Here is a 266729-nt window from a genome sequence, read left to right on the forward strand (position 1 = left end):
GATTGATAGGAACAGAGAGGAGGGCAGATTTGGTGGTGTATTAGTGAAAAGCCCTGTGGGGAAATATGTGGAAGGTAACAGAGCCAGGACTGAAAGACAAAGACAACAAGAGAAGGAGAGAAGAAGGACAAAAGGATGATATGAGGAAAGGAATGGAGATGTTTAAAAAAAAAAAAAAAGAAAAAGGAGGGATGAGAGAGCCAGAGAGGAGAGGGGTGACCTACCTCATGCCTTCATGGATGACTGCGTTTGTATCCAAACATCCCAACATGCACTGCTCTGCCACTCGGGGCAAAATCAGCCTGCAGCACCCAATCAGCCGTGGCCTTTTACCACCTCGCCGTGGGGCAGAGTGTGCGCGAGCTGGGAAGGGGGAGTGTATCTGTGTTCGTGTGTGTGTTTGCATGTGTGTGAGTCGAAGCGTGAGAGCGCATACACACATCTGTTGGTGTGTGTTTATGGATACAGACCTCCTCACTACACTGCCTCTCTGATTTATCTTCAAACAGACAGCTCAGCCATCTCCTCTCCCACACCTCCGACTCTCTCCTCCCTCCTCCGCCCCTCCCTCCTTCCTCCCTCCACTCTCTGTCTCTCTGATGCTCACCACCAATCCATCCATCATCCAAACACCTTCCCTCTCTCAATCTAACCCTCCCATCTCTTACTTCCTCTTACCCGTTCTACTCCCCCATCCATCTCACCCTGCTTCCATCTATCCATCCCTCCATCTGCATTTACTTCCCGCGGGGTAGACAATTTCCTGAATCCCAGTGAAGTGGAAAGATTTCAGATTTAATACGTCCCCCCACTCATGCGATGTGCTCAGGGGTGAGGGGTTCAAAGGAGAGAGGGAGCTGAAGGTGTTCTGAAGGAAAAGTTTTTTATATAGAAACCCGAGGTGGCTTACGGTACTCAAACACATCAGCTGGTGTTGATCCTACGTGCTTTTTCTCTGCGTGTAACATACTGTTTGTCAAGACTGTGGCGTCTTCAGTCGTGCTAGCAGCTGTGCGAGGCTTTACTGGGACACAGAAGTGCAGTTTAGTGTGTTAGCATGCTGATATTTGATAAAGCGCTAAGCTACAGCTACCACAGTCTGACTCATTGGGTGTCTAATTTTGGCGGCATTCGCCTCGTCCTTCTGCCGTCAGTGTGTTTTGAAAATCCCCGTCCCTACACGAATCAACAACAACCTCCGAGATAGCAACCTACGAGCTGAGAACGTCAAGTTTCCCCAAAAACAGTCTGAGCGGTGCAAACCTCAACTCGAATGTATGTAACATGTACTGTAACATCCGTGGTGCTGACACTGAGGCCTAGCTATGCGCAACTATAGCTACTATAGCATGATGGGAGTAGTAGTGTTTGGAAATCAGTGCTCCATTGTCGTAGTGACAAGGATTCATCCTCTGGGGACCATGAATGTATCTATGTTAAGATATTTTTACAGGCTTACTGAAAACTTTGACCTGCTAGTGACGCTACGGGAAAGGTCAGGTGATCGCCGTATTCACACAGTTAAATGGTTCATCTTCTGGGGACCAAGAACGACTCTGGAAAATGTCATCTCAATCAGTCCAATTGTTGTTGTGGTATTTCAATCTGGACCAAGTTGTGGACCAACATACCGTCCCTTGAGCCACAAGCTATGCTAACATGTGTGTAAGGAAAGCAGCCAAACTGGGTTAATTAGAGAGTCACTTTAGAAACCGGTATCACGCCAAGATGTGTACCTGACCCGCTAGTCCACTGTGTCACTGTTTATGTTCGGCCTTGTCTATCCATGAAACAAAACACAATTTCTTCCATGAACACGTTAGCGTTAACTACTTGGTTAGGTTTAGGAAAAGATCATGGTTCTTTCTCAAAACAGTCACCGGTCATCTCTCCGAAGTCCTATAAATAAACTGCCCAGCCATCCCCATCCTTCTCCTGATGCAGACTTTCTGGCTCTTTGAATTGTGCCTGACCATTGTTCCTGTCATTATCGCCCCCCTCTGGTACTGTACCTTAATAAACATGGACTTTTCGCGCCTGGGTGAGGCAAACTGTCTTTGCAATTTATAGGTTTATTTAAATTTTCACATATGTGGAAGCACTTCCCGAGGCATGTGGACAGATTTAGATTTGTAAAATCAGCACAGTTCCTCTTTAACGTGCCTTTTCAGAGGGTTTTATTTTGAAACAAATCATGTTTTTTGGATGTTTTAATTTCAGCCGGCAAATCAACAGTTGCAGACAAGAAATGATCGAGGAATCATTGTTTTCAAAATTACTAAAGCAACTAAGGGTGAAAGACTCTCACTGAAAACATCAATATTTTAATTTGGTGATTACAAGGACCTTTATTAGCAGAGTGGCAGAGAAGATGAAAAGGCAAAAGGGAGGTGGTGATGTAGTGGAGAAGACTTGAGAATCCAGGGGGAAATATTAAAGGAGCAGTGAGGAAGTTAGCACCGAGTGACCCGGTGTGTTAAGGAGTAAAGCTGCTGTCACTTTATCCTGTGTTTTTTTTTTTTTTGTTCCCTGACAGAGAGACAGTCACATCACATCACTTACCCTCCTGTCTTGCTTGTCCACTTGTATTTACATTCGTGACTCTGTTGATGCATTAACACACAGAGACACACGGAGCAGTCACGAGCCTTCGCCTCTGAGGGACGGCTGTCAAGGTGATGTATAATGGCCCGATCCGCCTCAGCACCAGCAGTGTTGAGACCCTGAAGAAAAGCAGCTTCAACCAATCACAGCGTCTCCCTTTGCGACGTTATACTGTAAAAATCTTTATGTCTAAATATGTGCTGCTCGTCCTGATCAATTAGCAGCCAGCTGCTCCACATTCACTGCGACCGCAAACTGCTTTGAAGGTGTCTGTATCACCTGGCAACAGCTGATATATATTTGCTCATTTCTGTCAGCCATGTGAGAAATGAGATGAGCTTCACATTAAAAGGTAATTCCCTGGCTTTTCCCGTGACATTCAGGCGGCCTGGGTACTAACGCAATCTACGGTTAGTGCCACGCAAACACCTGCAACATTACATCCCCTACCACCTAATGCAGGACGAATGAATGGCAGTCATGAGGACAACAGGAGCATTTAAACTTCATGATCAGGTCACGCTAAATCAGGTTTCGCAGTGACTTTGATGTGTAGATTTTGTCCAGAATGTGAAACACGTCACGGTCGCTCCTGTGACTCTCATTCTTTAAGCCTGCTAGGAGCTGCAAATGGGTGAAATTCAATTTGTAGGGCTGTTACCAGAGTGTGGAGCCATTCATTCCAGATTTACATCGATTTAAAGCTGCCTCAAGGTTAAAACATTGAGTGAATGTCTTATGGATGTGCAACAGTTGAGCATTATCTGGGCAGAGGGATTGCAAAAACACAACCTCTGACAGTTGTAGGCCTGTACTGGAGTTGATAAAATGACTGAATACTAACGTGCCATGAATGTTGGGCAAAATTCAGCATGATAAGGTTTGATTTTGTCCTTCAGATTTGAATTTTCTTTTAAATTTGCAAGAAATTATGATATCAATTGGTTTATTCTGTTTCATTTTGAGGTTAGAAATGCTATTTTTACGGTGACCTGCTGTTATTAATTATTTTTTATCATCTGAGATGCTGGCAGAGTGACAGACTGCGTGGGAACTTTGGATCCTACAACCATTTTTGCATCATCACACTACAACACAACATGTGTTTGCTTTTGGCCTGTGGTCCACCATTAAGTTTTATTTTTGGCCCTTCAAGGAAAAGAAAATATTCGAATCTTTTACACCAAAATGAAGCATAAAATTCATCACAAAATGATCAAACCCTCTGATTTCTGATCGGAGGATGCCAGCACAGCAGTAGTTTATGGGCTGGTGATTACTGCTCTCTGCTGGACAACCAGGGGAGGAATTACAGTATGTGTGTGTACTGAGAGAGAAGGGAGCGTTACCTTCCTCACGTCCCACAATGCACTGTATAAATGTGTTTATGCAGAAAATGTGACAAAGATAACCTCCCCAACCTTTTCTCTAATGTGATTCATTAGGATTGTAAATTCGGCAGCAAACTCATTTATCACTGTGCTTCTCTCTGCCACGTGCTAAATGGAAATTAAAAAGATCAAGGCCTTGCAATAAGTGGGTATTTTGGTCACAGAGAGAGGCGTAAAGAGAAATGAGACTAAAGGAAGAATAAACTGACAAGTGGAAAAACCAAAGCAAGGCACAGACAATAGAAAGAAACATAAAGGCCTGCTCTACTTCCCTCAATGACGGCTATTTATCTGAAATAAAGAAACAGAGACGACAGAGCTTAAAGAGGGAGAGATAAGGTGAGGAAACAAAGAGAAAGAGAGATGATAGACAATTAAAGTCAAATTATGGGAGCGTGCCAAGTACATTAGCTGCCAACGCTGATAATTAATCATCATTGTGCTGCTTGTCGGCGGGTAATATTCACATCTGTAATTGGGACAAATTGGTAACCAGTGGAGCATTTAAACTTCAGCGTGTGTGTGTGTGTGTGTGTGTGTGTGTGTGTGTGTGTGTGTGTGTGTGCTTTTACATTCTCATTAACGTGGAGAGGGTAAAAATGCAAGTAGAAAAAAATCAAGGATAAACAGTGTCGACTTTTCATTCCAGCTAAACATCACAGCAGCAGATTTCACTTAACTAATTAGCACGTTTTTAACGACAGAGGAGAGAGCAGCTGTGTGCAGCAGCTGAAATAAAACTGTCTTTATGTAAAAGCCTGTATTGTTTACTCGATATAAACCAGTGTTACTATTGTTCGTTCATTCATTGACCGTCTTATAAAGACGATGAAACTGTCAGAGTATGAAGTATAATACTGTGTTTCTGGCTTCAGCTTTGGCTGCAGCATCATTAAAGAACAGTGAGTAACAACCTTAAAGGATAAATTCGCCTAAAAATGAAAAATCAGTCATTATCTATCTATTATCTACAAACCCCCGAACAACTGAAGCGCGGCCATAAACTGATAGTTTTTACTTAATTAATCAATTATAACCCAAATGCCTTTCTCAGATAACCAAAAGTTGCTGGAAGTCAGTCACAGATGCTGAGAGCAGGTCAGTCTTTATTAGAGTTGAAGCTATTGATTACTTTTAGTAATTGAGTTCAACCAATTATTCCATCCATTATTCGAATAAACGGATAAATAATACTTTTGCTTTAATCAAGAGTACTAGTAAATATACAAAAGAAAAAATAAGACAAAGTATCTTAAAACGAACAACTAACAGAAGTTTTTATAATACTATACAGTACACCACTAATTCTATACTGTGGCGTGTAGTTTAGGGGAGTCCGTGTCAAGGAGGAAAGCTGCTGTCACTTTATCCTGCACCTACCCTCCTGCAAGATATGGTCATAAATTGATATTGTGATTATTTTGACAGATATTGCGATCGCGATATAATTCATGATTATTATGGATGATTACATTTTACATCACAATTTTAATTGTCATTGAAAAACTAGTAAAGTCATGATGATGTGGCATTTGTCCTGATCTCTGCCTAACAAATGTGTTTTATTACATCTGGAGAACAAGTTTTGGAGGCCAGAGCATCTCTGCAGCACTACAAAATCTCATGAAAACACTGTTTTGTGACACATTTTACCTTTAAAATGTAATTGCATGTGATTTGGATTTTGCACTTAGTCATATTGCGATTTCGATTATTATGCAATTAATTCTGCAGCCCTAGTAAAGGTATTAGTAATAAAAGTAGATATAGAAGAATATAATATAAGATTATATAATATTAATAAAAGTCTAAAGGTAATACCTGCAGTTACATACATTACAGTAATATATAATGTAGTATAATAATGAACTGTATGGACACTTGACAAACCCCTGTCTCGTTGTGCGCATGCGCACTGCGCCATAGAAGTAAATAGAGTGAGAGGCGAGTGGAGTGGGTCGGGGCTTGACACGAAATCTGAGGTTTGACTCAGGTTTGATTCGCGCTCTCGCTTTGAGGATGTAAGGCTGCTCCTTACGGACAACGAAGTTTATTTCCCCCCCAACCATGTTTTTGTGAACAGCTGGTGAAATTAATGAGGATAATCCAGGAGGAATACAGGATCTGCACAGCCCCACCGCTGGCCCCGTCGGCACGGTAACTTGGTACAGAGGCAGGGCTCTCCTGCTAGCTGCCACACCAGCTAACTCCAGGTAGCGTACAGTGCTAGCTATTTACACCGCTTTATCCAGTTTGCATTTTAAAATTCAACGTTACATAACGACAGCGTCGCAACCAACGCGCTGCGTGGAAATTATTTTGTTGTTACCGATGCAGAAAGTGGTCATTGTGCTGCGGAACTGGTCATGATAAACAAACACGCCTGCTAACCTCGTAGTAGCATGCTACATTAGCTCGTTTGCTATCAACAATCATCGGTGCTAACTGATGTTTTCGCTAGCAGGTAGCTAGCGGCTAATCCCATTTCAAGCGCGTTATAATGGACACAGGAAGTTCCGGTTAGACTCTTCAACATAAAATCACATTCAATCGGTTTCAGTTTCACAAGAAAAATAAGCGTCAGGCAAATATGCTTTAATTGCAGTGTAAGGTGGCATGTGTTGTGGTGGTAGATGTCACCTCTCTGCACTAGATGGTTTTAATCACCTTTGCTGTTGATATCACGTAGTGAAGTTGTTGTTGTCCTTGTGGTTAATAAAGTTTTACCTTTTTTATTTTGAAGACAACGTGTCTGTACTTCCGGTTAGTTCTAACAGTTAGCGGTAGCTTCTCGCAGCTTCCCTGAATTAACTGCAGCCAGAGTGGCGCCGCTAGCTAGCTGAGAGCAGACGAGCGACCACAACTACCTAAACTTTATATCCACCCGCGCATAAAACACGTTATTGTTTTTCTGACCTCAACTACAACTGTAAAAAATGCTGCTTCGTCACGTCACTTGGTCGTCGGTGAGCTAGTGTTAGCATTAAACCGCTAACAACTTGGTTAGCTTGAGGTTTACAGTTCATTTTGGTTCATGCCTTCTGCCAACTATCGGGACTTACAACAGAAACATTGCGTGGTTTTGGTGTTGTGGCTGAATGGCTAATGTGGATTAGCTCAGCATTAACGCACAGCACAATAGCAACATGGCATTAACTGGCAGCTACTCTACTCAGAATAATAAAACAGGTAGATACAGCCTGTTTCTCTACACTCAGCTGCCAGGTTTTTGGACACATCAAGCATTCATTTATCTTGCATGAAGATTAAGATTATAACCATCAAAGTTTTATCAACACCTTTCATCTGAAACCTGCATGTTATTCCCTCTATTCAGATCTGAAGATCAACATCATCTCCGCTGCAGCTTGCTGATTATGTGAAACTGTGCCAACAACATACATCCTCTCAGAAAGTGCAGTCCGAGACAGAAGTCAAGATGTCCATCACCAACACACCCACCAGCAACGACGCCTGCCTGAGCATCGTGCACAGCCTGATGTGTCACAGACAGGGTGGTGAGAGCGAGACGTTCGCCAAGCGCGCCATAGAGAGCCTGGTGAAAAAGCTGAAGGAGAAGAAAGACGAGCTCGACTCCCTCATCACAGCTATCACCACCAACGGGGCCCATCCCAGCAAGTGTGTGACCATTCAGAGGACGCTCGATGGACGACTGCAGGTGGGATGACACTGTTATCTGGATCATTCATTTAATACACACAGGTTTTGAGAAGCTCAGCCCAATAATACATCTGTTCATGCTTGGAAATTATCCTTTTAGTCTATTTCACCTATAGTAAATTATCCAGGCTTCAGATTCAGCTGCTATTCCATCAAATAACACTAAAACAGTCGTGATCCCAGTAGAGATTAGTTTGCACATTATGTTTGTAATAAAATGCCATAAAAATGAAGAATGCCAATTATAATTTCCCAGGTCTCGAGGGGATATCTTCACATTGCAAAGAAAAGCAGCAAATCCTCACATTTTAGCGGCTGAAACTAAACATTTGTCTCATGTTTCAGCTCTAACGGCGTCCAAAAAGTGAGATGAGACACCTGCCAATCTAAACATCGCAAGCTGTGATAGTAAAACAGAATAATTATTAATTTAGCAGCCTATATCTGTTATTACTTTCTTGTTCTATTACCACATCACTTAACAATAAAAGTATACCATTAATATTCTATTAAAATTGTATCCAATTATTAGCAACTCAACTATGTTGTTATATTTATGATCATTTTCAAGTTGTTTTACTAAGATATGAGAGGTTTGATGTTAATTAATTGATGAAACGTTTTTTGTAATCGGCAATCGTTGCCAGACCATTCACTAAGCAATAAGAAAACAAGTTGCATTCCAACCACCATTGACCTCAGCTGTACGGACAGTGAGTTTACAAATTAATGACCTCTTCTCTCTCTGCTCTGTGTTGTTGTTCTCAGGTGGCTGGACGTAAAGGATTCCCTCATGTCATCTATGCCCGGCTGTGGCGGTGGCCCGACCTGCATAAGAACGAACTGAAGCACGTCAAATACTGCCAGTTTGCCTTCGACCTCAAGTGTGACAACGTGTGTGTCAACCCCTATCACTACGAGAGAGTGGTGTCCCCTGGCATAGGTGAGTAACGGGGGGGGAGGAGTTTTCATCGAGGGTTTAAAAAATGTATGACAAGGTCATTGTGGAGCCTCATACCATTTTACACCAAAGTTAGTGTGCATATGGAGGTTTTTTAAACCAGTGGACAAGTTTGCCTTTTGTTTTTTTGTTGTATTTTTTATCTTGTGTGTCACATTTGTAATCACAAAAGCCAGATGTTAGTGGGTGTTAGTGTCTTTTATTTAAGGTTTCAGTTCTCTGTTTGTTATCCTGTACTGTAGTGAACTGAGACCAAAAGCTGCCTTTTTAAAGAGGGAAATATATTTAAATACCTTGTTTTTGCAATCGTTCTTTTATGCCATATGTGATAGTTCGACCCACAGGAATATTAATCAGTAATGCAGATAAGTAGTTTGCATTGTCAGTAACCTGTTCTACCTTTTTTTTCCCTTTCCTGCGGTCCACAGACTTATCAGGACTGACACTGACCAGTTCTGGCCCCAGCTCAGCACTGATGGTTAAGGATGAGTATGACTTTGACGGACCGCAGAGTCTGCCGTCTATTGAGGGAGGCCACTCCATCCAGACCATCCAACACCCGCCTTCTGGCAGTCGCCCGGCCCCCTCTGAGTCATTCGCGACCCCAAACCTGCTCCCGCCTGCTGAGGCATCCACCTCCTCCTCGACGGCGTCCTTCCCTGCCATCGCTGCTGGATCAGGCAGTAAGATATACTTGTAAAATATTCCGATGTTTGTGTGTATTTGTACATATGTGTCTGTAATTGACAGTTTAAGACTTGTCTCTCACTTCTGTGCTCCTTCTCTCCTCAGGTGCCAGTTCAACCTGGTCCAGGAACAGCAGCTTCACTCCCAACATCCCCCACCACACCAACGGTCATCTACAGCACCACCCTCCCATGCCACATCCTACACACTACTGTGAGTATAAACTGTTACTGCAGCTGTAAAAAAAATATAATCCATGGACAAATTCACATACTTGTATTTAAATTTTGTGCAGTGTGAATGATCGCTGACATTACTGTCTTTGTGTCTGTCAGGGCCCGTGCATAACGAGCTCGCCTTCCAGCCTCCTATATCCAATCACCCAGGTGAGATCACGCTACACGCTCGTACATCAAACCGGGACAGATTTTTTTCAGGCGTGGTGCTTTAGGAAACTTTCTCAGTTCGATTGATTTTGTCAGTGTCTGTAGTTTTTTACTATTTTAGTTTTAATATTGAGATATTGTTCAACAAATATTCCATCTGTTTCAGCTCCTGACTACTGGTGCTCCATTGCCTATTTCGAGATGGACGTTCAAGTCGGAGAGACGTTTAAGGTGCCCTCTTCCTGCCCAATCGTGACGGTGGACGGATATGTCGACCCCTCAGGAGGAGACAGGTTCTGTTTGGGCCAGCTCAGCAATGTACATCGCACTGAGGCTATTGAGAGAGCAAGGTCGGTGAACAAGGGACAGAATCATGGAGCTTTTATTTTTTTATAGGAACAGGCTAACACGTGACATCTCTCTCATTGGTGGTGTCTTTGAAATAATATAAAAAAATTATCAAAAATATTAAGGGAAAATGCATTTCCATGTCTGTCTGTTTTGTTTTGAGTGTGTATATTCACACATTTAAGACTTGAGAGCCTCAGAACAGCGTCTGTACTATCAACACATCATATCAGAGGTGCATGTTTATTTACAAGAAGAATCACACAGCCTTTACACTTTGTAAAAACATCTAGGGCAACTGATTAAAATTGAAGTGCTGAGTGTAAACAGAACTCCACATGGCACTGTTTTCACTTCCATTGTTTCCTTGTTTCCTCTGTCTCCCAGGCTTCACATCGGCAAAGGGGTTCAGCTGGAGTGTAAGGGCGAGGGAGACGTGTGGGTGCGATGCCTCAGTGACCACGCCGTGTTCGTTCAGAGTTACTACCTGGACAGAGAGGCAGGCCGAGCCCCCGGAGACGCTGTTCACAAAATCTACCCAAGCGCTTACATCAAGGTATGGACATGGGTCACTGGACTATAAAAACGAGTTCATCACTCAAGTTTGACATTTCATAGAACGTTATTTCTCTTGAGGAAAAGTGAAAGCTGCAACATCTGTTTCCATGCATCACCTCAGGCTTTTTGCTCTGCATTGACATTGGTTTTATACAGTTGTTGTGTGTATTTCACAAAAAATGTTCCCCCATACTGCCAAAGACTCCTCTCGTTATCTCATTAGAGATAATCACACAGCTCAGCTCTTACTGGGGTTCTCTCTGATTGGCAGCCTGTGGTGCTGACATTTCTCCTGTGCAGGGTAGGTAATTGCTGCTGAATGTACAGTGTTTCATGTCTCGTCTCTCCTGCCAGGTGTTTGACCTTCGTCAGTGCCACAGACAGATGCAACAGCAGGCTGCTACAGCTCAAGCGGCAGCTGCAGCCCAAGCAGCCGCTGTGGCTGGAAATATACCTGGACCTGGATCAGTGGGAGGGATCGCTCCAGCTATCAGTAAGATACTGTTACTGCAAATACAGAAGCACATTTAATTTACTTTAATGTAAGGATTTGCTGCTTTTATGCTCGGTTGTTGAGTTTGTCTCACATTTGCACATTCAGCATCAACCTGACTCCCTCTCCTGTTATCTCAGGTCTGTCAGCAGCAGCCGGTATCGGTGTAGACGACCTCCGGAGGCTGTGTATTCTCAGGATGAGTTTCGTCAAGGGCTGGGGGCCCGACTATCCCCGCCAGAGCATCAAGGAGACCCCCTGCTGGATTGAGATCCACCTGCACAGAGCTCTACAGTTACTGGACGAGGTTCTGCACACGATGCCTATAGCAGACCCACAACCTCTGGACTGAGATCTTCATAGCTGCAGCATCGCACTGCGACATACAGTGGCAATGGAAAGTCTTCCTCGGTGAACTGTTTTGCATGGAGAAGTCAGTGGAGCAGCTGATGAAAAAATACTTACAGGTGTGTTTGAGGCACCTTTGTGCACTGTGGCCCCTAATTTTACTTTTTACCAAAGCCGTATATTAAAGATATTTCTCTGTATTTTTCATATATGGCTTTGATTTATAATGACTGGAACAATGAACTGTAGGACTAGAAAAAGACATCACATATAACTACATTTTAACCATGCCCATAGTTGATCTGCAGATCCCATGAAACTGGAATGTAAACCGACTACTCAGTGTCCCTGGAGTCCATGACCACCAACTACTGACAGACATTAGATTCACTGCACAATACGAGGACATCTCTACAGCTGGGGGATGAGAGGCTCTCATATCCAGTGTGTAGAGCTGGTTTTCTGTTGTGTCAGTTTTCAGTCAAGCTGTTAACACCTGGGAGGACGAGCAGCTTCGCTCCACTGTCAGGCTGAGGAGAAAAGCAGCAGCACTCTGAGGAGGATCACTGCTCCACATCGTCAGCCACTCAACAGGGTTGGGGACCACCCAGCTGCATCCGGTTATACTAAACGTTTCACGAATATCACAGGAGAAAGAAATTACATGCAACACGCCTAAAGCCCACTCTCAACCTCTGAGCTGACACAAGGTCAAGTCTAAGGACTGTTATAGGTCGGGTATTGTCAAACTGCAGGTGTGGACCGTAAACTGGCTGTGGGTTTAATGGGTGTCCAATGACAAACCTTGTGGTAAAGGGTACAAATATTTATCATTAACTAGTTGATCATTTGCATGCATCTTAGTAGCACTTTGGCTCTATTAGTTTTCATAAAGCACTTAGTAATGCTTTATTCTGCATAACCTTATTCTACAATGTCAAGGCCATTAACTAAGAGCTTTCCCACAATAATAGTCGTTATCCTTTAATATCACTTAAGTGTTGAGTGTTAATAGTGTCCAGATGACTACTTGGACATCGTTAACACTTGAATTTTTGTGTTTTGTTACATATGAATACACCGTAGGTAGAATGACTATTCTTGTAGTATAACCACCTTATAAGGGCCATACTGAGCAGAGCATATTAAGATTATAATTCGTGTACAACAACTTCCTTACTAAAATGTGCTATATGCAAGAATTTAATTTGAAAATATTGCAAAATAAACTAAAAGAAGTAAAGAAATATAATTTTTTTGATGTCATGACGTCTGTGTGTATTGTGTTGAAGAGGTATCTACTAAATTTAGCATGCTAACCAGCTAGCTCTGGCCTGTCACGGCCCAAAGCTCCTGTGCTAGCAGTGAAAACACCAACACTCTCCCGCTGCGCTGAGCTCCAAGTCCAGACTGCTAGCTGCGTGGCTGACTGAGCTAGGATAGGAGTATTTCTTGCATATTGCACCTTTTTAATATAAATAAGCAGTAATTAAGAGGTTATTAAGGGAAGCTCTTAGTTAATGGCCTGGTAGTTACAGAATATGATCATGTAGAATGAGGCATTAATAGGTGCTTTATAAGAACTAATAACACGGAAATATGCTGCTAACATGCATGCTAACAAGCAGCTAGTTAATGGTGAATATGTGTACCCTAATATAAAATGTAACCACCCTCCACCTGCTCTAAATAAAACCAAGATTTTGGACTGAAGATAGAGCCCCTGTTGGAGGTCCTGGACCAGACAACCAGAACATAAACGTCCCTCTCCCCATGTCACAGCTACATGAGGGGTTTCAACATTCTCCGAATTCACAATATGATATAACTTTCGATTTTAAAGCCATGAGTCGATTCAATTTATCCTGGTTTGACAAAAAATGCCACCCGTCAGTGATTCAACAAGAAACAATAAAAGACCAAAAGTAAACTGAAACATTTTATTTGAAAGCTCCTTTTGATAGATTTCCAATTTAAAATCAAACCCTAAGCCAAACGTGCAGTTTTTGTGTGGGTGTTGTGACATAGAAAGTTGAATTAGTCATTGAAGATAAAATTCATCTATTTTCGCTGACTTACTGTGATTTTAAATTTTTGCTCAGTGAAGTGATCATCACTGGTCACCCTCCAGCGTGGTCGCCTCCCGTCTGTTTCAGGTATGGTTACTGTTTTTTGGAGAACGCCCTCTTTTATGCTGCCACAAAGGATGAGTCTCGTGCACCTTCTGCCAACGGTTTGCCTTTTTTTTCCCCCACTTCTCGCTGAGAACAAGAAAGCTGCTTTTGGTTCGATAAGATTGAAACAAGAAAGCAGAGAAAGAGGCAGCCAGTCGGTGTTGGACGCCTGAGATGTAATCACAGTACCATGAACAGGGTTTTTGGCAAACCAAAGTTCTGATTGCTCAGAAACAAACTGAGTCGAGTGATCATGAGATGCTGGACTGTGCCCCAGTTGCATTAGGAGGTTTTCTTTGATTGACTTTTAGTTGTACTTGTATTCATTTAAATTTTATCAGTTTTTATCCCCACACATACCCGACAGTCTCTCCGCACTAGTTTAGAAGTATTGTACTAAAACATGGTATATGACTTGCAGCCCACTTATATACTACTTAATCCAGGCCTCTTGTGTATAGTTTACTGACAAAGATGAGAGAATTTAAGAGTTTCCCAGCAATATTGATATATTTTCCTGGTTTTATTTTGTTACTTTTATTAATTGATTTGTATTATATTTTTAGCACTTTATTTTTTTCTCTTCTTGTTTTTAATTGAGTAACCCTTACTTTGAGGTGGTTGTCCTGCGACATGAATAAGGGAGTGAATAGGTTGGTTTGTATTTTCTGTAGAATTGTGAGCAGAGGCAACATTTGTGATGCATTTGTACTGAAAACATTTGTAACACTAAGACACATTTTTGAAATCTGCTTTTGCCCTTTCACTCTCACTCTAGGCATTTACACACATCTGTAGGGTTTCTTTTCGGCTGTTCTGAGTTGCAGTCATTTTCTTTTTTTGATTGCAGGTTTTTTTCTTCTTCTTTTTAATCCATGTAAATAACTTTGTTTTTGAAATGCATGTTAATGTTTGCATGAATTTTATTGGCAGATAGACCCCTTTATCCCTACCCCTCTTTTTTTAAAATAGAGTACTTCACTTGCCCTACATTACGCAGGGAAACTGGACTATCTAGAGGAGAGTAGAAAGCAGCTCCGGCTGTATACTGGTATGTTGTTGTTTTATTAATACAGCATTAAATCCACACGGGGGAAACGGGATGTAAATGAACCAATGTTATTATATAAACTCATCATCTTGGCTCCTAAAGAAGGCAACTTGTCTTCCTAAACATACAGTAACCCAACAGTTGTTAGTTTGCAGCCTCTCTTTAAAGCAGAAATGGACAACTTTTCAGCTAGTGGTTCCCTGTGGTATTACTGTTGGCTCTGACAGTGTTAGCATGGCTACAGCTAACGGCTGGGTTACTGTCTCAAGTAAAAAAACAACCATAGGAATCCCAATTTGACCTAGAAAACCTGATCTCGGTGCCATAAAAAAGGCAGAAATAAACACCCGGTTGTATTAATAAGTCGGCAGGTTTTGTTACTTACTGATCCGGTAGAAATAACGCCGGTTTTGAGCCGCCTCAAGTCCCGGTGCTAAGGAGGAACACGTATCAACAGGGGAACAGACTTTGACACAACAACAACTTGCTCTCCATCAAGTCAACGCTCGTCTGTTCACTCTTGTTTTACCTCGGTTTATCACTCTCCCTCTTCACCTTCTTTGCCTCCTCCATCAGCGGGGTTCTTTATCTTTTGCAGTGTAGAGTTTTCCACAGTTTTTCCACCGTTACCTGGGGATAGTGACCGGGTAAACAATGCCTCGTCCAGTTTTGGTTGCCATAATGCCACCTTCATCTTTGCGGGAAATATCAAGCCCGGTGGTAGCCAGAAAAGCATAGTGAAAGCGAGGTGTATAGGGAACCAATGTATAGGCACAGTGTCATTTATTTTACGGCCGTTACACTGTGTAATCGGTGTTTACTCCAGAATAAGTTCAAGCTAAAAAAAAGTTGTCTATCGCCAGTTTAAAGTAAAATGAGTTGAAGCATGATATTTTCTCTCTCACAGGTGTTGAAACGGTTGAAGATAATTTGAGGCACAGAAATAAATTTCCCCTCCTCTCCCCCCCGCGCTGCATGTGATACACTACTCTGTTGCGCTGTTTTTAAAGGCATTTGTTGTCATAGATCACACACATTGATTAGGAATCCAGATTTCATTCACTCACAAACATCTGTTCATGCTTATTTTTCATACCAAACTGTCACAGTATTTTTTTTTTCTGTACTGTTTTCATGATTATGTCCCTGAACAGGAGTGTTATTTTCTGAACGGTGCTGTCTTAGTGGGTTACGCAGACGAATTGGATTTGTTTGAGGTTTAATTGAAATTTGGGGTTTGATTATCACAGGTATTGATCCGCTCTGCTATCCATTTGCTTTGTCCCCCCTCCCTCTCTGACACATCTTGGATTTATTTCACTTTAGTTTTAATAGTATTGTCAACAAAAGTTTATCCTACATCAGGGATTTCTTCACTTAATTATGCATCAAATTAATTGAATGGCAGGAAACAGAATATTTTCTGATTATATGTTACTGAAAGAACTGATGCTGAATCCTGTCTGGATAGATAATCTGTTATATTCTGTTGTGCTTTAAGGTGGACAGATGTTTTTATATAACTTGCAGTTATTATAGGAGCCTAAAGACACAGCTCAGACGAGTTGATGTTGACTACTATGACAGATTGCAGATATAAATTTTACCTGTATTTCTTATGTGAGAGTCTGTAATTAAACATGGAGTGGTATTCTCTAAGTGGTGACCTGTTTATTTTCTTCAACAAGGCGACATGTTTACAGTGATGACGTTGGTAGAAATCAAATGTGTGCGTTTGACGTCTCCCTTCACTCTGCTGTCGGTTACACCTTCATCCTCCACCGGAGACATTTTGTGTTGCCGTGAGAAGACTTCTGATGGAAATCAAAATGAACGCTGGTGACTCAGTGTGATTCCAGGGTTGCTCCGCCCACCTACAACCTGTGAGAAAGTCTAATCAACCCCGAGCAAGAGCACCTGTGTGGGTGTGCAAGGCGTCGAATGACCGACTTTGCACATAAAAGTCGCAGCCATGCAGTTTGTTCTGCTGTCCACAGTTCTGCTCCAACTTCAAGACACGATGAGTGTGGACTTTATTGTGAAGGAGACATCTACCAGCAATTAAACAAAAATACTCAGATTCTGGATTTTTCAAATAGAGAGGAAAAACTTAATTTTCTTTACAGCATTGCTAATGAGCCAGCTAATTGAATATTTTTCATACTGCCGGTGGTTCAGTTCCCAGCTCCTGTCCGCATGGCTGCCACACAAATGTAATATTTAAGGATTAATGCCCGACAAGGTGTCCATTATAATGTGGCCCCCCACTGCCACCCTGTGGTCATTAAAAGAAAACACCAAGGGGCAAACCCAAGTTATTACCTCTACATTTACCGATTATAATAACCCAGATAACTAAACAAAAAACCACAAAGGACCTCATAAACATTGAACTACATTGTGTCCCTCTAATCATGATCGAATCACGAAATATAAACAATAGTGCTGCAATCACTTGTAGCACTTGAACCATTAGACCAACGTGGACGCAGAACAAATACCAAAAATTACCCCCCTGCAACCACTGCTACAAAACGATTACAGAGGAAACACTGCACCCATTGTCCCAGTCGGTCCAGCTGATGGCAGTAAATATCAAACATGTCTGATTTAATCACAGCAGCTCCAACTGGAACACTGAAAAGCCAACGTGAATATATTTTGTACCATCTTGTACAAAAGCGTTGTCATAGACAGACTGATGCTGTATGATCCTGACTGAGCCATGAGGTAGCAGGGGTCAGAGATTCAAACCATTAACCTGCCAGTAGCACCGCTTTTCTGTGGATGTAAACAGTGACCCAACCAAATCTCTCCCCCGCTGGTAAAAGTTACATATAACCTTATGGGGACACATACGCCAGCAGTGTTTGTCAGTCTTTTAATTTTTAATTGAAGAGTGAAGTCAGATTTTGGTAGATGTGTTCGATGTAGATTTGGTTGGTTGCCACTCCTGACAAATTGTTCCAGTGCAACTTGCAAAACAAAACTGAGTGAAACGAAATCCCCTCGTAAAACCCTCGCCCTGCCGATTTACTATTCTGTTATTATTCAGTAATCCTCAAGTGATCCAAAGATAAGACCATTTCCGCTGAAACACGAAGGGAGCCAGAATTTCAATGCCTTTTTTATTTACAACTGCAATAATAATAAATTATAATTTAAGCATCAAATTTTCAGCCAATTAAAAAATGTGCCTCTTGGCTACATAGACTTTCTTGACGTAGGAACTATGAGCAAAAAAAACAAAAACAGAACAAGGAGCCTGTTTAACTTGAGTGTTTTGCTGGCTCGGTTTAAAGATAGAAATGATGGCAGCAACATCATCAGAAGTCCAGAAGGGCTTTCACATTTTAACGCATTGGTCATGAGTGTGATGCTGGTTTTTATCAGTGACACGTGTCAAAATGAGGGAAAAAGCTGAAGCTCCTCACATCCTGAAGAGGATCCTGCAGGATATGGAAAATAAGTGTAAGCATAGACATTAAAATGCTATTTTAATGTTTACTCATACATATGAAATGTTCACCCAAAAATAAGTCATTATCTACTCGCCCTATGCTGATGTAACGTTGGATGAAGTTTCAGCGTTATCCTGAACAACTGAAATAGATGTGTTCTGTCATAATCCAAGTCTCTGGAAGCCCCAACATCCCACATGCAGTCGAGTTTGTTCCTCCACTTCAGTCAGCTAACGTTTTTATCTTTGCAGCCAAAGTGAAGATTTTTCTGCTTGATCCTGGGGTTCTGGAGACTTGGGTTACACCAGGTGAGCCGTAAGGAGGCATTTCTGAGTTTTCATTCTGGTGTTGAGGAAAATGCTGCAACACTGTTTTGCTGTGAAGCTCCAGAAATGTTTTGGGGACTACCAAACTTCACCTGACTTTCCATCTGTATAATGACTGAATTTTTACTTTTGTGTGAACTTATCCTTTAATGTTATCCTCTTATATATGTCTTACATTTGCTGTTTGTATTGACTGTAATGTGTAGTGTATGTTTTTATCTGTACTGACACACAGAGCGCAGAATGAATCACAACAGTCCGACATGGCTTTAAATGAAACCGTCTTTATTAAGTAACTTTAATATCAGAAAAATAAAACTCTTAAATTCTCTTTACAGCAAATATATAATATCAGTGCTTTGGCCGCAATAACTTAAAAGGCCGTTATAAAATATAGTCTGCTTTTAAACTCCTGATCAATTTGAAGAATTTATATGCCATAAGACTCCCCCTACATATACAAAACAAAAGTGTAGTAAAATTAGCAAATACTTTGAACTGTTGGTACAGCTTAACAATATATGTATTTATATATAGATAATCTAAAGATACATTTTACAGTATACCGTTCTTAATTTGGTGGCGTACAGACATGACAGGCAGCTTGAATCCTTGGCCTTTTTACAATTGCAGTGTGACGTTTTACATTGGCGGTACATTATGAAGACATGCTCGTGATGCACATTCCATTTTTCCACTGGGTTAAAACGGCAGCTATCAATACTAATATCATCAATACTGTAAACTAATAACTAGACTACAAGCAGATAGCATTGACACCCTCCTGCAACATTTCTGTTTCCAAAATCTTCATTCAACTTAATCACTCAGAGAAAAGTGAAAAAGAAAAAATTAAAAATCTTATTGTAAACATTTTAATATAGATATATTTATGTATATATATGAAATGTAACAAAATAAAAATAATTCTGTATATTTCAGTCATTAACAGTAATATTATATAATACATACACAAAAATGTCAAGAGATTCATGTCAAATAAACTGAGGGGCCGACAGTGTATTGCATTCCCTCAGAGGGAGAAAGAGAGCAAAGAGAGATCGACCCTTCGTAGATCTGAGAAGTCAAATAAAAAGGACGGAGAGAAGACCACAGGGGGCAGAAAAGCAGATGGGGATTTTTTTTTGCACTTTTGGGACTCGTTCGTTTCCATTTCCTCAAGACGGCTCGATCACCCCATGAAAGATATTCAGCGATGTTCAGGAAACGGAGCGAAGCGATGGAATAACTCCCAAATACTGTTTACAGCTGGAATGCTAGAGTCCAATGTCCACACAGTAAAGCAACAGTATTGACCTCATGTAGTGTCAGCACAGTCCGAGATGAACTCATTCCAGCTGCTTCCCCTTCGAAATGTCCATCAACGCGTTCGATCCTGTAAAAACAAAGTCTAGAGACACTGGTGTTTAAAGCTAAAGATTTGAGATGATTTCCACCAATTTGTACCTTTTCTTCACTTTTCAGGCGGAGGAACGGACAGATGCACACGTGGAAGGAGGGCGTGGGGGGAGGGGGGGGGACAAGAAAACAAAAAAATTATGTTTTTGGAGTCCCATCCAGTCAATAGTGTGATAAGATATGGGGAACGACTGTGCTTAGTAGGGCACAGGACGAAAAGCAAATGAGCTGAACATGAAAGTTTGTACCATTGAAACATCTGATCATCGCATCAAAGCGCGTGATGAAGGTTGACCCCCGACTGAAATGTAGCAGAGAAACAGAAAAGAAGTGTGTCCGTCTACAAGTTTATGCCCGAGATTGTTTGAGCTCTGTAACAAAAAACCAGAGTATTTTAAGTCGACTGGTTATCATACGGAGACTATTTTTGCATAGGCCTCGCTGACAAGACATGGGATTAAATAATAGCACAGTAAAGCTATGGGTGGCCTTCAATTTTTGCATCCCAGTGGAATTATTTCGCTGACTGCTTCCCAAACAAGGACACAAAATGGCTGCAGGTTGGGAGCCGTTCAAGTGAAAGTTGAGATGTCTGTACAGTACGGGGATTTGTTCCAGATTACAGCCGTCTTCATAGTTTCATAAGATATCAGTTCTTTTGGCTCCCAGGTGAGGCCTAACTACTAAAAGCAGCCATACAAAAGTATCTGCAATAAAGGGGAGGAGGAATGTTACCAAAGGTACGAGTTGTGCATATCTTTCTAGCTGAAAACCAGCAAATGGTTTCCCAAACAAGGATGTAATCGAGATATAAACAAAAAAAAGGCAAAAGGAAAACAATGAGAGAAAATGTATGAAATTAACTACATGGGAGTGTTCGGTGCCAGAAGAAAAAAAAAATGAAGCAAAAGGTGGTAAATATTTGAGAATAGGAAGCAAAAGAAAACATCCCTGTGATATAAGCTTTGTTCCACCGAGATTCATTTAAGAGACTGAACTTCGGCAAATACATTAAGACCTCAGTCTGTCAGCTTGTGTTCTTTTGAGCAAAGAATTAAAAAAAAATCTGGATTTGTAGATAGTGTTGTCAGAAAATTACAGGCTTTCCAAAAAGGCCACAAGTTTGTTTTTAAGACAGAGCAACACCGTGTGTCCGCTGAACCAGTTGTTTCTTTTTTGTTTACTCAGAACGAAATTAGGCACAAGTTTACCGTAAACAGTTCTCTTCTTTTTTTGTAAAGTAGAAATTGAAAAGCAACGTGGCGATACTGTAGTGGTGTAACATCCTAGTATAAAAAGGAGTTACGCGCTTGTCGGTTATAATCTGGGAAAAGTAAGAAACCTGAGGCAACAGGAGGCTGCCGCTGGAGTGTGACGCGTTTCCAGTTGCGGATTTGACCCACGTGGTTTAGAAACCCTCTGTGGGTGCGTTTGAATGTGTAACAGCGATGCACAACAATTCAGATTTATGATCTGGAGAGTGTAAACAACAAATCCTGCTTCAGTCGGATAACGATTAAGCAAATTATCGGGGACAGAGTGGCGGCTGCTGTGTATACCGTATGTCCAGTTTACTACAGTAGGCATTCAAATCTTGTGGTAACCGGATCGCTATTAATTTATACATATTCATATGTGGGACTCACTATATGTAAACATGCTCACCTCTTCCTTCTTCCTCAAAGTTTCCTGCTGTGAGCACAATAATAGAGGCAAAAGGGGGCTGGGCCATTTTTCAGCACATAAAAACAACTGTAGCAGCAAAAATAAAATAAGAAATAAAAAAAAAAGGATAAAACTTTTGAGATGTAGACAAATAAAATTTTGACCCAAAAGTCAACATCATGTATCTAATATAATTCAAAGTACATTTAAAAAATGTAATAAAATATAGGTAGGCAGATACTGATAACTAGATGTTCGAGGGAGAGGAAAATGTAAAACAAAAGTCATGATGAGCAAAAAATATATATATCCCACCCCACCCAATGCTACACAGAGGGTTTCCAACCCTCCCTTTGATCAATCATTCAATCGAGGAAGAAGACTTCACAATAACAGGCACATGAACGGGCTGAACATCCTAACCCATGCCCTAAATACAGATCATTCCTTATTCACCTATTCTTCCTCACCTTCGTCAACCAAACACCAGCTTGGACAAAACCAAGGTGAGGACACACCTACACACTGATTCGGGGTCAGTTTTTTAATTTCCCTACACATGTTATGAAGTGTCGGGGAGGCTGATCCCTCTTCAGCCGTCAAGGTAAATGGAGTAAAATCACATATTGCGGAGCTGAATGGCCTGTGTGACCGGGGACAGGCACACAGGGCAGACAGCATCTGGACCCTGGCATATGTGGGTGGCACAATCAAGACAGAAGAGGTTATGGCCACAGGGAACCAAGGCAGCGATCACCTGGTTATCCATACAGTGGATGCATATCTCCTGTGCTCTCACTGCTGATCCGAGCCCTGGTCGATAGGAGAGGGAGGATTCAGGAGGGGAGGAAGAGGAGGCGGTGCTTTCACTGGAAGAGGAGAAGGCCGAGCTGTAGGAGGGGAACCTGTGGGCGTCGAGGGTCCCGGACGAGCCAAGCGGCCCTCGGAGAACACGCTGGGCCTGAGGGTGCTCCAGGGCTTCTGTGCCAGAGAAGGTTGGAGAGAGCCGGGGTGTCCCAGGCTGACTGGTCTGGAGACATCAATGACAATATTGATTAGATGACTACCATCATAAAAATAGACTCACAGAAATGTTTTTTAAATATCAACGTGATGGATCGTGAGTGCACATTCTGTGCTGTTGTCAAGTGACAATCACTGCAGCTGAGAAATGAAGCTGTTGAAATTGACATACCTGAGATTGACGAGCATCGAAGGCCTGGATGGGTTGGTGGTCAACAAAGGGGCTCCAGATTTGTGGCTGTGCACCAGGATGCGGGGCCTGGGCAGTGGAGATGGTTAACGGGTCAAATCCTGATGAAGAGCTTCCCCCTCCCAGGGTGACCAGCTCCTCGGACCCAACAGGAAGAAGATTCTCACCAAACCAGAAATTTGCGTTGCCACCATTGCTGTTGTTGTTGTTAGCATTGGCGTTAAACGCACAGGTTGGACTGAAATCTGCCACCCGGTTACCATTCCCGCTGCCGTGGAAAGAATCAGCTGAGCTGGAGCCGCTGCCCAGGGAGCTGGAGCTGTCATTGCGATAGGTGGAAGACATCCTGACACCACTGTTAATATTGCTATTGATTCGCTGAGTACCACTGATGCTCATTGGCAGCAAGCTGCCACCACCACCACCAGCGCCACCAGCACCTCCACCACCACCTGGTGATGTGGCACCAGCATGAAGCCACCCAGCCTCTCCCAACCCAATTGCTGCTGCTGCTGCAGCCGTGTCAAAGCTGACGTCTGTTCCGTTGAATTGAAAGTCGTTGTTGTCCACACCAGGAGCCTCAACGCCTCCGCAGGTCCCTGTGCGGAGGGCGATGTGCGCCTCTATCTCATCCCTCGCCCGGTCCACGTTCTCCGGCATCCCGGTGACCTCGAACACTGGCTCTTTGTCACGACTCGGCGTCACGATGTAGGTGTGGGTCTGCTGCTGAATACGTTTGATGGTTGCCCCTAAAAGATACGACCAGACCAACTGTCAGTTTAAACAACTGCTTTGGTGACACATGAATGTCAAGAGTTGGGTTGGATACCATTTAATACCAACACAAGATAAAACCATATAGCACAAATAAGTCTTCATAAATCTTAATTATATAAACTGTTTCAGTGCTGAATCTCAGTCCGAAATGTTTCCAGAGTTGGTCTTTTTTTCATGTAATCACATTGCTTTCTTTAATGTGCAAGAATACATCTTATCTGCATGTGTGTGATTTCAAATTCATGTATTATGAACAGTATGCATGTGTTGACTCTGAGGCCTAGTAACCGAAACGCCTTAAATATTTGTTCTGATTTAACGCATTACACAGTTTTGGAGGACTTCAAGGTTATCATCTGATCTTCTTCAAATAGGTGCGTTTGATTTATCAGCAGCAGGGTGGTGTTGAAACAGAGAGAGCTGGTCTAAGCCTCATGACAGCATAGATCAATCCCTGAGTGTCCATTAGCAAAACACTAAAAGACCAGCTCAGTGGTGACTCGGCTGAGCCTGCCCTTTGACCTTTTGGTCGGGGGAAACCAGGCAATATACATTACTTTCTTTGTGAGCCACTGGATTCCAATACGGATGACGGTACTGTTGAAACCATATCCTTATTGAACAGTGCCCAACCCGGTGCACCATCAGATTTAGTTTCACACATGATGTATGTATGTATATATGAGCATAAACAAATGGCACATTGAAGAAAAGCAAAGAATAAGAGTCAGGAAGAAAAAAAATAGTGGAGTATTAATAGTGCTGGATTGGCTGTAGGAAATCACTGCACTTCATTGTCACTTAACTACAGTGTGACCTAATTGTGTCAAGTTGATGAATTAGCTCACACAAAATAATACTAAAACACTTCACAGTCACATTCACAGCATTTTACATTTTCAGTTGTTACACTCGGTTTTTTCTAACAATGATATCTGACATTGAAATTGGAAGACGCACAGCTGTGCAATAATTATAGCCCTGAACTGGAGGCCGTCCTGGTGACTCAGCTGGCTGAGGCACATACCACCCAACCACAAGACTGTGAGTTTCAGTCGAGTGTAGGAACGTTCTCAAATGTCATAACTACATATTGGAAAAAGAATTGGTGTCTTACATTTTCTTTAACAGAAGCACAGAAACAAATCCTGGTCACAAAATTAATGTGCCACAATGCATGGGCAGGTAACAGACAACTTATCTCAGTGTGTGTAAACACCAAATACTGAATATTCAAATTCCACACAGTCTCTTACTACGACCGCTTACGTCATCCTCTCTTTAATGGCTTAATGGCACTTGGTTGAGAACGGCTGCATTTCAATTTACAAATCAACCCCAGGGCTTTCTGACACCGAGGTGGTAATGTCAACAGGGCAAGAGGTTAAAGACTGAGTGAGAGCGAAATGTAACCTTCTAGAGTGAACCTCAGCTTGTTACACACCATGAGGGATTGAGAGTTGTGCTGCTGTTATGCAACACACCATTCATCTAAAATTACAAACTTGATTTATAAATGTATTATTTTACCATTAACATAAAAATCACAAACGCCGAACCCTCTCTACAGCATGAAGGATGAAAGACTTACCTTTGGGACCCACGACCAGCCCGACAACACGATACGGTACCCGCACCTGTAGGGTTGAAATGACACAGTTTACACACTTTAAATGAGAAACCCAACACAAAACATACAACACAGAGAGACTCCTTTAAATGTGCTTGTGTGGCAACATACACAACACTTGTGAGTCATATCTTTGGCACTGGATGTCACAGTGACTCACACTCCCTTGCATGTACTGACCTGAATGGTCGTTTGTCCAGGTAGAGAGGGGGTCCCCGGGCCGGTTACAGCGGACAGAGGGCCCGTCTTGTTCCGAGAGGCTCTGATGAGGGAGAAGTGCTCGGCCGCAGAAAGGATCTCCCTCTTCGCCATGGCCACATCCTCCTTGCGCCCTGTCACAACAAAGACGGGCTGCTCTCCCCTCACCGGTGTCTTGATGTAGGTGTTGGTCTTGGCTCGAAGCGCCTTAATCTTACAGCCTGTCAGGGGCAGGTTAAAGAGAGACGAGGAGGACAGTTGTATTATTTCCAATTCGGTTTTTAAAAATTTAACACACTGCATCAAACACATATTAAACTTTTAAATATTTAATACCTCCAATTTAACCTAATAAAAGCACATGGCGCACACAAGCTCGGCATGCAGTCACTAATGCCATTTAAAAGTTGCATAGCTTATAAATTAAATATTCCTTTCAGCTGTGGTTGAGAGTCCAACATCATTACCAGAGCCATTTCCTGTTGTTGTCAACACTGCAGTCTGTGCACCCTCCCCCAACTGCTCTCAAATCCGACATAATAACACTCTCCCAACCCTACCATTGAGCTATGTAAAGTGTATGTAAAAGACCAGATAAAAGGCAGAGGGTATCTAAGAAAAGCCAGTCGTGTTTAGTGGAACACAGAGGTCTTGGTTATGTCAGGGGAGCTAACTATAACCTACAGCTGATGTGGCAGAGCAATGGTGCCTGACTCTTCATGTTCTCCTCCGAGACAAAGACAAGCCTGGTTCAGCTCGAGAAGGCACGGACAGGCTCAGTGTCAGAGAAGCACACACACACACACACACAATACAGCCGTAATAAAGACGACTTGTCGAAGCGAGAAGACACACAGGGACCTTCTCGCTGATAGCACTTGTGGTGACAACTTTTGTTGGGAGGTGTTGGGCGAGGGTGGTGTTGACCCAGTTAGGAGGAGTGCTAAGCTAACTTAGCCGATGTCGAGCTAACGTTGGCTGTCGTAACAAAGGCAGGAAAGTCTAAGTGGTAGTTTGACTCGATTACAGGTCATTTTAATGTTCAACCGTTACATAAGTGTTCAGATGCCCCAGATAACGAATATAACGTATGAGACTAATTACGTAAAATCGCGCGTACACGTTAGCTAACGCTGCTAACTGACAACAAGTTACCAGTTAGCTAACGTTATTCCTCACTTGCGACAAAATAGACAACTTAGCTTCATGTTTTATAGTAACTTGACGTTTTCTTTAAATTCTAACATTATATCTCAATAATTCAATTAGTTTATTACAGCTACTGCCCGGTTTTAGTCTTGTGCACGCGTTATATTTCGCCCACTTTACTTCTACTTGAACTTATTCCCACGAAGTTTCGCCCAAACTCCCATTTGTAACCTAATGTTAGCTTACGAAACCAACCAAAACCGTCCGAAACGTATCAACGACTCACCCTGCCTGCCGACAATCTCCGCGACGTGCTCCGAGCTCGGCACGGCCACGCACTCGGTCGTGTTGACGCTCTTTCTCCGACTCAACAGCGAAGGCTCGGCCTCGTAGCCCGTCTCCCCGTACACGCCGGGCGGTAGCATCGCCATGCTGCTGGCCGATGGTAGGGCGCTGCCGCCGACCGCAGGATCATCCCGCTCGTCGCCGTTGTACAACAAGACCGTCTCGACGTGCGGGGGCTCCATCCCGGACGGCATCACGGAGCCACCCGGCCCCGATGGGTGGTGGCGGTGGACGTGGGCCTGCGCTAGCAACGAGCTACCGTTGCAGCCCGAGGAGTCGGCTACAACTTCTGGCTCTTCGTCCTCGGGCGCTGCCGTCATGTTCACTTCATCTCCCGAGGGCGGCCGATGCAGAGGCAGGGGCTTCAAGTCTAGGACCGTACCGAGGAGGTTGAAATGAGAGACCGCAGGGAGATGATGGTGGTGATGATGATGGTGGTGGTGGTGGAAGGTGAGGCTCTCGTCTGCTTGTTCGGGGGTCTGGCTCTGGGTACCGTGGTGCTCCTCAAGGCCCATACCGGCGAAAGCGTGCACTAGAGGCGGCGGGACCTCGGACTCTCCCTCGTCGGCCTCCAACAGGGATGTGCTACTAGGCATGGTGCAAAACTTTTATAATGGTGCCGTTAAACGGTAATCGATGCGGATAATTGATCAAATTTTTCTTGATTTTCAAAAAAAAATAAAAAGCGACCAGCGCCTGTTGGTTGAAATGTGTGGCTTTTGTTTTGTCTCTCCAGTTCTCCATGCAGCCCTCCCACACTGTAATCTCGTAGGTTCACGCGAGACTTTGTTTTGGGGTCAGACCGAGGGGTCAGACGTGTATTCAGAGCCGTCACTAGGACGCACTGAACGCGCATCATGCGGGGATGGGATAAATCATAACAAGATAACATGAGCTCATCCTTTATTGATCACCAGAGGGAAAATTCAAGTGTCGCAGCAGCACAAAGACAAAGTAGCAAGTAGAAATAAAAAATGAAATAAGATAGATATACATAAAAATAGAATATAATAGGACAATTGTTAAAAATGGCAAGATAAGGGGCCAAGTAATGATATAAAGTGTCATGGTGTGAATTGGTAGCAGCAAGTCATGTAAACAGCAGGGTACAGTGTTGTGTACCCCGTCGTGTCTCACAGTGTCAGAGTCCTGTGTTCGACAGGTGCTGTGGGGATGTCTGTGTTTGTCTGGGGGCGGGAGGGTGTGATCAGTGAGATGACAGACTGTAGCTTCCACTGCTGTTGTAGAGTGTGATGGCAGTGAGTACAAAGGAGCGCCTGAAGCGTTCAGTTTTTTTGCGATGCGATGGCTGAATGTGCTGCCCATCTGCCGCAGCTCGTTGTGGAGAGGGTGAGAGGGGTTATCCAAGATGGCTTCGATTTTGTCCTTCATCCTCCTCTCAGCCACTGTCTCCAGACCGTCCAGTTCCAGTCCAACCATGGAGCGGGCCATCCTCACCAGCTTTGTTTAGCCTGTTGACCTCACCAGTCTTGATGCCACCCGACCAACGCACCATAGCAATGGAGAGTACACTCACCACCACAGACTGGCAGAAGGTCTTCAGGAGCTTCAGCCTCATTGTGCAACCAGTCCAGTTTATTGTTGATGTAGATGTAGAAGGTACTTGTATGAGTACACTCTCTCCACTTCCTCCCCCTGGATGATGACTGAGGCAGGACTACTGTTCCTCCAGTAGTCCACCAACACCTCCTTGGTCTTCCTGATGTTGATCTTCAGGTGGTTGTTGTTGCACCATGTGACAAAGCTCTCCTTCAGACCTCTGTACTCCTCCTCGCTGTCATCGTCAACATAATAATATGTTTATAGCCTACAATTATGTGCCCTCTGTCATAGGTTTTGTGCCAGTTAAAGAAAAAAGATGAAAACTAGTTTGGTGAGAAAAGAATTCAATGCTAAATCTTAAGTATGAGATAAAACTCAAAATTATGAGATAAAAAGGTCACAATGAAATATAAAGTCACATAAAGTCACAATTAGGAGATAAAAAGCCGAATTTCTGTGATTAAAAAGTCTGGGGGAGTAAATTCAATTAAGCCTTAGAATAGAGACATTCATTATGGCATTTACACTCTATATAGACTTATTATTTATTATAATGCTTAGATTAGGGCAAGGAAAGTATCTATTAGCCATGCAGAATAAGCCAATAGACCAATGTGTGTCTGATCCAATGTCAAATATACCAAGGCTGCATGCTCAGGCCATATCATTGAGATCTTGATCTTCAGGTGCAGTGTGAAATGTAACCGCAGCCACGTTGGAGTGTATTTGGAAGATACGTCTTCTCAAGTACGTGGACGTGGCCCACGTGATCGCACAAGCGCTCCTCCAATGAGAGAGAGCAGAGGGCGGGCTCCTACCGATGACAGCCAATGACGTGTCACGTTTGTAATACGTTACTTAGCATTAGTCGCATCCGGGTGAGCGTTTTGTGGTGAGTAGCAAGCTAATACTGACTGAGACAAAATAATGAATTTAGAAATGTTTATTTGTGAATTTACTTTAATTTTAGTAACCTTGATGTGTCTATGAAACATTAATACACTAGTTATTGGAAAATCTTACAAATGCCAAGTGGCTTCCTGTAACGAGTATATAAAGGCCAGCCAGCTAGCTAGCTAGTTAGCTTCGAGCTAACAAGTTAAGCTAATATCAATGTCCGGGTTTGCTTTGTCACCATTTTTGTATTTTTGCCACGGTCAATATTGCTTTTAGTTTGATGTCTGCTATTTTTTTTTCTATTTCGACAGGTTCGCTCAGGTTTTACTCAGAAGCTTGGCTTTCGATCTTCAGGATGTACAGATCCTTTCGGGTGCTACTGCAGGTGCTGTGGGCCCAGCTTCTCTGTGGGTGGGTGCTGGGCTCCGAGCTAACTTTTGAGCTGCCAGACAACGCCAAGCAGTGTTTCTACGAGGACGTCATCATCGGTACCAAGTGTACACTGGAGTTTCAGGTGCGCCAGTCGTCTTTTGGGCCAAATCCAAGCCCCGATCAGTCTTCCTAATGGGAAGCTGACATTTGTAAAGAATTAACATAGGTCTGACTGTCTTCTTTAAGTAACATCTGTCTTTAAATGTTAACGCTTCAGAGCTAGGAGCAGCTTTATATCAGCAGTAATCAGAGTGATCAATAAATGTCCATATGTAAATCTGAATGTGCACTATTAATTATTATTAATTATTATTTTATTACAGTTCACAGTAAACTATATTTTTTATGGTGATTTCATATATATCAGTGTGAGGTTTCTCTTCATTGTTTTGTGTAAGATATCCTGCAGTCTTCATCTTAACAGCACAATTTTACACTTAGTGTTACAAACGGAAGTTGCCAAACAATCATGACAAGGCAAATATTAATACTCACTCAGAAACACTCATCAGCTTATTGTCCACATCTGCCTCAGAGAGACCAGTATCTGACTAAATAATTAGATTTGTCTTTATTGAAATGACAAAATATCTGATATAATAATATCATATCTGATTGGGATTTGACAATCATGGCTTTAGTGAATATCATCTATCTTTCTTTTTTCTCTCTGTACAACTGAATTGATGGTCCTCCTGTCTGTGTGTTTTTCCAGGTGGTGACCGGTGGCCATTATGATGTGGACTGTCGTTTGGAGGACCCAGATGGAACAACTCTCTACAAGGAGATGAAGAAACAATACGACAGCTTTACCTTCACAGCAGCCAAGAACGGCACCTTCAAGTTCTGTTTCAGCAACGAGTTCTCCACCTTCACACACAAGACAGTTTACTTTGACTTCCAGGTTGGCGATGACCCTCCACTCTTCCCCAATGAGAACAGAGTCACTGCTCTCACCCAGGTAAGCTGTGTGTGTGGAGATGTACAGTACAAGCTTATCAGTGTTTCCCACAGAATGACCTGTGTCCATGGCAGGAAGGAGGGGTGGCGATCAAATGAGACAGTCAACAGTCTTTCTTCAGAGATGCTTTAAACGTTTGCCTACATAGTGTTGCTTCGATTGTCCACCTTCATGAACACACATGGGCTTGCATTGCCTCTTTCTGTTTCTCTCTCACAGTATGTGTCTGCACTTTCTTGGTTAGCAGTAACTTTTTATTAAGTTGCCCAAAAATTATCCTTGTGTTTTGGATTTTATTTCAACAATGATTCCATTTTCACAACAGTAGTTAAGCCGCTTGTTTTTTGTCTGTTGGTTGGTTGATTAAGATTATGATTCAGTCTGCATTGTTTTGTTGTCCTGGAAGGTGGCTGTTACAGATCTGGTGATCTTAAATTATAGTTAAGCAGTTATGGGTTGTTCAAAATTTGGAGAAACACAGGGCTATCCAGTTTGATATTGGATTAGGCTTGATTGAATTAAAGGGGACTATTCAGCCTCGGCGGAGGTATGCACTGCATTAGTGCCATTCTAGTTTTGTTAATGATGCAGCCTATGAAGATGTTAATAAACAATTTAGTATCAAATGACATAACACCAAACATAAGTACTTAAAAGCTTTTGCAAAACAACAGCGCACATAGGCTTACGTTTTAATAGTAGAGTCTTGGATCACGATTGGTGCACTGGGACGCGTTTGTATGTTTCTCTGCAGAGCATCTGCGATGTCAGTAGGCGGGAGGGGCAGAATGACGGCAGATTGTCCTCCTAGTTAATCGATTGCTGATGGCATTATACTCTCAGACAGATACAACAATAAAAGTAAAAAATGCTAAAATGGCTCACCAAATATACTTAGGCAGCCGTTAATAAACCTGGGCAGCCCGCCCAAGTACAGTCTGCGTGGGAAACACTGCTAGTGCATTTGCATGTTTGTGTTGGTTTTTAAATTTTCATTGTAAATTACTATCTTACAATTGTATACATGCTCTGACATGAGCCCAAATTTTTATTTAGGAAACTGAAGGCTCCTTTTGCAGACGGCATGTAATACAAAATGAGATCATACACTTTTTCACATCTCTCTCACTTTAACAATTTTAATTTTTGTGGCCCATGCAAATTCCCAGCCAGGCTCGACCTGAGTATAACCTGAAAAGAGGTTTAACCTGCTGTAATGACTGGAACGCCTGTCTGGGTGTGTTTGCCGCAAGATACCGATCGTCTCATTGTCTTCTTGGGCATCTAGAATTTTTACCCGGGTGGCCATGTTTTATCTGTGGTAATGACTGAATGTTTCTTTATTTTACAAGTTGGGGGATGTTTTAACATTGGATTTTTATTTTTTGCTCCCTCAACTTTGTAAATCAAAGTTCAAATTGTCTCCTCCTTAGTTGGTCTATCATAATTTTCCAGCCACAGTCTAAATATCTTATATTGGTCTTTGCTTCCAATTACCTTTTTCCAGTGTGAATCAGCCTGCGTGTCCATCCATGAGGCCCTGAAGTCAGTCATCGACTACCAGACACACTTCCGCCTCCGTGAGGCCCAGGGACGCAGTCGGGCAGAGGACCTCAATACCCGTGTTGCTTTCTGGTCTATCGGAGAAGCCATTATCCTTCTGGTGGTCAGCATCAGTCAGGTGGTCCTGCTGAGAAGCTTCTTCTCTGACAAGAAGACGACTACAACACGCGTCGGATCGTAACAGCCTCTGATCCCGGATTCATCACTTTCTTTATTCGTACCTTGGCTTGTGTGCTTAGAGTGAGTACGAATATCAGTGCTGAACTAAAATTGGATCATATCAAACTTCCAGGTAGTACAATCTGACATGTTGTCCTCGTTCAGCACTGGCATTCTAACAAACTTTATGCAAAAGAGTTTTGTGTGAAAAGGTTATATGTGTTAAGAATGTTTTTGAGGTGGTAAAAGAGGAAAAACCTGAAGAAAGGCTTGCTTGTAACTATCTGTATTGGAGGCGGTTCAAGCAGCTGATCACATAGTTACAGCAAACTTACTTTAAATATTTGAAATGATTTCTAAATGTTTTCTTATTTTATTTGTGTCCTTTACTCCCCCCCATCATCTCACATCCTCTCTCCCTGATCTGTTCGATTTTTCAGCCGAAACTGTGCACTGAAATAACCAAGGCAGTAGAAGTTGTGACTAAATGTGTAAAGTAGGGAGAGCATTCGGTCTCTGAACCCACATTTGCAAGGCAAAGCATTTGGTTATGAAAGATCTGTGGCATCTTTTTCTTTGTTATTAAATCTCACTGTATTAAGTGAGAAAGACTCGATATTGTGTTTGCTTTTATCAGCTCTGTCATTTCCGATGAGTTATTAGCAGGGAGTGTACTGTACAGAGAGTCAGCCATCCTTTAATCTAATAATACCATGAAACGGTTTGAATTTGGGTTGAGGGATTGAATTTAGAAATGTAGATGGTTTCCTTTTAGTGTCTGCAGCCAATTCCTGGAATTGTATTTTAGACTCTATTTGCCCAAAGATACATCGGAGCAAAGACGTGCTTCGGTTTGACCACACCTAGCTGAATTATCTTGTAAACATCTTATTAATACAGGTTGGGGCTTCTTTTTGATATCTATGTGATTTCAATGCGGGACACAAAAAAGTAATTGACATTATTCTTGTGTTTGAAAATGACACATTTTGTGTGTCAAGTGGCAATGCCAACAATTTGAAGTGCACCACCTTGTTAAAAAACTTTGTCTTTCACTGGTTCCCTTGCAATGTTATGTGTAACTCTGCCTTTGCTGAAGTGTAACAACTTATTTATCATGTGGGTCAATATTGTCCTCCTGGTTTTATACAGCACTGTTGTAAAATTCATGATTTTTTTTTTTTTTTTTTTTTTTCAAAAATATTGCTTGAGTGTAAGATAATTCTCGTAACTATGAGTCGTAGTTGTAATTTGAAATGTTACCCCCTCACTGACCACTTCATTTTCGAAAGGAGTTGGAAGGAAGATTTGGACAGCTTCTATCTAATGTCTCCAGTGTCATTTTTAATTTTTCATCATCTCATTCAATCAGTAACACTGAAAGAAAAATTCTAAATATATAAAGTTCATTCTTAAGATTTTAGCTAGACATTTGAGCAGGTAACACTAAATATGATAGCTGCAGGCTTAGTTCAGCCTGGTAGTGTCACTTAGGCCAGGATTCGCATGGAAGTTGTTGTTTTTGTCAAAATCTGACAGCTCTTCAGTCATTTTGATTGTTGTCATTGTTTGTTTGTGCACAACATCAATGAATGTGGCTGAGATCTGATCACCTGTTGGCAAAGCCAAGAGACTTGTATAATGTGAGACTTCTGCCATAATTATTTCTTTTTTATATGAATGACTTTTACCTAATCCATCGCAAAACACAATGCTTGTTTGACTTTATACTTTGGTTACGTGGACAACAGCTAACACATCTGTTGTTATTGCCATTTATTATTTCTGGCGTGACTTTTCTTCCTTTGTTCTGCTTTTCCCCTCTCGCCATATGCTCATTGTTAGTTTTGTTAAGTGGTGCACTTTTAAATTAGGTCATTTTTGGACACTCTGAGGGTATTCTGGGAATTTGTTAAGTTATTGGGATGGCTGAATAAACTTTCTGTTAAAATGTCTGGTTATTCTTTTATTTCATCATTAATACACACTTGTTTTTTTTCATTGGGGGATGAAGTTGTTGGATAAATGCACTTGTCATGCTGCTTTTTTTCCTGTAGGGAGCGATATAATCAAGGCTGTCATAGCCATCTATGAATGGATTATTATTATTATTATTATTTTAAAATTGCTTAATCCAGCAAATACAGAGAAGATATTTTATTTATTGCATGCTTATTATTTCTTTATAAAATCACAGGTACTCATAAATCAATAATGTGTTTTTGTTGTTTTCTATTGGCTACGTCACAGTCTAGCAGCTCTGTGATTGGCCGTTGACACGTCAATCACGTGCGGCAGTTGAGAAAAAAGACTGCGTTGGATCTCCGATTTGACAGAAACTGAGTCGTGATCATCCGGTCGAGCCGTGGGTGGATAGCCTTCCCTATTTGCCTTCCCCTTCGCCGAGACTATCGTCGTGCCAGCTTGCTGAGTGGCTACATGGACGACTGTTATTCGCCGTTTTGGGGGTAACGTCTGTCGTTTTCTTCTCGACGCGTGTGTGTGTGTGTGAGGAAGAGAAAAAAAACGCCTCGGATACTGGGGATATCCCCCGCTTGTGAGGTCGAGCGAGAGACCGTACGTCGTTTTCCCAGGCTAAGCTAGCAGCAGCACGGCATTACGGGTGGGGGTGGATTTTCTATATTTCGGCCCTCCGACAGCAAATATAAAAACGCCTCAGGAGTATGTCGTGGAACAATGACAAGCACGGGAAGCGGAGCTAATGGAGGAGAGCTTCTCGGAGGGGAAGAAGTGTCAGTGGATGAGTGTCGGTTGAACGGTCAGTGAAAGAGGGGTGAAGTGTTTCAGCCTAAGCGGAGCTAGTCGGCTAGCTATCGATCAAGGAAGTTGACTAGCCACCTTGCTAACTCGGCGACAAATGTATTACTGGACCAAGGGTCGCCTCAAACGTCTGAGTTATTAACAGGGTTAGACATTCACGCAACATAACGGGTGATGCCAGTATTTGAGAGCTGGAGTTAAGGAAAAGCCACGAAGTGCTGGGGAGCTTTGAACCAAATAAACGCTAGCTAATTGGTTAACCCTTTAGCTAGAAAGTGGGAGCTTGTTGTAAACAAAGGGTCCCCGAGCCGCTCCGGTTCACACTGACGCTACACCTCCTGCTGTCGTTGACCCATTGTTTCAGGGACAGCGTTGCCTTTTTCTTTTTTTCTTTTTTTATTTAACAGTGAAATCAACTCTCAGACATGGATTTAAAGACAGCCGTTTTTAACGCAGCCCGGGACGGTAAGCTCCGTCTGCTTCAGAAACTGTTGGAGAACAAAGATGGGCACGAGGTGACCAAGCTGATGGGCGAGAAGACAAACGGGGCCACCCCGCTCCTGATGGCCTCCCGGTACGGACACCTGGACCTGGTGGAGTACCTGCTGGAGTGCTGCAGCGCTCCGGTGGAGGTCGGTGGTTCGGTGAACTTTGACGGGGAGACCATCGAGGGAGCGCCCCCTCTTTGGGCGGCCTCGGCGGCGGGTCACCTCAAAGTGGTCCAGTCCCTGCTGGGTCACGGTGCATCTGTCAACAGCACCACCCTGACCAACTCCACACCCCTGAGGGCAGCCTGCTTCGACGGGCACCTGGACATTGTTAAATACCTGGTGGAGCACAAAGCTGACCTGGAGGTGGCCAACAGACACGGCCACACGTGTCTGATGATCTCCTGCTACAAGGGACACAAAGATATAGCGCAGTACCTGCTGGAGAAAGGCGCAGATGTCAACAGAAAAAGTGTCAAAGGTGAGTGGGTTCATACTCACAGCTGTCATCAACCCAACAGTGGCCTCATTTTTTTATTCACATGATTTCTGAGAAAAATAACTACCAGCAAATTAATTGATTGAAGCAAATTGATTCCCACATTTCAGACTTTAATAAGGTTTTAATTCGCTATTCCACATCATCCCAGATAGATAGATAGATAGATAGATAGATAGATAGATAGATGGATAGATAAAACAAGTAAAATACCCACATAAATCACAGGTGATCTAAATGTACATGTTGCTAAAACCAGCAGGGAAAGACAACATGAGTTAATAATTAAATTGTTAGCAAGTTTCCTTTTACAGTGACTCAACATAATAACATGACTGTCTGGTTTCACAATGGAGAGCACAATGATGACTGTGTCAGCTTGGGCACACTTTGTGGGTGTGTCTGAAAGATCTCATGTTCCCCTTTAGATGATCATTTCTAAATACATGAAAGCCAGTGGCCGTTTGTCTTTTTTATTAGAGGACAGAGGACAGGATTGCTTTAAAAGAAAAACATCAAAGTGTTGTTGTAGCTAATCTTTGGTTTGCCTGACGAACTCGCATGTAAGCGATTTGTGGTCGACACTTCATCAACATCCGATCACTTAAATCGAAACACTTAGTTCTCCTGATCAATAGAGGAGCAGGTGGCAGGTGCTATAATGTGCACAAACTACTGCGGGGGCTTAAAAACAAGCTATCATGTGGTGATTGAGGTTGAAAGCACTCTCAGTAGCTCATCCTCCAGACTGGTGCCTTTCACATAACAGCTGAACCAACAGGAAGGAGTAGATGTGTAATATTAGATATGAAGTGGCAAATTTCCAAAAAAACAATGGACATTGTGCTGATGGGAGGCGAGCAAGCTTGGAAAAGAAGTGGTCAGGGCACCACTATTGCAGCTGATTCACTTGCCCTTAAATTAGCCTTAATGCTGTTTAGAGCAACATAATGAGTATTCAGCTAATCCCTGGCTGTGGAAAGGATTTCCCAAGTTTCTGGATTAACTTGTTTTGGTAGTGGAAGTAAATTTGTCATCTAGACAAGCAAAGCCCAATGCATTTCTTACACCAGGTAAAACTATTGATGTTGAACAGACCCCCTCCACGGGGGAAAGGTCAGGTCTGGTGACAGGTGGTTTTGAGGAAGAGCCAAAAGAGTCATTGTGGCAAATTTATGATAACGTGATGATGAAATAGGATATTATTCCTTTGGACAGTGTTAAATATATGAAACACATTGGAACGTGATTGTGTAATCACTTGATAGCATTTATCCATCCCAAACCGTAACACCAAAGCTTAAAAAAACAACATATGCAACATTAAGCCAGCTTGTTCTGTCCATCTCTGATAAACGAAAGGAAAAGCTGCAGTGCTGCTGTCAAGTTTTCTGTTTTTAAGAGTAAGATGGCAAAAGAATCTGATCGGTCTAGTTTTGGCAGAAACTAAACAGTATAAATAATGGTTAATCCCCGACTAACCCTGTTTGGTCTCGTCTACTTGAATATGGATTAGCCTCAGTGCACTGAGAGCAGCCAGGTGAGAGGCAAGCAAAGGCAAAGCAGCATTACACACAAGGGTTGTATTGAAATGAAAGGCCAGTAAGGATGGACATGACATGTTTGGGGGTGTTCGCTCGTATGTGTGATCTCTTTTTAGCTTTTATAGAATTAGTAAGTGCTCCTCAAGAACAACAACTACCACATGTTCAACTCCAGGAAGAACCAGCTGTGGAAACCTTCTGTTTTACAATGCCCTGTTGATGATTGACCCTGAGGGCTGTGTGACCTGTTTTGAAAGTGGTCTGCAGGATAGGCAAGACATGTTTAGGCCAAGTAGTATTTTACTGCTAATCTGTTACATTCATGTTATGTACCACCATTTACATAAGTGTTACGATGCTTTTTCTGGATGCAAAAGGTGTTCTGAAACACTAAAAAATGTCAGGATCAACACGTGTTAGAAGGAATCTAGTGTGTAGACTTGCTGTCTTAACTTGAGGGAAATCAAGTCTTGTCTGTGATCAATTGTGAGAACAGGAAAACATGCGTTATAGTTCAAAATGTGCTCCTTTCATGTACTGATGGCCGCTCAGAATACAATGTCTTCAATCAGGGCCTCATCTGGTGTCCCTTTTTTTTGATGTGACACACCCACCAAATGAAAGCAAACAACTCAAAGACTGTTTTCAAAACATTTCACAGTGTCAGGAGAGGGCATGTAATTTAATGGGGATATCATTGCACAGGCACTGGTTTGCTGCAGCTGAGCTGACATTCCCACCCGACAGCTTCTGTTCAGCCGGCTTACCCACTGTACTAGAACTAGAGGCAGCATGACCTGAGCCGCACCTGAATGGGTAATCATTGAGTGGAAGTGAGCGTCTAACAAAGGGCTCAGTGGCAGCATCCACAATAATCCTGGTATCAGCTGATCTGCAGCCATTTGGAATATATTTTCATGAGAGAGGCTAGTGTACAGGGTAAACTGCTGACTTGTAGTTCTGCTGTAACTCTCTGGGTCTCTAATGTAGCGATAAGAAATTGTTGCTTATTTTATCTTAAATACACTCAATGTAATAATATGCTAGTTTGTAAATGGTACTCCAATTAAATAGCATTACAAATCAAATGAACAAACTATCTCTGAATCCTCCTAAGCTCCTGTGTGGACACGTCTTTGTGCAGGTTCTCAATGAATATAAATAACACATTCTGTAGCTTATTGTAAGACATGTGTCCCCCTCTGTTAACAGGTAACACAGCGCTTCATGACTGTGCAGAGTCGGGCAGTCTGGAAATCATGCGGATGCTACTGCAGTATGGAGCCTCCATGGAGCAGGACGGTTACGGCATGACACCCCTGCTCTCTGCCAGCGTCACAGGCCACACTAACATCGTAGACGACTTGACAACGCACCAGCAGGTCAGAGTTGGTCTGCACGGATGTTTGTTTGAGGCCATGGCTGTGACATTTTGAATCCATCGAATATTTATCTTCAAGAAATATGACAAATGTTGTTCCTTTCTTTGCAGACAAGCAACAGGGAACGCATCGATGCCCTGGAGCTCTTGGGAGCCACATTTGTTGACAAGAAGAGAGATCTGCTCGGAGCTTTAAAATACTGGAAGAGAGCAATGGACCTCAGGTACACGGACAGTAACAACATTGTCCATAAGCCAGAACCCAAGCAGCTGATCATGGCATATGACTACGCCAGGGAGGTGAGTATTAGTTTGAGTTTTAATTATTGCTTATAAGTCATTATGTGCATTTTATCGCACAAAAATGGGGGAGGGAAAAACGTGCATATTATGCTGGATTTACATTTATCAAAAAAACTAGCGCAGCAATCCAGAGATTTCAGGAGCAAACGCTATTTGCTCCTGAAAACTCTGACTTCATCGCATGTGAACGGAAACCCTAAACTGCTGCGCCTTGCCACTGTCCTGACCTTGTAATCCTCTTCCCAGGTAACGAATGGAGAAGAGCTGGACGGGCTGATATCTGACCCGGATGAAATGCGCATGCAGGCACTGCTCATACGTGAGAGAATCCTCGGCCCACAACATCCAGACACGTCTTACTACATTCGCTACCGAGGTGCTGTCTACGCGGACTCTGGGAACTTTGAGCGCTGTATCAATCTGTGGAAGTACGCTTTGGACATGCAGCAGAGTAACTTGGACCCCCTGAGCCCCATGACCGCCTCCAGCCTGCTGTCGTTCGCTGAGCTCTTCTCCTTCATGCTGCAGGACAGAGCCAAGGGCCTTCTGGGGACATCAGTGTCATTTGAGGACTTGATGGGGATCCTTTCCAAGAGCGTGTTGGAGATTGAGCGGGCAGTTAAACAAAATGGACCGATGCCCCCGGACCCTGCCCAGCTCAGCAAGGCCCTGTCAATCATCCTGCACCTCATTTGTCTTTTGGAGAAGGTGCCGTGTACTGCAGAGCAGGACCACTTCAAGAAGGAAACTATTTATAGGTAGGTTCAGTGTAAATGACATGTGTTAGAGCAGATATTGGATTTTTAGGGCTGATACCAATGTTCTGATATTGATATTTTGGCTGATATACACACATCTTTTGCCACGATCCATCAACATTAGTGAAACAGTCAGATAATTTATAACTATTCATTTCACTGGGAAATGAATAGTTATAAATTATCTCTAGCATCTCTTTCTCTTATAATCTGTGAAAAATAAAAGTTTTCATATTGGTGCATATACACTAATACCGATATTTCTGTCATAGGCCAATATTGGCAGATAAAATATTCCAACTGATGTATCAGTCCGGCTCTAATGTGTCACAGTGTACTGGGAGGTCATCCACATATGGTAGTTTTCAGGGAATGCACTGGTTGTTGGTGATACTCGTTTGACCTCATTTCTGCAAGTCTTTTTTTAGCCCAGCCGTGTATTTGTAGCAGTGTAAACTTGCATCAGTCTGGCTGTCGAGGCGCATTTGCATCCCCTTTTTTGGCAAACAAGAGTCAGTCCAACTGAAGAATGCATTCCCCCTCTGACACATGCCTTTTGTGAATTTGTCTCAGTGAGTCGGGTACTTTGATGACTGCCATAATCTGTGTCAGTAGCTCAATCAAACCTGAAGCCAGTTCAGACACTGTCCTGTACTTCGGTAGTATTGTTACCTTGATGTTGATAATTTTTCCATATCTTCAGATTCCTGAAGCTCCAGCCGTGTGGTAAGAACGGCTACAGTCCACTACACCTGGCAGTCGACCGCAACACCACCTGCGTGGGCCGCTATCCCGTCTGCAAGTTCCCCTCCCTCACAGTCGCTTCCATCCTCCTCGAGTGTGGGGCAGATGTTAACAGCCGCGATGAGGATGACAACAGGTCTGTTTGTTTGTGTTTTTCTTCTTCTCTAGTGCCAGCTCTCATAATTTGCTGTTCTTTCACTATCCTGGTTTCAGTTTTCACCAATAATTCTGTTAATAAGAAGCAAAATAATAGAAGAAATAAAATAATTGTGCTAACCCCTCTCTATCTGCAAACTAAGAAATGATAAAGATGGATAAAAAGGAAAACAGGTTAATCCAGAACAAAGATAACATCTTTTCTAGTATAACCTATAATCTAATCTCTCCCATCAGCCCCCTTCACATCGCTGCATCCAACGGCCACCCAGACATCATGAACCTGCTGATTTCATGCGGGACTCACTTTGACAGCACCAACGCCTTCCAACAAACTGCATGCGACCTCCTGGACGAGAAGGAGCTGTCCAGGAATGTCATCCAGCCCATAAACCACACTACCCTGCAGTGCCTAGCAGCCAGGGTCATCGTCAAGCACAGCCTCGACTACCGGGGAAACATCCCCGAGAAACTAGAGGCCTTCGTTTTGCTCCACAGATAATGATTGTGAAGGAGCGGATGGATGAAAAGAGGAGGGGGTGTGATTACATCGAGTGGACTCGACGGACTGAGGAGCACTATAGCTCAACACCTGACCCACGAGGTGTTTGAGGAGCCGCAAGACGATTTCTGTGGGTTAGGTTTGCAAATTCAAACTCTTTGGAGGAATGAACTTGAAGATTGGTGTGAACAAAAATGTCCTCATTTAATCGGGATAAGCTGAAAAATTATTGGAGCAAACAGAGGAATGAGTTACCATTTGCTTCCTCTGTTTGCCGTTTGGGATGAATTACGAGTGGATTGCAACATGGACACACACAGTTGTATCTCCGGATGAAGTGAGCAAGGGGTTTACGTATTTTGCTTTAGAAAAAAATGTTTTTTTTTGCATATTCCACTATGCTATTTATTGAATGAAACTTGAGAGATTTTTCTCCATGCTGGCTCCAACTGGCCTCAACTTTGCCTGCTTCTCTCTTCGCAAAGCAAGGATTGAGGCGTTTCTACATATGCTGGGACTTCAGGTTTATTTTTTGTTTGTCCCATCACTGTTGCCAACAGTCATGGACCCTTCCTCAGTCATCATTAGGGTTTTTTTTTTTTTTTTTGTACTTTTACGATACATTTAGTTATTGTCATGCAAATCTGGATATCTGCCCGAATGGTGTGGATTCTAGACTCATTTGTCGTTCCCACTTTAGTGTATAAAACAAAGCTTTACGAGAAGGGTTTAATGTCTGCGAACACCATAAGTGCTTTATTCTTCCTATGCACAGGCTAGGCTGTTGGAAAGAGAGACTGTTGTATTCTGTGCCGGCACTTGTCTGTGCAATATCTCTCATGAATATTTGTGTTTACCTCATTGCTGCCGTTTCCTTCAGCGTCCCCTCACTTTACTCAGAGAAGGTGGGGGGATGCGAAACCATTTTACTGATTGTTGTTGTTGTAAGAAGAGTGAATGAATTTGAGTGACTGTGTATGTTCATATGTGTGAAAGAATGCAAACACCACACAGAGTGTTTCTTGAATGCAGAGTGTTGTGGGGTTTTTTTTAGGTTTTTTTTTTTTTTTTTCTCGAGCTCACACAAATGATTGAGGACAAGAGTTTGGTGAAGTGGCACTCATGGAGATTCCATATTGCACATGACTGCCACTAGAAACAACCGCTGGAGTGTGCAGGCTTGTACACAGAAGTGACCTCTTTAACATTCATACATGGCCGACCTTTAAATGCAGTCGTTCTTTTTAAATGATCCTGATCAAAAGGCAAAACTCATACCATCATCGGCCCACTGTGCATGTGCAGCAGCAGCATATCAACCAACCAGTCACTGCAGAAAACCTTTCATGAGAACTCCTAGACTTAGACTACAGCTAGGGTAGTTCTGCTCATTTTGTACAACTGTCGTCCAATTGTATGAGAACTGAAGACACAAACGAGTGGGAGGACGCCGTAAAGTTTGTGAGTTATCTTGTTTGCACATTAGCTTTAGATGTGTGGGTTGAAAAAAGGGCTTTTCATAAATCGTAGGTTTTCATATTGCAGTCTATTAAACCTGACAGTTAAAAACCAGACATAGAAAATGTATGAGGACTACCAGGGCAACTTGATTTGAATCTGCACTTTACTACAGCGGAGTTTAAGATTTGATATGGCATTAATCAAGTTCATGTCTTAATAACCAGTTTGACAATAAACCCATGTTGCACATGTCTCCTCGTCCAGATGTCTTTATTTTTCCTTTTCTGTCTGATTGTGGGGGGATTTTGAAGATGGGAATTATTGCAAATGTTTTAAGTTTATATGAGATGATGTCGTTCATCCTTCAGTTGTAATTGATGGAAATTTCTCATGGCCTAATTTGAATTAAATGCAGTCCAATGACATGTATCTCAGGATTGCCAGGTCTGCAGTTTTCCACAGAATTTGGCAAGCGGAGAACAAAAGCACAGACACACATGCGATGTGCCCGACTCATCCCCAACTCTGCAGTTAGTGAAACTACTAGCTAGCTAGCATCACCTGGAGAAAGGAAAAGTCTTTTTTACTATTAGCCTAAACCTTCTGCAATTTAAATATTAATTCAGCAAGTACATTACCTCTGAACAAATATGTACATAACAGCAACAGTACAAGTAGAAGCTACCATGAGGATGTGATTAAAATATGGCATTCACTACAGTAATATGGTAACAACATTGCAGTCATGTTTTCTAGGCGGGGAGGAGGAAAGACAAGTGAAGAGAAAGCAAAAAGAAAAAACAAGGTTAGTTATTGAGTCGGTGTCTTCGATAATGCACTGTATTCACTTACATAAGGCTATTTTGGGACCAAAGTCAAGTAACTGTTTAGGGAAAACTATTTCAATGGCAACCTAGTTGGACTGAAAAAGCAGAATATGCTTTGGAAAGGCCATGTTTTGTGTTTCTGTACAGACTTGGCAACCCCTCCCACCAGAAAGATGGTATTTCATAAGAAAAACGTGAGCGGAAATTGCTATAAAGATACTGAAAATCTACTTTGACCTACTTTGATCAGTGCACCCAACATGTACTGCTTTGAATGGTTCACCTCCTGGCAATATGGAATAGTTAATAATTACCAAAAAACATGTCCAGTATAGTCGTTAAACTCTCACCAAGTTATCTTCAAGCAGTTGTTTTACTGAGTTACTGAGCGGTCGGCTCATTCCAGACACTTGATCTGGGAGCGGGTACGCGCAGGACCCCTCTGGACTGGAATGTGTCCAGAGAAACCTTTGACGTTGCTCATGCTGGGCATCCAGTCGCTTCCGAGAACTGTCCCAAATAAAAACATGCTGATTTGTGGCATGTTTGTTCAAGACTTGTGGCTTAAAGCAATAAACGAGCAGCAGCGGCTGACAGGGAGCTTTGAAGAAAGCCTGGACTGTTTTCTACCTTATTGAGAGATTGACTGATTATTATTTCCACTCAGTCGGAGGAACTCATCAAATATGTTTGCTTTTGGCCGTAGTACAAGAAATAAAAAAAATAAAAAAAATATGAAAAACACTTCCCAGCTTTTGGCAAGTGCTCAGCACAGACATCTGAACAGTTGTTTCTATCAGGTACAGTAGCTGATAGGATCAATACAGCCAAATCTGACATCACAGTCGGTAAAGATAAAGGATTCAATTATAAAGCAAGTGATCCTACAAACACTGCAGCTGACTAAACTTCAAAATCATCACTATTTATTTGTGTCAATAGTGTTAAAAGTTGTCGTTCCCTCTTTTACATATTCAAGGAAATCACTGAGCCGGTTCAGGAGGAAGTAACAGTCATTTATGCCCCGTTTTCACCAACATGGACTCGGTTCCCATATCTGCAATAACAAAACAAAAAGTTGCAGTTGATCAATGCCATCTGCCATCTTCCTAATACTGTTAACTTCGTTTATTTGTCCTCTGTTGATGATGCATCCTTGATTACAATGTGATGGTTCGCTGAAGAGCAACCGAAGTTCCAAGAATCCTGAACAGAACCGGGTCAAGAGCCAGAGCTTCTAAAAAAGAGGGAAGGGTCATGACTTTACTAAATCTTGCTTTGGTGTCAGACTGTGGTGTCAGCTGTATTGGAGTCTATGGGAGATGCATGGAGAAACACACTAAAACCCAACATATCTGCATCAGATGACTTCTGATGAAGAAATGCCTCCAGAAAATGAAAGAACAGACTTCAGAGAGAAGGTCAGCAACTGAGTTTTTTTTATTGACATATTGTTCCTCCCTCGAAGGCTCCTGTTGGCAGCGTAACTGTTTGGTCTGACCTGCCCGCGTCTGGTTGCAATAAAATGATCCCTGTCAATCATTTGGGGGAAAAAAAAATCTGTGACCTACTTCCTGAAGTGTGTTCTTTCATTTTCTGAAGGCATTTCTTCGTCAGAAGTCATACGACCTGACAGATTTTATCTCCGATAGACTTCAATACAACTGACACCACATTCTGGCACCAAAGCAAGATTCAGTGATGCAATCTTTAAGGTTCCTTGGAAACCTTGGACGGGGTAAGGAAGTCACACATTGTTGGTTTTACAGACATGTTAGCATCATGGATCCACCACTTTGGTGTTATTTGATGCATTGTCATGATATTCATGCTCCCCAGAGGATGAACCCTGCTGACTATTATGATCCTCAAACTGTTCTTCTAGTGCCACCAGCAGATCGATATTTTCCACTTTAATTATTGGATGGATTGCAATGAAATTTGGTACAAATATTCAGAGTCCCTGAAGGATGAACCCCTGTGATTTTAGTAATCCTCTGACTTTGCTTCACGCGCCACCAGCAGGTCGGATTTTCCATTTGTGAATTAGCTTAACATAAAAATAAAATGTTTACAGACACCTGTGGTTACTGGACTGTTGGTGGCTCTTCAGTGCCACAAGTGGGTTCATATCTTGTCACAACATAATCCAGATGTCAGAGTCGGTTCAGATGCCTGCTGTTTTTTTCCCTCTACAACTTGAAAGTTACCCTTTAAAAATAAAGATGAACACCAGTCTTATCCTTTAGGCAGTTCTCTGCTGTCAAAAACATTTACTTGGTTCCTTCTCCAGGTCTCAGGTCAGCTCATCGTTCTGTTTAAACATTTTGAAGGATGACAAAATGCTCTCACCCAACAGTTTGATGTTAAAGCTCCCTCATATGCGAAGAAAAAAGGAGCCGAGTTCTGTCTCGATGATGCATTTATTACATTATATAAAGGTCATGGTGGGAAAATGTCTTGATCATCAAGAAATTAAAATGCAAAGATGAGTGATTAGTTTCTTTTCTCCCACCCCCTCCTCTCTCACAGCAAGACTCTCACCACCTGTTTCCTCCACATGTACAGAAGCAGCAGCAGCAGAAGCAGCCAGTCCCAGAATCTCACACCTATCCTGTATGTTCCCTCATGAGTCACTGGCAGGATCTCTTGCAAAGAGGAGAGTAGGAATCTCTTAATGAGTCACAATTGCTGTAGGTATGTGTACTGGGCAACTGAGGCAGAACAGAGCAGGTTTGGGTGGATGTTTTTGAACCATTTAAGTGGGTCAAGAGCCCATCTTGTGATCCATAAAGAAGGATTTTGCAACACGCAGCCATTTGAAACCATATTTTGTTTTTCTTACATAACAGAACAGAACTACAGCTTATTCTGAACCTGAGAAAACCAGTTGAAAAGAAGCGAAGGTGTAAGTCTAAGTAGTGTCATTGAACTGTGCTGTTTTGCTTTATCATGGCCACACCCGTAATTACCTGCTAAAAATAGCACAGATATGATGCGAAAGAGGACACATGGTTATTTATTTTGACCCAGTGTGAGGAGAAACATATTTCCGTGAACTGTGTCAGCTGGAAAATCAATCTGACTTCACCCACATCTCGGCAACGCTTCCTTCTTTCCAGCCTCTTATCTCAGCTGTGTAAAGCTCAGTTAACCTAGATTTCCCTCCAGCAGGAATGTTAATGTCTCTCTTTGATGGCAATTGTGAAGTGTATAGCGTAGGTGTTTCTGGGTCTCAGGGCCCGGAACAAGTCGAGGCTTGTCAGAGCACAGTGTGAAACGTGAGTGTTCATGTGGCGCAGGCCTACTTACTCCGGCACCGGAGGTTAACAGTGCCATCAGCCCGGTGTCGAGCTAGATGTTGACATAATGAGGGAGAGAGATAAGAAGGGGTGTCGAGAGAGGGAGAAAGGAGTACAGATCAAATGAGGTCCGTGCCACAGGAGGAAGGTGTGCGTGTAGGAGGACGATGTGTGCATAAAAGCCAGATTTTCGAGAAAAATCACTTGTCAGCTCAGCAGGGAGGGGGTGTAGTGAGTCAGAGGGTTGCCCATGAAGATGGTGAGAATCTACCTCGCTGACCTATCTGAGCAGGAAACAGACTCCTTCTCAGCTTCAAGAACGGGGTCACTTTTATGTTCTTGTTTTTATCACGCTCACAGGATGCAGTGGGTATTATTCAGAGGCAGGAAGTATGAACCATATATGGTGCAAACACAACGATACATAAGGCATGGAAACCAGGATAGGTTTGCATTTTTTCAAGTTTTTTTTTTCAAAGTTGCATAAAGTTTAATCACCCACAAAACATCTCTGAAGCTTCACAGGGAAACAGCGCGGCAGCATTCCCGCACTTTATTAAACTTCACGGTAATTTCTTGTGTCTTGTCACTCACTTTTTCTACATGTTGTGTTTGAAAAAGGTCAGACAAAGACAGGGGTTAAGTGTCTGAGTGCACAGATTAAACCCTGATCCTCCAGATGATATTAAAGCATCTCTGACACAGTCCTCGCCCGCTGCACAAAAGGCTCCACATTATGGCTTATTTTCGTGGCCTTTTGGCAGCGCTGTTAGCTCAGCCTACTTCTGTCCCGTCTATATTTAGGGCCCAATAATGCCCTGTTGGAAAGCTGTCCTACATTAAGCGAACTACTCCATCTCTGAATACCTGCAGGTGAACTGGGCCTCATTCACCAGACATCCCTCTGTCCCTGCGCCTCCGTCTGTCTCCACGTGCCGGCCCGGTGAGGACAGACCGGGAGCTGAGCAGCAACAAAGCAGGACATTTTGAATAAGGCCTGTTGTCAATTTGAATGTTTTATTACTTTTTCAATTTCCCATGTCTACCTTTATCTGTCTCTGTCATTGTCTGCAGCACTCTGTCTGCCACCTCCTCACACCTTTTATTCCCTTATCTTCCTCTCTCTCTCTGTCCTTCATCACGGCAGCAGGAGAGACATTTCTGCTCTCTTTATGGATGAACTCCCACCTTTATCTTCACAATGAGCGACAAAACAAAACAGATTCAACATGCAAAGAGGAGAGCAGATTTCTATAGGAACATATGGATATATATGAGCCTATATAAACATCTTATCAGTTACGAGACTAAAGTTCAGTAAACTGTTGTACCATGATTGCACGACTCAAAGCGATTTTGGCAGTGAGTCGTGTGTCAACTATGTACGTACAAACATCACAACTTTATGAGTGCAGGGGAAACACCAGTCCTTCGCTCTATCTTCTGTGGAGAGCAGATTGCTATTCAGGTGGCCTTTGTCGGCATGGTAAGAAAATTAAACATGCAACTCAATGTTGACTTTTGGTTTCTCTCGCGACACAATCACAAAGTGTCCTCCTGGGTGAAAGTCATCTTACCCGGGCTGTGGACTTTTCACAGGACTTAATGGGAAAGATTAGCGTATCACCTCCATGCAAAATCTGACCTTTACGTCTACACTGCACGGATTATGAAAGTCATGTTATTTGGACGCATCACGCTGAAGTGATCCTCATCTGGCGGTACATTGGTCAGGCTGGGGCAGAGTCTCCCTGTGCCTACGTGGGTTTCCCTGGGTGCTCTGACCATCTTTGGGTTTTGCACCGATTGGACAAAACAAGGCATTAGTTATTAGCTTGGGCTCAGAGATCTTATGACATTCCTTGCAAATCCTAAATACACTGCAGCAGTGCGCCTTTCACCTTCATTACACTGGACTCTCCAAGCTTTCATACCTGCTTGCTGTCAGATGTCAACATCTGCATCTATATACGTGTTTAAAACCAGATGTTTCAGTGCTGTTTGCCGTCCTTATCATCACATTCCTGTTCCTAAGTTGTCACGACTTGAGAGATGATCCAGACCCACACTCTGAGGCACCTCAGTGCAGCTTTTAAGTGCCCAGTCAGTTTGTGTGCTCATTACGTTTCCAAAGTTTCCTTGGGGTGAATACAAGCTCAAGACCCGTGCTTTCAGCCCTCTCAGGCCTGGGACATTAAATCCGTCAACACTGTCCCCCTAAGACAGAATGTAAACGGAGACGGGTCGGCCCGCTGCACTGATTCACCAGAGGACTGCACTCTGTTTGCCTGTTTACTTTGATGCTCTGACAGTGCAGCGCCCTGCATGAGAGGAGCACCTGCTGAATGTAAAATAAGACGGTGGGGACCGAGAAAGTGTTGTCGGGGAAAAACGTGACCGATTACATAAGAGCCCCTGCAGCAGCTAAAATAGATAGGAAGGGTATTAACATGGGGATCACTGCGGTCTTGAATGTGATACTGGTGTGGACTGGACACCGCGGGCTCTGCCTCGCTCGTTCTCCACACATCCCTCCGTGACTGGACCAGGCGCTGCTAATTGTGTGTGTGTGTGTGTGTGTGTGTGTGAGAGAGAGAGAGAGGGAGCACACTGGCAACAAGACTTTCCATCTCTAGTCAGCTGTCAAAACAACACTCATATAAATAGAGGAAGAATTAGCTGGCATGGCAGTGATTATGACAACAAATACACAAATTCAACACTCACATATGCAAACAACACACACAAACAGACACACTCAGACACACACAGAGAATTAGATCCTCTTTCGAGTGTGGATTTGACACTTGTCACTCAAGCTAATTAATGTGCAGAGTTCAATCATGAGGAGTATTATTAACAGTTGACACATTCATATTATAATTTTTTTTGGTCCTTGTAATAAACATAAAGCCAGTATAAGTCCCTATAAGATGCTTATTAACATTAATAAGACTATATAAGCATTCATAGCATCATTAGCATGTGTATTGTCAGATTATAAGACATTTACATTCCCCCAAACCCGAAATAAAAAGCTATTATATCTGACATATTAACATTATTTTCATTTTTCATTATTACTTTAGCAAAAAGGATGACTAAGTGTGATTTCAGGTAGGAGTTATTTGACATTAAGTAGCCTGTAATGACTATATAAACCACAATCAAAGTAAAAACAAGCACATTTCATTATTATTTACTTAAGAGTTTATCACTCTGCTTCATCAAACACTGATTGTTGCAGAGTTATGCATGACGTCACCTTTTTTCCAACCGAGACCTGCTCCCTTTAAACCAGTGAGAGCACAGACACACTCATCTTAGCTGAAAAAAATCAAAAACTCTTCAAACTTAATCAGAAACTATAGTGTTCACGAATGATCCCCTCACTCACAGTAAGAAGCCGTTTGAGAAAATAACTTAAAATGTGACATGTGACAACACCACTGTTAACACCTCTGCTGCCTCACTCGATCTTCTGTGTGAGAGGATAGTTTTCATTCTGATGAAGGCAAATCAAGAGCAGGCCACCGCTTCTCTACTAAATATAGTCAGGAGATGACACACAGGGATGGATGCTCTGCGGCTACATGGGGGCATCTAGGGTCACCTGGGCAGATGATGTTGGCGGCTGTCCAGACACGAACATCCTGAGACTCAAGTGTCGCTTGAAGTCGGAGACACCGACGGGCCCAGCGGCCATTTTACGCAGAGATTAATCAGGAATTTGTTACTTCTCGGTCCAGAATCGAGGTGCTGGACATTTACAGCGTGTGAAGTTTAAGACTTTTACTTTGATACTGAGAACCATAAACTAACTTTAACAGCTATATCAGTGTCTCTGGGTTTGTCACGTCCGTTTCACTTTCACACAGATCCTAATGGAAGGACCAATCCATGGACTACTTACCTTTGGTGAAAGTCATGTTTAAAGGGTAATACCACTCCGTTTTTCCAATCTGAAGCCTGCATTTCAGACCCAATATTTGGGAGGCCCTGAAACCCATACATTTTTTGTCGAGCTTGCGCTAATGCCGTTAGCTTAGCAGTTGCAGCGCAGATTTCGGATTTCAAAAGGGTGTAAATGTCTTTTCAAATCAGTTCGGTTTGTTTGGTCGGCTTAGCTGTGCAGACACGGTTAGGGTTGCAGATATACGGTGATAAAGCAATAACACTTCAGATACAGGCAGTTACAATAGAGTAGTTTTATGTCCGTGTATTGAAGATAACAAGTGTTTGTCAGGTGAGGTGACATGACTCAGCGCACACGAGTGGATAGATATCAAAGTCTGAGCCGGTTCCTTATCAGGAAAAGAGCCGGTCACGTTTTTTGCTTGAGGTGTTTGTCTCTGAGTCGAAAACAAAACCACTCCTGTCATGGTGAATAAGGTGTTTTCCTCCTCTTTCCGATGCATTCATGTCGAGAGGAATCCATTTCATACGAGACCAGGACAACAACGCTTTTATTTCTCCCTCATTCAGAATGCACCTTGTACGACAACAATCCCTCTTGATCAGTCTAAATGTTTGGCTGTGCCCACATTTGTTGCCAATGCCAAACCATCTGCCACAAAGCAACACTGACTCATCAGGCCCACGCCTACGCTCTTTTCACAATCCACGATTTCCACAAGGTGCCTCCTTCGCTCTATCTAATCACCGTGCGCTGTGCTTCTCCCCTGTGTTTCTGCAGTTCGAACGCAGACCCGAGAATGTGGCTTGCACGGCCACAATGCAACGAGACGAGCGGCCATGTAAACGTGTGAACACGTTATGCAAATGTTTTTGTCAAAGCTCATCCAAATTTCTTGATATATGTGGAACGAGGTCAGATTATCCATTCTTTTCTTTTCTGTTCTAGTCTATTCTAGTCTATTCTGTTCCTGTGCCTTGTCCTGTATTGTCTAGTTTGGCATTATGTCATGCCTCCAGCGCCCAGACATGCGTGAAAATGCACACACACACACACACACACACACACACACACACACACACACACACACACACAAGCACACACACACATCTCTCTCTCTCTCTCTCTCTCTTTTTGTCCTGGAGCCGATCAGCAGTTGATAATTTACACAAAGAGCGTCGACAGCGTTTGCTCTGGTCCCGGGCTGCCAGGGACAGGCAGAGACAGATCCAGTGTCCAGAGGATAAACTAGATGCTTCAACCTGCTGGTGTCCATTACTCATGATCACACCGATACAGCTGATACCTCAATCCAAGCCTTTACATCTCTCTCTCTCTCTCTCTGTTCGTCATCTCTCTTCTCTTAAATTAGCCCTCTGTTGCAGAGCACAGATACAGACTGGGCTTTAAAGGGGAGCGCCAACCATTTTACAAATCAAAGTCTGTTGACAGGTATTACAACATTTGTGAAAAGGTTGTATAAAGGCTTTCTCCTCATCTCCGCTCGAGGCTACATTAGCTGCCACTATCACAACACACCTGATTCTCCAACAGAACTGTCAAGCTGCATTGTGGGTAATGTAGGCACCAGGTTTTTGCAAGAGAAAGTGTGAAATACAGACAACATTGATGATTCTGCTGCGTTGATTTTCAACCTTTTGCTTTCTGACAGTAGGAGTGCAACGCTAAATCAGCTAAGTACTTTTTTAAACCTGTTCTTAGTCCTGGAAATGTCTGTAAGTTTATCCTAAAAGGCCTCTTCTGGGTCGAGCCCAAAGTAAATTCAAAGCTGTTGTTGAACCATTTGGAGTACAGACATGGCTTTGGGCTATTTTGAATGGTTGTATGATGATTTTTTCTTTCCCCGAGCTGTGAGAAGCTCTGTTAGTGTTTCTGGTATTAATCTATAGATGTCGCCAAAATGTTTTAATGCAAAAATAAGTCTGCAGATAACTTGTAGCTGCCCCTCTTAGCTGGTAAACAAAACGGGTCCACATCATATAGTCTTACATGATCCAAGTTCAATTTGATAACAATATAACTGAAAATGGACACTTGACACTTGTTTTTCTGAGGACATATCAAGGTGCCTGGCAAGAAATAAATACATTTCCTATATTTCTTCATTTTCTTATATTTACACAACTTTATGAATATATTATAATCAAAAACATGTGCTTAGGTAAAAAAAAGAAAAGAAAATATGAGCAGTAAGAGCAAATGCACTAAGCTACTTGCATAATTTGCAAGTTTAGGGCTTTAAAAATTGATATAAACTATATATTGCTGGATCTCGTTGGCTAAATTATGCATCAATCACGTGGAGGCTGGAGTGGCCCTCAGTAGAGTGCATACCTCCCCTTTAATGCAATTAAGCCTAATCCATTATCAGATAAAACATATTAAAATCTGCTAGACTACATCAGACTGTACTCACTCATAGATACCAGCCACCTAAATAAGCCCGATTTTCTTAGTCAAGAACGAAAATGTCGAAAAATGCTCGCAATCTTGCAATGTTAATGAAAAATTCCTGGATCTGTCCCTTTATCTGTATCTGCACCAAAAATTAATGGGGTCTATTCTGGGCTGCGACCCATCCTCCATCCAGGTTTCATGGAAAACTGTTAAGTAGTTTTTGTGTAATCCTGCTGACAAACCAACCAACCAACAAACAAATTAAGGTATGTGGTATGTGCTGGGAATGGACTTTTTCAATGAATCTGGTGTAGGTTCACAAAAATGTTCCCATTTATTAGATACTGAGATTATTTAGGCCAGAAAATGACTTATTTTGTTATATTAGAAAGAAAATCTGCAGTCAGCGACAAGAAGCTTGACCACAGACAGAGTGCAGCGTTAAACCTACTGGGCAAAACCGTGTCCATCTCCTCAGGATGACTGCACGTGGTAAGAACATGAATCCTTCAACACCAGGACTTTGGTGTTGACGTGACATCTCCCACAGGCAGCATCTGAGAAGTTTTCTTCAAGCACTATGATAATCGAGGGCGGTGCGCTAAATTACAGCGTTGATGGACAGAGTCTTGCATGCGTGAGTTTTTCTGCTTGTTTCTCTGGGGACAAAGAGTCAGAGAGAAAGTCATGCATGTGGCAAAGGGAGGGGCACCGGGGCTGATCTGCCCACATGCCAGAATGAAAGTAGAAATCCCAGCCTGGCATTCAAAGCCGCTGTCAGTCAGAGCGCTTCACAATGCTTCGTGCGCTGCTGTGAAAACTTCAGAAGCCTCAGAAGTCCTTAAGGCGCGGGGATCCTTCAGGCATGAAAGGCCAGAAAAAACCCTCCAAAGGCTCCTCCAATACGGCGAAGACAGGATCAAACTTCTGCGAGAGTTTAAAGGTGCAAAAAAAATTAAATAAATCATTTTTAAGAGGTGATTTTTCTGTCTGCGAACGAGTCACCCCGTTATCCCTCCTCATAAAACCCAGGGGTAAGGTGACAGCAGCAGCCTCAGACTGAAGTGGCCAGTCTGCTCATTAAGTCTCACACACACACACACATGCATGTACACCCTGTGAACCCCGAGTGGCATGTCTGCAATCAACCCCTCTCTAAGCCCCCACAGGTCAATCTCTGTAACGTTAGCACTTCGCTCTCTTATCTCCTTCTCCCTCACAGCGCACACACACTCAGAAACACAAAGAAGGGCATGAAGTTAACTGTGTTCAGTGACGGAGCTGCAGAAACTCCCTCTCATGGCCCTCAGGTCCCACGTGAGCCTTCGTTCACTTATACTTAATCAACCCGTAGCGTACAGACGGAGCGAGTCCACAGCTGCGGCTCATTATTCTACAAATGCCGTGACATTTTACTGTAATATGATTTCGCCTTCTGTGCCGCTCAGAAATCGATGTACTGGACTCACAGCAGGGACGTGGGTTCACAAACACTTGGCACGTGACATTGCTTTACTGTCTCTGGGTGATTTTGGGTTGCACAGTTGCACTCCTGCGGATTTTAATGGTGCATCATGTAAAAATGTGAAGGAACCGGCGTGAATAAATCATTTTGTTTAGCCGATGTATGAGATAACTTAAAATTGAGTCCATTCCCGACTTTCTTGGTTGCCCTTGAATGCATCTGGACTGATGTCTATGTGAAGGAAACAGGACAGATTTTCCAGGAAAATCAAAAAGGTGTGAAGCTTATAAACACTCAGGAGTGCCTTGCCTCTCTTCCGCTGCCTGTAGCCAACGCTAGCTAAAGATAGCTTAATGTAATAAACACATCGGCCAACAGATGACTGATGTGTGTATTTGCTCCAAACAGCCAGAATGCTTTACTGTACATCAGCAGCAAGCTAGCTAGCAGCCGCATGCACTTTGTAGTCCGATTAAGAAGTCAACCACACGGGCGTCTTTGCTATTGGTTGTATCTCCAACTTTGGCGCTCAGAGTTTACTAATGTTAAACTCCAAGCAAATCCAAGATGCAAATTTTCTTTATTTTCTTTATTTGTCCCTTCGCTCGCATAGAGTTGAAGTGGCCAGGAGGAAAACGTTCACTCATGTGTGACTGTACCCTTGCAGCAGTAGAGATAACTTATAAACTGCTGTCTGCCGTCCTCTCAGAAGCCTTTTTTTTTTTTTTTTCCCATCGAGTCTTAAAACAGATTGACTGTTGTGTCGTTTTAACCTCAGCAGGTGCTCAGTCAAACAAACTTTGTTAGCAATCCAAAGTGACTCATCATCAGTGGGCTGAACTCTGCATCCCATGACAGCGGATGATGCTCTGAGGGAAGTATCCCTTTAGTCAGAGCTGGAGCAGACACATCTCTAACAGGAGGGATGACCCATTTAAAACAATGCTATTCTCGTCTTTGTCTTATTAAATCAGATGTTAGCTACTTGAGGAGTCAGATTACACTGTTAGTTAAGTCCATTATCAATCATGAAGGTGTTTGATGTAATGTATAAAGTTAACGTGGCTATATTATGGCTATATAGATATTTACATGTAACATTTCTGCATTCAAATGTCCAAAAATGACAAGACCTTTTTGTATATAAATTATTAAGTTGTGCTCTTAGATTTTTCCAAATGTTTCCAACAATGTTCAAACCGAAAAAATAATTTTATTCAAGATAACGGTGTGTTTCATCTGGTCGCCAGTCGCTTTAACCTCAGAGAGAGAGTCAGAGAGTGAGGAAGGAAGTCGGCGAACGTGACTCAACGTAACACAACTTACCGTCTTTTGTTTTGTTTTGATTGAGAGACGCCCCAATGGCAGAAATTACACACTGTGCATTTACAAAAAGTGCTTCGAAAACTAGAAATTTGATCACCTACAAGTCTACGACAACAGGTCAAACTCCAAGTCTGATGAAGACAACGTGGCGTGATCAAAGGTAAATGGGAATTTGAAAACATCACCCTGTTTCCAGGGTCAAACATGAACTTTTAACTGCCAAATGTCCTGATTTTATATGTTTATAGGCCTTTAAATTGTGTAAGATATAGCCGGCTATTTAAAGCGGCACATGTATCTCTCACAGCAGGTCACATGAGGAACGCAGTGAAAGGCCTCCGCTGTACATCACCACGTGCAGCGCGTGGGTGAGCTGGGGATATGAGAGAGGCACTCTGGGTAAGAGCGTCACTTTAATGGCTGTTAATATAAATGAAATGACAGGCAAGTGGGAGCTGCGGAGAGGTTTTTTATGAGGTTTTCTGATCAAATCGACCAAATGAACGTCATATGACTGGAGGTGTGACTGGCTCTCGATATTGTCACTTACACAAGCGTGACATTCAGGGCTGTTTACCATCTCAAGCTTCTACTAATTTAAATTAAACTTCCTGGAAGGATAGTGCATAATTCAATAACCTGTAATGTTGCTAAAGTTTCTCAGCAATAAAGTTAGTTTCAGTGAGAAAGAGAAAAAAAAAGCTCACTAATTAACTGATTTCAAATTTAAGAACATTTTAGGCTATCGTGTTATGTTTATGGTGCGTTCATGTGCGGTCAAAATAATTGGAATGTTTTGCTGACTAGTTACTGAACTCCGGAAGTGGGACCGTCTGAGGAGCACGTGAATGCAGCATTAGCCATGTTTGAATCCTACTTTTATTTGCAAAGCAAATGCCACTAAAATACTATTTCAAGCCAGCTACTCCCAAACAGTTGCAATTTAAATGTGTGCGTGCATTAATACTACAATGTATTTCAGGTCATCCTGTACGACCTGAAGTGCTGCACAACTTGAAACCTGCTCGTGGTGTTAGATGAAAGGTCAGAGAATCACTGGAGTAATCAGAAATCAAAACTCTGGGGACCACTGAGGTCTGCATGCCAAATATTCATGGCGATCCATCCAAAACTTTGTGTGTGTGATATTTCTTTCCAGACCAGTCTTTACCAGTCCTTTCCCCACCACAAACCCTTAAAATAAAGCAAAGTCAACTTGACACCCTTCCATGACACACTGCATCTGCCAGAGTCGTGAGCCTGAACTTTTGGAGGTCTGAAGAAGCAAAAACTGTCCAGTGTAAAGCTCGCAGACGTCCGGAAAAAATCGTAAGTTGGCATGTAAAGTGGCTGACGTAAGCACACATATTAAATTAGCTAAAAAATTAGCAGCAGCGAGGAGAAATGTTCGGCTGGTGTAATGTGTTGACGTGTTGACGTCACAGAGAGAAACAGAGAGAAGGGTCTGAAGCACAGCAGGTAAAGCAATTAGTCTGATCACTTTCCCCCTGCCTGCCACACACCGCTCAAGTAATTTACTGATATGTACACACACACACACACACACACACACACACACACACACACACAAACACACACACACAATTTGTTCTGACACCTGACTAGTGCTGTAATCGTATAGGGTGTTAAAAGGAAACGTGATCTGGCGGCTACGTCCTGCACATGTTGAGCATGTTAGACTCAGGCGGCACATGCAGCCGTGTGTGTGTGTATCTGTGTCTGTGTGTATGCGTCAGTGCATGTAGTTTATGTGTGTTTGTCCACATAGATAACCCGTATAAAAGCAGGCATGCTGACTGAAAAACACCTCCGTTTAGTAACAGGCTGACAGCCAGCAGGGCAGAAAGTCAGCTCAGGTGTAAGAGCGTGGACGCAATATCTGCACGAACGCAAACACACACACACACACACACACACACACACACACACACACACACACACACACACACACACACACACACACTCACAAACACTCACGCACACGCAGATAAACACAGTGACAGATGTCATAAATAAGCACGTCAAATTCAAAGAAGTGGCCGGAGGGAAGCTCAGAGTTCCTCCGTCCATGAATGCAACACCTCTCGGTTTACAGGGATCATGTCTCATAACATTTCCAAACAGGCTCCTAAGAAGAGGTCAAAGGTCACTTCTTTCTTTATGTCCCACTTTCCCTCTTGCACATATCTGCTATAGTGTCCTGAGGTCAAGAATACATTGTTTCAACTCAAGTTTTAATGTGAACGTGAAAACTCAAACTTCACACGTGTTTTGCAGCCGATTCTGAAATCATCGTCTCTTTGAGGAGATTTGAGGGAAACACTTTCAGTCATGTGAGAGAAAGTTCCCAAAACAACCAAATCAATTATTTTAAGACACAAAAAGAAGAAGAAAAACTAGATTTAAAACTAAAGGTCTGCTTACTTCTTCTTCCCAGAGCGTTACACTGTATCTTGAGAGCTCCCTCAGGGGTGAGAGTTTACTCAGCTGTCGTCACATAGCCTAGATTTCACTCATGCGCAGTGGTTGAAACTAAGTAAATATAATCACTCAGGTATTAGATACATGTAACTGAGTATTTCCAATTAGTTTTATATATCTACTCTAATACATTTACTCATTTTTTTTAGAGATTCTGATATTTATATGAAATATAATCGACAGCTACAACCCCAATTCCGAAAAACGCTGCGTAAAACATAACTTAAAGCAGAATGCAATAACTTACCAATCATTTTCAACCTATATTCAGTTGAATACAGTAAAAAGACGAGATATAAAATATTGAAACAAATAAACTTCTCTTTTTTTTGTTTAAACATTCACTTATTATGATTTTGATGCCTGCAAAACACAAAGTGAGAAGGAGCACAGCGTCCTGTTCAGGGTTTTATATCATAATGTATCATTATAGAGTATTATTATATAAAAGTATTAATATTTGGGAAAAAAACTTCCCAGCAGTATAGAAAGTTGACAAAATCATCCAATAATATAATATCTTTGAATCTGAAATGGGCCATTCTGTATAATGAGTATTTCCATTACTTTTAGTTGGTTTACTTTAAGTATATTTTGATGCTTATACTCATGTGCTTTTACATAAAAGTCTGAATGCATGACTCTTACTTGTAACAGCGTTACATTTAATCATTAATCCATCAATTACTGAATTTAACCAATAAAAAATGTATTAAGTGACAATCAGCGAAAAGTCTCTTGTTACACATTATAAACACTTGCTTATCAAATATATATCAAAATAAAATACAAAATACTGGTATGAGAAAATGTACAGAGCACAGAGAAGGGCAAAGAACAAATTGAGGATGGCTCTTATGGTCGGAGTGTACATTGATGCTACAGGTGTGCCTCGTGGTGTCCCTGATGAATTCAAAGCTAGAAATCAGATAGCCGCAGGCTTTGAGTCAGCCTTTTGCTGGTGGCGTACGCTAAATAAAAATATGGACTGGATTAATTACATTTATTACAACCAACAGAGGTTCATTAACTACACGCATGATGCCCCCACTGGACCAGCTGAGCAGCTGTCAGCGACATCTCTGATGTCTTGGCAAAACATAATGGCGCTCGACATGCTGCTGGCTGACAAGGGTCGATGTTTGGTGACTCTCGCTGTACTTTCATTCCCAACAACAGCCCCAGACGGATCTGTCGCCTGGGCTCTTGAGAGACTGAGGTCTCTTCGTGGAGAACTTGCTGAAAATTCTGGCATTAACAGCACCTTTGGCTGGTTTGATGCAATGTTTGGTTAATGGAAAGCATTAATGTCTTTGCTCACTGGGATCATTGTAGCAGAAGTTTGATGTCTTGTGTGTAGTTTGTATTTACTTAAAGTGATCAATAAATGATCAAAAGCGAGGCGTGTAATGGAAAATGATATTACTAGACTCTTGTATGAGAAATGATTTAACTCTTATATCATTATTATGTTTTACATTGTCTTCATATGTGCTTCCCACATCCTTGAATGTGGGTACTGTCTGCACAATAAGAGATTGTTAGTATTATGTGCTTCTTGTTATGGGAACGGGACCTGGTACAGACATGAGAAGGACACAGGGCGCTCCTTCCTCTCCATCAGATAGGTTTCTCAACTGTCATCTTGTTCTTCTTGCTGCAGACCGCATGCCACTCTGTATGATTGTTGAACCGTCTTTATAAAGAATAAAATCCTTAAAAGACAACTGGTATTTCTTACAAGTCACATGATGTCAGCTGAGCTATCTCCATGGCAACTAAGCAGACTATCCAGTAGGGAGGAAGGTGAGATGTGGTTGAAAGGTATGGAAAAAGCTAGAAGGAGGATTTTTTTGTCAAAAGTTTCAATTTGTTGTTGTTTGTCTATCAAGAATAAAATAGTTTCCCCTCACGAAGGACAATTAAGAATCTTCCTTTACGAGAAGTCTATTTAAAAGATGGCCAGAATGTTTCATCTCCTTGACATTTACATCTTTGTACCCAAACATACCCTGTCTGGAAATCCCCTCCTTTAAACCCACATGTTTTGTCTGATTTGTTATGCCAACCCGGTTGAAGTTTCCTCTGATTGTCTCATTTATCAAATTAAGCGAGTCCCTCGGCTGACGATGAAGACAGGAAATTGTAACACACTTCATTAAGGAGAGCGGTTGCTATTTATGTTGCGACGACAACTCTGCCTCTGCACCCAGGGGAGAGACCATCCCCAATATCTGCACTCAATAATGGATTCAGGTTTCTATTTATACTCCCTCGCACTCTGTCTTTCTCTCTCCTCCTTTCTCTGTCACTTGGCCAGCTCTCATAGTAATTATAGCTGTTGGCCATCATAAAAAAGGCTGTGACAGAAATAACCGAGGCCTCGGTGGATAGATAGGCAGCTATTTGAGAGAGTGAGATGTGCATGAAACTCTAACCATCTAGTTGTAGCAGGGTACACTTGTCACTTTGAAGGAGAAAATCTTACAATTTGAGGGGAGTTCACGTTCAGTGATTTGAAATTTACACATGGTGGGTTTTTTTATACATTGATTTTAATATTTTTAGACCCACTCAGTGTTATTTTCTCATGGAAAAAGAAATATTTTAAGAAACAGGGTTAAGAGTAAGCAGTAAAACCACATGGAAAGATTGTGGTCATGGAAAACAAACCGTTTGGTGAAGGTTAAACACTTGGTTAATGTGGTTACAGTCTCCTAGTTATATTAGGTTTTTGGCTTTTTTAAAGACTTTCTCACGTTTCACTTAATTGGCACTTAAGTCCATTTACTCAAATACACGTGAGGAACTTTCATTTTATAGAACCTCATACTTCTACAGAACATCCCAAGAGGAAAATATTGTACTTTTACACAACTACATCTGTCACTTTTATGATACCATGTTTCTCCAAAAGTTTTCCAAGTCATTAGGCCAAATAAACTATTTGAAAACCCTCTCGGATGAGCTGGAAAATTGTCAAAAAGCTGAAAAACAGAATGTTTTTCTGAGCTCGTGAAAAGTCAGGACATCAACAATACAGACATGTGATTTTCTGACAGTATATGATGCATTGCTATAAATTAAACTACCCAACAATTCAATGCAACATACAAATGAATAGAGTAATATTAATCCAAAAAGAACAGATATAATGGTGAAACTCTGACAGGAACCATTTTACTGCACAATGATTATATTATCATAATTTAAGTATATTTTGCTGATTGTATTTTATAGTACTTTTATAGTACATCAGATATTCTACAGGCCTTCTTGTTGGATCATCTGCTACAGTGGCATTAACATTAAATTGGATTATATTTATTATCCTTTCTAAATTGTAAAAACAAGCACATCTTTGCTCACCTTCTTCTATCTACCTGTTCATGTCACATTTCCTGTCACAGGAGCTCCCAGTCCGTCAGTCTACAGTCGATGACTGACGCGCAGCGCCCTCTGCTGGCGGGCGTCACTCACTGCAGGTTCACTCTGACAGGCGTTTGTTTACAGAGTCACTTAAACATGGCCGCCCTAGCAACCACACCATGCACTGCTAAACATTGCTCGGTAGCTATTACATTTACAGTTACTGCATTTCTTGTGATATTGACGCACCCTACACTTCAGTCGTTCACATTTTAACCCTGTCAAATGTTTAAAATGGCCAGGGAAAGCAGGAGAAATGGGGCACAGCTAATCATTAGCAAGCTAATCAGTGCGAGCTAGCGACAGCTAAGTTATGGGACAGGGGAACCGCTTGCTAATGCTAACTTCATGGTTTAGTTATACACATGGTAGCCACCGACATACTGTAGCTAACCCGGTGTACACTCGTCACGACTTTGTGTAGTTATTTTGGAGAGTTTGCATGATAGTTTGCAAGAGAACCAACAGCTAACGTTAGCAATAATAGCTGTCCGAAAATGGATGCGTTACGTCTAACTTGGTTACCCGTGTTGCTGTGGGTTCAGACTGAGAAGAAAGGCGTGTTCCATTATCGGACAGAAGTTGATTCATTGTATTGTAGGGATATTTTAGTGTTTCACTTATTCTGTGTATCTGAATTTTTATTTTGTGAATATTCATTTGACTTGTATTGCATATTCAAGCACATGCACCCATATCCTAATGTCCCTAACTAATGTTGAGTTGTGTAGGTGGAATAACTGTAATGTATTAGACAATAATCTGCTTTAGAGCTGCAACGATTAGTCGTTTAATTGATTAATCGATCGAAAGACACAAGAGTGATCGTTTAAGTGAGCATAAATATCAAACATTTGCTGGTTCTTTTCCATTTGTGATATTTTGGACTGTTGGTTGCACAAAAGAAAACATGAAGCCATCATTTTTGGCTCTGGGAAATGAGAAGTTTTCATAATTGTTTGACATATAATAGATTAAACAATTCATTGATTAATTGTGACAATAACAGATTCATACTAGTCAGTTGCAGCCCTAATCAGCTTGTGTTTTGTGCTTTCACTCAATGAATTTGAGCAGGGAGAGGGAGACTCCAGTGTCCAGCAGCCATGCACGTCTTCCCTGGACAGCGTGGATCACAGGCAGGCCAGACAGAAAGCTGCACAGTTTCTAAGGGAAGCTGAGAAGAACAGGAGGCAGTAAGTGGAGCTAGTCGGGTTATTTCATATGTAAGTCTTTGAACACTTCCACTGTAGCGATACAGTGGGTGGACACAGTGAAAGGAAAATGCTACAGTAAATGATATCCAACACTATCATGAACGTATTAACAACTCAACAAACCACATACTAATGTGAGAAAAGCAGAAGCCATGTTATACTTTTACTTTCAAGTTTAGTGTAATAATACATTCATGACATATTCCTTACTTGTGCTTTATTAATGTTACCGATCACTAAACCGCTGTAACACCTCAAGCAAGTCCTTGAACTTTGTATAGAGTTGATAACAGTGTGTTTTCACAGGTCAGTGATGTTAACCTTTCTCCTCTTTTTTCCTCAGGATAGAAAAGTTGGAGAAGGAGCGAACGCTGAGCGTTCAGTGCAGAAAGAATGGCTGGACAGATGTGTGTAGAGAACTGGAAGAGTGTGAGAAAGTGTTGGAGGAAGAAAGAAACGCAGAGAGTAAGTCTGTCTTTGCATCACAGTATCTTTAATGTGGGACTCTGAGGCAGTATTTCTGCCCTGGTGTGTACAATACTCTACTGTGAGGCCATCTCTGACTACTCCCTGGAAGTGGGGCATAGTCAGAGGGTAAAAAAGGGATAAGATCTGCTATTCATAATGTTCTTTAAACTTTTTTTCTTTAGAGATGAATCTTCAGAAGCAGTTACTGAAGATTCATAATGGTGTGAGGAAATTTCAGATGCAGCTAATAGATGTGAAGCCAACTCCTGAGTGTAAGTTTTGTATCTAGCAGTGTTTCTTCAAAAACAATCATACAATTTTAATTTTACCGTTCGTTCAACCATCTTGTGAGACATTCAGGCCTTTTTTCATCATTAATATCAATAGTTATGCCTTTCTGCTACATCAGTTTAAGAGTGCTATTATAAAGGGGTGCACTGTTCTGTAAAATATGGTGATTGTAATATCACAAAAGTACAAATTAATATAGGATTGTTTTGTACCAAATGATAATGTTTCTGCATTTCTGTGTTGGTTTTCAGTGATTGAAAGACTGAAGGAAATAATGTCAGAGGTGGAAATCTCAATCAACACCCTAAAAGAGGAACAGCGATCATGGTAATGAGACACGCTAAACAACTTTAGACCTTTAGTAGCCAGAAAAGTAGGAACCCCTTTTAAATGTAGTGCACTTTAATGAAATAAACCTTAGAGAAATAGTACCTTTAACTTAAAAAGCTGCTGATCAGTGTTTGCTTCACATGGGGAAAACATTAATGGACTGTAATGAAAATTGCCATTCTTTGTGTTTCTCTGCTCCTCCAGCCTTGAGGAACTTTTGAAGGAGGACAGAACGTGCAGACAGGAGATCACCGCTTACGAGAAGAAGATTGAAAACTGGAGCCTCGCCGCCAAATCAGACCCCAAACTGCCCACAGCTCCGACTGTCAAGGTCCGTCTCCCCTCATCTTCATTCATCATCTGTTGGATGAAAAGAGGATAGAGAGCTGAGTTTGAGATATAACTAACTAACATGTTCCTGCACATAAGATTGTTTCTGAAATCACAAGACAGCTTTTATAATCTGTTTTACGTAGTGGTAGGAATCGGCTGAAAAATATTTATTTTGCATTATCTTTTCCAAAAGACCAAACTCCCCGACAGAGACCTCCCTGCAGAAGTCAGAGCCCTGGAGGCTTTCCTGCAGAAGACAGGAGGCCTTTATGGTGGATGGGACCAATTTGACCACCAAGCCTTCCTTAAAGTAAGACATTATTGTCATTCAGTCTCTGGTTGTAATGTAAATTCATGTTCCTTTGCCACCTTATACTTGCAGATCATTTCCCACAGCCTCTAAGCGACATTCCTTAAAATAACAGTGTTCAACGTTTTTTGCTTCGAGCAATAGGTCGGCTGCTGCACGATCCCTGTCTGGCTTTATTCTCATCTGTTTGATTTACAGGTCTGGACAAGGCACAGTGGGCAGCCTGCTTACAGGAAAGAGGCCAAAATGTACCTGCCTGGTAAAACACTGGAGGAGATAGAGCAACATGAGGACTGGCATCAGGAGCTGCTTTACCTGCAGGACAGAAAGAGAGAGGTAGGGAACTGTGACAGAAACATGTATGAACTCAGAAGGAAAGCACCTTTGGACAGGTACATGGTAAATACAAAGGTCCTCACAAGCTCATGAGAGCTGGCATGGGAAAATGGAGAGGAAGAAAAAGCAACACCTTTCCCTTTCTGCTTCTTGACACCACCTGACTGTATTTAAATCCATTTTTGTGATCCGTTAGGACTTGTTTGTTCTAGTTAGATGCATATATAACTAGAATTGTAGTTAGAAATGTGAGTTTTATTATGGAGGGCTGAATTCCTAATCCTATAGCAAGTGATTTCAGTTATTATCCCACCTTGAATTAAAAAGAGGAGGAGAACTAATAACCATAAAGTATTACACCATCACTACAGTTTCGATAAAAGCCTGTTGTATCTTGCCTATGACCGGCTCAGAGAACGCCTGCGTCATTTTGGGTGGAGGACACATTTTCTTGAATGGTTGAAAAGTGACTGTATGTGCAATATGATTCAACCTCTACTATAAATGATATTCTCATGATATAAATTATAATCGTCAGTTAGGGCTGTCTTTATTCTGTATAAACACGACATAGATGCTATTTCAGAAATAGTTTTTTTAAGCTGTGGTACTGTCTTCTAAATATATACTACTTGTCTTCATACCATCCCCAGGCTATTCAGCGGTGGAAAGCCAGCAAGCAGCAGGGACGTCAGACCAGGATACAGAGTCAGAAGGAGGTGGAGGAGGCAGAAAGGAGAGAGAAGGAGGCCAAGAGCCAGGCCAACCAACTCAGGTGAGTTAGAAATAGAAAATGATAAGAAGGAAAGAAAGATGAAGGAGCAGACACTATGAGCCAGATCTGATGAAAGTGTTGAATTTGTCATCTTAAGAAAGGGAGAATTTGGGGCATTATTTGCTCTTAATCTAGGTTTATGTCACTTTAGTGTCCTGTTTGTTTCAGTGTGTTCAATCCTCTTCTTTTTCAGGACTGAGGAGGAGAAGAGGGAGGCGGCCCGGCGACTGCAGGAGTGGAGGGAAGAGAAGAGAAGGAACGAGGAACTGGAAAAGCAGCAGAGACTGGCTGAGGAGATACAGAAGAGGAGGCGGGAAAAGGTGCTTTTTCTGCACATGTGAAAACTCACTTTACTATAGTTGTGGTTATTTATCATCAGAGATAGTGCTTCTGTATTGTTATTTATTTAGCATGAAAATCAACACATACAGAGTAAATGTTTAGCTTTACCAGTCAAAATGGTTTTCCGTCTATCAGGAAGAGCGTCGCCGCCAGCTGGAAGTGAAGCTCACCATTGAGGAGCAACTACGACTGAGAAGAGAGCAGGAGGAGGAAGAAGGGAGGAGAAAGAGAGAGGAGGAACAGAGGGAGATGGAGGAGAGGAGAAAGGAGGCAATAAAGGCCATCAAACACTTCAAAGACAGGGTACGAAACAAGAAACACAAGACCAGCAGGGGTTTTGTTATGTGGATTGTAATGTGTGATAGGGACATGAGATTTAAAATGAATCACGTCAGTGGATAAATGGAGCTGTCACTGTACTCTAACATGCAAAGCTTGTCTCTGCCCTTCTGCAGGATCTTCACAAGGTGGAGGCAAAGCTTCAGGAGAAACAGCTGAGGGAAAAAGAGGAAGAGGAAAGACAGAGGACAATCGCTGCTAAGTTGAAGGAGAAGGTAAAGGACTGTACAGTGAACGAGTCAGTCACATATCACAAGATTTCTCAGCATCATTAATAAAAAGAAAACCTTCGATGGAAAGTGTCTATATTTATTCGTTCTTCATTCAGGTGGACAGTCACGTCAGCAGAGACCCCTCCAGGCTTACCCGTCCCACTAAGGGATGGGACGAGCGAATGAAACACATTGGACCTTCAGGAGGAGGACCTGTGCTGCAGATGTTTCACAGGTCTGATTGCTCCTATGTTTCATAGTCAAGTCTCTGTGTATGAATGTTTTTATGTGTTTGCTTGCCAAATAACTGTTGTTTTGTTGCAGAGCTGTTCCATCGTGGAGACAAGGCCTGTGAGGGGCAGCAGGGGAAGCCAGCTGAAATGCAGTCAAAATGAAAATGAAAATTTACCTCAACACCAGATTGTGCCTTTATTTTGAATGACCTGTGCTGTGCTTTGTACAATCTACAATCACAAAATTGTTATTTAAAATAAAAGTTTGACATTAAAGTTTTGTGTAAAGTTCTCAACTTCTTGTCTCTGGTCAGCAACATTTTTCTGCGGTATATCAAGAAGTTTTCCTACAAGTGATATCCAAAAAGGAAATCTGTGAGCTCAAACCTCTCTGTGCATGGCGATGTAGTGCGAGCTTTTATTTTGAAAAACAAGCGTACCGGAAAAGATTCCTCATAGGTGCGGATGCAAAGATGGCGGAAGAGGAGAGCCAGTTTGAAGAATTTGAGCAAATAGACTTTTTAAGAGATAGACATGTACGATTCTTCCAGAGAACACTTCAGGTGTTACCTGAACGATACGCCTCGCTGGAAACAACCAGGTACGTTTACTGGAGTGAAAAACGTCGCTCTTGTTTATTTGTTTTGTTGAGGAACTTGACTAGCATCTAAGCTAGCTTGGGTTCAACCGTGTTGAATGGAGGCTGGTGCTACTTAGCTTAGCATGCCTGCTAATGTCAGTTAGGGTGGTGAAGTTATGACAGATTCGCTGTTGTAACACAGGAAACTAACACTGCAGCCGGGCACGACGCCCTGCGAGGCGTTTTAGTCAGTGTTGTTGGTTTATTTTACGTTAATAAGGCGAATTTGAAGGTGAACTTCAAGCGAATTGGACTGTAAAGTTGGTCAGTTTCTTCACTTGTCAACAAATATCTCTCAAGGTGGACGGAGAGCTGACAGCTAAAATATTTAAAGCTAAGTATGAGCTAACCAGGCTCCTCTATCAAAATATTGTGCTGTTCTGTAATTAAAGTGGCTACTCTATACCTGATTTGTTGCATAGGTCTAACCATGCATTCATTATTGTATCTTATATGTCTGTATCTTTATGTCCATCAGTATTAAATGCGTAAACAGACGTATATCTGCCTCTTTTCCAGGTTAACGATCATATTCTTCGCCCTGTCTGGTCTGGATGTGCTGGATGCTCTGGACGTGATTGATAGAAATGTAATGATTGAGTGGATCTACTCATTGCAGGTTCTGCCAGCAGAGGATCGTAAGTCTCATCACTTCTCCACACCTGACTGTCAATAAGCTGAGTTACATGTATACATTGCCAATAGGTATGACATGATAAAGTTTGAGAGCCACGTATTTATTTACTGCTTCATGCCAAAGCAACTAACTACATCACAGCTAAGGTGGAGTGATCACCTCTGTAACACAGGGCTTAAAAAACAGATGTTGTATTAATCAACTCGGGTAACTCCATGTAAAAATGCTTCTTGGGTGCCTTATTGAACAAATGAAGTCAACATAGCCTATGTAGGTACAGATCAGTCATTTTACCTGGTCTAAAGAGCTCCCACAGCCTCATGGGAACTCTCAATCAAAATAATCATTGTTTTAACTTGATAGATGCAGCAGGGATTTGGAGAGAAAATCCCAGTATCAGGTCTATAAGAAAAGACATTGAGGAAAAGAGACGGGTAATACAGTGGTAAGCTTAGGAGTGGTGCAGGACTAATGCTTTTTATTGCTTTAATGGGCAGACTTGATGCTGACACTGGTTTCTAATTTCCAGGGCAGTGAGTTTAAGTGAGGTGGATTGTGGTGTGTGAATGGTGACATCAAGAAAAACATTTAAGGACTTACCATACAGAGTTTCATGTGGAAACGACAGAAGCTGAAATGTTTCATGTCAATTATTCTGCCACTGTTAATGTATAGAGTTGTCCTCAAAGTCCTTCGAACTATTATTATTGTTTTTGGAGTTCGAAACCCATACTGACCTCCAGGTGTCCTCCTTGCCTAACCTGTTCCAGCTCCACCTCTGTTCATCAGAGAAAGTTGGACTCTAAATATTTAACGACTTGTTTTTTTTCTGCCTGTTAACAAGCCACTCTGTGCCATCTGTTTAGATGCCCAGTTAGTTAATTATTCAAGACATCAACAGAAATCATGTTGGGATAGCCGTGCTTGATTGGTCTCACTTTTGCTGCTGCCATATGTTGGTGTCTGGCAGTTTCCCTGTCATTAGGCGGGAAAATACAGCTTGGGAGGCACTTAAAATTTCCCAGTGTATCATCAGTATGGAAATAAATTTTTTGTTTGAAGCTATTGAGACTTTTAGCAGTTGTTGAGGGGCGGGTTGTTGCTGTCCAATGGACTGCAGGTGCATTGAATTGATTAATCTGTATAGGGCGAGTTAATCTATGTAAAATGTGTGTCTGCATCTATGCCAGAAGACACCTGTCCCTGATGATGATGATGATGTAGGTGCAATTTTGAAAGTAGACAGTTTTGTTTACAACATTAGGATGCTGAAAACACATGAATAATCTAGATGTAGTCTGGTATGACTGCATAAAAACTCAAAGTGAGCATAAGACTTGCCTGTCAGTCATTCAGAAGTGATGATATGAGGTGTGACACATCTAAAAATATTGTTTGGTTGTCATGTGTTGTAATCGTATGTGTGGCACGTTTCGTATTCTCTGCAATATGATGGCATTTTCTTCATTGGGTTCTGCAGTATGTTATGTTTTTGCTCTAGCCAATAGATGGCAGCAGGACACTCTTTTAGTCCTGAGCAACTTTGCAGGACCTTGCTGAAGGTCAATACAAACAGATTGTTCGACCTAGTTTGTGAGACAGTGAGTGAACCAGAGCGGTGCTTTCTTGTTCCAGAGTTTCTTGATGTTTGTTAGTCTATAATGTGAAGTATATCTTACATTTCTACCTGCCCCTTCTGTGTTATTCTCTTCCAGAATCTAACCTAAGTCGCTGTGGGTTTCGGGGATCGTCACATATTGGTATTCCTTACAGCACTAAGGTACTGCCCCTCCTCCTTCCAGCAGTGTTTTTTGACCTGATCCTTAATTTGACAAAATGTTGTGTGTTGTAGGACGGAACAATTAAACAAAAATATCATCAAAACCTCAATATCAACATCGTAGAAGCTGCAATTTTTTGATAAAGGTCAAATGTTTGACAAAATGGCATTAAAATGAGGTATTGCAGAGCTGCAGATACCCTGACCGATCTCATGTCTTTTTCTATTTTTGCCATTTGCATTAATCTGTCTCAAAATATTTAGATTTTTAAGCCATTTCAATCATTATGCCAATCTGTTTTGTCACATCAGGGGGTCTGGGCCATTCCCAGTTTTATGAGCATCATCATCCCAGCAGCAGTAATATTACAAGTCATTTTAACAGAATGTATTTTTGACATTTGGCATTACTTCTCTATCTCTGTGGAGACATAGTTTTTGATGAAACAGCTTTGCCAACACGAGTCATTTCCCCAAAATGAGGTCTATTTAAGCTGTCTGTCTGTAGACGGCTAAGTGCTTGATCTGTTTGGTCGTGTTATTGTTTTTAAACTGCTTTTTTCCTTTTAAATATCCACCTAAACTACTACTATCTTTTGTTGTTCATCTTTCCATCATGGTTGTAGGAATAATCCCATTTTTATGTCCTCTTCAGGGTCCAGGTGTGCTCCATCCATATGACAGCGGCCATGTAGCCATGACCTACACTGGGCTGTGCTCGCTGCTAATACTGGGAGACGACCTGAGCCGGGTTAACAAACAGGCCTGTCTGGCTGGTCTCAGAGCGCTGCAGCTGGAGGACGGCAGGTTGGCACACACAAATCTGCACTGGCACTTTTAACTCTGACTCAAATACACCTGAGGTCATGTGAACACTAGCAGACTTAATGTGTACTGACATTAACTCTGAATATAGAAGTTGAGCTAATTTTCAACAGTTTGTGTAACCCTCCGGTCCTCGTGGCTTCCTGTGTCTGTCTCTCTTCTCGCTTCCAGTTTCTACGCAGTGCCAGAGGGAAGTGAAAATGATATACGGTTTATCTACTGCGCAGCCAGTATCTGTTACATGCTGGACGACTGGTCAGGCATGGACATCCAAAAGGCCATCGAGTACATCCGAGGAAGTTTGGTGAGTAGATGTAGAAGGAGGTTGTGAGAATATGACGTAGTAAACAATGAGACCTACTGTATATTGAAGGCCGACAGGACTGTCCCCTAATGGTACAACCTCTGTTTGTGCATCATTCAAAGCAGTGCCTCTACACTTGAATGGGAAGAATAGGCCACCCACCTTCAGTAGGTGGCACTCTGCCTAGAAATAATTCATTTATAATAGATAGGGGGGGGTTGAGCAGTTCACCGTGGTCTTAAAGCTGTAGCACGAGTTTTTCCACCCCACCAGAAGAAAAACAGAGAAACAACATGTTCCAAGTTTAAGCTTTAAGTTTCAAGCCTTACTTCGATATGGGTTAGACGAATCAAGTCTGTCTGAGGTATTGTCTTCACGCCGTTCATCTCAGAGTAGAGAGAAGGATCCCATTCATCTCTAAACTTTAGCTTATTTCAAGCCTGACATTTAACACAAAAGTGTTTCATTACATAGTTTCATTATTGTGTGCAGGGTGTGTTTGGCTCTCTGTCACACCCAGACACATACGAGAGAGAGAGGGAGGAAGAGCACCGTTCATTAGTTAACAGATAACTGTGAATCATGTCTGTGAACTATACTTATCCACTGGCCACATGCTGGTGGGTGGATTCCAGAAATGTTCTTTGGCTTTGCAAGTTAGTTGTTGGTGAACGTAAATATACAGAAACCACCAGATGATAGGTGGTTGTGTGTCTGTGTGTGTGTATGTGGAACAGCCCTGGAACAGTAGACACGTTTACCAGCCACACTGACGTTTCACTTACATTTGTATGGCGCCGGGTTTCCACCTACCAACCTTATTGTTGTGGCCCGATCGGACCAGACACACAAGCAGCAAGGACTCAACCTTGTTAGTTTTTCCCAAGTGGGACTGAACTGTATTATTATAGGCAGTTAAGTTTTTGTTTTGTTTTTTTAAAGTTGCCTAGAAACTTTTCACAAGTGTTATATTTTTTTTAGCCTTTTCTTTCTGAGGACTAAAATAACCAGGTCCCCCATGTGTAGTCCCAAAACAGGCTGCAAGCTCATTTTTAGCTGCTCTGTTCTGAAAAAAGAAAGTTGATGTAGAATAAAATTTAAAAAAAAGTTAAACTCATCTGGGACAGTTACCACTTCCTGCATTACAATTATTAAGTTATATGAAAGACTAATGCTGAGAGTTTTAGAAAACGGTTCTGAAAGGTTAGAAATGCATCTGAGTGAAACCAAAACAAATATATCGTACGGTGGCCTAAAGCAGCAAAGATTAATCGATTAGTTGTCAACTATTAACGATCAAATGAGTTTGACACATCACATATGAGCAGTTCTGTAGTCTGCAAAGTCTGTTCAAACAGCTGAGAAGGGATGTTGGTGTTTGTTAGCGGTGACATCTTTACACTCTTTTAAATAATGCCTCACAAATGTTTTTCTTCTATTTTAAAAAGGGTTGAGTATGAATACATGACTGGAATCAGTGTATGCGGTTCAGCCTCCTCTCACACTAATCTCTTTCATTAGCCTTTCCTGCCAGATGAAGTATTGCTTGTAATTAAATGGCTTTTTCTTTGTGCTCTGCGCAGTCTTACGACAATGGGTTCGGCCAGGGAGCAGGGCGAGAGTCACATGGTGAGTATCATCATCTTCTCATGCTGTGTGCTTGAATAACAGAAATGTGAGTTTGCAGGCTGAACGCACATTAGGTGGGTCAGGCCTGTGGGTCAGCGAGAGAATACAGCCCAGATTTTCAAGTCAGAAGGTTCATGTGAGATCAAAACGTTTGTGGGTGCGTTGGCGGTGGCGTGGTAGAGGGCATGAAAGTGGCTGATGGGAGTAACTGGTTTAAAGGATTACTGGATAAAATCTCCGTAGATACATTGTCCTCATTAATCCCTCCCCCACTCAAATTAAACCTTATTATTCTGACACAAAAGCTTCCCTCCTACACACACGCTCACACGTTGCAAAGCGCTGCTTGGAACACATCCACAGTCACCTTTTTGACACAGTAAAGGTGGCATTGTGAATGCATAAATTAAATCCATAAACTTTAAAAACTGCTCGAAGGGATCCCCGAGCATTTCCCTCCTTGCGATAAATTCAACTTCTATGATTACAGGCTTCATTGAGAACTCGGCTCTCTTCTGCAAGCCAGCCAGCTCTCTGTCTGAGGGCTGATTACACATCAGTAGAGATATACAGTAGATGCCCATTACCCATCCACCCTTGAAGTATGTGTTTGTTCAGCACCAAGACCTCCCACACTGTGTGCAAAAGACTCTCTTACACTGTTTTTGTAGATAATTGTGTTTGAGCTGCTGAAACACGGTGTTGCAGAAGCTATTTGCCAGTGAAAGGAAATAACTTTCTCTGTGTATTCAGTGTTTGGCTTTTATCTCGCTGCTTCCTCTGTAATTCCAGCATTTTCTTCTTCTTCAGGCTATGTACTCTTTTCTCAAGACTGCTACTTTTTGAATTAAATACACTTAAAAATGCCCAATATTTGGATTGCATGAATAATGCACTGTGGCCCATTGAGGAAAGATAGCTGCTTTCAGGTGCGAATAATATTAATCATCATAGAAAGGGTGCCAAAAGGCTGCTTTTCTTTTCTTTTAGATATATTTTAATTGATGTAAAGCACATACCTGATCCCAACCGGCTGCTATAGTGAATGTGGATTCCCCACACTTGTTTGATCCAGATCTATATTTATCCCCTCTGATCTTCCTGTGCCTCCAGCATATAGCGAGCCAGACATGGTTGATTGGAGGCGAGCGTAACGCGTCGGCAGATTTACACCCCTGACCCACCGACTTCACCCCACCTTGTCTTTGTTTGTTATCCCTCACACGTGAACACACACAAAGATAAGCAGCCAGGCCTGGTGGTAATGTTAAGGGACGAGTTAAATGCATGGTGCTAAAAGAAGCACTTGACAGTTGATGGATAGCTGCTGCTTGTGGCTTTACTGATAAAAGCCTGTCATCAGTTGACAAACGCACACACACACACACACACACACACTCATGTTTGTATGACTCCAGTATAAAGATGCACTGCATTCAGTCTCTGCCTGAACCATCTTTTAGTTGGGACCGGTTTGATCCAAATTTAGAATCAGGTGCTAATGCTGACGTAATTCATTTATCGTCATCGGCCTGGTGTCTCCAATCCAGATTCTTTAGACTGAGGATCAGTAGACATCCAAAATTCAAGTGTCGGATCGCACGTGAACAAAAGTAGATGGTTCATCTCCACGTACATCTCTCAAAAGTGGTCGGTCATTGTGCAGAAAAGTATGAAAATGCATCCATTTTCTTCTCCAGCAATGTGTTTCTGTTTCATAAAAACATACGCTAGCTCCACGTTGTGATTTCCAAAGGTGCACAGTGACAGTAGCAGCATGCTAATCAAATATTTGGCAGTAAAAGCGGCCACACACAGACACCTACTCTATTTTTACTCCAGCGTCCTGCAGTCATCAAGAAGTAGTCGTTCATGAAAGCATGTCGGGGTGAACCACTACGACCGCGTTTGAGTTTCAATACATTGTCAGACATAAGTCCTCTTATTTTATTGGATTAATTTGTGTTACAAGTGTACCCGCTGTATGTGTGTGTCATGCACACAGGTGGCTGGACGTACTGCGCCATAGCCTCTCTGTGTCTGATGGGTCGACTGGAGGAGGCGCTGAGTCAGCGGGAGCTGGACAGGATCCGGCGCTGGTGCATCATGAGGCAGCAGACCGGCTTCCACGGGCGCCCCAACAAACCTGTAGACACATGCTACTCCTTTTGGGTGGGAGCTACACTAGAGGTACGGGTGTAACAGACACAATCATGTATTCACTCACAAGCTCCTGCCTGCTTCAACATGTTAGTGCGTTTAACTGTTTTACCACAGAATTTCTGCACTTTTGCAGCATTTTTTCACATGTAAGAACAGATGACAGAGAAGTTTTGCTTCATATAACATGAGGATTTTTTCGCACTGTCTGGCTTAATCCAAAATCCTTAACCCAAAAAAACCTGTGAGCAAACCTTTCATCATGTGGGTCATAACTATGCCAGAGGTACATCCATGCACACACATGGTCCGGCAGCTAAACTGCAAACGGCTATGAGTAAGCCAGGCACGCACACACATACACAAGTAAGCAAACACAATGCAGGAAAACTGTGAATTTCTGGGTCAAAACTGTGCCAGAGGGACAAATGTGCACACTCATACAAAATATTTGTATATGGCAAAAGTGCAATATGGCAAACAGTGAGGTGCGATGTTTTCTCTACTTGTATCCGCACAGAAAGAGAATATCAAGTATTTCACTATTGATTGCTGCAACCGCCCTCTTTGAAATCAAATGTAACAATATGAGAATTATCTCACTCTTACAACACAACCTGTTCAGCATCTTAGGAATTTAAATATTTATATTATTTATTATTAAGTATTGTGCCCTTGACTCTCACATAAGATGAAGGAAACATTGTGAAAAAGTATTCAAATAAAATAATTAACAGCTCTCTCATTTATATCTGCTTAGTTTTCATGTTTGCTCCTAAATGTCATAGTAAAACTTCTCCCTCCTTTTCTCCTTCACTCTGCCTCCCACCACCTCCCTCCTGCTCCAGCTGTTAGACGTGTTCCAGTATACGAACTTCGACAAGAACAGGAGCTTCATCCTGTCTACGCAGGATCGGTTAGTGGGGGGATTCGCCAAGTGGCCGGACAGCCATCCAGGTAAAAAGATTGGACTCGCAGAGGTGCCTGTTACAGGAACATGTTGCAGTAGAGGCTCATGGTAATCGGAGGGAGTACAAATAAAAGGACACCACTGGAAAGCCAAATACAGAATGCTACCACGGTTCTTTATGTGGGTTTTGCGTCAGTGTTGCTGTTCTGTCAAAGCATAAATGACACAACTCCCATATACCTTTTTATACCACTGTAGAGGCCACAGAGTTATGTGGTTGAATGGCATGTTTAATGTCCTTGTGGTGGAAACGAGAACAATATCTACATCAATGTTGCTGTTTATCGTATTGTTGTGGTTTTCAGTAGCTTCAAAGGACAAAAAGATGGTGGAACGAAGCAGTTTCACCGAACTGCTGAACAGTTTCTACCCTGCCCTCCACAGGTGCATGGAGGTCAGGGTGGAGTTGCGGTTGGCAGTTTTTTCTTGAGATCAATGGAAAAGCTCTTGTAACCCTAAACTTCAATGGTGCACATGCTTGTGTGCGTGTGTGCCCTCGTGATGCGTAATTGATGAGGCGATTGTTCGTAGGTAGCCCGAGGACACAAGACATCGAGCTCCTCACGTTACAGAAACAAGGCAGGGAAGATAGGCTGCAAGAAACAATGAAGCAAAACAGATGCCGTATTGACAACGCCTCGTAAATATCACTGAACAAAAGACAGTTTTTGGAAATAAAAGGGGCCCTTTGGGAAGTGGGTACAGATAGCATTTTGCTTAAACAGTGTAGTCATCATGTAAAGATACTGATGTGCAGGGACTGGTTTGGGAAGATAGAAGGGAAACAATGACATAAAAAGAGCTGTGGGTCTGTTTCAAAAGAAGGTTCTGTGTATTTATCCAGCAGATATGTCCCAAATTTAGCCAAATGTTGTTTGAACATTTGACACAGCCTGTTTCTGTCAATCAAGACGGAGTTCAGAATGTCAGCTGTCATGTTGGGAACAGGTTTGTATACGTAGAGACAGAGTCGTCCAAACTTCAGTCTAAATTGATTTAATTTAGTTTCAATAAGAGCATCTGTTTCTCATAAACCAGACCCACAGCTTTTTTATGTTCTGAGATAAAGGCTATAAACATGTCTGAATAGATGCCCAAATGATGAAGGCACATCAAGCTATCATAAGAATTAGCCGCTCTTGTATAGAGTCATGTGTTCTCAGATTAGGCAGTATAATTTACAGCTATGTGATTTCACATGCACAACTTGTTCCATCCTGACAAACGATTTTTGTTGAAGCAATCACTACTCGAACAGCACTGCTCTCTTGAGCCCTTTGTAGCTCGGTTCTTATGATTAGTGAAATGATCCAACAGTGGTAAATTTCCTCACAATAATGATGCACGTAAAGAGGGACTGATTATTGGCGGTTAAAATCGATATTTTCACAATTGCTGCTGTCATAGTGTCATTTTTGGTCGCAGTAGAAGCCGACTGTACTCCACCTTCCCAGCACCAAATGTCAGATTGACAAAGTTAAGGACTACCTGGTGAACAGTGAAGCACTTAGCAGCTAAAGAGCCAGATATTTCCCTTGAGAGTTGGTGGAGACCACAAAGTGAATATCGGACTTATGTTCGCCAAGTGGACAGAAACACACCCCCGGGTGAATGATAATGTTCCTCTGTTACCGCTGAATGTGGAAATGAGAAACGGTTATCTAACAACTTCATCTGTACTCACATGAAAGCTGATGACATGTCAGTGTTGTGTTCATACATGGCTAAAACATCATTCATTGCAGTTTTAAAAAAATGTCAGGTCACATTATAACCCTCGATAACGTTACAAATCACCGCTCCAGACACATTTTTCACACTGGTTGCTCTGGTGCGCCAGATTATTTCATTTAGGTGCAACTAATAATACATTTAAACTGAACACATAGTGTAAATGATTGTAAATAAGAAAAAAAAGCCGAAATACATCCCAATTGTTTAAAAAAATAAACCTCTACATCCAGCAGATTAAGGGCATAGACTAACTCGTTATTGTTTATGTTACACCCTCCTCCATTGGACCGACAATGAGTTCTGAAGGTGGTTAAAGATGTAGTAGTCTGATCAAAACCACTTAATAGCCGAGACTCAGAAGTCCTGCTGGCCGACAATTCAATATTATCATTTAGCGACTATCAGTGGAACGACATTGTGGTTTTGTTAATGTTCTGCAAATGTGGGTTGTCCAAATAATTATCTGAATGAGCTGTAATGTAAAACACGCATTTGATTGTGTCATGTGTCATTTTCTATACAGTTTCCATGCATGAAGATCTGTGATATGAATCTAAATTGAACAATGGTCTTATAAATCAGATCTCGCCGCAGACCTTGGAACCAGTCCAGACATCTCTTCTGTCCAACCTTGAGTTTGAGTCCTGATTGATGCTGCTAATGGTGCTTTGATTGATTCTGATGTCTGTGTCCAATGATCTGTCATTTAATTATAATTCAATTACTGCTCCATTTACTGGCCTGTGCAGCTCTTACTCCGTTCCCAGGGGAGGGAGGGGGCAATGGGGCCATCCTATATGCATTATTTATAACGTCTTAAAGGAGCAATGCAACAAAAACAATGCCTCTGCATAATGGTGTTTTTTATAGGAAATTAGATTAATGTTTTATTGATTCAGTAAAGGAGAGTGAGGTGACAAACACCATCACCGTCTCATCTCTGATCATGTCTACAGACCTGTCAAACGCAGGTGCTTCTGCTGTGATACATGTTACCATCTCTGACCTAGTTTCCCCTCCTTGTCTCTTCCTCACTTCCTACCTCCTTCTCTCCATTTCCCGTCCACCAGACCCGCTCCATGCCTACTTAGGGCTGTGTGGTCTGTCTCTGATCGGAGAGCCCAGTCTGAGGAAGGTCCACCCAGCTCTTAACATCACCCAGAGAGCCTTTCAGCACCTCCAGCAGCTGCAGCAGACATGGAGGGACAGCACCGGCAGCTGCAGCAGACAGCACTGACAGCAGGATGATCCACAGCTCTGCCTCTGAACAGGTTCAGTAACAGTAGTCAGTCAAAGGCAACTGGACTCTTGCTTCATGTCTGGAAGATGTTTTTTGGCCCCCTCATCTGAGAGGCCCTCCTCATTTCAGGAACCAGAAAGGTTTTTTTTTTTTTGTTTTTAAGACTCCGGTTACAAGGAGTAACTTTGCAGAGCTCATTTTAAGTGACTTTTCTGTTGAGCAATACACGCCACACTTTTTTCTCTTTTGCTGCCTTTTATTAGTAGACTGTAGTAAATAACAATGTGCATTTTGGTTTGTGGGAGTAACATTATGTGCCAGAAAGTCAAATTTGAGTCACTGGAGACTTGAAGAAATTCCAGATGCCTCAATTTCCTTGTAGATAGTGATGTTTTGGAAGCTTCCTGCTCCGTAGCCTCATCGTGATAGTCAACACACACAATCTGCTGTAAACCTTTCTAGCCGAGGATGAACGCAACTGACTCACTTCACATGGACATGAGGAGCGTCCTCAACGTAAACGTCATTCACAATCAGAGGACAGCCCTCAGGAGGGAACATCTAAATTCTGGTTCTGGAGTAACTGGCAGCTTCAGTATCTGAAGTTTTGTCTAATTTTATGTGAATCAACTCGCAATACTAAATAATGTCCCATACATTGTTAAATAGAACAAATATTTCCTCATTTTTGCCCACAGAAGAGTATGTAGTAAAAGTATATAAGTACAAAATCATATGTTTCCTTTAGATTAGCATCCCTACGTTCTTAACAAAAACCCTTCCCAAGGCTTTATCCTCCCTGTGCAGTATTTTCTGCCTCTCTGCCCTCCCAACATCTCCATCCTTACAAAGCCTCAAGCTCCGCAGTCCCAAAGGTGCTACCAGCCTGGCAGGTAAACTCTCCCGTGTCTCTCCCTTCAGTTTCACCACTGCGGGCTTTGTTTATTCAGCGATCAAGAGAGATTAAAACGATAATAGAACTGCTTAGGTGAAATTCATGGAAAAGTCGGCTAAGAGCCAACGATCACCCTGAAGGCCAAATCTACGACTTATTTATCTTAGAAAGAAGATTAAAGAATGGGTTTAGCTGCAGGCCTTATCATTTCAGATCACAGAAAATGTAATTTAGTGTACTCATTTTTCTTGAGGCTAACAAAAATAGTTTGGGCCTCCTAAGGGGAATTTGTTAAGAAGAGGAAAATCCCTTCTTCCCTTCAAGGTAGCTGTCAATTTCAGGCGCAGATCCCCAGACTCCTGAACCCTGAACTGATCCGAGCTATCCTTCTTCACCATACCCCTGCGAGGCACCAGCTAGCCTTAAATCAATAGGAGACAGATAAGACGGCGGTAGCATAACTTGGGGAGATGTATTCTTTTTGAACTGCACTGGGAATTGACTTGTTATTTTCAGATGCAGAGAGGACGCAGGGCGAAAACAAAGAACAATGAGCAGAATGTGTTGCAGAGAGGAAACAATTGTTTTCCAACGTGCTGGTCACTTCCTCTGAGTGTTGACCATTGTCTGCACAGATGCAGGTGTTGCAGCTCTTAAAAGCCACCTCACGACCTTCTTGAGCTGAGATATGGGTTGGAAATGTGTGGTTTTAAATCCTGATAAGCTCCCAAAATGGCCACATTCTCATTTGAGCTGTTCCTCCTGCCCTCTCATCACATCACTGCTCTGATCCCCCCCCCTCCTGCTGAAGCCACACCCTTTCATTGTAAGAGCGCTGTCACGGCGAACACCTGCTCCTTGAGACGACGAGCAAGGAAGAGACAGTATCACAGCAGGTTAGAAATACAGCGGCTTGTCTGCAACATGCTACCTGTGGGAGTCCACTGCGTTTAGCACCAGTTCTGACTGGATGTTAAAAATATATGGCCCCCGTGGTTTCCCTTCCACCCTCTAAAATGAAGCTGTACCTGGCCTTGTCTCCTTTCCCGCCAAGTTCCCCCCTCGTTTTAGAAAGCAGGGCAGGCAGACAGAGGAAAGGGGAGAAGAGGGGAGGAGAGGTGAATAAATAAATCATCGGACCCATCCATTATTGAACAAAAACTGTCGGAGTCTGGAATCTCCTCTCTGAACCCCGACCAAACCCCCAGTGTTATATAGCCTTGTTTTGGTGCAAAAACATTTGCTTTTTTAGCCAACTGCATCCTGTATTGGTGTATTGTTTTATATTTCTGTTCTTGCTTAAGACAAAAGACTTTGCTCCAGGTACTCTTGCTGATCTTGCAGACTTCTGTGGTTTGTTTTCTGTTTGTTTTGTTTTTTACAAGCATTTTGTTACCATAAAATAGTCTTTTCACCTTTGCAAAGGTTCACATATGACTTTCATTGCCGCTGCTGAATTGAGCCTCAGACACACAAATCATGTGATTATACAACCTCAAAAAAATTAGCTATTGATTTAGTCATTCTGTAGTTTTTCTGGTATCGATCTTTTTTCTTTACTTAGTTATGAAATGATCTGAATCTGAGATAAATCTGAGACGTCCCGAATGAGAAATGTCCTCCATGAATCTTCTGAAGTGACTTTTACTGCTTACACAACCTCCTTCGCCATGGTTCTGTCCTTTAGCGTACGTAGGCCAAGTCATTTAGCTAGAGACTACTCACTTAAACTTAACTCTGAAATGTGCCTCATGTCGCTTTGTTCTGGGTCACCGCTCTTTGAATGCTCTCTACATGTACAGCATGCTTAAATTGGGCTCTGCTTGGCTGTTTTCTATCAAGAAGGACACTGAATACAAGTGCTCTCTTGAGGGGATGGACGATCGGTGTTCACTAAATCCTTGTTAACATCCAGGAAGTGGAACACCTACTTTGTAAATGAGTTTCCCTCCTGAGCCTGACTGGTAGAGGTCATTTTTACCAGAATCTGGCTTTGTCTCTTAATCTCTGGTCCATAAAGCGTTTCCAGACGAGGAGAGGCATTCATTGAGACAGAACCCGTAAATGCTAACTCGACTTTAAGAAGGATGAAAGATGGGTGGATGGATCTGCCAATGGAGTATATCACGTCTCCTTGTTTTTTTTTTTTTTGTTGCTATAACGCTCTGCAGTCTCACAGCATGGAGAAAGAGGACCAGGGCAGCATAGGCTTTGTGCTTTTAGGATGACTGCAGTGACGGCTGTCTTCGGACAGTCCAGACATGTGGAAAGGCTGTTAAAGTGTTATCAAATGCGGCCAAAATGCCACATATAGTCAATCGTGAACCCTTGCTCTGTCATCAACTAATATACATAATGTAATAATAAAAAAAAAATGTAACAATAAATGTAATGGAATTTATTTTTTCTATGCTTTGTAGAAATATTGAGTGTAGATAAATATGTAAATGTCTATAAATATGTGACTTCTATTGTGCAAGTGCTCAAGATGAAAAAATGTTTACAGCTACATCAGTGAGACGGTTGGAGGAACTGGATATGCAAATGTTGATATGTGGTGTATTATAGTACCTCAGCTTTCAAAGGTGAGGACGGTGATGTCGATGGTAGCTTGGCGGTGCATACTGTATTTATGGTGATTAAAAACACGTACTAACTTTTACAATTGTTCTCGTCGTGGTGTGTTTATTTGTGTGGGACTTTCTTGCCTACAAAAGGCCAAAATACATTAAAAAAAGCTTTGTTACAAGAAATGCCCGTGTCCATGTGGACGGGCAAAAAGTGGAAGGCTGTGGGGCCATTTTATCCCCTCTGGCGCATGAATGTGCTGAGAAATTTAAAAGGCAATGCACCTTTGTTTTATGCAAACCACCAATACATTCAAATGTTTCCGTGTTAAACGTAGCATGTTTACATTTGTACAATACATGTCGTATCACCCTCAGGAGAGGTGGAGGGGTTGTCGGTGGCGTCTCAGCTGTGAGAGATGGCTGCTAAGCTGTCAGCTGACAATTTTTATGAGACGTCAGGATTTTTTCAGCCGTGCTTGTGGCGACAAAACCAGGTATTTGAAGCCAAATCATGATCTTTCCCTAACCTTAAACAAGTGGCCTGACCCAACCAGACCATGTAAAGTTGCTTCACATCTGTGGGTGTCAGAAACAAACTTTGCCAACATTTATTGTGACAAATGGAGCGCCGCTAAGAGACTGTTTACCTTTTGTGGAAAGTGCTCTCAGCTGGTCCAAAGAGCAGTCTTGTGTTTTTTTTTGTTTTTCTTGCTCAATCTTGTTACAAATGGAAAATGTATCCTGATGATGACCCTGTGAAAACAGGTCACTGAGACACCAAAAACATTGAGATTTATCACCCAGGGACCCAAGACAATCCACAGCACTTTTATATGAAATCCGACCAATAGGTTTTGTTTTTTTATGCCTGATGTTGTTGCTAAACAAAAGGTCCTGCGATCACCAATATCATTCAGTAAACCTCACTGTCAAAACCAAACTCTTAATCCAGATCTGCACCTAGAAAGAAAAGAAAAGCGTGCATCATGACCCCTTTTCTCTCAGGTTAGGAGAGGTTTTTACTTTTCATTCATCGCAGAAAAAAGACATCGCTCATTTGAGTGTTGTATGATTATCCACCAGCTGAGATTCTGTATAAAAGTCCTTATTTCCTCTCACAGTGGACTGTGTGGCTGGATGACTCAGAGCTGCTGTTGCTCTATTTTTACCTTCAAAGACAACAACTGGTCAGCATTTTCCCCAATTTGCCTTTTAATTCTACTGCAACGTGGACGAGTTGTGCTTTAGAGTAACACAGTCTGATGATTATTTTTTTTTTCCTGTCCTTTTGCTAGGTCAGTGAGTTAGCCACAGCTAAAAGCCTTGGGGGAAGGGGAGTTTCTCTGGATACAGAGCACACATGCAAGCACACATATATAGAGTCCCACCTGGGAGCTGCATAGCACAGTCACAGACCTCACTGTTGGCGCTGATGATGTAATTCGATCCAGACAAATGTGGCCTATTTGCACTCTGATATCCAATCTGGATACGGAGGTTATTAAAAATTTACACGGCACTTGATCACACGTTTTATGATTTGCAATCCGTCCAAGTTTAGAAAGCAATCGAATCAAAAGGAAAAGTGAGGTTTGAGATGTGTTTTCTTCCCCCCGTGAATACAGCCCAACCCAGACTAAAAGTGTCAGGGGATGCTCCGCGACAGCCAGCTGCCGCAGCTGTAGTTTGGGTGTGGTTATGATCCCCCTGTTCATCAGACAACTTATACCTGTGTGGCACCACACTCCTCAGTGAGCTACGTAACCCTATATTGTCACCGAGCAGGAGAGCCCGAGGGGAAGAACGTGTAGAAAGTAAAAAATGACGCCAACATCATTATCAAGTTCATTTATCAGGCACATGGGGACAGAGGACTGTTTTCCTGTTTCTTGAGTGAAGCTGTTGCTTCAACACAAATATAAAGAATACAGCTTGTTTACCACGTTGCATCATGTGAATGAATGAGTCATTCCTAATGATCCACAGGCCCTTGGGTCATCTTACATGCGCTTACGCAACAGCTGTTTTCTGTGCAGTTATTTAAGTTGAATCAATTCTACTTAGTAAAACACACTAATCAATGCGTTCTATTGATTATTCAGTCAAGCAGAGGGGACTGTGGTCCAGTTATGTGGCTTTTTCATGGGGCGAGTCAAGTGTCATCACTGGGCCCATCTTTACCCCAAGAGTCTATTGAAAAATGCAGCATGTTAGCTGACATTAGCTGATGTAAACGAGGCTCAAAGCCTCACATGTAGAATCAGTGTTTTTCACAACCTGGCAACCCAAGTTGTCCCTAAAGGTCCAATATGTAAAAATATCAGCTGGAAATATTTGAAAATGATCAGGTTAGCATGCTAACCAGCTAGCCCAGACTCGTCACGCTCTGAAGCTCCTCTGCTAGCAGTGTAAACACAAACACTTCCTCCCAGTCCGCACTGCTAGCTGCACAGCTAAAGGCAGCTGCAGTTGGCAGCTGTTAGCGGTTACTCTAGCAATATGCTGCCTCCTATTTGTTTTGAATTAGACAGTGGTCATTTCTTACATATTGCACCTTTAATGACAGCTTACTTATAAAACATTGGTATGATTTAAATGCATTAATGCCTTCCACTGTCAACTGTTATCCCAATTTCAAGGTTATAACAAGATTTCCCATCCGACCACAGAGATGACAGCCTGTCCAAAATGAACCCACATTGCTCCACCGCAGTGAACAGTGATTATCTCAGTGTTTTGTGGAAACAGTGGTCAGATACTCGACTAGTTATTAGTTTTGTCGTGCACCGTTTGCTCCGCCGGGGCGGTCTGCCAGTTCGTCCCCCTCCACATGCTCAATGGGGTGGAATATGTCTGCATGAAGCCGTGAGGCCATCTGGTGACGCGGAACAAGTGGCACTGCCAGAAAAATTAAAAACACGAACTTAATCCGGCCTCACACGGTCGGCTCACATTCCGGCTCGGGCATGAAACAGGTCTCTGTTTGAGTCCGTCTCACAGGAGATCAGAGCCTCTCCTCTTCCTCCAAAATCCAGCTTTAAAGGGGCATTACGTAGTTTTGGAGAAGAAATTCAAACTGAGAATTTTATCATAATTACATCATAAAAACTCAGAAATATTAACTTTTTCTGTAACTGAAGAAAGAAGCTGCTCTCAGAGGAACATAACTGTTTGATGCTGGAAAGGTGGCAGGGTCCGCCACATGTAAACAAAGTAAAACAGTATGAAACTGTGTTGTTTCAGTCATGAAAACAAAGAGAGTTTATTTATTTACTTAGTTTGTTTAGGCATTTTAAAAAAAACAGTCAATGAAGATCTCTCTCTTCTGATTCAAATCTCGTCCCCAAAAACTACATAGTGCACCTTTAACGACAGGAAACAAACCACTGTGAGTCCAGAAATAGCGGCAGTCACATATTTGGGTCGCAGTGAGAAGAAATGAGTCCATATAACGCACCATATGCGCACATGAGCGCGCTGCCGGCCATGCGTAAAACTTGACTCAACGCAGCTCTAACAGATTTAAGACCACCCTCTCCCCCTCTTTAATCTTCAGGCTGGGATTATTATGATTGTTTTCTGGCGATTGGTAGATAAATCCGGTTGATGGATGACAGAGCAGGCGGATACAAAGAGCTCTGTGAGCCGAGACATCGCCGCTGAGGGATGATGTGGAGAGAGAAGGAGGGAGATGGTACAGGAGAGGAGAGGAGAGGGCGGGGTTTCCCCTCAAGATGAGGCAAACTCACAGAAAATTGGCTTCTCGCGGGCAGCAGGCGCATGTATACTGTAGCCTGCACAGAGAGGGAGGGAGGAGAGAGGATGGTGATGGAGGTCTGAGGAGCGGCTCTTCCCTGCTGATGCTATCTCACCTCCCCCGTGAAGCTGTGATGCGCCTGATCCCGGCTCTTTAATCCGCAGCTGCTTGTTTTGTCTCTGTTTTTTTTTCTACATTATTATTTTTTTTAAACATCCCTCTTTTTTTTTTTTGGGCCGGTCTATCTACTGTACATCCATCTCCATCTGCAGCCATGTCGGACTCTGAGGACATGACGGAGTTCGCCAGCATCGTGGAGCGGATCGAGCGGGGCGAGGTGAGTCTCCCTCCGGATGATTTATGGCGCTTGTGACAGCAGCGGTCTGTCTGTCAACGTGCTCCCGACGGCAGCAGCAGCAGCGCCGGGGCCGGCCTGCAGGGCTGTCAGGGGGGGCGGAGGACAGGGATGACAAGCCAAACCACTGGCCAGTTTTATTCTACTATCATTTAATCACATTAGTGCCAGCGCTTTCCATTCATTGCATCATAGTCCTGTTATAATGTACTCCTGATTCTGATGACATGAGCAGAGGCATGAAAGGACTATTGAACGGCCTGTAGCTGGACCCACACCTACCTATTGTAGGCGATTTCAGGTGTGCCTCCATTGTAATCTATCTATCTATCTATCTATCTATCTATCTGTCTTTTGCATTATACAGGTAGTCTGCATGTCCTTATAAAGTCTTAAAAGCCTTAAATAAGCCAGAAAAGTCATTTAATTGTCTAAAATTTGAATTTGTGAGGTCTTAAATGCCACAAACCTTGAAACCGGATTTCTGATTTCATTTATCAATCCTTTAATATATTTTTTGTCACAATATATTTAAGCCTACCACTGGACCTATTGTCTTTTTATTTCATACTTGCACTTTGTTGTATTTATACTTACCATTACCTTTATGCTTACCTTGCAATGCTTGAATAAGATTAATTGTCCAAAAATCAATCTTAAATTTGGCTGAAATTATCTTGTAAAGGTCAGAAAACATGTACATTAGGTTCATTCTCCAGTCGTTGCCCTTGACCCGGACGCAGGCTAAGATCTGGAGTTGGTCCCTGGACCCACTGCTCCTCTTGGATGGGTCAAATGCAGAGAAATGCAGTGTTGTACATTGTGTTTTTTTTTAAATTTATGGGTCTTATACCTGTACACACCCTGTGATATTATCAAGTAGTGATACACCCCAATAACTCTGATATTTCTAAAAAAGATCTGAGATATCAAAAGACCCTTTTCTGCGAACAGAAGACTGACTGACCCACAGAAAAGACCCACACATTCTCCATTATATCCTCCTTTATTCTGTGTCAAGGCTTCCTGGCCTTAGGGCTTCTCTTCTATTCTTAGAGAAGAAAAAAAAACCTAACATAAAGAGTTTAATTGGAGGCTTCGGTCGCCGAGTGTGTTGGTAGTTAGATAGTGCTGCAGGCAGATCACAGACTCATGTCAATATGTGGGACACTTGGCAGCAGCTGTGTGGTGCGACGGGGCTACCGGGTTACTGAGGTGTGTGTGTGTCTGCAGAGGGAGGAGGTCTTTTAACCCATTTCACTCTTTCTGACGTGTTGAAATGCATCTCTCCTGCTCACACACAGTCTCTGACATTCATCCATGCATGCATGAGCTCTCTGTGTGTGTGTGTTTCATGTGGCTGATGAGAAAAAAAGAGCAGATTGCACAAGTGACTGACTCACTGGCTAGCTACAGTTTCTGGATTCAGTGATATTTAATTTTAAATGTAATCAGGCCTGTCTTGCACAATGAGTAACAAGGTTTGCTCATATCTTTGTAGCGTCAGAATGAGATGCAAGAATGAGCAAAACTGAGATTCTGGTTAATATAAACACAATGTATGTGTGTAACAATGGTGGTAGTGTGAGAGATAAGTGGTTGAGTCTCTTCCTGCAGGCTGCATCATCAGAACAGAACAAAGAAACTGTACAGACATGTTCCCTTCAGCAGGCTTTGCATCACATATTGTTAAGTTAAGTGTTACATAAATGTTAAATTAAGTTTTCCTTTATAATGTTTTGTTGCATGCCGTGAAAATTTAAGAAACCCTTTGCTCTGAGAATGAGAAAAAAGATCACATACTTGTGAAAATGATGCAACCATTTGGATGTGTCAGAGGGCAGACAGTTCCCTCCTCTGTGTTTTGACTCCCATGGGTCCCTACAGGATGCAAAGTCAAACACTTAACTGTGACAGAAGGTAGAAGTTGGTGGAAAATCTAGAGGTGGATGAAACTTCTGTTGCCTCAGTGAGATTCAAACTGCAGCGCTGCAAAGGTCTGACACGGTCTGTATGGTTTTGCTTTTGAAAAGCAAATGACTCAACTGAGTCAGCTCTCAGTGACTGTGCACACTCCAGCCAGTAGATTAATCCAAAGACAGTTCATCCACTTCATTCTGTGCTGCTGCAAAAAGAAATCTCCCTCCCAAACCGTCCCAACAAGCAGTAACATGGTCCATTTTCTTGTTTAACCAAAACATTGTTCAGTTGACCTGCTAGGGGGCCCCAATGTGCAATAAAATGGACCTTACAGCCACTGCGGCAAGCAATCTGCAGATCATAAATCCCTGGAAATAAAAGGAGGGACCCTGACATTAGTAGAGACTGTGAAGAGAACAAGTTATAGCTCACACAGACCTCTTTATAAACTACACAAACACTATGTGAGGGTCACTACAGGAGCCTGCAGTCAGTGCAGAGACGCTGCAGAACTTCAAAGCTTTACATTTAAATGACTGATGCTTAATACTACAACTAGACTATGCAAAGGAAAGGCATGTTTATTTATATAGCACCATTAAGACACAGAGCAATTCAAAGTGCTTTACAGAGGCAAAGAAATGCATTAAGAATACGACATTAAGAGAACATTAATATTGCATTAAAAAACATAAAACTAAAACTAAAAACAACTAGATCGAGATGAAAAACAACGTATGTATCTGATTAATAAGAAAGACGCAGTTAACAGACGCTTTCAGCCCTTATTTAAATGAGCGGATGCTACTTATACTACAACTATACAGATACTAATGGACTAATGGACTATAAGTCAATCGCACTGCCAACCTCCTGCACTTCATCATAAAACACACGCTGTACATGCTTTGTCTTCGCTGCTACATGTGTATTAATTGTACTTTATGCTGCTAACAATGCAATCTGCAGATACAACACTCTTCTTCTATGATTTTTGTCGTCGTAGTAGTTGAATCGCAACGTCCCTGTCTCCTCACTTCACATGTGTGAGTGTCAGAGCAGCTTATGATGTGGGCGTTTGTTGTTCCCAGTCCGGACTGCTAGCTGCACGGCTAACTGAGCTAACAGTTAACAGTTACTCTGTTGATATGCTTCCCCACTATTCGTTTGGAGTATTAATTCCACACGTGGCAAATTGTTGCATACTGCACCTTTAATACAAGATGTAAATCAACTAATAAATTACATAATGCTTACGTAGTTAATAAAATGCTGAGGTGTGGAGGAGTAAAGGTAAGTGGAACGTAAGGTGCAAGAGGATAAGGTGCAGTTTTATTGACAGTAATGTAATTAATTCATCACCTCATTCACGTCATAAACATTAAAATCCTAAAATCAGGAGTTTGAATGTCTTCTCCAAAACTACACAGTGCCCCTTTAAGTAAGAATCCAGGACTTTTTAACTATTTTTATGTTGCACTGTAAGTATCGCTACTCTCTATGCTCCATAAGTGAAGATGTAACTGCAGGTAGACAGTGCTGAGTCTCACCTGTGCCTGTGATTTGAGTGGACAAACCAGGTTGGACTGATGACTTCCGTCAAAGTTTACGAGCTGCACATGAAGGCAGCAGTGGTTCCTATGGAGATCAGACCCCCCCTCCCCTCCCCTCCCCTCCCCTCTGTCTGTCTCTCTCTCTCACACACTCCCCCCTCCTGTCTCTCTCTCCTCCCCCCTCCACACACACACACACACACACACACACTCCCCCTCCTGTCTCTCTCTCCTCCCCCCTCCACACACACACACACACACTCACACACACACTGCAGCAGTGGCTGGAGCCGCCTGCTGATTCACCCCTCGGCTCTGCCTCCTCGCGCAGCGTCACTCACTATTTAAATCCGCTCCGCCGTGTCTGTCGGCATCTTCAGCACGGGGCGTCCGAGCCGAGTAGTTGAACGCTATCTTTTTGGATACATTGTTGTGTTGTTGTTGCACACACACACACACACACTCACAGACACACTTGGGCGGATATTTTCTGCCTCATCATGACTGCAGAGATGCGGCGTAGCAGCAGCACAATTGCGGTAAGTGTGAATGGAGGGGGGGGGGATTCATGATGGAGACGCTTCCCGACGCGTCATTGTTCGGACCTGTAGCGTCTCTGCTACATTGTTAGACAAAAGTTGGCGACAATTAGCAGAGCTGTAAACCCGCCGCCAGTCCTGTGTGAGTTCATTCAGTCGTTGTCTCGGTTTTAAAACTTCCTCTATCCTTCCCTGGAGAGAGGTGGGGGAGGTTTGTTTCCACACGTGTGGAGGCGTTTATCTCCTTTTTTTTAATTAAAGTTGTGCTCGCTTTTAATGGCAGGGTCTTTAAACGCAGCACCTGGAGTAAATGGGAGGGACTGTTATAGTTTTGTGTTTTTTCTAGTCGTGAGCCAGCCGAAACGTTTGCTCCTCGTCTGAAACGTGAGCTCGTGTATTTCACCGTTTCGTCTATATTTAGCCGAGCTTTAATCCTGTCTTATGTAATGCATCAGAAAACATGCTAAAGACGAGCGTGGCTGGGCTGTCACCGTGGACTGTGTCAGGGGTGAAGTTAAAGTCCAGGCAGGATAATAAAATAATAAAATAATCTTACCTGAATCCACATTTCCCTTCCTCACTCACAGCTTAATGTTGTCCTGAGCGCGGACAAAAGCTGCATCTGCAACGTCCTAATAATAGGGTATTGTTTCCAGAATCAGCTGTATCCTGAAGCTGCTGAGCTCATTTCAGACTCCTGCTCCTCCTCATCTTCTTGTTAAACGATGGCAGCAGCTACAGCAGACACGGCACCGTGTGAAAATATTCACAATATTGTCCCGATAATCATCTAAATGTTCTTTTTAAGCTCGCATTTTGTCATGAAACAGACATTTTTATTGCTTCACAGACAGAACATGCATCTGTTTTTAGTGGAAAACAAGCAAACAGTCTTAAATAGGGGTCAGTGTAGCGATAAACGATTATTAGTAGTCAAGGAGACCGATAAGAGATAATTGGGACCAGTTGCAAAAAAAACTGAGTTGAGAATAATCAGTCAGGAATGTAAATAACTCAAGTACTGCACTGAAGTACAATTTTGAGGTACCTAACTTCTACTTTCAGCTACTTTTAGTTACTGATTACTTTGCATATTTGGATCGTCCAGTGCCGATCAGTCATTAGTTGTCAAGTGTAACCAGTCAGATGGTGTTGTTGGCAGAACATTGAGTAACTGGTCGTGACTACGAACGTGCATCAGAGCCAAAGTGGTGCGTTTTTAAATCGTGTGTTTTATGCTCTAATCAGAAAAATGCTAAATGTCGGCCCCCACAATCTGTCTACCCCCAATCTTAAATAAGTAATCATTAATCAGAAGGTCTTCCTGAGCTCCTGGCTGTTGGCATTTACACACGTCTCATTTAACTTGTGCTTACAGGCCTTCAGCCACAGTTACAGGCAATTCAACAGCTTGTTGTGGGTGTTTTTGATCACGACCCGTCTCAAAATCTTTATCGTCTGATCCCTAGCAGCAGCAGCTGAGATGCTACTTCATGTAAAAAAACCTAAATGTTAAGTGTCTTTAGTAAATCCTGCCTCCATCGCCAGGTCCCGATCAAAAACATCGAGAGGGAGCTGATCTGCCCCATCTGTAAGGAGCTCTTCACCCACCCGCTGATCCTGCCCTGCCAGCACAGCGTCTGCCACAAGTGTGTCAGGGAGCTGCTGATGCTCAACCATGAGGACTCCTTCGACGCCGGCTCCGAGTGCTCCCTGCCGGGCAGCCCCAGGTCCAGGGTGCCGTCCCCCTCCATGGAGAGGCTTGACAGGCTTGTGAGATCAGGTGGGTCTCGGGGTAAGGAACCAAAATATAAATTTTTCTGTAGGTTGATATAAGTTTGTTCTTTTTACAGGAGGGGTTTTATTGTGTACAGCTTTACTGTAGGGAGGTGGGTCTCACATTTCACAACAGTGTATAGAGGCATTAGCAGGGGCAGTGCTCGAGCTGCTGTTGCGAGTTGATATGTGAGCTAATGGAGGCTAATAACCAGGCGGTGGCTGCACGGGAAATGCATCTGCACCATCTTCCAATCAGTTGTTCTAACTTCCTGTTACATTGTCTTTCTCCCGATTCCCATAACTTTGCATTCAACAGGTTTCAGTGGCTGCAGCCTGGGATTTTACCTCCATGGAAAAGACAAAAGGCTTTTCTCAAATAAGGAAATATGTGGTTACACATCGAAACTGACGGGCATATTTGATTACCTAACTTACTGAAAGAGTAGGAGAACAAATAAGCAAACTTTCAGCCAATGCAAATATAAGGTTAATGTTGAATAAGCCCATGGAGACAAAGCATTATTGTATTGTGTTATATCTGTGTTTTAATGTGGCACAGACGCCTCCCCTCCTCCCTCCTTTGTCCTAGATAAAGCAAAGAACAAACCTAAAAAATGATTTAATAATTTCACCGCTCAGCCACGACATTGTCAGTCATCACTTTTTTCTCTAATCCCGTCTGCTTTTACAGGCTTCATTAAAGAGACAGCAGAGGAACTGACAAGCTGTAGTTTTTATCTCCCAGAGAGAAAAGAAATGTTGACAAGCTCTCTCAAGCCCCTAATTGTCTTCACCGTCTGCCTCTAATGGCCCAGGGGCATCAAACATCCCCTTCCAATCACGCGAGGGCTCGTGTATTCATCTGGAAATGTTTCAGCTATCATTTTCACCCCACCTTTTTAATCGGATGTAGAGGCATATGTGTTTTGCGTTATGTGTGGTATGTACGCGAGCGAACAGAGCACATCTGTAAGCTCCTTTAAGGCTTTTTAAACTCTTAAAACCAAGCTGAGCTGGAGGAGGAGGAGGACGGGTGGGTAGGTGGGTGGGTGCAGGTAGCTGAATTAACTTGTCACAATATTTTTGCGTTCTCTGCTAAACACACGGCGCCGCTGCAGCCGAGCCCGAGCAGGTCAATGTCTAAGCCTCGAAAGCAGCACAATGGGACACAAGGCTGCCTTTCTGCCTTTTGAGAGCTCTGGGCTACGAGCCATTTACATACAGATGTCGTCTCATTTGCACTCTTGTCCAGTCTTGTCGACAAAACCAGAGTTGTGTCCAGCATCAATACTACATACTAACTGTAAGCCCAATGCTAAGATTTGAGTATCTATAGCTCATACTGGAAAAGTGACAAAATAAAGTACATCAGGGCAGATGCCTTTTTGTAACAAAATTAGAGCAGGCAGCTTCACGATTTCATTGCTGCCTCTGCATCCGTATCCATCCTCTCATATCTTTTTCTTCTTTATTGTATTTTCACTCAAAATCAGCGCACAAACCCAACTGGTAGTGTGTGACCCCGCTGTCGCTGACCGGTCTTATCATCTGCAAAGAAAGCACAAAATCAGATATTGTTGTGGGTTGAACATTAAGTGAGACAACTGTGACTAGAGACGGAGAAGGATGCTGCGTCAGAGCCAAAGTAGTTCATTTTTAGATTTATTTTATCGACAGTCGGACACACCGACTCTTAAAAACATCAGCTATTTTTAGTTTACTGTTGACTACTTACTGCAAATGCTGTACAGTATGACACTGTTTATGGTTCCTGTATGTAGTTAGTATGGAATTGGGACACAACTCGGGATATAAATATCACTTGGATTGAAAATGCTACTTATTCTGTAGGTTTGTGCTGGAAGTAAACACTAATGCATATTCAGTAGCTGAGTCTCAAATCCATACTACTCACTTACTCTAATCAGCTTTTGAGTATGTGGTGAAAACACATGACTTTGCAGTGTGTGCAGAAAGGAAATGAAGAAGCTGATCGCAGCTGAAAAACAAAATGGAGCTAATTGTGGATGGTGATTTTAAAATGAGCTCCAGGAACACTTCAGAAAGCAAAACAAGTCTTCTGATGGTTGAAGTATCGTATAATTTCTTGTATGCTAGCTGAAAAAACAGTGTACTTTGTTCATACTCTGTACACTTCATGTGTGTAGTATGGATGTGCGACACAGCAAGTGATTTCCCTGAAACAGAATGGTTAATATGTTTTGAATCAATGGACTGTTTTACGTGAAACTGAGTGCCAAGTATCCTCGGAGCAACGCTGAGAATCTAAACCAGAGGACCAGAGCTCAAAAGATCCCCAGAGGTACAGTGAGGTGAACTTTTTTGGGAGCTATTCAGCCATTCACTGTTCAAAACCACTGAGACCGGGCTCCCAAACACAGCCTCCTTCATTCAGACTCCCCCCTTTCAACCTGAATGAGTTCATTCTTCACTGGCAGGACTGCATCTGTTGACGTAGGGAATAATCAAATCCTGCCTTTGAGTAAACAAATGTCACGCCTGTGTGTGCACAAGCCTCTGTTATTCTTATATTCTCAATCTGACTGATTGGTGAATTGATGCACATTGTTCGAAAGTCCATTTTAAAACTCGATTTAATTCACATTTAATTTTAGCTGCACCTCTTCCATAAAATAACGCTAAATTAAATTAGTCGACACGAACTATTCACAAGTTCCTGGAATTCCCTGGGGGATTATTGTGGCAGGTCGTTCCCGTGTTAAGTGCATTTAATCAGCAGATTACGTAACATTTAAATTCTCCGTGTGTTTCGAATATTCAAGAAGCCCTCGAAATATGAGAACATTAACTCCCGAGTATTTCTGCCAAACGCCTCCAACGCCGGCCCGGGTGATCAGATCGCTGGTAGCCATGGTGAAGCAACCTGCCTGTAAGGAATGAATGAGGGATTAGGTGAAGGGAGAGAAAGGGAAGACTTAAGGCTATATTTATCAGTGTGCAGCCGGGACCAGCCTGTTGTGTTTGGACAGAGGAAGGCGGTCACTAAAACTTCATCAGCATTGTTCCTCAACTTCATGTTTTTTTTTTTATGTTACTGGATCTCAAACAGCATGATGCATTTATGTTCAACAGCTAACTCATGACAGGTGCACTTTAAAGTTGGTATAAGTGCTCTCAAAGGAAGAGTTTGACATGTTGGGAAATATTCGCATTAGTATCTGTCTTCAACAGCTGTGTATGCATGCTAAATGCTTAGCTACAGCCAGGAAAACGGTCGGCTAAGCTTATATTGCTATAGCCTACCTGTCAATCTTTCTGCTCTCATGCAACATAGGCAGTTCACATCTCCATCTGAGTTTTTAGTGTTTCCAGATGGCTCATTTCAAAAGGAGTACCATGTAATATATCATTAAATAGGCAATAAGATATGGCCAAATTTAAAGATTAAAATGTAAAAACAAAGGAACTAGCATTAGCAGCAGAGTGTGGAGAGACAACAGTGATGAGGTTGTGTGAAGTAGGCGTGCTATACTAGCGGCTGAGCCTGGCTTGGCTGAGCCAAGCGGACCACGGCTAACTGAGCTACTTGCTAACAGCAAAGAGTAGCTAGCTGCTGTAAACGTGTTTGTTGCCCCCGTATAGTTTTGGCGTTACTTTCGAATTCTGGCCATTTCACACAAATCACACCAGTTGCTATGGGCTGTAGTTAGATAATTAAGCTAATGCTAGCTCCGTGAGCTCCTTACAATGGTTCCAGGTGACTCACTTTCAAACAGGAGCCCTGTAAAATGGCCACAACTATGCACATGATTGCTAGATAAGACTACAAGATGCATCCTGAAAGAGTGTGTGTCAGGGCCGCTCCCTGACACACAGCTTCAGCCCCAGTCTTGGTCTACGGTCTGTATCTTGCTTGATTAATCTATAATGTTAGCCTACAAAAGCTTCATATTTAGCTCAAAGACACAACTGACTCTAACTCATCAAGGACGCGAATAAGTGTATTTCCCAAAATGGCAAATTTCGGCGTTCATTAATTTATAAAGACCTCAGGCTGAAGGTGTGACTACACTTCAGACATGTTATTCTCAAACAGTTGTCAAATTCTGTTTTAGTTGTGTGGGTTTGTGCTCAACTATCGACTGTGTGCACAAATCAAGAGTTAATTGTGCTTTTAATAACTGTTCACATCCTGTATGTATATTTTTAACAATCTCTTTTATATTTCACTCTGAACTGCATTTTCTTTAACAAGTTTTCATCCACTTTGCTTTGGTTTTGGCTTTGTTTCTCCAATGTCATGTTGTTTATTAAAACAATAAGTGGTTTCACACGTCACTACTTCACGTTACTGTTTCATTTTTCTTGTTGGTCTCACCTCACTTCTCTGTTCATTGCTTGCAGCCACAGTGCGAAGGTCGTTTGGAAGTCGAGGTAGACGCGGCCTCCGTGTTTACACTAGCTGTAGTAGTGAGTACAGTACTACTAGAACCCCTGTGAAACCCTAGTTTGGTTCTACCTTTTTCTCTACTTGGTCTACGTTAGCCCTGTCAACACGACCATACAAACTCACAACACCGGATAGGGACAAAAATGGATTTTTACTGAATAACTTTACTGTTACTGTACTTTAATATTAGGAGATACCAGCTGAAATTAAAAGGCAGTGACTCTTAAAAATGTCTACTGAGCATGAATGATTAAAATCCAGATGAAGGCATTTGATTTTTGAACTTTGGTTGCGTAGGTTAGGAACAGATGAATGAAAGGAAAGGGGAACAGCGATGATGAGTCATCATACGAGGAGGCCGCCTTAAAGAGGAGTAAAGTAGAAGAGACGACAGCCGAAGGGAGGTAGAGTCCACGACGGGGAGTTTGGCAAGTGACAAAAAGGAATTGAAAGACTGAAATTAGTGAGAAAGGGGTGAGGATGTTTCCTAGGAGTTGAAGTAGGACAGGAATGTGTGTATGTGTGTGTGTGTGTCCCGGACCCCCAGTGTGAGTGTGTGTGTGTGTGTGTCTCTGTACACTACCTCAGCTTTGCATTCATTTCGTAAAACATGTAGGCGAGTGAAGCCGCCTTATTGAGCGGGCAAAACTGTTAGCGTCTGTTGTTTCTGAGTTAAACGCAATATGTTCGGACACGCTGAGATTCTTAACTGTCTTGTACTGACTGACGTGTGTGTGCCTTTAGGGTGCTGTTAGACTTCACTTGACAGTCATTAGTGTTTGATAAACAGTTAGTAAGAACACAGACCTGTTTTAACCGACTTGTAATCATTTTGGGCACGGTGAGTTGAGAAGCGTCAGGTTGGCGGCCAAGTAAAACAAGACCGAAGGCTAGATTTGTTGGCCGGTTGTTTGACATGCTCAGTGAACGTTTTTAAGATCTCCCAAGATGAGTCGATTATAGGAGCTACTTGGAAATTCAATAGAAGTACAGCAAACAATGAATCAGTGCTCTCATTAATAAGAACAATATTACTTTTAAAGAAGGAAATCAGGAGAAAATAAGAAGTAAGTTCAAACCTCACTTGGCTGTTTTCAGAGCTCCAGACCAACTTTTTGCACTGGGGCATCTACTTTTTTATTTAGGTGCACCCAATAATGAATTTTAAAGAAGAAATGAAAGAGATCCTGCTATAAACTGACAAAATAATCTACAGAAAATATGTTTATAGGCTGTTATTTGCTCAAAGGCAACTATCTACACACCCAGTCTGCAGATGTGCTACATTTCAGGCGCACTGGTGCAACCAATGATGATGTTTAGTTGCACTTTCGGCGAATGGCTTAACTTCGATTCAGAATTGTATATATGGCCTTTAGAAACTCGGGAACATTTCCTACGTTTTCTATTTATTGTTAAACTATTACACAAACTGCAGTTGATCATATATGACAGCCACTGTCAGAACAAAATGTCAGTACAGCAACATTCAACAAGCCTAAAACAGATTTTTACTTGTATTAGACATGAAAAATGAATTGAAACTATCCCTGATTTTTAAAAGTATTCAGTTAAATATGCAGATTCTGCCTCAGTCGTGACTGAAGAGCATAAAAACGCACACATTTACAGACACAGATTGATGTGGCAGAGGAAAAGAAAACGAGCCCTGTTTGCTCTGCAATGACTCGTCAGTTTCTGCCTTCGACTCTGCAGATCCACAAATCGGCACACAAACACACAAGTACACACTTTGCTGCAGGCGTCTCCTGTCTGCTTCGTGTTGGCTCGCACCTGCTGACCTGACCAGAGAGTCAATGTGCAGCGTCCCAACATGCATGTTGATTCACATGAATAAAGACACACGTACACGCTCTTGCTGTCTTTTGCAGGATCATTCATTGGTTTGATTTATGATTTCTTCTCTCATCCGGTGACTTTACTTGTCCTAACAAGGCAGTGTCACCTTCATGACCATCGTCAGACTGAGTTTCTCATCGTTTTGTCACACCACAATGTTAAGTTCGCCTTTTTTGTCATATGAAATCAGGTAGGAAGGGTAACTGATGTGTGGCAAACAAAGCTCAGTAGTTTCAGTTAGTAGTTGGATCGCAGACAGACTTGGCCTCCGGGCAGTAAACTGTCTCGCCCTGTCACAGTCTCTAGTTCAGCTCACGTTACACGGCATGCACACGGCTACACATCCTGTATCACATAGTTTATCTGTTTGCTGTTCTGCCACTGCTTTTCCCTCAGCTGCACCTTTTTTACTTTGCAAAACTGCTGTTTTGAACTAGTTTTCCTATTTTTCGCTTACCTGAGGAGTGTTTGATTTAATTTCCAGGTCCTCGGAAACGAAGTGGAAATTCTGGCTTGCATACTGAGATAAATCCAGCACTCCTCGCTTCCCCTGTCCCCCAAAAACGTGAAGCAATATTTCTGTATTTTTGATTTGCTGTGTAGTGACCTCAGTTTGCTGGCTTCATACGAGTGTGTGGTAACTTGTGTTTTGTGCCCCCCCCCATTGCTTGCACCTGTGATGTGACCTTGTGTAACAACTCCTTTACTGTGTGTACTGCCTTGTTACGATGCGGCTGCATCGGTAACAAGCACAATATCGTGAGAAACTCTTGAAAGCTGTGTTGCTTTAAGAGGAGCTTTGTTGTCGTGTTGATGCATTGAACTGGACATTATTAAGGTTCAATTGCAGGACATTTTTGATTCAAAGCTTTTGGTTAAGTTACATTGCTTGATTTGAAAATGGTCGTCATATTTTTATTTTCTTGATCACTCATTTTAGGGAAATTTAAATTATTTCCGTTTGTCCAGAGCATTAAAAGCACTTAAATACTCCTCACTCCTGTGGTAATGTTGACTGACCTGCATTGTAAATCTCTAAGCTCCAAGGATGCCATCCTCCCCATGACTATCCTGCATCCCATCACTTTCCAAAATCTGCCCCAGTCCTCTTGGAAAACTCCCTGGACTTTTTTCCCTGAATGACAACTGCTCAATAAAACTGCCTGTATTGATGTGAAAGCTCCATGTCTGTGTGGAGTAGTGGTCATTGTGGAAATACAGCGAAAAGGGAGACACACTGAGGCCCTATTTGTGAAGGCATTATCAACTATCAAAGGCATTTTTGCCGTAAGATCATACTTGGCAAGTCTTGTAGATGATGTAATGCCGCTTTTTGTGAATATCAGCCCAGAATCAGTTGAACACAAACCGGGCTCACATTTTTCAAAGCCCTTATTTGACTCTAAAGTATCCCTTCAGTGTGATTTGGAATAGAAAGGCATTGTTGTTTAAGAAATAGGGCCTCAGACAAGAGTGGAAACTGGGTGATCCAAGGCTGCGAATCCATATTACACATGATCTTTTCTCACTTGTTCTTCCTCCGCTCTCCCCCAGGCTCCATCTCCTCCCCGGGGTGGCGCAGAGGCTCTGTGACTCCCCGGGTCACGACCATCCCGTGCCCCGGCTGTCAGCACGACATCGACCTCGGCGAGCGCGGCATCAGCATGCTGTTCCGTAACTTCACCCTGGAGAGCATTGTCGAGCGCTACCGCCAGGCCGCCCGCGCGGCCATCGCAATCATGTGTAACATCTGCAAGCCTCCGCAGCTGCAGGAGGCCACGAAGAGCTGCATGGACTGCAAGGCCAGCTACTGTAACGAGTGCTTCAAGCTGCACCACCCCTGGGGCACCCCCAAAGCTCAGCATGAGTATGTTGGTCCCACCACGAATTTTAGGCCCAAGGCAAGTACCATCTCTTCCCTATTGGCTGTTTTTACCTCAAGGGTTTCTTTCAGGTGGACTATGAACATCTCTTGGAAGATAAGTTGTCACATGAATCAGAAATGGAGACAAGCATGTATAGATTTGACCTTGTTCAGTCTGTAAATGGTTAAATATTGGAAATGTTTCATAAGGAATCAGATGACGACGATGAGTCAGAAGGTGAACGCAATCACATCACACTTTTCTCTACGTCTCCCCTCCTGTGACTCTGATTCATTGGTTTTAAAGTACTTTCATGAGTCTTGTTGGAAACTTGAGTTACTGGATTTATCACAAAATTTCTCTTTCCAACTCCCTTTGGTGATCAAACGGCTAACTGCTGTCTTGATCAATTCAGATGAGGATCTTGGCAGTAAAAAAGAGCGCTGATTCAAACTCTATTTTAAGTCACAGGAAACGAACCGCAGAGAGCTGGCTAGATGTTTTTTTTTGTTTCCAGTGAAGGTCATCTTCCTGTTTCACTTCAGCTAGTTTTTGATCACTGTAGTGTGTATACAGTGAAGTGTGTATATATGCATCTTTGTGTATGTTGTCTGTGATTTTAACTCTTTGTCGTTCTGTCTCAGGTTCTCATGTGTCCAGAGCACGAGATGGAGAAGGTGAACATGTACTGTGAGGTCTGCAGACGACCCGTGTGTCACTTGTGTAAGCTGGGAGGATCCCACGCCAACCACAAAGTCACCAGCATGAGCAGTGCCTACAAGATCCTCAAGGTACCACAGTCAGGCTCTGTTGCGCTCTGAGAAAAGACATGTCAGTTACCCGTGGGTTTCAATTGAATACACTGGTATTTTGTGGTGTTGTTCTTATCTGTGCTGACTAATGAGTAATTTGCAGTCTAACGTAATACTGGCTTATGATAACAAGGATTAAACTGAGTTTGAACCCAATGCCACTGTTAACAAAGACTTGAAATGGAGTCGCTGCCAAGGAAAGCAGCCTTGGAGCTCAGATTTTCCGCTATTTTGTGACGATCAGCAGGTTATAAATTGTACTTCTGGCTTTGTTGTCGTTTGACACTAAACCCCTCCTTTAGAATATGATTATTATCTTAAAGGAGACACATTACGCTCATCTTCAAGTTCATAATTTTATTTTGGGTTACTATTATAATAGGTTTACATGCTTCAGTGCTCCAAAAACGGTCCAGTGTTGCAGCACCGTATTCCCCCTCTTCAAGGCCCCTCCTCCTGTCTGCTCTGATTGGTCAGCTCACACACGCCAGAGCCACCACCGCTATCAACAACAGAGCAGCTCGTCTGAATCAATTCTTGCGTACCAAACTAGCTGCTAAGTATAAATCATGCAAATGTGTGACATAGTGACGTAGTGTGATGTCATGATGAGGTGTTCAGGAGCAGTGTTTTCTGTGGGAGAGAGGAACTTCTGTTGACCTTTTAAACTTTCAAGATCTTTTACATGCACAATAACCTATAAATCACTGAGGGGAAGGAAAAAAATTAAATGAAAATGCATATTGGGTCTCCTTTAAGTTTACATTAGGATCCCTTCAATGCAGATTGAGTTCAGCCTCGCGTCACTAAACTTATAAAACTGCATTTAATTACCTGAAACTAAGTAAAAGCCTTTCGGTGGGTAACAGCTTTCCGTTCAGTGGGATTAATGCTGATTGGTAGCTCAACTATTCAACAAAAAAAGCTTTCGAGCTGTTTTTTTTGTTGGGTGCTGAGGTTTTCATCTCCTGCTGTAAAATTAATGCCTGACCTGTACCTGTGCTGGCATGCACCAGACTGTAGATATCAATCTCTTCTCTTTGGAAACTGGAAGCCAGGCTTGCTAACAGCGTTAAAACTAATTGGCATCGCGTGTGGTCACCAGATTTTTGCCACTTAGCAGAATTAAGTTCAATCAGTTTGAGTGTTTGGTTTAGCTTTATATGGAGACAATAATGTCTGGGGACTGTGTTTTAGGACTGTTTGGTTGCTATGACAGCTCCAGCCAACACAAAGACGCATCATAACTTTAAGAGAATAGGTGTTGAGGGAAATATATGGACCAGTAATTTCATCTCGTTTTTACGGTTTGTCTCGCTTGGTGGTTCAGCAAGTCGAGGCAGAATCTGTGTGAAACTGAGTCGTCCTGTCTGTGTTGACACAAACACTGTGGTGCTTCATATTTAATGAGACCTCTTGTTCCTCATCATTTTGTGTGGGTTGTACCTTCAAATAAATGTATCGGATGTCCTGAACAGACCGGGAAGCCTTCGCCAGCCAGGAAGTGGTGTGGGTTTCAGTTGCTTTAAGCAGAAATGTACTGTCATCTTGTTGTGATACTACAGCGAATGTTGTTTGACTTGCTGCAGCTACTGAAACAGGCACTAACGCTGCGTCATACAGGGCCATGCAGGACAGTAACACGTAATCAATCAGGAAATATGATATTCACAATGCAGCTGCAACATAAAGATGAGGAGAAAGTGTTGTGACACGTGTCCAAGAGTAGAAACTGAGAAATCCCACACTTTTTTTTTTTATGCATGTGTTTTTTGTAACAGTCGTGTAAGTTATATCTTGTTTGTCATGTTAGTGCTGTGTCACTGTGGATGTACTCGAGTTTTTGAAGGCTGTATTAAACTCACTTTACATCCTGCTGATCTTTTCTCTCAACAGGAGAAGCTGGCCAAGAGTATCCATTACCTCATCAGCAAAGAGGACCAGGTCAGGACTCAGATTACAGATCTTGAGCAGCTCATCAATCAGACTGAGGTGAGAGAGCTGAGTCACGCTGCGACGACTGCAGCAGCCTTCTTCACTTCAAAAGGATGTACTTTTCTCGCTCCAAAAATATTCCAGCATGAGTTTATATTTTATTTTGAATTCCTCGATACATGAATTGTCCTTTTTTTTAATTTAAATTTTTGTTTTATGTTAACCAAAAGATCACATTGCAAGGAGCATGTGTTAATTCCTCTACATAGATCTTTGAAGTCGAGAAAAACAAATACACATTCTGTGTACAAAAAAGGAAGGTCACTAAACAAACAGTATGCAAACAAGGAAACAAAAGATTTGCTTAGTAGTGTCTCTCATGCACGTCAGAGTTTCAGCCACTGAAGTTGTTCCTCTTTTGCTTTGATGCTGGTTTTAAATGCATAATGTTTGAATACACCTACGCCTCAGAGAGAAAGATCAGTAGTCCCAACTATGTACTTCAGTTGTGTAATGCTAACTTTTAAGCTTCTTCTTCGTCAAACATTACCTAGAAATGTGGCTAATGTACGGTGTGTCCCTTGTCTCAATACTGGGAGGAAGTATATGAAAAGATCATTTGATTTGCTTTGTGTGAAATTGATAATAAATTTACAAAATGATCTTCTTCTTAAAGGAAAATGGCCAGCTAGCAGAGCGCCAAGCCAACGAGCACTTTGAGCGTCTGTTTGAGACTCTGCAGGAGAGGAAATCTGAGATGCTGAGGTCCATTGAACAGTCACGAAACCGACGCCTGGACCACCTCAAGGCCCAGGTACGAAAAACCAGGACTGAATCCTACGTCTATTGACTTACCCTCTATATACAGGTTTCCTTCACTCAACGTAACCCTACCTGTACCCTTACTTTATTTCCCAGGTGGAGGAGTACCAGGGCATGCTGGAGAACAGTGGTTTAGTGGGCTACGCTCAGGAGGTGCTGAAAGAGACGGATCAGTCCTGCTTTGTACAAACGGCAAAGCAGCTGCACATCAGGTAGAGCTGGTTGACACTGACAGTCACATCATTAGTAGTATTTTGAAATGCATTTTTATTCAATTTCTCTGAATTTTCTCTGGGGGTTTTTCTTCGCAATCAAAATATTATGACTACAAGTACCAAAATCCCCCCAAAAAACAATCAATCTGAATAACTTTCATAGACATTACTGATGTCTGACTTCTAAAAACATACCAGGAAATGTGTCGATAAACTGTAGTACGACTGTAAAATGATATTTAAAATCTTAAAGTGCCTCTCTGTAGTCGCTGGGAACACAGTAATTTAGAGTTGAAGAGTGCACTTAAGCGTCTCTCTGGTGTCTTGAAGTTGTCCTCCTTCGCTCTAATAACAGGAAGGTGAGCCAGCACTTCAGCTATCGCCACTAATATCCTGACTATAAACTGCACTCGACTGTCAAATTAATAATTAAGCGGCTGAGTAATAATCACCCGCTATAAATTCATTACAAACTCCAGAAGCTGAACTCGATTATATAAAGTCTGTAATGATTCATTTTGCGTTGCCACCATACGGTTGAGCATGGGCGGTGTCGTCCTGTTTCTCAGTGGATTTCTTAGGTGTGATCTGTTCTGTTTTATTTTAGTGTTGAGCGCATCAATCTGATTATGTGTTTGGGTGACTGGAGTGTGTCAGGAACACACAACGCCACGTGCACAGAGGTTACCAAACTAAAGGGCAGTTGAGGAAAGCCTCATGCCGCAGTGTCCAGTCAAGTGACTGTGTATTAGTGTCTTCTGCTCTGAGCTGACTAATTGATCTCCATTAGCAGCTTTGGATAATCAGTAAACCTTTTCACTCTCAGGAGCATGACCCCGGTCTGCACAGTTTTCGGCCGTTGACATGATTTTAATCCTCTTTTCACTTATGAAAGTCGATATAAATAAAATTACAATCACAGAAATGGCGCTAGAGTGCAAAATTGAATTATATGCCAAGATAAGCTTCCATTAAAAATATTTTATCACGTTTCGCTTCCTTGTTTGTCTTTCAGGATCCAGAAAGCCACAGAGTCTCTGAGGACCTTCCACCCTTCGGCTGACCCCTGCTTCGATGAGTTTGTGCTGGACACATCCAGAGAAGAAACTCTGCTCAAAGAGATGTGCTTTGGTGGAGGTAAAACTGATTTATCATTTTTTTTAAATGGTGTAAGATGAAAATGAAAGTGAGCTAAAGAGAATCAGGCTTCGTGTTTTATTTCCCAACATACAGTATTTACTGCGACTGTGTTATACAAAAGAAATCAGGTTGAATCCTGAAATGGTTGCAGGCTGTTTTGTGACCTCCTGTTTTAAAGGGGGTCTCTGTTCTCATACATTGTTCCACTGTTTCCACACATCGTGTCTCACAGACGAGACTCTGTGTTAAAGGACAAGCTGTAACGAGAGCTTGACCCAAAGTGGCTGGAAAAAGTGACCATGACTTCATGTCAACGAGATACGACTCATCTACTCATGTCTGAAAATGAAGAAAGGTCTTTGTTCATGTATTCTCTACACCATGAGAAAACAGGCTTTGGATCACAGAGCTTTGCCATTTTAGGAAAGTTAGTTTAACAAAATAAGCCTGCTCTTTTAAACGAGGATCTAAATAAGCCCATATCACCTGTCCGTCACATGCACTGCCCTGTGAACTGTGCTGTGCTAAGAGGTCAGAGGGCAGCTGTGGGAATCTTCTAAATTGAATAAACAACTCTGGACATGCTCAAAGTGGTTTTTAGGTCTCTGTGAGGCCTTTTTTTCTGGTCTGCTGGTTTACAAAGGATTGTTTTATAAAGGATCGCTCAGGTAGAGGTTTCCCATACATGCTTCTTTTACTGAATTCTTCCTTTTGTCAAGAAAACTAACTGGAGGGATTGTTCCACGCTATTTCAGACGTCGCGCTATGAGACGGGAAAAGAAACATGTTAAAGCAGATTCTGATGCAAACTTGACACTCCCAAAATGTGCTGGAAAAGAGCTTTTCAGAGTACAGACAGCAACTTCTGTTGACTTTATTTCAAGAATCGGCAAGAGAACTGAGACATCACAGACGATCAATACATTTTTCCAGGAGCAAAGATCAAACGTCTGCAGATAACTGAGCAGACTGCCAAAATGTCTAAATAAGGAACAGTAGATAATGACTGAAAGTTAAGTCAGAGCTTCACGAGGTGACGAACATCAACACCTGTCATGAAGCGGCTGGATTGATGGACGTGTTGCAACATTAACTCAACACTTTGATAATTACTGTCAGATTAAGGTGTTTAATGTGTCTAAGATTCCCTGTATAAACTAGAGCTGGAGAAACGTTATGCTTACTAGAGTGAGGTGTTTATATTGGATCCACCGTACTCACATTCCTGCCTAAACTGCTTGATGATGGGATTCATTTGGGAGACGGTCATATTACTGAGTGATGGTTTGTGTCATTTGGCTGCATCTGGTTGAGGCTTGTTTCAAATGCCTAACCTGACAGTATTATGTGTGTCAATGACTGTGAGGGTAGAGCAGTATTTAACATCATTGTTGCACGTAGTGACAGTTGGTTGTTGACTGGTGTCAGATGTTTGGGGCATCCCGGAAAGAAGAGTCTGACGTAAAATGATAAACCGGTCGACGTCAGTACAAAGTGCATCGCTTTAGATTTGAGTGACAGTTTTTGCCTCCAGACCTCAACATCCAAAAGATGTTAAAATTATTGAAAGCTTAAACGTTGCTGACATTGGAGACAAAGCATAAGTGTCTCTGGCATTGAGCCATTATCCCCCAAGTGGATCAACTGACAGTTGTCTCAGTGACCGTTGGTGACAAACAAAGCTGTGAGTGACTTGAGTTTGTGGCTGTGGGCTTTTGTTGCTGCACTGGAGAGCAGCCACATCGGTTTGTTTGAAATCAGTGATGTGAGATTTATTTCGGAGGCTAAAGTTGGCTCTGTCTATACTAATCAACAAGACACGCACCGCTTTCTGTATGAATCATCAAAAGAAGAAACAGTTATATAATCATTGAACAAGTTCATAGCTTTAATGAAGTAGATGCTTTACTAAATAAATGTGTCCAAGAATGTCTGATACTTACAGATGGACAACGTGTTCATTTTAACCACATTTTGAAATGTTTGAGCAGTCCTTTGCTGCCTCAAAGACTGAATATGGATCCTCAACTATTCATAGGACACATTTCTGAAAAATCAAGGTCTAAATTAGCAAAAAACCTAACATGCAATTCCTCGTAAACATCAGTTTGGTTCAGGTTTATACTACGAACAGGACTTTTTTGAACTTTAAACCTGAAATAGTCTTTGTTATTGCTGAAGAGTTTTCTCTTCTTTTTTGTGGTGTTTGTGTTGTTGACAGTTTAAGTGGAAAAAAATCTACTTTTCCCAATCCTCAAATTATTTTATAGCTCTATTGTCTCCACAAGTATGCAATCAGAACCAACAGATCCACAGAAGATGCCATATCCACTGCCCTCCACTCGGTCTTCACACACCTTGAGAACAAGAACAGCTACATCACACAGCTGTTTGTAGCATTTAAATACAATCTCACCCTTAACACTCTGGGTTTGGGTACCACACTCTCCAATTGGATATTTGACTTCCTCACCAACAGACCCCAGACAGTTCAGCTTGGTAGTCACACGTCCTCTACTTCAGTGCTCAACACCGGAGCCCCCCAGAGCTGTGTGCTCAGCCCCCTCCTGTTCGCACTGTACATCCATAACTGCGGTCCCAGACATCAAGAGAGCTCGAAACAACATATAAACATCATTTACTCAGTCATCATCTTTAGGCTTTCAGTCTAAAGTGTTTTTTAAAATGACTGAAGAGTCATTATTTTGCTTCTTTAGACTAAACGTGTACCTAAACGAATCACCGTGGCATTCTTTTGGAAAGTGCTGCATGCAGCTGTTGGGTGGCAGTCATATTGATGCGTGTCTTTTATCTCTGCGGCCTGTGGGAGTTGACGATGCTCTCAGTCTGAGTGCAGGGAGAGAAAAGAAGCTGCAGAGGCATTTATACACTGCATTAATTAAATTGAAGACCTGGCAGATGATTCAGCACTGAAGAATCACTGTAGGATCTCCGGATAGTTCCCCTAAACTCTTATACTGTACATCCATTATACGGGAAACTAATAAGTTAGTTAGCCATCTTGTTGGTTTATAAATCTGTATGTGTTGGCGTTTGGTCAATGCCTACCGCTTCTTCATGTTTTCTCATCATATGTTCCCTCTTGAATAACTGTGTGATTGTGCTCTCCCATGTTAACCCAGCTGTGGCCCTGCTGCGGGTTTTGACCCCATACTCTGCTTCTCAAGAGGCTCTGAAAGACAGTGTTGTCAAGTGTAAATGCCCACTTGTCCTCCATTTTAAATAGGAGTTTCCTGCAAAATGTCAGGCTGAGAACAGCGCTCTCAACTCTCAACTATTTCCACCTCCTCTCAAAGATATCGCAGGCACAGAATCAAGTGTGGAGAAGAGAGGTGTGGTTGCTCCAGAGTGGATCAGAAATGTGTCGGGTGCTCTTGAAAAACGGGGGGGAAAAAACGGAGTACGGCAATCTGGACACTTCAAATATAAGATGTGAAGATAATATTAAAGAGCCTTTATTATACTTGCTGAAATCATTATAAAAGTCAAAAAGATACGTTTTTTGAATGCATGTTGCCTTTTTTTAAAAATGATTTAGCCACTATAATAAAGGCTTTTTAATATTTCCCTCATCACTTTGCCACTTTTTCTTTTTTGCCTGGTTGGCCTTGGTAGCGGTGGAATGAAACTGGACACTAGAGAAAGCAGTTTCCCGCAGTGTCACTTGGCAGCAGCCTGTCCTGTATGTGATCAATGGTGTTTTTTTCCCCCCTCTGAGTCATTTAACTCTGCAGCCTGCTGTGTGAGGTGGCTGATTGCCCTGTTGGTCTTTTGCCTGTTGGTCCGTCTGGTGCAGACAGGTGAAAACACAAAATCTAATTTGTCAGTGTAGCTGTTTGTGTGTGATTTTCCGCTGCAGCAGTAAGTCATTATTGTTCTTGCTCACTACTCCTCCAACACGAGGGTGGAAATGTGTTGTTTCAGGGGTTAAGAAGGAAGGAATGAAAATCTTGAGTGTACTGGCTCAAACATTTGTTTTGTACTTTATTTGTAAGGGACAATGCCCAGTGGTAAACAGATAAAGATGAAAGATTGGAGACAGAGTTGGCTTACCATTCACATGCACGATCAGACAAGCAAATAGTTCTATTTATTAGTGGTTATTAACCAACAACTAAGACTTAAGTTAATTGTCATGTTCAATCTTCTCCGCCTTGCTCTCAAATTTGCTGCGAACTGCGCAAAACATATTGGAGGTTCTACTAAACTAAACTCCTGTTTCCAGCTAAATAGAAATGTTTGATTGAGCTTCACCTCATAAAAAAATATTGTTTTACCACCTGCCTCGCTAGATTTACTAGCCTGAGGTGGCATTTTACTTGCCCCGGAAATCCTTATTGTTGGGCCCCGCATTCACCTTGGCAAAATGATAAGACACCCTAACAATCAAATAAAATGCTAGTTGGAAGGTTTGTTTTAGCCAGTGTCCGTTGGTTGGTCGGTTGGTCGGTTGGTCGGCAGGATTACACAAAAACTACTGAGCGGACCTTCATGAAACTTAAATGAAGGATTGGTTTCTGCCCAGAATAGACCACATTATCTTTTGGTGCGGATCTGGATAAAGGGACGGATCCAGATGTCCGGATATTTTCTCGCTTTCTTTAGCGTTGCGAGATGGGGCTTTTCCCCCAACATTTTCTTAAATTTCTCAGGAAATGATACATGGTTCTTGATTTAAAAAAAAAACAGAAGGTGGTTGGTATCTATGAATGAGTACAAAAAGGGACTGTTGGGCCTTGGCAGAGGTATGCACTCTACTGAGTGCCATTCAAGTCTAATAATGTATGTACGCACACAGGATGTTGCCAGCATGGCACTGTAGTACATGAAAATATGCACAGGGCTATAAGAGGAAATGAGCTCATGAAGGAGCTCATGTGCTTGGTAGAAAAAGACTTTGGAGACTGAGGATTAGCCAAGTGACTTTGCAGGCTCAGAAAGCTCTGCGGCAGTGCTGACACTGGTCAGAGAGGACTCTGCAGGGGGGAAACTGCTTTAGACAAGAGAGGGATTGGGAATGAAAATATTCTAAAGGAGATGAGGAGGAATTATCACAGGCAGAGTGAATGAAGTATGTAAAATAGTCAGAGAGAAAGACGGTGACCTACATGGTTTCAGTAATGTGATTCTGTTTCTGTAGACAAATGAGCTTCAGGCTGAGAGAAGAGTCAGTGATGAGGTGAACAGAATCATTACAGAGCAGATACTGTTGACATAAGAGAGAGGACAGATGGGAAGCGGTGCTGCTGGTATGTAGATGAACGGTCAAGTAAGAGCCTGGCGGGTAATGCTTCTCCTGAAATCCTAACAGCCACCAAGAGGTGATAAAAGCCAATAAATGATATGAGGAAGTAGAATGAAAGAAGTGCTGGTGAAAGTGGAAGAGAGGAAGAGAGGAGGAGGTGGTGGTGGTGGTGGTGGTGGTGATGGTGGTGGGGCCGCTTTACAAAGTGCATTTCCTGGCAGGGAGTCTATGTGAAAACCTCTTAACTGGCTCCATTATGCAAGACGGTCTTATCCATTGTCCTGAGTGGAGAGTCCTGATCCTGACAAATCTAATCTTTGCCACTCTTACACTGCTGCATTTGCTTAAGCCCAAGTTATTGAGCTGAAACACTACACTAAGCATAGTTAAGACACAAGAGATTTTACTGGAAATTCCTTGTTCGAAGTGGTTTGTCGAGCATTAACATCTTCCATGTGTTCTGTGTTTGAACACTTGGACAAAAATGCAATTAATGCTCAATTCTGGCATTGTTTTCTGCATGTCTCACATGTCAAACACAATATTACAGAACACTTCCCTGTTAAACACACCTGTAAAACCTGAGATGTACTTCTTTACAATGCATACTTTGCTTGCAGATGGCGTGTTTAACTAACTGGTTATCATGGTTTTCTTTTCTTTTCTCTGCTCTTTCTCACTCCTCTCCAGTTCCAGACCCTCCTCTGATCGACTTATCTAATAGCAAAGTCTATAACGAGGCCTCGATCTGCTGGAGGCTGTCTGATGACCACCTACCTACTGATCACCACGTGCTTGAATACCGCAGGTGGGTGCAAACATACAAAGAAACAACTGCAAGTGAAGAGCAAAGGACTGTGTAGGTCCACAGGCAATCAAAGTTACTTGACTATAATCTTCTTAACCTCCAGAATCAGAGGCCCGAGCCAGCCCCCGTCCCAGGAGGACGGCGAGGACAGCGGCGTCTGGAGGGCTACAGAAAGGGTGCACGGTCCCAGCACTGTGGTGTGTGACCTGGACCCTAACAGCCTGTATGCCTTCAGGGTCCGAAGCTGCAGGAACTCCATGTTCAGCCCCTACAGCCCTGAGGTCACCTTCCACACACCACCTGCACCTGGTAAGCCTGAGAGGAGAGGAAGTTTTGCCCCATGATGGGTGTGTGTTCTTGGTTTGTCCTTTTGAGTCTTAAAACTGGATGTTAGTAGAAAAGGGAACAAGAGGAAGGGAGTTGTTGAGTCCCTGAATTGCATAAATGCTAATTATTTAAAGATAAACTTTGTCTACATTTTTTTTCTTAAGCTCAATCAAATCCAGCTGTTATTGTTGTTAATGCTGAGAGCATTAATTAATTAACAAACTTATTATGTACAGGATTAAGCCTCTAACTATCGGAGAACCAGCCCCTGTTATTGGGCCTCTTTTTGGCCAAGGCAGCAGCTAAGCTCCTCGATCCCCTTTACTTCTCAGAGCACGTCTGGGTGTTTTGCAGCGGGCTCCATTTTAGGAAGATTATCAGATGACAGATGCCTCACTGTTTTTGAATTTTGCGGCATGTGCGATGGAGGTAATGAAGCACAATGGTGTTTCAGTTCATCACCATGGCAATAGCTTCTGCGCTTCAGATGGCTGAAGCCAACATAGCTTTAGTCTCAGTGTGTGGGAGTGGATTGTGTCGTACAGCTTTGGAAGGGAAACCTGCACTTGCATCTGTTGCTGGCGTTTTTAGGCTCGCCTGACAGACGCAAGGTGGAATTCATTAAAAAACGGCAATCAGCCTCAACCATCTGCTGAGCTTGAATTCAAATCGTATCCTCTCAGTCAAGGACTGTGTCTCTTTGATTCATATTCTGCTTGGCAATCACTGCATCCTCCTCGCTTTGGACTGATAATACACACTGCGAGTGTAAAAGTCTGGGGCTTGTGGTGGCGTTTTTTGTATCGAGTGTCAGTTTTGACACACTTTATTCTTTCCCCTCCCCTGGCAGGAGCCTGCATCAAAGTCACACATCCATACATGACTCGCTACTCCCTGATCCTTTGAATCCTGCACAAGCCTCGTCATTTGTGTTGTGACTGCAGCTTCCACATTCCTGTGCTCTCTGGTTCGTGTAAGACCGAGTGGTTGGATTCCCTGCGCATCTGTAATGAGACAAAACATTACGTAGCATGAGGATACACATCAGTACCCTTGCTTAAAATTATAATGACATTACAACATGTAGGCACTTAGAGATTTGATTCTGAGGATTTATCAGTCTTGACATTGTATCGTTCGGTGAGCAGGATATCATTCAATCCCTCACAGCCTAGCATGGAAACGGCATCCTTAACAGCTAATATTAAAATCCACCCCCCTTTTTTTTTTTTTTAGATGGCAGCTGAACAGAGATTTCAGGGTCTGGCTGTGGTTGAGACACAGTTTTCTATCCCAGGTGCTGCTGGCTGTGAAATTAAAATCTAGTCACTTTGGGACTAATTTCATGCTGCATCAATTATGTTTGCCCCAATTTTTCTTTAATTATTTATTAAATGACTGGAAGCATCAATTTAAAGAGCTGAGCAAATGTCACCGGCTCTTTTTGCAACACGAACACGGCTATCAGTTGTAATATTAAAAATGAAACCATAGCCCATATTTATAATGTTGTGTGTGCTAAAAATAAGCAGGTTTGCTTACGTTTCTGACTTCCTTTTTATATATGAGAATGAAGGCTCCCGCTTTATTCTGACTGCATAACTTGACATGAAACTGCAGCATTGTTGTCTGGTCACCCTCTAGGCAAGCTTATATTGTTATTATGATGATGATCATGGCCTAGTTGTTGGAAGGACTCCCCTAGACACATTGCAAATGAACTGGTCTTCCCCACAGTAGATCTCAGATTGTGTGGGACGGTTGAGTGAACGGACATAATCATGTCAGCCTGTATGTGTTGTGGATTATGTTAATCGTGGCCTTTGGCCCACAAACTATTTATAGAATGCGTTTAATTGCATCCAGATGACGAATATGAACGGCAGCTGCATATAGGAAATGTGGATTGTGTTTCATTAGGCTCTTCATGGTGTGATGATGATGATGATGATTATGGTAAGTAGGTCTCTGTGCAGGGCTTTAAAATTGTGCTATAGCGCCCCCGTGTGTCAGCTCTTGTCACCTACCTGTTTATTCCCCAACAGAGCACATAAATCACATCCTCACCCTAACCCTGATTTCTTCTCCTCCACCTTCCTCTTCTTCCCATTCTTTTTGTCTATCCTGTGGTTCGTTCACCCTCTATCTCTTCACATACAGCTTTTGGTTTCCTGTTCAGCGACAAGTGTGGCTTCAGTACCGAGCGACTCATTCTCAACAAGCGCCGGGACACTGTGGAGAACGTAGCAGGCATGGCCTTCCTCCTCGCAGCTGATCGTGTGCAGACGGGCAGCTACATCGGACTAGACTACATCATTGGGGACACGGGTATCTCTCAGGGAAGGTAAGCCAAGAATACTGAACTTTCTATAATAACAAATTACTTTTGCGCAGTGAGCCTCGATGTAAAGCGCAGGCAGTGTAACCCTCTCCTGGTTTCATCATGGGTCACAATTCTCCCATATTTCTCCTGATTCTTGACATGTTTTCACACTTCCCCTTTTACATATCATAACCTGTTTCTGCAAATGTGCAGTGTATGGTCTGCTGTACTGTTGTGCCTCGTCCTCAGTGAGTGAGAGATGGACAGAGAAATGGAGAAAGGAATATTTAAATGTCACCGTAATGCAGAAAACTCAGCCCTTGAATATCACATTTTTTGTGGGCAGGACCCCCAAAGCCCCGCTTTGGTTTCAAAATCCTCCCCATTTTTGTGGGCTCAAGGTTGGTTGTAGCACACACTGTGGAAACTTAATGGTGCTCATTAGTCTATCAATATCTCATCCTGTCTGGGTATAAAATATTCAAGAGGGAAGGAGCAAAGATGAGACTTTATTTTTGAGCATAAGGTGGGAGAATCATTAAACTGGCATTTCTGTACCATCTTTTCAGCCTTCATTCAGAAAGACTGATCATTTACTGTTCATTTATCACGGAGATGAGATTTTTGGATATTGGATGACGGATCAGAAAAAGAGTATTAATGACTCCTCATAATGTCCCATCCTGCAGTAAGAAATTGAATTGCATCATTTGTTTTGCAGACACTATTGGGCCTTCAAGGTGGAGCCGTACACCTACATGGTTAAAGTCGGAGTGGCCTCTGACTCAAAGCTGATCGAATGGTTTCACAATCCCAGAGATACGAGCAGCCCAAGGTAGGTGCAACCTTACGCTTCTGTACCGCACACACAGCAATCATTTACAATTTGTCCATAACCAATAAACAGTTGGTGAAACTGAGACACATACTGTATAAATTCTGTTAATCTTTACCTTTTTTTTTTTTTTTTACAAACCTACCGGCAACACACACAGACACAACAGTCTCAGTCCAGCAATAAGTGTGTTTGAGTCGCATGTAATCCTGTGATGTAAGAGAACCAGTATAAACCTGTAAAGAGCTTACTCACAGACAAAGCCTGGCTTTCTCAATGGATCAGCTCATGGGAAAGCATGTAAAGAAACACATTATGTACGCAGATACATTTTAACTCTATGGTAATTACATAATGCATGCAAGATGATAAACAGCTGGTCATCTGAAGGCTGAGTATGCACTTCCCCCCAGATGTTGTTTTGTTTTATTTATTTTTGAATGGAATGGATAAGTGTAGGTAAAAAAAACACAACAACACAAAAGAAAATGAATCTAACAATTTCGATAATCAGCTAACTGCCAAGAATTCACTGATTCAAACCCCTTAAGATGTAGAAATGATCCCCTGCTCTTTGTTTCACACCCTCTGATTTTGACATAGGTTTCAAAAATGAGACACAGCCTGATATAAACTATCCACCCAACTCTCTTCTTCTTCCTTTCACCAGGTATGACCATGACAGTGGGCATGATAGCGGCAGTGAGGACACGTGCTACGAGCTCTCCCAGCCCTTCACCCTCCTCACCCTGGGCATGGGCAAACTCTTCATCCCCAAAGCTTCTTCATCCTCCTCCGTCTCCTCGGCAAACGCAACTGCGGCCAATGACCCTGGCAACCGCGTGCTTCCCATGCCACAACGCCTGGGCGTGTGTCTCGATTATGACGCAGGCCGGGTGTATTTTTACGACGCCGACACCATGAGGTGCCTTTACGAGAGGCAGGTGGATTGTTCGGGAACGATGTATCCTGCCTTCGGCCTCATGGGCAGCGGCAAGGTTCAACTGGAAGAGTTCATAACGGCTAAGAGACTGACGTTCTGAGGAGGGTGGAGTACGTTGATGCTTTAGGACCTGCTTCTGTGTGATCTTTGGCAGGTTTTAGTGACAGGGTAATGGAGTACAATCCAAGTTTTTCTGAAGGTCAGATGAGGCGGATGTGATCAATGTGTTTGGTCCTAAATGTGAAATGAGGGTCTCTGCCAGAGTTGGCATGAATAATGTATGATCCACACACTGAATATTAGTGTCCACATACAAAGGTCTTCAGAGGCTTGTATATGGTATGTGAAAGGTCTTCTCTACATACCAAAGCTTCTGTGTCTGTTAATTGTTTTGACCTGGTTTTAATTGCCAGCTATGATCAGCTGTTAATGTCGTGTAATCGGCTGCAAGGTTAGTCTGCAGCGACTTTAAATCTTTATTGTTTTAACATGAAACGCCTTCGAGCTTACACTTACACTTCCTCTTTTGCCAGGTTTATGTTCATAGATTAATTTTGTGTGTATTATCGGGTGATGTTTATTTCTTTTGGCTCTTTTCTCTAACTATGTGTCTAAATGTAGCAGCATGGGTTTAGATGTAATCTTGGTGGACCTGAAAGAGCCTTGTAGCTACTTTAATGCTAGCGCCTTTGTGCCTTTTTTTTTAGGGAATGGCTCACTTATCGTAGTTTGCTCTTGCAAGCAGATGTTGGTGTCATTGCACAAGCATTATGGACATAGTTATCCGCATAAATACTGTATGTGAGTTTTTACTGTAGGTAGTTTGATCACAGACACTGGTGTCAAAGTTAAAACAGTTAATGGTATTCATTATAACTTGTTACTCACCTATTTACTCTTGACTTGATCACAAAAAAAACACTACTTTTCCTCCGTGTCACAATTTTTATTCAGCTGTTTTTGCACAGTATGATGAAAGAAGCCTCGCACATGATAAACTTATCAATCATCACGTTTTAGCACTACCTAGTTAGCTTCTTCACTTTAAAAGACGTAAACCGCACATTCTTGTCCGTCGCACTCTCAAAAGCGTTCAACTTTTTACTAACTTACACATGATTCCTGGAGCAGTTACTTGGATTAACAAGCCTCTCACTGTTTGCACCGAATGTGACTTTGAACATCACGAAACCAGCCGGGTACCAGACCACCGTGTACTTGTAGTCAACTTCAGTTTGACAGCTGCAAAGTCACCAAAAGCCAAAGCTCTTGCTGGCTCCTGGTGCTTCAGTGCAACACTCAACTCTGTGTCTCTCATAGCCTTTAAACACAGTTTAAACACACAGTTATTCAGGTTCTTACAACAAGTGCTATCACTAAACACACTGTTCTGTAGCTTTTACTATAAAAACCACCTTTAACTTACAGTGAAGACACAAGGAGTGTAGCATTTAGCATGTCACTTGTGAGTTTGGCTATCAGACAGACAGACACCTAAGCGGTTGATTGGCTTTGAGTAAATCAGCTCAGATATTAAAGTCTAAGAGAGCACCTGAGATAGACTGTTTCCTTGGCAACCACACTTGGTTTTTGTATCGACGCATACTGTAAATGTGCCTGCACGTGGGTTTGTTTGTACAGTCATGTATATTTTTGATTTCTGAAGGGGTTAGGGTAATCGGTGTGTGTGCGTTTTCTCAGGTTTCTGGCCCTGATTGGGGCCCCAATGCTACCTACCTCTCTCCGTCAGGCCTGGAAAACCTTAACTACTGTACCTTTCCTCACAGAAACGAGTTTGGTTTTGATTTGCAGCTTCGTCCGTCGTCAGTCAGTTCGATATCTCCGCCCTCTCTTAAATGGCAGATAATAAGCTGATCTGTCAGAGATGTTTGATTTAACTTCCATGTACATATTAATCCAGAGTATATTATTTTCAGTGAAATAATAAAGTACATCTTAAATGTTATTAGTTGGTGTTTTGCTTGTGGACTTGAAACAGACGTGTAATCACTATCGGTGGAAGTTACTGTAAACAGATGTTAAACTTGTTCGGCTGCCTTCGTCAAGGGAGTGTTTTTCAAATGGTACTAACGACCTTTTCTTCCTCCTTTTTCTTTTGTGGTGTTGGTTTGATTAGTCAGTTTAAATGTTTCATTTTGTGTTAAAAACATTAAATAAATTCATGCTCTCATATTTAGCTGGACATGAACGTTCTCCAGTCTCAAAATATTGGATTTCTGTGACTGTGTGCATATTTTTCTTTTAGACCTGACCCCTAAATCCTGCATTTAAAAACTATCTCAACATCTTTAAAAATATCTCTATGCATTTATGAAAATGGCAGGGCAGGTTCACGTTTTTTTTTTTCCATCACAGAATGTATTCCTGTTAAATACAGAACAAACAGCTGAATGTTATTTTCGTTGTTGTTGTTTCTAAGGTGGTTTTCTTCTGTTTGTTCCACTTAGGGGGTCACAGCACAGTTGTATGTAGTTTTAGAAAATCTGTTTAAAGAAAAGGCTTGTAAGCTCAACATACACAGCAGTTTTTGAATTAAAAAAGCATCCTAGCCTGCGTTTCAGCGACGAATTTAGAACCAAATATTTTGCAGGCTGGCTCTCAATCTAATACCAAGCTAGCACTTTAAAAGATCTGTAGCATGTCAGCGACGGTTTGGCTCTGCAGGTGTGTATAATAAATGTGTGTGCAATATTATGAAAACAGGCTGTAGAATAGACAGACAATAGGGCCTGTCGAGACAATTTGCACTGTTAATAGTTTATAGTTTAGTTTGTGGTTTTAAATTGGCTTTCCCTTGATACAAAGTGAATTTTAAACACTAATTTGTTTCTTCTTTTTTTTTTTTCTCAGTAATTTTTCTGAACTCTAAATTAGCGACAGTGCATTTGTCTCTGTTTTCTCCAGAGGATTTGGATGTGGTGTGTAAGTGGTGGGTTTCTGTATGTGTTGTATGTAAAGATTTGGAAATGTCGTTCTTTGCTCTGATTCCTGGAAACGCTAGACTTTTCAATTTGCTGTGTGGGGATTTCATCAAATAAAACTAGTGTGTTTTTAAAATCCACTTTGTCTCTTTCATATTGTTCACATATCTGCGTAGATGTATAGTCGTCTTTGATTAATTTAACAGCTGTGACATGCAGAAATTCGGGCGGCAATCTTTTTGTTACCATTTTGTCAAACAACCTTTTGCAGAAATCACAGCCTCTAAACGCTGTTTGATGCCAGTCAACTGTCTTTCTAGATTCCCTGTTATTTCTTGCACAATTCTTTAAGTTCAGAAAGTCTGTCTTCCAAGCAATGCACACATTTACAACAGAGCTTCCATATTTACATGTTTAGCACTGTGAAAGTGTTTTACAACTATAATCTTGAGCTTTCTTTAAATAGTTCAATAGTGTAGGCTACTGAAATGTAAGGAGATAATTCATTATGCTCTGGAGCTGTCTTTACACATTGCTAGTTACGTACCTTTGCAAATTCTGCAGCTAACTTCTGTATGCAACATAATGACTGACCACTGCCCGTTTATATTTTTCCAGATGCAATTTTTGCATTTATTTATTTTCCAAATCACATTTTAAATGTAATCTTTGGCTGCCTCACTTTACTTTTTATGTGGTAACACTTTATAATAACTATCATTAATAAATGTTCAATTAATAATATTACATACAAACCATATACCAAACCTACTAGAAATGTCATTTTTTGACATATATGTCAACCTATACAAATATTTATGTTTGTTTGTGTATGTAAATGACATATTTTGGCATACATGTCGCATATATTTATTTATACAAAACTTAAATATGTGTATAAATGTAATACACAAGCTATACATATATTCATAGATTATGTACATATATAAAGAAAATTATCATATATTCTTGTAATATATGTACATATTTCATATAGGTTATATATACAGTATACAGTATATAGTTACAATGCATGGCCACAGCATATAATATCAAGTAAAAATTCAACATAAAGACTTTTTTCATGTATGTATGAAAAATATATATTAGTATTTTTGCATATAGAAATGTATTTGTGAAAAAAATGCCAATATTTGTTCTATCCATTCATCTTCCACATGTTCAGGCCTCTGGAGAGAGTTCTGCTGGAGGAATCTGATTAGATATTTTGTAACCCTTAAGCTAAAAAGTGCACAGACAGGTGTGATGGAAAGAGGTTTATGCTGGAGGAAATGTGGTGAACAGCTTGCAGATCATTTCCACATATTCTGGGGCTGCACAGCCATTCGGTCACATTGGCAGGAGGTAACACAAGCAATACAAAACATATTTGGTGATGGAATTGACTGCTCTTTTACGACAATCTATTTCTTATTTCATCTTTTGGCCCAAGATAAATACCTACTAAAGATATTATTAGCTGCCAGCAACACAGCTGACTGGATGAATATTGTTACTGCTATTCAAGGGATGGAAATAATAACTTTTTAATCAAATGTATGGACTGATAATAAGTTCCTGCGGCAGATTGTGTATGTGACCTCACAAGATTATCACTGAATATTTACCATACTTGTATATTCATCAATTAACTGCATTGATGGATATACAAAGCAGAACATATGGTAAATATTCAGCTTGTATAAATACAAAGGTGACTAAATGATTGTAGGTTCACAACACAATACCAACAACATGTTTATTCTAAGTTAGAATAAGAGTTACCATGAACTGGATGACTGAGCACCTTCATCAACAACAACATGTTTAGTATAGTCACTTATAATGTACTGTGATTGCTCTAGTTCTCCCTCTCTAAAACTAAAAACAAGACAGTTTTGAAAAATGTGCTGCAAACAAACATATGCTAGTGGTTTTTCAGGTTATGGAGCATGAGTGAGTAAAGAGTTTATGGATTTTGGAAAACGTGGTCATTATAAGTCAGTAAAGACAGAGTAGATTTTAATAATATGATGTGTTTATTGATGATATTCACCCAGCGAAGACTGAAGTGAAAACCCATCCACCTGCTGAAAGATGCTGAGGAGGAGAGCAGGAGGAGGAGGAGGAGGAGGAGTGACGTCACGCTGTGCACGCTCTCGTCCTGTCGTCGCAACCCGGAAGAGACGAAGGAGGAAGAGAGCCTCCACGTCACGGAGGTGTAACATCGGCGTCAGTGCAACACAAGGTGCTACCTCAGTAGGATTTCAGCACCATTGTACAAGCCCAGCTGTCCTCATGTAGGTTTACAACAACTCGTATGACCACACGGCGAAGATACATCCGGCTGCTGGTTCAGTGAGCGGCCTCGGGAGAGACTGGGACTGACTAACGTACGGTACGTTAACGGACGGCGGTGTGTCTGACGGTTAGCCAGCCACCCCCCCCCGCGCCCGGCTCAAGCGAACCGGACGGTACCCGCTGCTGTTTCCCTCTGAACAACCGGTGACCTTTATAGCTAGGAGAGAGCGATACGCTGCGTTTTTATTGATATAACGTCGTAGGGACCATTAGCCCCAGAGTGTAGTCGTTACGGTGTAATGTCAGTGGATTGACACAGCTAGCTAGGCTGGATTAAAAGGTCGATAGCGTCAAAACGTTGTTGACGTTTCGGTTTGACAGTTGTTGGTGTCCTGCTGAGCTGCTGCTGCTGCTGCTGCTGCTGGTTGTTTAGCTTTGCATCTCATTGCATGCAATCTGTATAATCTGATAACTAGTTGCAGCTAATTCATGGGCAGAATAAGAAGCAGCCAGGCCTGTTGATCAGTAGTAAGAAGTGTTGGTACAGTCGTACTGTAAGCACACTGTAGTAACGTGCTAAGGCCCACTCATTGTTGTGATTGTGATGTGCTAACGTGGAGTAATCTTCAGTCATTAGTCAGTGCGAGATGCCGCCATATCTGCAACTGTTGAGTAAAGACAGAAGAGATGTTTCTTTAGCAAAATACACCACTCAATATTAGTTAGGGATGTTGGGTTGTTTCAGTGTTTCACTTCCTTTTTTATGAAATATCTGGATTTTTATTTTTGTGTTGAATATTTTTGGGTCCCAACACATTTCATTTGACTTTTATTGCATATTTTGAGTAGTGTATTTTCATTATCGCTCAATCAGTTAGTGGAAAAAAATTTTGCTGATCACGATTTCCCAGAGTGACGCACAATAAGATGTAGTGGATGATTTAATTCTCCACATTCTTCTTCTTCTTCTTCTTCTTCTTCTTCTTCTTCTTCTTCTTCTGTGTTTATTGGTTGATCTTAAACCAACTCTCAAGGTGCAAACAGCCGCCTACTATTGATGTTTGTAAAATGCTGCCTCCATTAAATTAAATCTTCGCACTTTGAATTCACATTACGGCCTCAATTTATCTAGTAGAATCTGACCGATACTGATAATATAAATATAATAATTTATCGACCAGAATATATCTTCCGCCCCTACAAATTGTTGTCTAATTTGCTTTTGATTGACTCATCTAGGAATAGACTAATCGTTACAGCTCTAACATAAAAAATCAGTGTGTACCTTATACTATGTCGTGAGGGTTATCCAGACTTGGGGATGGAGACTAAAGATTCAGAACAAAAGACCTTAACTCCAACACATTTTTAGCCAAATGCAAATGTTCACTTCATCTCCATTTCAGTTCAATTGAAGCCTCAGTGATACAATACTCTGTGATCATGCTTATTAATATTTATGTGTTATCCCCATCATGACATCATATCGTATGACATACAACCTCCATCAGTTCAGCACTGTGATGTGCAGCCTATGAATGGAGGGATTAATGTCGTAAGGATTCTCCATATTATGTCTGAAACACATCTCCATGTGTTTGTATAAACTAGAATATTGTGATTATCTGTGCAGTAGATTTATTTGTTTTTTTATCTACTCTTCATCCCAGCATTGTCTGAGTGACACAACTATGTTATAACTGGTTATAATTGAGGAATCTGTTGTTTTCAGCTAATCTGTTTCAGTATCATCGTACTTGTATCTGTATGCCACTGTATGTCACGTTGGTGAATGTTTTTTCTCAGTTTGCCTCCGTTGTTTTTTTTATTTGCAGCATGTTTTTTTAAACGCGACATATGTGTTGTCACAAGTCCTGGCCTGTGTTTTGCTTGTGTTTTGCGTATTTGCATGTGTTTTCTTAAGTTGCAGTGTGTTGTGTGTGTGTTCTGAATAAGCAAAGGGTTCTTGTTTCCTTGGTGGCCCCTGACAAAATGGTTTTCATATTTTCAGTAGCAAGGAAGATTACATTAAAATGGTGTCCTCCACCCAAGGATGGCTTGTTGTTTTGTCCACATGTCCTGGCTTGCATAGGCGAGGGCAGCAGTTTTGTTATGCCTGCCATAAGTGAAAAAGTTGGTGGTATATTGATGTAAGATGTAAGATTTGCAACAGTATGAGCTACAGTGATGAAAACAGGAAATGAAAAATGAATTTGGTTCCTCAAATTTGTGTGTACATTTCTTCTGATTTGTATATTGCCACATACTACATATATATAGATAATCTTAAATCTCTTGTTTTATTAAAATACACAAATCCTCCCAGGTTCAAAGGAATAATTCACTTTACGGAGCCTTTGGTCGAGCCACATTACCTTGTTTTAAGTGATCTCAAGATGCCATATCAGTCTCCACCACATTATGAAAGCTTGTTTTCAGTACTGTATATTGTTCACTGTGTTTGTTCAGTCCTAAGTACAGCAGTGTTGCCCAATATCTAATCTTCTACTCCATGTAGTAGAGATTATGATTTTGTACGTAACACGTGGTTATGGTTGTGAAAAAGATCCCATCAAGAACCTGTTGTATAGGAAACACCCAGTTGTTCACACCCATACACACCTTTATTCTTTCAAACTGTCATGTAATCATATATCAGTGTAAAATTACCCTGAGATGGGAATTCACCTTTTGATTTACCATATAACTTGTGTAGGTTCAGGCTGTAGAATGTGTTGATGAGCAAACGAGTCGACACTGTCAGCAGTGCAGGAATAAAAGACTTCAAGCTAAGCTGGTTTATTTGGCATGTTGAGATCATTAGGAGCATGGCAGGGGGCTCCTCTCAACTCCCACAGATATTGATTTCAAAACAATCCATTATGAACATATATTGTGTATTGTGTGTGCATTACAACAGCCTGTGTTTGAAATGGAAGCTGGCTCTATGTTTACAGCACCATTGTTTTGTTTAACAATAGTTTGTAATAATAATATTTTAAGTCAAAATCTGTTTGGGAATTTCTGAAGCAACTGCAGAGCCTCATACAAATGTATATACTGATTGACATTGAGCTATTGTTGTTTACCCTTCAATATTTGCAGCAAACCTGTGGTTTCCAATTTATAATGACCCACTGTGAAATTTTGGGCATTGGGCTGAAATACTCAGAAAATGACGCTCCCTAGAAACCTGTAAATCTTAAAAATACACTTGTCTTGTCCGCCGTCACTAACCGCAGTAAAGCAGCAAAGAAAAGAGGAACCGACATGAGGTAGAGTTATGCTCCTCTGTGAAACAGGTAGTCTCACTTCTCGTGCAGTGAATGAGCAGTGAGAAAATAAGCACCTGTTTCAGTGCAGTGCAGACAGCACTACTTCTCTTTTGCCTGTTTTTGTAAGCGTTCGCATGGACAGACTTCATTTAGATATTATTCTGGTGAGTAGTGTGTTCGACAAAACTGCAGTTGGTCATTATGGAACAGGAGCACGATGCCAAATACAGTCGTGTGTATGTCTATCAACGTAAGGTCAGTGTCATCACTTAAAAGAGTTTTCTCATCACTCATGATTGGTACGGTACGTAACACAGGTGTCTTCAATGCGTTTTAATCCTGATCCAATCCGTTGGATGTCTCACCTTGTCTTGATAAGCCAGGTCAGAGCTTCATGACCAGGTCAAATGGCTGTGTTGTGGCGATAATGAGCTAAATGCCTCTAAACTGCTGGGTCATCCGTAAAAAGGAAGTCTCAAATGTGTTGACAAGGGCTGCTTGTGTGTTGACTTACACGGACAGATTGAAGTGATCCAGGACAGACAGAGCAAAGCATTTTGTTATGTGTGCACATATCATTTCATTGTTTACTCTGTCATTACTGTAAATATTGTTGGCCTATTCTGTCTTAGACAATATTGATGTACCTTGGTTGTATATTACAGTAAGGTAACCTTCAATAAAAACAGGAGCTGCATGTGTATTTAGAACTTGATCAAATTTACTTTCAAGGAGGTGGCACACTCATAAGCCACTTCAGTAAAGGGTGTTAATGTAAGCTTATTACACAGAGATCGACAACAAAACACTCCAGTAGCTCTCACAGTCGCAGCTTCTTCAACATTAGAAGGACTTCATAGGCACTGTTTGGCTTACTAATTGCAAACAACAATGAAAACGTGAGTATGTACCGAAAATAATGTCTCCCTGGAACTTTGGTTAATCCTAACAAGCAGCGAGACAGTAGTCCTGCTTGCAGTGCGTTCACTAAGAGGCTTGCTAATTCTAAAACTGTGGAGGCTCAACCTCGATTCGGACAGTGCCGTCGAGAGGGTAGACAGGTAGCATTCCTAAGGCCAGATAATTAAGTGTTGATGATGCAAGTTCATTTTAGTCTTCTGTTATTTTTTGCCTAAACTGACAAACTCCCACTCTGCTTTTGTCACCTCTTTTGTCTTCTTTTGCATGTTGTGCTTAAAGTCAGTAACTGATGAGAGGGTGACACGATTTAGTTTCTAAATCGAGAATCGATCGAAATTAGCTTTCAATTTTGATGATCAAATTCAATGGCAGTGTTGGTGACACCGGCTGCACCGACTTGCGCTCATCCACAGCGGGTCCACAGTGAAAAAAACAAACTTTAAAAACACTTCAAAGATGTCATAGCTAGCTTAGCATTAGCCTGCAGCTACACTCCTGGACAGTTTGTGCACTAAGACTGCTGACTGGTTTGAAGATAACTTTGACAGTGTCAGAGATGTTTCAAAGATCCTTAATTGATTTCTTTAAGAAGAGGGTTTACACTCGAGGGATGAGTTGGACTGAACTGATAACACTGCCAGAGATTTTTTATTGATTTGTTCGGAAGATGGTTTACTAGGGACAGATTTGAGAAGCCAAACTTTGAATTTCATCTTTAAGTGTTTATTGCTGAGTCGCTTGAGGGTGGTATGTTTTGTTGAAATTACCTCACCCCAACCTGCGAAAATCCACCAAGATAAAGTCGAGCTCTTATTGTAAAATCCTCCTCACCTTTTAAAGAAGAATTTGAAAATGTAAGTGACAGTTGTCAGGGCTTAAAACCAAAGATCTGTTGAACTTGAACTGATTTAAGCTGTATAGAATCCCAAAGATACTAAGTAATACAGGATAGTAGGACTGTAATTGTTATACTTTCTGTATCATTTGCCTTCATCCGATTACACTCCCGTCTCTTTTTCTCTCGCTCTCCCTGTGGGTCAGTCCCGTCTCTTCATGATTCAGCTGTCAAATAAACATTAATTGTAACATGGCGCATTGTAGCCCCACATTATGTAATAACCAATTTCATTGGTCAAATCTAAATCAAATATAACTGAATTCATAGAGAATGTGCTTGAAAGCTCATAGAGGCAAAAACTGCACTAAATGAGTGTTACTGGCACGAACATTATCGGTGCACTGAAATGTTGGAAGACATACACACATGCAATCTGGATTATGTTATGCAAATATTATACGTGACAGAAAGCAGACAAAACACAAAAACAAATATGGAACAGAAAAAAACTATTCCAGCTCCATTTCTTTAATGCAACATTGATGTCCTTTCCTATAGTGGATAAAAATAAATGACCATCAAAACTAAACCAACTAAAAACAGCGTAAATAATCTTTCGCATCAAAAAGATATATCTCTAATCATGTTTATGTAATTAAAAAAAGAAGGCTATAGACAATTGACTATTAAAAAAAAAAAAAAATTACTTTAGACTTGATGAAAAAAAACACTAGTGAATGAGGAAGTGAATCCATGAATAGTCTTCAGTTTCATTGACATACTGTCATTGACATTTCATGCTGACTGTGGAGGTTTGTCTGAGAGAGAGAGCTTTGGTCGAGAGACATAGATAGTGAGCAAGCGCCGGCCTCGATAAAGCCGGTTAATCAGATGAATAAAAAGTTATATTCTGATGGTTACATTCAGCACATATAGACACAGCCCCAGCAACCCACCTCTCTCCATTTTTTATTAATTTTTATGTGTAAATATTAGCATTTTAGCTCAATAGCTTCCAGGTCATGTGATCAATTGACTCAAAATCATATTGGGATTATGTAACTACACTGGCTGCATGAGATACACCTCTTGTTTTTACGTTTTACATCTGTTCATATTTTTTAGTAATTTTTATTATTTTTTATGAATTTTTATATGTAAATATTAGGATGTTAGCTCAATAGCTTCCAGGTCATGTGATCAATTGACTCAAAATCAGTGTGGGATCATGTAACTACACTGGCTGCATGAGATACACCTCTTGTTTTTACATTTTACATCTTTTCATATTTTTTATTAATTTTTATTAATTTTTATATGTAAATATTAGCATTTTAGCTCAATAGCTTCCAGGTCATGTGATCAATTGACTCAAAATCATGTTAGGATCATGTAACTACACTGGCTGCATGAGTCATGGGTCACCAGATTTGGCCCGTAGCTCGTTACACATGAGTACGTTAATTCGATACTACAGCTGCCCTCATGTGCAGCACGATAGCTCAGTAGCGCCCCCTAACGCCCCCTTATGGCTTTTCCCATTAATTTTTTTTCATTTCTACTCCTCCTACTTTATTTCACTAGTCCTACAGATTTAACGCCACAGACTTCACACTCACTAAATATCATCTTCAGACCTTGATGATGACACCTTGTCAAAAGCTTTTGCCTCCGATATACATATGTATCATGACCAGACGCACAAAATACCCCTCAGCACCGAAACCCTCAGTCCAACAGGAAGTCGGCCACTTTGGTTCACAGCGGCCATTTTGTCAAACTTGAAGCCCCGCCTCCTACATGCACATACACTAACGAATTTCGGCCCGCATAAGTATCGTGACCAAGCGCACAAAAAAGCCTCTTGGACCCACAACCTCAGTCCAACGGGAAGTTTGCCATTTTGGTTCAAAGTTGAGATGTTGCCGCCATTTCCACCCATTTCCATGGCTCGTACTTTAATTAACTTGCCCTACAGATTTAACGCCACAGACTTCACAGTCACTAAGACTCATCCTCATACCTTGATAATGAAAAGTTGTAAAAAGCTTTCGCCTACATTATTCCTGGTGGGCATGACAGTCTGAACTTTCAGTGCTCGGCCATTGTAATTGCCATGTCAATGTGTGGTGTTTGCTGGACACAAACTGTCCACTAGGTGGCTATGTTGTGTTGTGGGTCAGCCTGATATCAATCAGTCAGACGTCATTTATATCGCACATTTAATACAAATACAATGTAGCACAAAGAGCTTCACACAATAAAAGCAAGCACAACAAAACAGAAGTGAAACCAAAAGACACACACACACACACACACACACACACTTTCTCTCACACATAACACATACATGCATTTCTGACAGACGCTTACAGAGGTGCTATCTTTCGCTCAGCTATGTGCTGTGACGACAGACATCATCCAATTTACATGACATTCACAGGCTGTTTTCTCCAAATCATACATTACAACATGACATATAATTGATGGGTTAGCTCTAGGGCTACATACTGGACAAACTTGCCCTCTGCGTCTGCCCTCCGACGGCGCCACGGCCCAACGTACGTGGGGGGGCGAGGGCCCGTTCATCGCTGCTTGCAGCTTTAATTGTTTTTGTGTTTTGTCTGCTTTCTGTCACGTATAATATTTGCATAACATAATCCAGATTGCATGTGTGTATGTCTTCCAACATTTCAGTGCACCGATAATGTTCGTGCCAGTAACACTCATTTAGTGCAGTTTTGTCTCTATGAGCTTTCAAACACATTCTCTATGAATTCAGTTATATTTTATTTAGAGTTGACCAATGAAACATCCTACTAGTTTTTAAAATTAATTCATATTTACAATTCATGCTAGTATGCTTAAAGTCAATGTCGTTCTGATGGTATAATGTTTTTTTCTAATTAAGACATCCATTTTGGTGGTTTATTACATAATGCACCAAATTCTTACATTTTCTTGATTAAAAAAAGTGCAACACCTGCATTTTGTAATTATTACAAAATGCAGTTATTACACGCAGATTATTACAAAATGCGGCGTTATTACATAATGAAGTGAAATATTACATTATTACATAATGTGGCGCTACACGCATGTTAAAGAGAAGTAGACTTTTTCCCCCATCAGATTAAGACTGAGCTTGAATTTATGTTCTTTGGAGCAGAAGCCCTGTGTGCCTGAATAAATGTTGTGTTTTGGTACAGCTCCTGTTGTTTTTACCTTATAAATATTAAAAACTGTGATGTCTCCTTTTTAAGTGGAAAATGTCAGACGTCCAGAGATTTAGGGTAAAAAGTACGAGTTGACTAAATGGCAATTTCGGCTTCTTTGTCTGTGACTTTTCACTTCTTTGTGATAGCAGTAGTCCTATCTTTTATTCTTATCATGTATAGCTGCACCACAAACAGAACTCCAAGTAAGCTGGGCATCTTAAGTATGCTGGGTCAAACCACTTTGGAAATGAGAAAAACTGAAAATGAGTTATGATTTGCTTTATAAGTTGTGTTTTGAAATGTTTTAATCACAGAATCCTCGCTGGGAGATAGTAACAGGACAAACAACGCTGTTTACAAATGCATTGCCGATGCCCTCACAGAGAAAATCTATCACATATGACATCATTTGCAACAGAAGCATCTGCAGGATAAAGATGCAGTGGTAATTTGTTTTGACTCACTGAGCGTGGGAAATGTGATGGCAGATTTCTCACTTCAAACAGCCTGTGCTCTCTGAAGCTCCTTGTTTTGATTTTTTTTTTAAAACTAAAAACACTATGTGCTCTCCCATTTGGTGGTGTTAAGGTCCAGCATTTGCTTAAAGGGTTAGCAGTGAATGTGTCAGTTTATTTGAGATTTCTTACCTGCAGCACAAGAGAACATACTGCATAGTGTACATCTTGAATGTGATTGTACAGTATGTGATTTAAGTTAAATGTTTCTTGTGTTTGGCTCTTTCCTCAGTGTTCCAGATGGGTGAATCAGGCTCACGCCGCTCCACACTCGTATCCCGCCTGCCGATCTTCCGCCGCAGCAGCAGCAAGAGGCAGGAGTCTCTCCCTTCCTCTCCGTCTTCAGGCGGAGTGGGAAATGGTGTCCACAGCTCCTCGCCATCCAGCACTAACTCCAGCTCTGGCAGCACCGGGAAACGGCGGAGCCTTTTCCGCACTCCATCTCTCAGTTTCACAGCTAAACGGAATAGTGAGCCACGTGTCCAGCCTATAAACCTGAACCTCACTCCTCCGCTGTCGCAGGGCACTGACACAAACGGAAATAACCAGCAGACGATCCCTACGTCGGTGTCAACAGGCTTCAGTGAGAGTGGTGGACGCCCCAAGTCACGCCACTCGTTTGGGTTCGGTAGCCACAAGAAGAAAATCACACGCTCTCAGACTGAGGATTTTGAAAAAGCGTCTTCGTCCTCTTCCACGACCAATCGAAATGTGTTTATAAACTGCATCAGCAGCTCAGGGACCAATGAGGGAGACGACTCTGGGTTCCTTGATGACTACAGCGGTGGCAGTAATAACAAACGCTCATCACGCCAGAAGAAACAGCTGCTGCCCAAATCTTTCTCTGCTCACCACCGCTTCTCCAAGACCTCTGATCACCACCGACCTCCTGAAGTGAATCTGGAACCTCCAAGCTCCACCACCATCACTCCAGGGGCCGGAGGGCTCACACCGGGGTCATGGCCAGGCGAGCTGCTTGGTGCTGGTGGTGAGAGCTCACTACAGTCACCGATGATATCAGAGGACCGAACCACAGCCATCACCCCTTCAGAGTTCATCCCCATCACGGAGGATTCTGTATCGGAGGTGGATGCCCTGCCAGTCCCAAGTCCTGAATCGGGTTTAGACCCAGGACCTAGCTCTGTGCCCGGGCCGGCTACTGACACAGCTCCACCTGACCTTCCACCTGCTCCAGAGACCTTCAGCGTGGCGGTCTCTACCTCCCAGGTAGCTTGTTTTACGCTTTTAACTCTGTCTCTCTGAATCATACAAGGTGCTTTGGAATCAAACGGGTTAATCAGTATAGACATAGAGCACGCTTCTGTGAAAGATTAATCGTAGTGCACCAGCATGAGTTTTGACAAGCATTCAAAATTATCTGAGCAACTCATTTTTAGGCTTTTTCAAACAGGAAATTATATGCAAAAAAGATTGAGACATAAGTGCTTCAGGAAAGGACAATACAACCACAGGTGCCCTTGGACGTCAAGAACAAAAACTATAAAAGAGGAATATTTATGACCATTGTGTGGAATCTGTGAAATGTGGCATAAAAATTGAGCACTGGGCATGAAAAGTCCTTTTATTGAAAGTGCTTAGGCATGAAAAAGAAAACCCTTCGCATGTCTGCAAACTGCTCTCCACATTTCACACCTTTGTGCTCTCAACTTTTCCTCTTCAAAAAGAATGTTTCCTATTTTATTTCTCGGTTGTTGAGGGAACTCCAGACAGGAAACCATTTACCCAGAATAACAGCTGCAAAGACAAAGCTCTGTACTCAGGCCATTGAAGAGTAAATACTGTATGACTGTGTTATCTAAACATGCACACTGCTGCCCGAGGACACAAATATCCACCTACTAAATGAGTACTAAAGTGGTTTCTCCTCTCTATAAATTGCTTTTTGCCTCATTGGAGTTCATAGTTGTTCTTGTATTTGAATGCAACATTTTAAAATGCTTTCGGTCCGTCCTCTCCCCAGGTTTTCTTCACTCCCGCCGAGTCCAGCACCGACAAACCTTTACTCCCTGACACCAGCACAGCCAACAACACCGACTATGAGACTGCCATTTCCCTCTCAGAGCCCGAGACAGCTGTACCCTGCCTACCTCTGCGGGAACAATCACTGGAAGAGAGGAAGGAGAGGGAGGAGGAGAGAAAGGAAGCAAAGGAAGTAGTGTCTGTAGAACAGAGGAAGGAGTTGGTGGAGAAGAGAAAGGCGGGTTACCACACAGAGACAACAAGCGAGAGCGAGGCGGGTGTGGTGCGCAGTGAGGGTTGTCACTCCAACCCAGAGCAATCAGAAAGGAGGGCAAGAAACACACTGTCTGTTCAAGAAAGAGGAAGCTTCTGTGGCTGCCACGAACCGAGGTCCTCTCACTTGAGGAAACCACATGCAGGTATGAAAGTCAGGCAAACACGAACAGCTAAATCTCAGATTTACATTCACAGACGCACACATTTTCTCACCCTGTTAAACGGTTATACACTAATGCTCAGTGGTCGTTACAAGCCTAGGTTGATCCCTCATAGCGGAGACACACAGACAGACACAAGCTTGGCTTCAGTAGGTGTTTGACATTCCTTTGTGATGAGGGCTCCATGAAAATGGTTGGCCAGGTATGTTATCGCAAAGACAGACAAGAGTATTGACTTCTCACTATGCAGTGACGTACAGGCTATACAGGCTTGTTAGTATGATGCATCTGCTTTCTTTGGTGCCTAAGTTACTAGCTTTTTTTCCCATTGACTCTTCTCCCTCACTTGCTTTCTAACATCGGCACTCATTCACCTATAGAGGAGTTATTTGAGTACATTTACCATTACAGTTAACCACAAATTGTATTGAGAAACTGATGTCATGCTGATGCATTCTTCAAAAAACATGTACTATTATCTCTGCCCAGTGAGTTTGACGTAAACATGTATCATGCCGTTAAGGTGACGCCATGCTTCTGCTCCTTCAGTGTTGATTGGTATTTTCACATCCTATTGTACAAGACTGAACAAGTGTGAAGAACATAGCAAATAGAAATCTTTGAGAGTTCATTAACACGCCTCTGATACAGACTCCCCCAAGAAACTGTTAAGTGGAGGTGATGCAAGTTGGGCTAATTAGAATCAAAGTAATGTTGTCATGTCTCACTGAGCTGGTTTCCACTTCTTTTTTGAAAACTATGTGTTTCCTCAACTTCAGAATGATGTGGTCATTTGTGATAAAAGTACAAAGTGTTTTCAAGCATTACAAATTCTACAAGAAACTTTACAGTTTCAAAACTCATTCGCCTGTCACTCTGCAGCTGTAACTCAGACTGTGAATTCGGAAAAATACCTCAGCCTAATAAATCAATGCCAGTTGTGGGTGACAGAAGAGAAAGAGTATGTGTCATACTGAAAATGTATTCCCTGACCAAGCATGATTTGTCACTATCCTCCCCACTTCTTCAGCTGCCGTAACATATTGCAGAGGAGGTTTTTTTTTTTTTTAGCCAAGGCTTTTCTGGTAACAGCACCAAAAACTAAATCTGCAGCCCACTGCTCTGCTTTCCAAGAATGGTTTACCTCATGGCAGACTTTGATTAAACCATGAACAACATGAACTTCTGACTGAGTTTATTTCCCTTTCAGCAAAAGAGAAAGATGATTCAAACTCTTAATGAGTTTTGGTACATTTTTGGTTTCACCAGGACTAAGTAACCATGTAGGAATCAAGTTAAGCTGCTGCAACTGATAATTTCATATTACTAATACTGAAATGTCACTTAATTCGTGCTTTGCTTGCAGTTGAGCTCTATGAAAGTCAAACTATTCTAAGATTACATTTCAGACCAATAAAATATTAACGGACGGGCATTTGTATACATGCCAGCGCAAACACTCTTGTAAGAAGTTAATGACTTATAGTTGAAATGCTCCGTTTGATCTAATCTTTTGTTGTATAGGCCGAATCACAGTGATGTTGCACCAACAATAGTCACTCCCAGGTGGACAACTGGCACTTGATTTATATTGTGGAGATTCAGAGATAGATAATTGAACGCAGTGGTCTGACTTGTCCAACATTTCTGCTGTGCTCATTTTATATGTCGCGTTGCTTCGCTTGCATCTTTGATATCTACCCAACAGCAGCATCTCAGAATAGTTTTGTGTATACTCAGGCTGTCATTTTATTCAGTCTGTGGTCTCCCAACTCACATACGTTGTTATCAATGAGATATGAAAGCATCGAACATGCACTTTAAATTAATTAAATGTATACACTTTGAAATAACATCATGAAAAAAACAGAAAATTATTGTCAACAAAAATTGTGATTGGTTCTACTGTACCGTCTTGCAGAACTGTAATTCATGTAACTGCATGATATTTGCTGCTTTGTATATTACATTTCTAATTTGAGATTGTGAACACCCACCCACCCACCCACACACACACACACACACACACACACACACACACACACACACACACACACACACACACACACACACAGAGTTTGTTCAAATACATGCTTGCTGGAAAGCAGCTGAATATTGATTTATACTTGTGAATTTCTAGCTTCCAGGCAGTGCGAACTAAAGACAGACTACAGTGATAGAATGTCAAGCTGCTCTGTGAATTTTAATATATTCATGTTTGCACACAATGACACAAGCCTCTGGTTTGTGCGCCCACATTTAGTACAGGTCTGATTTTCCTTCCTGGTTGAAATGGACTCAATGCTGAGGAAAAAAAATGGTTGTAGACAAGCTAATTATGGGCCCTTTTCAGGGTAATGCTGTTGCTCAACACAAAGCCAAAACCTCGAATATCCATGCTCATTTGTAACACCATAAGAACAAAGACAAGAGGAAGACGCACACACTCACACCACACACCAGGAAAACTACAGTATGTGTGTGTGTGTGTGTGTATGAGAGAGAGACAAAGAGGAAGAGAGGAAGTAGTTTGTATAAAATGCTGTTTAACAAATATTTTACAGCGTGTTGCTCAGTGAGAGGATGTGGTATTAGTCTCTATTCACATCTATGTATTAGTAGATCAAAATAGAGCAATTATAGCAATTTTCTGTTTGTCTGAGTGAAGTGTATTCACTCTGCAGTGTCATTGTTTAACAGTAAGCTTGGTGGTACTCAACTGTTGTTATTACAAAACAGGCACAAATACTATTTGACCAAAAACAAGCATTCTGAAGAGCTTCATAACAGGGAGATTAAACTTTATTTAAAATGCTGAATAAGGAGAAGCTGCTCTGTCATTAAGTTTAATGGAAAGAAAAAAAAACAAAACAACATATATCCCACAGGAAATAGAGCTGACTGCTACCAGTTGGAAATAATAATAAAAAGATGATTATGTCTCTGCTCGTGGAATCACTTTTATTCAGCCTTTCTCTCCGTCTCTTTGCTCTGTTCTCTGCTCTAGCCTCTCTGTGTAGCAGTGTCAGCCCCTATCATGAGGTGATGCGGATGGAAAGGCGTCTGCGCTCCTCGTCTGAGGGGGCTGGTGGGCCTCGTATCCATGGAAACCACAGAGATGCCCCCGGCATGGAGGGATGTGGTCTGCTGAAACACAGAAACAACTCCTCATCATCCAAACTGGGAAGTCTGGTAGGTCTTGAGCTGTGAAACATACGGTGTGGTCTGTGTGTAGCAGTTTACATTGTAATTAAGATGTTTAGATAAAGCATGAGTAGACACACGTGCACATGCAGTTAGCTTGACTAAGTAGCTAAGCTAAGTAAGTGCCACTTCCTCTTCTGTACATCCTCCCAGTAAGGTGAGGCAGAGCAAGTTTATTTGTATCGAATCTTTTCGACCACAGACACGAAAAGTGAAAGGGCTTCACATAAAGCAAATAAATGTAACAGAACAACATTTATAGACATAATGAAGAGCAATAGAAAAATCAATTAGAATAGGAGAATGAAATGGAAACAGAATAAGATGAGCGACCAGGGACACACTGCTGTCCAGTTTCAGGGCTGTGATAAATATCCACAATTAAGGAAATAAAAGTACAGTAGAGAAAACAGAAAAACAAGAGGGATGAACAACAGCACTGTCCATCAATTTCTCCAATCTGGAGCCTGTTCTATACTTTAGACAGTTTAAATCTGTCTCGTGTCTTCATATGTATGCATAATGTACATGTTGATGTTTATGCAGTTCTCAGTAATCCAGCTCATGGTAATTCTAAGTGCTGCATCGTAGGAAACTGGACTTGTTTCAGTTTCTTGAAGACGTTTCACCTCTCATCCAAGAGGCTTCTTCACTTCTAACTAATTGGGGTTTAATTGACTGGGGACTTGTTGATATGTATCATGTTGATATGCATCCGGGTGAAAAGTTGCCTACAGGAGCTGTTGCCTTGAGCAAGTAGTTCAGCTGCTTTCTTTAATGTACATTTTTAGCTTTGCAAACATTCACAGCACAGAATGGTAAAGTCAACCCAGTTCTACTCGCATCTCAAATCAAATATTATTTCTGTGTCACAATGCTCTTAATCCTAAAGCGACTAAAACGACGCCTTCGGCACTGAACAGTTTGCTGTGAGGTGACACAAATAATGCACTGCATAGAGGTTTTTATATAGCAACTACACATGTAGGAATTGAATACAGATATTTAACATTTCCACAATCTTGTATCGGATTTAAAAACAGGCACCGTAGCTGTGTACTGATGCTTATAACTCTACATATATGGGACGATGATGAAAGTTTCCTCGTAGGAAAGCTCGCCACATGATTACTAAATTGCCCTTGCATCATTACAGGAAGAGCCCAGCTTAAAAGGGGATGAGAACAGTGGATTCAATTGCCCACAATTGTAACCAGCTGCTAACATACTCCCTTATGATATACTGTTTGATAAGGGATCCTTCCTAATCTCACCCAGTATGCTTTGGGCCATGAATATACCAAAAGTGTTCCAGCATGCTCTGGGCAAAACCAACCACGGTGGCGGTACTACGAAGCTTTGATTCACAAAAATAGTGCTTTTAATTTTCACTCACTTTGAATTAAAAACTAAAAAAGAAAAGGAATATTTCCCCTATTTGCTGGAAGGGATATCAATCGTGCCTGTTCACATTTACATACAAGACAAAAGACAGTATGTTTTTTGGTTATTTCGGTGACGGTTCATCTCAGAAACAGACTTCTCTTAAACTCTTTCATATTTCAAAGGTTATTTAATGCAATGTTAAGCCACACATGGTGATCAACAGTGCTGTGTTGACTTTGCCATTACAAAGTGCGACCTCAAGTCTTAATGTGTCACTCAGTACAGATATCCAACAGCTCAAGTTAAGCATAAGAAACTTTAAATAAGTGACTCTGTGCATACAGCTGAATTTGATAAACACATAATAAAAGTCTGGTTTCTTACATTTGAAGCTCTTTAAGGCAAAGCCCTGAAATTAAGTTCAGTGCGGGAGACAATGCATAAAGCATGTGGAAAAACTTTTTCAGTCATCTGTAGGATTTAAGCATTTTACATCCTGTTTGTTAGCTCAGGCTGTCTTTATTGATGCATGCTGTAGATATAAAGGCTATAGCCACTATTGTGTGTGGGTTGGTTTTCCTACAACACACACGAGGAGGAGGCTCTGCGGTAGGAAAGCTAGTTTAAGCCAATCTCATTTATTTCACCGGAGACTATAGGCTTTTACTAAGAGATTAAAAAGGGCAGGGATATACTCAGCACGTTGCTGTGTACTTCAGTCTGCATCTGCTTCTTGACACACACTTCACCAAACATGGAGTAATCTCTCACTTTCCTTCTTCCAGCCTATGAAGGGCTCTTCAGAGGCCTAAGTCATGCAGAAAAAGCAGGAGCCCTGGAGTGAATATTAAATTATGCACTGCCACTTCTCTTCTTTTTTAACTTTGTCAAACTTTGCTGGGTAGTAGAGGGTACTTGTAGCTAAAAGGTCTGGACTGAGAGTCCAGAGCATTTGCAGTAAATACATAACTGAAGCGAGTGAGGTCATGAATACAAGGAATAGAATGGTACGCTCATTGTTCATGCATATACAACGTGGCTGACTGGTGTTTGTGTGTTAAAGAAGCCTGTAGGACATGACACTTGTGCAGGGCAAAACAGACAGACTAAAGCACTCAATACTAAACAGTAGGCTAGGTGGACATGCTTTGTTACTGCCGCGTCATTACAGCCCAGACAGAATACGATTATCATAAAGCAAATGAAGATTTGGTGCGCAGTGACAAACGACTAATTTGCTACAGTCACAGAGATAAACTATGAGGTGCCTCTGTGAAGCGAAGCAAGGCTGCGTTTGCTCGAGCTGCTCCGTGATCTCATTCCAGTTGTTATTCTTTTTTTGATACCCCTTTGGGATGCTATGAAATATTTATTTTACCAGCATACACATACAGTGTTGGTTGCTCATAAGTTTCCCAATGACAGCTGCGATAATATTGAGGCAGGCAGACTGAGATAAGAGAGAATTTTCTCGCCGACGTCTTAAGAAATTCTGTTTTGTCAACTGGAATTGAACGCAATCACTGAGACAATCTGAACAACTTTGAATATGCAACTTTGTAGTTTGATTGACATATATGGCAGAAAAGTTCAACTGCAATCCACTTTACTTTGACTGATACTTATGCATATCAACAGTTGCTTTGCGGCGTCCTTGCTAGACAGTGCTGCTTGTTTTCATATCCTCCAGTCTGACTGCTGCCCTTGTAAAGGCTAGATATCATCAGTGACACTTGTATTAATCATACAACACATAAGGATTCACTTCTTCTCCCAGAAAGAAGTTGTACTAACCAGAACCAGACAGCGGGGCTTTAAAACGAAAACCAATGAAGAGGTTCGCAAACATGTACTGAATGCTCAGAAACATCAGATAATGCAGGAACAATTACCATACACACATAAAATCTAATCACGTTTCAGATAAAATCATTTCCTCTGAGGCTAGGTTTCTTAATGCCAACTGGCCACACTGTACAGCTCTGGCAGCAGTGGTTGGTGACAAACATCCTCATTTATCTCATGACTAATGCATTTGTATTCATGGCTATCGGCACTTATATCTAGATGAGCTAAAATGCTGTTAAATAAACAGCATTAGTAGTATTATTATGTGATTAAATGATACATTTAACGCATTTTTTAGATTTTTTGCATGTTACTAAAGAACTTAAACTACCTGTTGTAAGATATGGACCACCACTTATATGCCACAGAAGCATATCACATACATTCATGTATTCAATGATAAATGCCTTTTGTCTAACTTGTTATGTTAGAAAAATCATGGCGATTAAAGTATCTTCATTCATATTATAATTGTGGTAATGTGCACAGCCCAGAGGCTAATACATTGGTAAATGTACCTGGAAAGAATAGATTTGATAGTCAATTAGGGGCTCATTAGCTATCAGAGAGGAACAAGACTCTGCAGGACATTAAACTGCAGGACAACCCTCGAGGATTGGAATTGACTACCTCTGCTGTGGAAAGGACATTTAAGAATGTTTCTTTTAACTCACTGAAGCCTCTTTCCATCCACAGCACTGTGGCTAAAGAGCTCAAATGCCGTCCACGTAGTAGCTTTTTGGTTATGTTGGTGCACTCAAGTATTCAGAGTATTATTTTTATTTTATTTTGAAATGACTATTAAGAGTGAGCTCATAAGCTGGCTGGCCAGAAATTCTTCACATTTAATCTTAGACTTGTAATGTGTAGTACTTCTACAAACCATCTTCTGTTACCACCTTAAGCAGCAATATACCTTTTTCATGGCAGGTGTTTTGACTCGTCATTGCAGAAATAAGACACGTGTGACATAACAAATAACCAATGAATTGTGATGGTGTTTTAAGTACTAGGGTGGTGTGGCAAAAAGAGTGCATGGCTATGGTCACTTCTGGCTCCAAAAAAGCAAGATGACGATGGACATTATTCCAAAGTCAAGGATTCAAAACAGTTGTAGTTTCTCGTACTTCCTCGTCCTCGTCGTTTCCAGACTACATTGTAGAAGTACTCTATTCTACTATGATCGTCGTCATGTCCTCAAATATATGACCATGGTGAAGTTATGGATTCTATTGCTACCGAAGTCAACAGTATAAAGCACTGGGATTTAGTATTTGTCTGTCCTACGTGTTAAATGGCATTGCTTGTTTATGATGAAACAGCTGTTTGCTTTGCTCTGAGATGAGTGATTGTATTGTATTGAAATGAGTAGATGTTAAATATAACAAATGTCACATGATGTAAGGCAGACAATGTGGGTAAAAATCAGTTTATTTTCACTCTGGATTCATGATTTGACTGGACATTCAATCCGCGACTGCCTCAGGCACGTTGTAAACACAACTGGCTGTGAAGTGTCTGCTCGCACAGAATGAAAGTAATTTGTTAGTCCGTATATTTTCCATGGCTAGAAGCTATAATACCTGGCCGCAATGCCAGGACTCTCTGCCTTGATCTTAATGCATTTACCACCCTAAAGCACTGAGTAAATGTAATTTTTCATAGACTGCATATATGATTTCCACAGTGGGTGAACAGAAACCAGTGGCTGCTGACGGATGGAAAGGACCTCTTGCTTTCTCTTATTCCTGTTTTGGATGTCACTCTATTTGGCAGTTCAGAGATGGAGCCATATTTTATTGAGACTCGGATCTGATATTATCTCTATTAACTCAAGGATTATACTCACTCAGATCACATAAGCGAGGTAAAAAGGTGACATCTCCCGGTTATAAAATCATATTAACACATTTCTCTGGTTAGAGGGGCACATTAAAATGGGTAATTTAGCTTCAAATGAAGTCTGTGTGCAGTAGTATTGCACTGTATGGGTCTTTATTTCTTTTCCAATACCTTTTAGCTATTAGCTGTAATGCCTGAAATGAGGTCTTCTGTTCAATTGCATTACACTGAAGGCATTCTCATCTTTTTTCTGATGTTTACTGCGCTGAGTGCCTGATGAGAAAACAGTAATATTCATACATAAGACGCAATGCCTTGGAGAACATTGATTTAGCTATAAGAAAATCTTCTCTCACTCTCACAGACACACACAAACAAATGGACAGAGGTGTGGTTGAATAGTTCGGTATGTCACTAAGCGTTAAGGCTCTTTAACTCAGATGGGAGGAGATCAACACAGAACGTGCCTGTGAGGTTGTTTATCTCCAAGCAGTGATGAAAGCCGAACAGACTCTGTCATTGGATTTTCGGATTCACCTGCATCTGCTGATGCTCCACTAGACCGGTGCATAATAGGAATAATCAGGATAATTCAGACAAGGTCTCTCGTCGAGCATTAAGTGGTCTGAAAGCCTGTAGTAAGCATCATCCACCTTTTTTCATTTTGGAAACCTTGTCTAAAAGGTTGTTTCAGGTAATAAAATGTATTCAGAACCAGGTCAAAGCACTATTTGTAATGAATAATGAGTTCCTTTGGCCTTGTGGAGCTATCAGGCTGCTGAGAGTTGCTGCATCAGGATAATTCAGTGTACTGTATGAGATGAAAAACAACAACGTTGTGGTGCTCATTATTACTGGTATTTGTCTAAGGTCTTATAGTGCACTTCTATGGTAATACTGTTTAAGCCAATTATAGAGACGTATCTGCAAAATTGTGTTCTTCGAAGATAGAGTATTGTTGATTTACATGCACAATAATGCAGTCAACAACAGTCTGTTGCAACTTTGTCACATATATATTGTATATTTTTACCAATTAAGTTACCTGCCTCAAGTTTGCATATACCGCTACAATATTTATACTTTAATTACCTCATGCAGGGCTTTGTTGTGTTTAGTCAATTCTTATTTCTTGTTGCTAAAACTTCTTTATGCAGAGGATTTCCCTTTGATGACCATCAGATGGCAGCATTGACTTTTCAAATGCAGCTGAACCAAAAGGAGCATCATGCATCATTATAATCTCATAATAATACCACTAACACGAGTGCATTTACTGAAAGATCACAAATGGAGATTTTTTTTGGTGGGCGTTACATCTGGAAGCATGACTCCCAATAGTCATGTGGATAAGGGACTGAGAAAAATCTTGTCAGTACTTTCTCACATCTAATCGCTGGATTCTGGAGAACATTGTGTCCGAGTTTGATGTAAGATGTGAGAAAATGTAATGTAGGTGCTCGTTACAAACACAATGTCATGTGTTGAAAACTTTTATCTTGAAGTGAACATGTATGCAACGCTGTGATGCTACCCTCTCACGGAAAGTTGAGTGATAGGGGGGTGGAGTGGCTCAGACAGAGACTCCATTCATACTATTACAAGACACTGAACCATCAAAATGAGTTTGGTTATTTTCAGGTAAAAAAAGTTAGATAATTTAATAAACCTGTGTGAGGAGATTAGCACTGTTGGCTATGTGTTATTGGAAAAGAACACCCTGTTCTCTCTGACATAGAAGAGAAAGACTATTAATTTTCGAGCCTACTAAATTAAATTAAAGACATGCGACAAATGCTATTGAAACTTTGGATTATGAATACGGTTTTGATAAACACGCGAGTACATGATGGTTTTCTTGTTCAGCAGGTATTCTTTGCTCAGGGAATGTTGACAGATGTCGCACAAAGCTACAGCCTCATTCATTTCATTGCTTTCTCAAAACCGAACCCGAATGATCCCCACGTAACAGGAGTAGCAATATGTTTTCATGAGCTCGGATGCATCGATGAGAGACTAAATACCTCATTAAGTGCATGCAAGGTGAAAAAAGTCCCATTAACTTATAATATCCTAATTATATACCTAATACCTAAGTAACATAGAAATGATAAAAATATGTGTCTTTCTGGTTGGGGAATATCTTTTTGAATGTTAAAAACCTCCCGGATTACTTTGATGAAAATCATTTAATAATTTGCTTTAATGTTGTCGTATCTTATCTCTATTTTAATTAGTCATTTTTGTTTTTCTTCCTTAGGGTTTGCCAAACCAGCTGAATGTTACATTAAAACTGTTAATCATGATGACATGTTTAGGTGTTTTTTATTTCCTAGAATTACAGAACAATCATTCCATTATGTGTATTATAAGTATTTATTATTGTTTGGTCGGATGTATATTGTTTGTTCTAAGTTTTGGGGTTTTGCGTTTTCTCTTCAGGATGTTTTAAACAACCTGGGTTCCTCAGAGCTGGATGAAGACGATCTAATGTTAGACCTGGACCTCTCTGATGATCAGCGGCATCGACATGGTAACCTTTTCACCTCATTAGACCTGAAGTCTTTATGTCAAGTGTAAGGGTGAAGCATCCAACAGGCCATGAGAAGATACAGACGATACAGCTGCTTGCTTTTTCACACTTAACTGTATCGAACAAGCAGATTTACAGCATCGGTCTAACTACTTATCAGAAGCTGGGTCAAACACATGATTTGTTCCTTTTTTTAATTTTATTTTTTTCGGTTGACATCTTTGTGTTGCTGTTTCTCTGGAAGAAAAGCAGAGTTCTTAGAAAATAAACATTCATATCGAGAGAGAATCTGTCACATACAAACTCCTGCCTTTTATCTAGCCCTCCTTCTTTTCAAGTGAATGTCTGCTCTTATCTTATTGTCACAGATACTTTTTTTCTTGCTTGCTTTACCTCTCTTAACCCTTCTTCTTGCTGTCTTTCTCTCCCTCTCGCTCTGTTTCCCTTCACTCTCTGTCTCTCCTCGTCCTCATTAAGCCCCCTCCAGTCTATCACCTTAAAAACATGAAACCAGCACTCTGCCTGGTTCTTTTAACATGTGCCACGACTTTGATGTAGCTGCCTCATTTACAGCGATTTATCTCCTTTGTTGTTTTGGCATTTCAGTCACACTCCTCCTGACATGCCTCCATGGTTAAAAAATGACTGTCAGGGGGGAATTATTGCATATGCTCTGCCACAGTGAAGCATGAAGTGCCAAACAGTTACCACAACCTCCTTTTATATAACACAAAAGTGATTCATTTTATTGAATAAGGGTGGATTTACGTTTTTCTTTTACTGCCACATGATTTTAGAGCTCAATCTATATATCGGTTGATATCGGCTTCTCAAAAATATATTGTATCGCGTATACGCTGTCCAATATGCTTTCAACTTTCTTTGTATAGAACATAATGCACAAAAAGATACGTGGGGGAGTTTATAATTTGTTATACTATAATTTGTGTTTACTGATTCAGTGCACTGATCTCATTTTGGACAATAGAGTTTATGATGTAAAATATTTTGCCTCCTCTTCATAAGTATCTTTGTCACAAGTGTTTGATAACCCCTTTTAAGAGTTTATTGCAAAAAATGTGTAAAAAAAAAAGTGCATCATTGATGTATACAAGAATATTGGCCGATATATTGATATAATTAATATATGATTAACATGATAAATTAAAAAAAAAATCTGATTTTTTTACCATCCAATATCAATATTGGCATTGGCCCCAAAAATCCAGAATGGGTCTGGATCTCTATGATATATATAACATACATACTTATCACACAGCCGTACTCACAGTACTACTTTCAGTAGCGATTGTGATTGAGGTGATCCTAGATTGCAGATGTTTGCTCCATATTAACTGCAAAGACACACAATGCACACATTGACAGTTGGTAGCTGCGTACCGTATGATACATAAATAAAATTACTCAACTGGGGAAACATGAGCTTCCATTTTGTGCTTCAGGTTACTCAGATACAGGGACTACGTATTTGACTGTAAATAAAGTGACAGGATACACTTACCCTCAGCTTAACTCCCATCATGTTTGTAAGCATGTGTAGCTTCGAGTCTTATCTAACTGATCTCAGAGTCAAATGATATAGAAATGCGAGGTTAGACTCATCTATCTCCAGGCAACATTTAAGTCCCAGATGGACTCAGAATATTACAGTTGCAGTCAAATAAAGTAAGATGCTCAGAAGCACAGCGGAGGAAAGACTACAACAGCAGCTTCAGCCCTAATAAACTAAATTTCCTGTGCTTATAGGGGTTGGAGAGGATCAGGAGGGAGAGGGGGTTTGAACTGAGTGCTCACACACTCACACAGACACACACACGCACACACAGGTTGAAAAACTCTCTAACGGCTATGCCTGATGCAGAGCTAAAGGAGGCAGCATCATTAATACACACAGTAACACACGCAAGTGTGCGTGCTTAGTCATTAGACCTAATGGTTTGCAGACTGTAGCATGAAATTAAAGGTTTGATGAATTGTTCTCATAAAGTCAAGGGACTAAGAGTTTGTGCTGGCGATGGAAGAGTAACGTTCTTTCACACTCTCAAATTAATGGGACGAATTGAAATACACACAGACGCACACCTGCGCACACACTTTCAGGTGGTGTACACAAAACAGATACACGCACGTGTAAAGATGCACACACACATGCAGTCGCACACAACCAACGCCACACACTCTCACTGGCACTCCTTACTTTTACCTCTCTCAGGTGGCTTGTTGAGGCCTTTATTAAAAAGAAAGCAGTTTCACAGCAATTTATGGCCAACAGTGTTCGACTTCAGGGCTCTGTGTTCCTGCTCCAACTGTGAGTCTGCTCTGTGGGATCAGACAAGGACAAAAAAGAGAGACGCCGCAGGACCTTTACAATAACATGAAGAAGAGCCAAATCTTGGCTTCATCAGCTTTTATCTCAGACTGTCTCACTCTGTTCTATCAAGCCATTGAAAGTACACCTATCTGAAAAAATAGGCGATTGTGAGCAGAGAGTTATTACATTTTTCATGAATTAAATATGTTGTGGTCAGAACGGTATATTTAGACACATTTCTAGGTTTTAGATGCACTTAGATAATTGATGACTGACTATACGTGTGTTTGGATGTGTGCACAGTGTCCAGAGAAGACTCCAGCCAGTCCCTCGCCTCCTGTCTCAACCTGCTGCCCTCCCCCATGGATCCACCAGGTGATCGCGTCCCAGGAGGGAAGGAAAACAATCAGAGGTAAATGTGTAGAAAATATGTCTCAATATACTGTACGTGTTATCTCTTTCTCCAAACGGATGAAAGTAAAGCGGTCTCGAGACGAATGAAAAATGCAAAAGCAGAGTTTTCTCGCACTCCTAACAAAACAAATCGAGACAAATTGTTAAATAATGACCTTTTTTTGTGTGAATCAGCCACAATAATGTACAGAAAAGACAGGAGAAGAATGGGGAATGGTCTGGCATGGGCTGGTCTGAAACAGGATTACATCACAAACAATTGGAACATATGAATGGCTCAAGGATCTGTTGTGATGTATTTACCTTCTTGGCCACAGGGGCATTTTATCTTCTGTGTGGTATCTTAATTGCATTATAGCTACAATATAGCTTTTATTTTTTACACCACACACTCCTTTGCCCCTTGAGAGACAAAGAGAGAGAGATGGGAAAGTGTTGCCGTCCGTTATACGAATTGCTGATCTGGAGTGTTCCCTGTAAATGCATAACATGTTTTAAGTCTTTCCATCCCTGGGAGATGAGACTAGACTGGAGCGCAGAAAGACGGAGGCTAAATAAATAAATAAGTTATATTCGAATGAATATGAAGCTGTCTGTCTGTTCTCTGTCTGCCAGTAGCCGATGGCTGAAAGAGAACACTTAGAGTTTCTGTTTGTAGGTGTGAGTATCACTGCCAAGGATGGTCCCCATTTTTGATTAGGTTTGGCCCCTTGTTTCTTCTCAACACTGAGGAATCAGGATATGTCGTGCTGGGCGCACACTGTGAAACGCATGGGTACCAAGATGCCTGTAAACACACGCACAAAGCTGTATACATACAGTAGGGCTTATTTGGTTTGATCAGTAGTATCATCTGGTGGTAAGCCAGCAGATGATTACTGCTTTACCTCTCAGGGCACCTCTCTCTACTCGGTAGAGTACAAATAGTATCTTATTTCTTTCAAAAGTTTTTGTCTGTCCATATAATCCCCTAAATAAACTGGTTACGATCTTTGTTGTTTGCCTTGACAGTGCAGGTCAACCTGTGTGGGTAGTTTTGAAGTAGAGGTTAAAGGGTTTATACTACACCATTGAGACACTCGACTTGACCTTAATTTGTTATTTTTTTCCGAGAAGGGTTTTCATCACACTTCTCACATTCTCTTTGAATGTTTCGCTGAATAGAGAGACATTTTCTCTGTCTAGACAGTGTCAGTGAATCATGCAAGTTGGAAGACAACCTTTTCAACGCATCCAAGGTTTGTGTTCGACAGTTCATTGGTTGTTTCTTTTGAACTGACTTCTCCGGTTGTCTGTGAAAGCACTGGAGTACCATTCATGTCCACTCACACACACACACACACACACACACACACACACACACACACACACACACACACACACACACACACACACGCACACACATGACTATGCGTTATTAGATTGCATTGCATTATTCTCCTCTGTGCACAAAGTCAAGGCTAAAATGTCTTTTGTCTGGGACAACTTTTCTTATGTTAATTGAGTTTGTCAAGAACGGATGTAACATGAGGAGACGGCTCCGTGCCTTTCAATCCAATCAGACAGCATATTACAATAGTATGAAGGAGATAAATTAATAGATGAGGGAGTAGTGTCTGAGCAGTGTTGCTTCAAATATGTGAAAACATTTCTATCTACAAATAGGGGGGGTCCTGGTTTAGCTTGTTAGCATGCTAACATTTGCTAATTAGCCCTAAACACAAGGCACCTTCTGATGGAGATGTCAGTAGTTTTGCAGGCATTTTGTCCTAAACAGGGCAAGAGTGAATTTTAATGATTTTAATGGCACTAGTTAGTGTTGGTGCATGACCAAAGTTGTTATTATTCATCATCCTGAAAGGGACATTGATATTTGTACCAATTCCCTAAGAAATAGATTGAATACTTGATGATGAGATGCAGTATATTGTAGATTAAAGTGGTGGACCAACTGACTGACAGATTGACATTTCCATCCCTGCGGCCATGCTGCTAGTGTCGCTAAAATGTATGCAGTAAATTCATATTCACATCACGGTCACTCTGAGTGATGACCTAATTAGTTCCTTTTTTATATGCCACCTTCATAACAACCAACGGTCTTGAACCTCTTACTAGAGAAAGACTCGAGCCTCCAGAATTGTAGCATCGCACAATTTAGCAGTATGTGTTCTAGCTACTGTCAGTGAGACAGTGATGTGAAATAGTGGGCTTAGGGGGAAGTGTGTGTTCAGTTAACTTCTCCACAGCAAGGGAGCAGTTTTTGTAACTGTAGTGCAGAACAGCAGAGAAACCTCAGTAAACATAAAAATAGACTGGATGGAGAGTGTCACTGCACTGCGATAAAGAAGACAAATAGCGCCATTGAGGTGTAGATAGACTACCAGACACTTCTTTTTTTTTTATTTCAGAGTGATCAAAGGAAAGTGACATCGTGTTTTATTAAACAATAAAATAAAATGAAAAAAGCACAGAATTGTGAATCCACGCCAGTTTTCAACACGTGAACTGTTTCGTCTCTGGAAACACCGTGCAGGTTACATAACGGAGCCAGGTCTAAGTTTCTTTCACGATGCTGCTGGCAGAGGTTAATTTCCCACTGTGGTAGTTAGACATCTTCACTTATTTCTTCTTAGAGAACATTTTTCAGACAGATTATACTGAGAAATCTGTAAAAATCTGTGCGTGAAAGACACTGAAATTGGAGAGGGGAAAGAGAGCAAAATGTGTTTGCCCAGAGCTCGCTCTTTCTCTCTCACACTCTTTGTCTCAGGTTCCACATTCCCTCGAGGGGACATTGATTTGCTGGAGGCAAAGCAAGCTCTCTTCTGTTCACACACACAAGAAAACACAAACAACACACAGACATGCACGCACACGTACACACGCACCTGTCAGTCAGTCAGCCTGTCCAGAGAGAGTATCGGCTGCAGGATACTGCTGGCTGTCTGACAGCCTGCACAGAACATCTGCTAAACACACACAGGCATGCACACACTCACACACACACACACACACACACACACACACACACTCACACACACACAGTCTTGGATGCCATACCTCCTCTTTGATGTATGACAGTTGGATGATTTTGATGGCAGGCATTTAATTCTCAGCGTTTATTACTGTGTAAACATTAATAACCGCTATAACAAAACTATGGCAGTAAACGCCATGTGCTAAATATTAGTGTCCTTTTTTTTTGTGAGTGCATAGGTGTGCAGAGGGAGAGAGAGACACAGGCAGAGTGGACTGGAAACATCAGAGTCTGCTGTCCTATATTCACTTGGATACACAATAAGACACATCTGAAATATGGGGTCACATTGTACCCCATCACCTCGTAAATGCTGCAGAGTAGCTGGTAAAAAGGATCATTCAACAGAGACGCACTGTACTCTTTAAAGCATTTAATCAATGACAGGTTTGGATGACACTAAGAGGGTGAGAATACAGGAAGGGTAGAGTATGACATTTAGTGATGCCACCTTTAGACAGATGTTAACACGGCTGCAGCTAAGAATTTCAAAAGGTCAAGTGTATGAATGAAGCGTTATGTAAGAAAATATTCAGAAATAGTGAAAAACGTTCTTTTAATTTCTATGGTGACCAACGTGACATTTTAAAATATTTTTTTCAGACCAACAGTTCAAAGTTTACTGTAATAAAACATCCAAATGAATAATTAAATAGAAAATCAGAAAACTCATTTGAGTAGCTAGAAACAGAAAAGATTTTTGCGTTTCTGCTTAAAAAAATGACTCGATCATCAATTTTTCAATTATTCAAAATGGGGTCAGATTGTTTTTTGTTTTTTTCTTTTTAGCAGAGGGTAATGAAGTGTTGCTCTTTCTAATAAGCTTTATAAGTTCCAGCCCTCACCACGGGAAAGCTCTCTATAGAGCCAGTGTTTGGTTTGTCCATTCTGGGCTACTGTAGAAACATGGCGGTGCAACATGTGGGACTCAAGTGGAGGAGAAGCTGCTGCATCTGTAGATATAAAAGACTCATCCTAAGTTAACAAAAACAAAACGATTCTTATTTTCAGGTAAGTATTCACTAATAAAAAACATACACATAATTAAAAAACATAAAAAACCCCATTTTATTTCATTTCTGCTGGTACATCCCCTTAATCCTACGCACTGCACTTTAACACAGCTGCTTCATTTGCTGTTCCTTTATGTTTGCCTTTCATATTTAAATTATAAAAACAGCTAATTAATACAGTCCTATCGGGCTACATATTGATAGAATGAAAATGGGCCAAAAATACTTTTTTCTTAAACTTTTTAATTTCTTTTTCTCCGTGTGCTTGTTAGATAAAGCCATCTTTGGTGAGTTAAGCCCGTTTTCCCGTTGCAATACTTGATCTAGATAATATTGCTCATATACTCACTGTTTGACAATAATACAATAATGACTGCACTCAGTTCCTTTTAGTTGGTGGAGGAGGGGGGCGGAGGGCTTTTTGGGTCGGTGAATACTGAATATTTGTATGTGCGATGTGTCTCAATGCCCGTTTTGTGTTAAGATATCGACTTCTCCCTCGTCTCTCCTATAGAAAAAGACACAGAGGAAATTAAATTTTGACAGTTGGGATATAGCTTGCCTGTTGCTATGGTGACGGCAGTCTGCCTGCTGAGAGTTCCCCTTCCCATCCTCTTTTCCCTTTCCTCTTTTTATTGCTGTTTATTACCATGCAGAAGACAGGTAGTCTGAGGGAGAGGACACACAAACACTCAAGAGGTGTCCTTGTCTGTCAGCGTGGGCTCGACACTCAAGACAACCTCAATTCCCAGGTAGCTACAGTATATGTATACTGTATGTGGTTAAACGCTCTCGCATTGGTATTTGAAGGCTTAATAAAGCAATGTCAACATTGTTGGACAGGTCCCAGTTCTCTCCAATGACAACTTAATTAAGTATGTCTTCAGAGTTACTATTTTGTCTCTCATGTTTCCCCCAAATGCTCGAGGTGTCGGTCTCGTCTACATCAGTGATTCCCAACCAGGGCTACCTGAGGGGGTCCTTCTGTGGTTGCCAGCGGGTACCTGGAAAGATTGTAGAATAGCTGAACTATTTTGAAAAAATAGAGTTGATGTTTTATTAAAAAAGTACATCCACACATTGAGGCATCTATAAAAATTAATGTAGTTGTTATTGCAGTAGTAGTTAGCTAGCAGAGGTTATTAAATAGCTAAAAGTAGTGGATAAACAATTAAAATAATTAGCAAAAAGTAATGGATGAATGTTGAAATAGAATAGAGCTAAAATATAAAATAAAAATGTATTTTTCCTTTGTTTATTTTGTGTCTTTGAGAGTGTAGGGAAAATGGAGCAATTGTTACCAAATTAGCAGGGTATTATTAATTAAATGCAGCGGAGAGGGGAGTGTAAGAAAGACAGTTTAGGCATACTTGTCACACTTGAATCTGTCAGTAGTGAAGCAGCACTGAGCAGCAAAGGCAAGTGAAGAGAAGGCGTCGTGTGTCGTGTGATTTGAAATGTGATTGGACCCTCTGCTCACATTCGGTAGACATGTTACACAGTGTTGTACTCTCAGTTGGCCCTCTTGTCTCCCACAGAGACAAACGTAATCTGTGATTATATAGAATTTGCTCACATACACATATGAACAGAGGAACATATTGGTTTAATGCCAGTATGATTCATGAAGTATATCAGCCAAGTTTTTGTCTTAATCCCACCTGAATTAATATAGTCAGCAAAAATAACACACACACACACACACACACACATGCACACAAGTCTCCTCCTACAATAAGTCGTCTGCACTCACATGCACATTTATAAAAATAGACAAGCATAAAGAATCAAGCTGAGCTTTGGAGTGGAGCTGGGGACAGATAAAATGCACTGCAGCATGATTTTCAGACACACACGCGGCATACAGTGGGAGTTGAAGGGAGCGCAGAGTGGATTCCCCTCCCTCTCCGTGCAGTTTGCTGGTGTGTAATGTTGCCGAATTTGCTAATCCAACAAACGGTGACAAACTCGGTCTTTTATCTCGTATTAATCTGCCGTTTTTGGACTAGCTTCACAGTGTATATTAAAGAAGATTTGTCGTTTTTATGTTCCTGACACATTCTTTTTAAGGAGATGGTTTTGTTTTTTCTCACAGTCTGTGCCCACAGACTGCTCGTACTAGATCAGCATCATGCTCCTCAGAAGTCTCAGAGGAAAAAGCGATGGCTATATGCTCTGACATTTTTAATATTCAGAGCAGCCTAATAGGCCAAACGTGTTGAAAGTCTTGTAGCGTGCGTCTGTTGTCATGCTTTAGTCTATTGCTGTTGTTCAGCCTCTAATTTTTATCACTCTGTTGGGTTTATTAAATGTTCAACACAGGGAGACTAATTAGTGTTGGCTTTCAGTTTTCTCCCTCTTGCTTTGAGTGAGAACTTGTGGTTCTGATTTTTAACGCAGAGAAACACATCCGATTGGCAGTAAGACATTCCTTTGGTTTCTATTATTTCTTTTGTCAAGTGGTCTGTTCCAGGAATGAAAGAAATTATTTAAGTGGTCTTCACTGTTACTGTGCCATATCTGGGTCGAATACATCCATTCACTGACCATGAGACACAGAGATGCCACACAGAGGAGCTGGCTAGATGGATAAGCAAAGGTTAAAGCATGCTGTCAAAGTATCTCCACCAAATTAAATTACTGTTTGTGTGCAAATCAAATAAATCCAGTGTCAACACAGAGCTTTGGAGGTGTCGTAGGTGTGTTTTGAAACTTTGACAGACCCGAAGCTGTTTTTGCTAGCTTCACACACGGTACAGTAAATTATATGTGGAGTACACAATCAAAGCACAACTCCACTGGCTGTCATTGTAGCACTTTATAAGCCTAATACCTAATTAGGCAGCTGGTGTCTTATTTAGAATAAACAATTCATTTGCATCTTCACATCCTGCTCACCAGTGTCCCTCTATACAGTACATGAATATACAGCTTGTTTTCAGTATTGCTACGGAAATGGCTCGTTGAGAGCATGCATGCCCTTAATATCCTGGATTAAAGAAGCTTATTCCTGGTACCTTGGCACTTTTCCATTTCATTTAATCAGAATTGGAGCTTATGCAGGTGATTATGAACAGGAAATAATATTTGTGTGCACCAACTCAAAAAACATGGCGACTTAAAGATCCAGAATTAATAAGGGGATGTTGTTTAACATGTTTTCAATGAGGATATCAAGTGTGAACATTTGACACGGATCTGACCTCAGAGCAGAGTCTGTCATAATAAATACACGATCACTGTCATGTAAATCATTTGTACCTTGCAATGACTCAGTGTGGAAGTAACAATTGCTCATCTGTGCCATTATTTTTTTGCACAAGCAACAAATCAAAACTATGACTCATCTAAAACAATATATTTGGCTCTCTGAAAGGAAAGGCAGCCTGACAGTGACAAGAGAAGGACAAACACAACATTTTAATTCATCTTGATGCTGTTGATGTTGTTACAGACCGTATCCTCATAAAACATTAGCTACACACTGCGCTTGTCTGCTTCCCGAAAACACGTCCCAGACCAGGAGATTGCCGCCACAGTGTACAGAACTGCCCGTGTTTTCTCTAAAACCCTACATTTATAATAAACGGTGATGTAGTGTGAGCTCTGTTAGATCAACAGTTTAATCTTGTCTACTCACAACTGTAATACATATGATCACCTTAAGGTGAGAATACATTATCATATGCTTACCACAGTGTATAGATTTTCATTGTTTTACTCTTAATATTTCCATTGCAAGGCTCACCTCAGCTTTTTGCACTTTTAGCTTCTCGTAGCTGCAGGGTCAGGTGAAATATAATGAGGCGGAGGTTTGCTGAATAAACACAACCACAACACATTATGAGGTAATTGAAATTCTGGTGCTTTAGTATCACGGCGTCGGAATAAGTAGCGTAAAATTATCATGTCCTTAAGTAATGAATAGAATAGATGAACATTGATGTGCGCTCCACACAGTGATTCCCTTTGGGTGGGGAATTTGCATTTTTTAACATGGATTTGTTGATTTGAGTTTGAAAATAAAATAAAAAAAAACAAATCCAGCTTCAGTCAACCAGTGGCTGCTTTTGTGATGTATTGTCACCTTTGGCGTTGAGGATTACAAACAGGACGATTTGCTTTTGAATAACTGGAATAAACACTAATGTCATTAAAGCAACATTATGCAACTTTTTTAAAATAACAGTTAAAACAAACAAAATTAATTTTGATGGTACAGTGTCTTGTAATACTATGAATGGTGTCTCTGTCACTGCCACTCCGCCCCCCTAGAGTCCTTACATAATGACTTTTCAAGTTTTGCCATGATTTTTAAAAAGACAGTATTCCTCCGAACGGCAGCAGCGAATACTCCAAATAAAGTGCCCTGAAATGACCTTTATCACCTCTAAAGATGTAAAAATGTTGATTTCCAGGTCTTTCATAATGTTTGAAAGACAAAATAACAATTTGAATGTATTTACAGAGCACCTTTCATAAATGAAATCAAGCTCTGTACACATACAAAAAACCCCTAAAACCTAAAATACGTCAAAGCATATAAAAGGCACACAACGTGAAAACATGCAAAGCCATGACAAACCTAAAAACAATACAAGTATACAGCCAATGAAACAGCATGACGAAGACGAGGACAGGCAGGTGAGCTGGTACAGACGAGAACCGGGGTTGAATGGGTTTTCTGGGAAGGCGCAGGACACACAGGTGAGCAGGTGAAGGCGATGGAGCAGATTCCTGAGCAGAGAGACGCCGGAGATATCTGCACGCGAGCCGAGCAGAAAATAGCATCAAACAAAGACATGAACAAGTCACATACGAGGTCAAACACACAACATACAATATTGAGTTAGCGCTAATTAGGAATATCCAAACAGAATATGCTGTTTACATGAGTCGTATATTGTCATGTTTGTTATACTATATAAGTAAAGTATTACTAGTGTGCATGTAAATGTAGTCACTGTGAGCTCATTTATGGGGGGAGGCGCTTTTGGTACTTTGTGAGCTCATAACATGGTTTTTGTTCAAAAAAGTGTCAATGTTCTACTTCAGTGGAATATCGCTTTAAGGCATTAATACACGAGAAAATTTTGGGCAATGTGGCTTGGCAGGGTTGTCTGAAATAGGAAATGTAATTTGTCACATGGGACCAGTACTAAATAGATCTCTCTGAGCAACAAGAAGTTTTGCTAGTAATTAGAGTGTTCTGATTACACAGTAACACACAGGTTGCTCCCCCACAAAAAGCTGGTGTGGTGGCTTCCAGCCTTATTGTGTGGGATCAATATGACGATACTCACAGATGTCAAGGCCTTGCAGAAGTGGACAGTCTCAGCTGGTAGTATATACTGTGCCAGAGAGTGCAGAGTGCAAAGGAAAAGCGGAAAGGACAATTAGGTTAATCAGAAAGTTACCCCTGCACAATTACATTTGTTTTATATTCTCCCCCATTCGGTGTCTGAAGACCTGAATTCACCATCAGGTTCACTGCCTGGAGCTTGGCTTGTGCTCACTCTTTTAGTCACAGATGCACTTTATGTCTGAGATGAGTTTAATGGCGGCATTAAACATCCGTGGCCTCAGGTGCTGAATGCAGATGAGCACACTGTGTCTGTCAGATGGAAAGAAGGAGTGACAAATGAGGGCGATCATTCTCCAATCGCTGTCGTATACCGTGCGTTGTACTCGCGCTCAGGTGCACGCATGACTCGAAGATGTCTGCATGACACGCGTGTAAACAGCCGCACACACACATATATTGGATTGTCCTCATAAATATATCCCTTTTTGTCAGTAAAGATTTAATGAGGGAAAAGTTGGCACAGGGGACTGACTCCCTTTCTCACCGTGTCTCAGTGTTCAAGTGCCCTTTACTGTTATTATTCATGAGACAATGCAGTCTTTATATAGCTGATTGACAAGGGTACAGCCCACCCCTTTGCACTGCCGCTCAAGATAATGCTCTTCAATCACACATAATTTATTTGACTAGCAGTCATTATTCCTCACTTCAACTTAACATTATGTAAACCCCAGACAGAAGTGTGCATATAGAAATGTGTTTGTATATGGCTGTGTGTGTGTGTGTGTGTGTGTGTGTGTGTGTGTTGTTTAAATGTGGTGTATGTGCACGTATGTGTCAGCGCTAGGAGCCAGCAGCCCTGTAATAAAACACTGTGTGAGGTGGTAAAATAATGAAAGTCATAAAAAGGCAGATAATTGGCTTTTTCAGGTTGGTGAAATGGATCGCTTCTAACTCTGCTGTTGAGAAATGGCTCCTGAGAGGAGAGGGCTGGAGGGGAGAGTGTATGGGAGAGGAAGACAACAGAGGACAAACTACATGTGGAAAGTTGAGGAGACAACGAGTAAAGAGAGGAGATGAGAACAGAGAATAGAAGAAAAAAAAAGTACAAGTGAAAGGAAGGAGGCATTTTTCACACTCGTCTCCTGTTTACTTTTGTCTTTCCTTTGTACAATTACTCTGAAAAGACTACAGAGAGAGAGATCTCTGAAAAAATTGAATTGCACTCTTCTCCATTCATTTAGTTCTAATTTGCTTCACACTGACATGTTCTCACAGTACCAGTTTCATCCACTAGCTGGTGATATACAGCTTCTGTATCGCTTGAAATTAAGACTTTGTCCATCTGTGTCATCGTCTGTTAATGAGTCGTATCACAGGGTCTGCACACACTCTACATACAACCTGTTCAGAGGTGCAGTGTGTGTGTGTGTGTGTGTCCATGTCTGTGTGTACGTGAGAGAGATTGTGCAGGTGGTAAAAAAAAAGAAGAGAAATGAGGTGAGCGTGTCGGTCTATCGGCTCACGACAGTAAAAAGACAGATGACCCTGAGTGGAGGAACGGCCTCCCTGCCTGTACAACATCTATCATCACTGAACAGACTTGTCTTCAACTGTGTCGTGCACTTCCTTCTGTGTGTGCGTGTGTGTGTGTGCGTGCGTGTGTGTGTGCTCCTGCACGTATGTGTGGGGTAATTACCTGCAGATGAGACTTTGCTGGAAAAAGACTTTGTCTACTCTGTAACTGCAGTCGAGAATATGTACTCTGACATGCTGTCAACACACACACGCACACGTGCACACACACACACACACACACACACACACACACACATTGGCACTTTGGCACTTTGGCAGTCTCTGCCAATGCCGCCGTCATTGAAACAGTCACACGATTCTGAGTTTTGTTCCTTCCTCAGTGAAACCTTGGTAGCATTCAGTTTAACAGCTATCCTGCTAAATGTGTTCTGCTGAAACTCTTGAAGAGAGATTTCAGGTCCAAAAAATCAAATCACAGACTTCGCTATTATCTGAGTAAGAAATGGCCCATTGCTGGTAAAATTCTCAAAAATTTATTCAAACCTTTTCTTTGTGCTTGCAAAATATGTTGCAGACATTCTGCCAGTGTTTTCAGTGGTTTGCTCCTGTGAGAACAAGCTTAACATATGATTTTCTTCACTGTATTAAGTTTAGAGTCACAATGTGGTCAATCTTAGGTATTGAAAATGTAAAACCTGACTGACGGGACATAAACCTTGTCTGTTTTCAAAGTCGAGGCTTTTGCGTCCACACCCATCTTCCTGAACATCAAATCCTTTCGTTCCTGTGCCCTACACGAACTTGAGACATTAATCCAGAATATTCTGAGTATCAGGAAATAAAATTCTGTCTGTTTTTCTGTTATAAAGTTCGAAGAATGTCTATCAAATTTGCATATGACGATGTCCCCAGTGAAACATTGTGATGGACGATGACATCGTTGTCGGGAGGATGCTTGACACAAAGTTAGCTGGTCAGCTATACAGAGGAAGCTAAGCCAAGAAAATACAAATAACAACAGCACAACTGAGAGAAACATACTCACAGCAGCCCGCAGAAAAGAAACACAGCTGCCACAAACATAACCCAGTGTCTCGGGTCGGCAGGTTTAATAAGAAAATAATAAACGGGACATGGAGATAATGTTTGTGCATTAAGAAGCAACAGTCTTTTTTCTTTTTCAGTCCTGCTTAACCGCAGTTCTCAGGGGACACACAACCTTTTACGCTTTCTGGTTGGGGGGCTTTTAAATCACAATGTTACAATGGTAGAGGGTTCAGTAGTCAAAGTTTATCAGCCATTGGGGCTGGACGATGGCATCCACCATTGCCCCAACCTTAGACATTAGTCATAGGAGGTAAGGTCGACCAGTTAGATGGAATACAGGCAAAATAAAATCACAAAATTCAGTTCCACCCACTAAAGACACGGGACAAAGGACCCTAGAAATAACTGTAAAGGTAATACTTGCCCACAGTGAAACACATTTACAGCCCTCAGTTGCTCAGTTCAGCCAGAAATATTCCACCTCTCGTCTCCTGAAACAGTGAACGCCTTGCATAAGGGCACCTCTATCATTATTGTTTTTGGGGAGGCGAGTGTTGTTTGAACCCTTCTCCCACTCATTTTCCTGTCAGTGGATCTGATGTGCACCACAGAGGTAAAAGAGGAATCCAAACCAAAAACCCTGGTGGAAGCTAGAGAAAGGGCAAGAGCGTCAGGCTCAGAGAGACACACAGATGTCGAAAAACAAAAACAAAACTACAAGAAAACAACTTTTGAGAGACAAAAAGACCTTTCTTGTCGCACAGCCACTGCGCACCTTGACACAAGCTGTCAGACAGAAGGGTGCGTGATTGATCATATGTCATTTATTTAAGCTGAATTCATCCCGCCTAGAAAGCAAGGTGGAGTGACGGAGAAACAAATGGAGAAAGTTTACTCTAACCTGAGATGCCAGGCAGGAACAAAAGCTTAGAAACAATACCGTTTAAGGGGGAGAAAAACACCCGTGGCTGCTTGACAGACGGAGCTCACCTGTCCTCAAAAGACAGCAGGCTTCATCGACATTTGTCTGAGGTGCTAAGCAGGATCCCTGCGGGGACACCTTGGGCTTTGATACTGCATCAGTTTAGTGTAGTGGTTGTCAAAGTGATGGGGGGCTGGGGGAGAAACGAAGGGGCGAGGGGAGAGCTGTTGAGACGGAAAACGAGGGCTCGGGCGAGAAGTCGGATAGGGTGGAGAAGGGAAGGGCAGGTGAACAAAGAAAAGTAAGAGAGAGGGGAGTTCGTAGAGAACAGTCGAGGGTTGCAGATTGATGAATAGAAAGTGAGTGAGAAGGAGGGGATGGAGAGAGGAGCTGGGGAAGAAAGTGAATGGGTGACATTGAAATGAAGAAAGAAGGGTGGGACTGTGAGCCGGCGAAGAAGAGGGCAAAATGAGCGAGCAGTTCAGTCCGACCTTTTCAGCGAGAAGTCTTTGGAGAGGCTTACGTTGATCGATATTTTAGTGATATGGTCTTGTTTTGCTCACATTTTTCCTTGAAATTTTGCTGTCTGACTTAATGCTCCCCGCCACTGTTTGCTCGGTGATTTTTCTGGGAGAATGGGACAAAAGGCATCTAATTTCCTCCCACCTCCCCCCGAAATGGCTATCAGTCAAAGCGAACACGGCTCTCTTGATGATAAAGAGCTGCTCGTTTCAGCGGCCACGTCGGCCTCTCTTCACCGCCATCCCTCCCTCTCCTCCTTTTCTTGATATGCAGACTGTGAACTGGCTGGTTGTCTTTGCGGTTTTTCAGACAGGTGGTTGGTATTTCTCAGCTCACCTTTTGAAAATGTCATAAAGAAGGTGAGATACACAGTCCCCCTTCATGCACTTCTGTCAGAATATCACAACTTGGCAGAGAAATGTGTGTTGTAGTGCAGGAATTTTAAAACATATCTGAGTAACCTATTGGTTAATTGTTGTTGTCTTTCCAGTTTCTTGATGGCTGGAGAGTCTTGCATAACTTTTGCTTTACACTGACAACATTATTCTATCACTATAGTTGCTTGAATAATCAGTAGCACTTGGATTACACAAGATATATGTGTATATTTTGTATTTGCGTTGTAGTTTATATCATGCTGCGATGCTTCGAGAGTATTCAGTCTGGAAAATGTGGAGAAGGGCTTCAGAATCAATTTTGAATTAATGTGACAAAATCAAAAGCTACATTTTTATCAGTGGGTGCTTGTGAGGAAGATATGCAATCGATTCATTGCAAACAGTTTCGCCCTTCCAGAGCACAGTGGCCTTGATACTGAAGATTCAACAGACTGTTATTGTGTTCCTGTGTTTTGACATTTCGAAAAATCTCTTTTGGGTCGAGCATGGGTCATCTCCACATTGTTATTGATTGAAAACATGACATTAATTGATTTTTAATTCTTGTTAATGGGAAAAGTTCACATTGTACCTTGTAAAGGTTGAATTTTCAGCATTAACAGAACTGAGTATCAAGGTTATTTTGACTTAGAGTCAAACACTGTCGATTACACTGATCAGCCGCAACATCAAAGTCACCTGCTTAATATCGTGTAGCATCTAAAACAGCTCTGACCAGTCAAGGCACGGACACAGGACCTCTGAGGGCATGCTGTGGTTTCTGGCACAAGGACGTTGGTGGTGGATCTTTTGGGTCCTGTGTGTTGGAAGGTGGAGCCTCCATGAACTGGACTTGTTCCAGCATGTCCCATGTATTCTCGATCGAATTAGCATCTGGTGAATTTGGAGGCGCCTTGAACTCTTTTTGGGCAGTTGCTGAAGGGTTTTTGCAGTCTGGTGGGGTGCTTTGTCCTGCTAGGAAACCAAAAGCCTTAATATGTCATCCATTTGGCAGTTGCAAGAGGGCTAAGCTGTTAATCACAGTTTCCAGGTGATTAGCCAAACTTGTTGTAGATTTGTGATTAAGCCAGTTTCCTCTGGCATCTGGCAGTTTACTTTTTGGTGGTCATCTTTGCAAATTTTTAATTGCAAGCCTGGCTGTCCCGCAGTCTCGTGTCCCTGTCACTGGTCCAGTGCAGTGCTGGTGACTTTAGATGAGAACCGTGGTGCACAAAACTATAACTACTAAATGTTAATCACAAAATAAGAATGTAGAAAATGAATATGACTTTTCAAAATGTATCTTTAACTCCCCTATTATCACCAAATAGCAAATATCAAAATACTAAACCACAACAACAGCTGGACAGCCATACGATTACATTCATAATTGCACAAAACTATCATAAAGTAAGCTGCTGCGTTTATTTTCCAAATGAGTGGCCGGGGCGAGATGTAACTTAAATGCAAATTAAACCATTAGTCACATAAATCTCTTGACATCGTTGAAACTACAACACAGAAAGAGCTTCATCTCTGTTTTGAGCCTTATACCAGGTGGAATATGAAGTAGTCCTACATCTTAAGCAGTTAAAAATGATGCTTCTGGTCAAACCTAAACTCTTAAGCTGACAGAAGAAGTGGGCTCGGAGCAATGAATGACTATAGAGATATAGTTTTTATAGATAAGGTCAGCGTTTGTAGTTGTGGCGCTGGAAGGGGAAGAGAGATGAGGCCTGCTGCAACATTGATCAAGCCCGACTCTTGTTGAAAGTGCCTCATTGTGTCTGTCCTCTGCCGTGCTAAATAGGTGTTGAAGGTGAGACAAAGAACAGAGGCCATGCACCAGAGACCAAAGACATACAGCTCCAGAGGCCTGTTTACTGTTTAATGGACTGTGTTCTCAAATGGGACAGTTAATTAAAACAGTGCTGTGGTTGATCTCACACTGTTGTTTGTGTTTGCATCCAAACCCACACCACCGCAGACGTGTGCAGAGGAATAGAGTCACAGAGGCTTGCTAATAATCAGGCCTTAATCAGTGACTTATGAACTCGTCCTTTTTGGAAAGATTTCAGCTCTTTGGGCTGGGAGGTCTACTGCAGCTAACAACTGAGAGTTAATTAAAAAGGTGTTTCTAAACACACAGTCGCACAATCAGCTGCGTGCACAAACACGTACACACCGTTGTTTCCGCAGGACAATAATTGTGGACATGCAATAATGCAAAACACATTTACAATCCTCAAAAAATACTGAGGAGGATGCAAACCAGATCACACAGCTGCGACGGACTATGATGAATCAAAGCTCTCGACAGTGAAGTATCCTTTTGAGTTGATAATGATGTTGAGACGCAGGATTAGAAGCAGGACTTTGATCTTTGAATGCACGAGTGTGTATGTGTGTCTACGCATTTTGTATGCATTTGTAAGTGCTTTTGTTTAGTCTGTTTGAGTGGGAGTGTGTTATCACCTCTTGTTGTCAGATTTAAATCATCTTAAAACAGACTTATTACAGAAGTGGATGCTCATTAAAACGAACTCCTTCGGGGCTCCCGCGGAGCAGCTGCTGTGCTCTCTGATGGTTGCAGGTCTTGGTCTGCATCCGACCTTTGTTACCCCGTCTACCACCCCCGTAGAAATCTCTCTTCTGTGTCTCATTTTCTATTTCTGTCTCATTTATCTTGCCTTTTATCTATCTTTTTTTATTTAAAGCCTGTAGGAGAAGGAATTCTTCACTGGGTTGCATCTAATTTTCACATATTATTCTTCCGCATGCTGACGAATTACTGTTTAGACCATGTTTGGGCATTCTGGGAACTGTTGGGATGTTCAGAAGCAGCTGATATCTTATTGCGTAATATAGCATAACGACCGAAGGCAGAGCGCCTTTGAAAGATTCCACTGGTTGCCTGTTGAGAGCATATGAAGACAGGTCAATGATCAAGTTTTCACACTGACTCACACTAACATGAAATCTCTTTATTGCTCCCCCTTCCCTTTGCTCTCCCTCTCCTCCAGGGAGCCCAGCCGTCCGACCAGCCTGCTGCCTGCTGACTGGAGCTCGGGGCTGGGTTTGGGGCGGGAAGATGAGCCGTTGCCGCCGGGGCTGGAAACGCTTCCACTCAGGCTGATGCAGCAGGACTGCACTGCTGTCAAAACCCTGCTTTTAAGGCTGAGACGGACACTGCAGGAGGTGGGATATGCACACACAGACACAAGCTAGACTCTTCTTAACACGAGTTCATAGAGATTAACTAACAGTACATCCCAGAACACTATTCTGTTAAGTGGCCCTTAGTGCATTTGGCTGCACAGAACAGAAGAATAACGCAACTAGAAGTTGGTACCGCACTGACAGACCTTTATCTGATCAAGGTATACGTACATCCGATTGTTTTAAACCACGGTTGGCACATAATATGAAGCAAAAGGCATTTGAAAGCAAAACATTACAGAGCTCCACTGACAGATTATTCACTCCTGTTTCAATCAGTTCTATTTCAGCTGCATGAAATCTTCTCAAAGTGGATCCTTTGCCGCCTTTGAAAGGTTTGTTTTGTTAATTTAATCAGATCCCACATTTTGAGAAGGAAACTGGAAGCCTTATTTGAGTGTTTGCCCTCATACTCTTCCTATACACACACTCCAGACATTAATCCTCCTGTTTCAGAGTATCACTCTGCTCTTTAAATGCTTTAGCCTCCTCATCGCTAGTTTACCTCAGGCTATGAGGCCATCTCAGTGTGAAAGTCGGGAAACCAGTAAAATTACCTCTGCACCATTATCGACGTGATTAGCCGTAATAGTCACTTAGTAAAGCACTGACACGTTGCAATAGCTTCGCAAGGTTTAACTGTAAAAACCAGGGAACCGTATTGATGGCCACCGTGCTCAGTCATGCTATCGTTTTAACTGCCGGACCGCTTCACACCAGAATGTAAATAGAACTTAATAATAATTTTCAAGCTTTTAAACATGGAGTACATTTACATTTTGTCATTTACTGGGATTTTTTCACATGCTTTATTTGGGGTAATTGCAATTTGCAGAGAGCTTGACTTGGAGCAGATTCTCAGTCACAATGACAAATTATACAATCAACTGCTGAATGTAAATTCCAGTTTTACTGAGACCACAGTCCACACAAGGCCACAACGATGATTACTCTCTTTTGGAAAATGGCCACGGCCTAAATAATTGTTAAAAGTTGTATATCGGCTTCAATAGAACTGGTTATTTGGAAGCTGGTGTTTTTGGCGGTGCTTCATATATTGTGCGTGTTTTGTTTCGGAATGAAAGTGCTCATATTTTCACTCACACACTTTGTCCCATTGTTTTATGAGTGTATGACACATTTGCATAGCAAAGAGAGATGTTAGTAAGACCGTAAGCTCTGGAAGTTGAGCTGAAAGAGCATCCATTAGCAATGTCTGGCTGCTGTTTTTCTTGTAATCTACATGGGTGTCTGACCAAATACAGCAATATTACACAGACCCAAACTCACAAATACAAATACACAAAAAGGCCTATAAAAGGGTGACCAGACCTTCCCTAACACCCCACCATTAGTACCTCTAAACTAAGATCAAAGCTAGTGGTGAATTACAGCCCACAGAGGCATGTGGATGGCCGTCTCGCATTCTCTTTACTGCTCATTTCTCTGTTTTTCCCCTACCAGGACCACTGTGAGAGAGACATGAGACATGAAAATGATAATTACTGGAGAGAGACATAAACTACAGTGGTGATGGAGAGACTAAAGGGAGTGCAAGGGAGAGAGTACACAGCAGCAGAACATGAATATGAAAGAGGAGATACTTTGCCCTCTTTGCTTGCTCTGTTGTGTCATTAACTTGCAAATTTTGTTACCTTCCATCAGTGTATGTAATCCATTCTGCGGCAAGGGGAGGGTGACTCGGCATGTCTGGATGCTTTGCATATTATTTGCTTGACCTTCTGGTATGGAGCCCCAATCGTCTTTTCTTTTCTTTTGTTTACCTTAACTTAAAGGCCCCAAGTTCACTTTACTTCTCTTCTCTTTAATGGCAGTCAGAATACCGGTCAGCTTTATGTGTCACCTGTAAAACAGCACGTTTCCAATCCTGTCATCCTCAAACCAACTGAAAAGGATGGAAGATGCTTTCAAAGAGGCACAAATTACCATAAATGACTCACGCAGCGTAATCTAATATTTTTTAAGCCAGGCGCTCAAGTCCAGAAGTCCAATATTTATCTCATTATCTCCCAGATTTTCTGCATTTGTTCTACTCTATGCCAACAACTGTAGTAAACACTGCCAAGGCTCTCTAAAAATATCATTTGAATGCCATTTGTATGGTAACATGCACAACCATATAACATAGCAAAAAAATACAAGTCGCAAAGTTGATCTTTGTGCAATACCAAATAAAGTGACATAACCCATAAGCTTTTAGATTGTTAACAAATGCAATAACATAAGTCAATAAGTCCACAGTTTTGGTAAAAATACTCCTCTTATTACTCAGATTTGACCTGTATCGCTAGAGTAACTGTAACTGCTGCTAACTGTAACTGCCATTAGCTATTTAGCTCAGTTAGCTGTGCAGCTAGCAGCGAAGGAGTGTTGGTATTTACACCACTAGCACAGGAGCTTTAGACTGGGAATGGTCAGGGCTAGCTAGTTAGCATGCTAACTTCAGTATATACAGTATCTATGCAACACAATACATGGACGTCATAATGTCAGAACTGAAGTTCTGAATGTTTTAAATTCTCACATATTGCCCCTTTAAGCTAGACTAGGCACTAGACTTTTATATATTATTTTTAAAAAAAGTGCTTTTTCCAACTGAGACAGCAAAAGAGAGAACAACTTAAAAAAAAGAGAGAAGGCATTTCTGCTTTTTCAGATCGTGACAGCTGGAGACAGGCAGGAAAGGCAGGGGTGAGAGAGGGGATGACATGCAGTTAAGGGCCCGAGCTGGAATTGAACCCTTCCCATTTCGCTCAGGACTACCGGGGCACCCCATAGAATATTTTTATGGTTTAATGCATATGCTGAGTTCGGTTATGTTTTATGGATAAAGATGTCAAATGTAAGAGTTGTCAGTGAGAAGACCTGGAATCTGTGAATGAAATGATAAATTGCAAGTTTGCTGTTAAAGGATTAAGAAAAGGGGAGCTCGGGTTAACATGCCGACGGCAAACTGCAACATCCGAAGTTTATGTCCGACTTTGACACATTTCTCACCCTCGTTTCACATCATCTCTCTCTACTCTCTGTGGTAAAGGCTTAAAGATGACATAAACATGAGTCTCATACACACAGCATAGACAAATACATATCATGATATGCATGACCTGACCAGATAATGCATCACACTTGATAATTTCCTGTGTTTTCTGTGCGTCATATTTGTCAAATCAGTACGTTTATGGCAGCTGGAGACACTCCTTCCATCCATGATTTATCTCTCTTTCAGCAGTTTATCCTGTTGGTTGCACGGAGGAACATTTCTAAAATACCACTGTCCATGTGTGCATTAATGTTGCAACACACAATGATCCCCATTTGTCAGCGTCAGCCATGGATTCTAGCAAAACAGTGACGGCCCCATTTGTTACTGAATACACTCTGTGCAGCAAAATCCTCACATGCACCACCAGGCCCAGTTAGCTTGTGCCTCTGCAGCCCCTTCTGTCCATCCCAGTGACTCTTACCCTCAGGCTGCTGCTTGACTTGTGGCAGCAGCTTATTGTTGCTGCCTCCATAAAGCCTTTTCAGCAGCGTGGTGTTGTTACTACAATAGCTATGGATATAAAATGTATTTGAAAATGCTATTATGTATTACTGTTACACCACTTTCTTTTTTGGAAAGGGTTAGGTTTCGCAGCAGAATTGTAATACAGCTGGCTACTATGATATCCATCAATACCAGCAAAAGTTTGCATGAACTCTGACAAACTAAGTTTTATATATTTGCAATTTAAGTTTAACCACAAGACCTCCAGAAGCTCGGGGTTAGAAAACAAAGAAAAACTCAGCAATATCCGTGCAGAGCTGGTATTTTAAATTCAAAGAACTCACTAAATTGCATGGCAGTATGTTGCTAATGGTTCTGCTTTCTGATAAAAAGCCAAATGTCAGTGGAAGAGAGTGGGCATGAATGCACCTTGAGTTATTTGAAGGTTTTCATTTCTTGATTAAACTGATGTGTAAATGTGATTAAAGGGGTGTATCAAACTACAAAACCTGCCTCCCTTTCTTAGGCCATTCATCATCTTTCGACATTTAGCTTCGGGGTAGTGCAAGTCATTAAATCCAGAGCTCCCAGGCAGCTTTCTCCATTCTTAAATCCAAAAGGCTTTTTACTGATCCACATCTAATTGTGGGGACAGTTGTGTGTTAAGGCCTGTGGGACAGGGGTGACCTTAAAGAGACTGTGTATGTGTGAGAGAGAAACGAGAGAGGGAGAGTGTTTGGGTGTCTGTGAGTGTGCGCCTGTCTCTCCACATAGGGAAAGGCATTGATCACAGATGACACATTGAGGGCCTTACGCCATAGCACACCTATAATTCTGATAGGGAGGTATGCTTCTTTAAAAGGTCAGCCAAACCAATAAACCGTCAAGTTTATGCTGCGCAAAGATTCGGGCCCTGATGTTTCTCAGGGTTACCTTCAGAGTATTGACAGGAGGCCAAAAATATTCACAAACAATCAGGAGTTTAGCCTAAAAAGCACCTTTTCAGGGTGTCTTGATTGTGTGTATGGTCATCGCTCTCACACAAAAGAACGGTTGCCTTGCATATAAATCTGCAAGAGGGCAGCAGATGGTAAGAAATAGCCCTTATCACAAAACCAAGTGTGAACACGTTAGTTAGCATCTTGTGTGTACTGTCATGTCCTTACCTTGAATTATTACATCAAAACCAGCACTCCCGGCTAAAGACATGACTTTATCTTCTACCTTCCCATCTGTCCTTTCTTAAGCCCTCCCAGTTGACAATTAGACCAGCGTCTGCTCATGTTTGAGGAGTGTGTGCGTGTTCGCGTGAGACAGAATGTGCACCTTATGTCACATGAATGTATGCCCTGTCCAGCTGAGTGTGTGTGTGCATATATGTGAGCCCCCTCCAGATACCCCCCTCCCCGGCTCTCTGCCCACTAGACACGTGTGTCGAGTCCAAAATGTGTCCGATCACAGCTGGCTTTAGAAAACACAGAGATTACGTAAGAAACTGGCTATAAAAAGTTACAAAATTGAGATGTGTTCCTACAGCCAAATTTTCTGAAACCAATTATCCTACATTTTTGTGAGGATAAACCTACAGTTTATTAATAGACAAGGTGAAATATTGCCTAGCAGAGGAGGCTGCAGCTTAAATGAGCAACAATCTGCAAAAAAAACAGTCTTTTATACCTCTCTCTATTTTCCTATTAAATGAATGGCCAGACCTCTAATGTTTTTGCCAATACTGTTTAACACCCAAATGAAATTGCACGAATTAAAAGCTGAAATAGTTGCAGATGCCTTTATTTTATTAAGTGAGATTGATGCTGTAAAAATCATTCTGTGCACGTTACTAGTTTATCAGCAGCACTTATCACAAACCTCAGCATGATGTTAATTTTTATATTTATGTTTTTGTCTTTTGCAGAGCACAGAGACGAGTCCTGCCAGCAGCCTCCAGTCTCTACCCATCAGCCCTTGCAGTGAAAAGTCCCTTCCTTTTAAGGTAACTTAAAGCGGAGCCTTTTATTTTGCTTTACTGAATCTGTTTGTTTGTGTTTGAGACAAAAAAAAAAGAGAGAGACGTGCACTGAATGCTTAATAAGTGGCTTTGACCAACTTTTGAGCAATTGTCATTGCCATCTGTCAATAAGTTTCTCTCAAATCTCTCAAGTAGCAGAGTTTTAGTCCCCTGAATGATTTTACAATTGTGCTGAGTTGCTGCCAGACTGTTTGTCTTTTTGACAAGCAGTTTGAGGGGCATCACAACACCCAATTAACTGTCTGACTGATCAATGATCCAGCTCACGGACGATTGGATGGAAATCTGGCAGGTCAGAAATTTTGATGGGATGTCCTGCAGCTTGAGCAGTTACACGGATACCGTCAAAAGATCTGAGATAAACTCGGCTTGTTTTGTTGTTACTGCGCTAGTGTTTAAAACGTTTTGCTAAAAGTGTAGCCCTGAGGATATTGGGACATAAAACCGAACCTCGCTGTGGAACAGACAGACCATATTGTCTGCATCTTCCAGCCATCTGTGGCTCTATAGTCATCTTTTTTTTTTGTCTGACTTCCCATTCATAGTAGATTTGCACAAAGGAATGCCACCTTTCTCTCTTTTTGTCAACATAATTGTTATGTTTGGAAAAACTTTATCTGAATTATCAATGGACAAAACTGACTGGGGGTTCTGTGTTTACGTTCAGCGTGCGCAGCCATATCGTGGTAGGTCGATTGATCCGAACAGTAAAAGTTGGAGGTTCTCGCTGTGCAGAACGTACATGAAAGATTAATAAAAACCAACAGTGTCTGCCTGGCTTAAAACATTACAGCGAAATGTAGTTTATGTGATCGTTTTATACAAAAATAGTGCATAAGATTTGCGTAGCTCTGTTGTGCTTTTGGGCAGCTACAAATCAAGCCATACACCGAGCAACATTTACTCAAACAACCCTCAAGTACGCCGAGCCAGCTAGTTCAATTAAAAGAACACAGAGGCCTGTCTGTGATCCAAAATATAAAACTGAGTCTTCCTTTGATCCGTGCGTCTCCTTCAGTTTCACCCTTATCAGAACAATTAACAGCAATTTTTTTTCTGCAGCAGCTCTCAATGAATCGTAAAGAGATCAAATGGGAAGAAAGAAAGCAGAGGAGGGAGGCAGGGTTGGGGGACAAGGAGAGGGAGATACAAAGAAAGGAGTAGTGAAGCAGAGTGATAAAAAGCACGAGAGGAGGGGAATAATTGAATGAGAGATGGGCAAAGTGCTTTGCTTGCCATGACAGGCCCCAGACCCCCTCTGTCAACCTAGTCCATCAGAGCTCCACGATCTAGATGAGATTTATTAATCTCTGCAGGGAGTGTGTGTGTGCTCAAGTGTGTATGTGCGTGTGTGTTAGAGCAGGGTTTAAATTTACCAAGGGAGGGCTTTTGTCAAGCTTTTCTCTGGGATTTAGTTGGGTGACAGCAGAGTTCTTGTTAGACTGTTGGAGGAGAGAGGAGCAGAAGGGATGAGACTCCTCAACTCCTCTAGTACTGTTTTAAATCCTATGGTGGTGTCTTATTGATCTGCATTGTATTGAGTGTCTGATAGTCAGTGTCTGACACAATACCATGAAATATTATGCATAGTTGTTACTGAGCGTGTGAGTGTGTGATCGCATTTTTTTTTTCACCAACCTAATCTCAAGAATTAATGTCGGTAATTTATGTTTCTGCAGACCGGCGATATGTTGTTGAATATGTTGCTTCAGGTGTCCTCATGTTGCAAATTCATGTTGTGACAATGCTGTGCTTGTGGTCTTGCGGTTTAGGCACAAATTCCACTTAGTTAAGCTTAGGAAAAGATGATGTTTTGGCTTTCGTCGTACTGTTGCCACAAACATGTCTGGAAATCGTCCCAGCTTCCGTCAAAAATATCCACTTTTGTTGGCACCAATGCGGCTGGGTCATGTGTTGACGTCTTGTCAAAAGTATCTGGTTCTGTTGCCACAAATACAGGTGAAAATTGTCCCAGCGTTTCGTTAAAAAATACCCAGTTCTTTTGGCACGAACGCGGCTGGGTAACGTGTTGACGTCTTGTCAAAAAAAAAAACCTGCTTCTGTTGCCACAAATACAGTTGGAAATTGTCCCAGTGTTTCGTCAAAAATATCCAGTTTTGTTGGCACTAACACGGATTGAGTAATGTGTTGACGTCTTGACAAAAATATCTGGTTTTGTTGCCACAAACATGGCTGCAAATGATCCCGTCATCTCCCTAAATATTATTCAGTGGTTTAAACCATTGCAAATGTCAAAACACTGTCTTGGAAAGTGTTTGCAGCCATCATACCTGTCAATCCGCCACTATCTCCTCTTCCTCTTGATCTTGAAAGCTCGTATACATGTAAGTTGAACGTGATAAGACACGTGCTGTAGAAATGTTGAGATCTGTATGAAATGTGCACATTTAATGCATCTGTGGTTTGCAGAAATGTACAATGCCATCATTTATTCTGGTGACTCGGCTGTTTTTTTTATCATGGGGCAGGAAACAGTACTTTTTTGTTGGTGTAATTTGTCACTGGGTCTTAGTTTGGAGTTTATTTGTGTTTGTGTGTGTGCATGAGAGAGAGAAAGAGAGAGGGTGTTTGTGTGAGTGCGTGCCCTCTTTATTGACCTACATGGAGTATCAGTGGCAGCTGGATGATAAGGAAAAATTAAAAATGTAGGGTGGGACACAGCGTGATGAAGACAGCAGCTCTGGCTCAAACTCTCCCAGGAAGAAATGCAAGGGTGGACAGACGGGGAACTGGGTGGACAACTGGGAGAGAGGGATCAGGAGGGGTTAGAATAAATGAGGGCAGATGTCTGATTAAACAGTCCAAACCACAAATATAAAGACTTGACCTTTAACCTACAAACTGTGTAATTATAAAAGGGAAAAATGTACTAATCAAGTCATACGGATGGATCTAAAGGTTGGATTTTTCCTGTCTGTGGATTAAGCTAACAGTGATGTAAGTCTTGTATAGATCCATTACCAATTTATCCAATAATATTTGTGGTACAAGATATTGCCGTCATGCATGGAGGTCGATTTGTGACACATTATTAACAAAATGTTTCAACATATCATAATATATTCAGTGAAACTTGGCTGGGGTGGAAGAAAATGTGAAGATTTGATTTTTTTTCACGTCATTGTCAAATATTAACAAAGCTACGCAACAGATGATTAAAATATTTGCGTGCCAAACTTTTATTGAAGAACAAGCACCAGCTGGCCTCCAAGTGTTAAGAAAATCTGGACAAATCGTTGCTTCAAAACAATGATTGAAAGCAGATCTCGAGACGTTCGGTCCGATTGTCATTTGTGAGAAATAAACTTTTTGCGAGAGCATTGTTTAATTTTCCGATTAGCGATTCATTCTGATCATCCTGAACCGCTCCTCAAGTAACCCAGAAGTAGACTGTGGCCTTCTCAAGGAGGGAGAGAGAGACAGTGGCGGCGGTATGGAGATTGATATAAACAGCAGCAAGAAAGCTTGGAGGAATTGAGGTTATGCAGGAGATGGAAACAGGTAGAGGAATAAGAGACGTGTGTGTGTTTGTGTGTACATATATATATAGAGAGAAGAATGAGTAAGAAGGTAGGAGGCAAAGGCTAACCTTCTGACAGAGCTGGAGGCAGGGAAAAGAAACAACCTAAAGATGGAGAGGCCGTATTGCATGAGGTGAAGCGGAATATGAGGAAATAGTTGCAATGCTGAGAATAGGATATTGTTCTACTTGACTGTAAGATAGATTGGGGAGCGAGGGAATGCAGGGGAAAGGCTTTAGGGGAAAATGTGGAAACTGTAGTTGATATGCATTCAGTTTGAGGACGTTAAGGTAGATCGCTCACTAATAGAGGAGAGAATGAATACAGACGTGCGGGGGATGGAGGTGGGAGGAAAAGGGAAGGAAGAGTTTGAGGAGGAGGGCGGCAGAGAACGAGCGAAAGGGAGGGGAAGAAGAGAAAGAGTTTGAGGGAGGGGCGAGGAGAAGAGAATTTGTCCTGGCACTCCAGAAAACGACTCTGTGGGTGTAAAAATAATCTACGGTAACCACCTGAGAGGCTGCAGTGTCACAGTGCGCCCTAGTTTAATTTAGGCCCGACGCATATGACATGATTTTTACCAGATTTTGTCCCAGTTAAAGGGCTCTACTGTATTTTAGAAGCGTGAAGTAGAAAAACTCAAACTAGAGGTGTGCAGAGGTGTGTCAGAGCACCAAAACAGTCTAGGACAGCAAGTTTTGTTATTAAATGACGTTTGTATGTGTTCACCTTTGTTTCAGAAGACATGAGAAACTTCTTTTTTGTAGTGAAACGTTTAACATTTTGTCAGATACCGCATAATTAGAAATTAAGAATGTATAATTATGACTGCAAATTCATAATTATAGACTGTTCTCCACAGTGTGAGAGGGTTAAAAAGATACATGTGTGCAGGACACACACAATGCAAAAACATCATAAACACACGTCTTCACACACATACAGTATCAGTAGAAAATGGCGTTTCATTAAAAAAAAAAGGCAGGGGGCACGAAACAAGACTGCTCGTCTCATCTGTCTATCTAACTCTCCATCTTTGTCTCCTTTCTTTAGGTTCTCTCATTCGAGTTAACCTTTTCCCCAAACACTGTTTCTAACTAACAGCCAAGACGTCCGGTTTCTCACACACACTGTCACAAACTGAAGTGTGTTAATGTGTGAAAGTGAGGGAGAGGTGATCAAAAGAGTTTTTTTGGGGGATTTCATATTCTGAATTCCAGATTTTCTGTGAAGCGTCTGTTCCTCCCGATATGAGTTCTTGAGATAACATTAAAATCATTAATAGTGAAGTTTGAACAGGCCTTTTACATCTTGAATTATTAATCACAACATTTTAAAATGTGATTCCAGTCTGGGGCTGGTTGCACAAAGACATGTCGGACTGATCTTCTGCTTTACAGCGGGTCAGTGTTCGCTTTTTTCTTAGAATTGTCAGATGCTACTTTGCGATAATTGTTTTAAAAAGAAAACCAAGAAGTGTCAATTTAAGAGACTGCAACAACACCTTAGAAAACTGTATATGTGTGTATTATTTCTGCTTCCACGAAGCACAGTTTTGAATATTTACAGTAAAATGTCTAATTATTCCAGAGGACGTACATTTTCTTTTATATAAGCGGAGCTGAGCAGCTTAAAAGGCTCGGTCAGATGTGCTTTTTAGTTTGATAAAAGTTGTAATTCACTCAGAACACTCAGACGATTAATCCTACTTAAAATACTCGAGAATTATATCTGAAGTCTGGCTATGCGTTAGATCTCAGCCATTCTGGTCCTCTGATATATCATTTTTTATATCATCGCTGATGTGTCTGCCAGTTCCTGTCTCTGCAAAGTGAAATACAGTAGAAGTACGGTATTTCACTGCAAGTAATTAGCATTATTTTTATATCTTTTTGTGCTATATTTAATCTCTCAGGGATAATTCCTCAATGTGAGGCAGCTCAGTGGCTATTGCTGTATTTTAAGTCACCGAGGCAGGTGACATCTCTCTTCTGTCTCAAACGGCGTAAATTTTACAGAACTGGTTTGACAGGTTACCTAACTGTTTCTGTGCGAGGTGTCAGCTTTACTGCCTTTTTAAGGTGCCTCAGACAGATGGAGTAGCTATAAGAACACACGCCCGCTATTCACCAGACACAACACGTCCTTCAGGTTATAAAGGATGCTCGCGGCGTCACAGCTCGTCGTGTACAGCCCGTGTTCAGATTCACAGAACTTCTCACTTTCAAAGCTGCTGTCTCGTAGCATACATGGGAGATGATTGTGATCCGGTCATTAGACTCTTTAGACAGCTGAGTTCATTCAGATTGACATGTGATAAAGGTCACAGTGTTTTATTGTACATTCTTGAAGGCATGATACCGGATCTCTAGGTGCAAATGACACATTTTTCATCACCTCCTCCATCTCTCTCTCTTTTTTTTAACACTCAAGCAGCTTTTCTCGCCCTCCTCTGTCTGTCAGCTTGCATAAATAGGATGCAATTAAAGTAATAATTATAGTCCATCAGGCAGATACAGTTGATAAACACAGACAGCAAGCAGACAGGAATAAAGACGGATCTAGACATGAACAAGTACTTCATCCCAAAGGTAGGAACTTAATGCTGGATCAGTGCGAGCAGGTTTGTGTATTTGTCTTTGAGATGCTTTTGTTTTCGCACGTAACTATGAATCTTAAGAGTTCAGTCCTTTACTGTGTTTGTTCAAGAAGCCAGTTGAGACAACGTAGAACCACATCAATAACCTACGTGTTGGATCACTTTTTGGCTTGAGCAGCTTTACATTATGGCCCTTTCTTTGCTCATTTTTGTGCCAGACAAGATATTAAGTTCACCACTTTTTACTTAGAGGTGCAGTTTTGTGCAAAGATTGGAAAATCACACTTTCCAGACCCAATTTACAGATTCGAACAAAAAAAAAAACCAAGTCATAAAAAATTGCAAAATGCTCAGGATTCATTACTTTTTGCTTGGTTTTGTGTTGAAAGTTGTTGTAACTCCTCCATTTCTCTTCTATGTTGCCTTCTGTCACAATAGTTTCCATCAGCACTGCACTGAAAATCAAGCAATTTCCTCCCAAAATCCCTCATTTGCATGCTGACATTTTTCAAACATGTCAAACATGGTTAGAACCATCCAAAGTAATTTGCAATTTGGACGCAAGGAACAATTTGTAGGAATTAGCTTAATACATGAAGACGTATGTTCGTAACGGGCATGAAGACGGGCGCAGAAATGGTTATTTCTCCCTGTTCATTCTATTTAATAGCTCTGCATGGTCTGCGCCTACAGTACATGTGTGATTTACTGGTCTATATACCACTAATTGAGTTTTCTTCTGGAGCTTTTAACCAGGATTCCTGGCTGTTAGTTAGGCTACATTAAAACTAAAGGTGATTGAGCATTTAAAAAACAGCTGCCCACAACACTGGAACCGCCTTATTATTAGACCTTTAAAAAGCAGCTCAGAGCTCATTTTTCAGATAAGCCCTCATTGTTTTTCTGTCCGTACATAAAAAAAAATAAAGAAAAGCTTCATATATCATATCTAACACCTCCAAGAATCTTTCTGTGTTGTCATCCTGTTTTAAGGGAATTTTTCGAGGAGGCATCGTCATAACCAAATATGCTGCCACTGTAGCCTAAAATGACACTCCAGGAAAGTTTAGTCATGCTGATTATACCATTTTACATCCCGTCTAGCAGGGTTATGGATTGATATTGGGTAGATTGGGTCTGAAGATTTAATTATGTTGTCACACCCCTTTCCACAATTTCAAGCAATGGGCAATTTGACAAACAAATTAAAGCTAGATGGCGTTGAAATAATAGCCAAACAACCATCACATTTTCTCCAAACCGCATTTCTGAAAAAGAAGTTAACAAATTGAATAATTTCTTCTAACAAGGGGAATGTAATTCATCTTCATACCCTCTTCAACTTGCTGCTGATTGCGAGCGTGGAGTGGCCTCAACCTCTGTACAAAATCACATAAAGTGGATGCACTCCAATGATTTTGATCAGATTTATCCACTCTGAGGCAATTCCAATCACATTAGAAATAAATTCGCATGCCCCACTTTTCTTCCACAGCCTTTTTTCCGTTCAATCCAGCCTTGAAAAAGTGGTTGGAAAGGCACCTGATGGGTGACTTAATGCACATTGTGGTGCTTTTTTTTTTCTCCAGCAATACAGTTTCTCATTTAAGTTTCTGGCTAGTTAATGCTTTCATCTTTTTCAGGGATTTCTTGCAGGATTGCACTTTTCGGGGGGAATTTGAGCCAAGCGACATAAAAAGTTATCTCACAGTTTTGATACCAATCTCCTTCACTGCCTTCGCTGTCGAAACTCTTAAGCTCTCGTCTGACCCGTAAACAAACCGCACAAGTCAATAAAGTACATGGATTTAGTCATAAGCCTGTTCTGATCATTATAAACACAACCACTGACACACACGAACACACACAGACGCAGTCACACAGTGGTTATCGCCGGACAGCTCATTTTAAACAGCTTTCAGTTTTATTCGGGTGAGATTAATTTTAGAAGCTAATTTTTGTAATTGTCACAGTATGTTAGTGGTTTTTCAGTCCCTCCCAAATCTCATGTTACTAAATGTTGTGCTGTCTCTGTGTGTGTGTGTGTGTGTGTTCTGAATTAAAAAAGAAATTGCGGTATCTCCCCTGCAAAGCCAGCCAGGTAAACAGTCCACTCTGATTCAATACCGCTGGGTTTTGTTTGTGATAATTGTTTTCCGTTTTCCCAGTGGGAAAAGTATTTTATTTTTATTGGTTGTATCACCGCAGAAGCTCTTAACAAAGCTTTTAGCTCCGTCCACCTTGACCATTATCTTCTACCCATGTTATAGCCCCCAGACATCAATTACACCTATTAAATGAGGAAGCCAGAAGACAATACCCATCAAAACGTTTTGAGACACTTTCAGATTTTGAGTATATTGGCCTCAGTAAATCCTCAAAATTGTGAAACATGGCCAAAAGCTCTTTAGCTGTCAAGTTAGGATGGAAAGTGTGTATTGGTATAATTGGGAGGAGACCTGGCTTTTCCAGGAACACTTGAAGCCACAGAAACGCTCTAACCGAAGTGTTTGTCTGATGGTCGTGCAGCGGTTGAAACTCCACCCTTCCACACCTTTCCATCGTCGAGCAGGGATTTACAGGTTATCTGCAGGTCTTGAAAATACATTATTTGTATAGCAGCTTCCCGCAATAAGGGAATTCAAACTGCTTGCAAACAAAAGTTGTTGAAAAACATTGAATTCATGGGTCAGTTTATCTGTTTTCTGCTACTTGTCTTGGTCGGCACTGAAAAAGTGATACAATTAAAATTGTTAGCCATATCGTATCATTTTCCGTCATACTTTTAAACTGTGGCTGGTATGATCATGGAGCCCTGAATGAACTCTGCATAAATTCCCTGTTTTCAACGTGTCACATGGCGATTTTAGGGCTGTTGCATCAACTAAAGGTTATACTTCTGCATACACAAGTCCCATCTTTCTAGCGGTGAAATGCTTCTTTAACCATCAAGTCATTTCCACGATGAAAGTTAATGAAACTTAACTTGGATAACAAAAGAAAGTGCCGCCTGTTGATTTAGTATTCACAGATTATCTCCATTCTTTTACTTTTCCATTCAATCAAGTGAGAAAAAGCAGAATGTCTTTGAGTACCCTTAACTGTGAACTTCATCAACCTTCCTCCTCATCCAACAAGTGTCTCTATCATGCAGCCAAAACTCGCCATTTTTATGTTTCTTTAATGAGTTTTTCGGTACTTCTAGCTATTTACAGATGCCAAAACAACCATGATGTAACACATTTGTGTACAAGTTATATTTTTACATATCTGAATATTGATGTGAGGGCTTGCTGTCTGTGTTTGAATCAGAGAGGTCATTTAAAGGACGGTGTTTGGGCGATATGGTTCCCTGTGGTCTCCCTCTGACTCTGTCTGTCCTTTAGCTAGATGGCTCCCCACAGTCTCAGACCATCACGCTCTGCCTCAGGCCCTCTCTGTCCTCTCCTTCTCTCTATCACTGTCCCCCTTTCGTCATACCACCAACCCCATCCCCCTCATTTTCCTCCTGTTATCTTGCCCCTCTTTTTCCTCTCTCTGCTTTTATGTCCTTGAGAGGTAATGACCGTCTGTCTGTTTGCCATTTCCTTCTCTCCATCTTATCGCTCCCTCTCTCTCTCTCTTTTGCTCTCTTACTCCTTTCCCCCCCATTTCTTTCTTTTCTACTCTCCTTCTAATTGTGTCGCTCTCCGTCCACATTTAATCTACCTGTCCGTTTTAGGATTAAGTTAATTATTGTAATGAAAGCTGCTGTGTCTGGAGCTCAGCTAGATTTTTGATTTTCGACCTCCGCATGAACCGGTGTGTAGTCTGAGATTCTCTGGCAGCTCCCTGAAAACAACTTTAGAAAAACCCTGACATTGAAAATCGAGTTGGCAGACTTACATTTTTGCTGTTTTTACTTTTCTTTATTGACATTCAGCATCAAGCACATTCGCATAAAATCAGTTTCAAATGTTGTGTGCACACACCATCCGTTTATATTTGTCTGAAATGCCCTATTTTGAGATTTGTAGCAGGCTCAGGGGGAAATGAAAACAAAAAACAGTGCAAACTATGTTTTATAAGGGAGTGATCTCACCATTACCTTGTAAGAGTCTTCTTACCAGCTACCTGCAGTATATTTAATACATATTTATCTCCGAATCCAAACAATATGGTCCTTCTCTCCAGGGGACATCTAAAACATCTTGTAAGGCATCATGTACCCCTCTCCAAAAGTGTTTAATGATGAGGCAATCCCAGAAAACATGGCAGTGATTTGCATTTAGTTGTCTGCAGTTTCTCAAACAAACCCTCAATTTGTGAACTGGTACACTTTGATTGACGGGCCCATATTGTTGTCCATTCCCCTTTATATGATTATATCTTCTTCCTTGTCATTTCAGGACTTTAAACACAAGTAATGTCAAATTGTGCAGCGGATAGATGAGATGAACAACTTAAATAACAATCTCAGCAAACTTGTGCATCACAAACACATTTTATTTTAAGATATCTATATATACGAATATATATTTTTCCGTGAAACTTTTGTTTTGATAGCTGCCATAACAATAAAGTTATTTTTATTAGTATTATTATTCTCCTCACTCGTCTGTCTTGTGTCTCTGGTGCTCCTCTCCATCTTCCCCACAGTAATGTCGCCCGACAACACAAGGTCATGTTAAAGTGCTGTGTGCTCTGGGGCTCCGCCACAGGACGCACCAAGTTTATCACAGAGACGTAGAGAGAGGAGGCGATCACAGTCCTGCGTGTACCGCGTGACAACTTTATTACACTGGCGCACATACACACTCACAAGACCAACAATAAGGCTCATAAATGCACATAAAACACCTGCAAACACACGTAAACGTTTATGGGAACAGCAAGAGAATCACACGCACGCACACGAACGCCTTTGAATGTTGTCATCCTCTTAGGGTCTATGTATTGCTTTTGCGGGAATATGGTCCCTTGGATAAATCACTGCTGTCTGCAGCGTCCTGGGCAATGTGTAACATGGTGTCTTGTTGCTTGCTGTGCAGGATCCCGGCAGAGAGGAGGCCTTGCTGCAACAACTGAGAGAGAAAGATGAAGTCATTCTCAGACTCCAGAGTGAACTGGTAAGATCCACTAACCATTAAATATACAGTACATAACAACTTCCTCTTTGCACCATGTTCACCAAATTTTGCAGAGTCATTTTGATTCTTTTTAAACCACCTCTTTTTTCAGGGATGGTGTTTTGACTTTCAAAATGACTTTAAGTCATTGGACAGTAATCGCTGCGTTGAGAGAACAAGTTGACCAGACAGATTAAAGTGATTATGGCTGGTAGGGATAAGAAAATACGTCTGGAAAGCCCTGTTTTGACCTCTCGACATAAAAAATGGTTCTGGTTTGGTATCACCAGCCAGACGATTGAAGACTAATGATGATCATTAAGTGATATGAATACAGAATGTGCAGTGATGAGGAATATGAGCTCATCGAGTAAAATCAAATGTTTCTCCAACTGCTTCAAAGTCTTTGTAACTCGTAAGAGAAGCACTTCATACGCTCCGACATTGAGAAATGGGAAGTTTTCTCATCTAATTTTATCTCCTTCACAGTCTTTTCATTTTTTTGGCCTCTGTTTTTCTAAACTTTGAAATTAATAATTAAAATAGCTTGAATGTTTTTAAATTATTTGTTTTATGGTTATAAATTAAAGACTAATAGCCTTTGAAGCACAGTTTTTTTCCCCATTCCCTTTTAAGCATCAAACAATCCCTCTGTAATGGAAAGGTTAAAAATAATTCAAAGACAGGAAAGTTTTACTTTTGTTAATGAATTAGTAAAAGCGTTTTCCCCCCGTCTTGTGATGTTCTGCTGTGTGTGACTACATACAGCAGGGGGCGGACTGACAGGAAAGACAGACCGCAGAAAGAGAGAGTAAATGAATGTGAGAATGGCTTTATAGTTGGCTCCAAGTCACACCGTCAATATCACATGGCATGGCCCCAGAAAGCCCATCTTTTCTGTCTTTGTTAATGTAAACTGCTCGTTCCCGCCAGCTTAATGTAATAGCAGAATTATTGGGAGTCCAGTTCAGCCAAGAGAGAAGTATAATGTTTTCACAAATTTGTCCCCGTAGACAAGGATGGGAAGCACTGAGTCATCTCCGTGTTTGGGTTATTTGGAATGACCGAATTATACTCACAAATTATAGGGATTTATATGCAAAATGAAATGTTTTTTGTTTTTTTTTCCTTCCCTCTTGGAAGCTGGATTGAAGCTCATCCCACAAAAACGCTCCATACGGCAACGTTTTTCATCATTTGTCATCTACAAGTCTGTAATTTGTCACCTGCTCTATCAAAGCGATGTAATGCAGACATTATGCCAGGCGTTAGCAGGATAATGTGCCAGTGTTATGCTGCTGTTGTGCGAGATGCCAGTCCAACCCACTGACTTGAGTCTCATTTGGCATCTGTTTGTTTGATCACTTTCTGGCACACGCATCTCATTTTTCTCGCTCTTCGTCTTTCGTCTCTTCCCTCCTCTGACTGTGATAACTCTCTCTCCCTTCCTGTGAGCAGCACCCATCCTCCCCTCTCCTCCTTTCTCCTCCTATAATTTCAACAGCATGTTCATGTCATCTCTAAAAACAGGTGTGTCTGGAGTTGCTCTTTTCTCTTGTGATACCCACTCTGTAGAGGAGCTGTATTATGCCTGTTGACACTGTTTAACAGTTCATCTAACAGTAATTTCTCTCTCTTCTCGAGTCTACAGGCAACATGACATTCTGTACACTCGCACGCTGAAACACCTTTTTAATCGCACTGAATTATTTCTTGTAGTTAGTTCTGCTGTTAATAAATACGCGCAGCAGCTGGTAATAATCTCTAATGAGTTTTACATTCAATTATCATTATTTTCACAAGGAAATGGAATTCATTAAACGAAACACTTTTAGAAATGAACTACTCTAAATTTTTAAGTCACTGAAGAAATTTGATCGTTTATAATAAAAAAAGATTATAGTGTTTCACCGGGGCACTCTTCAGTGGCTCCTGCTAGGTGTTATATTTTTATCTGTGATAAAAAAAAAAAAAGTAAGATTACCAATAGAATATATTAGCATGATCAAGGAGGTTATTAACCAGAATAAATTTCACCTAAATGTGTCAGGGACTGTGATATCTCTCTTAATCGCTCTGTGTCACTGGGATGGGACGCAGGAGAGTAAATACACGCCTATGAATGAGATCAGTATAAATGGAAATCTGCTCTCAGTGGCCGCTTTAGTAGGCACATCTGTAAAATCTAATGCAATCTAATGACTTTCCCCCCACCGAACATGTGGGGGGGAGATTATCTGAAACATGTATCTATATATAAGATTTTACAGGTGTACCTGTTCATCCAACAGGTTTACTGTGAGTTTATGAAGTCTGCCGGCACACTACTGAGCATGACTGACACAAAGCGGGTCTGTGTCCGTGAGCTGGCCCCTGAGCAAATGAAATGAAAGCAAACTATACAGTAAAGCAGTGATCAGACTACAGGTACCAAACAAAGGAAGGCAGTGATCAGTTGGAATTCAATTACAAGGGGAAACAGGCAGGAAGAACAGGCAGGAAGAAGCATCTGCTTGATCAGTGGTAATTTTGTGTAATTTCTTGGATGGAAGGGACAGTCTGGATGCATTTGCAAACTTCAGTGCCAATGTTTAACACAAGACAAACATGGCAATAATGTTTAATGTGCAAACAGAAATCACAGCAGATGTTACTGGATACTGTTCTAATGCATGTTTACCTAACATTTGAATTTGAAGTAGCCAACTTCATGGATAAGGCTGGCAATGTTCTGCTGTGTGTATTTCCTTCTGTCAATAAGTCAATGAGAAGACCCACACCAAGAACACATTAGTCCGTCTCTCAGTACTTTCCAAACTCCACAGTGTACCTGAGGTTCTCAGCCCTAAGGCTGTTCATTCCTACCGACAGCAAACGTTTCTGAAACATGAGTGTATCGCTCAGGACTACTTCCATGTGCAGATTTGGTGCTGTAGTGAGCATTCACAGCCGCAGGATGTTGAATTTAATCAAAATCAACTACAGCGCTCATGTTCATGGTAATGGGGGGGATCATGTCAGCCAGCGCAACAGTGTGGCTCATTAATGTGTTTTTAATGGTCTTTGGACAACAATAGAAAGAAGTCTGTGACTCAGATGAATAAGCTGCACTGTGTCAGGCTACACAAATAAATCAAATCAGTATGGGTTTTGGTCTTTTCATCGGATTTGTCGAGAATAAAAATAAAGAATATCACCTGAAGTCTCCAAGTCTGGATAAAGTTTTATCATATTTTTCCAATTACCCTCTCTCTTTGATTCTTTTCATTTATTTTCCCTCATTACCCCATTTTCTTTCGACCCATGTGGTGAAATGCTAATGCCACCATTTCTTCCAATTCCTTCATCAATCAGTCTTCAGGGCAGTTCAGTCTGTTCATCTCACTTCTCTCGCTTTGATTTCCAGACATACAGCTTGTGTGTTTTTATGAGCAGAAGTCTGCGTATATCTCTTTGTGTGTATTGATAAATCGTCGACTGCGAGCCTGCGTCCTTGCTGTGGCCACAGCCTTACTTTATTTTTAACTGCACTGTATGCCCTTGGAACAAAGGTCATTCTGCCACTGCTTCAAATTTACAAAGTTGTGCAGTTGAGGGGCCTTGTCGTGCTTTTGAACACTCGTGAGGGATAAGATGTGTCTATGTGGGAGAGTCTAAAAGGGACACCATGCCCACAGCAGCGAAGTTAAAGTGCAGGAAAGGGCAGCTCATAGCCAATGCTCCCCTCGCTCTGCCTCCGTCTGTAAATCTGCCAGTGAAAACCTATTAATTATCTCCTAGAAGGACCTGCTAGCTGGCTGGCCATCACTAGCTGTCACTTTTTATGAGTTTTCTCCTCTCTCTGCCGGTGCATTTTGTTGAAGGACCGGGCTCCAACTGCAACATTTAGCTGCGGAAAAGCCTCCCTTGCGTTTCATGTAGGCACGAGCATGACTAATGAAAACAGATTTTTAACTCAGTCTGTCAGCTCGCTTCTGCTGGATGTGAGCAGGACAGTTTATATTTGGGTCCAGAGCTATGTCAGCAATTAACTTTCTTTCATTCTCCCTACCGTTAACCCATCCTTACACCTTGTCTTAATTTGGTTGATTAATTTTAATCAAGGTTAATGAATTTCTCAATGTTTCATAGCCACTGCAACTTTAAACCCGGTCTGTTCCCCTACCCATGAGCAGTGTGGGGCGAGCATGTCAGAATGATTAGTGGCATCCTCATAAAATGCTCCCGGTGGAAATAGTGCCGGGGTTCTTCTCATTCGGAGGACTCGCAACCTGCCTTTTCGAAATAATCACGTAGCGGTAACACAGGAGTCGGCAGGTTCCTGGTCAAGGTAAAAGTGCTGTGTTTTGAAGGACGGGGCCAACGCTTTTCTCTCTACACCTCCGACTGTAAATCTGCCAGAGGAAACCTATTAATTATCTCCTAGAAGGACCTTTCTCGCAGGCTGGCCAGCGCTAGCTGTCACTTTTTATGAATTCTTCTCTGCTGGTGCACTTTGAGGAGGGTCCCCGTTCTAAAAACCGGCTGTAGAAAAAGTTCTCCTGCAATTCAGCCCAGTTTTATGACCTCTTGGATTTCCAGGAGAAGCAGCAGAGTGGGAGAGAGGGATTTGGGTTTGTTGAGGTTGTTTATTTTTTTTTCTTTTGATAGCTAGCTGCGTATGGAAGCCAACTATGCTGAGTGTTGTGAGCGGAGGCAAGGCACACGTCTGCTGGGAGAGCATTTAGTTGTTCTGATTTATTCGTATTTGATGTTCTTTCTTTATGAGATTTTGGACACGGTTGATGGGTGTGTGTTTGTTTCGTATGCAGGAGAGTGCCAAAGCTGCCCTGAAGATGAAAGACTGCCAAATGACTGACCGCACAACACAGACAGAACACATGGGGCCAGAGGTGAGATACACACAGACCACACACACACACACACACACACACACACACACACACACACACACACACACACACACACACACACACTCTCTCTGTCTCTCTCTGTCTCTCTCTGTCAGACACAAACAACTCATTGTGCACTTCGAGCACTGAAAATGTGCTTTATGTAAGAATGCCTGCATCTCTCGGATTACATATCACTAAAAGAAGCTCATTTGTCACAAAAGTCTTGATTGCAAGCCCTTTCTTCTCCATCCTTTTACTTTGTTGTCCTATCTGTGGCAATGCACTTTATGCTGAGCCACAGCCACCCTCCCTCTACCCTTCTTCCTTTTCTTTCCCACCTCTTTAAGAGCATCTTTTCACGTTGAGCTAAAGCTCTAATCCATCTTCCTCTTTCTAAAGATGCTGTACTGCAGTGACATTCATATTATAGTCCACTACCTGCTCCTCCCCCAATTCCCACAGTGTGGAGGGAGAGGGTGCTGTGCTGCATCCTACCTGCCTGCCTGCCTGCCTGCCTGCCTGCCTAACGCCCTCAGTTGACATGGCCTCTTTGGCTTCACTAGGGGCTGACAGTATGGGAACGCAGCAGACTTAATGGATGACTGTCTAAAAATGGCTGCCTGTAATGGAAACAGGAGCAAAGTTTGGGGGTCTGTTTCTTTCTTTCTTTCTTTTGAAACACTTTTTCATCTCCTCTTCTCCTCAGAAAGTTCTTTTATACCTTTAATCCCGCTGCGTATAAAGTTGGCAAGAAACATTGTTAAAGGGAAACGGCTATGTTATTGTGTGAGCATGTGGATGAACAGTACCCACACCCGAGTCTCACATACTGACTTACACACAACAGATAGTGTTTGACTTCACTCATCCAATGTCGAGTGCAAAATGAACGCTTTATTTGCACAGAACAGAAATAAAACTTTCCTTCTGTTGATTGTCAAGAATGGGCTTCTGAACACCAGATAACATTTTTTTACAGCCATGAACTTAAATTAAGCTGCCGGCTACACAGAGCACTTACTTTAAAATGGAGCTCCACTATACGATAAAAGCATATGATGATTATTTTGACAGATATTGTGATTGCGATATGATTTACAAATGGTGGTAATGGTCATTTTTGCAATATAATATTCATTTCCAGTGAACAAACAATTAACATCCTGATGATGTGACATTCGGTCTGTTTTCTTACATCTGGAGAACAAGATTTGTTGGCTAGGGCATCTCTGCAGCGCTGCAGTACTTCATTATAATGCCGCTTTTTGTCACACTTTTTATCAAAAAATTGCAGCTTCTGCGATTTGGAAATTGCACTTGGCCATACTGTGATTTCCATTAATTGTGCGGCCCTTCTTTTTATTATTTTACTTCAGAGATTCAGACAAACAATGTTATTTCCTTTATAGCAGTCGGATGCTTAATGAGAGGATTCTGATTTCATATTTTGCACATTTCTCTGCAGTATTTCTCTAGCTGCACTGGTTCTGCAAAATTATAGTCCAGAGTCATTAGTTGTAAATTGTTTTTTGTGTTGTTATGATTATTACAGTTTTGCAGAAGAGTAGAGAATCCTAAGGAGGGTCATATCCTGTATATAACTATAAAATAAACTAACGCAGTTAAATGAACAGTTATGATTGGCCTCTATTACATTATGTTGTTCGTCGCGGCCACACTGCAGATCTATTGCCAGTAAAAGTGTAAAGCTTTAGGTGTTTCATTTGCCACACCGCCTCGGAAAACAAGGAGCTGAACGATGGTCCTGTGTATTGTCTCTGACTTAGAGAGAAAAAGAAAGGGTTTTATTGTCTTCTGATTTTTCACGGAGCTAAGCGAAGTAGCTTTGCCTCCAAAACCTGTCGTGAATTTTTATTCTGTCATCTTAAAGCCTGTGTAGAATATCGAACTACAACAAGACCAGTTTGATGTGTGGACTTTGTTTGGTTATTTCGCGGCATCCAGGTGGCGGCAGAACGAGATCTGATTAAGGTGTTCACAGCGGATCTGCTGTGTGTATCTTTGCTTTAACAATGTGGGCCACTCAAATTAGAGACCGCAGATGGGACACATACTGTACCTGCTGTCCTCTGATGGCAATACAGAGAATCAATCAAGTAAATGGATAGGACTTTACAGTATAGATGCAAGCTGTCGTGGGTAGAAGTTGCTGGGAAGAAGCAGCATTTATCTTTCGTCTACCTCGCTGGATTTATTAGAAAACAGAAATGAAACAATGTTATATCTATATTTATATATTGTATATTATAGAGGTTATGTTGGCTGTTGTTTGAAGAATATAAACAAAATTCAAATAGATGATGAAAATGGACATATTGTAATTGTAACCCAACTAAAATCTTAAAAATAGCACAGAGCTATGGGCGCCTTGCACAGCGCACTCTTGCTTGACCAGGCCCACGCAGGCGGACTGTAGACGGCCAAAAAAGCTGTGAATTATGACATTAAAAATTTCAATGCAGTGCTGGATTGCTGGTGACAAGGTATCAAAACAGGAGCAGGCAAGAAAAGCCCCTCACTGTACAAAATGCCCCGAATCCTATCATTTTACCATAACCGTTATGAGTCTTTGTTTTTTCTTGTACTACATTCAAAGTGTCTTCCTTCCTATTACTTTATCACACAGGCTCACACATTAACACACACTCACAGCCTCAGATATGTCTGCACTGCGCCCCATTTGCAGTCACTGACTAATGCATTTCTTATAATGAAGCCTGAAATGGCCTCACATAATTGTATGTCGGCCCTGGACGCCGAAGCAAGCAAAGGTGTGGGTTTGAGTGTGCAGTATGTGCTAGCGTGCAAAATCTGTATGCGTGCCCATGTGTTTGTGTGTTCGGCTGTGTGTGTTTGTTTTGTGAAGCAGCCATTAGTCCTGGCCTCAGACAGCAAAGTCAATAAAACGGCTGTTGAAAGTGTCAAAGTAACCTCAGTCAAGTAGGTTGCATTTATGCCTAAGACATTATATTTCACCCAGCACTGCGTTCGTTTGCGTGTTGTCATGCCTCGCATGGCATAATTCACACACGTAGTATCGTGATGCCACTAACAGAGCATGATTTGTTTGCTTAGTCGCTTGTTTGTCCAGATGTCCTCTGGACAAAAAACACAGCAGACTATGTACCGAGAAGTTACAGATTTTTTCTTTTTCTTTTCCGATTCTGATTGATGTCAATTAATTCAATTATAACTACCATCGCCTTGATTTGCCTCATCAGGAGTGAGAGAGACGCTCTGTCTTTGCTCCGACAGCGCAGTATATATGAGGAGAGATTTAATCTTTGAAGATTCACTCAATTATATCTAACCTCTCGGAGTGCTTTGATTAATTGGCGGATAATCATTTGAATTCAAGTGTCTCATTCGCTCTGCAGGTGGAAAACAGCACGATATCAGCATACCTGTCATACAGCATTTGTGCATTAACAAATAGAGGAAGCCAATACTGACATATGCTCATCACTGTCTGTGTTGGAGGTGTATTAAAGACATCGCAGTGCTTCCAAACTCGCTTTACTGCATAGCGTCTGGTCAGTAGCACAATAACTTTATCTTCCTAATACACTATGTCCAACTTTAGGAAGTCTGGCCAGCGCTCCACAGCATGGTATTGCTATCATTATAAAACCAGTACCTAGCTATAGAGTCCTCCATATGCTCAGGCCCCTTGAGTAGATGGGCTCTTAATTAGAGGAGCAGCTGGCTGCCCGCTAGCAAGCTAGGCTAGCAGCACAGGTGACTTAACTCAGCAGTAGCTACAGCATGTGCGGCCTGATTTTAGCCTCCCCCCCTCCCCTCCCATGTGTGCATGACTGTGTGTATGAGAGAGAGTGTGTGTTAGTGAGTGTGTGGGAGAAGCTACGGCGTAGAGCAGTGCCTATATAGGTTAGCTACCCCAGTGCATCGAGGACAGCCGGCTAGCAACAGAAAGTGTGTCTACAAGTGGGGCAGCTATTTCTACTGCTTCTACCACTTCACGAGGTCGACCATCTCACTCATGCTCTCTCCCTCTACCTCACTCTCCTTCTTTTCTGGAACGTCCTCCTACTTTTCCTCACTCCGTTGTCTTCCACCTGCTTTTGCTCACTGATCCCTGAAAGTGCAGCAGAAGTTAGCTTTCAGAAGTTCCTCTCCTCCTCAGCCAGGTTTCCAGGGCTCCAGGAGTCCGTCAGGGATTCTCCTGCCCTGGTTTCCCCGCCGTCGGACACTCTGTCCTAGGGACAGCTCCTGGCCCCCACGCTCTGTCCCAGAGAAATACAACTTTGGGCCAAACTTTCCTCAAAGTTGCTCTTTTATTTTAACGAGGCTACCTTGTGACCTGCTGAGTTCTAAGAAGGTCCAGAAAAGGAAAAGTTGTTTGGATTGCTGGAGTTCACGCCTCACTCCTCACTCTCAAGTCACATCGCACTCTCACATGGTTGTTTGCATTAATTTGAGTTTAAATGACACCTTAGATGCTCTCGTTAGTTTGACAGCTGCAGTTAGTAAATGGAAGTTGACTGTGTTCTCAAAGGTAATAATGGACCGTTTTGCATTTTTCTTGAATTCTGCATAGTTAAACCGATTTAATATGCAATTAAATAACAAAACCTCAGGGCTTCTCAATCTACCAGATGTCAGTCCAGTTTCTGTGACCTTTTTCCGCTGTAAATGTGGCAAAACCTGATTTTATGAAGGCAGATTGCAGCAGTAAATTAGTGAGAACGTGAGGGGAGAGTGGGACCTCTGCAGTGACTAAATGCACAATCAAGCTTTGTGAATTTCATCTACAACCGTATTTAAGAGTTGAGTCCTCAAGTATAAATAAATCATCGATCAGCAAGATGCAATATTTGTTTTCTTTTTATAGTGATTTTGACCCCGCGTAGGTCACATACTAAGAATAGGGTCACTACATATAATATCTTGGGACATCGTACAAAGTGCAGCTAAGCACGACCCAGATATCGTCCTGAAGCTGACGAGTTAGCGAGAGAGCCAAACACAAATTGAAAAGTGTGAACTGACCCCCATTTTTCACTTCTACACTTAAAGATTTCTCCACTCTCTGTCAGCGCGCCAACGTAGAGATGGCAGGTAGGGTGAAAGACTGACTGAGAAAGAGGAAGACAGAGAGGGAAAAAAACAGAGGGGGGGTTAGACAGAAAAAGGCGAGAAGCTATTTTATGTCCCGCAGAGACTCTTAAGAGCTGGAGGTATGGTGGCTGTTTGAAAGTTTTTTAGAGGGGATTGAATCGATTGAGATTGCTTTCTTTCAGCGAGCTAATTTCATGGGCATTCTTAAAAGGAACATTTTATGGTGGGAACCAAAAGCTCTTGATGGTTAGCTCACTCTTGTTCCCTTTCTCGCTCTGTCTTTCTCACTCTCGCCTCTGTCGTTTTCTATTCTCCGTAGATTTAGGCAACTTTACTTTTTTTACCTCCCCTTTTTTTTCTCTCTTTTTCTCCTGGCTTCATCTGAAAAGAATGAGAGGAGCTAAGCGATAGTTGAGGATCGTTTTTTGTCTGTTAGTGGGCTATTACATTTGAATGGTGAAACATAAGTGGCTCGGGCAGATTCTTCTGTCTTTGTCTCTCATCCCATGTCTCCTCTCTCCATCTCAAATGGAGTGAGGTAGGGAGTGACTTATTTTATGTGCAGAGGAATAACCTCCTTGGGCTACATAGGTCATAATATATGAAGAACGACAATCAAAAAGATCAGAGGTCAGGTGTATGTGCATGAGTCTTTGCTTATTTGTGTGTGTGAATGAAGGAGTGTTTTAACATTATTGTATTAATATTAAAGTCAATACCTGATTTAGTATAGATATCTTTGCAGATGCGGTGCCAGTTTGTTGACAGATGGAAGAAAAATAGAGCTATGTGAGAAACATTTGACATAATTAGTTGCTGCTATTATTCGTAAGAAACACAAGTAATCTAATAGTTATTTTAAAGTAGACAAAAAAAGTCTTTGTGATGCAAAAACTTCCAGCGTTCCAAATAGCAGATTTTTCAGTTTCTATGATTTCAGAGCAGTCCAGTCGGCAAAATATAATGTTGACTTTGTATTTTTTTGGGAACAACAGATGCGTTAAATTTGTAAGTCGCATACAAAACAAATTCTACAATACTTCAAGTCATATCCATTCAGATTACATGTGAATATGAGCTGACTTTCATGTCTCTTCAAGATGGTGTTTCAAACTTTCTGAGCGCGTTAAGTGAGACATTGGGACATTTTCCAGCCAGGAAAGTCAGGTAAGTAACACTATGTCAGGTCAACCCAACCCAAAAGTGAGTGTTTTTAACGAGACATCAGGACAATTTCCAGCCTTGGTTTTGGCAAAACATGATCTTTTCCTAACCCTCACCAAGTGGTTTTTGTGCCAAGACCATAAGCACAGCGTCGATATGACATATAATAATTGACCATATACACTTAAAGTTGCCATATAAGGAAACAGTATGTTTCCACCATTTGCAGGAAAAATACACTGTCAACATTTATTCTGCTGATTGGGTTGTTCAGAAAGTGCTCACGGCTGTGGCAGACAAATCATTAGATACAATTACAGACGGTTGAAAGCTAAAACAACTGACAGCTTAAGCCAAGACAGGGCAGCAAACATAGGAACTGGATGATCAGATATGTCGCTATATGTGTCACCCAGCAGAAAGAATGAGGGTGAGATGGGAATCTCTGAGCAAAGGACATGTTTACTCTGCTGACACTGCATTCCTGTAGAGAACAATCCTTTAAAGATGTCTCGAAAAAAACAACTTTATCGAGAAAACAAGCACACAGAGGCTATCTCATAGTTTAAAATGGAGTGTTAACATCTGTTAAAAGACAGATGTTCATTTCTCATCGGATGGAACTATCTTTGGATGTTTTAGTTATTTTTTCTTGCACTTTCTTGTTAGGTCATGTCCTCACATGGCCCTTCCTCATCCTCTCTTAATCCTTGTGGTCTTTTATCTTGCAATTAAAGTGCATCACAGCACCTAAGTCTTTATTTGTTAATCACCATGAGTAATGCATCTGAAACTTTCAACAAAGGTGTGTTAAAAATCATTGGAGTTGTAGCTGTGATACCTGGACTAAGACTTTTTTTTTTCCCCGTGGATTTAAGGTGGATCAAGTCTATTATGCAAATAAAAGAGTCGATAATCTGAGTTTAGCCCTGATACACCTCCATCAGTGCTCCCTAACCGCTGAGGAAGTCGCTCTCATTTGATAACAGTAATATCACTTGCTAACACCTTTCAGCTGTGTGAAAAATGATCGTCCCAACACTTGTACAAACGAAAGGAGAACAATCATTGATTCTTTTTTCTTTGCCTTTGTTCTGGGGATGTTTTTGTCCGGTGTTATTGATCCACAGGGTCAGTGGGAAGAGAAGACTTTGGTCTAGTTTGCCTCTACTCGTGTCCGCCTATTATTACTGTGTACGGTACAGACACAGATCATGTTCAGCCGACCCCCTGTTGAGAAAACACTCCTAATGACTCTGGTTGGTCTTTACGCATCGTCCTCGGGCTGGGAAACCCTTAATCAACATGCATGATGACATAGATCATATGAGCCTGCGTCATCAGTGCTCTCCACGTCTGTGCCAATTTAAGCAGAAGGATGGAGGGTCCAGTGCTGATTGTGACTATGTAGGTCTTCCACTCCTATTCCTGTAAACTAGATCATTTTGTACAGCCGTACTGAGTAATAGAGCTGCTAAGGATAGAAAGATAGAGAGAAAGAGGAGGAGATAGGGGCTGAGCACGAGAGAGGCAGTTTTCTGCCCTACTTTGAGTTTTTATACATTCTTCTTTTCATGTCCGTCAGTCTTCTTGTCCCTTCTTCCTTTCCCTTTCTTCTTTAAATTTTATGATTTCCTTAATCCCTCTTTTCTTCCTCTTTTGTGCCCCGCTATAAAAAATGCCCTTAATTTTCCTTTCTATCTCCCTGCACATATTCATCCATTTTCTCCGCTCTGATCTTTTCTTCATCGTCATACTGCTTCTCCTTTCTCTGTCCCTGCCTCTTACCACCTTTCCCCCCTCTGAACTCTACCTTTACCCTCCTTTTCTTGTCATCTTTCTTTCTTTTAGACTCCATATCCTTCCTCCCGATCATTTACTCTTTCTCCTTTTTCTTATCCTTCTCCAATTTCTTTTTGTCATCTGTCTCTTTCATGTTTCTCACCCATTCCTTTATGTCGTTTCACTCTGCCTTTCCTACATTCTCGGCTTTATGGTCGGCCTTTCACCTGTATACCTCTCCATTCACATTCCCTCCCTCCATCCCTCTCATCTCCTTTATTACCAGTACTCCTTCACCCTGCCTTGCCCCTCCCTGCCACTGCTCATCCTCTACTACAGTTTCTCTTTAACTCTAGTTAACCCTCTCCTCTCCTCTCTCCTCCCCTCTCTTTCTCCTCCTACTCCCTGTCCTTGCTTAAGGTCAAGAGATAAGTCTAGGAGTTTGGCCATAACTTTTACTCAGTTCTTTGTGAGTGGTGGTGACTGATGACTGACCAGTTTTCTTGTTAAAATGAGAGTTGCATGCTCACTTTACTTCATCACATTGTCGGAATAAATGAACCCGGATGTATTGATTTTAAGGGGGGAATTATTGGACTAATAAGAGAGAGATAATTCTGTATAATAATTGGGAATTTGGGAGTCACAGTTATGATACTTATTGTTATTGGTCTATTATTTTATGTAAACAAGTCCCGTTTAGACCAGGGATTATTGTTAAAGATGGTCGGTTTTTAAGGTTATGTGATTGAAATACAAGCACAATGTGTATGCATGTGTGTGTATATAATTTATGTGTGTGTGGATGTGGACTGATAGATGGCTGGATAGGGTGAAGTAATGTAAAGGCTGTGTTCAGGGGGGATATAGGTTATTTAATTGAAGTTTTATGTGACCATCAACTTTTATAGTTCAGGACCTCTTTCCATCTGCCTGCTAGGATTAGAACTGTGTGTGTGTGTGTGTGTGTTGTGTGTATGTGTGTGCGTGGGTGTGTGTGTGAAAAGAGAGTTTAGTTCAGGTCACAATGTGGTAAAGAACGGTTGGCTGGATGCATTGACTTCCTGGTGTCTTGTTGTTTATGTGAGGTTGTTCAGCAGCCATCAGAGACCTCCAGGAAGACACTGCATCCATCAAGAAATAGCGAGGCACAAAACCTGCTAAAGTCGGTGCATTTTTTGGTGATATAACATGCCGATGGGTGAGCAACATGGTTAGTGTACAGACATGAGGCTGGTATTAATCTTCTCCTCTAACTAATGGTATGAAAGCAAATGTGTGTATTATGTTGAAATATTGCTTCATTAACACATTTGTTGCTTTGATGCAGCTACTACAAGTTAATTCTACTCATGCTATGATACTGTATACTGTACGTTTATCTTGGTACACTATGAAAGGTGCACTATGAAACTGTTTTTGCCATATAGTCCTATATTCTTGAACTGACCTGTTCTGTTCTAGACGGGCAAAATGTTCAGTGTATGTCTTCAAAGTACATCCAAAAGTCACGTTGCAAACTGCTTTTCCACACATCAAGAGCTCTGTCTCTTTGTCTGTTTATGGGCCTGTAAATAAGGCTCCAGTAGGGCCTGTTTAGCAGTCAGAAGTATTGTTACCAAAAGGTTACGTAACATGAATATTACCATCACAAAACATCCACACATTAAGGTAGGAAGATTAATCATATAATGTGCATTCCCACTCGGAGCTAAGCTCCTGATAGACCTCCATATTGAGGCTAAAGGACACATAATGCTGCTGGTCCATTAACATGCAGTCAGCAAAATGCAGAAACCATATTGCACTCCTCAAAATAAATTACAGTAGCAGGATAACAAATTATCATTTAAATGCAAGTTTATACACAAACTGTGTTTCCTCTGCTCTCTTTAAAGAGAACGCAGTGTTTACTAATCATATTTCTTTATGCAGTTTGTTTCACGGTTTTAGAATTCAATGTAATTAGTAACAGGAATAGAGTGTTGCCAGCTGGGACAACATTAATATGAATAGCATAGCTGACTATGTGGAGAAAGATACCATGGAAATACTGTTATTTGGGTATTGTAAGTACATGTTGCCTAAAACCCTTGTCCTCGTCTCACGTCTTCTGATGCACATTGTTGTGGAATCGGTGTAACATTTGTAGTTTTTGGCAATCAAGTCTCTGTGTGGGAACATGAACAGCAACCCTGTGTGGGAACACAAAGAACAAACCACCAGTATTTATAAACCCTGTACTTTACAGAGGTGTCACCCACTGACTCTATTTTTTTCTTCCGTTCATCAAAACAGGTGTCATTGACGCAAAGCACCTTACAGATTTTCAGTGTTACAGAAAGGAGGCAGGTGAATCCTCGTTCGGTGTGTGTATATCCTGTAAGCGTTGCCAGGGCTTTTAATACACACTAGCAGAAATGCACTGCTGCTGTGAGTGATTGAATACATGCAAGAATGAATAAACTCAAACTTGGGGGTGAGTGACATGACAATCGTCCTTGTAACGGTGACCATACAGATGGCAAAATGAACAAGCATTCAACTTTGTAGGCTGCTTTGCATCACTTACACTTTGTTTATTTGTTTGGTTTGCAAAGGCCTGTTCGCAGTTATTTACACGTAATGAGAAATGAGTCTGCCTCTGATGAATGCAAATGAGGGGGGCAGGCAGTGCTGGAAGTTGATTTGTGATTGCTGTGAAGTAAAGCAAAGTAAAGTATTTCTTCCTCCTCTGATCTAACAACAATCCCTCTTTGTCTCCGTCCCCTCTTTTTCTTTTTCTTTTTCTTTTTGTATTGGTTGCACTTTGTGTCAACATGTCTTCTGTTTCCAGGGCATCAAGGCGCAAGGGAGCGCCTCTCTCTCGTCAAGGAGACAACTGAGTGAGTGTCTCTGTTCTGATATAACCTGACTGGACGTGACTGTGTCTTGTAGTGATCTACCTTAATGTACCGTACTAGAGTCGAGAACAGGGGTCTTTGTACCGAGGCTTGATTAATCTACACGGTCCCGCAGGCTGATTAAACTCTCGATCTGCTATTGTTTTACTTCACAAATCAGCTTATTCAGTGTTTGTTCCATTTTGTTTTGGAGAGTTTTAGTGCATTTGATTTTTACACACTTGAGTTCAATAATAATGAATTCAAGTGGAATATATTATAAAATCTGCTGTAGGTGTGTTGACAAGAGTGTTAAAGGTTATAAAAAGAAAAAAATCATAAAAGAGATAGTGTGACAGAATCCACTGCTGGTTATGTGAAGTGAAATGATGGTGGATGCGTTAAGAAGAGCCTGTTTGTATCAATCAATCCCAGTATAGAGACCCTTGAGGAATGCCACCTGCACTGCCTTGTCCTGTAATGTAGACAAGAATGCTGCCTATTGTACCCAACTAAAGTAATCCTGCCCAAAGTGATGGTGACCGTAAAGGATCTTGGCACCAAGATCATGTCTTTTCTCGTTTTACAGTAGTTGATGTTACAGAAGAGTGAAGTCTGTTGGAAGTCAATGTAATATTTTCTGTGGTGTAAGTCAGAGGAGGGAAAAAACTATCTGTTCAAGCTTTAGTCAGTGCTTCAGATAATTTTTCTTTTATTGCAATTCAGTGGTGCCGACCATTTCTGTTAAAAGCCGATGATCTTGACAAATGACATGGTTTCAGATATTGAACAAAGTGAAGTGCACTCCGGTCTGCATATTCTCTAAGCTCATCATTCAAGTGCTTCAAATGCCAAGTCAAGCAAAGATTCGAGCTCATGAAGGACAAAAATGTGTATTTTGCTCCAATATGCTAACTTTATTCATATATCTTGTATTCATTAGATGCTTTTTGCGCTGTCCAGTTCTATAAAGGGAACTGACACATGGCATCTTAACAACTAACCAACCAATCAGGGATTTGTAAGTAGCATTACGCAATCATCAGAGTGCAGTCTAATGATTAAGAATCATTATAGAAGTCATCTGTGATCTTAATCCCATGTCAATCTGCCATGTCCATGATTTGTAAAGTAAAAACTCCACCGTAAATACCCGACCAACCATATTTGCCAAACACAGAGGTCGTGTGATGATATTAGTCCTGTGCGAATCATCATCTCTGTGATTTGGGGTTGTACATCTGCTTTTTGTTGTCAGACCTCTTAATCATGTTTGCTCATGCTCATGTTTAACAGGAGTCAATACCTATACCTATAGATACAAGAACACCTATACTAATACCTATTCAATTGTGTTTAAAGGTGCCCTTTATTTTTCTCCTTTTGTGGAAATGTTTTCACTTATGGAGATTTGTCAACTGCCTGCAGACAGAAAAAAAACACTCAGGAGCCCTGACTTTTACATTCACAGTGAACACGAGGGCTCGTGAAATAAGGCTGCAGACTGTTTGAAAGGTTTGCATTTTAAATACCGCAGTGTGAAACGCTGCATAGAAAATGTTGTGTTGCAGGGGAGTTCAGGAATCTCCCGAAGTGAAAACGCCTCTGGGGAGGAAAACTAAACAAAGTGTACTTTCTTCTTAAGTCTATTCCCTGCTTCCTGCCTACCTACCTGCACTGTACTGGATTGTACTGAAGTGGCGCCTGCATGCATTAGGATTAAGAGCACTGACATGTGAATGCAGTGTCCCAGCCTCCCTCTTCCTGTTCATTTGTGAACTTTAACCCCATCTGTCATTGCACTATGAACTGTAACCCCACCCGTCACAGCACTGTAGACCCTTTTATTGACCTGTGTGACCCGTGACCTGAACCATACTGGCTTTGACCACCCTCCACTCAATCAAACTCATATTACATAACACCACACGTACGCATGCATGCACGCACGCACGCACACACACACACACACACACACACACACACACACACACACACACACACACACACACACACACACACACACACACAGGCATTAATGCACACTAAGACCAGACTCCACATACCCACACACAATAAGGCACATTTAATGTTAACCATAAATTACAAAGGACCTGTTTCTGTCCTTCGAACAGATTTGTGTGTGTATATGTGCGTGTGAGTGTGTGTGTTAAGGTGTGTTTGTGTGGGTGTGTGTGCGCATATGCACTGTCAAGGAAGTAACCCCTGTGTTTGAAGGTTAAGCGTAAAGGGACAATAAGAGCCATTAGAGGCTCATTTCTTTGCTCCATTTGCGCAAGGGCACCTACGCAATTCAATGCTGGAGTGTATGTTTGTCTCTTTGTGTGTGTGTGTGTGTGTTTTTCTCTCTTTGTGTGTGTGTGTGTGTGTGTGTGTGTGTGTGTGTGTGTTGTTGGGTTATTTTGACACAAATGTCTAAATTTGCTGAAAGAAATCCCTCATCCTTTGTGTGTGTGTGTGTGTATGTGTGTGTCTGTGTGTGTGTTTGTGCTTCTTTTCACTCATTAAACTCCTCAAGGACTGACAGTAATGCCGTGCTGTTGAATTTTTAGTTACTTCTGGACCTGTTGCAGGGCAAACATAAATGAGCTAAGCCTTATTTATTCAGCAAGGTGAAACCAAGTGGCAACCAACATGGCTCAGTGCTGAAGCCAGAGAAGCCCCATGATGCAGTTCTTATATTGTCCCACTAGATACTTGTGCCAAGACGCAGACTGGATGTACTGTAAGTAAGTGGGCAGACCCCTGACTTCTCTTTAGAAATACAAAGACACTATTTTTTTCCATAACAGTGGATAATTGCACCTCTTTTTATGTGTGTCTTGGTGGCAATTTTGTAAATTACAGCTCCATCAAGGAGTCATCAGGGTTAAAGAGTTTGGGGCCACGTATGCCTCTGAGGCAGTGACAGTCTCCTCGTTCACCAGAGCTAAGCTCCCCTCTGGCTTCACTCAATTTGAGAAATAACAATGTGGCACTGAGTTGTAGACCCAAAGTCGATGCATCAGAAAGCTGCACAGCTGCACATAAATCTATTCTACAATCTTTAAACTCTGAATAAACACCAGGGATGTGACGAATTAAAGATACAAATATGCTAAATATGCGCCTGTGAATATGTCGTATTCACACTGGCAGCCAGGCAAAATTCTGATAGTATTCTCCAAACGATAGTTAACATAGAGCAAGCAGGACAGGTACTGGCAGAAAATTGGCGCCAGCTTGCAGAGCTCCAAGAAGACGCTGGGGGTCTCTGGGGTCACACTGCAGCACTGACTGGCTCGCAGACAGGTAGAGAGAGGTTGCATACACTGGGTTAAATGTAAGAGATGTATTCAAACAAGATGTGTTAAAACACCAAAGTGACAAACAAACTAACTAACTAATTGCGGTGGCAGGAGACCAGCAACCCCCGTGTTCTGCAAGGTAAAATTACTGTTTTTAGCACAGCTGGATATCACCGCTTCAGTCCCCCATTCAAGGTTGCTCATACCACGTCACTCTTGTAAAATTGTTTTTATATTTTTGTGTCCTTTGTCTTATGATAAGGGTGATGACAAACATAAACAATCAACAGGTCGGCTTTTGTCATGAGTTTTGATAACTGGTTAATTATCGCGGTGCGAAAGCTCAGAAAAATTAACCTCGCTGACTAAAAAATTATGTTGCTTTTCCACTGTGTAATATTCACTTTCTGTGTGAAAGTTCTCTTGACATAAACAACAGTTTGAAAAAAAATAATATGCAAATAAATTCAACACATAAACACCCACAGTGTCGTAAATTGTAACACTGGCGTCAGTTGTCTTGCTGTGCCCCACAAAGGCTGAAGGAGGTTCAAGGTGGACCAGAGCTTCAGGATTGGTAGAAATTTATTTTTAAATAAATTATATATTATTAAATTATGTAAATACATGAACTCTTTGTGATTAAGTGCCATGTAGACATACAGATGGCTGACCAATTAAAGGAAAAACCAGTATAAAGTGTCTTTGTAAGATGTTGGACCACCATGTGCCACCAAGTGAACAAGTCTCTGGAGCTCTACAGGACGTGTGGAACACCATTCCTCCAAATGATATTCCCTTTATTTGCTCTGTTAATGTAGTCGGTGGAGAGCACCGACTACTACTGATCTGGTGACAGTGACAGCCATAGCATCGGTTTCACATCATTTTCACACTCATCGATCCATTCAGTGGCCCCTCGTGCCCTATTGATAGGGACATTGTCATCCCGGATGAGACCACTGCCATCAGGATGGAAATGTTTCGCCGTAGGATAAAGGTGATCACTCAGAATAAATTTGTATTGATTTGCAGTGACCCTTCCCTTTAAGGACAAGTGGACCTAAACCATGCCAGCAAATTGTGCCTCACCTATATGGAAGCATCTGAATTTGATATAGTCCTTATTTATTTAGGTAATGCCTTTCATTTGTCGCCTGTGTGTACATCTGCATTTGTTGCCGAGCAATGTCAGTTCTTGTGTTAGTGTGTGGCATTGTGCACTGGTGGGGCCACTTGTGTCGACATTGTGAGGAGAGGTAGCAGGTGGAGGGAGCAAAAGAGTGTGTTCATGTATGTGCGTCTGTGTGCGTGGGTATGCAAGCCTGCCCGGTGGCAGTCACACCAAGATGAAAGATTCCTTTACCCAGGTGGAGGTTGCATGCCGGAGGAAGTGTTGTGTGTGTGTGTGTGTGTTTTGTGTGGAGTTGTCCCTTCTGGGGTGATATGAGGGTGAGAACAACTTCCTGTTTGGAGTGTTTCAGTGTGTGTGTGTGTGTGGCTGCATCACGTCTTTGATCCTCTTTTTCGGGTACCCATTGTGGTTCCCTTGTTGCCTGCCTTAGACGGGCAGATGAGAAAGTACAGGTGTGGGGGTGTGTGCATCTGTGGATGTGGCTTCCAGCTAGGGACAAATATCGTCAAGGTAATATTGGATACATCCAACTGGCCCCTGCCATCTGCAGGTGGTGCTTTTCAGAGGAGGCGGAAGCCAAACCATTCCCAACAACCACACTGCGGTGCCATACAAGAACCTCAGAGGTGGGAGCTGTCTGTGTGGGTGTGTGTGTATCTTTGTGTGTGTGTGAGTGTGCATGCATGAGGCTAGCTCTAATGCTGGCTAGCTGCCAGGGCACTTATCTAACTCTGATCCACAGTGCTACTCGCTGTGACTCCTAATTATAGACAGAGGCACTCAAACAGAGGCATATACACACTGTCTCTACATGCTCTCCTGTGTACCATTCACACTAATGAGGCACTCTCCCCGAGGAAGTACCCGCACTCCTCACTCCTCTCCGCTTCTTGATAGAGGCCACCAAGACCACCTCCTTAGCCAGCCTACCTCCTTGTCTTCAACCCAAGGAGAGAAAGTTAGACTTATGTGCACGCACAGAGAGACACGATGACATAGAGAGGGAAGATTGGTTAGCTGAACGCAGCGATGTAAAGGAGAAGAAGAACTTGATGGTAAGATAAGTGTGAGAGCTGGAGAAATGCAGGGAGAAATGGAGCAAAAAAATGAGGGGATGAAAGAAAGCTGCCGTGGGGAGTGGAGGAGATGAGAGAGAGACGGACTGCCAGAAAGTGAAGAAGCCAGCAGATAGAGATCATGATGAGGGAATGGACGGCAGGGGACTTGGAATGGCTTGTGAGAAGAGCAGACTAGGAGGAGAAGAGATGGAGAATATTTGTTCTGTTTACTTATTGAGATCCAGGATGCATGATCACAATCCTCCTGCGGTCCCACAGGCTTTCTCTGGCCCCCTCTGTCTTTGTGTCTTCCTCTCTGTCCTTGTTTCCTCCTTTATCTCTCTCTGTGTTTTCTCTCCTCTCTCTTTGTCCTCCCCCCACCTCCTCCTCCCTCTGTCATATCGCAACATGGTGAGCATGGCACTCAGTCAGATGCCTAAATCCTTCAGGATTGGGCTCAGGTTGCATTAGCATGTCATACATCACTGCAATATGTTGTATTCAATAAACATATCCTTTTGCAGAGCGCTGATTTACTTAACTGCTTTAAACCCAAATCTGGATTTGTTTAGGTGGAGGCAACACTTCTTCCCATGCTTACAGATAGTCCGGGCATTAATAAGCTATTTACAGCTTCCCACTGCACCTTGTTTCAATAAGAGCTCTGCTTTTTATCATGAGCTCAATGAATCTTGAGCATTAGGGGGGGAAAAGTCTATTTTCAACACACACAATAAAGAAGAAGACTTCCCTTATATGGCCCTTAAATCTTGATGTAACAGTCCCACGCAGTCCATGATTAGTTGGCCCTTAAAGGAGCCTTCTTTCTGTGCCCTCTAAATAACTTTATCAAGGTAACACCGCTCCTCCGACCACCTCCTTCTTCTATACGTAGCGCTGACAGAAGAGAACAAAGCAAACACAAGAGAACAGGAGAGGACAGAAGGGACTGTGGTGGCTACTGCTGTGTGCCTCTCATCCCAGCTAACCCCACCTAGCCCCAGGGGCAGCACGGGTGGAGAGAGGGGCCCTGTCAGCAGAAGGTGTTTGAGTGTGGGTTTGTGTGTCAAAGAAATAAGAACAGAGAAGGAGAAAGTGTGCATGTGTTTGTGTGGGAGTCTGTGATCTGTGCCCCCATGTATGGCTCTCTCCCCCACGGGCAGGGCAGAACAGCACAGGGAGGCGGGCACCTAACTGGGCACAGATGGCAGCAACAGACAGGGACGGTGGCGGCATAAACACGTTAATAAATAATTATCTGAACAATGACACAGGGTACACCGGCGTGGGCGGGGAGGGGGACAGAAGGACAGGAGGGGAGAAGGAGGACATGATGAAAACAGAAAGATGAGGAAAGGATTTGAGAAGGCCAGGAGAGAGAGTGACAGAGAGGGTAAAGGAACAGGACAGGATGGGAGGATGGGGAAGAGGGGAAGGAAGTAAAGAAAACTCGGAGAAGCAGTCAAGTCAAGGACAAAGGAAGTGAAGGACGAATAAAAAATTACAAAGGGGAATGAGGAAGAAAGCAAATTGTTTAAGCTCCAATAAACAACAGCTGTTGATATTACAGACACCGTATAAGACCGGTAAAACCTACCAAGGACTAAAGAAGTGAATCTGGAGCTGCTAATTTAAAGTTCAGCGACCACAGATCTTAAGTCCAGTGGTAATTTGAGCCAAGTTCAGCAGCTGCTGTAAAGCCTCAAAGGTGAGATCTTCTTTAGTTTTATGTGTGGAGGTCTTATAAAGGAGTTAAAAGGATTGGGCAGGGCTACAGTCGGAAGCCATACGGAGGGAAGAGAGGAACGGGAAAGGACTCAAGTTCAGGAAACAAAAAGTGACAAGGTGATAGATATAAAGTCATGATGATGGAAAAGTGGGTGTGGATGAGGGTGGATAAAAAATGGAGGAAAACACGACAGAAGAGCGAAGTGAAATACCGTGGTAACGGGTGAAAGGTGAAATGAAAGCAATAGCTCAATGACGTGTGCGCCCAAGTGTGTACGCACAATCTCGCCACAGCACGCATGTTTTCCTGCACAACCGTGTGTCATGTTGCTGACCTATAACCGCTCTTATCGATAATGAATGAAGAGAGGTCCTTTTCTGCCTCTCGGCTCCCCCTCCTCTCCTTCTCAGACTCTCCATCACCCCTCTCTCCCACCTGTTTCTCTTTCCCCTCTGTCCTTTTTTTACTCTCCATCATTTTTTCTCTCCCTCCTGCTCCTCCCAGCTCCCCAGCTTTCATTACCAAACACCATATCTGTGGTCAGATATTAATTTATTTGAGTAGCGGGTTAACATAATTAGGGGCTCGGAGCCTGATTGCAGCCGGCGCGCGTGTGTGTGTGTGCATGTGTGTGCACGCCTGCCGGCTCTCAGCCTCTTTAGATATGTTCCGAAAAGGTCGAGACCAGATTAACATTTTAACTCGGCGTCAAGAGGGATCCTCCTCTCCCCTTCGCTCTCCCTCCCTCACTCCTTGCTTATTTCCACTCAGTGTCGTCAAAGCAAGTCGTGTTTTGCTCTTGTATCTTGTTCTGTCCGTTTGATGATAATCACAATGTGTTCATCACTGTATCCTAAGTTAATTTTTTGCCATATTTTCCGTCTGCCCTCTGTGCAACCTTCCTTTCTTTCGCCTTGAATGATTCATTCAAAAATGGTTCGCATCCTCACTGGATAGTTTACAGATCAAGACATATTAATGAAGTGAGTGCAACAATGAAATGGCCGCACTTTTATGTCCTCTGCATAATTTCCTTCTTTGACTGAAGCAGAACATCAGTAAATGGCAAAGGATACTTGGCTTTTTGAGCGTTTACAAGGGTGTAATTACGAAGGGGTAGACTCTAGAATAATTCTGTTTCATAAAATTCATTCTTAATACTTTTGCTTAATTTGTGAGCACGAAAAAAAAAAATCATTACAATGTATCGCCCCTGTTGATTTCCGCAACCAAAAAAAGAGCAAAATCTCAGTTGCAAATGGTGTTTTAGCGTGACAGGAAGCAAAGTTTGACTTCTCTCCCAGAATAAGTGGTGGCAACAGCTTTTGTTCACACAGACAGCGAGAATGACAAATAGGAAAGAGGTGAGAAGTACTCTCCTTCAAATGCCACAGGATGTAATCTTGTCCGCTGAAAGCTGTGTTTTCAGCACTTGAAGTCTGCCTTTAAAGTTTAGCCTTGCTCTAAAAATACTTAAGCTAGCTCCTTTGTGCAGGACGGCAGCTGCAGTCTGGTTGGCTGGTTGGAAGCTGTCCATCCCTACATGCAGCGTGTTCCACGCACTCATATTTTCCACAAAATATGCCTAAATTTACACCGTCAATTATTGCTGAACAGACTAAATTTACTGAGTATGTCTCATCACCTATAGATGGAATATGAGGCCATTTCCAGAAATCCTAAATTAAACTGGCATCTCTGCTCCTTATCCTGTCGCCCTGGTCTTTGATCCTCCTCTCATCCGCCACCATTCTCCTCTGTCCCTTTTCCAGACCTCCTACTGTCTTGGCTTCCTCTCCGAGTGCTGCTTCCGTTTCGTGGCTGCTCTTTCCCTCTGTCTTCACTCTCCTTCCTCACTTCCCCTCTCAGATCACCATCACTTCTGCTACTTGACGCCCTATCTAGTTTTATGAATTACCACTGATGCATTTTTTGTGTGTGTGTTTGTTGTGGGAATAATAGTACAATTTTTGCATGTTGTCTCTGAGTGGATGTGTGTGTGTGGTCTGTAAGTTAGAGGGTAAGGATACACATTTATCTTACTGAGGTTAACTGCTGTTGCCAGAACATTTTTTGTAAAGTCTTCCTCACATACTGCTTTTTTCACATGTGTACAAAACAGATCATTTTCCTTGACCTGCTATATTTCCTTTTGTAGCTGTACATATGTGTCAGGCGCACTTACAGTACAGATAGGCAATCACACAGATCCCTAATGGCTCTCTTACTGTAATCTCTTCATGACATTGGCTCTGAAAATCATGAACAAGTTCAAGTACACTTATTCTCTTGAACACTCTTCTGAGAAGCTGCATGCCTTGCTTCTTTGTGTTTGTCTGTGTCTGTTTGTCTGTGTTAGTGCTGTTTTCTAAACGGTTACTCAGTCGATTCAGTGTAAAGCATCTGATGCTCCGTCCGTGTTCATCCTCCTTGGTGTGCCTCCCGATCTATGTTCACCCATGTGTTTGTATTCACTTGTGTGTATTCCATGCTCATGTTTCACCTCACTCATCTCACTGCGCCATCTCTCTTGTGTCTTCTCTCATGTCTTTTCATCCATGCATGTCTACCTCCTTGTCCGGAAGCAGTAAGCAGCATGGTATGACGGAGGAATGAAACAGGTATGGGGATGTCTTGAGTTGGGTCCAACTACAAACCTGGGTCAGAAAATAGTTTTCTCCCAATCTTCCAGCCATATATATTCTATATTTTATACATCAAGGGCACTATCACAGAAACAATGTATGAAATCAATATGAATATATTGCTCTTTTTTTAGCGTTACATTAATTTTTGTAATTGATTCATCTACCCTGGCAGGCCATAGACTACGTAATGGTCTGTTCGCCCTCTAGGCAGGGATAAGCTCACAACTGGCCCAGGTTTGTATGTGCCATCTGCCACCTATCCATCATTTATCTAACCATTCATTGCTTAGCCTGTTTCTCTCTCCAATCAAGACAGCTGAACATTTGATTTACCTTCGTTATGGTAAATGTGACCTCATGGGTGTATTCCAAAGCAATCTAATTCTATGTAGGTCTCAGTGCTCTCAAGTGGCTCTCTCATCCCTGCCAAGTCTCCTCTCCTTTTTCTCCCCCCCCCCTCTTAAAGATGGAAATCAAATTCCATCTGTGTAGTCTAACAGCATGTGTGAGGATACGGAAAAAGAAGACAGTGATGGATTAGAGCAAAAAAGCCACTTTAGACTATTGAGACCCTTTTTTTTAATCTTTCATTGACTTGAGGAATGATTTAAGTGGGTAACTATAGAATGATAAAATAGCTTTTCTTTCAATTTCAGGTCCTTATTTCTAGTCTCACTCTCTCTTCCACATGTCAATTCAAAGTTTAAAAGATTCACAGATAGATTTATTAACTTAGACACAAGCGCCGTTGACCGTCTCGCCAAATGGAATGTGAAAATTATGTTTTCCAGTTTATGTACTCAAAATAACCACAATAATCAGCACTCATCATTTCCTAATCAGCATTTATTTGTTGTCTGTCGTACATGATTCTCTTCTTGATATGTTGAAATCAATAAATTTGACTCAGCAGTGATTTGCATGCCCTAACTGCCTGTCTACAAGTAATTCATACTGAGTGAAGCCACAGGTTGGCCACTTTGAGTGGTGGCAGGTGATTTGCATCGATGTGATTGCACTGCCCCGTTGGCAGAACTTGGTGTCATATCTCATCTCAAGTCAAATGTGTTACTATATCTAAATCTGTTTTTGTTGTTGAACTTGAACACATAAACCAGCATTTATAAGTGTATCAGATGTAGCTGAACACATTTATGGATCAAAAGGATTATGTTTTGTTCCTTCCGGCTGTTGATATACTGTTGTGTTGTTGTTTCACATTATCTTTGTTCTCCTTTTAGTGTGACTCAGCCCCTGTAACATCTATTTAATGTTATTTGGGCTGAAGATTGTGTTTTTATAATAGAGATCACACTGTTGGGACTTTTGTATAAAGCAGTGTCAGCTTGCTAAATGGTAGCTTCAGTTCAGTGTTTGTCATTTAGTAGTTTTACAGTGTTCGACAATGAGCTCAGGCAGATAGCAGTGTCCTCTTTGTACATTAGCTTGTATTGAAATAAATCGTCAGAGTGAGTCTGATTTTGTTTTTAAATTGACACAGAACAAGGCTGGGCAAATGGTCTAATGGAGAAAGCATGGAGGATTGTTAGCGTAATCGCTTTGCAGCTGCATGAATCTGCCTCTGGTGGAAATATTTCACTGCTGAGAGCAGACCTGTCGGCAGGATTATTGGGGAAGGGGGTCATTAGATTGAAATAATTGCGCAATCAGTGTTGCCTGTAGCCCACAGCCTCACAGATATGTAAGGGATAATGCCCTGGATGAGGTGTCTATTATCTGGAATTAATGAACAACAGGACGGTTGGCTCCACGGAGTCCGATAATTCTTGATTATGGACACCTCGAAGGGCATTATCTATTTCGTATCTGTGAGGCTACGGCCACAGGAAACATCTGCTATTCATAGGTTATTCTTTCAGTCTGATCTTATCTCGCCATAGAACAAAAAGACCATTCATTTTTATTTCCATGCGTTAAGGTTTTTCACAGCACAACACCTGTGGGACTAATAGCTGGAACAATCATTACCATCCGAGGAGGTGGAAGTTTCCTCTCGTAGGAAGAACCTTGGATACGACTCGGCAACTTAACTTCTAGTAAATGGACGCTTTGACTGCGTCCCTGTTGCTAAGGTTACTCAATTCCATAGGTGATGGTTTATAAGGAATTAATTTACACCTTGTAGCCGATCAGAATCAAGTATTCACCCAGACAGTGGTACAGTATAAGAAAAATAAAAGAAATTGTATAGGTTACCTTGATCATAATGAGGTTGAAGACTATATGCAGCAATTTCGTCATTTAATAGGGTTGAATGAATACAGCTATGCATCTGTACGGACTGGCGTCACTGACTGAATGTGACAAATTCAGGAAAAAAAAACAAAGCAACAGAACAATGTGGAGCACCAAACATAGCCAGCTTTCAAATGACAACAAAGCCAATAAGTCGCTCTTTGAAATTAGAGCGGGGGCATTCGATTCTGTCCTTTAGAATTAGAGAGGATCAGAGGGAGATAAAAACCGAGGGCACATAATATAAAGTGCCGTGGACCTCGAAACCCCCCACTCCCCCCTGACCCCCAACCTCCACCTGCCTCTTCTTTTCAGTTCACGGGTTTGATTGATTCCCTCTGAATGAAAAAATGATTGATTAATCCATCTCCAGTATTAGCAGGCAGCGCATGGAGCTTTAAGCAGATCCATTTCATGGGCCGTTAGTGAAAGGTGTGCACCTGTGTGCGCTGCCATCGAGCATCGTCTGTATTGGCGGTTTGAAGATGTTCATTGGTGTCCATGTTTGAGAAGAGTTTGTGTGGCTGTGTGAGAATTGGAGAACAGCTGGTGCGTCTCAGCGTGTGGGGGTCTCGAGGGGAAATGACATGGGATCATCCTTAGCGCACAACAGGAAGCTACTTAAACTGTCCTTGAAACTAACCAAGCACTCCCTTTAGCTAAAGTACACTTTCCTGGGCATGAGGGATTCATGCTGTGCATCAGCCTCAGGTGTCTTTTATTTGGTTATTTGTTCCAGTTCTGGACTTTCTTGTTTAGTTGTTTATTTCAGGCATTTTGTTTGCCATTGCACGTTATAGCCCAGTACTCCTGCTTTAGACTAACAATTCCCTAGTTTATGTTTTGTCTAGCTTACAGGAAATGCTTTGGTAACATTTTGTAACAGCCAGATACTTCATACAAAATTTAAATAGAGATAAACCATTATGGAAATGAAGTGTCTTGTTTAGCTTGCCAGCCAATGTGTCTTCATGTTGGTGTGTTTGCCCACGGGGAGGAAAAGGGGAGCGGGTTAGTAGCATAACACTCACACATGCATGTTAAATATTATCTTTCTGTAGACTTCCTCTCCGTCTCTCCTTTGTGCGCGCTTGCTCATTCCTTCATTACTGTGTTAGACCAGGTCTTTATTAATGAAGGGACATCTGTTTCATGAAAGCAGAAAGATGCCTGGGAGACAGAGGATGGGAGTGGGGGGGGTCTGAAGATGAAGGCACGCAGAGCACAAGAACAAGGGAGGGCCAGACTTAGACATAGAGAGATGGTGGGTGGTTGCAGGGGGTTTGAGGCAGTGTGACTGAAAATAAAAGGCAAAATGAAAGAGAATAGAAATGCAAGAAAAAAAAAAAAGAGGAAGAGATGTCAGACATTTAGACAGGAGTCGTCTCATAAAGATTGATTCAGTGTAGAAATGGGGCCCTGCTCTCACACCCGTACAGTTACATGTACAAATCACATATACACATCACATATATCATCATAAAAGAGCACCGCAGACATAAATTCCCTCACAAACACAAACTGCACTGAGCCAGTGTGAAGTTGTAAAGCATTTCATTAATCATAATTAAGGCATGTAGCATGAAGGATTAGTGCAAAAACTGCCTGTTAACGGCTACTTTTGAATGAAGCACATAGAATAAAAAAAGAGAAGAATAGAAAAGACCGTCATGGAGGACCAGTTGGAAATTGTCCGGACAGAAATTAAAATTCAGGGTTTAACACTCAGGCTGGAAAGAAGAATCAGAAGTGTTGAATTAGAGCAAGCACAAAGTGCAGAGTCATGTACACACAAGGTCACTGAGGGCGTATCTAAGTGTATTTGTTATTTTTGTTCATATAGATGCAGTGCCCTGCGCGCCAAAGCTCAGGCCAGCATCTTGCAGAACAAACTGTAAATCAGACGGGTGAGATGATTAACTATTGTCTCCTCGGCCTGTCACATTAATTGTCTCATACCTTTTAAATAGCTGTGGCGCAGGAGAAAAATACCCCACCAAAGGACAGCAAAATACAAATTGTCGTCTGCAAGAAGGAAAGTAATATTCTTGTGTAAGGAGTGTAGAGTTGCAGGCTGTGAATATACGGCACAGCAGAACAAACAAATTGACTGATGGAGAAAAGTGAACTTATAATCTGTATCTGTGTGTCTAATGCATCCTAATGCATCTACAACAAAGCAAAGCATTAACTGGCAAAAAAACAAATTACAAGTTAGATGTTTGCAGAATAAGAGATGTTCCTATGGTCGTTTTGCAGCAACCCTTTTTTGTGCATTTAACCAAATGTAAAAACAAAGGTTCATCATGTGCAGTGCTGCCATCAAAGGGCTCTAAGATTGAAGGGAAAGGCTTTTAAACAGTCTGAAAGACCAGAAGACTAAATGACTGTCATTGCATTAAACTTTAATCTAATCTAATTATGTCTACTGGTTGGAGAATACCAACAAGTCTTTTCTTTTTCAGCATAATTATATAATTTTCTGCACATTTCCACCACAGAATAGGCCAGGTGCAGAGTGGGATGCTGTCCGTGCAAAGTCAAAGACCTAATTATAACCAAACTACCAGCACCTCGCCTGGTGCTATTTCATTTGCATGAACTCCTCTCCGCTCACTTTAAAATACCAAACGGATAGGCAAGGCACATTTATTAGTTCCTTCCTTAGTGATAATTTTTAGCTAAAGTTTTGTTTTGTTGACCTTTCCTGAAGTCTGAAGAGTGAATGCAGCTAGCCGCACACATTTGCTGAAATGTTAACAAGTGAACAAGAAGAGAAGAATTTAAGGACCAAAATTATCCATCCATTAAGACAGTCAATTTGTGCTTTCAATAAGCTGTTCACGCCTATTGCTACTCAAGAGCTAATGACCTTCACCATAGCAGGCAGTGGGTGTGTTACACATCCTGAAAGTCCTTCTTAGAATTGAGTGAATTAATCCATCCAAGAATAAGGATAAGAAAATAGGATTGAGAGTATATAAAATGTGAAACAAAAGCAACGTAGAGCAAGAACTACTTTTAACCACAAATGGGTTATGTAAGTCCAAAGTGGCAAAATACAGTTGGATGTAGAAAGAAAAAAAACGTAATGCTGGAGTGAAGAAAGGGACAATGTGAGTGTAGTGCAGTGTTGAGGTCAGCCATGGGTGCAGAGGTATCACACACACAGATGCGCACACTCCAACGGCCAAGGTCGGATAGAGTCACAGTAGGATCACAAGGTCCCTGCAGAGGGCCAGGTTATAACTGACAACTATAATTAGGCTAATTAGAGCAACAAAACCATCATCACAGAGGGTAATGACCTGGGCAGGCCAGCAAGGGGGATGGATGGATGGATGGATAGATGGATGAGTGAGAGAGCGAGAGCAGAGCAGGTAGGCAAAGGGTATTAATTAGGGTGAGGCAAAGGGGAATGATGGATGGATTAGTACAAGAGTAGGATAAAAAGATCGACAGGCTGTCGTTTATGAGCAGGGTCATGTCGAGAGGAGGGATAGAGGGGTGGGTACGAGGCACAGACAGGTTAGCTCTCAGACACCTTTGATCTGTCAGTCAGGGAACCCATTGTGCTGTTACACATTTTCACTTTTTTCTTTTTTTTTTGCTTTGGCTTTGGTTCAATTTAAAGCTTTTACACATTCACTCAAATGTACTCGTTCAAAATACTGTCTGCGTTTGCATGTGTGATGTATCGAATATTATAATTGCTTTAACACTACCACCTACTGCAAAATGTTGTTAAACTACACCTGGTGATTGTTCAAGCAAATGTAAAACAAGCTCTGGTTCCAGGTTCTCCAATGTGAAGATTTCCTGCTAATAACCAAAAGTTTGTCAAGGGCTCAATTTATTTCATCATGGTATGAAAATCAAGTTAAAAAAGGCTTTGAACTTACTTCGAAAATCCATCAATATCCACAGTAAGTCTGTTTTGATGCCTCTCAAAGTCACAATGTACTGTGGTGGACAACTGGCCTTGACATTTTTATTTAAGGACAAGGACATTGCACCCACAAGCCAAATCTGCAGCTACCCAAACTCCACCAGCCCGTCAACTCAACCACTGCCTCAATGGGCCTCCTACTCATCCACACACTCCGTCGCATACTTGCCCACATACTTGCTTATTTGTGGAATAAGTAGAATTTGTGGAATATACGGATTGAAATATCTTAGAGGCGATGACATGAAAGAGTTTGACATGTGAGTGAAAGACTGTGACACATACACAGGGGAGACAAAATGGGGGAAAAGAAAGAATTGTGAAATAGAGTGCAAGAGCGCGAGATGGAGAGAAGTAAGAAGAAAGTAAGTAAGTAATGTATTTTATTTTTTTAGGCAGCTATATGGAGATTATTCTCACCATTTTTACCTTTCCTCGCCAGATTGAGAGTGCAGAGGCAGACAGAATATATATATATATATATATATATGTGTGTGTGTGTGTGTGTGTGTGTGTGTATATATGTATGTATACATATATTTACATACACTGTATATATTCCCCCTTTTCATTAGTTTTCTATCTTTTTTTTGCCCTTGCTGAAATCTAAGTCTAAGGAGTTGTACTGTAAATTGATGGTTGCTATAGTTAACGAACTGATGTGAAGCTGTTTTCTCCAAAAATACAACGTGAGGTTTGTTTGTAATTCTCTCTTACTGCTTTTTGAATCTCTTTGTGTCAGTTTGAGGGGGAGGCTTTAGGTGGGTGGATAGATTAAGTATGTAGTACTGGTGCAACTCTGTGTAAGATAACTAAACATGCTACAGTTCTGGTTCTGGTAAAAGAAGAAGCCACCTTGACCCTTCTTTGTCCCCCTGCTCGTTCTTACTGTATGTTCTTATACATCAAAATGTTAATGTAAACTTACTGTATGCAAGGTCGGGGCAAAAGGAAAGATTGAAGAATCAGTAAATCAGGACAAATAGATTTGTTTATTTGCTTCCTCAGGGTTAGCCTCTGTTATTGTAGCTTGCTAACAGCCATGTTGATCTGCCTGAGTCATGGTCGGGCTCAAAATACCTAATTTGGTTGCCATAAACATGGCTGACAGTGTCCTGAGGTCTCCTTAAAAACACCTGATTTTATCGCCACAAACACGACTGGAGATGACCTGACTTCCTGTGAAAAATATCTGTTTTTTACACAAACTGGCTGGAAATTGTCCCAAATTCACCTTAAAGATATCCAGTAGTTTCACACTTGCACAATATGGTACATGGCATGTACACACTTACAGATATATCTGTGGTTTGCAGAAATGTTAACTGCTAAAATGACATCACGGTCACTGGGCTGTTTGTTGTGATTAGTCACCCTTCGTGATGAAAAGAGGATTTCCAGCCTCTGACCGCACCTGACACTACATTTTATCTGTGAAATTAAAGTTGATTCACACTCTTTTCAATAGACACTTCTGTTTTAATGACTGAGCTCAATATGACGGGTGTATTTTGAATAAAAAACCTTGCATAATGACGCCTCAATCCACTCCATTCAGAATCTTAACATAATCATCAGTAGGACAAAATACAGCTCTTGGTCAGTACTTATGATTTGTCAGCACTGTACATCCATATACATTAGTTTTTGATATATATGATTTCCTCGACGTGGCCTTGGTTTGTTACATGTGACTCTTAAGTGATGCAATACACACACAGTGAGTCAGTGTACTCGTTTTTTTATGGTTTCCATCGCATTAGTGGGTCTCTTAGACAAGTTCATTAAGCTGTCTACTAAATGGGCCTCAGCAGCTCTAATGAGTTTTTCATTGTTAGATAATGGATGAAAAAAAATTCAAAAGGTCAGATCAACAGTGATATTCTTAAACAAAAAAACACAACCCTGTCTATTAGATAACCTCCATGTTAAATGGTATTTGCTTTTGCTCTTATCATCATTCACTGCCTTAATTAATAACAACCAAATTTCCACTTCGGTATCAGGAGAGATCAAGTTTTTTTTTATTTAAAGATGGACACAGCCAGCACACCTTTGAGCTATTAATGCATTTTTTATTTTTTAAAAGCCCTGTCGTGGGTGGCAAACTCTTGATTATGCTGACTCTGTACGTATATGTGTGTGCATCCTAAATAACCTTGAAGGTTTCGCTCATGAAATCACAGTTTGAATATAAAGAGGCTACAATCGGCAGCTGGGCAGAAAAGACTTGTGTAACAGAGTGTTTTAAAGGATAAGTTTAAGCAGGAGAAGAAGAGAATTGACTGAATGTACGGGAATGGTTATTCTCACAGTTTTCTTTAGTATCATGTGACTGAGAGAGAAGAGACGAGTCAGACAGTACGCTGCATCCTGTTTCTCACAGACTATTTTGACCTTTATTTTGAAATGCCTCCCATTAACATTGCACAGAAGTCAGGGAAAGTTCTTCTGGGAGCTGAAGTCGCACACACATTCAAGCATTAACTAATTTACAGCCCCAGTCTAACAAGGTTGGTCTCTAGATCATCCGACTTGTTGCCCCTCTCTTAATGAATAAATAAAGGAATGAACTACATACTCAAAGAGACCCAAAATGTGGAGTATTTGTAGAATGACAACAATCTTTACAATTTTTACATTAATGGATAAAGTGGACAACTGTTAATGTGTCATTGACCACACATCGCAGTGCATGTCTGTTTCAGATATTTACTCACAGTTTTTAAAAAACTCGGAAAGACATGAGCCTGCAAACTGGTTACACATTTACTAACGCTCGAGCAGCAGAAGGGTGTGTTTGTTAGAAATAAAACAAGAGCGGCGTAGGTAATTTAGAGCACCGCTTTGTCAGGAAGGAAGTGTATTTAGGACACATATTTCGAAGGAGCGGGCGAATTGGGACAGAGACAGAAATGTTCCAAGTTGCCATGGGCACCAACGGAAAGGAAATTGGACTCCCTTTAGTGTAAGCATACACTGCTTGTAAATTTCTCCAGGGCGTTTGACCTGAAGTCCCTTAGAAATACTGAACTCCAGCAGGCACTGGAAGCCGCTATTTTTTGTGTGTGGTTTATAACAGCCCGATAATTGTAGAAGGTACAGGATGTGCCATTACACGACTTCACAGTTTCCTGAATGATTCATTGTTAATTGGATGTAGTTATATCACTTAAAATGTTGGCTCTGATACTTTCAGTGCACTGTGGGACTTCTTCCCATAGTCCAAAGATGTGCTTGTCAGTTGAGACTCTAAATCACCCAGCGGTGGAAGTATGAGTGGGCTTTGAGTGGTAGCCACATGATGGATCTGTCAAGAGATTTTTCAGGCTTCTGCATTATACTGAGACAGGCCTCAGCCTCACTGCAGCTTTAAACATATATACTGTTTATAAGAATGCAGTAAGGACCCAAGTGCAGTGCATATTTAACAAGTAAACTGTGTGTGTTTATGTAATGCTTTGAGGTGAAGAGGTTCAATGAATTTTCTTTCAGTCAGTAGCTACGTTTACATGGACAATATTTCTTCCCAGATTGAAATCATTCAAACTGACGGTCAACTGTTTACATGGGATGGGATTAATAGGGTCTGGTGTTTGCATGCAACAACATATCTAATGGAAACAGCTGAGTGACGTGTGCAAAAATGATTTTTCTGTCTCGTCAGATATTTTGTTCCTTTATGTGCATGTTTGATCAGCTCCCCGTCCTGAAGCGGGATATCTATCGTCTATGTTAAGTACTCTAAGAGTTCATAATAAAAACAAACCCGCCGCAGTAGACCACTTCAGCTAAAAAGACGCCATTTTCTGTAAGCGGAGAGACGGAAATGTGTACCTCCACCCCTCAGATGGGCTGCAACCGACACGTGCTGCTGGGGCTGAAGAAAGGCTGTCCAAAACCTTTTCAACACTTTCTTTTTGAAAAGCCAGCTGAAAGGTTTCTCAGTACAGACACTTTGCTACACAAAACACTTGAAAAAAGCTGAACTTCCGAGAACTGTGAAGTGGGCTGCATTTTCTCAATGCTCAAAAATATCTGAATTGGATAAGACTTTCTCTTTGTAATGCAGACCCTGTGCAGCTTTATTATGTTGGAAAATATATCAGATCAAAACTCGTATCAGCAGTAACTCAGCATTGAATTACTTGGATTATGATCTGATCAGAATGTTCCTACTTTGAGGGGCTGTATGCAGGATGTGAGTGTTTATGTATGCTTATGCAGTATATACCTGATAGTGTAGTATCAATATATCGTTTGGCATCATCTTTAACCTTAACACTGTCCGAGGTGTGTTCCAAAACAACAAAAGCAGCCAGTCTGGTAGTCATTAGGGGTGTAAATTGCAAGTTTCATCACGATTCAATATTATATTGATTATTTGGACAACGATACGATATTTGCCGAGATTTCGAATCAATTCGATACAGGGGCCTGCGATCGATATGAGATGATATCATATGCCCATTGACCACACTCAGTTACATTTATATCAACTCACAAAAGGAACCAAAATATGATTTGACAATTGCATTACTGAACTCAGACGTGCCATGGGAATTTCAAAATAAAGGCATATCTTATAGACGGCAGTGATATGAATCGATGTTTTCACTTTGCATGCTATTGCATCGTAGATCAGTGAATCGATAAATCAATTCGGGTCGATGTATCATTATACCCCTAGTAGACATTTGCTCGTCATCAGAAAAACAGGATAGAGGGACTGAAATGGATGGTGAGTGTGTTTGTGACAGTGTGAGTTTTTGTGTGAGATTGATGGAACGATGACTGACAGGAATAACTGACAGATATTAAGTGGTGTTATGCAGCAAAACGGAGCCTGCTGCTGCCGTAACTGAGATTTTTAAAAGCATATTTTAAAGTCGTGCTCATCCCTGCGACACACACACACACACACACACACACACACACACACACACACACACACACACACACACACACACACACACACACACACACACACACACACACACACACACACACCACACACAGGTGATTTCATTTATTAAAGCTAATTACTGCGTGGGTGTGCACAGACGGTGCTTGATTGACATCTCCCTCACTCTGCTGTTAGCTTTGTTGCACTTGTTAGCATGTGAAAAAATAATTTTTCCTGGAGTTTGGCGACAACACAGGATTTCCAGTATGGCTCGGCTCCAACCTCGCCTTGAACGGGCAGAGAAAGACAAGTGTTTGTGTCACAGTAAAGAGAAGAATTACTTGGGCTTTATTTGTTCTTAATTTAGATTTTCTTTTTCATCGCATAAAATACTATTTAATTAAATAAGCCTAATTATATCTTCTGTGATTCAGTTTTGTAAACATTAACGCATGCAAAAGTCCAAAGGGGATGGATACTTTTTATAGGCGCTGCGTGTGTGTGTGCGTGGAAGTGCTTGAGAGATTCTGCAGTCGGAGATGAAAGGCCATTTGCCTTTGAGGAGAGGCCCATATCAGAGCTCTACACTGCTCTACATACGGCTTGAAACCACAATCCATTTTTTTGTCATTTTAAAAATTTATTTTGAAACTTTGTTTTGTTTTATTAATACTTTTTATTCCTTCCAGAGCGACATGATGTCATATTTCATTGTCTTGCCACCCGTCGCCTCGGTTTCTGTCTCCCGCTTTTCCTCAATGATGATATTTTTCCATGTTAATACTTCATGCCTCAGTCTGACATGTTTGTGCCAAGGTTCGGGTGTTATTATCCTGTTTCTGTTATGAAAGAATGTAGGCTGGTCTATTAAGAGAAGTAACAGATATAATATTGCCCTAAAGAGTTGTACAAATCAAGAAAAATTCCTTATTCCTCTCTATTCCACAGACATCCCCAAGAGTTACATTCAATAATTTTGCAAGAATTAGAAGCGGAAAACAAAAAAATTGTATTTCCCCACTCCATTTGCAAGCAGCTAAATAAATCACAATGAGGCTTTAGAGCAACATCAAGTAGCATGTTGATGGAAAGCACAAAATGAGAACAACAGCCTCTTACACAAGTTACAGTAATCATATCAGTGTACAGCTGCACATGTGCACACCCATTCAATGAAAAACACATGGGGACACACAATAAACAATGCTCCAAGCGATTAAAAAAGCAATTAGCTCCAGCTTCTAATGTGTGAATCCGAGAAAAGGCCATGGGACTAACATATTAGCACAGAAAGACAAGTATAGAGGACATTAAGGAGGAGAAAAATATAGGCTCCATACATTTGAAATCACGTCTGTTATGTCTTTGTACAGAAAAAGGCAGAGAGGTTCTCAGAACAGGTGTGCTTGAGTTGGTCGGACGCCAGCAGAGGAAGCACATGCAAGACATATATTTAATCCGCATGAAGAAACACAGCAGAGAGTCTGACTCAGAGGAAGACAAATTTTCTGTTATTGCTAAAACCAGCTAAAACCAGTTTCCCTCCAGCTGCTGTACTGAAAAAGAAAATAGAAAGTATTTTTATTCGCTGCTGCTCTCTCTGTTAATTAAAGTTAACATACAGCATATAATTGATATTTCTTTTGTTACACTATGCTGCCTAAAGTACATTCTGGATATGCTTAAATTGTTAAAGATTGCGATTGATAGAAAGTTGAGATGCTGGTCACCCACAGAGACTTCACAGCATTAAATTCGGTTAATGAGTTCATTTTCAGTTGATCAGGAAAAATGAGAACTAAGATGTGACGACAGTTTTAAAAGTGTTTTTCAGCTGATTAACCTCCACCTGCTGAAATTGGGCTGGATACACAAATAAAATCCATAACAGATCCCTGAATTTATTTAAAAATTAGTATTGATTGATTCAATCCAGAAGTTTTTCTATTATCGTAAAATAACAAAGAATCGTGTCTCTCTAGATGCTTCACTGAGTAAACCAACAAAGAAACATTTGTTTTTGTAGAGTGACTGTCGAGGGACAAACACTTTGTTTAGTTATTGTTTGTTTTTTTGATTTGCCTGCAATCAAACTTCATCACGGTGCACTTAAAAACCCATTTTCTACAAATCGTTCGCAGGAGTGACCCTTTTTCTTCATAAACAAGGACCAGAGCTAACTTCTTGTCAAAGATAATGTTTATTTATAACGTTGACTTCAGTGTAAACTTTGGGATTCAGGCCAGCACCACCAGTTTCCTTCTCGCCGATACTAGTTTGGCGTCTTGCTTCAAACGCGAGATGCAACGCTCCATTCTCTCTCTGAGCTACACAGCCCCATCTTGCAGATGAAAAGCCAATTACATGACTCTCATTAACTCATAGTCGTCCTCTTTGAACATGGTTAATCATGCATGGAGTGCCAAGAGGATAGAGATTAGGAAGCATGAACACACACATGCAGAAACATGTCAAGGCGCTGGGGATTGTTTATTTAAAGGATACAGAGAGCGGACACATAAACGCTGATAAGAGATTTAGAAGCTCGCAGCTGTGGATGTGTTATCGTTCAGCAAGACTCTTTCCGTCCTAACTTGTGCCCTGTGCATATGAGTTCGTATATTTGTAATCTTTCCCTGGACATTAGATTATCCTGCTATTTCTGTCGGGAACGATGTGTGTGCATGTTGGACCCGAGGCTTAATTTTACCCTTGTAGGTCACACTTACAATGTGACGTCAAGTGATACATGGTCCTGCAATGTGTATGTGCGTGTGTCGCTTACTTACACGTGTTGGTGTGGAGCCAGATGACTAGAAGGCACAGTGGATCATTAAACACGCAGGGCATCGAGATCACATACACACAGCTGCAGTGTACTGTACAGTAGAGAGCATATTAAATCAAGCACACATCCAGTAGACACACATCAAGATGGCTCACACACACACGGTGGAGGAAAACACAGACACACACACTCTCAGCAGCGCCGGGTGGTCTAACTGGGCCTCCGGTGATTCGGGACAGATTCAGGACACTTTGGGTTCATTAGTCAAACCAAAGTAGGACAGATACCTTTAGAACTTCTTCTCTTCTCTTCTCTTCTCTTCTCTTCTCTTCTCTTCTCTTCTCTTCTCTTCTCTTCTCTTCTCCTCTTCTCCTCTTCTCCTCTCTTGACCCCCTGCTTTTTTCCCCTCTCCTTCTCCCCTCATCTGTATGATCTTTTCCGTTCGTTTTTCAAAGTCTCCTTTTCATCTGCTGGAAACATAAGGCCATCTGTAGCAGTTCTAGCCCTCTCTTTGTTCTCTCCGTCTCTATCCCCCTCTGATAACTCTCCTCCTCTCTTTCACTCTTAACACACACACTTTTTTTTTGTCTCTCTGTCTGTGAGATACACTCGTGTGGACGCAGATACAAGCTGTGAGTTTGATCTGAGACAATTTGCTGCAACATTAATGAAAGCATAAACTCACATGAATATTGATGAGCTATTCTTTTGGAATCTGCACATTCCGGATGGCCTAGAGGCAAAATAGTAAGACGCATGCACGCACACACACACAAACACACACACACACAGACACACACAGACACAAAGATGGAATATTTCACTGACAAATATTGTTAATGAATATTCAGCGACAACATGAAATCTGAAATTGTCAGGGTCTCTCATGTTGTCGCCCTCAGAGCGAGGCAACTCTGCCCGAGTTTCACACACACACACGCACACATGCACACACACACAGTACTTTGTATTGATTTCATGTGTCCAAGAGGAAAAGTTTCCATGTAGAGAATTTTATTCAGCTGTGCCTCTTATTGCCCGTGCATGCTCATGTGTGGGCGGTTAGAGTTGAAGCTGCAGTCGGATAAAATCCCTTCGCGCCTTTCCAGTTAATATTCATGTGAGTTTTAGTTCTGACGATTTAAAGGAATAGTTTGACGTTTTAGGAAGTGTGCTTATTCACTTTGAGATTATTAATACCACTGTCAAGTCCACCAGCAGACGGTTAGCTTAGCTTGGTTTATCAGGAAGACTGGAAACAGGAGTAAACAAAGGTAACACCTCCCAACACCTCTAAAGCTCACTGTTTAACACCTTATATCTGCTGTGTTGTGTGTGTGGGGGGGTATTTTGGTGGGTGCAGCGACTCCCCAGAAGCACGTTGTCAATGTGAGGTTGCCAGGCAACCAGCAGAGTCTCCAGACTTCCTCATCTAATGTTATCTGTCAGAGAAGTGCGTCTGGGTGTTTGCTGTGTTTGCGTTGCATTTCGGTGTAAGTGTGGGAAATTGTCTTTCTCTGCTCGCGGCTGTTTTTCGCCTTCACATACCAAATTTTTTTACAGCTTTTTTTTAAACTCCTGGGCAATCTCTTCAAAAATCAAATGTGGCTCTAATTTGTTTTCACGAAAGATAACAAGACTCAAACTGTGCAAAGTTAAAATGTTTATACATGCAATCATAAACGGTTCGACCTCAGTTGAAACGTTCGCCGTGTGTGTATGTGTGTGTGTGTTAGCCCTGTCTTCAGAACTTCAGGGGGATTCAATGAACTTTCAGAAACACTGCTGCTCAAACTTTCATAAGTCTTTGTGGCTCTGCTCGATTGTGTATTCATGTGTATTGAGTCGGTGTCTTTGTGTATTCCTCCGGTTCCCACAGTTCTCTTTCCTCAGCGCTTTTCAGGGACACAATGAAGATAATTAATCATAGAACGAATCTTTTTCTTTCCATCTCTGTCTTTCCTCGTTCTTCTCTCTTACATCAATACTCTTGTATGCACATAAACCTATTCTCTTTCATGCCCCCTATTGTCCTCTCTTTGTGTTGTCCCTCAGCCTCTTTCCTCATTCTGTGCTCTCTCCGCTGCTGTTTCTCCTCGTGTTTGATAAGTAAGGTAGAGAGACAGACGGACAGATAGTCAGTGTCGGACTTTCGAGGCCCTCGGGTGCTCAGAGATATGAGACGTGACACTTTCCAATGCATGCACCTGCACTCACTGATAACGCGCACGAGCTATACAGCCATGCACACATGGGCATATACACACAGACCCTCATATGCAGCATACTCAGAATGCATACCAGGGGTGGCAGTTGACAGACACACTCCACAGGGCCGTGTAGGAAGAGATATTTTTCTTATCTCAGTCCTTTCCCTCCTATTCTCTCTTTGTAGATCTTCACATGTGTCTCTCAAAGATATTCATTCTTAATTTTATTTGTGAGACATCTAACATAATAACAGGAGCTGTAATTTACTGTACCTTTTACACAGTAATTATTTGATTAAACAACTAAGGCAACACTGTTTTTTTTAAACACTCTCCCAGCTGCTTGATTTCCGCTCAAAAATGGATGTGTTATATTTCTGAATCAGATGTGATACCTTGACTCATTTTGACACAGCAGATAAACAGTCTAATGTTTACTCGCTGCCTGAATGGAGAACACTTTATGTTTTCCAGGTACTGGAACATTATTTAGCTCTCGTTTGGCTCAGATTTGCATTTGCAGCTGCTGTGCTGTGGCTCTCTGCAGATAATCTTCCCAGTGAGGACGGTTGGTCCGTGGCCACCCTAACTGCAACGCATTGGGCAGTGATTTAAAATGCTGCCTTTTAATGCATCCGCCGATAACGGGGCTAAAAATGGGACACGGCGCAGAAACAATGACAATACCAATGTAGAATGTAGAATGTAGGCTAATGATCTCTGTGGCTTTTACATGAGAAAAGATTCAATTATTCAGAACAAAAATAGTTCATTAAAACATAATTAGAACAAAATAACTTTTGCAAACTCATTTTCTGTGTCCAACCTCATTTGGAAAATGTGTCTCATTTGGAAAAATTTGGTCTTTCTGGATTCTTTCCAGGCAATTCTGCTCAGCTTAACCAACCAGAGTTTGTGTTTATACGCACAACATTCGACCATGAATCTTTGCTCACAAGGATGGTTGCAGTCAATAATTTATGCTTATCATGGTGTGACTGCATACTCTCTTCCTTCAGCAAATCAATTGTTCCAGTGGATGGCTGCTCTGGACAGTTTGACATTATGCCACTGTGGAGCGTCTGTCATAAATGATTGAAGAGTCATGGACAGGTCTATATATGTCGACGGTCTTTGCAGCTCTAAATAAAGGTGTTAATTGCGTCGTTCTCCTAGATATTGTATAAACTCTTTTTCATTTTATGAAATGAATCGTCCTTCTCAGTCAGCTACTGATGATGGCTGCACAGCTGGATCTGCTGTCAGTGGCTTTAACTGCTTTGGTGTTTCTATTTACACACATAATGTGATGGACTGCCCAAATAATGAGGGTACACGGTTTCCACTATTATTCGCTTTATTTGTGTCCACCCCCACAAAGACAATGTGAAATTATTAGCCCGTGCATATTGTCTTTTAAAGTAAACTGTTTGACAAGCATCCACTTAATGGACTTCAAACCTTTGTGTAGATTTTTGTGCAGAACAATCAAACTAGTTAAATGTGTCACTGACTTTCATAAGCTCAAACAGTTGCACTGTGTTTAACTGCCATTCATCAATAAATGTTTCCAAGACGCGAGCTTGTTTAATTGCGAGCAAAATAAAGCTGTCAGTTTTGGAGCGCTCGGTGCTGTGGGATGGATCAATACTTGGCTTTGAAGTCAGAAAAACAATATCAAGAAATAAAAAGTTATAATTTCTCATGTATAAATAGGATGACTGTTTCAAATGGAAAATATGGAATAGGCTGTTTGTTTTTAGAAGTTAGTTTCACTTCATTTAAACACAGAATGTTATTTTTTGCCCATTAATCCATCTTTTTTCCCCCTGGGAATGGGCTCTGATAGCTGGTTTTGGATTCAGTTTTTCATTCACAATCTCTCTTACTCTCTTTTGTCCTTTTGCAGATGCTATCAGAAACATGCAATTGACTGACTGAACATGGTGAACTGTCCTAAACGTTCCAAAGTGTGGATATATTTCACCAAAGTCAACATAAATTGATTTGGTAACCTAATCCCTATATTCCCCTGTCCAAACATATGTGAACCCTCCTCTAGTGGTATCAAATACTTTGGGTTTTATTTATTAAATGTTTGTGAAATATGTTTATGCTGCTCCATAGCAGTGGATTGAATAGCAACATGTGTTACCAGAGTGTCTCTACAGACCTCCCTGTGAACATTGAAACTACTTTCTACCAAAGAAATGGCCTCTTTAAAAACTATTGACATTGTCTACTGGATTGTCTGCACAAACACTCCGGAGCTAAGTGACCAAACGGGGCTTGTTTGTTTTTTCCGATTCAAGGTGCATGGTGCCCATACTGTTGCACAATGTGAGATCACAGGACATGCTCACTTAGCTGTGACAAACAGGTACTTTGTAATTTCATGACCCGAGGTGCTGATGCAGCAGAGGCGCCGCGGGGGCGTAGATGTGAAATGGGTTGAATTAGGAGGAATTAATTGTAGGTGTCTTAGGAGTTGGCAACATTCACAGCCAATCAAATCAGCTAATCTTATTTTCTTTAAAAGGCAGCGCGTTCCCACCATGGCACGCTGACAGATGCATAGTGGAGAAGAGAACGCGGGCCAAGTTCACCCGAGAGGAAACCAAAGTTTTACCAAAGATGTCACCATTTTGCAAGTTGATCTAAACATATTACATATAATGTAATGATTACATAAACTGTAGGTAAAGCAAAACATTCTATCCAGCTCAAACAGGAATAAAGAAAGGGAAACATGATTCCCTGCAATCAAACACATTTTCCCATTTATTTTACTCTTGGCCGCCAAGAGGATCCGCCAGAGCAGCTTGTGTTAAATATCCTGCTTAAATGAATAACGGGAGAATTCCTTCTCTCTCCTCTTCTCTCCTCTTCTCTCTGTCGTCTTGAGTGGAGTGTGGGTGCAGGAGGGCAGTCAGTTACTGTCAGTGTGATGACACAGGTGGCAGCTGCAACATTATCATCAAGCCTCGCAGACACTTGATGGAGAATCTACTTATTTCTTCTTCTTCCTTTGACTTCTCTTGTCTTCTCCTCTCTTCTCTTCCACTTTTCTCTTCAGCCTTCATTCTCCAATAACTCCTCTTCTCCCTCAACCCAACGTTTCAGATTTCCTGTATTGTTTCAGCTCTCCTGGGCTGTCACACAGAACAAGATGAGAAACCGGGAAAGCAGCTTATCAGCTGTGCCAACTGACAAGGGGGGGTAGTTGTGTGTGTGCGCATGAGTGTGTGTTTATGTTAGTGAGACTGTATATAATGGGAAAAAGGCTTGGTGCAAACTTCTGTGTGTATGTCTGTGTCTCATAATTGCATGAGCGTGTACAAGTATTTGTAATCAGACGGAGAAGCGTGTGTTTGGCTGCGTCTGGGGCGGCTTTGATATATATACGCAGACAGAGAAAAAGACTTTTGGCTCCCATCAGTTTCATGCTCCATCAGTACTCAACATTGTGTTACAAACCCCACTGCTCTCTCGCACACAGACACATACCCAACACACACACACACACACACACACACACACACACACACACACACACACACACACGCACTGTCTATATGTGTGGATCAAGATGCCTGCACTCGCACACAAGCACCACCACTGCTACTATTCCTGAGCTCTCCCACATGATGTATCACTCTGACAGTCCTTACCACACTGTCATAACGACAATCTTCATTGTTTTCCTCGCTGTCAGGCTGTCAATCTATCCTATTAAACTCAAACTGTCAAGTCGCTATACTTTACTGCTTTGGCCACAGTCGGTACACACACACGCACACATGAACATACAACATTGTATTGTTAATCACACAAACATTTATCAAACGAGTATACTATATCACTGGATCAATAGTTGCAAAAGTCGCACACTGATCCTGCCAACTCACAGCCTTTGAATCAACCATCCCTCAAAAAAGTGTGTAACAACAGCCTCCCGATGAGCTTGGTCTCAGACATGTTTTGTAAATTAAAAAAATTAACTACAAGTCTGAAGCCTTGTACGCTTTTCAAAAGAATATATGGCATTTGTGCTCCCTGTCCTTTAGCTAATATATATTATATATTTCTTATCTGTAGATTTTCTCCCCAAAAATCTGGGATTATTGTGAAATGCCTTCCATTGGTATATACAAACACCTCATTACTTGGTAATAATAATATTGCACCTCTTCCTATTTTTAAACCATGATCCATTAATAGAGAAAGGGTAGGCATAAATTATGTTTTTTTATGTTAAATTGAATCAGTGACAAATTTATTCTGCCCACTTTTAGACTCAGGGTCGTATTTTTCCAGGTTTAAAATACAGAATTATGAGAGAATTTTGGATATAAATCAGCTACACTGGTAGATTTCACAGTCTTTTTATCAAATTAATTATTTAATGGTAGTAATTGTGGATTCTGAAGGCAAAGGGACTGATTTATAGATTGGGATGTAAGGGGGTTGGACAGTGGCCCGCTGATGGTGACCAAAGAGCTTTAACTGGGTTGTAGTCATGGAGGACAGAATTTTGTGCGAGGTGCATTCAGGTAGGATACGTTTTTCTGCTTTTGAACCGTTGTCGAGTGTAACAGGAAGAGGATGGGTGTCGTGCACAGGTACATGGGAAATGACATGAGAGAAAATTTTGAGTTTTGGAGGAGTTGGACGTTTCTTTGTGAGTTTACTGGGAGTCCAGAGAGGATGCGCGTGAAGTATTCTAGCCAGAAGAGATTACAGACTTAGAGTCCTTGAGCTGTTTTTCAAGTGGAACTGGAAGGATTGTGCATTGTTGGTTTGGTGACAGTCTGAATAAAATTATATATTTTTCTGCCATGGCTTCACAGGAAACCAAGGCAAGTTTATGACCACATATGGGGAAATGATGGAGAGACATGGAAAAGCCAGAGTTCAAGAGTTTAGAGAAGTTACAGCCAAGTTTGGTAAGATGTTTGGCTATGCGATATTGATTAATGGGCATGCATGTGAACGATTTAAGGGTAACAGTGAAAGCCTTGGGCATAGAGTGGGACTGTGCAGCGTTACCGCCCCTGCAGCCTGGAGGGTGAGACTGTTGGAAGAAGGAGAAGCCAAGAGTGGTTGCCTGATCAAGGTGGAATAATCCCATCTCTACTGCCAGGTCTCAGCTAGACAAGGAAAGTAAAGCCAAGGGAATGGACTCTGAGAAACTCAAAGTGTGGCCAGGGTTCCTCATTGCAAGGATAACCCTCTGCAAACCAATACTGCCAACACAATTTGAGGATCAGATAGAAGTTATTGTGACAGTTTGGGGGATTTAATGAATACTGGCTACATTTGTGAAATATACGGAAACGGTAGGTTTCCTCCACTGTTGGAGCGGTAATCCAGATGAATAGCTGTATGCACATGGTGAGCAGTAGTGACAGCTTACAGGAACATATTAGACAGAGAGTAATGCTGAGCATAGATCACAGCTTCTGCAATAATTAGACAGCACCAGCGGGGACCATGTTGACACCTGGGGGAGCAGCCGGGTGCAGCAATTAATCCAGCTACAGTTGAAGTGCAGTTGAAGGAGGGGTAGTTAGCCTCATGTGCTAATGTTGAGGGAAAATCAGGTGAATGCAGAATTCTTGTTTGCTGCACAACAGATAAAACCATCCATTCATTAGCTGAGCTGTTCAGTGTCGCAGGGGGCTGGATCATTTCCCAGCCACACGTAGGGTTGGAGGTAGGTTACACCTCGACCGGGTGCCAGCCTGTCGCACAAAGACATTCACACCTACAGGTTCCAATTCAGCTGATCTGCATGCCTTTGGATTCAAAAGCAGATTGGATTAAAATGGTATGGCAGCCTTCTCCTTGAGAAGTCACAATCCTGAGAACCAGGCAGAAGTGCCAGTTAAATTTGGACTACTTTAGATCCCAAATGATTAAGCACCAGTCTTGATATTTTTATGTCCAAGAAAAAACAAAAAAAAAAGGGAGAGGAAGGACCAAAATGGAATAACTAGCAAAGACATTGGGATGTTTGTTAACTTTGTCACTGCAAAGGTGAATGGATTGCAGTTGGCAGTTTTTATGTCCAAGGTGACATGGGTACATGGATGTTTGAAGCTTAATGGGTCATTGTGCTGTGGATAATTAGGTTTTTATGGCTAAAATCAGGCAGCTGATCCCACCGAGCCAAAATGAGCAGCAGCACATGACTAGCATGTAATTCATAGCAATCCTCTAAAAATAGACCCTGAAAGAATAGATCCTTGAAGTGACCACATGCACTGGTGTTAAACCCACACCCACCATGTTGCTTTGTGTTGAAGTGAATCCAGCCTTTTCCCCTTCTTGCTGTATATTGATGTCACCTCTCTTACACTTAACCAACACACTGCTTCCCTCTTCATCCCTGACTCCAGCCTTCTAATTATCTTTCTCTTTCATCTTCAGTAACTTTGGGTGTGTGCTGTCAACTCTTACTCTCACTTTGTCCCTTGCTCTTCCCCACATCCATCAGACCATCTAGCCTCTTGCTATCCTTTCCTCTTCTACTCTCTTCCTTTGTTGTCTTGCCTCACTATTACCTGTGTCGACCCTTCCCCTCAGTGCTTTGGCCCACTCTTTTCTCCTTGTTATGTTATTTGTCTTTTCTCTATCTCTTTTATCCCTGTTTCTTTCACCTCTTTCTCCTCTCACTTCTCTGTCCTTTTGTTTCCCTCTACTATTCCCTTTCCTCTCATTTATTTTCCTCCCATCTCTCCCTCATTTTTACCCTTTCCCTTGCTTTTTCCATCCCACTCCTCCGCTTTTGCTTATGGTTCTGGGCAGTGTTCACCAACCATATTGGCACAGGCTGGTGGTCGATGAGTTTCGCCATGATTACAAACACGCACACACAGACACATGCGTATGTGCGCGCACACATGGACCTGTTGGGGATGGTGGTTGATGAGCAATGCCAGACTCTCAGCATCTATGCCCATCAGAGCAGCTCAAGAAACCTCATTAGGCCTCCTGGCCACAGCATGGCACTGGCTTCGATACTTGCCAGCCTTCCTTCTTCACTCTGGGAAGAATTTGAAGTCCTGGGGCTATATACTTCTCAACATCGACAATCATAAGTAGTGACTTAGAGTCCCTGATCAAACCCGACTTCAGCATCTCCAGTGATCACACTGGACGCCTCAGAACCGCGGCGATACACGATGCTCCCGCCCCGCCTGCAGCCGTCCTGCTGTAACTAGGCAACACGTAATTGGCTGTCATTTATTTGTATGCCTGCAAGATACACACAAAAACTACTACAAAAGCTACATTCAGTCAATCAGAAACAGTAATAACAAGCAAATGGAGAATTTAACTGAACCTCCAAATGCCTCACTAATGTGCTGGTATCAAGTGTCTGCAGGTGGTCAACAACAAGGAGAACTTGTTTTTCCTCCTTTGTTTTGTTATTGACAGTCAAGGTGGCCAAAATTAGTTGCACATCACTGGCTGAATGTGAACTCATGACCACAGGTTGTTAGTTCAGGTTTGGGCTGCACAATTAATCAAAATATTTTCGAAAATTGCAGTATGGCCAAGTGCAGTATCCAACTCGCACCAGATTTTTGATTAAAGTAAAATGTGTGACAAAACAGGATTGCAATGAATTAGTTGCTCTCCAGATGTTTGGTTCAGACTAGAGCCTGATATGCATTTTTTGGGGCCGATACCGTTATTAGTGTGAGCAAAAAATTCAGTTATCTATATATTGGCAGATATACACTGTTTTTTTGCAGTGATCCGTCCAATGTGGTGATCAAACACTTGACAAAGTTATTTAATGGAGGCAGGATATTTTACTGTTTTATTGTTTGAGTGTTCTTTTAAACCATATTTCTGTGATCGGCCAACAGATATATCGTTTGAGCTCTTGTACACACTCCAAAGAATGACACATCAACATGATTTTAATAGTTTTTTCAGTGAAAATGAAAATTGTGACACAAAAATGATCATTCCCACTAATCCTGCATGATCTCTGAACTGAATCTGTCAATGTAGTTGCAGTGTTATTTTTGTTTTACCATATCATGCAGCCCTAGTTCAGTTCCTCTTGTCATTTCAAGTGAAGAAAATATTAGTCTTTGACTCATTAATGCTGGTATCAATGTTTCTAGTAGTCTTCCAAGGAACAATGGCGACTGGCTTCTCAAAATTCACAAAAGGTCAACAGAGGACACGGACTAATTTGCATTTTGATTATACTGTATTTGCCACACTGGTCCTGCTCTCCCCAGGTACTTAGCTGAGGATTGGGCTCCGCTGTGTGTGCGCTCGCGTGCATGCGTGTGTGTATGTGTGTGTGAAATGCTTTGAATATGAATTCTTTGCATCACACAAGAAACATAAAACAATTGTTTGCGTGCACCAACACTAACGCATCAGTTTCTTATGATAACAGAGCTGCTGGCAGATCCAAAGTATCACAGAAGCATCAGCTGTGTTTAATGTACCCTTCAAGTTCTCACACACCACTCACAATTGTGCATTTGAGCATGTGCGCGTGCATGTGATGGTTTATGTGCTGTATATGTGGTTATAAGATTTCCAACTTTTCCCCTCAGCTATTGCTGTAAATAAGTTTGTTTTCGGATTTCTTTGTAGTGAAAAAGCCAAGAGATGACTCAGTCTCAGACAATGTAATATATTCAGGCCTTCAGCCACATTGATATGCTGTGGAGATGCCCTGTCTGAGATATTGTAAGTCTAAATATTTATCGAGTTACAGACACACGCACCCCGTTTCAGACTTGTGGGTTGCGGCAGGTTACTCTGCTCGGCTGCTGTTACTCAATATAACATCAGCCTAATGTAGATAATTTTGCAGGAGCATGGTGACAGCATTGAAGATTGGTAGCATTGTGAGACGATTAACTGTGCAGTGCATCACATTAGTGTCCTGCCTCTCGGTGAGTGCCTCCAGCAGGGAGGTCCGGGTTGTGACATCCAGCCAGCTGCTTGGCAGTGTGCTGCAGTGTGGGCGCGATTGACAGCTGGAGCGACGTAAGCTCAACTTTGGTCCTCTCCATCTTTCTAGTCATCATCTCAACCCCCAAACCCCCACCCCGACTGTCACCACACACAAAGAACAAACAAAACAAAACTTACCTGCCTCTACCTCTTTATCACTCTCTCTCTTTCTCCTACTCTCTCCCTCTCTATCTCTCTCTCTCTGAGGTCTCCACACCGCAATAGCGTACCATCAATCCTCCAACTGTCAGGGCCTCTTCAGCCCTGCATGCCGCTGGCATACTTAAGCACCAAGTTACATAACGATGAAAGAGTGAACAAGGGAGAGGAGACAGACAGTGGAGAAGGTGAAAGATGAGAGAAGGAGAGAGGTCAAGGGAAAGAAGGAAGAAACAGACAGAGAGAGAGAGAGCAGTCTTGTCTGGCTTTTCCGTTGGCACTTTTGGCCATGCTGAGTCAATCCATGCAGGGCTGGTTTTCGTATCCGCTACCAGTTTGTGTATGAGTTGTGCCAAGCTGCACCCGAGATGAACCATCTCCCAGAGCCGCTTTAAATCGCTCCTGACCACCTCCAAGCAGGTTTCGTGTCTTCAGATTGGCGTATGTCATGATAAGTCGCTGGTGTAAGACAAGTGCGTCATCAGTTAAAGACACACCTTCAAGCAGGAAGTCCTGTTGCAATGGCGATTGAAATCCCTGCCACGCCCAGTCAAACCGAGGCAGCACCAATCCAGCACGTGTATGGAAAAGGGCTGTTTGTGGTCATGTTTATACTCCTTCGACCCACACAATCTCAGAAATCAACCTGCCGCTGTTAACATATGTAGCCTCTGATATTCAAATACCTGCGCAGTTAAAAGCTTTTATCCTATTAGCATTAGCATTGACTGAATGGCAAGAAACGACTGCATTGCAAGGACAGTTCACTTTCAACAACTCACTGACCATAACTACAATGAACATAAAAGTGTGCAACGCTCTTTAATGTCTGAGCCCTGTTTTTGTGTCCCTTTCCTGCACTTCCTGCCCAGTCTAGTAATTCACATTATTAATTCTGACCCCTAATGTCATTTACTTGTTTTGTTCTGTCCTCTCCTGTTCTTACTTTGGTGAAAGTACTCTCCTGATTTGTAGCAGACTTATTAATGTACCACTGCATTTCCTGAATTTCAATGCGCCCCCTGTATCACATAATGTAAGTAAAATTTCGCATAAAATCCGAGAGACAGGTGAGGTGGAGAGTGAGACGGTGGTTTGAAGATTGGGAGAGCCGTATGGGGAAATACAGAGGCGAGTCAGGGGATGGAGGGGAGATGAAGATGGAAGACTTGCAACAAAGTCTAGGTGGAGAGAGGGAGGCGAAAGCGAGGATGCAGCTACAGGGTGTATGAGAGGCTCACTTCCTGAGGGGGTTGTGTATTGATGAAAACCACCGAGTTCAAAGTAGAGGTATGCTATGGCCTTGAGACATCAGGCTCAGGCTGCAGTTTCACCCCTCTTTTGATTGTTTGTTGTAGATTTATGCAGCAAAGTGCCTTTAGTTGATGTGGGAGGCTCTGATGTACACACCTTATCTGTGAATACTGTAGTGATACATTTTTGGCAAAAGCTAAGGAAATTGTAGTTAGAGCACTGCGGGATTCAGCTTTTTTACCTCTTTTTATGGCCCCAAAACTTCTACAAACCAATGTACAGCACTAGCACATTAGTACTAGTACTAGTACATTAGGGCAAGTAATTGAAAGATTACAGGCTTCAAGGTTTTTTGTTTATTTGTTTGTTTGGTTTGGTTTTTCTCTCGCCTGGTTGGGTCCTTTATTCCTTCTTAATGGAAATGAAAGGAAGAAAGCTAGATGGCTCACTCCTGAGCTACTTCCACAATCAGCTTCGGACGAAATGTTGTATTTCCTCATTTCTTTAGGATTTGCCCAGTCAAGCAAATGAGTTGCTAGATTTGGTTGCCCACTGTGGCATTTTACTTGCCCCAGGTCATTGGGCAGTCCTTGTGTTTGAGTCCTGGATTGTAGCTACAAAAAAAATATCTTGATTATTATTATTATTTATGATAAGAGATCTTATCATAAACACTCACACTCACTGAAATCATTTCACCAAGTTATATATCAAAACCACAAATAGTTAGTAGCCCTATGCACTCGTTTGCAGAAAATTCATCACTAAACAAAATATGTTGGTTGGGTGACTAAAATTCTTGACGTGCAGCGCAGTGTTTTTGCAAGAGTAGGTGATCCTGAATGTTTCGGTTTAAGTTATTGACAAGCTATTGGCGTTTCAAACTTATCTTGCATTCGCTATATAGCAGTGGGTGGTGCTCAAGAAGATGACTCACAAGATTTAAAGTGTTCGCTCCTTTCACCCAAAAATGTATTTCTGCAGGTAGTGTGATCGTCTTTAATGAAAGTTCCATGCACTGCTATGAACACCAAAACATGACCACAGTTCAGAGTCCTCTCAGAAGGCTGGAAAACCTTTGGAGCTCTGTCACTGCCTTTCGTCATGTTTTCACTGATGCAAAACAAACCCATGCTGCATGCTGTGACTGCATCTGGTTGATGCTGGATGGTATTTACTGTGAGTTTTTCAAAGGGTGGTAATCAAACACGGTTTCAACCATGATTAGAATATTTTCTTTTATGATTCCTTCAGTGTTCTTTGCGTACTTTGTACTACCTTGGGACTCAAAAAGACTTGTTTGTCTTTTGAGTCCCCACGTGATATCTCCAGTATCATTAAGGTTGAAGAAGCGAGATCAAGTTTACAGTTTGGGTCCTGCATTTTTTGCACCTTGCCAACTCTACCTTTCTGTCACACTGGGCATAAATATGCAAACAGATACAAATGAGACTGTCGGATGAGATAAAGGTAGACAGGATGAAGTGGGATGGTTTGGGCTCACACATCACGGCTGGGAAATGTATTTGGTTATAGTCTAAATAGGATTTAGAGTACCATCTGTGTGGGTGTACTGCACTGTTATTGTATCTGAACACCCCAGCGTTTCACACTTTCAAAGAACCACAGGATTACTTTGTTCACAGAGTATGTAGGTGTCAAAGAATATAAAGAACTCACATTTGCAAACTTTTACCTCTCTAATCTCACGGCGAAGAGCAGCAAACTTTTGGGGTCCAATTCTTTTCAGCCCCATGGCCTTCATTAAAATTGGGTGTGTGGGTGCTGGCATACTGAGCCATGGTGTGTGATTGATGGCAGTTACAGTAGGAGTACTGTGCTTACATTGGGTTGCTGTTACACCTAGCCACAGTCTGTTTTGTTCTCTTTAATTACTTAGTTTTAGTTTGTTTGAGGGGAACAAAAGTCACAAAGTAAATCTCCCACCCCCTCCTCTCTTCTCCCAGTGTAAAAATTACCAAGACAGGCGATAGCAAACATTGTATAGGGATGTTTTAGGGCTTTAAGGAGCTCTTTTATGCAAACTTGGCCATTACCACATTGCTGTGTTCTTCACTGCCCAATAAAAACTAAGGTTGCAGGAGAGGGCCCCCTTAAATCACTCTGATTTACCTAGGTCTACGCTTGTGTGTGTGTGTGTGTGTATTTATAGGACTGTGTGTGAAAGAGAGACTCTCCAGAGTGTTTGCACACACACAGGCCGTCCTGTCACTGGCGAAGAGGCAGCCTGCTTGCCGCAGAGCGTGTACTTGAGAAAGGACACCTGAGTTTGTAAATCAGTCCTGCTCTCTTTCTCTCTGCGTCCTGCTGCCTGCTCTGCCGTTGTTCCCGTTCTTTGCTTTATCTCTGTTTTTAATCACCTTCTCACCGGTCTCTCACTCTTGCTCTCCCGTCTTGTCACCTTTTTCTCCATTTGTTTGCTCCCCGTTGTGTTTGACATTTTTCTTTCTGTCGCCGTCCGTCTGCCCTTCTTGTGTTCTCAAACATGCGCCGCCTCCAGCCTTACCCTACTTCTTGGTTGCATTTGAATATTTTTTTTTTTTGGATAAGAAATGTCCCTTTGATACAGAGCATATGTCTCTCCAACGAACTCTTTGTAGTGTGCCTGGTAATTATTTCTTTCAAAGTCGACTGCCAATTTATATCTTACTGTTCTCGCCTTACCTTCTGTTGTTTGCTCAAATGTCTGAGGGTGGAAAAACACCACCGATCTTTTTTTTGTTTTTTTTTGGAGGGGGGTAGATTAGTTATTTAGCCCTAATTAAGCCATCCCACATAAATCTCCTCGACCATATTGGATATTCAACGCCGTGGCAATTCTCTCATGTTTTTTTTACAGCGCCCCTATGTCGAAAATTTGGCTGCAATGGAAATTATCACTCCTCTTAATTAGATCAAGGAATCTGCAAGAAGTCTTGTAGTGTTTATTTACCCATTAGAGCCCATTAGAAAGCAGAGACACACTCCCAGAGCTCTTTAAGTAAGCTGTATAGACAACGACACACTGTTTGATGTTTTGGCAGAGTGCTGTTGTGTTTTTTTTTTTCCAGTTGGACATGAAAGGACATGGAGAGCTTTTAAAGTGCAGATTGTTTGGCTGTAATTCAGATTTTTTTTAAAAAATCCATATTAATTGAGCATGTCAGGGACCGTTTTCATGTTTCTGTGCGGTGCAGACGGGGAATACAAGCATCAGAGACATGCAGCATGGATAGATTAAGATGTTATTAGTCTTCTGTAGTGAACATCTCTGAATGAGCAGGGTTACATATGATTGTGTGAAATAACAAAAATCGGGAAATTCTCTTTATCTTTAAGACGAGAAAGAGAATCTTTGTATTCCCTTATCGTGTAGATCAGTATCCAGAACAGAAAGGTTCAAAGCGAGGCTTACCCTGTTCACGTATTCTTGTTTTTTATGTCCTTGGGACCTTTTTTTTATTTATCATATTTACCCCACCCTGTGCTCCATACTGCCTCAGACTAAATTAGAGCCCGGCACAGTCACAGCTAAATCCTCATAGAATCCTTTCATACTTTGAAATGCAAAAAAAGCTAGAAATAGCACCTCACAGTAAGATATTAAAAGTCTGGTGGTGTTCAGGGGCTGGAAACTCTCACAAGCCACTGCACAGACAGAATATTCCAACATATAGGATAATTAGTACCGCTCTCCTTTTTTTTTTGAACAGGACTGCTAAGGTGGTTGCCATGTACAAAAAGGGTTTTAATTTTTCATCCGTTGACCCAGCGTGTACTTTAATTAAAGCTGATGCTGTAATTTGTCCTTTAAAATCCAGCAGTATAAAAAGGGACTGAGGCGAATCACCAGCGTGACACTGGCTACATATTTATGAAGCTCACGTATACCACAAAACACGAAAGGCCGCAAAAAAAAAAGGGGAGTACACACCACAAGTTGTCAAGTTGCAGTTGCTCAGATGGGCCAATTCAGGTAGTGAATGCAGTAAAATGTCTGCTTTTTTCCGGGGGGTTGACGCGTGTCCATGCTGCGAAATGGTCCTGTGGTACATGATGCCACAACAACCAGTGCCAGTCCGCTGATTCACATGTCGAGGAAAATAACCTTTACAACTTGAAAACAGCTGTAAGCAGGTGGGATAGTGTAATTAATGTAATTAAAGCAACATTATGTAACTTTTTTACCTTTAAATAACAGTTTTAAACTCATTTTGATGGTACAGTGTCTTGTACCAGGGTGAATGGTGTTACTATCTCAGCCGCTCCACCTTGCTATCACTTGTTTCAACACATGGCATTGTTATGATGCAATGAGTTTTGTTTGTAGTCAGCACCTACATTACGTCTGACAAATTGTTACAGACCTGGGATTTGTGTTTATGACAGTGGTGTTACACTCAAAAACTGTGGGGGGCGCCAAATCGCAGACAACACACAACCCCCACCCTCCTGTTGCGAAGGGGTATTATTGCTGGTGCCGCTGTGCAAAGACAACTGGATCGTTTCCATTTTCCTCAGAGTCGCAAATAACAACACAAGACACAATATGAGTTTATTCAGTCACTTAGTCTATATTAGAAATAGATCACCAGTTAACTTTGCTTTTCACTGGTGAACGACTTCCTGGTGCGAGACAAGTTGTATAGTCATAGCAGAGATAATAAGGAACCAATGTAAACAGCGATGATTTCATTATTCTATATCCATGACGTGGTACAATCAAGATTTACTTCATAATGGTGCATTGAAGCAGAACATTTTAATCTATGGCTAGTTTAAGTATGACATTTGCGTACCTTCTCCATCGCTGGTTTTTAAACACCAGAGCTAACCTTTCTCTGTGTAGTAAGCATCGTTTGTAATTTCACTTCCTCTCTCCCTTCCCTTTCTTAATTTGATTACAGGTTGACAGTATTAGCACATGAATTGAAACCGTTTTATCGAATTAGCATTGCCACTGTTATACTGTACTTATTCAGTTAGCTGTGTTCTGGCCAATTACATTTCTTCCACTCACACCGCATTTCCGCCGACGTCCTCGACACATTAATTATATTTCATTCAGTATTCATTTGCATGCACAAACACATGGAAACACAATCGTATTCATACACGTGTGGTAAATAAATGCATGCATATTGACACACGTGGCACACGCACGGTATGCGCACATGCAATTACACATGCTCGTGCATAAGCACGCCACACACAGGAAAACACAGAGCCATTGTGTTTGGCGAATGTCAACTCAGTTTACTCTCCCGTGAGGTTCTGTGTCGAAAGAGATGGTGTTATGTTAGTGAACATCGTGAGCTGGGTCCCGGTGTGATTTTGGTTTTGTGTGTGTGTGTGTGTGTGTGTGTGTGTGTGTGTGTGTGTGTGTGTGTGTGTGTTTTGGAGAGTAGGAGAGAGAGAGAGAGAGAAAAGGGGGACAGTGATGAGATATGTTGCATAAGGGGGAGCAGTGGAGTGTGAAAGAGAACAGGTGGCTCCCGTTTCTGCCATCTAGCTTTATGTGCCATCTTCCCTATGTGTGTGTGTGTGTGTGTGTGTGTGTGTGTGTGTGTGTGTGTGTGTGTGTGTGTGTGTGTGTGTGTGTGTGTGATAGAGGGAGAGTGTGAGATCCCAGTGCTTTGTGAGTGGGGATTTGTGCGATGCCTTGAGCGCATATCTCCATACATGCGCACGTTAACTTGTCCCGTTTCTCTATCAATCTGTGTGTGTGTGTGTGTGTGTGTGTGTGTGTGTGTGTGTGTGTGTGTGTGTGTGTGTGTGTGTGTGTGTGTGTGTGTGTGTGTCTGTTCTTTAGTGAGCAGGGTTCCGGTTGGTTTAGAAACAATTAGAACAAGCTGCAGGAGCTCAGAGAGATCGTTCTCCAAATGTCACCCAATTAACAATCTATAGTGAACACACTACAGTGCTCCCTCCCCCTCTCTCTCTCTCTCTCTCTCTCTCTCTCTCTCTCTCTCTCCCGTGCTGCCTGTCTCTCTGTTTATCTCTCCCTCTCTCTTTATCTCTTGAGACATGTTCAGTGAATGATTCTTGAAAAACGGCAGATACACATCTCGCACACTCGCTGGCAGACAAGTGCTAAAGTCTCTGTAACGTCCTTTTCCTGTTTGTCTTTCTCTCTCAGACCAGCCATCCAGGCCGGTGGTCAGGACTAGGCAGCAGCAGCCTGGCACCAAGGGACCGAAGGGCAGTGCGGTCGGTGGGGGCAACACTCGGAGGGGACCACTCTAACCAGCACCACCCGCACCACTATCCCCCTCTGCACGGCCGGCCTCCTGCATCAGAACGACACGCTGCCAGGGAGGAGCGGCGTTGCCAGGGGGCCTTGGCACAGTCCACGGCCCATAACCCTGCCCTGAATCTGGGCGCCGGCTCCTCCAGCCTGTCCTCTGCCACTTCTGCAGTGTCAGCTCAAGCCTCACCCACCGCCACAGCCCAGCTTCCAGTTTCAAATCAATGCCCAGGCTCCGCTTCAGCAGCTGCTAATCACACCGCAATCCCATCTCTGTCCTCCAGGCAGCCAGAGGGGGTGTCCTCCTCTTCTGAGTCCTTAACACAAGGAGGAGGAGGAGGAGCTGGAGTGAGTCTGTCAGGTGGGGTAAGGAGAGCAGGAGGAGAACACCATCCCCCGAGTCATATCCCCCGTGCCGTCGGGGCCAGCTCCTCCTCAAGCCTCCACAGTCTTGCAAGCAGAGGGAGCCCCTCTCCAAGCATCTCATCGTCCGTCCAAGCCTCCCCTCCGCCTCCTACTCCTTCCTCAGCCTCCTCTTCCTCATCGTCCTCCTCATTTACGGGTCGTTTAGGACAGCCACCTCGAGGCCCTCTGTCTCTGCACAGCTACAGTCGCAAAAACGTCTTCCTCCAACATTCCCTACATACGTCGGAGCTGCAAGCTCTGACGCAGAGAGACAGTTGAGGACACACAAACATTTACTCCATCCCGTCAGCAGGCAGCCATATTGACTCTGTAGAAACAACTGCTGCTCCTTCGGTACAAGTTGCTTGTGTCCCAATTCTCCTGTAATCATCAACCACACGTGCTTAAAGTCACATCAGTTACAATCCAAACTTTTGCTGGTATTTTGTTCATGGATTTTTCCACGCTTAAACGCACACACACACACACACACACGTACACAGACACACACAGACACACACGTCAGACTGCAAGTATGAAAAAGGCACTCACCCGTCTATCAGAACTCCCACACTGTGTCATGCTGACAGTTTAGATGTGCTTACGCCCACAGACACACAAAGTGCACGCAGACTCACAACCTCACATGTGTGCGCGCGCACACACACACACACACACACACACACACACACACACTCTCTAGATCTAGTGACATGCACTCTCCCACAGAGACGTCATCTGCGATATCTCTGCCTCACAATCTACTGTACACAGATGACAGGGCGGTGAAAGTATTTGTTTGCATAGTGAAAGATGTATTTTTTATCCATTTGTTTGGTCATTTTTACCAGTCGAGACCATGTGCTGCTTAAGGAAGTATGGGACTGATCATAATTTACGCCGGTAAGGATTCATTCTCACATTGCCAAACATCAGATGAACTCTTCATTCCTCAACAGAAGCCCAGAATATAAAAATACATGTTTAGATGAACATCCTCCACACCATGACCCCTCTACTGCATGCTTTTTAAAAATTTAGGGAAAATACAGGTGAGTATTTTGTACTGCAACAGAAGCAGGAGTCTTTTAATAATATTTCAGTGTGAGCTCTCACCTCAGTGTTTCAAGAAAGGGAATCTAGACTAGGTGTCTTTCCTCCTCCTCCTATCGATAAGGCATTAGATGTACCTTTGGCTCGATACTGGACCACTGTTTTTGTAGAAATCCAATGTTGCAATATAACCCGCATTATATACAAGAATCAATGTGTTCTACAATGTTAGATTAGTACAGTACGGAGGTTGGAATGAGGAGTTTCATTCTAAAATGAGATATCTGCCGATTGAATAGGCACAAAATGACATTTAACAAACTGGCACTCGCTTAAGCTAATAAAACACGCCAGACAATGAGATTGAGCAGAAGAAGAAAAGCAGCATTGTGTATTTTCTTCCAAAAATACGGGGAAAAGTATCAGGTTTTGGAATGAAACCCTTCAAATCTTCTGTCGGGCTGGGTATTGAACAGGGATACTTACTGGTGCTTTGCTGTATGACAGTGTCAATAACCATTTTTAGGATTCAAAAGGAAAAATGTTTCAAATAGCGGCATTACGGTTGGCTGACACATTTTCTATGACAATTTTACCGAGGCAATCAATTGTGGAGAGTCTGATTCTGCTTCGGGGGGAAAAAACACGACAGGACTTACATTGCACAGAAAGTTGTTTACTTGATCAAATAATGAAAAGAAAGAAACAGAAAAACATGCTTTTACAAACTAGTCCATTTGTAAAAGCATGAGCACTGAGGTTTGCTCTTACTGATACCCAGTCCTTATACGTACGTTAGCCTTCTTTCATCCTCCTGATCTCAGATGTGTCGGCTACCTTTTAAACCACTGACATAACGAGATGGAGGTCGGTATAATAAGGCAATTATGTTGTTTTGGACAGTAGGACAGCTACCTTTTGAGTGAGATTTACATAAACTGTAACTGCCATGAGTCCAACAACATCATTCACACTTTGGCGAAGGAACATGTCACAATTTAATAGGTGAGAAAACCCACCTTTCTTTTCTTTTAGATACATATGTGAACAACTGGACTGCATAACAAGCTGCTCATTCTGCCACTGCTGAATAGATTTCTTCCGTTGAGCCGACTACACTGTCGAACAGCCCCCTTTCTCTTTCCCCCATAGACTTTAAGGTAAACAAATCTTATAATGTCAACCGGGAGGTGGGAGCCTGCTGCTGAGTACAGGCCAGAAGTTCACAGCTCCCGGCGTCGACAGAAAATGTTAGATTTTGGAGAAGTTGTTGACCTTGTCTTTCTCTAAACGGCACCTGGCTGTAGGGAAGTTGTGTGTGTGTGTGTTGTAATGCACACCTCATGAGACAACGGCCTGGTAGAAGTGAAGAAAAGCCTGAAGGAAGACAGCGCAACACCCACTGGTGGAAGCTACAACTGTCCCTCTGGTCTGCTTCACTTGCTCACGATTTCCTCTCTTTTTATCCACATTTTTTTTCCTATCCTTTTACTCGCTCCCCTCATTTCTTCCTTCACCCTATTTTATTCCTTTTCCATCTATCCACTGCTTACTCCCCTTCAATCTCTCCCTCTCCCTGTCCCCCCAGCATCCCGCGCTACTGCCCGTAAACTCAGTAGCTCCTTATGTTCCTCTCCTCTTTTCCAATCCGTTATCTTCCCCTCTCCCTCTATACCTGCTTAGCTTACTTACTCGCAGCTTATATTGTCATACACTGTATCTTTCGCGGACTCGGTTGCAGTGGCTCTCAGTCCTGGGCGTTGGGACTTGCGGCGCCGCTGATTTTCATTCCAGCTGTCTAATCAGGGAATAATTTTACACCTGGTGAATGCAATTAACTTCGAGGTAGGGTAGACGGCCGGTAATGTGGCTCCCGAGGATCTGGACCGAGAACCGCAGCTGTAATGCCAACTTAACATTCCCTGCTTGGTTTGTTTACAGGCGGAGGGTATCAATGTTTTGTCGCTGGCTGACCTCTTAAAGAACTGCCATTTACATCCCCCGTCAGCGCATGCATCATAATGTAGTTGACACCATGTGAAATGTCATAAGGGAGTGTTTGGCCCTGTTTGTACTGCCCACTCAGATTTTTATTTTTGTGTCAAACAGCTGCGCTCGTTTTCAGCCGCGCTCATAATCAGAAAAACCACAAAGGTAGTTTGGTGGTTATGTCACATATCATGAAAGGGAGAAAGCCCCGCCTGAGATGGCGGTCTAGGTGTGAAACTGCACTGCAGTGTTTGAAAGACATTACTCCCTGTCAAGCTGCGAGAGTGAAGTGATATTGCTGGGAAACAAGGGACTGCAATCATGAAGTGGGCACACCTAACAAACCTCAATTTTTCACTCTACTTAGCAGCATGTTGTGCGTCTGAGACACTACGCTTCATTCCTTGGGAAGTTATTTATTGTTTCCTGCCTTATTTATATTTATTGCCATAGAACCAGTTTCCTGAAAGCATCTAGGCACTAACAAATAAAGATAGCAGTCATGATAATCGTGACGGACGTAACAATAATAATAATCATGATGTCGCTGTTATAATTTGAATGAATCACAAATACGATGCTGTCCTAGCTTTTTAAATGTGCTTACTGTAATTATGTTTGTTTCTTTATGAATTGCTGTAATAATGAAATCAAACTGTATAACTGTACATAAATTATTATAACTGTTGTCGTTCGCCGTTCATGAACACAACGTTTTTTTTGTGCTCACGAAAATGACACTGAAGAATAGGGTGCACACACATTGTTTGTCGGCACACAGCAGATTAAAACGCAACAAAAACAAGTGGATTTTGGTCAGAATGCAGTCTGAAGTCTGAGCTGTTGCCAAAGGCTGTATGTACACAACACAACACAAATCTGACAAACCTGCTAAACTTTACATGTAAAGGCCAGTTGACTCACTTATAGACGTCGGGCAGCTGATCCAACCTTCCCCTCTTTTAAATCCAACCTTTGCACTATGACTATTTCTGCTTGAGATTCCTTTGCTGTGTCAGAAAAGTGGACGATGGATGATGATAATCTGTTAAAGCTGCTTTTTTTTTTTTTTTTTGTTCAGTTCAGGATTGAGCCTGTGTCTTAGTCTATAAAACTATTGGGTAGACTCTTACTGTGAGCCGCTGACCAGTTGAGGAATACAAAAAAAAAAACTTACCTCACAGAGTTGCGTTTCACTTTTCATCGACTTCTGAACAGTTTTGAAGTTTCATCTGTTTGATGAGAAATGTTTGACGGGCTTATCTGGGGTCAGAGAAACCTCGCAGTGTGTGTTTACCCAAAGTCTTTCTCTCCGGTTTCTGTCCGAGATAGTTTTCTTGTCACTCTCACAGATGTTTGTTCACACAAGAATTGTTTTATCAAAAGATTTTTGTCCACCGTGTCCTTATTGTTAATATTTAATACAAATAAAACTGATGAAAACATTCAGTCGAGATTCATTTTTTCGTCATGAAACGAGGTCTTTAAAGTGACTCGGAAGTGTTGAAGCGTCGAAAAAAATAAATGTGCCACCGCCAAACAAGAGGAGCGCGGGAAATCCGTGGGACCTCGGCTCCATCTCTCAGGCAGGGTAGATTTCACTCTACAAATCCCGAAAGAAAAGGATGAATAAAATCAAAGACTGAAAGTAGAACGTACAACAAAGTAACGCATAAGGATCTTAGGGGCCATCGCTCTGAAAGCTTCAACAGAAGAGAAAACTTTTCCAGCTGTAACATCCGAGTGGACTCGTAAAGGTTGCACACAGCAGCGGGTGCAGACAGAAGTCATTTTTACCTCGTTTGACATTAGCCTCCAACCTATTTGAGTGAGTTTTCATTTGGCAGTGACCATAAAGTATGGAAGTGTTTAGAAAATCAATTATGTTAGAATGAGTTTGTGTGCATGCGTGTGTGTGTGTGTGTGTGTGTGTGTGTGGGATGTAGACTTTGACTGTTTACCCCGTAGGGAGGACCTGTGCACGCTTCTCATTTTCTGGACTCACTCAATTAGCCTTGGTGATGTTGTGACTGGCTGACTAGCGCCGCGCAAACACACAGGATTAGGAGACAGCAGTTCTGATTCTAACTTGCTCTAATTGATATGACAGAAGGTCAGCGCACCAGTAAACACACGACTTATTAACGGAGCTTTGAAGTCCAAAGAGATCAAGCTAAAAGACAGGACGTGTGTATTCGCTGCTGACGATGGATTCCCCGTAGGCGGAGGAATTTGGATTGCTGGTGTTTGATATGTGGTCCAGAAAGCCCAGCGCTAAAAGGAATAATTGATTTGTTGATCAGCAGAAAATAAAACATCATGTATTATTGATAATTAATAGCTATTGAAGTCATTTATCAAGCAAAAATGACAAGCACTCCAGTTCCAGTCCGTCAAATCTTATTATTTTCTGCTTTTTAAATGTTCTATGTCATTTTAAATTCAATATCTTTGGGTTTTGGATTGATGGTCGGACAAAACATGCAACATAAAAACATCACTTTGTATTCTGGTAAACGCTATTTTTATGTATTTTCTCACATTTTTTTTCAAATACAAAATGAGCAAACTAATTAAAAATAATTACTTTGACAAGTAAAAGAAGAAACTGAGGGTCCAGTACTCGCTTCCTCTAGAGAATCATCATGACAACTGAACAAACTCCTTTGAGTACGAATGTGAGATGTAGTTTGAAGCTTCAGAAAGTGTAAGTGGTCCTTGACTAAAGATATTTCTGGACAATTCACCATAATGAGTCCATGATGCATCATTGAAAGTGAGTTTTACCCTGTCCAATAGAAAGTCGAATAAAAAGACAGTGCACGACTGGTGAAACTGAAATCAGGCAGCTGAGTCAGACCTGTAACCTAAACCCAGCAGGCAGCCAGTATCCAGCCTGTTGCTGATTTTTGGTTGCTGTGCTGCGTTCTGGTGAACAGGCTTCGAGTACAGTTTGGCACGCAGCATGTGAGCCGCATTTGAGCCACAAAACTCTCCGTTTTCGGATGGAAATGCTGCAGGAGAACCAGGATTTACTCAATGATGGTAGTGTGATCTTTGATTACGCTCAAGAAGATCGAAATAAGATGAGACGTTAAAGGATGCATTCATCAGAGAATGCAAATTCAGTCGTTATCTAATCACCGTCATGCAGATGGTAAGTTGGATGAAGTTTTAAGTAATCCACAAAACATTTCTGGAGCTTTGCAGAAAGCTACAGTGAAGATTTCAGCTTTAAAAAGGGTGTAAATAATGTCTTTTATAATCATTTTGGGCTTTTGGCCTTTCAGAGACTTGGGAACGCTGGAACGCTGATTTGTGGACTCCGACACTTTCCATCAGCATCGGTGTGAGCAGATATTGACTAAACTTTCATTTTTGGAGTGAACTTTAATCCTTAAATTTGAATATAATGATCATACAAAGAAATCAGTCACTCAAACAATATAAAACTTAAACTTAAGTGACTGTTTAGTGGTCCTCTTGTGGGCTCTAATGTTGTCTCTGTGCAACTGGCCTGACTTAAACAATGTGGGTGGAAGAAAACAAGAGAATGGCCAACAAAGGAGCAACAATTGTGCATTTTAGTGGATTTTTCATTAAAGCTCTACCTATGGGGCACAGTTCTGGTGTAAACAACTTCGTTCTTATTGTGTTATTAAAGAAGACAAAGTGGAGAACAGTTACACAACTACAGTATTTTAGTAGGTAGCTTATTCATACAAAAAACACCCTGTTAAGTGCAGACTGTATTATGAAATGTATAGAAATGTTTCCTCTGTAATGTTGCACTCGCAGCGCTGTGCTTACACGGTTCTGTTTTAAAAGGATTTGTCTCAGTGGTTCAACGGGTCAGCCATTTACACGCCAAGCTAGCGAGGCTGGAGGTGACACAGACACCAATTCACACATTTCTACCTCCTACCTAAATGTGAAAAAAAACCCATGTATGTATTTTCTCGTACGGGCCGCAGAGGAGCAGCTTCACGATCCTTAAGAGCTCCGTCGATAAAGATTGTTGAACAGCCTGCTTCAGTTTTCCTGTAAATGAAACTAATGCAGCAGTTTCTGTTAACTCATTTCGACAACTCTCAAATCCTTAGATTAACACCGGTTTAGTGTGTTTTACACAATCATGTACTGTAACCACAGCCTGGCACACTGATAATGCGGCTGTTTGAGTGCACAAGTGTGAAATTAATTTAGTCTTTGAATGTTTTGCAAAAGTGAATAATTTGCTATCACACAAATCCTGTCTTAAAGTGCAAGGTAAGGTTCGACTAGACCAGATTTTAACTTGAATCGGTGGATTTCATCACTTTTTTCCTTGTCAGAAAACTCTGAGATCTGAAGGACTATAACCCCGACTGAAAGCAGCCAACACTGTCGAGTCTGAACACTGAAGGAATCATTTTATTAGACAACCGGTGTGATGGAAGCAGCGGAGTTGAAGAAGTAAGCTGAGTTTTTACCTTCAAGGCTATTTTTCCCTCTGAATGAAACTATTTGAATTTTGTGATATTTATTTGTATAATTTTGGCAAGCTTTCTGGACGGACTTGGATGTTTGTGATGCTGCTAGATGGATGGTGTGAAGTTTCATGAAAAGGTAAACTGAGCCGGATTCGGGAGGGAAGTGGCCTGAAGTGGCCGAAGCTAAAGTACACGGTAAGTACTTTGATGTAAACTACAGAGCACTCAGTAGCTGGATGATTTATGAAATTGTCTTTGACAGAGCCAAAAGAGGAAAACATCAGACTGAACGTGATGACTGACGACGATCTGCTTTGCACTTCCGCTTGTTGTTCTGCTCTGTAGATGTGACATCGTGTGCTGTATGTTACATTGTGACACACGTGTTAAATTTTGTATTCTTTTCAATTAAAATTCAAATAAAATCCCTGTTTGTCCGCATTTGTATCCAGTTTGTGTTAAATTAAAACATTTTTCTAATTAGACCATGAACTGTAACTCTGAAAAAAACAGCCCAATTATTTATTTCAAGTTCGCTTATTAAAGTCAAGAGCTAATGGGTGAAGCATTTCGGGGATGTTGATTTGAAACACAGTATTAGCATAACAACAAAGCTAAAGCCAACAGGAGTAGGTTGCTTGCCCACGATCAACTGGTAACAGGTTGCGGCGCTGCCAACTCAGGGCTGAATTCAAGCCATACATTAATGAGTCATATGTAGTTTGAACAACCAGGAGAAATGAAGGTTATGCTGTATTTCAGGGTAATGCTGTGTGGTAAATGTTGGACTCACTGATGGTCTAAAGAATGGCCTGTGAAACATGATGTGAGCTGCTGAAAATGTCCTTTCCTGCTTAAAATGTGTACGCTGCACTCTGTTCTTCTGGCTTGTGTGACTTTTTAGTGTCTTGCCCCCTGCAGGCTGCGCATAGACTCAATTATAAAGATTTCATCCCTTAACTCATTCATCCATAAACCGGTAGGCTACTTAAACAAAGAGTGTCCAGTGAGAACGTCCACACACCTCCAGCATACTTCAGACCAGGCGTACGCACAGTTCTGCAGAGCCAGGTGTGGGTGTAATGATGAAGAGGAGAGGAAATATACGGTGAGCAGCGTTGTGAAAAGTACCCACAGGCATATTTGAGGAGAGAGAATCTGATAGTTAATGTACCTAAGAGTTAAAATTAATTTTCAGGCAACAAATGTACGTAATGTAAGTGTCAAAAGTACAAGTGAAGTAAATAATACATACATTTTCATGTATGTATATACTGCATACTGTGGGTGGACTCATTATTTACCTGGCCGATCCTGTTTTATTTTTAAGTTTTACCCTCATGTTTTTTCTCTTCATTTCTGCCCAGTGTTTTATTTCCCTGCCCTTTTTCTGTCCACCTCTGTCTTGTCTGTAATCACCCCTTGTGTGTGTGTGTGTGTGTGTATATAGTGTGTGTGTTCCCTCATATTGTTGTTAGTCCGTCCTGTGTGACTCTCCTGTGCTCTTCACCTGAGCCTGTTCCCTCCGGTGTCCCCTCGAGTATGTTTTCTGTTTTTGTTCCTGCCTTTATGTTTCTGCTTCGCTCTCTTCGTTACTGTTTTGAACTTTGCTATTGATTTGTACTTTCCTTTTGGTTGTTACTTTGTTTGAGCTTTTTGTGCTTCTACTTGGTATTTTGGGGATTTTTGCTTTGTGGTTGTTTTTTGGATTCTTGATTTGGGGATTATCAGCTTTTTTGTTAAAAGCTCACTCTTAGTTTCTTATCCTGCCTACCTTTTCCCTGTCTCGGTGTCCACTTTTGGGTCCAACCGCCTCCTAATTGTAACAAATGTGCTACTTTGGCTTTGATGCAAAATGCAATCTTAAAAGTAACTAGTAACTAAACCTATCAAATAATTGTAGCGGAGTAAAAAGTACAACATTTGCCTCCAAATTGAAGTGGAGCGAAGGTACAGGTATAAGGAAGCAGAAAATGGGAATACTCAAGTACCTCAAAATTGTAATCAAGTACAGTACTTGAGTAAATCGTCGTTTTACTAAAGTCCTTCATTCGCCTCCATTCTGCATATATTTACAATTTGGAGCCCGTTATTGGACTTTTTGTGTTTGGATTGCATGTAATTTAATCTGATTTGGACCACTGCCTCTACGCAGCTTGCATTTCGATGCATATTTCAGTGTGAGGTAAAAAATTAGGACACCCCTGCTGGGGACTGAAAAATGATCACTGGTGTCAACAGAGCACACGTGTCTGAAGAACTTTACTGTTTTGTTCATTCTGGATGTCGCAGGTGTTACAACATAACGACACGAGTGGGACGATCTTAGCAGAAGCATGTGGTGTTGACTTACCTATTCAGGTCTTGCGGTGTTCTTGTTACAACTCGACTTCTAGACAGATCAATAACAGTTTCTGAAGCGCTGCCAGACCGCTCAGTCAGACTGTCGCTTCTAGCTGTTGGCTTAGTGCGCTGTGACAGGCACGCTTCCCTTATGTCTGCAAGCCTGGAGTGAAGGGGTGAAGGAGGAGGGTGGGTGGGGTTTATCTGTGTGTGTGTGTGTGTGTGTGTGTGTGTGAGTGTGAGTGTGTGTGTGTGTGTGTCTAAAACTACTCTCAATTACTCGCCACTTGAATCTGCTTCACTGCTCTGGCTGAATTTAACTTTGGATTTAAACCATTTTGTCACTGTGACACCTGATCATTGATGCCTTTAGTCATGGTGTCTGCGTGAGAGAGCGAGTGAGAGTGTGTGTGTGTGTGTGTGTGCATCACAGCCATCTCTCTGTCACTGTGCCATTTGTCAAAATCAGTGTGGATGAGTTGGATCCATTTAGCTTTGTCCCCCATCTGTCTCTCACTCGCTCTCCCGCTCTTCCTCCCCCCCATATCTGTCTCTCTGTCACTGTCCCTCTCGCGTCCTTTTCCCTCTTGTTGTCTCTCAGAGCAAAGCACTCTTACTATTGTATTGCATGGCTAAAAGGCTATTACACTGCTCACTTTGCCGCAGAGGCAGGCACACATGCACTCAGCGCAGCGTGCAGCCAGTCACATTTGGTACACTGTTACAACCCTCCCTCTAGCCTGAAGTTACAGAGATTGCACAGACACAGAGACGCTCTCTGCCAGCCCATTTTAAAACCAGGCTCATTTGCTGTTATGTCTCGTTTGAAGTAAGAGAGCTAAAATCAGACACAGCTCAAGCTAATGCAGGTGCTGAACCAGCCACTTAAACTAATAAAAGAACCAACATGAAAAACTGTTTATACACAACACGGGCAAGTATTTTTAAGAACCTCAAGCCAGTCAGGGAGAGAATATGGAGCAGACTTGTTGGCATGTGGTGACACTGATAAGCAGGCACGGTGTGGTGGTGGAGAGTGTAGGTGAGCCACAGAGGAGGTGGCAAACTGCTGAGGATGTGGATTACTGATACCTCTTTTAGATCAAAGCAAGGGCGTCTGAGAAATCTGTGTTTTCCCTCGGTGTGAATAGCTGAGCATCGCTGCATCCAGAACTTTGCTCCCTCTCTTGGTTTAATATTGGCCCGACAAGGTTGAACACAGGTTAGCGGACTCGACAGTAGATACGTTACAAGCTCCAAGCCCTCTGTCGCAAATGTTCCTCTTCTCAAGCTCGAAATACTTAATTGTACCACAAGGACAGTTTGACTGGTTAGGAAACAACTCAATTCAATACTGATGCTTCTGACATACATACATACTGCAGCGACATGATTGAATATTTCTTGTAGTGGTGTAGTAGTTTTTCTCTGTTTTCAGTCGACATTAAAGTTTCTATTTTCTGCTTTCTGTGGACACTTCAACCTCAGCCTCGCAACTTTATTCGCCTCCTTTTTTTTCATTAAGCTTTTGGTTTCAGACAGCTGTCCTTTTTCTGTCAGTCACTGGCTGAAGGGAAAAGATACCCATCTGTAAGCTCTTGGCAAGTTTGCTTTCCTGCGGTGCAAGTAGATGGGAATATGAAGGGAGAGTGATGCCCCTCAACGTGCCCATCCCAGACGGCGAGATAATTGCGGCCCACATGAGTAATCTCGGCTGTTTCACACATGCAACCGAAAGCGGCCCATCAATCTCCCAAGACAGATAAAAGTGCGCTACTCCCAGCCAAGATCTCACTGATGGGCATGACATGTGATTTCACAGAAGACAGATATCTAAATATAAAGGTGATTCTTGTGTTTCGTTTCCTGTTCAAGTCCTGTGTGGTGTCCAAAACGGCAACTAAGTTAAAACTTTATATTTCTTTATGCTGCAGTCCTTACGGCTCATCAGGTTCAACGTTCAGTTTTTTCTCCTGTCACAACACTGTGCTCATACTTTGGCCTAAAACACCTGGTTAGGTCGGTACAAACACGGCTGGAGATGTCCTGAAGTCTCGTTTAAGACATATATATATAAAATACAAAAATATTATCCTGACTGCTATGGCAGAATTGAATAATGTAGAAAAGCAGATATACACGGTATGATAACCTTTACCTTTCACCCCACAGTCTACCTTCAAAATGGTACATCACTGCAGTACTCCTTTCAACAGGGGTCAGAAAGAGTGAAAAGGATTTCTTCACACTGAGCGAGGATGACCTTACATGTGCTCAGGAAGTGCTCAGTACACTCGAGCCAATGAAGAATGCCACCTTGGTAATTTCAGAGGGTAGAAAGCCCAATCTTTCTATCATTGTACCACTTCTTGCCAAGCTTGGGCACAGAAGAAAGCTTGGATGACACACAGACAGTGAAGGACATCAAGGCTGCCACAGCACAAGATGTTGGAAAGAGATATGATACGAGATAATGAGAGGGAGACACACTGCGCTGCATCAGCTCTTGATCCTAGGTTTAAGGAACTACCCTGAGGAACTATCTCTGAAGCAGAGACCTCTGAGACCTACTCCAAAATCACTAAAGCTGTGGCGGCTGCCATAAAGAAGCAGAGTGTGAGTGAAATATATAAAGAATCAGGCTATTTGGTTTTTATTCCTCGCCCGCCTAACGACAAAGGACGGCCCCCGCCTCCGACCCCCAGCCTCTGCCAAAGACAACGCTGCACCAGCTGCTGCTGGAGCTGAGAGGTTTTCGAGAGGAAACCATCTCAGTCGGTGGAAGGAACACATGAGTTCAGTACCCTCCGCCATCCACATTAACAAACTGTTTGGTTTGCATTCACAACACAGGCATCTCTGAGGAGAGACCACACAGAGAGGTGGGCTTGTCTCCCTCCATCACTTGGGATCTCTTGGTTCCTACTTTGTGAAGCAATTTCCTCATTGTGTTGTTGTGGAAAAGTTGGTCACTGAAGAAACCGAATGAAATATGAGAAAAATGTTCTATTAAATTTTGGGCCCCTGCAGGAGACAGCAATTCTAGCCTGTCCCTGCCAGCATCAGTTAGCGTTATCTCCTGGAAGAGGCTCCAAACTTGTGACAAGCTAAGTCAGTTAGCGGTCCGGTGGGTGTCTAAACTAAGCATTTGAGTTACTATCCAAAGAATGCAGTGACAGGCTTCTCATTAACCACCTGCATTTCATCAGTGAGGAGATCAGTCTCTGGCCTCTGCAGCCCTGCATTTGGAGCTCAGACTGCTTCCTATAAACAAGGCCTCAAACAGACCATCAATCAGCGCACATCACCGAACAACACAGACACATCACTGCTGGCTGGATGGTGTGCGGAGTAGCTGTGGTGAGCAAGTAATAGTTTACAATAGTCTTTGAACACCCAACCTAAACATTTATGAGGCTCAGTAAAACTAGAGAGGCAAAAAAAGTCTTTTGTCTGGGCAAGACAGTTTATCTTGGTTTAAATCACAACATGTCTGATTCATTTTGTATCCAGTAAAACACCTTCTAGCTCCACTATATGTTCAGATGGGTTCATAAATTAACTTCAATTAGTCTAAATCATGATGCTTTGCCCAAGAAAATATTTAGTTTATTTCTGAAATGAGGAAAAATGTTGGGCCCAGGCGATCCATAAATTAGCAATCTTATTATTAAAACTATGTGTGCATGGCAAAAACAAATGCTTTGAATTAATAACCGTACTGTACGGTAATTAATCACATGTGATTATTTTCTTCTCTTGTTTGAAACTTCCATGAAACAAAACCTAAAGTCCTGCTGGACCGATCATGATACCTCGCGACGCAGCTGGATTTGCGAGATCTTATGTGCGACTCCGGCCATGATTTCACATAATCTAACTTCCCTGTTGGCCAGGAGATTCATCTATATGCAGCCCCTTGTTTTCACCTGCCATTAGGAAGATTCACTGAGAGGGGGTACTGCATGCTGAGTTTCATGCTATCCCCCCTCACATCACCCATTTGCACAGGAGCCCCCCAACTACACAGGAGTCAACAGTTCAACGACAAGGACGTTCCTTGTCCTTGTCGTTGAACCCTTATTGGCTCCCCACCCTTGAACACTGCCAGCTTTTGTTTGTTGGAACAAGCAACCAAGCTGGAGGCACAGCTGTTGTGAGCTGAAACTAGGTCTCGACATGGTGGGCATTTGTTTTGCTCCTGGGCCACCCAAGCTTCCCAACAGAGAGAGATGAAAGATATTGGCATGGTTATTATGTCCACATACACACTTTTGGCGTTAGGTAAGGTTGCAGCGGTATGAGATTTTCATGGTAGGATAACCATCTCAGAAAATATCAGCAACAGGGACTCTGAAAAAAACAGTGGCTCTATTATAATTTTACACAATATTATGTCCTGACAAACATGACGTGTTCAAAATTTTAAATATATATATTTTGAACACTATTATGGTAGAATTCAATGAGCAAATGTGCACGGTATGACAGCCGTCCATTGTCTTACCATGGTACGCAACTGTGACTGCAACCCTACTACACAAATAATACTTAAAACAGGGTCGCAGGTACACTGAGATCCACAAAATGATAGTGCTGGAGGCTTTATACCGTGCTGAAGAACACTCACCAATCCTTCACCACCCTCAGCACTCAGTTCAGGATACGTGCTGCTTTGCATCATCCTCTTCATACTGATTCACATATGTCATCCCCGTCAGCCTGCAGTGTGTTCTTCTCCTCTCCCTCTTTGGCCCTGCGTGTGAAACCAGAGATTTTTCCTGATATGGGTCGACTTTCTTACACAGAGGCGTCGTTTGACTCTCCACCGCTCTGCTGTCTTCCCAAATACAGAGGAGCACATCACAGATTTCAGCTGACATTTTTAGAACGGCTTTTTTTTTCTGTGTTTGAACTAGGCAGTCGGCGTAACAGTTGGCATAGTTTTATGTGAACGCACTCTACGGTGCTCGCGTTGCCCACTCAGTGTCTCTCTCCTTTTTTGCTACCGGACTACCATGTGTACAACACAAGACAAATTTAGCCTGGGCTTTTACAGGAAGCAGATGGTAGGGTATTATGTTGACGATACTGTTAGCCACTGATGACTCTTCCAGGCGGCCCACTCGGCATCTCTGCTCTTTTCCTCCCCCACCGAGGCTCAAAATATTAAACATAATGGGCCATTTTTGGCTTGTAAGAGGAAATTGGCACGCTGAAGAGCTTAATTTCGCTACTATTCTCTTTTCATTTCTTCCTTTCACCTTCTCCTCCTTCAGCCCCCCTAGCTCTCTTTTGCTCCTTCAGTTGGCTTAATGTGAACCCATCAATGTGTAGTCCAATGGATCTAACTTTGGCTGCCAGTATTGTGCAGTTTCCAGGTCCGGGAACTTTCTGTTCACAACCACAGACAAATTTAGACAGAATTGGCAATGGGTTTGTTGATTACAGAGAGCAACCCTACCACTCAGGTCAACATAATCTGTCTTTCTTTCTTCCTTCGCCTGCTGCAGCCACGCAACACTGGAAATGCTGAAGTCATAGGTCCTGCTTCACAACCCCGAAGACGAAAGTTTTAAAGACTTCTGTGAAAATGTCCACTTTTCAGTACATTTTCAGATCAGATATATATATTTCAAGGCAGTTACTCCCTACCCACGTCTTCTGGCCCGTTAAACTTTTGAAATAAACATAATTTAACATGCAGGTGATCAGCTGAAGCAAGAAAATAAATTCTGGATTACATCAAAACCCTAAAAAATCTTGAGGACTGAGGAAATAATTGGAATAAACCAACAACTTCATGGCATGCATCTGGATTTTAAGGTTAAAGCAAATTGTGCAGAATTAATTTATGTAACTAAATAAACATACAAGGGAATCGTACAGCAGGCAGGACACGTTTTCATGGATTATATCTCAATTTAAATTAATATTAGTCTATTTGAGTCCGTCCATATCATAAGCTTCAGTGTCCTTCGCCTCTGTATATACTTGTAATGCATTAAAGTACCATCGTCATATAAATACTGGTAATAATGTCCCTCCATATGTTTTTCAAGGTTTATCATACATTTCTATGGATTTCGTGACGTCAGAGTTATCGTCAGGTACGGCAAAAATAGCGAGGACGCAGATGCAAGACACTCAGGAGGCAGGCAACGGTAGGACTGGGAACAAAATGCGAGCTTTAATAAAAAGCTGAAATCCAGAAACCAAGAAGTGCAAAATTCCAAAAATAAAAAGTAGCAACACAAAAGCAAAGAACAAACCAGTAATGACGTGAGCAACAGGAAATGAAAGGCCAGGAACAAAAACCAGGAACATACCAGGGGAGACACAGGAAGACACGGTACCAGGCCACAACAGGACGAACTGACAAAAGACATCAGGGAACACAACAGACTCTATACACACAAGGGCTGATAAATCAACACAGAAAAAGGGCTGGAGGTCACACAAAGGGAGGAAATGAAAAGCAACACATGACACATGAGGGCAAAACTTGACAGTTCCTGCTCAGTCGATAAACATTGTGCGTCTTCACTTGGTAAATGTTACTTTTATTTTGAGTTCAGCTGTTTGACGTATAATGTTTATCTTCCAGCAGTTTAATCAGATTCTTTTCAGTCTGAGAAAAGCAACGATGAACACAATAATATTGCAGCTTCTTTTTAAAGCTGCAAATCACTGTCTGTGCTCCAGTTGCTTTTCCCCATTATAATATATACATATGTGCCAGTGATTTCAACATCGTGTGTAAAAACTGGTTGACACAGTAAAGATGGGAATAAAGACGATGCAAATGTTGTTGATATTAGTACGTGAGTGTTAGAGAAAGTGGGCTTTATCTAGCGGATTTGAAAACTTCCTTATTCCGCCCGGCGCCCTCTGAGTCTCTGGATTTGTAAAACAAAACAAAAGCCACCAGAAATTACTTTTGCTGCGATGTCTACTGGGTAATCATTTCTAACCAAAAATTCTTCTGATCTCTAAATCCAGTATCCATGATCCTCAATGAATTTACCCCCTTTCAAAGCTGGAACAGAAGCTGGGAGGAGCTCCCAAATGACATTTACCAACAATAATAATAATAATGATAAGAAATGAACAACAAACAAAACACGACAGGTAAGATCAGTACATCAAGACAGCACTATTAAGAATTCAAATATTTATGATATTTATTGCGGTACGCCGCAGCTCTCTCTCTGTTGTGTGTCGCACTGAGAGAGATGCAATAGACGCTTTGCCATCTAATTTGAGTGGCCATTAGAGCCGCAGCAGATTGATGATTAATCAATAGTTGATCAATGGAAAATTAATCTGCAACTATTTCAATAATTGATTGTTTCAGTGATTTTTCAAGCAAAAAAAGGTAACAATTTGCTTGTTTCTGCTTCCTAGATGTGAGGATTTGCTGCCTGTCATTTACAATAGTAAAATATAAAGAGTGTCTGGGTTTTGGACTGTTGGTTGGGCATAAAAAGCAATTTGAAGATTTTCCTTTTGACAGATATTGCGATATAATTCAAGATTATTATGGATGATTACATTTCACATACATACATTTTGCGATTAATTGTGCAGCCCTAGTGTGCAATATGTGTTAGAGACAAGCCACTCTGGACGCTTTTGTCAAGAGGGTTTTTTCGAGCCACGCATGAACCCTTGATATGTTAAAAAAAACACATCAGTGGCGAGAGTACTGCAGTTTTCCTAGTATTTATGGTTATCATTTAAAGTGGCCAATGATCAGATTTAAAACCACCCGATCATTCCCATTTCATGAATCATATTGTAATCTCAATATCCGTCAAAATGACCAAATCGAATGATTTATTTTGACCATATTGTGCAGCCCTAATCTGGATGTGCCCAAAAAATAAAAATAAAAAATTAGATTTGGGCTGGCAGTCTAAACTATGTCTGAATTTCTGTATGGTAGTCCATGTGGTGTTTGTCTGTGTGTCTTTTTGTGTGTGTGCGGGGTGCTCTGTGGCTGCAGCAGCTCTGTCAGGGGACCACAGCAGTGACAGCAGGCTCATTTGCTGCGTGATTATCGACGGGGTTGTTGCAACTGAGAGGAAAGGCCGCCTTTGTACAGACTCAGACACTTTCACACACACACACACACACACACACACACACACACACACACACACACACACACACACACACACACACACACACACACACACACACACACACACACTCTACACACACTGCTTCTTGTTTAAGCCAATTATGCAGGCCAGTAACCTGCCATATGGCTTGTGCTAGTTCAGAATCTGTATTTGTGTAGATTGTGTGCGTGTGTGAATGGTGTCATTATAGCACAAAGTCAGATTGAGCCCGAGGCCGCAGAGCAGATGTCAAAAAAAGAGAAATCTTAACCAGTGGAGGCAAATGTGGAGGCAAATGTCCGCGCAATGTGTTCAAGATGAATTAAACACAAATGTATTTATCCGCCAGTTTCCTCAGTTTTATCCGTCAGGTCATGTTTGATAAATTTCTACGTCATGATCCTTAATGTTGGTCAAACAGTAGAGAGGTATTTATCTTATGGATGGATGTGCAGCGGGGGAGGGAAGAACAGACAGCAACCCAGACGCACAGATCAGCAGAGCGGCCTGAGTAAAAACGCCTGCTTTCAATTGAGGGTAATGATGTCAGTGCTACCACCACAGTAACCCATTATGGATTAATGGATCGGAAAGTTCACATAGCGTTGCTGCAAAGTCACACGGGGACACTGTTGTGCTGCCGAGCCGATGGATAATTCTTAAGTCGGACAGATTTTGTTGATTTGCCGTCAGACAGACTTCAGAATCGCTGATGCGTCTGTGCCACAATTAAAAAAGACGATAGAGGGAGAATTCAAATAGAAAAACATGTTATGTAACAGGGGTCAGTGTGATGTCATGTTAAAGTATTGAACAATTAATTAAATGTGCATGTCGCTCAGTTAGATTTCTGAATTTTGAATAATGGATTCAGGGCCTCGGTTCTCAAACATGATGCATCATCTCATTCTTTCACCAAACTATATGCATCCAAATCAAATGTATTACACAGCCATTCCTTTTTCTATAAAATGACGATGTATAAGTTGTTGCTTTGGGCCATTGAATATGGGCATATCCTCTGGTTACTATGAGGAAAACCCATGAAATTCTGAAAGACGATGGACTACCCACTTTTTTTGGGAAGTGCTGAGAAGAGGAGCCAGCCTCGGGCTTGAGAGGACAACAGAGAGATGAGAAAAATCCCCCACACCTGCTCAAACCTGCACGCACACACACACAAAACATACTCTCACTCATACACATGCACATCGATATGCACCAAACTTAAGAAGAGTGGGACCGCAGGCTCTTGTGCTTCTGCTTTGATGTGTGTAAAACAGAGTGCTACTTGTGTACGTGCATGTGTGTATGTGGTTGCGTGGTCTTGTGTCCTTTTGAAATAGCGGTATTAAGGTTGGCTGTGCTAGTCTGAGATAATCTTTTTTTTAAGATTTTATTACAGCTGCAGTCGCAGCCGCTGAAGAAGCGTGTGTGTCTGATTGAAGACTGATCATGTCTCGATGCCTCTTGAAAAAGGTTAATGGCTCTTAGGCAATGAGCCGTTTCCGCTGAGTGTTTTTAAATTTTGATTTCTCCGTCACTTTGAGGAGAATGAATCCATCTTTCGAAACATTCTGTTCATAAATTATTTCGTGAATATGAGAAGTTGAAAGGCTTACCTTCTCACAACTCAAACAGATAACTAGGATTTTAATGCAGATAGTTTTCATTATAATTTTCTCCTTCTTCCACACTGATACGACAACAATGGGCCTTAAGCCTTCAGTACCTAAGTGTGAAGCAGTATCTCTGTCAGTCTGTCTGTCTGTCTGACCGCTACTCAATTTATCCCAAAATCTAAATCAATCATAATAATTTTTATTACATGATAATCAGATCAGATATTTAATGCCACATATCATATAATAGGTAAGTGTCAAATATTTAATAAAGTAGTGTTGTTCATGTAATCATTATAGTTTTGATTGATACATTTTCATATCGTCAATATGACAGATAAATGAGATGGTGGCGATAGTAAAAACAAAAGCTGCTGGGATCTAAATGTACATTTATTAAGGCAAAGAGGACAAGGCTGAACTGCTTTAAAGGATATTAAAATCTTTGCTCATCATATTGTCATTCTCAATGAAATATTGCTTTTTTGGCCTCGCTGCCTCCTCCTTTGTGAACTGTAACGTAATACTTCTTGTTATCTGAGTTTTCTAGCTTTCTTTACCCCAACAATGTGTTTTTTGCCCAGTCTTATCTGGCTCTATATATTGTGCTTTGGTTTGTGTTTACCAGAAGAGACCATACAAGAAACAAAACAAAAAACACTGGATTCATGGACCCTATTGAAACCATCTACAGCGCATAGTCTGAAGCCAGTTTTGCTTGTAAAATGAAACATAATCTGGCCGCAAAGTACGGTGTGTGGCCAGACAGACCCTCTGCCTCTGCCCCTCTATTTCAAAAGCAGAGAAAGTTTAATTCTGTTTCCTCTGGAGAGTTTCCTCTGTCCTGTCAGGTTTATAACTACAACTTTTAGTTTTGCTGCATAAGTGTGCTACAGTGTAGGACATTACTGCATGCATGGAAATGTTTAAACCAGCCTATGTAGGTTCATCTTAGGAAATGACATGTGCTACACTGTGTGCCGCTTTACCCTGGGTATAAGATAGGGCCCAGTGATTTTGAGTTGTGGCATACAATACAATATTAATAATATTGTACTCACTATTTCATTAACACAACATCCAAGACACATTAGTGCCCCTGAACTGAAATCAAATTAATTGTGTCCTGATTGATTCTGCACCAACATAAAGTGAGCCTGTAAAACCTACACATGCGACAACAAAAAACCTCAGACAACAAGCAAGCCAGTGCGTGGAGATGTAGTGCTTGTTCAGCTGCTAAATTGTGACCCAACATAGCCTGAAATGGGTTCAGATGTCTGTGATTTTAGATGATGATTATGGGTCTTTATCTGACCAGAGTTTGAGCAAAAACGAATTTCCTGTATTCCAGGAGATTGAAAAGAGAAATGCTAAATGTGCTTTGTGCACCTCCAGTCCTTGCCGACTCAGTCCGGCAGGGCATGCTGAGGAATGAGACAGAAAATGAACCGTGTGAGAGCTAAATCATGTCAACATGTCATAATTTTTACCTCCAACATACTGTATGTTTAGGGCCATAAAAGTTCAACATAAAACATAGACGCTAACATTTAAAACGTTACTATCCGAGTTTGAAACCGGCAGTGAACAGCAATATAATGCTCCAATACAAAGAATGACATGGCGCACTATCTTTCTAAAACAGAGCCAGTAGATTTTTTAGGAAAGAGTCTAGTCGTACTCCGCAGTATGCTGTCAGAGCTCGACTGCTTAACACTGGAGCGAGATGAAACCACGCCAGATACAGCCACACAAACAGCACTACCTGTACCTTCTCCCATGCTGTGGCCCTAGAACTGTTGGTGCTTTAGGCAAGATCATACAAGCAGCTCCCCCTACACACACACACACACACACACACACACACACACACACTACTCCACTATAGTCCAAAATATCATGCGGACACATACGTGAGCTTCTATGATTTATGAATGTCAGAAGTGAAATGATTGCAAGTCAAGGTGAAGGCAGTAAAAGAAAATTACAGCTTGTTCTTTGCAGGGCTGAAGTTGTTGCAGATGAATTATAGGTGTGTAATATGCAGCCTTGTGAAGATGGACCGAATACTGTACAACAATCTGATGTGTGGCTGCCCACTCATCTCGATTTGAGAAGCCAAAATGTTACATAACTGAGTAAAAATATTCAGGAGGACACATACTTCTGTCTTTATCTCACTTCTCCCCGTAATCTCAATCCTCCTTACAATGGTATGAGGCAGCAATGTAATAGGGGTTTTCTAACACGCATACACACTGTTAATATGATGTCTTTAAGTCAGCTGGTTAGGCTTTTGTTCTGTCACCATGCTCACCATTGAATAGTAGGGTTGGGAATCTCTTGGCACCTTGTGAGCCAAAGCTTTGATGCCTTTACAAAATGGATGCATCTTGATTCATCAAACTTTGAGATTTCTATTCATGATTTATTTTTTTTCTTACTGAGTGAGTATTTGCTACTTAGTGTACGCCTATTTGTAATGATCCATAATAAACATTACCTTAGTCATCCTCAACAAAACTCAAGAAGTAGCCTAGCTTAGATCATTAATTTTACATTTGAGGACATTTAGCAGACGCTTTTGTCCAAAGCGACTTACAGTAATTCATACACACAGGTGGCTGCCATGCAAGGTGCCGACCAGCACATCAGGAGCAGTTTTGGGGTTCAGTATCTTGCCCAAGGACACTTTGACATGCAGACCAGGGGAAGCTAACCAGCGACCTTCCGATAACAAGATCCTGGCGCTACCCCTGAGCAACAGCTGCCACAGCATGTGACTAGTCAGTCAGTTCAGCTGAAAGGGAAGAAGGAACGTACAGCCTGCTCTTACACATTTTTTTCCAACAAATCATGATGGTAAGAACAGTGTTTAAAAAAAGACGACTGTTGGATGCATTGCTGTTCTCTCTTGAAAGGTTACTTCTCAATGCAGACAAGACAATAATTTTAAGTCCTGTTCAGGTTTTCTTTCCCCATCACGGGATGGAGCTGCATTAGGCAAGAGAGTGAGAGGTTTGCGTGCTTGAGTACTATCACAGGGTCCCTGAGACAGCTTTAGACTTTGGGCACATGCCGCCCTTGCATCATCAAGGCCACTGACTGCCCTCGCTTCTACAACTATAAAAAATGTATACAAGAGATGAAATGTCCACCTTGCACTGAGACAGCTTTGCCTTGTCAGGTAAAGTGACCTTCGCCTGGCACTTCGCCTAAATAACATTTTCATTTTAGTTATGTGTCAAAACATGGACTACATCAGCAAGAATGTCCAAGTATGCTACCCAGTCTTATTATACATACTGAGATGTCTCAGAGTACGTTTCTGCTATATGCCCTCTATAGTGGTGTGTGACCTTCTGCTTAGAGCCTCATTGTTTCTTCGTTCTGTTGTCATCTAGCTGGTGATCCATAAATACATTTACATCTTACAGAGTAGTGTATCAGTCGAATAATATAGGATTCACTGCAGCAGACTGAATTAGAGCTGTGTTGTGCTATTAAATAATCGTCAGCTGTTTTGATGATTGATTAATCAGTTTTGAGTATGTTTTAGAGAGGGGAAAAAAAGTAAAAATTGTTTGATTCCACTTCCTTAAATGTGAGTATTTCATGGTTTCTTTTCCCTCTTTTCAAACATTTTATCGACCAAACAACTAGAAAATAATCTTTTCTTGCAGACCCAGACTAAATCACTCACTACTGTTTGAATCCACACAAACTACTGTATGTGCTCAAAATGTAGGCATTCGCTTGCTTCTACAAGCCTCTGGCCAAATATTTTGTGGTTAAAACCTGAACATCAGCAGCTTGTATTGTATTGTTTTGTAAGAGCATGCCAAAGAGCTGCCGCATATGAATAATTTCTCGGCGTTTTTGAGCGTCAACTTCAGAGAGGAGAGACTGGTGCATTACCAAACTGAAACATTCACTTTGTTTTCGTGTATTTAGTAGAGTAAAAAGAAAAAAATCCATCATGTAAGGCCCCGCTGAGCAGACTGAGAAATGGTGCCCTGTGCCACATGTCCTTTACTTCTCCTCACCACCCTCCATTTGCTTCATCTACCCCGCTGGTGCTTGCTGCAATCAGCGGTGTAATTTTAGGTAGCTCACATGTACCTGCCACTTTTCTAACGACCGAAAATCATCCCAACCTCTAGTGAAGGCTCACTTGCTAACAAATGATGAGTGAATTTTTCTGTGCCTCTGCTGCAGTCACTTCAGTGCTTGTACGTCTATGCAGAGTAACCTTAGTGTGCTGAAAAATAAATCTCGTTCTGTTGCTTGCAAAAATCGAGATTTTTCTATGTGCTGATTCACGTCTGTGTGGTCTTCAAACTGATATATCTAATACTGATATATGTGAAAGGTTAATATCAACTGATCAGGCTTTTATTTGCCTTGCTGGTTAGGGTCCTCAGATTCTCAGGTAGTTTCTGCTGCCACTCCCTGCCATAATTGAGCCAACTTAAACTGCAATTATACGATAGGAGTGATCACAATGCGAGGACGGAGAGAGATGTGGCAGCGCACCATCAGTCGAGACCTGACCACCCTGCGTGTGTACTTTATATGCACCTTTGGAGAGCGAGCTGCCAAATCTACCCACAGACCAATCTGGCTGCTGTCAGTGGTTAGACAGATTCTTCTTTGTCCGCATGTCTACTCGACCTGTCCTCAACTTAAACAGTGATGATGAAAATGTAGTAAAACTCTCTGGGGTACAAATTGGACCATCACCCTCTTTTATGACCACACACACACACATTCACACCAACTGTCACTGTCTCCCCCTCCCTCCTCTCTCTTGCATCACCTTTTTTCTCCCCTTTTTTCCATCAGAGCCCATCCTATCCGAGTCCGAAGCGTGTGTCTGGAGAATATTTATTTTGACCTGTTTTATGGCTCCCTGGATGCATTGCAGCTGTGAGCAGTCATGTGTCTCATTGATAATGAAAGAAAGGGTGAAACAAAGGGAGTGAGGGATGGAGAAAGAGAGTAACAGAGAACAGAGAGTGTGAGCGAGTGCGTCATGCATCTATTTGATAATGATGACCCATTGGTTCAGAAGTATGTGTCACATTCTCGGTGGCAAGGGAAGACATTTGACACGCTCAGGACATTCTGTGGTCCCTGCCTGCTTCAATTAAGTGCCTGCTGTTTGTGGCTTTAGAGCCTGTGGCTCCACTAATCTGATGTGTGTCTGTGTGAGTCAGTGAATTAGAGTTTGTGTATCTCCCCGTGAGCATTAACGTGCGTGTGAGACAACGTTTTTTTTCGAGTGCTTTCATGGCCCTGCTGCTGCTGATGTGTTTGGCGCTCGCAGGTTTGTTAACCTGTTCGTTAAAGTTGTTGTCTTTCACTCACCTCTAACAAAAACTTTCGGTTCATCGTATCCCCTCTGGTCTGAAAATTACTTTCAGGGACAAGGTTTGAATTTCTGTAGCCACAGTAGCTCCAATGCTCATTAAACACCATAAAAATAGCTCGATGGATGAAATGCTGTTCTCCAGAGGAAAGTGTGTGTTGTTACCTAAATCAAAGGCGTTTATCAACTGTACGTTCACCAATTAGGATCCTGAGCATCTCGTGTTTATTTAGCTTAATGAGTTTTTATTAAGCCAACACTCAGCTGAGCGTAATGAGCTTTCTCTTACTTCTCTGACATCGATGGCTGAATTCTTCAACTTGAGTGACCTTAGCACCATAAGAATCGCAGACTTGAATTTAAATCAAATTACAGCAATGGTTATGTTGATAATTGGATGTGTCCAATGTGGTTAGACGGATTTATGATTTGCCCATTTAACATCTTGGCCGTCATCCCTGAGGCCCATATGGCATGACAAATCAATCCAGCCCTGAATTCAACAGTTAGTTTCATCATGAGCTACTTCAGCATGCCTGACTTTGCCAATTTTTTTGTAGTATTCAGTTTACTGTCCTAGAAAAGAGTTTAGCCCCTGGTCTGTCTATTTTAAATGTTAAGTACAAAGCACAGTGGAACAGCTGCATTTATTGTTGAAGGTTTGCTGAACGGGCAGGACTCAAACCATGACCCTGCTATCATCATTACATGCAGATTTCACCTTGCCAGCCACTGAAGTGGTCAAATACATATGGAGTGCAGAGCCATTGTTTCTCTTTACATAATTGCTGACCAGCAGGTAGCAACATATGTCAGATTTAATGGAGCAGAGTTTGACCCGCCTATGATGTACATTATCATTATTCCATTCGTGACTAAATAACTGCAAAAAACTGAATATCAGAAAAGTTCTTCAAAACTAACTCAAATGCAAAAATAAATATCAGTTTCTTTTTCGTTTTTTGCTCAGTTATCTAAATAAACACTGTTGAAAATGATCTTTTCATATAAGTGAGAGTGTGCATAAGAAAATTGTCAAAACCACATCAGGGAGGCACCTTGCAGGCCGGCTAAGCAGATTTTTTTTTTTTTTTACAAAGCAAATAACAAAACCACTGTTACTGAGCTAGCAAAGTGAACTTGTTCCAAATTTAACAGCAGCTAACAGCGGACCTTTCAGACACCTCAGTCACATGATGCCTTTTTCTGTTCCGACTCAGAAATAATAACGCAGTTACATTAACGCTTACAACCTGCGTAAATCTGCCTTTTTCCACAAAGAATCTTTATCAGAAATCAATAAAGGAATGGATGATAACATAGGTCTGCTCCGAATGGATTCAGCTATTTTGTCTTACCAATAACATGTAAAAGTTTCCGTGTGGTAATTGGGTTGTAGCTGAGCTCAGTGCTGAGAGGCTCTCTGGTTCGCTCTGTGTGGCAACCACTCTATCACCTGAGGACCACTGGTCCCGTATACTTGTGCATGTGTGGGCGTGTCATTGTCAGTGTGACCACTTGAAGCTGTACAAGGACACCAGGGGATATTGTTTTCAGGCTTTCATCGTCCTGTTGTAGAGCAGATCTGAACTATAGCTATCCGCTCGCCTATAAGCATGTAGCTGTTTTAACAACCAGAGGAGACGAGTGGGTGAGGAGAAATAAAAAGCCTAATGGCAAAGATATTAATGGGGTGAATGCCCTTTTGATATTGTTCTACAGTGGTTTATGTATACATGCAGACAATCACATTGAAGCAGCAACACAAATATATTATATCTCCTCACATCCTGCATTCATGTCTTTTTCAGTTTGTATGAAAACTTAGCTTAGCTGCTCAGCGCAGAGGCTCTACAGTGTATGTGTATGTGTGTGTCTGTGACTATCGTCACTTGCCAGCTCTAAATATCTTGTAAAGCTCTGAGTGTAGCACTGTTAGCTATCCGTTGCTCGTGTGTTGTGTTTACTGCCACAGAAAAGGAATAAATCTCTGGGTTACTATCACAATGTTGCCTCTCTGTTGCCTCTTATCAGGTTTATTAACACTTCCAGCGGCTCTTTGAGAGGCACAAACTTAAGCTACAGCTATCAGAGTTGTGATATTTATACTTGGCGGCATTTCTGTTCTGTTAAACTAATGCACTGTTAATAATCACTGTTTATTATCTGTCTATTTTCTGCTGTTTGAAAAAAGTCTCTTTTCTTCAGTTACAGATATGATGGTACATTGTAGATAATCTTTGAAGAGTCGCCCACATTTTGACATCTCCTCATCGTGGAAAGAATACTGTGATACTATTATATTGTGAGTTTTGAATTCTGTGATTTCCAACCCTAATCGAGATAGTCAGGTCGATAAGCAGAATCGATAATGGCGTTGGTATTAAGTCACATGGTGTTCAAGCATATGCAGATTACGTTCCTTGCCCACCACCATTTTGCTTTTTTAAAAAAAATCAACACTTGGTTGGTCGACGGACGCTACAATTATAAACTGGAGAAGATGACCGACAAGTTGATGGGAGAGGATACGTTGTCAAAGCCAAATGTCAAGTGCCTGTTGGGGAAAAGGAGTTAGTTACCTCACTGAGAAGTTGGAGGTGTGTGGCCTGTTGCCTGCAGCTCCTTCTTGATCCATTACTCAACAGACTGGATAAAACTACTCCCTGGCATATTTCAAACTGATCCACGGTCAACAAAATAAAAAATGACCATTGTTTTGATCTGTAGATGCATTTTTGATGAACTATAGAGGTAAGTGCTTAAATAACTAAACACAATGCATTTGCTGTGACTGGCTTATTTCAAATGAAATGTCAACTTG

At 41.7% G+C, this 266729-nt stretch overlaps 8 protein-coding genes across 15 annotated transcripts; 7 read left to right on the forward strand and 1 right to left on the reverse strand.

The window, feature by feature from the left end:
* The first annotated feature begins 5932 nt into the window (after positions 1-5932).
* On the forward strand, positions 5933-16341 carry LOC311261989 (mothers against decapentaplegic homolog 4). 2 transcript variants are annotated; one of them, XM_084361069.1, is made up of 10 exons: positions 5933-6208; positions 7333-7674; positions 8445-8619; positions 9066-9320; positions 9430-9537; positions 9660-9710; positions 9877-10060; positions 10446-10614; positions 10971-11109; positions 11250-16341. In XM_084361069.1, the coding sequence occupies exons 2-10, from the start codon at positions 7435-7437 to the stop codon at positions 11459-11461; spliced, it is 1533 nt and encodes a 510-aa protein (XP_084217195.1). In that variant the 5' UTR covers positions 5933-6208; positions 7333-7434; the 3' UTR covers positions 11462-16341. The 2 variants fall into 2 exon arrangements, with proteins under 2 accessions (XP_084217195.1, XP_084217196.1); XM_084361070.1 differs by lacking the exon at positions 5933-6208 and adding an exon at positions 6828-7184.
* Positions 16342-18733: 2392 nt separating this feature from the next.
* On the reverse strand, positions 18734-27620 carry LOC311261045 (RNA-binding protein MEX3B-like). The gene is made up of 5 exons (XM_084359401.1): positions 26807-27620; positions 25354-25592; positions 25135-25180; positions 22749-23515; positions 18734-22583 (listed from the first exon to the last, which is right to left on the reverse strand). The coding sequence occupies exons 1-5, from the start codon at positions 27459-27461 to the stop codon at positions 22173-22175; spliced, it is 2118 nt and encodes a 705-aa protein (XP_084215527.1). The 5' UTR covers positions 27462-27620; the 3' UTR covers positions 18734-22172.
* Positions 27621-29233: 1613 nt separating this feature from the next.
* On the forward strand, positions 29234-34395 carry tmed7 (transmembrane p24 trafficking protein 7). Its single transcript, XM_084360031.1, has 4 exons — positions 29234-29320; positions 29637-29839; positions 30473-30718; positions 32226-34395. Exons 2-4 carry the CDS (start codon positions 29681-29683, stop codon positions 32460-32462), a joined length of 642 nt encoding a protein of 213 aa, XP_084216157.1. The 5' UTR covers positions 29234-29320; positions 29637-29680; the 3' UTR covers positions 32463-34395.
* Positions 34396-34750: 355 nt separating this feature from the next.
* Positions 34751-43308, forward strand: fem1c (fem-1 homolog c). Its single transcript, XM_084359403.1, has 7 exons — positions 34751-34908; positions 35629-36190; positions 38965-39134; positions 39245-39433; positions 39683-40194; positions 40898-41074; positions 41332-43308. Exons 2-7 carry the CDS (start codon positions 35647-35649, stop codon positions 41594-41596), a joined length of 1857 nt encoding a protein of 618 aa, XP_084215529.1. The 5' UTR covers positions 34751-34908; positions 35629-35646; the 3' UTR covers positions 41597-43308.
* Positions 43309-62300: 18992 nt separating this feature from the next.
* ccdc112 (coiled-coil domain containing 112) lies at positions 62301-67704 on the forward strand. Of its 2 annotated transcripts, none has more exons than XM_084359698.1 (14): positions 62301-62383; positions 63317-63438; positions 63803-63924; positions 64110-64199; positions 64470-64545; positions 64753-64879; positions 65075-65191; positions 65390-65527; positions 66181-66302; positions 66496-66622; positions 66780-66947; positions 67100-67198; positions 67312-67430; positions 67520-67704. In XM_084359698.1, the coding sequence occupies exons 1-14, from the start codon at positions 62339-62341 to the stop codon at positions 67548-67550; spliced, it is 1503 nt and encodes a 500-aa protein (XP_084215824.1). In that variant the 5' UTR covers positions 62301-62338; the 3' UTR covers positions 67551-67704. The 2 variants fall into 2 exon arrangements, with proteins under 2 accessions (XP_084215824.1, XP_084215825.1); XM_084359699.1 differs by having other exon boundaries at positions 63320-63438.
* A 183-nt stretch (positions 67705-67887) lies between these two features.
* pggt1b (protein geranylgeranyltransferase type I, beta subunit) lies at positions 67888-82907 on the forward strand. Its single transcript, XM_084359666.1, has 9 exons — positions 67888-68029; positions 68588-68706; positions 70421-70485; positions 71141-71292; positions 71482-71614; positions 73198-73243; positions 75249-75433; positions 76252-76360; positions 79178-82907. The coding sequence occupies exons 1-9, from the start codon at positions 67902-67904 to the stop codon at positions 79342-79344; spliced, it is 1104 nt and encodes a 367-aa protein (XP_084215792.1). The 5' UTR covers positions 67888-67901; the 3' UTR covers positions 79345-82907.
* A 3359-nt stretch (positions 82908-86266) lies between these two features.
* Positions 86267-119380, forward strand: trim36 (tripartite motif containing 36). Of its 6 annotated transcripts, none has more exons than XM_084360740.1 (14): positions 86267-86906; positions 92485-92731; positions 97102-97167; positions 100562-100908; positions 101517-101663; positions 103581-103676; positions 104296-104433; positions 104538-104653; positions 105672-105793; positions 111753-111870; positions 111974-112179; positions 114358-114541; positions 115242-115355; positions 116026-119380. In XM_084360740.1, exons 1-14 carry the CDS (start codon positions 86844-86846, stop codon positions 116396-116398), a joined length of 2337 nt encoding a protein of 778 aa, XP_084216866.1. In that variant the 5' UTR covers positions 86267-86843; the 3' UTR covers positions 116399-119380. The 6 variants fall into 6 exon arrangements, with proteins under 6 accessions (XP_084216866.1, XP_084216867.1, XP_084216869.1 ...); XM_084360741.1 differs by having other exon boundaries at positions 92485-92719; XM_084360742.1 differs by lacking the exon at positions 86267-86906 and adding an exon at positions 90750-90936.
* A 2043-nt stretch (positions 119381-121423) lies between these two features.
* ccser1 (coiled-coil serine-rich protein 1) lies at positions 121424-243417 on the forward strand. The gene is made up of 11 exons (XM_084358848.1): positions 121424-121638; positions 130541-131535; positions 132290-132707; positions 135733-135917; positions 143448-143538; positions 146174-146282; positions 163073-163247; positions 168695-168772; positions 179977-180054; positions 184866-184946; positions 238414-243417. Exons 2-11 carry the CDS (start codon positions 130549-130551, stop codon positions 239203-239205), a joined length of 2994 nt encoding a protein of 997 aa, XP_084214974.1. The 5' UTR covers positions 121424-121638; positions 130541-130548; the 3' UTR covers positions 239206-243417.
* The last annotated feature ends 23312 nt before the right edge of the window (positions 243418-266729 follow it).

This window comes from Pagrus pagrus (assembly GCF_965226575.1).
Source record: "Pagrus pagrus genome assembly, chromosome: 8".
Taxonomy (NCBI): Eukaryota; Metazoa; Chordata; class Actinopteri; order Spariformes; family Sparidae; genus Pagrus; species Pagrus pagrus.

Coding starts and splice junctions, on each gene's coding strand:
- LOC311261989 (XM_084361069.1), top strand. CDS start 7,435: ATGTCCATCACCAACACACCCACCAGCAACGACGCCTGCCTGAGCATC. Junction 7,675..8,444: donor CGCTCGATGGACGACTGCAG/GTGGGATGACAC, acceptor TGTTGTTCTCAG/GTGGCTGGACGTAAAGGATT. Junction 10,615..10,970: donor ACCCAAGCGCTTACATCAAG/GTATGGACATGG, acceptor CTCTCCTGCCAG/GTGTTTGACCTTCGTCAGTG.
- LOC311261045 (XM_084359401.1), bottom strand. CDS start 27,461: ATGCCTAGTAGCACATCCCTGTTGGAGGCCGACGAGGGAGAGTCCGAG. Junction 23,516..25,134: donor GCTGGTCGTGGGTCCCAAAG/GTAAGTCTTTCA, acceptor CGTATCTTTTAG/GGGCAACCATCAAACGTATT. Junction 22,584..22,748: donor TCGATGCTCGTCAATCTCAG/GTATGTCAATTT, acceptor TGATGTCTCCAG/ACCAGTCAGCCTGGGACACC.
- tmed7 (XM_084360031.1), top strand. CDS start 29,681: ATGTACAGATCCTTTCGGGTGCTACTGCAGGTGCTGTGGGCCCAGCTT. Junction 29,840..30,472: donor AGTGTACACTGGAGTTTCAG/GTGCGCCAGTCG, acceptor GTGTTTTTCCAG/GTGGTGACCGGTGGCCATTA. Junction 30,719..32,225: donor GAGTCACTGCTCTCACCCAG/GTAAGCTGTGTG, acceptor ACCTTTTTCCAG/TGTGAATCAGCCTGCGTGTC.
- fem1c (XM_084359403.1), top strand. CDS start 35,647: ATGGATTTAAAGACAGCCGTTTTTAACGCAGCCCGGGACGGTAAGCTC. Junction 36,191..38,964: donor CAACAGAAAAAGTGTCAAAG/GTGAGTGGGTTC, acceptor CTCTGTTAACAG/GTAACACAGCGCTTCATGAC. Junction 41,075..41,331: donor CGCGATGAGGATGACAACAG/GTCTGTTTGTTT, acceptor CTCTCCCATCAG/CCCCCTTCACATCGCTGCAT.
- ccdc112 (XM_084359698.1), top strand. CDS start 62,339: ATGGCCGCCCTAGCAACCACACCATGCACTGCTAAACATTGCTCG. Junction 65,528..66,180: donor TGCAGGACAGAAAGAGAGAG/GTAGGGAACTGT, acceptor TACCATCCCCAG/GCTATTCAGCGGTGGAAAGC. Junction 67,431..67,519: donor GTGCTGCAGATGTTTCACAG/GTCTGATTGCTC, acceptor GTTTTGTTGCAG/AGCTGTTCCATCGTGGAGAC.
- pggt1b (XM_084359666.1), top strand. CDS start 67,902: ATGGCGGAAGAGGAGAGCCAGTTTGAAGAATTTGAGCAAATAGACTTT. Junction 68,707..70,420: donor GGTTCTGCCAGCAGAGGATC/GTAAGTCTCATC, acceptor ATTCTCTTCCAG/AATCTAACCTAAGTCGCTGT. Junction 70,486..71,140: donor GTATTCCTTACAGCACTAAG/GTACTGCCCCTC, acceptor TGTCCTCTTCAG/GGTCCAGGTGTGCTCCATCC.
- trim36 (XM_084360740.1), top strand. CDS start 86,844: ATGTCGGACTCTGAGGACATGACGGAGTTCGCCAGCATCGTGGAGCGG. Junction 112,180..114,357: donor CCACACACCACCTGCACCTG/GTAAGCCTGAGA, acceptor CTTCACATACAG/CTTTTGGTTTCCTGTTCAGC. Junction 115,356..116,025: donor AGAGATACGAGCAGCCCAAG/GTAGGTGCAACC, acceptor TCCTTTCACCAG/GTATGACCATGACAGTGGGC.
- ccser1 (XM_084358848.1), top strand. CDS start 130,549: ATGGGTGAATCAGGCTCACGCCGCTCCACACTCGTATCCCGCCTGCCG. Junction 132,708..135,732: donor CTTGAGGAAACCACATGCAG/GTATGAAAGTCA, acceptor TCTCTGCTCTAG/CCTCTCTGTGTAGCAGTGTC. Junction 146,283..163,072: donor GGGAAGGAAAACAATCAGAG/GTAAATGTGTAG, acceptor CCTCTCCTCCAG/GGAGCCCAGCCGTCCGACCA.